Source organism: Dipodomys merriami, unplaced genomic scaffold (assembly GCF_024711535.1).
Source record: "Dipodomys merriami isolate MVZ:Mamm:240054 unplaced genomic scaffold, mDipMer1.0.p SCAF_21, whole genome shotgun sequence".
NCBI classification, from domain to species: domain Eukaryota; kingdom Metazoa; phylum Chordata; class Mammalia; order Rodentia; family Heteromyidae; genus Dipodomys; species Dipodomys merriami.
Genome location: NW_027203493.1, coordinates 210422 through 454176, shown reverse-complemented (window position 1 = coordinate 454176; position 243755 = coordinate 210422). Strand labels below are relative to the sequence as shown.

The window sequence follows — 243755 nt, the reverse complement described above, 5'->3', positions numbered from 1 at the left end:
TACCACTTGAGCCACAGCGCCACTTGCGGTTTGTTGTTGGTTTATTGGTGATAAGAGTTTCACAGTCGGCCGGGCGCTGGTGGCTCACGCCTGTAATCCTAGCTACTCAGGAGGCTGAGATCTGAGGATTGCGGTTCAAAGCCAGCCCGGGCAGGAAAGACCCTGAGACTCCTATCTCCAATAAACCACCAGAAAACCGGAAGTAGCGCTGTAGCTCAAGTGGTAGAGCGCTCACTTTGAGCTGAAGAGCTGAGGGGCAGCGCCCAGGCCCAGAGTTCAAGCCCCACGACCGACAAAAAAAAAAAAAAAAAAGAGTTTCACAGTCTTTCCTGCCCGGGCTGCCTTTGAACCACGATCCTCAAATCTCAGCCTCCTGAGTAGCTAGGATTACAGGGGTGAGCCACTGGCGCCCGGCTTAAACATTATTTTTATAATGATAAAATTACTAAAATGAAGCTCATGAGCTTTTCAAAAGACAGCGATACCCAGGCATATTGGTATACGTCTGCAATCCCAACTCCCAGGAGGTTAAGACAGGAGGATCACAAATTCCAGGACTCTCTGGGATACATACATAGCGAGATTCTGTCTCAAAAAAAGATAACAGTAATAATAATAAAATGATTATTAATGTATAATTATGTAGAATAATAAAACAATTACGTAAAAAGTAATGAAAGAGGAAGCCAGAGCCTGGCGCTGGTGGCTCACACCTGTAATCCTAGCTACTCAGGAGGCTGAGATCTGAGGATCGCGGTTCAAAGCCAGCCCGGGCAGGAGAGACCGTGAGACTCCTATCTCCAATAAAACCACCAGAAACCGGGAAGTGGCGCTGTAGCTCAAGTGGTAGGGCGCTCCCCTTGAGCTGAAGAGCTGAGGGACAGCGCCCAGGCCCAGAGTTCAAGCCCCACGACCTACAAAAAAAAAAAAAAAAGAAAGAGGAAGCCAGGCACTGGTGGGTGGCTCATGCTTGTAGATCTGAGAATCATGGTTTAAACCCAGCCCAGGCAAGAAAATCCAAGACTTATTTTTATCAGTTGTGGGGTTTGAACTCAGTGCCTGGACACTCCATTCCTGAGCTTTTTTGCTCAAGGCTAGTGATCTAACCATGTTGAGCCACAGCTTCACTTCCATATTTTTGCTAGTTAGAGATAAGTCTCAAGAACAGTGCCCATGCCCTGAGTTCAAGCTCTAGGACAGGAAAAACAAACAAAAACTGGGACATGGCTGTTTAGTAATCTTGCCATGGAGGACTAGAGGAATGGCTCAAGTGATAGAACCACAACAGTGAGCAAATAGCTGAGCAACAGCTAGAGACCCTGAGTTCAATGGGGGCAGGTCTAGAGATTACTATTGACGTTTCAGGACCGTCTTGACAAAAAGTTCTTGAAACTCCATCTCACCAAATAAAGAAATGTGTGGTGGCACACTTTTCATCCCAGCTCCTCTGGAAGCATAAATAGGAGCATCACCACTCAGGCTAGCCTCAGCAAAAAGTGAGACCCTAGTTGAAAAACAAAAGGCAAAAAGCCTGGCTTAATTAATAAAGCACTGGGTCCCAGCTGGGTGTTGGTAGCTCATGCCTGTAATCCTAGCTACTCAGGAGACTGAGATCTGAGGATCATGGTTCAAAGGCAGCCTGGGCAGGAAAGTCTGTGAGACTCTTACATCCCAGAAAACCAAAAGTGGCATTGTGGCTCAAGTGATAGAGCACTAGCCTTGAGCTGAAGAACACAGGGACAGCACCCATGCCGAGTTCAAGATCCACAGCTGACAGAAAAAAAAAAAAAAATTGGCCAGTTCTGGGGATTGAACTCAGGGCCTTGGCATTGTTCTGAGCTTCTTTTGCTCAAAGCTAGCACTCTACCACTTGAGCCACAACACCACTTTCGGGTTTTTCTGTTTATGTGGTACTGAGGAATCAAACCCAGGGCTTATGCATGCTAGGCAAGCACTCTGCCAGTAAGCCATATTCCTAGCCCAATTTGTCTATTAACGGTATCTAATAAGAGATGAAATACGAAAGCTGATTCTGTAGTGGTAGAACACTTGATTACCAACACCTAGGTTTGATCTCCAACACAAGAAAAAAGGACAATGGGAAACATTTGGTCTTTATTTTATTAAAAACATCAAACCAAAGAAGCAAGATTAAGTGAGGTAACGTAATTTGCCCAACCTGGCAAAACCACAGGGGTAGGGGCAGGACTGGTACCAGGATCCATACCTGCCTCCCCTCTAATAATCTCTACTTTTGTTAGAAATGGAAAGCTAGAGTTTCACTCATTAGGGAAGCCGGGCCATTGGAGAGGCTGGTTTCTTTTTTTGCTAGTTCTGGTGCTTGAACTCAGGGCATGGGCACTGTCCCTGAGCCTCTTTGTGCTCCAGGCTAGCACTCCACCACTTAAGCCAGAGTGCCACTTCCAGCTTTTTCTGAGTAGTTTATTAGAAGTTAGTTTCATGGACTTTCCTGCCCTGGGCTGGCTTTGAACAGTAATCCTCAGATCTCAGCCTCCAGAATAACTAGGATTACAAGTGTGAGCTACTGGTGCCCAGTAAGCGAGGCTGGTTTTTATTTGCCTTTGTTCAAGGAAATTCTGTGCGTCCTGCTTCTGGCCTATCTCCACCTATACTCTTTTCAAAGTCCATCTCTATCTCTACACTTAATCATACATGCCTCAGTCAAACTCTAGGGTTTTCTTACAAATGGATTTGATTGCTAGAGAGGATGCTCTCCAGTCTTTCTTCTGTGCCTTTTTCCCTCCTAACATCCCTCTAGGGAAGGTCAGTAGACCACTGTGGAAGAGGAATCCGAGAAAAATGAAGGAGGTTCATGCTTTCTCCAAAGTCCTTTGAAGCAACTACCAAATCCTTCTGGCTCCAGCTGAGAATATCCAGGTAGAGGAGTTTAGCTCTCCCCTTCAAGGTCCTCCATGTCTACATCCTGGGGGGCTTTTATCTTCTTTGGTCGTTTGCACTGTGCTTCACTAGTCCTGGTTGGCTTTGAAGGGGCTTCCACTGAACAAAGGGAAGAAGGAAACATTGAAGAACCCAAACAAACCCTGTTTTCCTTTCACTTCCATCTCTGTGTCCCAGTCTCACCTTCCATAGCTGCTTTTTCTTTCTGTGCAAGCCGGATCTGCTGTAGGAGTTTTCTGCGCTTCTTCCCAGACAGAGTAATGTTGGCCCGAGCACTGGACCTGAACAATAGATAGGAAACAAGGATACACAGGTCAACTTGAACCAACCCAGGTCACAAGAGTGATTCTTTGATTTCAAGAGTGAGCCTTTGATTTCAAATGACTTAAGTGTCTTAAAGGTTGGGTTTTCATGTTGTGAGTAAAGTCCAACATACTTAATTCCAACCAACATACTCTTCAGGATCAGGTTATTACATAAAGTCCTTTTTGTTTCTTTTGTGTGGGTACACAGCCTGTGGGGGACTTTTAACTTTTTGTCCCTCAAGGCTAGCACTCTACCATTTGAACCACACCTTCCAGCTTCCTGATGTAAATTGGAGCTAAGAGTCTCACTAACGTTCCAGTCCTGACTGGAGTCCATCTCCTGAGTAGCTGGGGTTACAGGCTTCAGCTACCAGCATCCTGCTTACCTAAAGTCCTTAAGTAAACATTAAAGTTTCACTAAACTTTAATTAACGAACGAAAACTCTTCCCCAGAATCAAGAGTCTTGACATTCATAAGTAAAATCCTGTGTGTACCTTTAGGAAAATTCAAAGAATTGTGTACACTTACAGATGCAATTTTCTGTATGAAAAATAAGCTTACTTAAAAAAAACTTAAGTGACTGTACATACCTAGTACAAAATGTGATAGTGACAATCCTGCAGAAGCTGTAAGGTACGGGTGTGGTGAGCGGCTAGCATAGGCTAGCATAGTTTAGGAACCAACACAGCTGAGACATTCTCTGTATTAACGTGAGCGTTCAAGAAAACGCCAGGGGAGGTTTTGGCTGCTCTGGAGCTTGGAAGGCAGGGAGGACAATAAGAAATCAATGGGGAGGACCAAGGGAAAAGATCTGGCACTCACGCTCTCTTCTTGAGGTGATGCCTCGTGATCAGCCCTTCGTCTATCACCGCCCCAACCACCTTGCGCTTCAGTCTTCGCTCCCGGTTCAAAACTCGCCGGCGCTTGAACAGCTTCTTCTTCAACTCCTACAAGCGCGGGGGGGGGGGGGGGGGGGGGAGGGGAGCATGGAATCAGCTGAGGATGCGTTCGGCCACCCGGGTTCCCTCCGACACTTGGCAGCCCCAGTTTCCCATCGATCTAGTGCAGGAGGAGAAGACTCTGAAAAAGCTTGGGGAAACATTCGCAAACAGCCCCCCTTTCCCCGACAGTCACCGTTCGGGGCCGGTTGATCTTTCCTCCCGGAGCACCCATAATTGCAGCGTGGTTCACTCGGGGCCGCACTTCCGCTCTTCGCGACGTCCGCGAGACCCCGCCCCCTATCCCATCGGACCAATCACGGCAAGGGGGCGTGCCGAGGGCCTATATAAGAGAACTCGCGCCGCGTTGTTGCCTTTCGAAGGGAGCTTTGGTAAGTGGGTGGCGTTCTGGCGGTTTCTCGGCCGGCAGCGGTCGTTCCGGGGGTGAAGGGAGGCGGCCTGCATCCATCAAGCCCTCCATTTCTTGGCGGGGAGCGGGCGTGCAGTCCCGATCTCCGTTATGTACGGAGGCAGAAGGAAAGGGCTCGAGCCCTCTCGGCGTCATGTCTTCGGTGCCGGCGGCTTCTCGTACGCCGGTTCTATCCTCAAGCGCCGGGACACGCGTCCCCGATCGGGGCGGAACATGTGAAGCGCAGCGGTTCCCCTTCCGCGAGGGGCTCACACACCTCTCTCTGGTTTCAGGTCTGCGGTCGCCGCCCCATAATGGAGAGCTGACGTGTTTCCTCCCTTCATGGTACTGTTGCCGCCAGTAAAGGCTGTCCACGCAGGTCGGTGTCCGCCTCCTTTACACCCGAGGCTCCGTCCCGGCAGGCTGTGTGCGGGCCATCCCCCCCCCAGCCACGTGAGCCAGCGCCGCGCCCTGGCCGGGACCTCCGGATGGCCGCGCTCCGCCCACCGCTCCCAGTGCCGACTCTGGTGGCCCGAGCGCGCCGGATGTTGGCCGGTAGGGACGGTGGGACAGCGGGACAGGGCGGGGGTGTGGGGGGGAAGCGGGTGTGACTCTTTCTTGTCGCTGAAATCATGACTTAGGACCCTAGGGTACATTTGAGCCGTTTTTTGCAGCGGCGAGGTTGAAACCCAGCACCGGGTACCCTCCGCCTGCATCCACAGGCTCTCTGGCCAGTAGCTGCCTGGCAGACCGCCGCCTCTGGGATCGGCTCCACACCCAGCCCCGTCTGGCCGGTGTCCCCACTTTCGACTGGTTCTTTGGATATGAGGAAATCCAGGAACTTCTCCTGCCTCTGCTGCAAGAGGCCCGAGCCACTGGCCCACTGCGGGTGCTGGATGTGGGCTGTGGGACCTCCAGCCTCAGCGCGGGCCTCTATACCAAATCCCCACACCCTGTGGATGTACTAGGTATAGACTTCTCTCCTGTGGCTGTGGCCCACATGAATGGCCTCCTAGTGGGTGGCCAGAACCAAGCACCCCTACGCCCTGGTCACCCTGCCTCTTGCCTCCGCTTCATGCATGCTGATGCCCAGAACATGGCATCTATAGCTCCCTCGGGTTCCTTCCAACTAGTGTTGGACAAGGGCACCTGGGACGCTGTTGCTCGGGGTGGTCTCCCTGGGGCATACCAGCTACTGTCAGAATGCCTGAGGGTCCTAAGCCCTGGAGGGACCCTGATTCAGTTCTCAGATGAAGACCCTGATGTACGACTGCCCTGCTTGGAGCAAAGATCCCATGGCCGAACTGTGACTGTGCAAGAGCTGGGTCCTTTCAAGGGCATTACCTACTTTGCTTATTTGGTAAAAGGTTCTCAATAAAAGACGTTTTGGTCCCCAATCTGGTGTTTTCTGTTTAGCAAGGAGAGATGAGAGGGTAGCTTTACCTTTGCAATATGGATGGTTGGACTTTTCTGTTGACTTAACTTTCAGACTAGAGATCCCATTACATGGAATATGCCCTGGTGGTCTGGGGTGAGTGCTCAGAAAAAGACTGGGTCACTTCCAACTAAAAGCAGAGGCAAGATGAGTTTCTGAGCCGAACTAGGTGACAATACTCACCCCCAAAGGTGGTATGAGGTGGGAGGTGAGAATATTCCACCAAGCAGCTTCTACAGACACAGGAACCTGTCTCCCCAAGAGGACAGGGGTTTGCAGGTTCGTGACAGTCTTTGTGAGGAATCCAGTAATCATCTTGCTCTTCTTCCTGCTCCCAGTTGATTCCAGGGTTAAATGTTCTTAAGGGAGAGCTGGGGTCCTGTGGACTCCAAGCCCAGCCTGGGGGAATGAGAATTAAGGAGCTCATCATTAAGATTGAAAATGAAAGATGAAGTGTTGAGTGCCTTCCTGCAAAATAAGTTCACACCCCAGTAACAGCCTTAGAAATATCTGCCTTCTACTGCTAAGACACCAGTAGCCCATTTACTACCTGAATACCTACTTTGATGTCAAACAACTGAAAGAGCACACTTGGTTTTCCATCTCAGCCCTGTCTAGACCATCTGAAAAGCCAGCCACCCTGCTCACCTGGCTCTTCATTTTGGTCCTGGAAGAAAGTCTCAGCCTCTTCTTCGTCATCAGTGAGCAGCAGCAGCTCTTTATGTGGCCATTGTAGCTCCCCATAGTCTTCACTCCCCTCTGATGCTTCTACCACAATAGAGGGTAAGTGGGAATTTTGAGAGGCAGCCTGAGTAAAGACAGCAGAGACATGAGTCAGACTGGAGGCTTGAGCCAGCAGCAGGACACAGGGTGAGAAAATACTAACCTGAACATCTTGATGTTCTTCAACCCTGCTAGTTTCTTCTCTGTCTTTCCAGACAGTATGAGTTCTGGGACTTTCTGGGTACCTGGAGGAGCCTGGGCTATTTCTAGGCCAAGTTCTAATCTCATTGCTCTCTGGCACAAGGGCCATGGTGGTTCCACAAGTGCAGCTCAGTTCAAACTCGAGTCCTCCTTCCCTTTGTACTTTACAGAATGCAGCTTTAATCTTCTTTGGAGCCAGTTCCTTAATCACTGCTGAGGAGAGGAGGATGACAAACTAGCAGATTATGGGCTTTCTAGGGAGGGGGGATGCTCAAAATGATCGGAGCTTTATTTCTATTTTCTCCCTGGATGGCAGAGAGGGTAAGAGGAGACAAGGGCATCTGGATTAAATGATTTGTGAGTGAAGAACAGCGATAATGGCTTTGGAACATTTTTACCTACTGAGCTTCTCAACTTGCCTTGTTTATTTGTATTTTTTTAGTGTGTTTACTATTTGGCCGGGAACTATTTTTTAGTTTACATTAGTTAGTTGGGAACTCGCTCTCACTCTGTTGCTTTCTACCTTCCTAAAGCAATCTGAACAAGTTTCCTTGTTTTGGTTTTGGGTTTTTTGTTTTTTTTTTTTTTTAACTCTGGGCTTGGGCACTGTCCCTAGGCCCTTCAGCCCAAGGCTAGCACTCTGCCGCTTGAGCCACAGTGCCACTTCCAGTTTTTAGTGGCTTATTGGAGATAAGAGTCTCAAGGACTTTCCTTGCCTGGGCTGGCTTTGAACTTCAATCCTCAGATCTCAGCCTCCTGAGTAGCTAGGATTACAGGCGTGAGCCACAGGCTCCCCGCTTCAAGTTTCCTAGTTTGGTTTTCATACTTATGAACAATATTTCAAGCATCTAGTATTCATCTTTTCAAAATACCCATCCCTATTATTTTTCCCTTTGTCCTCTCCTAAGTAGTCAGTTGCATTCATGTTCTGTGGAGACCCAAAGGTGAGTGTAAGAGCAAGAGGCCCTCACTTCAGGCCCCAGTACCAGCAACAATGGGATAAAAAAAAAAATTCAAAACCCAAATAACGTTCTCTTACTCAGCCTGGGCGCTGTCCCTCAGCTCTTCAGCTCAAGACTAGCACTCTACCACTTGAGCCACAGCGCCACTTCCGGCTTTTTTTCTTTTTGCTTATGTGGTGCTGAGGAATCGAACCCAGGGCCTCAGGCATGCAAGGCAAGTGGTCTACCACTGAGCCATCTTCCCAGCCCCTTTCTGGTGGTTTATTGGACATGAGTTTTTTCCTGCCTGGGCTGGCTTTGAACCTCAATCCTCTGATCTCAGTCTTTAGTAACTAGGATTACAGGCATGAGCCACCAGCACCTGGCTCTCTTCTCTTTTTCTTGAAGCTTTTCTAAAATACACAGTCATAAACTCATAAACATGTACATAGTGTATATACAGAGAACCTGATTCTAACTTTGAGCCTGGTTAAAGAAATGAGGGAGAGGGGAGAGAAAAGAAAAAGATGGAGAATGAATAGTTTTTAAACGCACATTGCAACAATGAAAATGGGATAAGGAAACAATAGGGGGTTGGGAGAGGGAAGAGCAATAGAGATTATTCCGATTAAAATATATGCACATCTAAAATACCAAGGCAGGGGCTGGGAAGGTGGCTCAGTGGTAGAGCGCTTGCTTTGCATGCTCGAGGTCCTGGGTTCGATTCCTCAGCACCACATAAGCAAAAGGAAAAAAGCCGAAAGTGGTGCTGTGGCCTGAACTCTGGGCCTGGGCGCTGTCCCTCAGCTCTTCAGCTCAAGGCTAGCGCTCTACCACTTGAGCCACAGTGCCACTCCCACCAAGGAGTTTTGCCTTGGTACAATTAATACAGAGGGGGAGGGAGGTGAGAGGACGAAGGGTCTGCAGGAGAGAGAAGGGCCATAGAAGTTCTTAATTTGTACATATGAACAGAAAAATGCAGCCTGTAGAAACTGGTTTAGAGTATGAGCAAGTAAGGGAGGGTGATACAGGGAATGAGGTTGATTTCCAGTACATTGTGCACGTGTATGGAAATGTCACCGTGAAACTCCCATTATTCATCTAATGTATGCTACTAAAAAAACAAAAATGGGAAAAAGTAAGGGAGGATAGTAAGAGAAATTGAGACAAAGAGGGAAAGGGAGCCGGGCATGAGAAAGAGATTGGGAAAGGACAATGTAAGATCTGGCTTTTGGGTCCCAGGCTATCAAGGTCCTCCCAATGTCGGCTTCCGCCCCCCATTGCATGAGAGTAAATCAGATTGTTTTGTTTATTCTGTTGTGAGGCTGGGGATCGAACTCAGGCCTAGGGTGGGTCTCCAGTGGGCCAGAAAAACTACAGCCGAGCTATACCCACCAATCGCGCCTTCTCCACTCCAAAGACCCAGGCGCTCAGCACTCCACTTTTCTATGGTTAAGGCCTCTCTAGCCCCGACCCAGCTCGATGGTCTCCGCCCCGTCCCCGCCGCGGTCGGCCTCAGCGTCGCTCTAGCCCGCGCAGGAGCACCGAGATGCGGCGGCCGCCCTTCTAGGCTGCGGGAGACGCCGGCGCGCACCTCTGTGGCCGCGCGGTCCGCCATGAGCACCGTGAGCAAAGCGCTGCAGGTGGCCGCCTTGCTGGGAGTGGGGGCCACCGTGGGCTCCGTGCTCTTTGCGCTGGTGACCCCAGGAGAGCTGCAGAAGAAGGGCATGCTAAAGGTAGACCTGGGAGCCCCCGAAGGGGTGGGTGGGTGGGTGTCCGGGAGACTGCGAACCTCCTTCCTCCGCGCAGGAGATGCCGGAGCAGAACCCGCGGCTCCAGGACGAGGCAAGCTGGAGGCAGCAGCTGGTGGTGGAGACGCTGCAGAAGGCCGCGGCCACGCAGGAGAACGTGGCCTGGAGGAAGCGCTGGTTGGCTAGCAACCCCGGGAGGTCGGAGTGAGCGGGCCGGGCCCTCCCTGCGAGCCAAGTGGGGAGTCCTGACCTGGACTGTGGCCCCGGGGGAGCAGGTTCCCTCCAACCCCTGTGCACGTCCCCGGCCGGAGTCCGCATGGAGGTCGGATGTGACGGACATGGAACAGTAAATCCTGCTTGTCTATCCCGAGAGCGAGCTCGGCAGACGGACCCCTCCAAGTGCTTAGATGCGGGGGCCGACGCTGCGGGCACCCCTGGATGCTACTGCTCCCCTGCCCCTAAAAGCCCTGCAGGCTTAGTGACCACATTTTCAAAACAATCGGGTCACGTGGCGTTATGTCTGCGTGTGCTTCTGGGAAGAGCCAGACTTAAACTCAGGACTTCCATGTTCTTGCTTAGCTTTTGCTCTCAGGCCCGATTCTGCCTTTCGAGCCACACCTTCGCTTCCAGCTATTTACTGGTTAATTGGATAAAAGAGTCTTGAGGATTAGGCTGCCCAGCCTAGCTGGAACCCTGATCCTCAGATCTCAGGCTCTTCTTCAGTAGCCAGAATTACAAGCATGAGTCACAGGTGCCCAGCTCAGGTAATATTCTTAAAATCAGAACTATTCCATATACCGGGCACCCGTGGCTCACGCCTATAATCCTAGCTACTCAGAAGGCTGAGATCTGAGGATCGCACTTCAAAGCCAGCCTAGGCAGGAAAGTCTGTGAGACTCCAATCTCCAATTAACCACCAGAAAACTGGAACTGGCATTGTGGCTCCAGTGGCAGAGCTATTCCTTGAATATCTTCTTAGCAATGAATACCTATAGGGCCTTTGGGAAGGGTTGGAGGGGCATCTAGCAATTCGATGTGCAGACTGCTTTCCTTGGCTTTTTCTTTTTTTTTCACATCAAATCCCCTCAAAGGATTTATTTATTTTTTAATTGTGAAAATACTGTACAGAGGGGTTACAATTACATGGGCAAGATAATGAATACATTTCTTATCAAGCATTGTAGCCTCCTCCTTTGTTTCCTCTTCCCATCCCTTCCCATCCTCCCCCTGCCCCCCCCAAAGGCTTCTTGCCCTCAAGATTAACTTAGAAATGTGAAGTGCACATTCCTGGAATAGAAACATCAAGTCATAAATGTACTGGACTTCCATTCACATGCTTTTCACTAATTTCCAGTCATTGAATTGGAATCCCAATCTTCCACTATAATTCTGATTTCTTCAAGATGCCACTGAATATAAAATAAAGCCATAGGTTTGGAACCCTACAGGAAGCAAAATCTAGTCACACTTCTTGGTCGTTTTAATTTTTGTGCTGACACTAGGGCTTGAACTCATGGCCTGGGTGTGTCCCTTATCTTTTTCACTCAACACTGGCACTCTACTAGTAGAGATTAGAGCCTCCTAGACCCTGTGCACCAGTGGTTCACAGCTGTAATCTTAGCTACTCAGGAGACAGATCTGAGGATGGAGCCCATCTTGTGATCTTTTTTTTTGCTTGGGGTTTTTTGGTCATGGGCCTTCAACTCTGGGCCTGGCACTGTCCCTCAGTTCTTTTTTTTTTTTTTTTTGTCGGTCCTGGGGCTTGAACTCTGGGCCTGGGCGCTGTCCCTCAGCTCTTCAGCTCAAGGCAAGCACTCTACCACTTGAGCTACAGCGCCACTTCCGGTTTTCTGGTGGTTTATTGGAGATAGGAGTCTCATGGTCTCTCCTGCCCGGGCTGGCTTTGAACCGCAATCCTCAGATCTCAGCCTTCTGAGTAGCTAGGATTACAGGCGTGAGCCACCAGCGCCCGGCTTGTCCCTCAGTTCTTTAGCTCAAGGGCAACTCTATCACTTGACCTATAGCACCACTTCCGGTTTTCTGGTGGTTTATTGGAAATAAGAGTCTCACTAACTTTTACTTCCCAGGGCTGGTTTTGAACCGCAATCCTCAGATCTCAGCCTCCTAAGTAGCTAGGATTACAGGCTTGAGCCACAAGTTCCTGGCTTTTTAAGAGAGATTGAACCCAGGGCCTCATGCTACTAATAGTATTTAGAACAGCAATTAAACACTGAGGTTCAGACCCAGAAATGAACACCGGTGGTAGTCATAACTTTAAAAACATTTGAAAAGTGGTATGAACATATATATATATATATATATATATATATATATATATATATATATATATATATATATATATATATATATATATATATATATATATGGGCTGGGAAGGTGGCTCAGTGGTAGAGCGCTTGCCTTGCATACATGAGGCCCTGGGTTCAATTCCTCACCACCACATAAGCAAAAAGAAAAAAGCCGGAAGTGGCGCTGTGGCTCAAGTGGTAGAGTGCTAGCCTTGAGCTGAAGAGCTGAGGGACAGCGCCCAGGCCCAGAGTTCAGGCCCCATGACCGGACCCCCCCCAAAAAAAAATATATATATATATACATATAAAATTGTGTAAAAAAAAAATTTGATTGGGGCTGCAAAGGTGGTTCAGTGGTAGAGTACTTGCCTTGCATGCATGAAGCCCTGGGTTCAATTCCTCAACACCACATAAGCAAAAAAAGCTGGAATTGGTGCTGTGACTCAAGCGCTAACCTTGAGCTGAAGAGCTGAGGGACAGCACCCAAGGCCCAGAATTCAGGCCTCACGACTGAGAAAATAATAATTTGTGTGTGGTTTTTAGGGTTAATGCTTCTTCCCTACACTCAGGAATAAGTGGGCAGCTATAGGCTGGGCGCTGGTAGCTCATTCCTGTTATCCTAGCTACTCAAGAGGCTGAGATCTGAGGATCGCAGTTGAATAATAGGTGGAGGTTAGCAGCAGCATCAAGGGGCCCCCATGGAAAAGCCTTGTGGGTCAGACCTGACCCAGCTGCAGGTTCTAGTACTTGCTTTTCCTACAGTCACTTGAGGCTTCAATATCATGAAGTCTGAAGTGGGATAATTTTGCCTATATTTAGGTAATGAACACTGCTTTCATACCTCAAGCATATATTAAAAAAAACTTTATATATGAAGTATTCAACATTCGAACACATGCATTTGTCTTGTCACTATAATGTTCCTTTCCTTTCCATGTTTATGGACAGACATTTAAAAAGTGCTCTATGGGTCAGGTGGGGAGAAAAAAAGAGGCACTGGTACCTCATACCTGTCATCCTGAAACCACTCAGGAAGCTGAGATCTGAGGATGGCAGTTCAAAGCCAGTCCAGGTAGGAAAGTATGGGACTCTTAGCTCAAATCAACCACCAAAAAAAGCTGGAAGTAGAGCTGTGGCTCAAGTGGTAGAGTGATACCCTTGAGCAAAAAATCTCAGGGATAATGACTAGGTTCTGAGTTCAAGTTCCAGGATGGGCACACATTTTTTTTAAAAATGTAGGCTGAGGATGCTCAGTAGTAGAATGCTTGCTTAACATTTACAAGGCCTGGGTTCAACCCCCAGCACTTGCATACACATTCAACCCCTTCCCCATTGGAAAAAACCCACAATTTAAAATCTACTAGGGACTTACTACCAAGAAACTGTGCTAAAAAACATGTCAACCTCATGACAACACCAAGAAACAGGTACTATTGTCCCTACTCTACTAAAGAAAAAAACTAGGCTTCGAGAAGCCAAGGCATACAACTAGTGAGGAATTTCAATTTATGTACCCCACCTACAGAATAAAAGGTGACGTGCAATGTATCCTCTGTAATCCCTCCCCACAATTTTTTTTTTTTTTTTTTTTGCCGGTCATGGACCTGAACTCTGGGCCTGGGCGCTGTCTCTCAGCTCTTCAGCTCAAGGCAAGTGCTCTACCGCTTGAGCCACAGCGCCACTTCTGGCTTTTTCTGTTTATGTGGTGCTGAGGAATCGAACTCAGGGCCTCATGCATGCAAGGCAAGCACTCTACCACTGAGCCACCTTCCCAGCCCTCCCCACCATTTTTTTAACGCCTGCCAAGGGCTTGAACTCAGGACCAGGGCCCTTTGACACTCTACTATTAAGCCACAGCTCCACTTGGGGCTTGATAGTTAATTGGAGATAAATGTCTTATGAGCTTTCGTGCCTGGTCTGCCTTCAAAGAACAATCCTCAAATCTGAACCTCCTGAGTAGCTAGGATTACAGATGTAAGCAACTAGCACCTGGCTCACTTCCAAATTTATTGCTATTATTATTATTATAAAGGTGATATACAGAGGACTTACATAAGTCAGATAAAGAGTACATTTCTTTTTGGACAATGTCAACCCTTCCCTCACATTTTCTCAGTTTTTTCTCCCATCCCAACTTTTTACTGGTTAATTGGGGTCAATCCTCAAGAGTTTCTTGCCTGGATTGGCTTCAAATTGTGATCCCCAGATCTCAGCCTCCTGAGTAGCTAGGATTATAGGCATGAGCCTCCAGCTCCTGCAACCTGTTCACTTTTTTTTTTTTTGGGTCCGGTCATGGGGCCTGAACTCTGGGCCTGGGCACTGTCCCTCAGCTCTTCAGCTCATGGCTAGCGCTCTACCACTTGAGCCACAGTGCCACTTCCGGCTTTTTCCTTTTTTCTTATGTGGTGAGGAATCGAATCCAGGGCCTCAGGCATGCAAGGCAAACGCTCTACCACTGAGCCACTTTCCCAGCCCCAACCTGTTCACTTCTGAAGCAGCAAACAGATGAAGAAACAAGTCTCTTTGTTGGAAACTTAAGAAGAGGAAGAGGCTCTATTCAAAACACCCTTTTAATTTCCCCTTGCCTGTCCTGGAATTTAAAACTCATAGCCTGAAAGCTGGGGTTGCTCAAGCTGGTGCACTACCAATAAGCCACACCTCCAACCCAGTTTTTTGCTGGTTAATTGAAAATGGAGTCTCACAGGGTTTTAGTTTTAGACTGGCTTTGAATGGTCTCCAGATCTTAGCCTCTTTAGTAGCTAGGATTCAAGGCATGAGCCAATACTGCCTAGTCCAAATGCCTTATTTTAGTGTCTTCCTCTATTCACTATTGTCCCTCCCATTAGTCAGGAAGAAGCCAGGCATATACAGAACTCCAAGGATCTATTTATTAGGAAGGAGATGTCAGTGCTGTATCAAAGATGAAGAGGTCAGAGAGGGATGGTGAGATAAAAGCCCCTCAACTGGGACATTTCTTGGCCACAATGAGGACAGCAGAAGGCACGAGTCCTGAAGATGGAAGAGAAGCAGGTATAAACAATAATATCTGCTTTTACTCCCCAAGTTCCTGGCCACATATTTTCTCACAAGATACCTTTTCTTTGCATCCCTCCTTTTCCCAAGCATGCCCAAATCCACCAATCCTGCTTCCCAGTCCCTTATGTCATACCCAGCTCCTGCAGAGGTCGCTCCATGTCAGCCTCTGAGAAGGCCCGTCTGGGGAAGCCACTGAGCAACTGCACAGGGTCCTGGCCACCTCCAGGTTCCTCCCCGCGGTGGAGCTCCACATAGAGCCTTACAGCTGCCAGCTGTTCCCGGGCTCTGAATGTCTGGGTCAGTGAGGTCCCATCTGGCAGCCTCACCTAGAAGGCAAAGGAGATCTCCAGTATTCCGAGCACCAAAACTTAAGTAAGATGCCCAAGAAAGGTGAAGAAGAGCTAAAGTAGGCCCCTCCTTTCTCTTAGAGGAACTGAACGAGTTGTACAACTCAAGTACAACTACTACTTAAAGCACTTAATGAGGACACACTTATCCTGTCGGCTTTACTAAGGGTTAAAGCAAGGGCCCCAGCTTCCTCAGTCTAGGACAGACAGAGCAAGATTATACAAAAAATGTCAGAATAAATGCCACATCACAAAAATAGTAGAGTAATGAAAGGAAAACATCATGAACAAGCAAAAGGGTAATTAGGAGGTGCAGACTTCAAAAATGATTAGAGCAGGTGAAATTGGATATCTTTCCTAAGAGTACAAGAGGTAGGATTTCAAAAGTCATTTACAAAGAAGGAAGAGATTTGGCAAACAGAACATAGCTGAAAAAAAGGGGGGGAAAGTTGGGGGCTGGGAATATGGCTTAGTGGTAGATTGCTTGCCTCGCATGCATGAAGCCCTGGGTTCAATTCCTCAGTACCACATACACAGAAAAAGCCGAAAGTGGCACAGTGGCTCAAGTGGTAGATGCTAGCTTTGAGCACAGAGATGTTCAGGGACAGTGCCCAGGCCCTGAGTTCAAGCCCCAGGATTGGCTAAAAAAAAATTTTAATTTTTAATAAAGTTGGGTGCCTTGTACACCAACAAAGAGGTTCCAGGAGCAAAAGAGGAGCAAAAAGGATAAAAGCCAGAAGTGGCGCTGTGGCTCAAATGGTAGAGCGCTAGCCTTGAGCTGAAGAGCTGAGGGACAGCGCCCAGGCCCAGAGTTCAGGCCCCATGACCAGACCAAAAGAAAAAAGAAAAGAAAAGAAAACCAAAGAAAAGAAAAAAGAGGTTGTATCAAGGTGGGCACCAGTGGCTCACACCTGTAATCCTAGACTCAGGAGGCTGACATCTGAGGATTGCTATTCTAAGCTAGCCTGGGCACAAAAGTCCATGAGACTCTTATCTCCAATAAACTGTCCAGAAAAAGCCCAAAGTGGTATTGTGGCTCAAGTGGTAGAGTGCTAACCTTGAGCACAAAGAGGCTGAGGGACAGCCCCCAGACCGAGTTCAAGCCCAGCAAAAAAAAAAAAAGAAGTAGTACCTGTATGCGACACTGGTCATACTCCCGCTTGGTGGGTGGCTCCTGGCTGGGAGAGGAGGGGACAGGACCTGGCTCTGTCACTGGTGGGGTTGGCCCAGAACCCACACTACTGCCATACTGTAGGACAAAGTAAAACCGTCAGTCAGATACTCATTGTACTGTCAGGAAACAGACCAGGAGAAAGCAATCTTGTAACCAGCTTTTTACCTGACGCTAGGAAAGAAAGTTAATGCCTGTGCCGGTGGCTCACACCTGTAATCCTAGCTACTCAGGAGGCTGAGATCTAAGGATCGAGGTTCAAAACCAGCTGGGGTAGGAAAGTCCATGAGACTCTAATCTCCAATAAACCAACAGAAAACTGAAAGTAGCACTGTGGCTCAAGTGATAGAGCACTAGCCTTGAGCTGAAGAGCTCAGGGACAGCGCTCAGGCCTGGAGTTCAAGCCCCATGACAAAAACAAACAAACAAAAAGACTTAGTCGTTTCTATGGTCTTGTCAATCACCCACCTTCTTGGCTCTTTCTGCTTTATCCCTTTCAATCTTTTCTCGAACCCTTTGCCTAGAATGCAGACAGAAAGAAAGCAGGTTGGACATGGTCAAGCAAAAACCTTGATTTCATTCTCAACTATTGCCCATCACCCAGACCTGGCTGCTAACTCTTCAGCCTTTTCCCTCCTCCGCTCCTCAGCAGCTCTGCGCATTTCATCTTCTTGTAGTTTCTGTCGGGCAGCCGACAGCTCTTGGCCTTGTCTCCGGCGCTGCTTTTCTCGTTCTAATGCCTCCCGCTCCTCTCTTTCTTCACGTTCCCGCTGCTTCTGGGCCACCAACTCCAACATTCTGTGTTGGAGAAAGGAAAGAGTTCAAGAAAAATAGCTGAGTGTATAAAAAGGAACTCTGAGAAACAGCAGGAAACATGTCCCAAAATAGATGAAAAAAAACTTAAAAGACAATTAAAAATAAGAGAGGTGCCAGGTGTGGGTGGCTTGAGGCTGGGCTCTGAGCATCACCAGCTGGGGGCAGAGAAGTCCCTGAAACTTTTTTTTTTTGCCAGGCCTGGGTCTTGAAATCAGGCGCCTTCTTTTCCTCAAGGCTAGCATTCTACCACTTGAGCACAGCTCCACTTCCAGCTTTTTCTTTTTATGTGATACTGAGGAATCGAACTCTAAGCTTCGTGCATTCTCGGCAAGCATTCAACCAAGCCACATTCCCAACCTTGAGACTCTTACCTCCAATTTATCACCAAAAAAACCTTAAGTGGGGGTGTGGTAGAGGGAAAAAGGCAGGGCACTGACCCCAGATTTCAAGGGCGCGCACACACACACACACACACATACACACACACGGAGAAGAGAGCTAGCTCATTAGTAGAGCACATGCTCAGCATACAGGAGATCCAGGACTTTAAAAAGAAAAGGAAAGAAAAGATGCCGGACACGGAAGGCTCATGCCTGTAATCCTAGTTACACACAGGAGGCTGAGATCTGAGGATTGCGGTTCAAAGCCAGCCTGGGCAGGTAAATCAAATCCAAGAGACTTTTATCTCCAATTAATCACCAGAAAACCGGAAGTGGCACCGTGGCTCAAAGTGGTAGAGCACTCGCCTGGAGCTGAAGAGCTCAGGGGACAGCGTCCAGAGTTCCAACACCATGACGGACCAAAAACAAACAAAAACCACACAGGAAATGTGTTAAGGTTAAGGTATCCGACAAAGGGTGTTTACATTTGAGAGGAGTGAAACACGATCCCCGGGGAAAGTAAGATTGGTATTTACTGGACCTCTTAGTCTGTTCTTGTCTTTCTTCTTCGGTCAAAGTTGGTTTGCTTTCGCCAGCAGCAGACCCAGGTCCTACAAACAAGCAACAAGCGTGACTACCCCGTGGGATTCTCTTCTGCCCTCGCCAGTAAATCGGCTGTCTCCCCGTCAGGACCTTCAGGGCCAACTTGCTCTGAGGAGGTGGGCTCCCGTCCCAGGATATGTCCGAGAGGCATCTCTAGAGGTTCGTCCACGTCGGGGTCGTCTTCGTGTTCCATCAGCCTGGCAGGGCAAGTCGGCAGGGGAAATTGGCCGTGAGGCCGCCCCTCCGCCGCCCCTCCGCCGGCGCCTCCCCGCCCCCCGCCGGCCCGGCCGCTCACCAGTCCATCGCGGCCTCGATGCCCTGGTTCCCCGTGAGGGCCAGAGCCTTCTCCCTGGGGGCAGAAACACCGTCAACACGCGCCCGCCGGCCATCGTGACGGGCCGACTGGGGCAAAGGCCAGGACGGATCCGCGGCCCTCCACCCCGGGGCCGGGGGACCGGGGAGATGGGGGGCTCGGGGCGCTCTTACGCGCGTCCGCTGGGAAAACCCATCTCGATGAGACTCTCCAGAGCCGTCAGCTCCGCCATGACGACGCCAGCCACCGCTTCCGCGGGGACCTGGCAGGGTGAGAAGGAAGGCGGCGAGGGTCAGCGTGCGGCAAAGCCGCCCTCGACGCCACCCCCGCGGACCGGCGCTCGCTCAACTCACCCGGCTCGGGACCCGCCGGGGACACCGACGAGAAGAAAGCCGAAGGGAAGCGGAAGTACCCGAGTCTGTTTGGGTCACGTGGGAGCGGGCGTGGACGGGGGCCGCGGAGAGCCAAAAGTCTTCCCCTCCTATCGGTCGCCGGGACCTTGCGCACGCCGGCGGGGGCGGGGCGGAGCGAAAGGGGGCGGGGATGCGGGTCGGGCTCAGCCAACCGCGAGCCGCGGATACCGTGCTTTTAAGCACGCGGCGGGGAAGGAAGCCCTCCTGAGAGGTCAATCTGGAAAGCGGGCGCAGGTGGCTCACACCTGTGATCTTAAGTCCTCAGGAGGCCGAGCTCTGAGGATCGCGGTTCAGAGCCAGCCTGGGCAGGGAAATCTGGAGGAGCATGGCCGCAGCTCGCTGGAGAATTGTTTAGCAGTGGTTATCAGGAGTCATAGCCGCTCTCAGGCCCTTTCGTCCTCGCCTGGGAACTGAGCTGTTCTTTGCCCCATTGCCAAAGGGATTTTTGCAACACTGTGTCTGACAGTCTTATCACCTTCCGGGCTTTGAAACCTTGGCATCTCAGCTATCTCGGATGTAACTAAAAATGCTGCTTTCCTCCGGCACCCCAGGCCTTCTGTTTTATTTTGTTTCGTTGAAAGACAGGGTCTTGCTTTGTAGCCCAGGTTGACCTAGATTCTCTGCCTCTGCCTCCCAAAAGACAGGTTCCGGGAGAATGCCACCAGCTACCACGCCGTTCGTTTACAAAGAAGCGCTAGCCTTGAGCTGAAGAGTGCAGGGACAGCGCCCAGGCCCAGAGTTCCAGCCCCACGACCGACCAAAAAAAAAAAAAAAAAAAAAGACAAGAAAAGAAAAGAAGAAAGGAAAAGGATTTGAAAGTATATGTACTATCACTGGGTTTGGTATGTGTGGCAGTGCATGCTTATAATCCCAGCACTCCAGAAACTGAAAGAGCAAAATCTAAAATTTGGGCTGGGAATGTGGCTTAGTGGTAGAGTGCCTGCCTGACATTCATGAAGACCTGGATTTAATTCCTTAGCACTACATATACAGAAAAAGCCAGACGTGTCTCTGTGGCTCAAGTGGTAGAGTGCTAGCCTTGAGCAAAAAAAGGTCAGGGCCCTGAGTTCCAGCCCCAGGATTGGCAAAAATAAATAAATAAAACTCCAATCCTGCTCATGCTACATATAAAGATCTTCATTCAAAAAAAAAAGTGTGTATATATATATATATGTATGTATGTGTATATATATATATATATATATATATATACACACACACACATATATATACATATATATGCCAGGTGCTGGTGACTCATGCCTATAATCCAAGCTACTCAGGATGCTAAGATCTAAGGATCCTGGTTTAAAGTCGGCCTGGGCAGGAAAGTATGAGACTCTTATCTCCAGTGAACTACTCAGAAAAAGCTAGAAGCAGAACCATGGCTCAAGTGGTAGATTGCTAGCCTTGAGCCCAAAAAGGCTCAGAGACAGCAGCCCAGGCCCTGAGTTCAAGCACCAGGACCAGAAAATCAAGAAAACAGGTGTGTAAACAAGCAATCGAAAGGGATCTGAGAAGGCCTCCTTTTAAATTTCCTTTAATGTTATCACAGTGGATATATAGTCAACAGAAATGGGGACAGGGATTCCTAGGTATTGCTGTTAGTTTTGTTTTAACTAAAAGGAACACTAAGACAAGTGCTAGTGCCTCACTTGTATCATCCTAGCTACTCAGGAGCTCAGGAGGTCGAGATCTGAGGATCATGGTTCAAAGCCAGCCAGGGCAGGAAAGTCTATTAGGCGCTGATCGCCAACTAACCAGCAAAAAATAGAAGTGGAGCTGTGGCTCAAGTGGTACAGCACTAGCCTTTGGCAAAAACGCTCAGAGACACCTCTCAGTTGGAGAGGTGAGAACCCTGAGTTGGAACCCTGAGTTCCATCTCTAGGACTCGTGCATACACACATACACAAACCCACTAACTTGTGTCAGCATGGTCCTTTCCTGTCTTCTCCATCCCATATCAATCTTGTCTCCTCCCTCACCAGACATAAGTGGATTGTGCCCTGGATGGGTTTGTCCACCATTACTAAACAAAAGGTCACAGAAAGATGTGGCTCCAACCCCAAACTCCCACTGTGATCAAGTTTATTTTCAAAATTCACTCCTGGAATCTTCACTACTTAGGAAGGCATGTAATCCTAAATTACTCAGGAGGCTGAGATTTGAGGATAATAGTTCAAAGTCAGCCTGGGCAGGGAAATCTGTGAGACTCTATCTCCACTAAATTACCAAAAAAATCTGGAAGTGGGACTGTGGCTCAAGTAGTAGAGCACAAGCCTTGAGCAAAAGCAGCTCAGGGATAGTGCTCAGGCCCTGAATTTAAACCCAGGATTAGCATGCACATCTAAGCACAAGTACATGTGTGTGAGCACACATACACACATACACACACACATACACTAACTCCCAATGAAGCCACCCACAGTAATAAAACTTTTAAGAGTACTTGATTTGGAAGCATGGGCTAACACCATTTTTTTTTGTTTGCTTTTTTTTTTCTTCTTGTGCTTGTAATGGGGCTTGAACTCTGGGTCTTAATGCTGTCCTTGAGCTTTTTTTTTTTTTTTTTTGTCGGTCGTGGGGCTTGAACTCTGGGCCTGGGCGCTGTCACTCAGCTCTTACAGCTCAAGGCCAGTGCTCTACCACTTGAGCTACAGCGCCACTTCCAGTTTTCTGGTGGTTTTATTGGAGATAGGAGTCTCACAGTCTCTCCTGCCCGAGCTGGCTTTGAACCGTGATCCTCAGATCTCAGCCTCCTGAGTAGCTAGGATTACAGGTGTGAGCCACCAGCGCCCGGCTGTCCTTGAGCTTTTTCACTCAAGACTAGCACTCTACCACTTGAGCTATAGCTCCACTTCTGACTTTTTAGTGGTTAATTGGAGATAAGAGTCTCCTAGACTTTCCTGCCTGGACTGGCTTCAAACTGCGATCCTCAGATCTCAGCCTCCTGATTTGCTAGAATGACAGATGTGAGCCACATCCTCCCTGCTCAGTTTTTACATTTTCATCAGTATATTTTAAATGTCTATATACATAACTACATAATGTTCTTGATGTTATCTTTCCAAACTCACAAAGCCTAAATCATTCATGATCTCACAGTTTGGAGGAAAATTGCTATTTCTTCCTAGTCCTCAGCCCTGGACCTTAAAAAGTTCTCAACCCTGAGATCTCAGTGGTGGCCCCATTATGTGGACCTGGCTCTGCTTGGTTGTCAGATTAGTGCCATGTGTCCCCAAGTCCCTGCACTCCTGCCAAATGGGGGTGACCCAGGGTCCAATCAGACAGTCCCCGCAGCTGGGCGGTGGCGGGGGCAGCCCCAACGCTCACGTAGACGGAAGTGCCAGAACAGGACAGCACAGCTCAAGAGGGCCAGAGCTGTGCCTACCCCCACAGCGGCATGGACCAGGGTAGCGGGTCTGGGTGGCACAATGATCTGGCCACAGGGCCCAAAGGAAGGGAAGGTCACCCTCTCCTGGCCATCTTCACCTGCCCCAGGGACCTCGCTCTCCCCAGCTTCGTTAACAGCCACCACACAAATGACATAAGTGCCCCCAGGCTTCAGTCCCTTCAGTTCTGCTCTTCGGACTGTAGCATTGAGAGGGGCCCCCTTCTGTGGCTCTCCAGTGCCTTCCCAAAGCAGCAGCCAGTAGTAGTGGACTGGGGAGTACGGTGCGCACCAGTGGACCTCAGCGCGGCCCTCCTCGGCCACAATGCGAACTTCTCCCAAGCGTGGTGGGTCAGGTCTCTGGGCGGGGCTGGAGAGGCCTGGGCACAAGCAGGCCACGGGCCCAGCCCTCTGCAGCTCATGGCAGGGCACCTGCAGGTGGCGGCATCGGTCATAGTCACAGCGGAGAGCCAGCAGAGGCGTGCTCACTGTCTCATCTTCGTCATCCTCCTCCAAGTCTTGAGGGGTCAAAGGCTGAGCTCTGGGAACCAAGGAGAAGGCCATGGCCAGGAACCACAGAAGGCAAGGAGAGTGGAGCATGGAGTCTGGAAAGGAAGGGGTGAAGAGGCAAAAGATGTCAGTCCTGCTTTCTAGGGCCCCTTGCCTTCCTAGGCAGACCCTCTAAGGACAGGGAAACAATTGAGGATCGAGATGGAAAAAGGACAGGGCTGGGAAGGTGGCTCAGTGGTAGAGCCCTTGCCTTGCATGCATGAGGCCCTGGGTTCGATTCCTCAGCACCACATAAGCAGAAAAAAAAAAGCTGGAAGTGGCGCTGTGGCTCAAGTGGTAGAGCGCTAGTCTTAAGCTGAAGAGCTGAGGGACAGTGCCCAAGCCCAGAGCAGAGTTCAGGCCCCAGAACCGGACCCAAAAAAAAAAAAAGATTGAAAGAGGAAAGAGGTGAGAATGAAACACTTTACATAAACAAAACTGGGGGATAACACCTTTAATCCTAGCACTCTGGAGGCTGAAATCTGAGGATTGAGTTGTTTTTTGTTTTTGTTGATCAGTGCCTGGGTGTTGTCCCTGAGCTTTTTCACTCAAGGCTAGTCCTCTACCACTTTTTTTTTTTTTTGGTCCAGTCGTGGGGACTGAACTCTGGGCCTGGGCGCTGTCCCTCAGCTCTTCAGCTTAAGGCTAGCGCTCTACCACTTGAGCCAGAGCGCCACTTCCGGCTTTTTTCTTTTTTGCTTATGTGGTGCTGAGGAATCGAACCCAGGGCCTCGAGCATGCAAGGCAAGCGCTCTACCACTGAGCCACCTTCCCAGCCCAGTCCTCTACCACTTTGAGCCACAGCACCACTTCCAGTTTTCTGGTGAGTAATAGGAGATTAAGAATCTTAAGGACTGAGCACTGGAGGCTCACACCTGTAATCCTAGCTACTCAGGAGGCTGAGATCTGAGGATCATGGTTCAAAGCCAGCCTGGGCAGAAAAGTCTATGTGTGACTCTTATCCCCAATTAACCACTCAAAAACCAGACATGGTACTATGGCTCAAGTGGTAGAATTCTATCCTTGAACAAAAGAGGCTCAAGGACAGCGCCCAGGCCCTGATTTCAAGCCCCACAACCACCATCACGAACAACAAAAAGTCTTACGGACTTTCCTACCTGGGCTGGCGTCAAATTGAAATCCTGAGATTTCAGCCTCCTGAGTAGCTAGGATTACAAGCATGAGCCACTGGAGCCCAGCCTGAGGATTGAGTTGTTGTTGGTTTTGGGGTATTTTTCTTCTTCTTCAAGCATGCTAGGCAAGTACTCTACTACTAAGTCACATTCCTAGTTCAAGCCCTAGTATTGGCACACACACACATACAAATGAAATCCAGCCTGACACCTGAGATGCATGGCCAGAAATGTGCAAAGGTGCTACAAAAAGCTAATGTTTTTTTTTTTTTTTTGTTTTTGTTTTTGCTAGTCCTGAGACTTGAACCCAGGGCCTGGGCATTGTCCCCGAGCTTCTTGTGGTTTTTTTTTTTTTTTTTTTGGTCAGTTGTAGGGCCTGAACTCTGAGCCTGGGCACTGTCCCTTAGCTCTTTAGCTGTAAACTAGCACTCTACCAACTTGAGCCTCATCCCCACTTCCGGCTTTTTTTCTGCTTATGTGGTGCTGAGGAATCGAACTGAAGGCCTCATGCATGCAAGGCAAGCGCTCTACCACTGAGCCACCTTCCCAGCCGAGCTTCTTTTTTTTTTTTTTTTTTTTGTCGGTCCGTGGGGCTTGAACTCTGGGCCTGGGCGTTGTCCCTTAGCTCTTCAGCTCAAGGCCAGAGCTCTACCACTTGAGCTACAGCGCCACTTCCGGTTTTCTGGTGGTTTTATTGGAGATAGGAGTCTCACGGTCTCTCCTGCCCGAGCTGGCTTTGAACCGCGATCCTCAGATCTCAGCCTCCTGAGTAGCTAGGATTACAGGCGTGAGCCACCAGCGCCCGGCCCCTGAGCTTCTTTTGCTCAAGGATAGCACTCTACCACTTGGGCCACAGCACCACTCTGGCTTTTTGTTTACATGGTACTGAGGAATCAAACCTAGGGCTTCATGCATACTAGGCAGTCACTCTTCCACTAAGCCACATTGCCAACACAGGGCTGGTAAAAAATGAGGAAGAAATGATTTACTCAGCTCAGGGTGGGGTGATCAGGGGAGAAAAAGGTAAGACTAATTTCCGGTTGCCATTCTGAGAAATCTTAGCAAACGAATCTTAGCAACACACGCAAAAACTCAGAAAGAGAACTTAAGAACAGAAAGGAGAAAGAAAAAAACCCAGAATCCTTATTCTCCACCTGTATCTCATGCAAATATTATCAAAGCAGTCCCCCTCCCTGCCCGTCCCCGCTTCCCCTCAGACCCACAGACCCCCTCACCACTGGAAGTCTGCAACCAAGTATCGATGGTGTCCGCCAAATCGTTCCCAGCAGCGCAGGCTACACTGTCAGGTTGTATCTTCAATTTCAGTTCAGTTTTGGCTGAAAGCTTTTATACCCTTCAACCCTGATGTCACCACCTAGCCCCTTCCCTGGTGAGTGCCAAGAGGGCTGGTCCCCTCACAGGGCCTGAGTCATGAGGCCTGGAATGGGGGAAGCCACATGCAGTTTCAGCTGGAAGCCAGGATGCCTGGGTTCTGACAGAGGAGTGAGGTGTGGAAAGCAGCCAGGAGCTGAGAACCCAAAGGCTGAAATCATGTGAAGACTTGGGGAATGGAGTTCCATGGAGAGGAGGGAGGGCCACCTGGCTGGCAGGAGACAGGAAAACAGCTGGGGACAGCACGGGGCCTGACTTATAAAATACTGTTTGGGTTAAAAAAAAAAAATCACACCACATTTATGGCAGTCATTTCCTGTCTTCTGCCTCCCAATGGACAGAGAAAGGGAGGGGTGTAAAGGCTAGGACGGTGGATTCGGCTCGCCAGACCCGCCCTGTCCTATCCCCCACCCCTGGGGGGAGACAAGTCACATGGATGGAGCGGGAAGCTTTCTAGGGGCCCAGATCCTTGGACTTCCTAGGTTTCTGGTTGGAAACAGATGTGTTTAAAACAGCGCAGGCCGTGCATGGTGGCAAACCACCTAATTCCAGCACTCAATGAGGCAGAGGCAGGCAGAACGGAGCACTGTGTGTTCAAGGCCGTCCTGGGCTACATAGCGAGGTTGAGGCCAGCCTGAGCTACATAGTAAGACCCTGTGTTGACCCAAAACAAACATAAAAACAATATCCTCCACTGCCAGCCAGGTTTGGAGGCTTCCCCCTGCCAAGACAACTTCCCCTAAGGGAGAATCAGAGAGGAATCGGATTTTTCAAATCATCCGAAATCCAGTCCTGAGTCGGTGAAGCAGCTGGCATAAAATAGTTTATTAAGGGGAAAACAGGAGAAAAAGGGTTTGCTGGCAAAGTGCTGGAATGTGAGGAATCTGCCCACTTTTCCTCAAGAACTGGAGCAGGTGGAGCGCTGCCGGAGGCCATCCACAGAGGCCTCGGAGGTGCCCAGTGTCTCCGGGGCAAGGGCCGGGGTGGAGGCGGAGGTGGAGGCGGAGGCAGGAGCAGTCAGGTTGGCGTCGGTCAGCAGTGCTGCATCTTCCCAGGAGCCTGAACCTGGGCCAGAATCCAGAGTCCCAAATAAGCTACTAGATTAACCGGAGGCCCTGCCCCCACCCCAGCTGCCCCGCCCCTCATGCCCTCACCATCACTGGCTTCAGGCTCCAGCTCCTCCTCTCCACTCAAGGGCTGCTGATCTGGCTTCTCCTCCTCAGACAGTGGACCCTCTGTGACCAAGAGGGCAACACACAGGTGAGAGCCCACGGGGGGGGGGGGGGGACCCAGAGGCTGATGGAGAGAGCTGAAGAGTCAAGAGGAGGGACTGAACAGTACCTGTCCCTGAGGGGTCATCAGGGCTCTCACCATCCTCTGTCACATCTGACTGCTGGGTGGATTCTTCCTGAGTGCCTTCAGTCCCCGAGCCTCCAAAGCAAGAGAAAGAGGCCTAGGGTTGGTGGCTGTGCCGGGCGGGCAGATCCAACATTACCTTCTTGAGCCTTTTCCCTAATTGTGGACTCAGTGTGATGGCTGTACGCCTCTTACTAGAGAGAGGTAGGTGGCCTCTCTTGCCAGCCCACCTCCCCACCACCACCCAGGCAACCCTTTTACCTGGCTGATTGGTAGAGATCCGGCGGAGGGCTTCCTTGCGTGAACTCTCCCTTTTTCTCATGCTAGTCTGTTGGGGGGGCGGGGGGGAACAGACAACTGAGCAGCAAGGCTGGGAATCCTTTCTCCAGTGACCAGGGGCCCCTGTTCCCTAAGCCCCAACATGTTCCTGGACCACTCACATGGAAAGATCCTGAGGGGAAGGAAAATGGGGTTCCTGCCCTTTCTAACCTGCGAAGGGAAGTGGTGCCGGGGCCAGATGCCCCCCCACACCCATTGCATGTAGCTGAAGAGCACGATGACGCTGAGGAAGGTGAAGTTGCTGGCAACACCGATGAAGGCGCAGGTCATGGGGAAGTTGTACAGCAGGTACCTGAAAAGCAAGAAATGGGAGAGGAAGGGAACAGCAGTTACCAGCAGAACCAGCCATTGTGTTTCCCAGATGTAATTCCTACTGAGTTTGACTTAAGAGTTGGATTTAGCCTCTATGTCCCCCATCCACCTTTCATATACCAAACTTGGTTACCCCAGGTTCTAATGAAGGTCAAGGACTTGGGGCAGCAGCAGCATTCCTGAATGTCTCTGGAGCCACCTGAACTCTTCCTGAGGCCATGGATCAAAACAATAGACTATATGAGTATTCTGCTGTATTTTTGTGGGGAGACTCTAATGTTGTTTCTTTCTTTCTTTCTAGTCTAAGACCAGGACTCAAACTCGGTTCTTGATGCTTTCACTCACTGACCAGTGCTCTACCCATTGAGCCATGCCTCCAACTCTGCAATCTAATGTTATGTTGCCCTGGCTGGCCTCAAACTTTTGGAGCAACTGGATCTCCTGATCACTTGGCCTCCCAAGTAGCTAAGACTTACAGGCTCTCCTAGCACCACACCTGGTTCAAGTGGTTTCTTTCCCGCCTTCCTTCCCTCCATCCCTTCTTTCCTTCTTCCTACCCAGGGCCCCATGCTCGCTGGGTAGGCACTCACTGCTGAGCCACCCCTCAAGCACATTCACCTTTTTTTTCTTTGAGACAAGGTATTTTTTCTACGGCCTCAAGCTCACTACCTGCCCAGGCTGGCCTGAAATCTGATTCTGCTGCCTTGGTCTCCGGCATGCTAAGATTATAGGTATGCACCACCTTACATGGTGTTTTTAAAAGTTCCTCAGCTGCCAGGCACTGGTGGCTCAGGACTATAAACCCTAGCTACTCAGGAGGCTGAGATCTGAGGATCAAGGTTTAGGGGCCAGCCTAAGCAGATAAATCCTTGAAACTTATCTCTATCAAAAAGCTGCAAGTTGGGGCTGGGAAGGTGGTTCAGTGGTAGAGTGCTTGCTTTGCATGCATGAGGTCCTGGGTTCGATTTCTCAGCATCATAGAAGTAGAAAAAGCCGGAAGTGGCACTGTGGCTCAAGTGGTAGAGCACTAACCTTGAGGTAAAGAGCTGAGGGACAGCACCCAGGCCCAGAGTTCAGGCCTCACAACCAACAAAACAAAAAATCCCAAAAAAATCTGCAAGTAGAGGCACGTTCAAGTGGAAGAGTGCCAGACTTGAGACCCTGAGTTCAAGCCCTAGTAATGGCACCCACCACCGGTCCCACCCCCTCAAAAAAAAAGGTTCCTTAGGAAGTCAATATGCTGATTGCAGCCATGTAGAGAACTGGCCATGCTTGTTACCTCTGCCCAAGATCCTCTTCATTTAAGGACAGCTCCCAGGAGAGCTGCTGAGTTCCATGTCATGGAACCTCATGGCTCGCTTCAGGGCTTACCTGAGCCCAGTGAAGTGGGCATGGATGCGGAGGTAGGCTCCATACATCTGGATGCGCTTGCTGTGGATCTCGATAATTGCTCCAGTGGTAGGCACATACTGTAGGATTGAGGAAGTAAAGGCAGTGCTGGGCCAATCTATCAGCCTCATCAGAGGCCCACTACCAGTCTCCATGGCCTTCCCCCCACCAACAGAGCCAACAGGGATGTTGTCTCCTTCTCCTCACCCTTCACCTTGCTTACCGAGTTCTCTCTATAGTCTGCATACAACTCCACTTCTAGTAGCTGCTTTTGCTCTGCAAAGCCAAACAGCAGGAGGCTGGAGAAGACCAGCGTGTCAAGCATCTTGAGCAGGTCAGAGCGATAATGCAGCATCACCTACCAGGGCCAGGAGGAAGAGGTTGGGGACAGATAGCCCAGGTTCCAATGCCCTACCCCTTAGCACCACCCAAGGGCCCCTTCCTCAGGCACTTGCTCCCTCAACTTCATTCCCTTCCCCTCAGTCTCTATGCTACATTTGTTTATTATGTTTTTGGTTGGTCAAGGGGCTTGAATTGAGGGCCTAGGACCACACGGTCCCTGAACCTTTTTGCTCAAGGCTAGTGCTCTACCACTTTAAGCCACAGCTTAAATACTTCCAGTATTTTGGGGTGGTTAATTGGAGACTCTCATGGATTTTCCTGCCCAGGCTAGCTTTGAACCATGATTCTCACATCTCAGCCTCCTGAGTAGCTAGGATGACAGGCACAAGCCACCAATGTCCAGTTTGTTCACTCTTTTATATGTGTGTATGTGTGTGTGGGGGTGTGTGCAGGTGCCAGTATTAGGGCTTGAACTCAGGATCTGGGTGCTGTTCCTCAGTTTTTTCACTCAAGGCTGACATACTACCACTTGAGCCATACCTCTACTTCCTACTTTCTGGGGGTTAATTGGAGATAAGGCTCATGGAGGTTGGGAATGTGGCTTAGTGGTAGAGTGCTTGCCTAGCATGCCCTGTGTTCAATTCCTCAATACCACATAAATAGAAAAAGCTGGAAGTGGGTTGGTGGTTCACGTGGTAGAGTGCTAGCCTTGAGCAAAAGAAGCTCAGGGACAGTGCCCAGGTCCTGAGTTCAAGTCCCAGGATTGGAAAATAAATAAATAAGAGACTCTCTTTGATTTTCCTACCAGGGCTGGCTTCACATTCTGAGTAGCAATAATCACAGGCGTGAAAACACCTGTTTATTCTCAAAGAGTAAAGGCTCCTTCTCTGACACTTTTCTGTGTTTAGCATAACACTGTCTCTGATCTACCATTCCCCTGTACTTCTGTCATCCTGGATGGAATAAGTGCCAGTGCACAGTGCACCACCTGAAGCTCCCGCCCCATGCACACTCTCATGATGTGGTTCTGGTAACAGCTTATTAACGATGAGGTCCAATACTGATTGAACACACACTATATCTAATAAGAACTTTACATTTTCTCAGTCTTACTATGAGGCAGTGACTATTAAAACCTGTTTGTGGGGCTGGGAAGGTGGCTCAGTGGTAGAGCGCTTGCCTTGCATGCATGAGGCCCTGGGTTCGATTCCCCAGTACCACATAAGCAAAAAGAAAAAAAGCCGGAGTGGCACTGTGGCTCAAGTGGTAGAACGCTAGCCTTGAGCTGAAGAGCTGAGGGACAGTGCCCAGGTCCAGAGTTCTGGCCCCACAACGGGACCCAAAAAATAAAATTAAATTAAAAAATAAAACCTGTTTGTGTCTGAGAGGTCTTGTGAATATCAATCAATCAATCAATATCAATATCAATCAATGAGTTTGAGGCTGGCCTCAAACTCATGAACCTCAAACTCATGATCCTTGTCCCAAGTGTTGGGATTTTAGGCCTTCACCATCATGCCCAGCTGAACCTGTTACTTCATCCTCTATTCTCAGATGGACATGCTCATCAGAGAGTGGGGAAAATGTGGTTTGGTAAATGGATTCCTCTTCCCTTATCTGGACTGGCCCCTGACATCAGAACCAGGGATTTCTTCTGGGATCTCTGACTTCTGCAGTCATTCTCCACAGTTTCCCACAGTGTCCACACATACTTACCGAGCGTGAAGACGTGGAGATGATGCGGCCACCTCGGGTGTAGCATGAAACAGTGACCAGGAACATGCCCAAATCTTGATTCACAGGGGACTCTGGCAGCTCAAGCTCTAAGGTGACGCGATAAGGCTGTCCATACATCAGCACCTGCCAAAGGTAGCCATCATCTTGTTTCAAAGCTTTTCAAAATTGTGCTGTGCCTGCTAATACTCCACAACCCCCCTGGGATAGCACTACAGGCCCTCTCATTGCTCATGCTGGAAGCAGGTGCTGCCCCCTCCTGGTAGCTCCCATCCAAGTAGACATCCCAAGCCTTCAGCATCATGCTGGCTATACTGAATGACTAGCTACTCTATTCTGAGAAATGCTCTATTGCTTTTTTTTTTTTTTTTTTTTCTTCCCAAAAGTGAACTATGTTGCCAACTGGGCCATGTGTGACTGGGGCCTGTGTGCCAGTGTGGCTGTCCCCATGGACCCAGCCTGCCCTCACTTACATGATTAATTACAATCAACTGCCCGCAGTGCTCTGCCTCCCTAGCCAGCTCTGGTACAATCACAGAGCTCCTAGATCATCTTGTTACTTTTTCTTTGGGCTTTCTTGAGTCCTGTTAGCTATCTTCCTGTCTTAGCTTCCAGAATAGCTGGGACTTAGGGACTTACAAGCGGCAGCACATCAGGCTCCAGTTCCTACTCTTGGTTCTGTTGGTAGGACTGAGATTCACAGTGCAAATATTTCCTCACAGAGTTCCATCTCAAGAGGTTAAAATTCTGTTTTTTTTTTTTTTTTTTTGTGCCAGTACAGAAGCTTGAACTCAGGACCTAGGTGCTAACCCTGGGCTTTTTTTGCTCAAGGTTAGTGCTCTACCCGTTTCAGTTATAGCCTCATATATGGCTTTTTGGTGGTTACTGGAGATAAAGAGTCTCACAGACTTTCCTGCCTAGCCCGGCTTTGGACTATGAATTTTCTATCTCAGCCTCCACAGTAGCTAGGATTACAGTGTGAGCTGCCAATGTCTGACTCAAGAGGTTAAAGTTTTACATCTACACATACCCTACTTTCTCCTGACTCTTTCTTCCTTCCTTTTTTTCTTTCTCTTTCTTTCTTTCTCTTTTTGTTTTTTGCCAGTCATGGGGCCTGAACTCCAGGCCTGGGCGCTGTCCCTCAGCTCTTCAGCTCAAGGCTAGCACTCTACCACTTGAGCCACAGTGCCACTTCTGGCTTTTTCTGCTTATATGGTGCTGAGGACTTGAACCCAGGGCCTCATGTATGCAAGGCAAGCAATCTACCACTGAGCTGCCTTGCCAGCCCTCTTTCTTTCTTTCTTTCTTTTTTTTTTTTTTGGTTGGTCATGGGGCTTGAACTCTGGGCCTGGGCCTGGGTGTTGTCCCTGAGCTTTTCAGCTTTAGGCTAGTACTCTACCACTTGAGCCACAGTGACTCTCCCTTTTTTTGTTTCGTTTTAGTCGGTCGTGGGGCTTGAACTCTGGCCCTGGGCACTGTCCCTCAGCTCTTCAGTTTAAGGTGAGCACTCTACCCCTAGAGCCACAGCGCCACTTCTGGTTTTTTGCGTGGTTTATTAGAGATAAGAGTCTCACTGACTTTCCTGTCCCGGTTGGCTTCAAACCATGATCCTCAGATCTCAGCCTCCTGAGTAGCTAGGATTACAGGCGTGAGCTACCAGCACCTGGCTATTTCTTTTTCTTGGTAGTGGTGGTTGTAGGACTTGAACTCAAGGCCTGGGCGGTGTCCCTGAGCTCTTTTTGCTCAAGGCTAGCACTCTTACCACTTTGAGCCACAGTGCCACTTCCAGTTTTCTGGTGATTAATTGGAGATGTCTCACCAACTTGCCTGACTAGCTGGCTTTGAACTGCGATCCTAAGGTTTTAGATTCCTGAGTAGCTAGAATTACAGATGTGAGCCATCCTGCTCTCCTGAACATTTGAACATTTCTATGTTCTTCTATGCCTTGTATTTATTTATTATTATTATTATTTTTTATTTTTTTTGGTTCCAGTCGTGAGGCCTGAACTCTAGGCCTGGGCGCTGTCCCTCAGCTCTTCAGCTCAAGGCTAGCACTCTACCACTTGAGCCACAGCACCACTTCCCGCTTTTTTGCTTTTTGCTTATGTGGTGCTGAGGAATCGAACCCAGGGCCTCAAGCATGCAAGGCAAGCGCTCTACCACTGAGCCACCTTCCCAGCCCCTATGCCTTGTATTTAATTAGTGCTGAGAATTTAAGCTAGGGCTGTGCACATGCGAAGCGCACACTCTACCACTGAGCTTCATCCTTAGTCCCTGTCCAAGCTTGTTTTGAATCAAAAGGGAATCAGTGTATTTTTATTATTTATTATTTATTTTTTGTGCCTGTGTTAGCGCTTGAATTTAGGGCCTGGGTGCTGCCCTTTCGTTTTTTCACTCAGGGCTGCCACTCTACTACTTGAGGCACAACTCTACTTTTGGATCTCATGGTTCACTGGAGATAAAGAGTCTCACAGACTTTCTAGCCAGGCTGGTTTTGAACCACAAGGCTCAGATCTCAATTCCTGAGTAGACAGAATTACAGGTGCCTGGCTTTTGTGTAGTGCCAGTGCTGAGGCTCAAATTCAGGGCCTAGAGGTTACCCCTGAGCTTTTGTGCTCAAAGCTGGTGCTCTACCTCTTGTGTCACAGTTCCACTTCCAGCCTTTAGTTGTTAACTAGAGAGAAGATTTTCATGGATTTTCCTTCCCTGGGCTGCCTTTGAACCACAGTCCTCAGATCTCAGCCTCCTGAGTAGGTAGGATTATAGGTGTGAGTTTCTGGTACCAGCTCAACTAACTATTGGTTAAAAAAAAAAAAAAAAAAAAAGGATTTCATGAGATTCCTAACCCTTTCTCCAATGGAGGCCAGGCGATTGTAACCCAGCTGCCTCACTAATTTTTGGAAAACCAAAATGGGTACTTTTCTACCTACAAGAGAAAAAGCCAGAAATGGTGCTGTGGCTCAAGTGGTAGAATACTAGCCTTGAGAAAAGCTCAGGGATAGTGCCCAGGTTTGAGTTCAAGCCCTAGGACTGCCCCCCCCCCCAAAAAAAAAAATTAAGCCAGGTGTTGGTGGCTCATGTCTATAATCCTAGCTGATACTCAGAGGTTGAGATCTGAGGATTGAGGTTCAAAGCCAGCCTGGGCAGGAAAGTCTGTGAGACTCTTATTTCCAATTAACCACCAGAAAACCAGAAGTAGCACTGTGGCTCAAAGTGGTAAAGCGCTAGCCCTTTTTTTTTTTTTTTTTTTGGTCGGTCGTGGGGCCTGAACTCTGGGCCTGGGCGCTGTCCCTCAGCTCTTCAGCTCAAGGCTAGCGCTCTACCACTTGAGCCACAGCACCCACTTCTGGCTTTTTCTGCTTATGTGGTGCTGAGGAATCGAACCCAGGGCCTCATGCATGCAAGGCGAGCACTCTACCACTGAGCCACCTTCCCAGCACATAGAGCGCTAGCCTTGAGCAAAAGGAGCTCAGGGACAGCACCCAGGCCCTCAGTTCAGGCCCCATGAATGACAAAAAAAAAAAAAAAAGGGAAAAAAATCTCATCTTCTCAAAGGACATCCACATAATCTATTGTAGCTTTTTTTTCCCCCCCCCAGGGCTGAGGACTGAACCCAGGGCCTTGTGCGTGCCAGGTGGGCGCCCTTCAGCTGGGCTTAACCCCCAGCCCCATTCACATAATCTAATACTAGAAGAATCTGGTACCTGGTGAACAAGTCCATCTTTTAGTCAGGTTTGTCTGCTTCATAGAAGATTATCCTCATTCTACATAATATTCACCCTCTCCTACAACAATATCATGGAGGTTTACCACCTCCATAGTCTCATACTGTCCCAGACTATGTTGTTCTAATGTTCCAAATTCTTTTTTTTTTTTTTTTTGTCGGTCGTGGGGCTTGAACTCTGGGCTTGGGTGCTGTCCTTGTGCTCTTCAGCTCAAGGCGAGCGCTCTACCGCTTGAGCCACAGCACCACTTCCGGTTTTCTAGCGGTTTATTGGAGATAGGAGTCTCATGAACTTTCCTGCCCAGGCTGGCTTTGAACCGTGATCCTCAGATCTCAGCCTCCTGAGTAGCTAGGATTACAGGAGTGAGCCACCGGCACCTGGCTTAATTCTTCCAAATTCTTTTGGAATGCCTACAGATACATTCAGTGTATATTTTCTATCAATCATGTGAGCTGGAGTGTTACCCAGTTCACACATATTATTTTATTAATTCACTAGAAAATGTTCAATAGCAAAAAATATTCAGTTTTCTCTAGTAATCAGGGACTTGGGCTCCATCTCCTCTCATCCTTCATCTTTTTTTTGGGGGGGGGTGTGGGTGGAGGTGGAGGGGTGGGAAGGGTAGTTCTGGGACTTGAAGTCAGGGCCTTCATGCTTTTAAGCTTTCTGACTCAGGGCTGGTCCTTTACCACTTGAACCACGGCTCTACTTTCAGCTTTTGCTGGTTAATTGGACATATAAGTCTCAAAGATTTGTCTGCCTAGGCTGGCTTTGAATCATAATTCTCAGATCGCAGCCGCCTAACTTGACTATGCCAACTGGGGCAAGCACGTGTGAGAGATTTTTTTTTTTTTTTGTCAGTCAGGGGGCTTGAACTCTGGGCCTGGGGGCTTTCCCTCAGCTCTTCAGCTCAAAGCTAGTGCTCTACCACTTGAGCCACAGTGCCACTTCTGATTTTTTTGCGTGGTTTATTGGAGATAAGAGTCTCAGGGACTTTCCTTCCTGGCAGGCTTTGAACGATGATCCTCAGATCTCAGCCTCCTAAGTAGCCAGGATTACAGGGGCTCTGTGAAAGATTCTTTATCTACAGCCTTGAACAGAAAAGCTAAGGGACAGCACCTAGGCTCTGAGTTCAAGCCCCAGGATTAGAACACACACACACACACACACACACACACACACACACACACACACACACACATATGCATGTGCACATGTAATATTTTTTGTTGTTAGACTTCTGGCTTGAACTCAGGGCCTGGGCTGAGCTTCTTTTTTGCTTAAGGCTAGCACTCTACCACTTGAGCTCCAGTGTCATTTCTGGCTTTTTCTGTTTATGTGATACTGAGGAATGGAACCCAGGGCTTCATGCATGCTAGACAAGCACTCTAACAGTAAGCCACATTCCCAGCCCTCACATGATACTTATTTAGTTCAGGGATCCCATGCTTTAACAGAGCCTCGATCAGCTTACCTAATATAGAATGTTAACTCTCCATATACCTTCACTAGGGTTTCCATGTTTGTTCAAGTCACACTGGCATCTGGCCAGTCCTCTGGCACAGTACCCTTTGTAAAAATAGGTCACACACACTTTCTAATCATTTCATAATTTTCTAGACAAGCTTTTTAAACTCTAGGGTGCAAGCCATACTATTGCAATCAAATAGCTGGTTTGTTCACCAAAGTCTACAGCCCACTACACTTTCTAGCAGAGGTGACCATTCTGAAACAGTCAGATTTCCCCTAATGTCTCTTGCAGAAAGATTCAAATGCTCAAGTCATTGAGATCTTAATTTCTCTTTAGCTTCCTTTTCACTCAGGGCCCTGGTCTTTGTCTCTTTTACTCAATGTTTGCTCTTCACACCCTTCTCAAGCCTACAATCTCATGAAACTTTTCTCTAGTTTGCATACTCACCCGATCACGTCCACTCTTAGCCAATGAGACATTGGCAACAGGGAAGGAGCAGAGCGAGGTGGTGGTGGAATCACAGTCGGTCCTAAATGAGAAGAGGGCAATGATCCTCTGCTAAGTTAAGAGTTTACCTTGCCTGTCTCTCCACACATTTTCTTGACCTCCTGTCCTACTTCACTTCTGTCTGTTAAAGAGAACAGGGGTGGCCAGGAGATTTGAGATGCTAGAACAATACTTTCTCTTCCGGCACTTCCGTATAGCGGACATTCTTAGATAGGAACCTATGGACCTAATGTTTCTAAACACTCATGGAGGATCCCACCTCCAGATTCGGATCCAAGAGTTCTGACTTGGGGCCTAGTTTGAAATTGCATGAGGTAGGTGGGTATGCAGCATGTCTGGGCATGCAGGTATTTTCATGAAAGGATAGGTTACAGGTTTCATAAGATCCATATCTCTTATAAGTTCAAGATCTACCTGAGAAACTGCAATTCATGACTATGGATTTAGGAGAGGAAAAAAATTTTTTGTTTTTTTGTGCTAGTCCTAGGGCTTGAATTCATGGCCTGAGTGCTGTCCCTGGTTTTTTGTTTTTTTTTTTTTTTTGCTCAAGGCCAGTGCTTGATTACTTGATTCATAGCTCTACTTTTGGCTTTTTGGTAATTTATTGGAGATGAGAGTCTTATGGACTTTTCTGCTCAGGCTGGCTTTGAATTGTGACCCTCAAATCTCAGCCTCCTACAATTACAAGTGTGAGCCATTAGTGCTCAGCCTCTTCACATATTTTATATTATTATTATTTGGTGATACAATTCCATATATCAGATTATTATGAGTGCAATGCTTCTTGGCCAATGTCACCCCTTGCTTTCTAATTTTTTACTCAGAATTCAGTGACAGTGGTGGAACTAGGACCTGAGCTCCCCACAGTCTAGATCTGCTGCATCCTCCAGTGGTGAAGGTTAGTCCTATTAGCAGAATGGACTCATCTTTCCTCCGCTGTAAATAAGAGGACCGAAGAAACTCCAAAAGGCTCCCAGCAACGCTCACCGAGCCCCTCTCACCTGTAGTAGAAATGCACGGGGCTGAGGTGGCTGACTGTTGGCATGTAGGAATAATAGAAGGAGCCATAGAGGAACACAGACACCCACAGCAGGAGGAGGATGGTGCAGAAGAGCACCCCAAACTGTAGCAGCAGCCTGCGGGCACGGCCTGCCAACACATGGCCCACTTCTTGTGCCCACAGCACGGCAGGCACCGGTGGGTCATTGACCATGGCGGGGAGAGGAGGTGGTCTGGGCCCAGGTTCAGGTCTTGAGTTCTTAGCTGCTGCTCTGCCACATGGACGCCACCCCTGGCCATGGGATGAGGCAGTTGGAGGTTCCTGGAAAAAAAAAAAAGAGAAGGGGAAAGCTGGGGATAGAAAAGACATACGTGGCTTCGAGGGACAAGAAACAGGAGGACAACGCAAAATCACTGTTCCCTAGGACGCTTCTCCAAGTGATGGCGCTTCTCTGCCAGCTACCCCTTCCCTTTCACAGCAGTGCCAGAGTTCCTCATCTAACTCGCCCCCAGCCATCTGGGTCAGGGACACGCCCTCAACAGAGAGAATGGGCTCCTTACAGTTCTCTCTGCGCGCTGCACAGAGACGCTGCACGACTTGCCTGAGGTAGCACAGCTGGACCTAAGAGCAGTCACAAATGCCTCCCAAGTCTCTCCCCTTCACCTCAGGATGATAAAAGCCCGCCGAGGCGCGCCTCACATGGGCAGGGCGTCCGGCAGTCAACGGCCACTCCCCGCCGGCGCCCTCCGGCTGGCCAGTGCGCTCAGCGCCGGAGACCCCACCCCCCACCCTCAGACCCCGCGCCGCGCCGGGCCGCGCCACCATGGAAACCAGCGGGTCAGACGCCGCAGCTCGGCCCTCACCAGCCTCTCGCGCGCGCTGCCGAGGCAACCGCGAGAAGCGATTTCCGGCTGCAGGAGAAGCCCCGCCTCTTTCAGCCCGCAGCCTCCACGGCCCAGGGGCGTGGCCTATCCCGGGGGCGGGAACCTGGGGCCGGGGGCGGGGCCCACTTGGTGAAGGGCTTCCCACAGCTTCTACCAGGGTCCAACACCTTTAGGTTAAGGTGACCACCGGGAAAAGGCGCCTCCCACCAGGCATATATGCTCTCGCCCTCCGCCTATATCATCTTCCTCCTTGTAACCCCAGGAGCCCAAACAGGGCAGGGGGCGGGGAGTGGGGGGATGGTAATGGTGAAGGGGGCTCTGATTTGTAGCTAGCACAGCTCCTAGGACCCGTGGGCGTCGGAGGAGAGGGTTCGCCCAGAGAATGACGCATTCTTCCGGAACCTGTGCAACTTGGTGTTGTGCAGGTGGCCTGCTGTCCGCTATTTACAAAGCATGCATTTCAGCCCAGCGTTTGGTCCCCAGCTTGACACTGCGTGACGGATCCTCCTTGGACCCTAAGAGGATTGATTCCGTTTTCCTCAGAACCCCTTTAGAACTAGACATTTAAGTGTAGCCCTCCATCGGTGGCATCTTCTATTTCACATACGTCTAGTTTAATCACCTCCAGATAAGGCACTGCAGAAGGCCAGGCCAGGGTGTGTACATCTTTTTGCATGATGCTGCAATTTCACGTCAATATCCCCACGCAGTTTGTCACCCCCCACACTCCATCCCAGGTAGCCCAGTTATTTTCAAAATATTTCCACTGATCCCTTTACAAGCCTTACCTCCTCCTTGTCCGATCCTTTGATCTGGTCTCCGCATCCCTCTTTTCCTCCAGCTTCTCTTTGGTCTGTCATTTCTTTAGACATCTTCCCGACGATTCCCTCCGCTGCCCTTGGATCTCCCACTCGAGTCACTTTTGGCTAAACGTGGGGATCTAGCAGCGGACCACCTGTACGCATCACATTTTCCTGGATATGGGGAATGGAGGGTCACTGCAAGAAATGAAGACTCAGACGCTAAATGCTGTGTCAGAGTAGAGGGAGAAAGGGAGGAGGGGGGCAAATGGCCAGCTGATGTCAGATTTTCAAATGAGCAGGGCCCCCCGCAACCAAGTGTACTCTACTGCAGAGACTGTCACAGGCCTAGACCACCTTCATTTAAGGGGGGAGTCTGTTTCCGCCTGAGTTCCTTTGGGGAGGGCTCTAGCCCAGACTGGGGACTTCGGCAATGGGGGAGGGGCAGGGAGAGAGACTGTAAGGGTGGGGGTGTGCGCAGGGGATGCAGGCAGCAGCCAGGCTCCCCCACTGGCCAAGCAGTTGGTATGCTCCAGGATCTGAACAGCTCCTTCCAGCATCCTTCATCCTTCAGGTACCAGCCATCTGGGCAGTGAGTGCTTGAATTGCAGAAACTGTGACCACCCCCCCCCACCCCCTCCCACGGAACTCTGGTCTGACCAGAGGCCTTCTCTGGAATAGCTGTTTGTGCTACAGACATCTTCGGCTGCAACTGCCTGCAGGGGTGGGGCACCCATCTGAGGCAGGGTTTGGTGCCCCGCACTCACCCGACATCCCAAGGAGGCTGCTACTGCCGCCGCCTGTGGCTTCAGGTGAGTAAGGGAGTCATTGTTTCTCTCCCACTGGCAATTTAGGGGACAAGTGGGGCTGAGGTGATGGCCTCATCAGGGTAGGGCCTTTTCTGGCTGAAGCGTTCACAGCAGGTGGCTTGAAGAGCTGAAAAGCTTTAAAATCATTTGTATAGTTTGATCACCTCGGGTCCAGACCGTGTGGGAATTTGGGGAAGATTTTCTTGGGACAGGCCTCTAAGAGGGGTGGGATAGGAGGAGAAGAAAATGTTGGGGCACCACCCAACCTTGTAAAGGTTGGTGAAGAGTGAGCGTGAAGCTGAGACAGCGCTGAGCTGTTTCTCTCTTCTCTTCCAGGATGAAAGGGGAGACTCCAGTGAACAGCACTATGAGTATTGGGCAAGCTCGCAAGATGGTGGAGCAGCTGAAAATCGAGGCCAGCCTGTGCCGGATAAAGGTGGGTGGGGCCCCCGGGCTCCCGTTAATTCATAGGCCCCGATGGGCAGTTTCCCCAGCAGATCAGACATGCTCCTTTCCTTGACTCTCTGGGGTCTGAGGCTCTGATGGGAGAGCCCGCCCTAGGCCTTTGTAGGGGTGAAAGCGATGACTGTTGCCAGAAGCCCTTTTGGGGAAGAGAGGCTGCATCGTCCAGGGGTTCTTGCTAACCCTCCCCTCCCTGGCTGTGCCCCAGGTGTCCAAGGCAGCAGCAGACCTGATGACTTACTGTGATGCCCACGCCTGTGATGACCCCCTCATCACTCCGGTGCCCACTTCGGAGAACCCCTTCCGGGAGAAGAAGTTCTTCTGTGCCCTCCTCTGAGCTGCCCCTTCCCTCCTCTCCGTCCTTCCCTCTCCCTCTCCAGAGCCCGTCCTTAGGTCGGTGACCCGGGAGGCTCCCCGCAGCCCTCTCCTCGCCCTGTGACATCACCTGAAGCACAGAACCTTCCGCACCCACGTCTATCCCATCTCCTCACCCCTGAGGCTGACCCCCCAGCACCCCGTGATTCGGGCACCCTCCGCCCCACCCACAGAGGGGTCCCCCGCGGGGCTGCCAGCCCGCGGCTCGCGGCCGGCCCCCTCCCGCCGGAGACAAGGGGGAGAGGGATGTGCGGGGGGCTGGCTCCCGGGCTCAGCGGGGGCCGTGGGGAGGGGAAACCCGTTTGAGGAATAAAGTCACCCGAGCCGGCGGGCAGCTCCGGGGTCAGCGTTCTTGGGGGCAGGGTCGTCGGTCACTAGGTTTGCCATGCCCGGGGAGCCACTGGACGACCGGCGCTCCCCGGGGCCAGGCACGCGGGCGCCCCCAGCGGGGGCCGCGGTGACAGCGGCCTGGGCGGAGCGGGGCGGCCTCGCACTCACCGCGCCAACGGCCGGGCGGCGGGAAAGCTGAACAGACGCGACCAGGTAGGGGCGGGAGGGGGGGGCAGGGTCCGCGGGGGCCGAGCCAGGGAAGGGCAGTTACCGGCGACGGAGGGGCGGGGGAGGCCCGACTCCGGATCCGGGAACCCGCAGGGGCGGGGCGCGGCTGGAAAGGGGCGGCAGGTGCCTAAGATGGCCGCGCCCACTGCCGCCCGTCCAAGATGGCGGCCCCCGTGCCTCGGAGCCCCGCCGTACAGGGCGACTCTTAAAATGGCGGCCCCCAGGCGCCCAACATTCCCAATATGGTCCGCTCCGTACTCATCAGGTCTCGAAATGGCTGCTCCCTCCCACGCCCCAGTGGGGGTCCACGTCCTCCCGTCGTGGCTCCGGCGAAGGGTCCCTGGGCCCGGGGTCCCTGCACGCACGGCGGGGCGGGCGCTGGGCCGCCGGGATCCGAGGGAATCAAGACTTCTCTACCTCACCCAGGAGAGGCTCCCTTTGGGCACACGTGTGGCGATGTGTGTGGGTGTTGGTGGCTGCTTCCTGGCCTCCCCACTGGCTTAATAAGCCCTTAAAAAAAAATGGGTTCGGATTTCCTGGGGATGGATCCTTGCCTTCATTGTCCTCTCAGGACCATCTACCCAAGAAGTGTCTATTGCTAGTGTGTCCGGGGGCCCAGCAGCCTTCCTTCACAGAGACCAGATCCAACATGTAACACCTCACAAGCACCTGCTGGATTTAGGAGCCCAGTTGCCTCCTGGAATCCTTTTCCTACCCAGGGTGAACTAAGTAAGTGTCAGTGGGCCAAGGCAGAGAAGGTCACCCCAGGTGGCTGCTCCAAAGAGATCAAGATGTGACCTCAGGAACATCCCTCCCTAGAAAAGCCTAGACTCATGACTGGATATGCTTGGGAGTACCTGGCTGACTGAGTATATTTAAGATACAGCCCTGTCACCTCAAGATCTCCCACACCTTCCTAAAGAGGGACAGCAGAGGGAGAAGATGAGATAAGAAATCAAAGGAATAACGGTATATTGCTGGGCTGGAAACGTAGCTTAGTGATAGAGTGGTGCCTAGCATGCATGAAGCCCTGGGTTCCATTCCTCAGTAGCAAATACACAGAAAAAGCCAGAAGTGGCGCTGTGGCTCAAGTGGTAGAGTGCTAGCCTTGAGCAGAAAGCTCAGGTCAGTGCCCAGGACCTGAGTTCAAGCCCCAGGACTGGCACATACACATACACACAAAGTATATTGCTAACAACTGAACTTAATTAGCCTAAGCATGTCTTTGTGAGCTACAGGGGTACCAAACTAACTTGGAATACATTCAGGAATACTCTCTGAAGCCCTAACAAGTTGGTGACTCTCTAAGCCCTAACAAGTCCTAGAGGTCATCTTACTAATTTCTTCATTCTAAACATGAACAAATAGGATAAGCAAGCACTTGGAGGGGACCAATGCCCCTTCTGTTCAGGAATATGCTTAGTTCCAGATTTGTGGAAACTCCAGGGGGAATCAGCTGTTAAAATCCAAGCATACTGACAATGCTTCACACACAGCAAGCACTCAAACACCTAATGAGTAGATTGTATGCAGAGAATAAGAACGCTTTCCTGGGGCTGGGAAGGTGGCTCAGTGGTAGAGCGCTTGCCTTGCATGCATGAGGCCCTGGGTTTGATTCCTCAGCACCACATAAGCAAAATAGAAAAAAGCCAGAAGTGGCAATGTGGCTCAAGTGGTAGAGTGCTAGCCTTGAGCTGAAGAGCTGAGGGACAGCGCCCAGGTCCAGAGTTCAGGCGCCACGACCGGACCAAAAAAAAAAAAAAAAAAGAACACTTTCCTAGAAGTGGTGTAGTGGCTCAAGTGGTAAGTGCTAGCCTTGAGCTGAAGAGCTAAGGGACAGCATTCAGGCCCAGAGTTTAATCCCCATGACAGCAAAAAAAAGAAAAAAAGAAAAAAAAGAACTCTTTCCTATCATTGTGATTTGCATCTATGCTGGCACATATTACAGAACAGTGAGTGAAAATTTCCACATCAGCTCACACTTGGTAAAAAGCCAGAAAATTCTTGATAAATGTAGCTGACATTACTTTTATTTATTTATTTTTTGCCAGTCCTGAGGCTTGAATTCAGGGCCTGGGCACTGTCCCTGAGCTTCTTTTGCTCAAGGCTAACACTCTACCACTTGAGCCCCAGTGCCACCTCTGCCTTTTTTGTTTATGTGGTACTGAGGAATGGAACCCAGGGCTTCATGCATGCTAGGCAAGTACTCTATCACTAAACCACATTCCCAACCCTGACATTATACTTTAAAAGTTCAGATTTTGGGCTGGGAAGGTGGCTCAGTGGTAGAGCACTTGCCTTGCATGCATGAGGCCCTGGGTTCGATTCCTCAGCACCACATAAGCCAAAAGAAAAAAGCCGGAAGTGGCACTGTGGCTCAAGTGGTAGAGTGCTAGCCTTGAGCTGAAGAGCTGAGGGACAGTGCCCAGGCCCAGAGTTCAGGCCCCACGACCGGAACTAAAAAAAAAAAAAAACCAACAACAACAAAAAAAAAAGTTCAGATTTTCTGCTCATAAAATTAGGGGTGGATAGTGGTCTACTATTCAGAGAAGGACTGGGGGTGTTACCTAGTAGTAGAGCTCTTGCCTAGCATTTATTTGTAAAGCCCTTGGGTCTAAACCCCAGCATGGCTAAGAGGCAGCCTAGGTTTTTCTTTCTTTTCCCCTGTGGTTGTTGGTGGTTATGGGTTTGAACTTAGGCCTGGCACAAACCATGACTACAGCCCTCATTTTATCACTGAGTTTGAATGTCCTAGTGAATGGCAAACTCCTATGATCCCAGTATTCAGGAGGCAGGAAGATCATGAGTTTTATGCTAGCCTGGGTCAGGAAGAGAGGGAGGAGAGGGGAGGAAAAGAGAACGGAAGGAAGGGAGAGAGGGAAAGAGAAAAAGGTGGGGAGGGACAGGGAGAAGGAAGGAGAGATCCTGTCTCAAAAATCAAAAGTCCTGCTGGCACTGGTGGCTCATGCCTGTAATCCTAGCTACTCAGGAGGCTTAGATCTGAGGATCTCGGTTCAAAGCCAGCCCGGGCAGGAGAGACCGTGAGACTCCTATCTCCAATAAACCACCAGAAAACCGGAAGTGGCTCTGTAGCTCAAGTGGTAGAGTGCTTGCCTTGAGCTGAAGAGCTGAGGGACAGCCAGGCCCAGAGTTCAAGCCCCATGACCGACAAAAAAAAAAAAAAAAAAAAGTCCTTGGGCCTGGGAAGGTGGCTCAGTGGTAGAGTGCTTGCCTTGCATGCATGAAGCCCTGGGTTCGATTCTCAGCACCACATAAGCAGAAAGAAAAAGCCGGAAGTGGCGCTGTGTCTCAAGTGGTAGAGTGCTAGCCTTGAGCTGAAGAGCTGAGGGACAGCGCCCAGGCCCAGAGTTCAGGCCCCATGACCAGACCCCCCCCCCCCCCCCCGCCCAAAAAAAAATCAAAAGTCCTGCCAATCGCCAGTGTCTCCGGCCTGTAATCCTAGCTACTCAGAGGGAGATCAGAGGAAATCAGAAGCCAGATCAGGCAGGAAAAAGCCTGATAACTCGGACTGGGACTGGTGGCTTAGTTGTAGAATGCTTGCCTAGCATGCATGAAGCCTTGGGTTCAATTCCTTATTAACAGAAAAACAGAAAAGGCTGGAAGTGGTGCTGTGGTTCAAGTGGTAGAGTGCTAGCCTTGAGTGAAAGAAGCTGAGACAGTGCCCAGACCTTGAGTTCAAGCCCCAGAACTGGGGATAGGGTGTGGGGTGGGGGGAGTCTGAGAGTCTTACCTTTAATTAACCACCCCCAAAAAAGCTTAAAGTATGCACTGGGAAAGTGGCTCAGCGGTAGAGTGTTTGCCTTGCATGTCCTGGGTTCAATTCCTCAGTACCATATAAGCAGAAAAATCTGGAAGTGGTGCTGTGGCTCAAGGGGTGGAGGGCTAGCCTTGAGCTGAAGAGATGAGGGACAGCACCCAGCCCAGAGTTCAGGCCCCATGACCAACCAAAAAAATAAACAAACAAAAACAAAAAGCTGAAAGTGGAGCTGTAGCTAAGCACTACAGCACTAGCCTTGAGCACAAAAGCTGAGACAGTGGTCCCCAGGACCAGCACACACATGTCCAGGTAGGCTCTGGTGGTTCATGCCTATAATCCTAAATCTCAGGATTGTGGTTTGAAGCCAGCCTAATATAAATCCAAGACTCCGATCTCCAGTTAGCTGGGGAGGGGGGATGGGAAGGCTGGACTGGAAGCATGGGAAGAATATGGAGTGCCACCCATGAGCCTGAAAGGAAGGCTAAGGGAGAGCATGATGTCCTAGCAGGTGTGCATGTGTACACATGTACACATACACACAAAATAGGCAACCACCAAGGAGGGCCTTAAAGTATGTTTTAAGGCTCTAGAATTTGAATGTGTAACAAAGTTAAGGTATGACTTACATATCAGTATCTCTCAACACTATGTATGTAAGGCTATGAGCTTTAATTCCAAATGTCCTGATCAATTATTTATTGGTGCTCGTCCTGGGGCTTGAACTCAGCTTGGGCTCTGTCTCTGAACTTTTATACTCAATCACTTGAACATTTCCAGTATTTTGTGATTAATTGGAAATTCAAGTCTCATAGACTTTCCTGCCTGGGCTGGCTTCAAACTGCCATCCTCAGATCTCAGCCTCCTGAGTTGCTAGGATAACAGGCCGAGTCACTGGGCCTGTAAACATCAAAATACCCAGCTGCTTTATTTTTTGGTGCCAATCTTAGGAGCTGTCCCTGACGCTTTTTTCCTCTCAAGGCTAGTGCTGTACCTCTTGAGCCACAACTCCACTTCTGGCTTTTTTCTTATGTGGTACTGAGGAATCGAACCCAGGGCCTCATGCATGCAAGACAAGCGCTCTACCACTGAGCCACCTTCCCAGCCCCCCGATGGACATTCTTTTTTTGGCCAGTCCTGGGGCTTGAACTCAGGGCTTGGGCACTGTCCCTGAGCTTTTTTTTTTTTTGCCACTTTACCACTTGAGCCACAGCACCACTTCTGGCTTTTTCTATTTATGTGGTACTGAGGAATCAAACCCAGGGCTTCATGCATGCTAGGCAAGCACTCTACCACTAAGCCACATCCCCAGCCCTCAGTGACATTCTTGCTGGCGCTGGGAACCATGATCCCTCTCATTTTAGCCTCCTGAGTGGAGGTTGTGAGTTTTAAAATTCATTTTCTAGTCTCCAATAGCTCAAGCTCTTAGCATAAGCACAAATTATGCAGTCCCCCTCACACTCCAAAGTGAATGAATGTATGCTTCCAAGTGAAGACATGATAGAAATCAAAAGAATAGTAGCAATGAGATGAAGGTTATCCTTGGTTGTACCAGGTATAACCTGAGAAATGAGCATTAAAAAACAAATGGAGCTGGGCGCCAGTGTCTCACGTCTGTAATCCTAGCTACTCAGGAGGCTGAGATCTGAGGATTAATATTCAAAGCCAGCCTGGGCAGGAAAGTCCGTGAGACTCTCATCTCCAATTAACTTCCAGAAAACCAGAAGTGGCTCTGGGGCTCAAGTGGTAGAATGCTCACCTTGAGCTGAAGAGCACAGGGACAGTGCCTAAGCCCCACAGTTCAAGCCCCACGACCAACCAAAAAAGAAAAAAAAAGGCACTAGGTGCCACTGGCTCACACCTATAATCTTAGCTACTTAAGGAGGTTGAGATCAGAAGATCACTGTTCAAAGCCAGCAGGGAAGAAAAGTCTCTGGGAATCTTCATCTCTAATTAACCAGCAAAGAATTGGAGCTGTGACTCAATTGATAGAATGCAAACCTTAAGTAAAAAAATCTAGTAGGGCCCAGATGTTGATTTCAAGTCCCAGTACCAGAAAAATAAATTAATAATAAAAGCCAAACATGTAGGTGTGGGGGTTGGGAAGGTGGCTCAGTGGTAGAGTGCTTGCTTTGCATGCATGAGGCCCTGGGTTCGATTCCTCAGCAAAAAGCCGAAAGTGGCACTGTGGCTCAAGAGATAGAGCACTAGCCTTGAGCTGAGGGACAGTGCCCAGGCCCCATGACCGACAAAAAAAAAAAAAAAAAAGTGTAGGTGCGGCTTAAGTAGTAGAGCACCAGCTTTGAACAAAAGTGCCTAGACTGAGTTTAGCCCTAGTACCAATACCAAAAAAAAAAAAAAAAAAAAATTAGTGCAAACATCCCAAGAACACACTCACTCCACCCCAGTCAGTGCAGCCACAGAAGGTAGAGGGAATTCAATCCAAATGGTTATTTATTCTAAAACTGGAAGCTACTGTGCCTACATTTTTTTTTTTTTTTTTTGCCAGAATGTTGTAAAGAGAACAGGGGAAGAAAAAGTTACAGATGTAAACAATGACACAGTTACATTTTTTTAAATGGTAAACCCTTTTTTACTGGCCACTTCCAAGAATGCTTTACAGGTTGTGCAAAAAATATTGACAGGCTCCATGTGGTATTTATTTTTCTCACAAGCTTTTCCATCTACAACTACAACAGACATCTGATAAAACACTAAACAAGTCTTCTAAGGAAAACAAGGCCAGAGTTCCCTCCCATTACCATAATCCACATACATTCCCTCCCCCCTTAACATTGCTTTTCCATAATAAAAACACAAGACAGAAACAAAATCCAGACATCCACTGTTGCTGCAAGTGATCTCTTGGGCTGAACCCCCAAGGATATGGCAGTTTCATTCTCTATACCTAGAAAAACAGCTTTTAGAAAAAGATGACTTTTCTGATGTCAAAACAAATAGCAAGTACTCTCCTAAACACCCCCCTCCCAAGTGGTGTAAGCTTTGTCCCCCTGCCTGAGGGCAAACACCCCCATCCATGTCATAGACAAGATGCACTTCATTGGATGAGTGAGCACATGTAGGGGGGTAGAGCAGCCTCTGAAAATTAACTTTGCTACTATAAACATAATCTTGCCCTAAGGGAATTTCTTTGGGCTCTAGTTTTTATGCTCTTGCCCTGACTTTAGGAGCAAAGCTTTCTCAAACTCCCATAATAATAATAATAATAATAATAAAGCTAGTGGGCTCCAGAAGGTTCAGGCCATCACTCCACTGCCATGCACAAATCCATTTTGGCACCCACACCAAGTAGGTACCAAGAAAAAACAAAACATCATTGCGAGGGATTTATCTACCAGCCCCATTCCAGCCTTGGGGTCAAAGGTGCATGAGCAGAAGGACATGTCCCAACTGGGATGGTTAGAGGGCTAGGATGAGGGTCTGTACACCTAGAAAAGCGCTGCACAGCAGGGAGAGTGGGAGAGGCAGAGAATGATCCAATCCCAGCACAAAATTTTAAACATGAACTGCCCAAGTGCAGAAGTTAAAGTGAGGCATTTTCTACTAGCACAGTCCAGGGTGTTCTCTCATTCGCAAGTGCTGAGTTCGTGGTGCTTTGCCCAGTACACTCTTATGTTGACACAATGCTGAGCAGAAAGATGAACTAAAACTGAAGTTGAATATTCAAAGAGCATTCCCATATCCTACTCATGTTCTTGAACTTATAGCAAGTTATAGCTGTTCTGTCAAGAACTAGCAGGGTACTGGTAAAGCTACAAATTAAGGGATTCTAACTGAAGTCTCTTGGGGAGATGCGTCCCTGGGGACACCCAGGGAAGCACCTCAGAAGGAATCTTGTTTCAAGAAGTCTGGTAGGGGTGCTCCTTGCACACGCACATGCATACAATTTCACGCATTCCTCCAAAGTTTCAGCAGCCCCACTGAGCTGCCTCCCCTCCCCCCACCCTCCCATACTATTCACTTTCTACCTGTGTATCAAAAAAAACAGCAGGGCAGAGGCCCTCCCATACTGTATAAAATAGTTGCTATTCTCAGCACCTGGGCCTGGGAGCCCATACCACAGGATTCCCCTATATACATGTCCTGCTGCGGCAAGCAGAGTCCTGCTGCATTTCTGTGAGCTGAAACCCTGAGAATCGTTTCTTCTCTCACACTGTAAGAGGCAGACACTCTTAACAGATGATTATTTAGAGGCCTCCCGCTTCTCTTAAGTAGGAAGACAAGAGACTATAGACTGGCAAATCACAATCTTCAGACTGAGGGCTGCAATTCCACTCTCCCCTTTATAGGAATTCACTAGTAGGTACACGGAGGGGGCTAAGCTATCCTGTCCTGCAGTCCAGAACAGTCCACAGGCCCCCTTGGCCTGGGAATCCTATATAATAGAACCGCCCAACCAGAGTCTCTGTGCCTCAGCCACACAGCATCAAGGCACAGCAAAGTGGACACTGGGACACTCTGGCCTCCCAGCCCACCAGACCAGATATCCCAAGAGGGAGAGGTCGGTAAAGAAAATACAAACGGTTAGTTGGTGCATGTGATTGATAAGAGCCAATCGTTTATTTTCACTGTCCCATCACAGCGCTCCCCTATCCCCACTCCTGCCTGCTCCTATCTGCTGTGGAGAGAGTACCCTCACGCTGCTCCCGTCCCCCACATCACTCTCCCTTACTTGGCTGCCAGTCCAGCTGCCTTAGAATATCAGAAGAGGTGACATTTTCAGTTCTTTTCCTGTCTTAACTACAGGGTACAGAACAGGCAGCCCTAAGTGCTGCTTTCTGCGCAAATGTTTTTTGATTACAAATATCTAACTAGGTTTGAAATGTTTTATAGAATAAGACAATATTCTTTTCAACAAACTTTAAAAAAAATGTACAGTTTTGTTGTTTGTTTCCACCTCCCCCCACCCCCCTGCTTGCGCACCCTCCCCCACCCCCTCCCTGGCAGCTCAGCCCCACCCCGACAGCCCCTGTTTTCCTTGGTTGTGTTTTGAGGGGTGCTTGGCACCCCGATATTCAGCTTCATGGCTGACAGGTGACAACAGCAGGGGCTTCACCGATACCCTTGGTAACCGTAGTAGTTCCTGTAGTATCGGTCTCTGTCCTGGGGGTGGTGGTAGTAGTAATTCTGCCACTAGAAGAAAGGGGAAACCTCATCACTTGGAGCCAGAGCTGGTTGGGGATGAAGAGATAACACTCATCCTGCTCCTACCCCTCCCCCCATCCCAAGAAGATACTCACATCCCGATTGTATTGTCTGTAATAGTCTCTGTATCTGTTGTACTCGTAATCTCGTGCATAGAATCGATCATAGTCTCCCCTGTAGCGATCATAGAAATTACGGTAGCCCTGAGAAAGGAGAGAAAGTAGTAGTAAGCATTTACGGGTTTTCAGCAGCATGACCCACAGTTGGTTGCCCCCTTCTTCAAGACACATCTTAGCTTCATATTATAAATCAGGGTAAATCTTTTTCCCAGGATATATTCTTCCAGATGAAACATTAAGTGGGCAAAACCCTAAGCCCTGAAAAAACAGCCCAGACCCCTCTGCTCCCCCAAGCCAATAGGAATGGCTATCACGGCCCAGAGGGAGGAGCAGAAGGAGAGCTGCACTCACCCCTCTGTTTCCAGACTGCCCCCAGTACTGCTGCCCGTAGGCCCGGTTGTCGTAGCCTCGGCGCTGCCCGCCCACTGGAAGAGAAATGGAGAGCACGCTCAGACAGCTGGCGTGGGGTCCTGGCTCCACAACTGAGTGGAAATCAAAAAGTTGGAGCCAAAGGCAAATCTAAGGGAATAGGAGGCCTGCTTCAACCAGGCATATACAATGTTAATTAAAGCATTGCCAGGATTTTAAAGAGTCTGAGGGGGGAGGGCAGAGGAAAAGAGACACATGAAAACCGAGCCACCTTGCTTTTGAAGTTCCCCAATCCTGTAAAACATTTAAGATGGCAAAAGGAATACATGGCAGAATTAGAAACGTGAGTAAAAACTGCCATTCGTCGGATCACAGACTTTCAACCTTGGAAACTGTCTTTCTAATTCTCCATGAGGACAGAACCTTGGGATTCTAAGTACCCAGCACCTAGCTGGCAGCACTCAAAGCCCTGACTTATGGTTTCATACACACATACACAAACACATTCTTAAAGGCAGTGGATACACATGGGGGGAGGGAGGCAGGGGTAGCAGACAAACTAGACATTCAGGGGGAAATAATTCCACCACACTAGTCTAACTCGCTTTCTAACCTCCACCCCAGCCCACAAATTACTGAATGATGCATCTCCTTTCTAGTCTCTACAGCTGAGTTTATCCAAAAGACAAAGCACCAAGAAAAGAATCAGATTTCACTGCACAATCTTTTCAATAAAGTGGTACAGTGAAGCGGGGAGCCCCTAAGTTCACATGAAAGCTACACAGAGAAGGTGCAGCACTGCTTGCCAAGGAAACACATATTTTTGCTGAAAAGTAACTCTCTTTTTTGTTGGAGGATTATGGAAGAAGCAGAATTTGTAAAGGACACAGGAAGAAAGAAGCTCCATAAAGAAGGTGCTTCCTAACTGTGAGTGACTTGACTTGGTTTTTCTGGGTCTCCCTGGGTAATACAGCACAAAGAACAAACTGAGACTGGGGGCTGGCAGATCCCCAGGACTCACCATAGCCTTGGCCTCGGCTTCGGTTCTGCCGGTTACGCTTGTTTCGGTTGTTTCTGCGGTTTGTGCGCTTCTCTGAGGGGGGCAGCAGCTTCCGGGCCTCCTCCTTGTACTTAGTGACAATGGGCTGAGCTTCTTCCTTTTCCAGCTCCCCGTATGTCACCTCATCCATATAGTCGCATTTTTCAGGCAGAGAGAAATTGGCTGCAAGGGTAAGAAAGCAGTTTGTAGGTCTGGAAAATACACAGATGGGTAAGAACTCATAAATTCTAGTATTGAAAGACATTGTGTGTGTGGCAGGGAATGAAACCCATGGCCAGGCAAATCCACTTAGCTTGATCTCCAGCCTGTTTTTTAAATAAGACCACCTATGTCCTAGTCTCAAGACTGCTGATCCTTCTGCCTTTAAACTTCACTGTACTGGGATTATAGGTATGTACCACCTTGCTGGGTGGTTCTTTGCTAACACTCCACCAAAGCATCACTTCCAGCTTTTTGATAGGATTATAGGCGCGAGCCTCTGATACCTGGCTGCCTAAGACTTTCTAAGTAAGCCTCACCTAGTAATACACAAAAATATGCTGGGTTCACACTCACTCATACTTCAATGATCGGGTTCATCTTTTTCTTAATCCTCATTTTTCCCTAAATTGTAATCTCTGCAAACTGTAAATTTACAAGGTCTCAAGTGATCTATAATAAATTAGCAGTGATGTGAGTTAAGGTTTCTTATCAGGAAAGAAGCACTGAAAGAGGCTAAAGTAACTGAGGAATTTTTGGTGTTGCTAGTTAAGTAATAAAGCTAAGAGACTTGAGCCTACAGGCCTTTTATTCATTGATACAAGAAAAGGAAACGAGTGCAAGCTTCTCTTTGCCATCTATACACAATTGCCTAGCATATTGGCCAGTCTCTGGATGTCAAGTTCATAGGCTAAATCCCAGGAGAATTTACTCCAATGGACTCTTGTGGTTCTTGGATGAATCCAAGAAGCCCTATTTTATGAAACTATACTAAATTCCTCCTGGAGCTGGAGTATCAATTATGAATTGGCAAAATTCACTGTGTAAAAATTTAGAGGATTTAGCTCATGGCTGTGTAAATGTTTCCAAGGATAGTGATTATCAGTTTTGCTTTTTTTCTTGGTCAGTTGTGAGGCTTGAACTCTGGGCCTGGGCGCTGTCCCTCAGCTCTTTAGCTCAAGGCCAGCACTCTACGACTTGAGCCACAGCGCCACTTCTGGCTTTCTGGTGGCTAACTAGAGATAGAGTCTCACAAACTTTCCTGCCCGGGCTGAACCACGATCTTCAGATCTCAGCCTCATAATCAGGTAGGATTATAGGCGTGAGGCCAACAGTACCTGGCTGACTCTCAGAATTTGAAGAGCCAGGGGCTCACAGAGCAGGTGGCGGCTGTAAGCTGAAGACAGCAAGGGGAAATCAGGAAGTGAAACCAAGCAAACAATACTACCTTGTGCAGACCTTGCTACATTAGCAATTCATCAAATACCAAAAATCAAAAGAAAAGACCAAGACACATTGTACTTATTGTTGAATCCTTTGCACAAGTAAATACAATGACAATAATAACAAAGAAAATCTTTTTTTTTAACAAAGAAAATCTTAAGGTAAATCAAAACACAAAAGCCTATGTGACACCAGGAATCAAACTACAATATTGAGATCATTCACTGTATAATCATATTTTAATTTGAATCCTAACAATTTCCTATTACCTGTTTTCATGGAGTATAAGTAATCTACAAAGGGGGAACCTCATTTCATATGTTATTTCTCCATGTCTAGGGCAGTACTGGCCATACAGACACACCATAAACATTTCTTTACTCAATAACCCAAGGAAGCTTCTTTCTCAAGTTTTAGTTATCTTGTGAGCTATCATTATTTTTTTGTTTTTGGAGACAGAATACCACTATGGAGCCGAGACTGACTTTTTTTGGGGGGGGTCCAGTTGTGGGGCTTGAACTCTGGGCCTGGGTGCTGTCCCTCAGCTCTTCAGCTCAAGGCTAGCGCTCTACCACTTGAGTCACAGCGCCACTTCCGGCTTTTTTCTTTTTTTTTTTTTCTGCTTATGTGGTGCTGAGAATCGAACCCAGGGCCTCATGCATGCAAGGCAAGCACTCTACCACTGAGCCACCTTCTCAGCCCCTGAGACTGACTTTTAACTCAAGATTCTTCTGCCTCAGCCTCCAGAATGCTGGGATTACAGGAACGTACCATCACTCTACACTACTTTCCTTTTTTCTTTTTTTTTTTTTTTATCGGTCGTGGGCTTGAACTCTGGGCCTGAGCGCTGTCCCTCAGCTCTTCAGCTCAAGGCGAGCGCTCTACCACTTGAGCTACAGCGCCACTTCCGGTTTTCTGGTGGTTTATTGGAGATAGGAGTTTCACGGTCTCTCCTGCCCGGGCTGGTTTTGAACCGCGATCCTCAGATCTCAGCCTCCTGAGTAGCTAGGATAACAGGCGTGAGCCACCAGCGCCCGGCGACTACTTTCCTTTTCTATATCATAACCAGAATAAGTCAAGGGATTACTGCTTTTTCATTCAATCTGCTCACTCATTTATTTACAAGAGCTTGCATGTATTCTTCTAATTCATACTTTTAGACACAGAGAATCACTCCTGGTGCTAAGAGGACCCAGTAGGCTAACAGGAACTCTTGTATAATTTATCCCACCTTTCATCTCCAGCATTATAGACTCAGGAACGTCATCTCCCTCTACTTCTTTCCTCAACTCCAGCCTTTTTTTCCAATCTTCCTCATTAGGGACAACCACCACCACTTTCCGGGAGAAAGTCTTGAACAGCAACAACTTCCGCCTTTGGCCAGAATTGTACACATTACACTAAGAACAGGAGGAATAATAGATGGTTAAGAATAAAAATTACAGTTCATTTCCAACCAAATTGAAGGCATCACATTGGGAGTCATATATACACAATCTTCTTTATTATTTTTCCTTGCAATGCTGGGGATCAAACCCAGGACCTTGCACATGCTAGCCAAGTGCTCTACCTCTGAGCCATACCTTTACCTGTATGTGACAGATACTATCTCATTTTGCATATCCCTAGAGATTAAAGAACAAGGATTTCTCCAAGACTCCAAACTAAAATTAAGTGGCAGATTGGGGAATCCAAACAAACTTTTTTTTGGGGGGGTTCGGTCGTGGGGTCTGAACTCTGGGCCTGGGCGCTATCCCTCAGCTCTTCAGCTCAAGGCTAGTGCTCTACCACTTGAGCCACAGCACCACTTGTGGCTTTTTTCTTTTTGCTTATGTGGTGCTGAGTAATCGAACCCAGGGCTTCATGCATGCAAGGCAAGCGCTCTACCACTAAGCCACCTTCCCAGCCTCCCAAACAAACTTCTACCACCTCTATTACCTGTATTTATATACTCAGGTAAAAAACTAGCAAAGAGTACTTTGTGATGTTAGTAGAAACAAACTAACAATTACAACCATCACTCACAGATGGTCATAATTAGATAACCTGATTAGATCTTTTTATTCAGTCCTCTCTACATATGCATCCAGCTTTTGATTATGAGCCACTCTGTCAGAAAGAATGTCAGAAGACATTTCATTTCCATCACCTCTGGATTCTCAGTAAAACCAAGTTCCTCTGAACGTTTGAACAATACCTGATCAAGAATGAAGTTCCTCTTTGTCCGGGAAGCAATCTGGACCAGCTTACTAAGGCACTGGGAGGCTTGCTGCACTAAAAGATCTCGGCTTTTGGGGTCCATCTCTGGTTCCTCAAGTCCCTTCATCTGACAAATGTAAGGAAGAGTGTATAAATACAAGGAGTCATGCAGCAAGTTAAAAGTTCACGGGTCATTGTTGCTACTGCTGCTTCTTCTTTGAATGCCGTATCCACTATCCATCACATCACGTCATCCTTTTCCTCAGTGCTGTGAACTTTATCTAGTTCATAGTAGTCATTTAGTAGCCATAGTAGTCATTTTCACTCTCAACCTCAATATTGTCTAGATTTTAGACTTTCAGAAATTTGATGTAGCAAAGGAAAGGAATAAAAAAATCCAGGGGCTGGGAAGGTGGTTGGTGGTAGAGTGCTTGCCTCGCATGCATGAGGCCCTGGGTTTGATTCCTCAGCACCACACAAACAGAAAAAGCTGGAAGTGGCACTGTGGCTCAAATGGTAGAGCGCTTGCTTTGAGCTGAAGAGCTGAGAGACAGCACCCAGGCCCAGAGTTCAAGCCCCATGACCGACAAAAAATAAAATAAAATAAAAATCCATTTTAAACACTCCTCTATGGGACCTTTGTTCTCAGCCATTTAAAAAACTAACTCTCCACTAAAGGACAAGTCAAAGGAGCTTCCTGGAGGCCTAAGAGCAAACACTATAGCTTGTTAACTTGTTAATCCTCCCAACAACTGACCCTCATTTGGTTGAGCACAGTCTCAGCTCCCAGGACATTGTATCTTTTCTCAGGATTTTCTTTTGCATAATTCAATGCCCACTGGGTCTTTCCAGATCCAGGTAGTCCTACCATCAGAATCACCTGCAAGTAAGCAGAACCCATGATGTAATAGAAAATGAGACATTCTTTAAAAAGCCAATTTAAGAACATACGTTCCATCCCAGTATGGTAATGTTTTCAGAATAGACCTGGGAGAACATAACCACCCACCATTCAGGAGCATGAAACTGCACTTCTGAATTCTGTTTGGCATACCTCACACTCCTCTGTGGTCTTAGGAGGGACTGCAGTGCGCACACGCTCCTCAACAGGCACAGCATGGATGAATACAAACTCTTCTGGTGGTTGAAAGAAAGGTTCCTCCTTCTGACCAAAGTTTAATTCTACAACACAATTTTTGCAGAGGACATGGGGTAGAAGTGCCCGGTCTGCCAGAGATTCCTTGTTGATACGGAATGCCACACCTAGATCTTCCCCATTTTTGGAGAAGGAAAGTTCTACTTCTTCAGTCTCAAAATTCTGTAAGGACAAAGAATAGAAGCATTTCTAGGATGAAAACAGTTTAATGATGATTAAATGCTATTGTGTTTTTAAAACTCAGAATATGGCACAACACAAGCAATGTAAATGCTTAAAGTCAGCAGTGGATGGAAAACAGTTGAATTCCCAGGGCCCATATCCACTTTTTGCTATGAATCCACACCTCTCAGGAACACTTACAGCAAAACAGCCAATGACATCATTCTCCCCAAAAGTCTGACCAAATTCCTCAAACTGTCCATTCTCTGCCTTGAGTCCTCGTCCATCAAAACCATAAGAGAATTCATCTTCACCTAGAATAGTTGGTAAATCAGTTACCTGTCAAATTCTCAACATTATCAACATGGTAACAGACACACCTACTGAAGAAACAAATTAACTTTACCAAGTTGTGGATGGGAAAAGTCAATGGACCACCCAACTCGAAGAAGAGAAACCTCCGTGCAGCCTTCTTTCATTGGGAGGTTCTGGGCTACCTAGCCAAGTCAGAAAAAGAACTGTTAAGATTCTGATAGATTCAGGAGCAAACTCTTGTTAAAAAGCAAATTATGTTTTTTGCTTTTTTATTTTTACAGAATGAAAATAACCACAACACAACTCAATATCAAGGTATAACTCACTGAACCTAAACCAAGACCACAAGGGTAGATTTCTTCTACTCTTACAGTTAATGCCTTTTCCTAAACTTATATATATTAATCAATATTAATTATATACTAATAGGATTAATAATAATTAATCAGGAGTTCAATGTATAATTTAATGGATAAACCGAATAGTTTAAATGAGCCTCTTACCTTGGCCTCAAAGCAGACTTTTCCCTTTGTTATTCCATAAGTACTCCTTGCCCCAGACCAAAGGGTGGGGAACTTCTCTGAGAAAAGTGGCTGCCCTCCATAGCGGTCTTTGCTCACTTGAAAATGGAGATCTGAGGTATCTGTTTAGAAAGAAAGATTCAATTGGTCAATCATGTGATTCCCACAATTGAAACCTGCCAACAGAGGACAAGTATACATAGTTGTCCAGAATTGATACAAAGTTTCTTAGAATTTTCAGGCCAAGAAGTTTTAATCTCCAAAATCACTGTAGTGGTGGTTTTTTTTTTTTTTTTTTTTTTTTTTTTTTTGTGGTGGTGGTGGTCCTGGGACTTGAACTCAGCCTGGGTTTTTGCTCAAGGCTAGTACTATCACTTGAGCCACATCTCCACTTCTGGCTCTTTTGGTAGTTTATTGGTGATAAGTCTCACAGACTTTCTTGCCTGGACTGGCTCTGACCACTATCCTCAGATCTCAGCCTCCTGAGCATCCAGGATTATAGGTGTGAGCCTCCAGTGCCTAGCTTCCAAAAACACTTTTAGGCATTACTCCAGAGGCTGAGGAAGGAGGTCAACCTGGGCTACCCAATGAATTCTAGGCCAGCCTGGGCTACATAGTAAGACCCTGTTTCAACACCAAACAAAAACCCCTCCAAACAAGCTATCTGCCTTATACATACACGTGTCCAGGTTCACAAGAGTTTGATCCTCCTCCTCATCTTTTGCCTCTTCTTCTGGAGGTGGTGGTGACTTTGAGCTATATGCAGTGGGAAAGAAAAGCAAATAGAATGTAACAAAGGCCCTTCTCTTTGGGGGCGGTATCTGCATGGCATCATGTCCATTTTAAACTACCAGTGAATATCAAATCCCAGCAGACAGCTTCTTTCAACAAATAAAGCAATAGGAGCTTCCATGGTATATTCACTCTAAAACTTATGCCTATAAAAACCTATTCCATTTTTCAATCCACCCCTCCTTCCAGACTATCCAGTCAATACCAGGTTTACCAAAATCAGAGCAGACACTCCCTTCAAGGAAAAGGGACTGTTTCCCTCACCGGCTGTGGTAAGCCTCCTCTCGGAATTCATAGTAAGCTCGGCCATGTTCATCCTTCTCATCCCGCTGTCTCTTTACCCCCCGCCGCTCACCATCTGAGCCTGCTGGTTTTGACTTTTCACTATCTTGGTCATCTCCTACAAAAAGGAGGGAAAGAAAATCAGCAGTTTTTATACTGGAGTGTAGAATAAGCTCAGAATCAATAAAAACTAAAGGGGATCTAAGTTATCTGTCTAATCAAAACGGTCAAGTTATTTTCATTTATCCACTGAAAATTTTATTTCCAAAGGTCATTTTCTTATCAATGGCTGGAATTTTATGGGGAGGGGGGTGTTATTAGCTAATTAGTCAAGCAGCAGATTAAAAACTGGGCAATTTTATATTCTAAATTTATCTACGTAAATCAGGTCAAACTTGTAGATTATCCCATTAAAATAACAAAAAATATCCCCTAGGTCTTCTGAAAAACTCTTATGAGATTTGGATATAAGACAGGTACTGTACTTACATTTTCTAACAATTTGCCACAACTTCGTAACACAGATGTCTCAGATTTTTAAGAGTCTGCCTTTCCTTCATTAAAATGTACAGCCATCCAATGGCTTTTACTTATACATTATGGCAAGTGAACAAAAGCGCAAGATAGCTATATTTTTACCAGGGAATTTTTAAACTGAAAGTTGCAAGAAAACCATTGTCACGTGAGACCTGTAAATAATCCTGCAACTCTACTGCACATAATTTGGGGCAGAAAAGTGTTGTCATATATTTAGTAACTTCTCTAGAAGAAGAAAATGCCCAGGAGTTTTCCCCTAAGCTTTTCTATTTTGTGACACTAATAATTTCTTTAAAGCAGTCCCACAGGGCTTTATCCTTCCGAGTTTCTTATCTATTTAGGATACAGACAAGTCAAAGGTTATGTAATAGGATTTTTGTTCCAGGACGTAAGACAAGACACATTATAAGACTATAGTAAAACAGGTTCCAACTACACCACGCTGATACTCAATAACAATGGAAAAAGCATTATAAAGACAACTAACACAACTTACTTTCTTTAAAGACTTGGAGGTAACTCCCTTTTCCCAACCTACTCTGATTCTGTTATGGACCAGCTATACAATCAGTTTAAAAGGAGAAGATCACCAATTCCCTGGGGGCATCGTTACACACCTGCCACAAGGTTACTTACTGAACCCTCCAGAACCTCAACTCAGGAAGTCAGAATATCTGCAAAGGGAAAGGTAGCACCCATCTACTGACTCGGTGGGAAGATGAAAATTTAATACTAGACAAGAAACTATTCTAAATGCACTAAACTAATAGTTTCTCTTCTCTAGTTAACCATTAAACCCAACAAGCTCACACTAGACGCTGTTCCCTGCCGATCAAGCAAGATTAAAGTAGGACGTCCAGATTTTCTGTGTGGCTCAAGGTTTGGCAATGTGCTTTTGGCAGAGCGGACTTTGCCGGACCCTGTTTATTGCTTCATACTTATTACAGTGAGAAAGTCAACAGTCAGGTAGCCCTAAGGCCTAATCCTCCAACTGTCAGTCTAGCGGTCCCTGTAATCACCAATTTCTCAGCACATTTTTGGATAAGATAACCAGGGCAAGCACCGGAAGAGAATACTCCACAGGTAGCTCGCATGCCAAACCATTCACTTCCACACACCGGCAGCACGGAACCAAGTTAAGCAGAGACCTCTCTCCTGCAAAGAGCCAAGCCACAGAGGCCGCCAGACCCCTTGGAAAAATGGGCACAGAAAGAAAGCGATGTTCCCTCGGGGAGTCCCATCAGCAAGCGACGGGAATCATGCACTTTGGGGCAAGAGGGAACAAGGGCTAGAACCCTGCGGTGCAGGGCGGGGTGCCGGCTCACGGGCGCACGAGGCAGGACGGAACCAGGCTCCGCTGCCAGCTCCTCACCCTGCTCCTCTGCGGCCTTGTCACCCGGTGCCTCGGATCCTGGCGTCTCGTCCCCGCTCCGTTCCTCCGGCTCGTCTTCCTCCCCCTTGCCGGTGCCTTGCTCTTCGCCACCATTTACCCCACCTGACTCGGCCGTGGCCTCGGTCGGCAGGTCGGAAGTATCGGGCTCGGGCTCGGCCTCCATGGCTGCCACCTCCGGGGGCTCCGGCGGCGGCTGCGCGGCCTGGTCCGAGGCCTGAGCAGGGGGCGGCTCCTCGTCCTCGTCCTCAAGCAGCGCCTCCTCGTCCTCCTCCTCCTCTTCGTCCTCCTCTTCGTCCCCGCCCGGGCCGCCGCCCGACGGGGCCACAGGCCGAGGCTCCGCCTTGCAGGCCCCGCCGGGCCCGGCCCCGCCGCCACCGGCCTCGTCCTCAAGCATCTCGGCATCCAGAGCTTCCTGCAGCCGCTGAGCCAGATCCATCTTGAGGCCGCGCGAATCCAGGCCGCGCCGCTGCAGCTCTGACCGCAGCTCGGTCACTTTCAGCCGCTTCACCTCCATCGCCGCCGCCGCCTCCTCCGCCTCCCGCCGCCTCCTCCCCTGCGAACCGTCGACCGAGTCCGACCGCGCAGGCGCCGCCGCCGCCGCCGCCGCCCGCCTCCGCCTCACGCGCCAGTACTGAGCCCGCGCGAGCGAGTGCACGCACGGACGCAGCGGCGAAGGCCGAGCTGTGCCCGCAGCGTAGTGTTTGGGTCGCTTTCCTCTTCCCTCCCCCTTTCGGCTCCGGGATCCCAAAACAACGCAACGCAGCACCGCTTTCCTTCCAGGCCCCGGGTTCCCTACCGAGGACGGGCGCGCGCAGAGGACGACGGAGTTCCCTCCCTCGCCCCACCCCTTTCGCCTCCTCGGACCAATCAGCGTCTGCAGTATTACCGCGCAGCCTCGCAGAGGTCTGACGCGGGGAAGGCTGGCGGTGGCTCAAGTGCCTCGTAGCCCGGAAACGAGTGCGCGCCCGACTCTCCGTACTTCAGCCAGGCGTTCTGCGCAGCCGCATGGAGGAGCGCCTCCCACCCTCTCACAACCAGTACTTCCGGCTCACTTTCAATTACCGCGAAATCCTAGGGCTCGCGCCATGCCCTCACTTTCCTGCGTGAATGTAGAATATTCTGGAGAATAAAAACAAAAGAAAAGCCGGATGGCAAGTGTTGCATTATGAGAGCCTTCCAGTAAAGCATTTTCGTACCTACTGGAAAAGGGATCTGCAAAACCAAGAAATACAGTAACACCTGGTGGCCCCCTTTTAACATCTAAAGTTCTACCCAGCAACAGACTCCCTGATCCGCCTTTTCATTGGCCAGCTTGAATCGTCGCCTGGCGCTCTGATTGGTCAAGCGTGTTCGCCAGGGTTTTGGGGTTTTTTTCCAATTGGCGAAGCGGCTGGGACTTATTTATTTATTTCTGTGGGGTGGGGTGAGGAGAGTTGTTCCGCTGGGCAGGTGGGGTCGTTTCTGGGGGATTACTTTTCTAGAGCTGCTTCTGGTTGGACGGCGTGGGCGCAATGCGCGCGACCCTTAAGATGCCAAACTGTGGAACGTGTGACCCTTTCCTGTCCATGCTCCGGCCCTTAAACTGAAGCCCGAGAGACTTCCGGGCTCGGGCCTGCGCTGAGGGCCCAAAACCAGAGTGCCTCTGCGGCAGACTCCGCCTCGCCTGTGGATTGAGGACACGGATCCCATTCTCCTCGGTTCCCCAGCTCACAGAAGTCGACATCAATAAATGTAATATCGAATAAGGACAAATAAAGAGCTAGGAAGCAGTAAAACCCTCCTTTGGTAGCGGTTGTACCACCGGCTTTCACTTCCGGGTCGGGGTGGGGGGGTGTGTCGCTGAGAAAAGAGGAAGCCGATTTTGCAGACCTTAGCACGGCGGCCTCTAATCATCAGTTCGGGCCTTGTTTTTTCCCCTCAAAGTCTCCTTATCCCGTGATCCCCAGCTTAGTCCTTGGCTTGACTATTCCTCATCCCCTTTAACTAGTTTCCTGCACTTTTTAAGTCTGAAAATACCGTAAAGAGGAGAAACAGGGGCTGTAGAAAAGCCCTCAAAGCTCACCTGCCTGCCCCACCCCCCCCCCTTTTTTTTTTTTCAGAACGGTGATTTTCCACCTTCCTTAGTTGCCCGAGAAACTATTTCAATCCCAATCCCGAGCTTCATTTGCTCTTTTCCCTTTCCGATTCTTTAAGAGCCCTGGGCCACCAAGCGTTATGGAGAAGCGCCTGCAGGAGGCTCAGCTGTACAAGGAGGAAGGGAACCAGCGCTACCGGGAAGGGAAGTACCGGGATGCGGTGAGCCGGTACCACCGAGCTCTGCTTCAGCTGCGAGGGCTAGACCCGAGTCTGCCTTCCCCGATTCCTAGTCTAGGCCCACAGGGCCCGGCTCTTACACCCGAACAAGAAAACGAACTGCACACCACCCAGACAGACTGCTACAACAATCTGGCTGGTAAGAACAGGGCTGAAGGGTGGGTAGAGAACATTAAGGGAGGAACATTAAATGTGAGCTTTGGAGAAAACAACAAACAAGATGTTCATGTCTGCTACAATCCAGTTTATTCTCACGTGAATTGAAATCTGTTTCTAAGCTGGGCACTTGGCTCACACCTGTAATCCTAACTACTCAAGAGACTGAGATCTGAAGATCGCAGTTCAAAGTTAGCCCAGGCAGGACAGACTGTGAGACTCATCTCCAGTGAACCACAAAAGAGCTGGAAGTGGGCTGGGAAGGTGGCTCAGTGGTAGAGTGCTTGCCTTGCATGCATGAGCCCCTGGGTTCGATTCCTCAGCACCACATAAGCAGAAAAAGCCGGAAGTGGTGCTGTGGCTCAAGTGGTAGAGCGCTAGCCTTGAGCTGAAGATCCGAGGGACAGCCCCCCAGGCCAAAATAAATAAATAAATAAATAAATAAAAAAAATTAAAACCAAGCCAGGCGCTGGTGGCTCACGCCTGTTATCCTAGCTACTCAGGAGGCTGAGATCTGAGGATCGCGGTTCAAAGCCAGCCCGGGCAGGAGAGACCGTGAGACTCCTATCTCCAATAAACCACCAGAAAACCAGAAGTGGCGCTGTAGCTCAAGTGGTAGAGCGCTCGCCTTGAGCTGAAGAGCTGAGGGACAGTGCCAGGCCCAGAGTTCAAGCCCCACGACCAATAAAAAAAAAAATTTTAAACCAGTCAATCTTAACTTCAGTGCTTGAATTCTTTATTTTTTCCCCCTCCTCTAGCCGGTAATTTGATCTCAGGGCTTCACAGATGTTCTACTTACTTGCTCATCCTCAATCCTGAGCTAAGCCCATAGCCCTGCTTTTTTTTTTTTTTTCCCCTCGGTCGTGGGGCTTGAACTCTGGGCCTGGGTGCTGTCCCTCAATCCTCAGCTCAAGGCTAGTACTTTACCACTTGAGCCACAGTACCACTTCTGACTTTCTGAGTGGTTTATTGGAGATAAGAGTCTCACAGACTTTCCCTGCCCACACTGGTTTTGAACCATGATCCTCAGATCTCAGTATCCTGAATAGCTAGGATTACAGGCATGAGCCATCAGCACCCGGCCATAGCCCTGCTTTTTATCTGGTTGTTTTGGAGACAGTCTTGCAGACTTTTCTACCTGAGCTAGCTAAATAGTTAGGATTACAAGCTTGAGCCACCAGCACGTGGCCTCAGAGCTTGAATTTTTTAGTGCAAGACACTGTAATTTATTTATTTATTTATTTATTTATTTTTTGGTCATGGGGCTTGAACTCTGGGCCTGGGCACTGTCCCTCAGCAATTCAGCTCATGGCTACCACTTGAGTCATAGTGCCATTTCCTGTTTTCTGGTGGTTTATGGGAGATAAGAGTCTCATGGACTTTCCAGCCTGGGCTGGCTTTGAACCGAAATTCTTAGATCTCAGCCTCCTGAGTATCTAGGATTACAGGCCTGAGTCACCAGCATCCAGCAATACTGTACATTATTAAAGAATAGAATATGTACTAAGGAACTGACCAAAAAGCAAGGAAAGAAGAAGCTTTACTTGGGAATATGTGTAAGTATCTTGACTCTCCAGGTGGACTTGAAGGCAAGGACTATCGTAACATAGCCCTCTCTAGAATCTCTGGGAGTATTTGATAGATGTTCATAAAGACTTACTAAATTAGCAATTTTCATTTACTGAGTGCTTATTTTCATTTACTGAGTGCTTATAACACAGTGAGCAGTTTATTTACAGTGTTTATTGTCATGAATGTTTTACAAAATGTGTAATGATTATTCTGATTTTTACAGATTTGTCAATCAGAAAATATCACAGCCTAAAACATGTTGATGGCATCTCATCATATTTAGGGGAAAAAAAAATCTAAACTTTAACCCTCTTCTGCAGTACCTAATTAGATCTGGCTTCTCTATACACTAAATGCTGACAAAGCATATTTCCATCTCAGGTTGTGTGAGCTAACAATTACTCTTGAGCTAGAATGCTCTGTTCCTTGAATGACCCTTGTTATTGAGAGCTTGATTAAAAGTCACTTGAGAGTATGTATGCATGTGTATGGTTAGACGCACTATGGCTGACAAACCCAGGTCTCACACATGCTAAGCACTCTACTGTTTGGGTGTGTGTGTGTGTGTGTGTGTGTGTGTGTGTGTGTGTGTGTGTGTGTGTGTGTGTGTGTGTGTGTGTGTGTGTGTGTGTGTGTGTGTGTGTGTGTGTGTGTGTGTGTGTGTGTGTGTGTGTGTGTGTGTGTGTGTGTGTGTGTTCTACTGTTTGGGGGGTGTGTGTGTGTGTGTGGTGTGTGTGTGTGTGTGTGTTTTATAATCAGTTGTGGGTCTGAATTCTGGGCCTGGGCGCTGTCCCTCAGTGGTCTACCACTTGAGCCACAGTTGCTGCTTCTGTTTTTTCTGGTGGTTAATTGGAGATAAGAGTCTCATGGACTGTCCTGCTTGGGCCTCCAAAAGTAACTTTCTTAGAGAAGCCTTCAGTACCAAACAATAGTCTGACTTCATTTACTCTCTCTCCCAACCCAGTTTTATTGTCTTCAGGTAAAACTTTCAAAATTTCATGTTTGTTGTATATTCTCCACTTGGAGACTAGGAAGCAAATCATCAACATGTCTTGCCTTAGCCAGGCACCAGTGGGTCATGCCTAGAATCCTAGCTACTCAGAAGGCCAAGATCCAGAGAATTATGGTTTGAACCCAGCCCAGATAGAAAAGTTACCAAGACTCCTGTCTCCAAAATAACTAGCAAATAGCTGGGCTGGAAGTATGACTCAAGTGGTAGAGCACCAAGTGGAACAAGCAAGCTGAGCAAGTGCAAGACCCTGAGTTCAAGCCCACCTGGAGTGGGGTGGGCATGAAGATCCCTCTTGTTCCTCTCATTCTTTGCTCCTAGTTCAGTGTCTGCACATGCTCAGATCAATGCTTCATTCCTGTGAAATGAATTAATGAAAGGTAGTAAGAGAGGTGGATTAGGGCTGGGAAGGTGGCTCAGTGGTAGAGCGCTTGCCTTGCATGCCTGAGGTCCTGGGTTCGATTCCTCAGCACCACATAAGCAAAAAGAAAAAAGCCGGAAGTGGCGCTGTGGCTCAAGTGGTAGAGCCCTAGCCTTGAGCTGAAGAGCTGAGGGACAGCGCCCAGGCCCAGAGTTCAGGCCCCACGACCGGACCCAAAAAAAAAAAAAAAAAAAGAGAGGTGGGTTAATTGACTGCTGGGGAAATAGCTCAGTATAAACTCTATGAACACTTGGTAGGGGTGTTGGAGAAAGGAGCACATATAAGCCAGGCTTTTGTTCGCATCATCCCTGAACTTGGTTCATCTCAGAACCATAATAGAATATTTGTATGTTTAATTCTAACAGTTGTGAAATAAGGAGCATATTTCCCTGCTCTAAGATAGGAAATAATGAATTGGGATATTGCCTCTGAGCCAGGGTTTTATTTTGAGCCCTTATTAAATCATCCAAGAGGATAGTGATATATTGTCATTGAAAATGACAAGAAAGCCAGGTGATGGTGGCTCACACCTGTAATCATAGCTACTCAGGAGGCTGAGATCTGAGGATCACGGTTCAAAGCCAGCCCAGGCAGGAAAGTCCATGAGACTATTATCTCCAATAAAACCACTAGAAAATTGGAAGTGGGGCTGTACCTCAAGCGGTAGAATGCTGGCCTTTTGCTGAAGAGCTGAGGGATAGCATTCAGGCCCAGAGTTCAAGCCCCACAACCCACCAAAAAAAGAAAAGAAAATGACAAGAAGCTGACATCGGTGGCTCATGCCTGAAAATCTTAGCTACTCAGGAGGCAGAGATCTCAGGAATAAGGTTCCAAGCCAGCCAGCCAGAGCTGGAAAGTCTGTGAGATTCTTATTCCAATAAACCACCAGAAATTCAGATGTAGCGCTGTGGCTCAAGTGGTAGAGCACTAGCCTTGAGCTGAAAAGCTCAAGGACAGCACCCGGGCCCATGACTGACACAACTGGTAAGATGGGAGAGTTTGAAAATAGAGCCTTGGTGTAATGAAGATGACATATATTTTCATTCTGAAGTTAGGATAATACATAGCACTATGTATACAAAAGGCAATTGGTAAATACTGAAGTGGATTTCAAGTATGTATGGCTTTTATTTACTGCTGTGTTTCCAGTACCTAATAGAGGGTATGGCACCCAGGAGACACGTGAGTATTTGTTGAGTAAGTGAACACTGGGGATGCCCTTGAAGTGGTCTGTGGAATCTGTTAGAATAAGCCTCTCCACCTTCTTCATTCAACCTTTAATTTTGTCCACTAGCCTGTCTCCTTCAGATGGAGCCAGTGAACTATGAACGAGTGAGGGAATACAGTCAGAAAGTCCTGGAACGACAGCCTGATAATGCCAAGGCCTTGTATCGAGCTGGAGTAGCCTTTTTCCATCTGCAGGACTATGACCAGGCTCGGCATTACCTCCTGGCTGCTGTGAATAGGCAGCCTAAAGGTGAGAGGGGAATTGAAGTGGTGAGGACAAATATCTGTCCTGCTGTCAACATTATGAAATGATCAAGCTGGGCACTGGTGGCTTATCCCTATAATCCTAACTACTCAGGAGGCTGAGATCTGAGAATTTCAGTTCCAAACTAGCCCCAGCAGGAAAGTGCATGAGACTTTTTTTTTTTTTTTTTTTTTTTTTTGTCCATTGTGGGGCTTGAACTCTGGGCCTGGCCACTGTCCCTCAGCTCTTCAGCTCAACTCGAGCACGCTACCACTTGAACCATAGCACTCCTTCCAGTTTCCTGGTGTTTTATTGGAGATAAGAGTCTTAACAGACTTTCCTGCTAGGGCTGGCTTTAAACTGCAATCCTCAGATCTCAGCCTCCTGAGTAGCTAGGATGACAGGCGTGAGCCACCAGCTCCAGGCTTTCTTGTACCCTTTTTGAAAGGCACATCCCATAATTATTTTTCCATGCCCACCCAACTGGGTGTGACAGGAATTTTAGAAGCATTAGTTTTCAAAGTTCATTTCCTACCCTTTAAAGGTGTGTCTGGAATAGGATGTTACCTGGTTAAACTGGGTAATTGTCATTTGCCTGCTTTCAGGCTGGGGACTGGCATTTACTTTCGCTGTCATTTTGTCTTTTATCTCTTGCTAGCCCCAGGTGCGACCTAGAAAAAGAAGCAGCCTACTGAGAGAATTTGAGATTTGCACTTTGCCTTTAAAGTGTGAAGTGGACAGTAGGCGTATTACTGTGTTAGTTGGTTCAGTATTAAGGATTGTCTCCCCGTTTCCCCCCTGCTGGCTTAGAGCAGTTACTGAAGACTAGAAGCAGAGGGTCCCCAAGCATAGAAGTGCTGTAAAACCTTACTAAGTTAAATGAATGCTAAAGCCACTTTAGCCTAGTAAAATATAAAATATGACTGCTTATCTAAATGAATTTCGGGAAAGGGACACATTGGTTTTTGTTGTTGTTGGTGGTAGTGGTATTTGTTTTTGCTTTCTTGTGTTGTTTTTTTTTGTTGTTTTTTTCTTTTGAGGGAGGAAAGTAGGGACACATAAATAAAGGGAAGAAGGATGAATAAGTGCAATCAGTAAACACTATGTGGAAAATGGACTAGGCAACTTATAGCCAGGGACGGAAGAGGGAAACGGGGGGAGGGGGGTGGAAGGTGTGCGAAGCACAGGAAGAGGTGATAGTGTTCAAAAAGAAATATACTCATAGTCGGGTGCTGGTAGCTCATGCCTATAATCCTAGCTACTCAGGAGGCTGAGATCTGAGGATTGCGGTTCAAAGCCAGCCTGGGCAGGAAAGTCTGTGATACTCTTATCTCCAATTAACCACCAGAAAACTGGAAGTGGCACTGTGGCTCAAGTGGTAGAGTGTTCCCCCTGAGCTGAAGAGCTGAGGGACAGCGGCCAGGCCCAGAGTTCAAGCCCCATGATTGACCAAAAAAAAAGAAAAAAGAAAGAAATATACTCATTACTTGACTTATGAAAACAGTAACCTCTCTGTAAAACACATTAATCCTAGCTATTCAGGAGGCTGAGATATGAGAGGATTTCAGTTTGAAGCTAGCCCAGGCAAGAAGGTCCCTGAGACTCATCTCCATTTAACCACCAGAAAACCAGAAGTGATGCTGTGGCTCACAGTGGTAGAATTCTAGCCTTGAACAAAAGAGCTCAAGGACAATGCCTAGATCCCAGTTCAAGCCCACAACCAACCAAAAAAAAAAAAAAAAGATGCCACCAATATGGATAAAATCTTTTTTTTTTTTTTTTTTTTTTTGCCCATCCTGGGGCATGGACTCAGGGCCTGGGCACTGTCCCTAAGCTTCTTTCGCACAAGGCTAACACTCTACCACTTGAGCCATAATGCCACTTCCAGCTTTTTCTGTTTATGTGATCCTGAGGAATCAAACCCAATACTTCATGCATGCTAGGCAAGCACTCTACCACTGAGCCACATCCCCTGCCCAGAGATAGCATCTTTAGGTACTGTAATCACCGTTTCCTAAAAATCCCTTTCATTATAAAGTTAGCAATCAGCCATGCTGTGTACAGTGACTTTAAAAAATTCAGAGTGATATTAAGTAATGGAATTTATTGTTGTGATATATTCAGATTCTGGAAAGATAAATGAGAGTGTGTTAATGACCCTCCCCTGCCTAACATATGATTATGGTTTGTCTAATTGCCTTCTCCATCATCTCCTAAGATACCAATGTCCGGCGGTACCTCCAGCTGACACAGACAGAACTCAACAGCTACCATACAAAAGAGAAACAACTGTACCTTGGCATGTTCGGTTAATAAAGAAAAGGGATGCTCCAGCACATCAACTGCGGTGGACCATTAAAGACCCATTAAGGAGAAACATGAGCCTCAGCAAGAGAAATGAATCCTGTATCTCTGTTCCAGCTGAATTTCTATTTTGTTTCCTGTTCTGCACAGTTCTTTGCTACTTAGACCATTTGTGTGTGTGTGTGTGTGTGTCCATCTATATATTTGCTATTTGCTACCTTCCAATAAAATTTTACTGTTGGGGATGTTTGCTTTGAAATATAGACCAGAAAACATTCATCAGCCATGGGTGAAAATATTTCTGGCCATGAAATTTAATGAGATGTTTTAGGTGTATTTCTATACAGGGCAGAAGAGTAGCAGAGGATAAAGTAAAGGGAGGCAAAGCCTCCAGTGATTTTTGTTTTTCCTCAAATGCCCAAACTCAAACTGGAAAACTGATCTTTTTGTCAAGCTAAATAATTGTAAGTAGAGCTCGAGTATATGTAAATGAAAGGCTTACAGTGAATCATTTTTGTTTCCTTATTCTTCTTACTAATTCATACACATTGAAATTTCTTTCTTCCGGGCTGGGAAGGTGGCTCAGTGGTAGAGCGCTTGCCTTGCATGCATGAGGCCCTGGGTTCGATTCTTCAGCACCACATAAGCAAAAAGGAAAAAGCCGAAGTGACACTGTGGCTCAAGTGGTAGAGCGCGCTGGCCTTGAGCTGAAGAGCTGACAGCGCCCAGGCCCAGAGTTCAGGCCCCACGACTGGACCCAAAAAAGAAAAAAAAAAAAAAAGTCACCTTCCCAGCCTCTTGTTACTATTTTCTGATTTATTTGTAATTTCTAGTCTTTGCTATTGCTTGTACTCAGGTCATTAACACGTATTTTTTCATTAAAATAATAACTTTCTAGAGTCAAGCATTCAAGCATTTATCCAATAACCCTTCAAGCCTCATGCCAAAAAAAAAAAAAAAAAGAAGAAATCCCTGGTTTTCATAAAGTTGTAAATCTGTTGTATAAGCATTTCTCTAAAAAATATAAGACATGGGCTGGGAAGGTGGCTCAGTGATAGAGCGCTTGCCTTGCATGCATGAGGCCCTGGGTTCGATTCCTCAGCACCACATAAGCAAAAAGAAAAAAACCAGAAGTGGCGCTGTGGCTCAAGTGGTAGAGCACTAGCCTTGAGCTGAAGAGCTGAGGGACAGCACCCAGGCCCAGAGTTCAGGCCCCACAACCAGACCCCCCCCCCAAAAAAAGACATTATCTACCATGTCTTCTAGAAATTATACTATAAAATAGTAGGGCAAAAAACACAAATCTCTCTTGACCTGTCACCCTATATTTTGTAAGAGTTTTTAAGTCCTGACAAGAGTAGAGAATAAAGAAAGCCCATTATTTTATTGCTGAGTGCCTTTGGAGCAGCTGATGGCCTGTGGGGAAGCTGTGTTGTGCATGCATGCAGGATGCAGGTCTGGCTTAGTAGAAGGCTCTGTCCACCAGAAGCTCCTTTGTCGTTCTGTTTACTTGTGGATTACATGTATGCCATGTATACTAAATAGTAGCTGAAAACATGTAGCATGGCCAGTACCTTCATAAATGTTATTAGCATCATATAACTGTAAAGTAAATAGGTTTTTTGAATGAAAAAGCACTCTGGTTTATTGATAAGACCTCATGGACTAGACTCCTCTGTGCCTGTCAACACATTAAGTAATATAACCATCAGCTTTCATCAGAAAACTTTTCTGGCAAGGCACTAGTGGTTCATGCCTGTAACCCCAGCTACTCAGGAGGCTGAGTTCTGAGGATTGTGATTTGAAGCCAGCCCAGAGTCCTTAAGACTCATCTCCAATTACTACCAAAGAGCTGTAAGTGGAGCTATGGCTCAAGTGCTAGACCTAGGCCCAGAGTTCAAGCCCCAGGACTGGCAGCACACACAAATTTTTACTCCTAAGCTTCATGGTTTATAAAACTTAGGCTTGAGGCTGGGAAGGTGGCTCAGTTGTAGAGTGCTTGCCTTGCATGCATGAGGTCCTGGGTTCCATTCCTCAGTACCACATAAGCAGAAAAAGCCAGAAGTGGCCCTATGGCTCAAGTGGTAGAGCGTTAGCCTTGAGGTGAAGAGCTGAGGGACAGCGCCCAGGCCCAGAGTTCAGGCCCCACAACCGACAAAATAAAGCTGGGCGCCGGTGGCTCACGTCTGTAATCCTAGCTACTCAGGAGGCTGAGATCTGAGGATCGAGGTTCAAAGCCAGCCCGGGCAGGAAAGTCCGTGAGACTAATCTCCAATAAACCACCAGAAAACCAGAAGTGGCTCTGTAGCTCAAGTGGTAGAGTGCTCGCCTTGAGCTGGAATGCTGAGGTACAGCACTCAGCCCCGGAATTCAGGCCCCACGACTGACCAAAAAATAAATAAAACAGGCTGGGCTGGGAAGGTGGCTCAGTGGTAGAGCGCTTGCCTTGCATGCCTGAGGCCCTGGGTTCGATTCCTCAGCACCACATAAGCAAAAAGGAAAAAGCCGGAAGTGGCGCTGTGGCTCAAGTGGTAGAGTGCTAGCCTTGAGCTAAAGAGCTGAGGGATAGCACTCAGGCCCAGAATTCAAGCCCCACGACTGACCAAAAAATAAAAATAAAAAATAAAACAGGCTTACTGACAAAATTTTGCCATGGTGCATCCTGTCAAGTCAAAAAACTCTATTTCCTTAGTAATTTTCCATCCATTTCCCTCCCCCCGCCCCACACCCTTGATAAGAGTCTCCCCTTGGCCTTGTTGGAGTCAGTTAGGTCCAACTCTGTCCCCACTGTGAAACCCAGTTGCTATGACTCTCCATTGAGTAGCCTGCCTTACCATGGCAGTAATCCTAGCTATTTGGGAGGCTGAGATCTGAGGATCGAAGTTTGAAGCTGGCCTGGGCAGAAAAGTTCCTGTGAGATTCTTTTTTTTTTTTTTTTTTTTTTTTTTTTGGGGGGGGGGTCTGAACTCTGGGCCTGGGCGCTGTCCCTCAGCTCTTCAGCTCAAGGCTAGTGCTCTACCACTTGAGCCACAGCGCCACTTCTGGCTTTTTCTTTTTGCTTATGTGGTGCTGAGGAATCAAACCCAGGGCCTCATGCATGCAAGGCAAGCGCTCTACCACTGAGCCACCTTCCCAGCCCCTCCTGTGAGATTCTTATCTCCAATTAGTCACTCAAAACCTGGGAGTGGCTCTGTGGCTCAAGTGGTAGAGCTCTCACCTTGAGCTGAAGAGCTGAGGGACATGCCCATGCCCAAAGTTCAAGTCCCATTACCGACCCCTTTCACCCCCAAAAAATGCAGTTTAGAAATTTTACTTAACTTTTTTTTTTTTTTTAGCATTACTAAGAAATCACACAGTGGTCAGGCTTACATTTGAGAATCCCAGCTTCTGATGGAGATGTCAATCAATTGTCTCATGCTGGTGTCAACAGTCTAACAACCCTCTGTCCTGAAGGGGCCAGCCAGAAGCTCTCCATCCTTGGGTTTGGAAGTTACCATCTTTAATCATTTCCACACAGGGTTTGGTGATTTTGAATAAAGCCAGGGACTGGTGGCTCACACCTGCAATCAGCTACAAAAGAAGCTGAGGTCTGAGGATCATAGTTTGAAGCCAGCCCAGGCAGGAAACTCTGGGAGAGTCTTACCTCCAATTACCCATTAAAATAACCTAAACTGGAGTTGTAGCTTAAGTGGTAGAATGTTAGCCTTGAACAAAAAGGCTAAGGGAGCCGGTGCCAGTAGCTCACACATGTAATCCTAGCTAATCAGGAGGCTGAGATTTGAGGATCATAATTCAAAGCCAGCCTGGACACGAAAGTGTGAAACTCCTTTTTTTTTTTTTTTGGGTCCGGTCGTGGGGCCTGAATTCTGGGCCTAGGTGCTGTCCCTCAGCTCTTCAGCTCAAGGCTAGTGCTCTACTACTTGAGCCACAGCGCCACTTCTGGCTTTTTTTACTTTTTGCTTATGTGGTGCTGAGGAATCGAACCCAGGGCCTCATGCATGCAAGGCAAGCGCTCTACCACTGAGCCCCCTTCCCAGCCCTGTGGTAGTGGGTTTGAACTTGGCCTCTTGCTTCCTAGGAAGATATTCTACCACTTGAGCCATGGCCCCAAGCTTGCAAGCTTTTCCTATAATACCTTAATGAAGGAACTTTTCTTTTGTCAAATCTTCACCTCTAAGCTCTGTCTCCTTCCTGTATCAAAAACTAGCTTTGTAAGAAGCGTTTACAGTGCCGAATGTGATGTCCATACCCGAAAAGGGAGGAAAGGAATTTGGGAAGTTTATTTGTATTTTCACTGCATTCAAGTCCTGAGTGCAAATAAAGATGTGCTTTGGAGCAAGCCTGCTGTTCCATTCTACAGCTAGAGCAGGTTCTTTCATATTCCTTTTTTTTGCCAGTCCTGGGGCTTGAACTCACTGTCCCTGAGTTTTGCAGCTAACACTCTACCACTTGCACCACAGCACCACTTCTGGCTTTTTCTGTGTATGTGGTACTGAGGAATCAAACCCAGGGCTTCATGCATGCTAGGCAAGCACTCTACCACTAAGTCACATTCTCAGTGCCTTCTTTCTCATTCTTTTTTTTTTTTTTTTTTTGGGGGGGGGTCCGGTTGCAGGGCCTGAACTCTGGGCCTGGGCGCTGTCCCTCAGCTCTTCAGCTCAAGGCTAGGGCTCTACCACTTGAGCCACAGCGCCACTTCTGGCTTTTTTCTTTATGCTTATGTGGTGCTGAGGAATGGAACCCAGGGCCTCAGGCATGCAAGGCCAGCGCTCTACCACTGAGCCACCTTCCCAGCCCTTCTTTCACATTCTTTTCTTTTTCTTTCACATTCTTAGGGCTAGTTTTCCCCATCCCACATCAACACCCCAAATTCTCATTTCTTTGCCATTCCATTGCAAACAGCCATGTGTATGACCTTACATAATTTAACTTCTCTAGGTTACCATCATCACACTGTTTTATTTCTCTGGTACTGGGCATCAAACCCAGGGCATAATTCATGCTATAGGCACTTGGCCACTGAATTATGTTACCAGTCCCGCACTTCTGATGCAAAGTGTGGGACAAGATCCTCTCATAGGCTTTTCTGCTGTAGCTTTCCCAAGCAACCATTATTCCAATGCCTCCACAGACTCTCAACCTCCCCCACACAAGACTAGTACCACAAGACTGTTTCCGGTCTGTCCCTATCTCGTCTTCAGAGACCACAATCCATATTTTCAACACACAGGCAAAAATTTCAAATCATCAGTACACTATGTGTCACTGAAACAATCAAGGAAACGTCCTAGGTAAAAGGGAACAAAACCACACTCAAATGACAAGAAAAGAACTTTCAATTGTTAACTGCCATGAATGTTTTAGACCATTCTATAGCACACATGGCATCTATAGTCATAAGCTAGGTTCAAATACTGGCTAGCCCCTTAGCCAGTTTTGAGCAAGTTAACGTTTTAAGTTTCAAGTTTCCTTGCCCATGCAAAAACAGGTATGGTGGGATAATATCCCAAAAGGTTGTTGAGGATTAAATTAGTAAGCCAGGCTATGGCGGCTCACACATGATTCTAGCTACTCAGAAGGCTGAGATCTGAGAATGGTGATTCAAAACCAGCCAAGGCAGGAAATTCCTTGAGACTCTTATCTCCACCAGAATACTAACTGGAAGTGATACTGTGGCTCAAAGTGGTAAAGTGTTACCCTTGCGCCAAAGAGCTCAGAGACAGTGCCAGGGCCCGAGTTCAAGTCCCAGGAAGACCAAAACAAAAACAAACAAAAAGCAGAGGTTATACAAAGTGCCCAAAACATTAGAACCCAGAATGCGAACGTTCAGCTGTAAAAATCAGCCAAGATTGTTTTAAGATTCCTTAATTTGCATACCTTTCCTAAGTAAAGTTTACACTGCCATCTCCCCTTTTTCCTTATCAGACTCACTTACCTAACCCAAATACAGGAGTCAGATAAAAGAACCTGAGTAAAGGGATGAAGACTTTCTTTCAGTTTTGTGGAACAAACCAGACAACACCAGTTCAAAGAGATAATTTCCCATTGCTAGCTTTATGTTCTAGAATTTGAAGTGAGAAGTAATTACACCTCAGGAAAAAAAAAAAAAATCCCAGTACCCTTAGAGAGGGCCAGCTGATCTACTCTGCCCCATAAAGTCCTATGTATCTGGCTGGGCCAAGAAAAGTGTAGGAACCTTTAGCTTGAGCCGACCCTCAGTTCTGTCACCCAGCGGAAGGAAGTGATGAGATGCCTCTGGCCTTCTGTGTTACCATCTAAGGGAGGTAAGATTCAGGCCTGGCATTAGTTCGTGTCCCCCAGTTATTAATTTTTGGGGCCAAGTACAAAATCTTTGGGTGGTCCACCACCACCAGTACCCTGTCTGTCTGCTGTGGGTGAGCCAGAGAGGGGCTGCATCCCTAGCACAGAGCCAGCCTCTGGATCAGGTTTGCTGCGTTTGGCTAGATCCTCATTGTGAGCCTTGCGGATGTGGCGGTAGAGGTCCCCTGATTGTGTGTAGCTGCGCAGGCAGTAGCGGCACTCGTAGGGTCGTTCACGTGTGTGAACAGTAGCATGTCGCCGTAGCGTATAAGAGCATGAGAAGGTCTTTCCACATGTCTTGCAGGTGGGAACATCATCAGTAAAAACCCCAAAGGTTCCTGGGGCTGCTTCATACTCAGAAGGTGGGTAAAGTGGCTCATGCAAGGCTGGAGGTGCAGGAAGGGGTGAGGTCACCAGTCCTCGATGATACTGCCCTGGACCTGGCAGCAGGTGGTAGGACAGATGAGGGTCTGGAGGCAGGAAGTGGTCAGTTGGCCCCACCTCATCTAGTCCTGCTGCCCCTGCCTCCTCAAAAGTCTCTGGTTGGGAGGGCTGTCCCCCATACATTCCGCCTCCCGGTGGGAACAGTCCCTCAGGACCCTGAGACTGCTCCTCTGACACATCAGTCTCCTCATCGGAGATCACAATAGCTTCTACCTTCACCTGGACGAGTTCAGCTTCAGCTGGGGCTGGAGCCTGGGATGGAACTGGGGCTGAGACTGAGGCTGGAGCTGAAACTGGGGCTGATGCTGGGGGGTAGAAGCCTTGTAATGGTCCTCCAGTATCCCTTGCTTCCACCACCCTCAAACTCTCAGAACCAACATCCAATGGAGTTAGAGGCTCCACTGAAACTGCAGGGAGGCCAGAAGAGAAGTAGTTTGCAGAAATGGTCTCTGTAGAGCTGCTAGGGCTGGCCAGAGAAACAGAGACATCAGTCACCGGCGGAGGAGGTGCTCGAAGATGTGGTGAGTCAACCTCCATGCTAGGCTGTGTAGTGTCAGCCCCACCAGGCATTGGTGGCTCATCTGTAGGACGGACAACAGGCAAGGGAGCAGGACTTTTCCATTCCTCTTTGCCCCAATGGCCTGAGGGCTCAGCAGATGCCAGTGAATGCTGGGAGCCACGGGAAGTGCTAGACAAAAACTCCAAACTTAGGGGCTGTGAGTTGGTTTCCTCCTCCTTCTTAGTACTATCTGCCTCTGCCAAGGCCCGAGCTTGCAGGCGCTGCTTACACACTTTGACGATGTCATTCATGTGTAAGTAGCTGGCAGCTGCCAGCACATCCTCCAGAGGGGTGTCCCCCCTCAGGGCCAGCTGGCCAGCATACATAAAGTCTAGAAGTAGCCCAAAGGCTGGAGCTGTAACAATCTCGTTGTGAATACACACTAGATCCCTCTTGTCTAGTTCCCGCTCCTTGTAGAAAAGCTGGAAGAATGGGCTACAGGAGGCCAGCACAGCCCGATGGGCCAAGAACTGGGTGCTACCCACCATCACGGTGCAGTCACAAAGAAAACCCTGAGACCGCTGCTCCCGGAGGCTCTGCAACAGCTGCTGACTGTGTTCTGGAAACTCCATAGCACCCCAAGAAGGGAAGGGCGCCCAAGAGATGTCCCCACCAGTGGCTCCCTGGGAAGAGAGGACAGGAAGTTAAGGGCAGGTAACTCCTCCAGCAACCCTAACATTAGCCTTGAACTATGGCTAGCCACCCCAGGCCCCACCCCGCCCCCCAAGACGCCTGCTTTAGTTACTACCCCTTTTTTGCTTAGGTCACACCCAAAAGGTATCCTATTAGCCCCGCCCCTCGACTTAACCTTACCAGAAGGCCCCGCCCCGTCCCATCAATGCCCCGCCCCCGGAAGTCCCGCCCCTGACCAGTCTCTGCTTCCTTGATGCCCACCCTGTATCTTCTAGAGGTTTACCAACTAGGACTCTCGCTCCCAAGCTTTCCCGGACGATGCCACCACGCCCCACTCCGAGAACTCCCTGAGCCTCCCCCTCTCGCATTCCAGGGACTAAAGACTCCCAGTACGGGAAGTAGCAGAGAAAGCTGATCCCTCACCCACCACCGAGCGGCCACAGGCGAGCTCCGCCCCTTCCCACCTTCTCAGTCTTAATTGGCTCAAATTTTCCTTCTCTAGTCATAGATTGGTTTGTGGTCCAGTGTCCCGCCCCACTATTACTGGCATTTCCAAATGGTTATGAGCAGCCGTCGCTCAGTCAGCGCGGCATTGGATTGGCTGTCACTCCCGTCCTAAACATTTCCCCTTCTTCCCGCCTTCTTTGCGTCAGAGCCCTCAGGATTGGCTGAATTTCGCTTCTACCTGAGGCTGTAGGCAAGAGAGGCTGGGAATTTGCGACTGCGCACTGCTGTACAGGAGTGACCCTCGGGTCTCCTGTCCTCAATCCCCACCCCTCTAACCCCCAACCACCCCGCTGCAGGTGACTGGAAGGAGAAGCAATAGTGTGGGCCCCTCGAATCCAGAGTCCTACACCAGGCTCTCCCAAAACTATGGGCAGTGCTGGGCGCCAGTAGCAATCCTAGCTACGCAGGAGCCTGAGATCTGAGGGTCTCCATTCGAAGCCAGCCCGAGCAGAAAAGTGCCCCGGTGAGACTTCCTATTAACCGTTCAAGAACTGAAATGCAGCTGTGGCTCAGTGATAGAGCACTAGCCTTAAAAGGAGCTCAAGGACAGTGTTCAGACCCTGAATTCAAGCCCCACGACGGACCAAAAAAAATAAACAAAAACCCAAACAACAACAAACCACGACCACATTTTTAGAGAGGAAAAACGAGTCTATTACCAGCCACCTGAAAGAAGTTCAGATCCCTGGGGAGGAGAGATTGGGGAAGAGGGAGGGGGTTCTACCAGCTAGTTACACCCCAAATAGGCATTATTTAGATATCTACTTTTGACCAGGTGGTCAATTCCTTTCTAGTTGTGCACAAATCATGTTACTACTCCTGCATTGTTATTATAAGGAATGCCAAATGGACTTCCAGCTATCAATCCAGATGGCCCCTCAAAGTCTGTCCCCAACCCACATTACAGCAACAGTCCCACCAGGCCACATTTTCACAACTGGGTGGGGGCCACATTCTCACAACTAGATGCTGGAAAGTGTCTTCACCTGGAGAATAACTTTTCTACTTCATTCTCCCTTCTATACATAACTCAATTCACTGAGATATAAACACCACTATTGCTGTTGACAAGTGGCTCACATATAAAAGCATGGGCTACACATGAGGAGGAGGAATAGAATCAAATAATTTCACTGAATGGGTTCCAATTAAAAAGACTTTCATACCAATTTGATGCCTGACTTATTGTTATAAAACCAACTTGCTTCCCCAAGTGCTGTGCACAGTCCTTCTTGTACCTAGCACAAGGCCATGCCAGATTTGAAGGGAAACTCCAGCCAGGGGAGTTGAGCAGAGTGTAGAGGTCTGTGCTGGTCATCTCCAATCCCCACAGGCTCAGGTCAATGGTGCCGTCACAATGGCAGCAGTCCCCATAATAGAAGGGCAGCAGTTCCAAGCTTGGGTGATCCCTATGCCCACAAGGCCAGTATAATCAAATTCTTTTGGGGCACCATGAGGTGGAGACCTTCTTCCCCTCCATATACTAGGATCTGTGGCAGTATAACTACTAAATCTCAGAGAGGCCTTTTAGGAAAGACACATCAATACATGATTTTAGGCCATTAGTACATGCAAAACAGATTTTCTCAAGAGCAATATTTCCTGGGTGTCCTCCAGGGTAAGAACTGGCCCTGTGGAATTTCCAGATTTCCCATACCCTAAGGAGAATGGCATCAGGAGCCTAGCCCCATGTAATAAGGGGGTCTGGACTGAAGACAAAGTCAGTAGTTATGTGCTACATCTGGCATAGATTGAATGACCACCCCAAAAGTGACCTGTAGTAAACCGGCTGGTTTTATATTAGGGCCCTGGGAGCTCAGGGAATGGTTGGAAGGGGTGGTAAGCAAAACCGATCTTGAAAGTCAGCCAAGGGCTCCAAAGAAGATAGAAACCGAGTATGTTGATTAAAATGACTTGTAGCCAGGAACTGGTGGCTCACCTCTGTAATCCTAGCTACTCAGGAGTCTGAGATCTGAGGATTCAGGTTTGAAGCCAGCCAAGGCCAAAAAGTCCCTGTGAGACTTTTATTGTCAATTGAGCACTAAAATAAATAAATTAGTAATGGGGCTGAGAATGTGACTCTGAAGTGGAGTGTTTGCCTAGCATTCATGAAGCCCTGGGTTCAATTCTTCAGTACTGAATAGACAGAAAAAGCCCAGTGGTAGAGTGCTAGCCTTGAGCAAAAGAAGCTCAAAGAGCTGGGCACCGGTGGCTTATACCTGTAATCCTAGCTATTCAGGAAGCTGAGATCTCAAGATCACAGTTCAAAGCCAGCCTGGGAAGGAACAACCCCTAATACTCCTTTCAGGGCTGGCTCAGTGGTAGAGTGTTTGTTTGCCTTGCATGCATGAGGCCCTGGGTTTGATTCCTCAGCACCACAGAAGCAGAAAATGCTGGAAGTGGTGCTGGGGCTCAAGTGGTAGAGTGCTCCCCTTAAGCTGAAGAGCTCAGGGTTCAAGCCCCACAAAAGAAGGAGGAGGAGGGGGAGGAGGAAGAGGAGGAGGAGGAGGAGGAGGAAGATGAGGAAGATGAGGAAGCAACAGCTCACAAACCTCAGGACTGGTGAAAACAAAACAAAACAAAATACCAAAAAAAAAAAAAAAAAAAACCAGTAGGTGGCTCAAAAAGGTAGAGAGCTCGTCTTGAACAAAAGAGCTCAAGGATAGGGCCCAGGCTCTGAGTTTAAGCTAAAAAGTAACAGGTATCTTTTTTTTTTTTTTTTTTGTGAGCAGTATTTATGAAAAGCACCCTTCCAAGTGTGACCTTCTCTAGTAACTTGAGACTAGGGAGTACTCAGAAAGGGACAGACTGCCATTATAGTAAGTTTACAGTTAATCTATAAAAGATAGACTTCAGTGGACAACTAATCTTTAAGTGATAGGAGCAGAAAGGAACAAGGAGAACTTTCTGAGAACTGGGTCTTGATGGGTAAGGGGGGTGGAGTGAGGGGGACTTATGTGCGGGGAAACAAGAGACAACCTACAAGTGGGTGTAAAATCTCTAATGAGCCAGGCGCTGGTGCCTGTAATCCTGGCTACTCAGGAGGCTGAGATCTGAGGATCATGGTTCAAGCCAGCCCAGGCAAGAAGATCCTTGAGACCCTTATCTCCAATTAACCACCAGAAAATTGGAAGTGGCCCTGTGGCTCAAGTGGTAGAGCACTAGCCTTGAGCTGAAGAGCTGAGGGACAGCGCCTAGGCCCAGAGTTCAAGACCCTTGACCAACACAAAACAAAACAAAACAAAAAACTCTAATGAGAAATCTAAATCCATGGGCTGGGAAGGTGGCTCAGTGGTAGAGTGCTTGCCTTGCATGCATGAGGCCCTGGGCTCGATTCCTCAGAACCACATAAACAGGAAAAGCCAGAAGTAGTGCTGTGGCTCAAGTAGCAGAGCGCTAGCCTTGAGCTGAAGAGCTAAGGGACAGTGCCGAGGCCCAGAGTTCAGGCCCATGACCTACAAAAAGTGTATAAAGTCTGCACAGGGACACCTCCCTCCCTTTTGGCTCTTACCTAGGTAACTGGCAGACCTGGAAGCAGTCACCTTCCCCTCCTACTAAGTCACATCCTGAGCCACCTCTGGTCACATGCCTTCCAGGGTCCCAGACCCTGAGGTCACACCCAGATCCAGTGTGGTCACACCTTTCCCCAACCAGGCCACACCTCTTCCTGTCCCTGGCCCAGAGGTGGGTCACCCCTCTTCCCCCCCCCCTTTCCTTTTCAGCCATGCTTCTTCACCATTCATGAGGGGGAAGGGGAGCAGCAGTTTGGTAAATTAATTTCTTTTCCTGCCTGAATAGCGCGTGGTGTTCTCTTCATCGGCTACCTAATGAAACCTACTTATTTAATATACCTTACAAAAAGAAAAAAAAAATCTAAATCCATGCTACTAAATAGAGCTTCGGTAGCAGACCTTTGTACAGAACCTGTTTGGGCTATGGTCTTTGTGCTTGTTTCCAAAAGTTATGTTCTGTGGACCTAAATGCCTCAATGTCATCTCCAGGAATACCATCTTCCCTGACCATGAATGCATTCACCAATCCAGAAGCTTCTGAACCTATCATTTATTGGTGTTTATGGAGGTCCCATTGCACAGAGAGGTTTGATGACTGGCGATGAAATTAATATACATATATAGCCAGTCTTGGGGCTTGAACTCGGCCTGAGGGCTGTCACTAAGCTTCTTTTTGCTCAAGGCCAGCATTCAACCACTTGAACCACAATGCCACTTCAAGCTTTTTCTGCTTATGTGGTGCTGAGGAATTGAACCTAGGGCTTCATGCATGGTAGGCAAGCATTCTATCACTAAGCCAAGTTGCCAATCCCTGAGGATCATAGTTTGAAGCCAGCCTGAACAGAAAAGTCCATGGGGGGTGGGTGGGACTGGGAATGTAGCTTAGTGGTAGAGTTCTTGCCTAGCATACATGATGCCCTGGGTTCTATTCCTCAGTATCACCTAAACAGGAAATAAAGCCAGAAGTGGCGCTGTGTCTCAAGTGGTAGAGCCTTGAGTAAAAACAGCTCAGGGACAGTGCCCAGGCACTGAGTTCAGCCCCAGGAGTGGAAAAGAAAGAAAAGTCCATGGGATTCCATCTCTAAAATAACCAGCAAAAAGTCAGTCTGTTTGGCTCATGTCTGAAATTCTAGCTACTCAGGAGGCTGAGATCTGGGGATTGCAGTTCAAAGCAAGTCTGGGCAGAAAGGTCACGTTGAGACTCTTTATCTCCAATAAAGAGTCCAATAAGGGTGCTAGCCTTGAGCATGAACGGCTCAGAGTCAGCGCCCAGGCAGAGTTCAAGCCCCACAATCAACAACAAAAAAAAGCCCATCAGGACCTGACTTATGGAACTGTAACCCCTCGGTACATCATCTTTATCATAACAACTTAAAAAAATTAAAAAGCGCGAGTCTTTAAGCGCGGCTCCAGTGGCAGACCACATGAGGACCTGAGCTACAGGCTCCGCACTAGTAAAAAGGAAAGTGAGTCATCCATCTACGCAGATGGGTAGCTGGACTTCCGGTAGGTGGGGTTGGAGGGCGGAACTTCATAAGTGCCCGCCTCCCCAAGCCGGTCTAGGATGGCGAAGTCCAATCAGATTTGCGGAGGGGCCCCGGAAGTGGGGTTGGCACGGCTGCGTGTGCTTCCGGCCGAGGCCGAGAGGCTGCTGCATCCACTGCGCGCTCCGTAGTCCAGCCTCCGCCGGGAGGATGTTTTACCACGTGAGCCGGGCGCGGTGTGGGAGGGCGGGGGCTGCGAAGCGGTTCGTCCAAGCGAGTGACACTTTTCTGCCGATCATGGGGCTTGAACTTAGGACCTGGCAACCGTCCCTGAGGGTTTCTTGGCTCAAGGCTGGCACTCTACCGCTTGAGCCACAGCTGCACTTCCGGCCCTTTGGTGGTTGATTGGAGATAGGAGTCTCAGGGACTTGCCTACCCAGCCTGGCTTTGAACCTCAGTCCTCATATTTCAGCCTCCTGAGTAGCTGTGATCACAGGAGTGGGTTACGGGCGCCAAGGCGAGGGCCGCTTCTTTACCGGATCCTTGGCCGGGCCTCACCTGGCCTCCATCCCTGTTCTCTGCAGATCTCCCTGGAGCACGAGATCCTGCTGCATCCGCGGTACTTCGGCCCTAACTTGCTCAACACGGTGAAGCAAAAGCTGTTCACCGAGGTGGAGGGGACGTGCACCGGGAAGTGAGTGTTCCTCCCCTCCTGTCACGGAGATGCACACATCGTTCCCTCTCTCCCTCCTCCGGCGTCCCAGCCAGCTAGTTTCTTCCCACTTTGGGATGCTATGCCTTGGTGCCCTCTGCAAAGTTGATAACAAGACGTTCTTCCCTCTGCTGATAATGGCACTTCATTTATTCCACAATCATTGTGTTGTTGTGAGACAGGGTCTTGCTATGTAGCCCAGGCTGTTTATCAAACGTTCAGATCCTGTCTGGTGCTGGTGGCTTATGCCTGTAATCAATCACTATTGGAAGCCAACCCTGGGAAGAAAGTCTAAAAGTCTTCTAAAAGTCTGAACTAGCAAAGAGCCAGAAGTGGAGCTGTGGCTCAAGTGGTAAAGTGATAGCCTTGCGTGAAAAAGCTCAGGGACAGGGGCTGGGAAGGTGGCTCAGTGGTAGAGTGCTTGCCTAGTATTATTGAGGTCCTGGGTTCGATTCCTCAGCACCACATAAGAAGAAAAAGCCAGAAGTGGTGCTGTGGCTCAAGCGGTAGAGTGCTTGCTTTGAGCTGAAGAGCTGAGGGACAGCGCCCAGGCCCAGAGTTCGGGCCCCATGGCTGACAAAAAAAAGCTCAGGGACAGCACCAGGCCTTGAATTTAATCCTTATTACTGACGTACGCACGCATGCACGCACGCACGTCAGCCCTCTAGCACTTGGAGACTCCTTAGTTGCTCAATGTTGCTTGCTTTAGTTTTGCTGGGCCTGAACCCCAGGGTCTTGTACATGCTGGGAAGAACTCTCTGAGCTACGATCCCCATCCCTTTGTCTAATCATTGTTCCTATGTCTGTGCTCTGTGATTTTGTTTTGTTTATCTTCTATAGTCAAGGGTCTTTACAGAACACATATGAGCTTTGAATGACCTAAGTATTTCAGCCTCTAGCCTCAGAATAACACCAGACCAGGTGTTTCTTTTTTCTCTTTTTTGCCAGTCCTGGGGCTTGAACTCAGCCTGGGCTCTGTCCCTGAGCTTTTTTTTTTTTTTTTTTGCTCAAGGCTAGTGCTCCTCAACCTCCAGTGCCTTTTCCTCTTCCTCACAGATACGGCTTTGTAATTGCTGTCACCACCATCGACAATATTGGTGCTGGTGTGATCCAACCTGGGCGAGGTTTTGTCCTTTATCCAGTTAAGTACAAAGCCATTGTTTTCCGGCCCTTTAAAGGTGAAGTTGTGGATGCTGTGGTCACTCAGGTGAACAAGGTAAGCTTACTCATAGGGGGACTATGGATTGGTCCCTCAGAAGAGCTATTTACTGACTCCATACCTTCAATCAAGTCACAGTGGCTGATCCTTTTTTTTTTTTTTTTTTTTTCTTTTTTTCAGTTGTGGGGCTTGAACTCTGGGTCTGGGTGGTGTCCCTGAGCTCTTCAGCTGAAGGCTTGTGCTCTACCACTTTGAGCCACTTTGCCACTTCGGTTTTCTGGTGGTTAATTGGAGATAAGAGTCTCAGGGAGGGAGGATGGCTCAGTGATAGAGTGATTGCATGAGGTCCTGGGTTTGATTCCTCAGCACCACATAAGCAGAAAAAACCAGAAGTGGCGCTGTGGCTCAAGTGGTAGAGTGCTCACCTTGAGCTGAAGAGTTTAAGGACAGCGCCCAGGCCCAGAGTTCAGGCCCCACGACCAACAACAACAACAACAAAAAAGAGTCTCAGGGACTGTTTTTTCCTAGCTGGCTTTGAACCTTGATCCTCAGAATCTTAGACTCCTGTGTAGCTAGGATTACAGCGCATATCTTGATCCTTTTTTTTTTAAGTAGAAGCTCAAGCTTAGGAAGTATTTTTTTGTTGGTCCTGGGACTTGAACACTGGCACCCAACTAGGTGTTTTTTGTTGTTTTTTTTTAATAGTTGGTCATGGTGCTTAAACTAGAGCCTAAGCTATGTGCTGGTAGCTCACACCTGTAATGCTAGTTACTCAGGAGGCTGAGATCTGAGGCTGAGATCAACGCCAGCCCGGGCAAGAAAGTCCGTGAGACTCTTATCTGCAATAAACTACTAGAAAACCGGAAGTGGTGCTGTGGTTCAAGCGGTAGAGCTCTAGCCTTGAGTTGAGGAGCTGAGGGATAGTGCCCAGGCCCAGAGTTCAAGACCCTTGACCGACAAAAAACAACAACAAAAAACTCAGGGCCTTAATGCTGTCCCTAAGCTTTTCTGCTGAAGGCTAGCACTCTAGCCCTTTGAGCCACAGCACCATTTCCAGTTTTCTGGTAGTTAACTAGAGATGAGTCTCAAGGACATTCCCAATGGGACCATGATGCTCAGATCTTAGCCTCCTGAGTAGCCATAATTAGGTGATAAGCCTAAGCTTTTTACAACTACACTATGTTTGTTTAACTTAAAATGAAAGGTTTTTAAAAAAGAGAAAGGCTCACATTTGTAATCCTAGATACTTGGCAGGAGCAGTTTATGATTTGAAGCCAGGCCAGGCAGGAAATTCCTTGAGACACTTATCTTCAGCTAACCACCAAAAAGCTGGAAGTGGAGCTGTTGCCTCAAGTGATGGAGCAAGAGCTTGAGGCCCTCAGTTGAAGCCCTGATATACACACACACACACACACACACACACACACACACGCACACACACACACACACACACGCACACACATGCACGCACGCACGCCAAAAGGCAGGGGGTGGTGGAGAGAGAAGCAAAAGGATGAATACTCATTTTTCCTCCTAGGTTGGACTTTTCACTGAAATTGGGCCCATGTCTTGCTTTATCTCCCGTCATGTAAGTTTGGGTGCACTGAGTGGGGCCGAGGACTGGAGACATTCGCTTCTGACCATTTCATGTAGCAAAATGTAGTAAAATGCTGATTCCACCTCATGTTTCCTTTCAGTCCATCCCATCAGAGATGGAGTTTGATCCGAACTCCAACCCACCTTGTTACAAGACAACGGATGAGGTGAGTAGGCAGAAAGCATTCTGGAAGAGGAAGGAAGAAAAGCACTGGCCTGCAGATGTCTGAGAACACTGTTCTCTTCTCCTTAGGACATTGTGATTCAGCAAGATGATGAGATTCGCTTGAAAATTGTAGGAACCCGTGTGGACAAGAATGACATTGTGAGTTTCTTGCCTGCCTCCCTGCCTGAACCAGGCAGAGCTGAGAACTGTTGATTTCTCACCACTCACAGTTCCTGGGGGTTCTTTTAAGAGGGAAAAGGGCTGGGAGGGCCCGGGGCTGGTGGAGTGGTGGTGCTTCTGTGCTTTCTTTGGCCTTACTTCATTTTTACTTTCCCTCCTCCAGTTTGCTATTGGCTCCCTGATGGATGATTATTTGGGTAAGTACCTCCCTCATCATGGGTGCCAAGGCTGGGCCTGGAAAGAGCGAGGATGGAGGACTTAATGTCCCAGTCAGTTCTCACTCTGTCTGCTTAGAAGTTCAGGGCATGTGGCTTTGGGGAGGAAAGTATCCATGGGCCACACCTGAGTGCTGGGTTTAGCTGATGTGCTTTCCCTGTTTTTCCAGGGCTTGTGAGCTGAGCATGGACTGCTATGACTTTTTTGGTCCTGACTGGGGAAGTGTGACCTGCATACTTGCTCCTTGGTCCAGAGGCTGATTCTGGCTGTTTGCAGGAAAACAAAGAAAGTTCCTTGACTCCAGGAGACATCTGGCACTTGCCGCTCACTATGTGTTCTAATTATTAAAGGTCCTTGTTTCTGAAGGAAATGTTACATTTTCTCTCTCTTTTTGGGGGGCATCTAGAAATAACAACTCTAAAAAATGTCCATAGGAGCTGGTACAAGCCTGTAGCTACTCAGGCTAAGATCCAGAGGATCATAGTTTAAACAAATCAGTCAGATTCTCGCTTCAGAATGAAGAATGAACATCAGCACAGTGGCTTATACCTGTAATCTAGCTACACAGGAGGTAGAGATTGAGGATCAAGATTCCAAGCCACCTAGGGTAGGAAATCCTATAAGACTCTTATTCTAGTTAACTACCAAAAAGTCAGATGTGGAGCTGTGGCTCTTGTGTTGGAGCACTAGCCTTGAATAACCTCCCCCCCCAAACAAACCAACCCTTCAGGGACAGTACCTAGGCCCTGAGTTCAAGAACCAAGACCAGGATTATCTCCCCCCCTCCTCCCACCTCTCCCCCCACAAAAAAAAGCCAGATGTGGAGGAATAGCTGAGTTAGTAGAGTATCAACCATGAATGTAAAAAAAAAGCAAGAGGGGCTGGGAAGGTGGCTCAGTGGTAGAGTGCTTGCCTTGCATGCATGAGGCCCTGGGTTCGATTCCTCAGCACCACATAAACAAAAAGAAAAAAAGCCAGAAGTGGCGCTGTGGCTCAAGTGGTAGAGCGCTAGCCTTGAGCTGGAGAGCTGAGGGACAGTGCCCAGGCCCAGAGTTCAGGCCTCACGACCGTACCTCCCCCCCCAAAAAATAAAAATGAACCCAAAAAGCAAGAGCATGAGGGCCTGAGTTCAAGCCCCAGGAACAGCGTAATGTATTTACGCTGGATTTACGCTGGCTTACATATATGTATTTATGCTGGTCCTGGGACTTAAACTCAGGGCCTGGGTGTTGTCTTTGAGCTCTTTTGCTGAAGGCTGGTTAGTGCTCTACCACTTTGAGCCACAACACCACTTCCAGTTTTCTGGTGATTAATCAGAGATAAGAGTCTCTTGAGAGGGGCTGGGAAGGTGGCTCAGTGGTAGAGCGCTTGCCTTGCATGCATGAGGTTTGATTCCCCAGCACCACATAAGCAAAAAGGAAAAAAGCCGGAAGTAGTGTTGTGGCTCAAGTGGTAGAGCGCTAGCCTTGAGCTGAAGAGCTGAGGGACAGCACCCAGGCCCAGAGTTCAGGCCCACGACCGGACCCCCCCCCCCCCAAAAAAAAAAAAAGTCTCTTGAGGACTTTTCTGCCGGGGCTGGCTTTGAACTTGGATCCTCAGATCTCAGCCTCCTGAGTAGCTAGGGTTGTAGTGTGAGCTACTAGTACTTCCACTGTTGCAATGAAATTTTACTGGAAACATTTGTTTAGGTTGTAGGTACTATCTCATTGTAGAATGAGTTGTTTACACAGGCTGTAGGGTTCTCCTAGGCTCCCTAAATACCATGTCTCATTGGGAGTAAAATTCTTCCCCAGATGAACCAATTACTCATATATAAACTATAGTGGGAGGGGGGACACCTGGAAGGAACACCAAGTCTGGAGAGAAGACTGGGCAGAGTGCTAGTTGAGGGAACTGAGCATCTGAGTGCTGTTGAGGACGCAGATGTTGGGATATAGGGTGTGGCGCTAAGGCTAGCACCATGCTGTGTAGTAAACTTTTAGGCTGACATCCTCACAAGCCACCACACACACACTTCTCCCTTTTTCTTCCTCCTCTTCCTCTCCCTTCACTTCCTTCTAAAAAGAAAAATCTGGCTCTAAAGTCATTCTAAAGGTATGCCATCTTGTGTCATGTGAGTCTCATTTTTTTTTTCTGTGGGGCTTGAACTCCGGGCCTGGGCGCTGTCCCTCAGCAATTCAGCTCAAGGCTAGTGTTCTATCACTTGAGCCACAGTGACATGACACTTCCAGCTTTTTCTGCTTATGTGGTGCTGAGGAATCGAACCCAGGGCCTCATGCATGCAAGGCAAACACTCTACCACTGAGCCACCTTCCCAGCCCAAGTCTCATTTCTGCCTCCACAAAAACTGTAGGCAAAAGCTGGGCACCAGTGGCTCACATCTGTAATCATAGCTGCTTAGAAAGCTGAGATCTGAGTATCATGGTTCAAAGCTAGCCCAGGCAGGAAAGTCTGTGAGACTGTTAACTCCAATAAACTAGTCAGAAAAAGTCAGAAGTAGTGCTGTGGTTCAAGTGGTAGAGCACTAGCCTTGAGCACAAAGAGGCTCAGTGACAGTGCCCTGAGTTCAAGTCCCAAGGCGAGCCCCCCAAAAAAACATTTGTAGGCAAATAAGTGCCATACTTATTTATTTATTTATGTATTTTTTTTTTTTGTCGGTCATGGGGCTTGAACTCTGGGCCTGGCTGTCCCTCAGCTCTTCAGCTCAAGGCAAGCACTCTACCACTTGAGCTACAGAGCCAATTCCGGTTTTCTGGTGGTTTATTGGAGATAGGAGTCTCACGGTCTCTCCTGCCCGGGCTGGCTTTGAACCGAGATCCTCAGATCTCAGCCTCCTGAGTAGCTAGGATTACAGGCGTGAGCCTATTTAAAGACTGGATACAGCTTCCATGTATTCCAATGGCCCTTGGGTTTTCATTCATCCTCTCCTGCGTCAAAGCTTGCAAATGACTCTCCAAACCAGTAAACATCAGCAAGGTGATTGGTCCACACCCCAGGTATTGCTGAATTGTGAACAGACTCAGAGAAAGGCATCCTCTCTCCTTCCTTTCAAGCACACGTGGATGGACACTATAGTGTCCCAAAGCATCAAACCACTTCAAATGTCAATATGGTGGAAAAAGACTCAGCAGGGTCTTTGCCTCAGGTGAGTTGTCATGGCAACCCTAGATACCTCCATCTGCTGTCATAGCTCAGTCCCAGATGATTCTCTTTAAACAAGCTGCAGCATCTGGCCCTGAGAGGAAGTGGGGAAGATATATACAGGCATTCTCCCCTACAGAAAACTCCCTTCTTGAATTGAAATGAAAAGGGTGAGGAGTGTAGCTCCATGGTAGAATGTTTGCCTAGCATGTCCAAGGCCCTGGGTTGTTTGGTCCCCAGCACTGTGATTAAGTAAATAATAATAAATAATAACTCTGGCCAGGCACTGATGGTTCATGCCTGCAGTCCTTTCTCAGGAGTCTGATATCTAAGGATCTTGGTTTGAAACCAGTCTAGATAGGAAAGGGTCCCCCCCCTCAACCCCCCAATCCTGGGCCCTGAACTCAGGGTCTGGGTGCTGTCCCTGAGCTCCTTTCTGCTCAATGCTAGTGCTCTACCATTTGAGCCACAGCGCCACTTCCAGCTTTTTCCGAGTAGTTTATTGGAGATAAGTGTCTCAGGGGACTGGGAATGTGGCTTAATGGTACAATGCTTGTCTGGCACGCATAAAGCCCTAGATTCGATTCTTCAGTACCACATAAACAGAAAAGGCTAGAAGTGTCGCTTTGGCTCAAGTGGTAGAGTGCTAACCTTGAGCAAAAGAAGCTCAGGAACAGTGTCCGGGCTCTAAAAAAAAAAAAAAAAAAATCTCAAGGACTTTCCTTGCCCAGGTTGGCATTGTACTACGATCCTCAGAGCTCATACTCCTGAGGAGCTAGGATTATAGGCATGGGCGACCAGTGCCCAGCTTGGAAAGTTTTTAAGACTGTGTTTTTTTTTTTGGGGGGGGTCCAGTCGTGGGGCCTGAACTCTGGGCCTGGGTGCTGTCCCTCAGCTCTTCAGCTCAAGGCTAGCACTCTACCACTTTTTTTTTTTTTGCTTATGTGGTGCTGAGGAATCGAGCCCAGGGCCTCATGCATGCAAGGCAAGCGCTCTACCACTGAGCCACCTTCCCAGCCCTAAGACTGTTATCACTAAATAATTACCTAAAAAAGCCAGAAGTAGACCTGTGGTTCAGGTGATACAGACTAAACGAATGAAAAAAAGCTCATAGTAGTCCCCAGGCCCTGAGTTCAAGCCCCAAGACCAGCACAAAGCAAAACAAAAAATAATCATCATAGCTCTGAGAAAACTGCCCATCCTTGGTGAATATGAAGAAATTTATTGCTTCCTGATATTAGTGAAAATTTAATCTCCCATTCTGCCAAGTACATTACACTTCCTTGCTTCTCTCTCTCTTTCCCCTCCCTCCCTCCCTCCCTCCCTCCCTTCCTCCCTTTCTTTCTTCCTTCCTTCCTTCCTTCCTTCTTACATCGGTCGTGGGGCTTGAACACAGGGCCTAGGCGCTGACTCTGAGCTCTTTCAAGGCTGGAGCTCTACCATTTGAGCTGCACCCCACTTCCTGTTTTCTGGTGATTAATTGCATATAAGAGTCTTTGAACCGCGATCGTCAGGCGAGAGACACCCTCAGTCGGCCAGATGTTGGCTCAGTCAGAAGTTCCTGTCTCAGCCCAGAACAGCTAGGGAACTGGACCTGTCCTCTCTAGAAGTGGTAGGTGATGATGGAAAGGTTAGCAGGGAAGTCAGAGAGCAAAGTCTTAGAGCTTTCCTGCAATCGCGGAAATGTGAGTGTTCGGAAACTGAGGAGCAGGCAAGATCAAACGAACGAAGCCAATTTCCCTGAAGAATATGCTTCCTAAATGTATGCCAAATCACGCAACACCTGCTCGCAAAACTAGCAAAAGCTGTCGCTTTAAGAAGTGCCAATCATCCCCTCACGTGATCACCTGCGCCCTGGGGTCTTTCACAGCACGTTCACAACGACCAATCACGTGGCGTGAAGCCTCCTGTTGGGCGGGAAGTTTGTAAGGCGACCGCCTATTGGCTGTGCTCCAGGAGGGCGGGGCCTAGACCCTGAGAGAGGGAATTAGTGTGAGCGGGGTGAGTGAATCCGCCGCCACCGCCGCCGCCTCCGCCGCCTCCGCCTGAGTAGCTTCCCTCGCCGCGCCGGAGCCCTCAGGTGAGCAGACCGTACCCGGCTCCAAGGACTCCCAGTCCCGCAGTAGACTGCTCACTTACCGGCCTCGAAGCCTGCTCCGCCGGGGCCCGCCCCCTTCGCCGACCACGTGACCCAAGTTCTGTGACCCCTGACCTCTGGTACCCTACCCCACGCCCTCAGGATCGGGGACGGGCCACGCCGGGTCAGGGGAGGCGGTGCCTGTCCCCGTGGCCCGCGGAGGTGGGTTCCCACGCCTCCTTCCCAGAGCGACTTGAGGCTGAGGGTGCTCGGGGAGAAGGCAGAGGAACGCGGGACCTAACACAGCGCAGACTTTCTGAGGTCCTCGGCGGGGCGCATCCCAGGGACTCCCGCTCCGCGCCCCCGCGCCACGGCCAGACTTAGTGCTCCCACTTTACAGATGGGAAACTGAAGCTCCTGATGAGCCACTAGAGAGCCTAGGGTCACCTGGGGGTGAGTTTGCAACTCCCGATCTTTGGGCTGGGAATCCAGGCCTTGTTCTGCACACCAGCCTCTGATATGTGTGTGTGTGTGTGTGTGTGTGTGTGTGTGTGTGTGTGTGTGTGTGTGTGTGTGTGTGTGCGTATACATATGTATATATGTACATATATAGAGAAACGTGTGTATTCACGTACGTATATGGGCACACATTTGTATATATACACCTGTGAGCTTTGATATCCTTGGCTATGAAGTAGAGAAAAATAAATATCTTCTTGGTAATCAGGATACAGTGAGGGCATAGAAAGCAGTTCAATGCCTCAGGCTTTTTTGGGTCAGTTGTGGGGCTTGAACTCTGGACTTGGGCGCTGTCCTTGCACTCTTCCGCTCAAGGCCAGTGCTCTATTGCTTGAGCCCCAGCGCCACTTCCAGTTTTCTAGTGGTTTATTGGAGATAAGAGTCTTACAGACTTTTCTGCCTGGGCTGGCTTTGAACCATGATCCTCAGATCTCAGCCTCCTGAGTAGCTAACTCTGGGCCTGGGCTCTGTCCCTCAGCTCTTCAGCGCCACTTCTGGCTTTTTCTGTTTATATAGTGCTGAGGAATCAAACCCAGGGCCTCATGCATGCGAGACAAGCACTCTACCACTGAGCCACCTTCCCAGCCTGAGGATCATATTTCAAAGCCAGCTTGAGCAGAAAAGTCTATGAGACTCTTTTTTTTTTTTTTTTTTGGTCCTGTCGTGGGGCCTGAACTCTGGGCCTGGGCACTGTCCCTCAGCTCTTCAGCTCAAGGCTAAGCACTCTACCACTTGAGCCACAGCGCCACTTCCGGCTTTTTTTTTTTCTTTTTGCTTATGTGGTGCTGAGGAGTTGAACCCAGGGCCTCAGTCATGCAAGGCAAGCGCTCTACCACTGAGCCACCTTCCTAGCCCCAGTCTATGAGACTCTTTATCTTCAACTAACTACCAAAAAGCCAGTGGAGTTATGATTCAAGTGGTAGAGCACCAGCCTTGAGCAGAAAGGCCAAAGCAAAAGTGTGAGGCTCTGATATCAGGTCCTAGTACTGGCACACGCACGCGTGCACACACACACACAGAGTTAACAGAAATGTATAATTACAAACGTTTATAACAGAATACAGGACAGAGAGGGGAAAGTTCCAAGCAGAAGAAGCAACAAAGGTCCTGAAATAATGATGAGAATCAATGTAGAATACATGGGAGAAAGCACTAAGAGGTTTTGCAGACAAAGGTGGCATCTGCACAGCTTTTGGGATTCAGTTTTGTTCTTTATTTCAGAGACAACAGGGAGCCAATGCTGTGGACATCAGGTAGGATGTCCATTGGGTAAAGAGCAGTGAACTCTGCTAGCCTGGGTGGGTCACCTTGGAACTGGACCTGACTGCCTGCAATGTGTAGCCTCAAGCTTAAGTGGACCTACCTTCCATTTAGGTGCTGTGTGCATTGCTGGAGTCAGATATTAGCTGCTGTTTTTGTTGGGTTCATATTTTATCATATCTTGTGAACAGAAGAATAGCTTCCTGCATGTAGGCCTTGTAGCCAAATTGGAGAAGACCGGACACATGGGCAAAAAGCCCAATCTCTAAAAGCCTGACAGGTCTAGATGGCATAGGGGGCAGAAGATCTTAGAGACTGGATTTAGAAGGGGAAGGAATGTAGAACAGGACAGGAAACCAGGCTGAACAAAGACTTGATGGACATTAAGATGATGAGACAGGTAGGGAGATCTAGGAAGGTCTTCCTGGGAAGAGGGTCATGTTGAACAGCTATGACAATTTGATAAACTGAGGAGTTTGAATATCGATTTTACAAGGTGTGGATCGGTATTGATTTTTTTTTTTTTTTTTTGGTGCTGGCATTGGGGCTTGAACTCAGGGCCTAACTGCTGTCCCTTAGCCTTTTTTTGTTCCAGTTTGCTGCTTTACACTCTGTCATAGCTCCATTTCTTGCTTTTTTTTGTGGGTAATTGGAGTTAAGAGTCTTTCCTTCCCCGGCTGGCTTTGAAATGTGATCTTCAGTAGCTAGGATCATAGGCGTGAGCCACAAGCGTGCCCGGCTCAGTGCTGATTTTTGAACAAAGCAGTATCTGGATAAAAGTAGTCTTTTGTTAGAATTTAGTTGATGGCTTAGCATTGTTGGCTGAAGCCTGTAATTGTAGTTGCTCAAGAGGCTGAGGTCTGAAGATCATGGTTCAAAGCCAAGCTGGGTAGGAAAGTCTGTGAGACTCATATCCAATAAATTAGCCCTCCCTCCCCAAAGAAAAAGCCAGAAGTGGTGCTGTGGCTCAAATGATAGAGCACTAGCCTTGAGCAAATGAAACTCAGGGAAAGAATCCAGGCCCTGAGTTCAAGCCCTTGGACCAGCAAAAACAACCCCCCCCAAAAAAACAAAAAACAAAAAACAAAAATCAGTTTGTGGTGGGTGTAGTAAGACTAGGAAGAGGACATGAATTTATTTGCCATTTAAGATTGGTAATTAGCGGGGCGAGATGGCTTGTGCCTGTAATCCTAGCTACTCAGGAGGCTGAGATCTGAGGATTGCGGTTCAAAGCCAGCCTGGGCAAGAAAGTCCATGAGACTCTTATCTCCAATAAACCACTAGAAAACTGGAAGTGGCGCTGTGGCTCAAGTGGTAGAGTGCTTGCCTTGAGCTGAAGAGCTGAGGGACAGCGCCCAGGCCCAGAGTTCAAGCCCCATGACCGACAAGAAAAAAAAAAAAAAAGATTGATAATCATTAATGAATTCCTGGACTTTTTCTTCATGAACTGAGGATGGGTGGCCTAATGCATGCTAGGCAGATACTCCCCTGCTGGCCTATGCCAGCAGTGCTGGAATAGCGTTCCAGTCTCTGATGTCCTGTTGTGTTATCCTTATAGCCACCCTGGAAGGTAGAGGGTAGATAGGGTAAATCATTGTCCCCGTTTTGCCTTTTGGAGCACCAGATTTCAGGTTGAGCCTGGTCAAGTTTACATGCAGTGATGGGGCATAGCTAGCCGCAAGTCGTGTGAGCCCTAAGCTTCTCTCTTCCCATTGGTTAGTCTGCTTTTCTTCTCTGAGCCCCAGTTTCCTTGTCTGGGTCCTCTGAGCACCCTATTTGATGATAGTGGAGTGAGAGCAGCAAGTCTAGTTGAGAGGATCTTCATCTGCGCTGCCCTCTCTACCCCTAGCTCCACTGGGGCCATGGCGGAGCGAGAAGAGCGGCGGTTTGTGGAGATCCCACGGGAGTCGGTGCGGCTCATGGCCGAGAGCACAGGCCTGGAGCTGAGCGATGAAGTGGCAGCTTTGCTTGCGGAGGATGTGTGCTACCGTCTCCGAGAGGCTACCCAGGTGAGCCCCCCTCTTTTTTTTTTTTTGTCAGTTGTGAGGCTTGAACTCTGGGCCTAGGCGCTGTCCCTGCGCTCTTTAGCTCAAGGCCAGCGCTCAACCACTTGAGCCACTTCTACTTTTCTGGTGGTTTATTGGAGATAAGAGTCTCACGGACTTTTTCTGCCTGGACTGACTTTGAACTGTGATCCTCAGCTCTTTGCCTCCTGAGTAGTTAGGATTTACAGGCATGAACCACCGGCACTCCACACATCCCCCCTCCCCCTCCACCCCTTTACTCACTTCCTTCCACATTTCCTTGGTAAGTCTATGTTGGTCCCCGCCTGTGCTTCAAGGGTATGGAAGTAGTCCATGCCCTTTTCCAAGATCCCTTCAACCCTGCCAGGCTTGCCGTAAGTCCAAGTCTTGCCAGGCACTTTCTCACATGCTTTTCTCAATAGTGCTGGCTTCCCTGGCCAGGTGGGTGGGATAGTCACATGCTCCACTTAGGAAACTGAGGCACAGTGGGGACATGACCCAGGAGAGGTTGTGTTAAGAAATGAGTGGGAGGGCTGAGAAGGTGGCTCAGTGGTAGAGCGCTTGCCTTGCATGCCTGAGGCCCTGGGTTCCATTCCTCAGCACCACATAGCAGAAAAAAAAAAAAAGCTGGAAATGGCGCTGCGGCTCAAGTGGTAGAGTGCTAGTCTTGAGCTGAAGAGCTGAGGGACAGCGCCCAGGCCCAGAGTTCAGGCCCCACGACCGGACCCCCCCCCAAAAAAAAAGAAAAAAAAGAAGTGAGTGGGAATCCAAGCTTTCTGATTCTCTGTCGGACCCACTTTATTTTGGGGGTCACCACACCTGCTGTTCCTTGACCCCTGACTGTGGCTTCTGTCCTCTCAGAATAGCTCTCAGTTCATGAAGCACACCAAACGGCGCAAGCTGACGGTGGAGGACTTCAACAGGGCCCTCAGGTGGAGCAGTGTGGAGGTGAGTGGTCAGCTTGGGGCTGGCATTGTGGTGAAGAGCAAACATCCAGCAATGGCAGGCAAGGTGTTGGGTTGGGCCCAGGCTACGGGAACATGAGTTCCCAGAGTGGAGGCTTGTGGAACTCCTGAGGTTCAGGGGGCTTAAAGGTAGACTATAAACAGGTTCCTAAAGAGTACTGAAATATTTGAGCTTGTCTTTAAAATAATCCAGGAGGACAAGAGGGCATGCTGAGTAAAAGGAGGAGCCTGAGTTAAATCAATGGGTATTAGCATAGCCTAGTATAATTGTTCTAGAGCAGTAAGTTGAGGAAGGAAGGTTATGAACAGGAGAGAATGGTAAGTTCCCAGAGTTTGGTGAGTGTGAGTGGGGAGAACTAAAACCTCAGGGGAAAATTAATTGAAGATGAGTCTCAAACTTTCTTGCCTGGGCTGGCTTTGAACCATGATCCTCAGATCTCAGCTTCTTGAGTAGCGAGGATTACAGGTGTGAGCTGCTAGTGCCCGGCTTCACACTGCTTTGTAATTCTCCCTTTCCCCAGGCTGTGTGTGGATATGGGTCCCAGGAGGTGCTTCCCATGCGCCCTGCCAGGGAGGGTGAGCTCTATTTTCCTGAAGACCGAGAGGTGAACCTGGTGGAGCTGGCACTGGCCACCAACATTCCCAAAGGCTGTGCTGAGACGGCTGTCAGAGGTGGCTGTGAGGGTCCTTCCTGGGGTGGTGACAGGGGCTGGATGGTTAGAGTGCATGGGGACAGGTGCAGATGGGGTAGAATTTGGAGGGGTATGTGGTGCTGTGAGGTGATATCAACCCAGGCTGACATCTGTCCACCCTGGTTTTAGTTCATGTCTCCTACCTGGATGGCAAAGGAAACCTGGCACCTCAAGGATCAGGTAAGCCTGAGGGGGCATCGCACTCTGGGAGGATTTTGCTCCGTTAGGTGTGAGCATAGGTCCTCTGTGCCTCTTCGTCTGCATTTTCCAAGGCCTGACTTATATAGGGGCTCTCAGCAGGAACTAGTCCCTGCTCAGGGAGCTTCAGATAGAGCCCCTGCCTATAATCACCATCATGATGCAATGTGTTGGAGGCCAAAAGTCTAGGCTTTGTGCTAGGAGGTGTCTCACTTCCAGGGTATTTTGTTTGTTTTTTGGGTCCGGTCGTGGGGCCTGAACTCTGGGCCTGGGCGCTGTCCCTCAGCTCTTCAGCTCAAGGCTAGCGCTCTACCACTTGAGCCACAGCGCCACTTCCGGCTTTTTTCTTTTGGCTTATGTGATGCTGAGGAATCGAACTCAGGGCCTCATGCATGCAAGGCAAGAGCTCTACCACTGAGCCACCTTCCCAGCTTTCCAGGGTATTTTGTTGGTGGTGGTGGTGGACATGGGGCGTGAACACAGGGCCTGGGTGTCTCTGAGCTCTTCGACTCAAGGCTAGCACTCTACCATTTTGAGCCACAGCTCCACTTCTGGTTTTCTGGTAGTTAATTGGAGATAAGAGTCTCATGGACTTTCTTTCCTGCCTAGGCTGGCTTTGATCCTCAGAGCTCAGCCTCCTGAGTAAGCTCCCAGCTACTTTCAGAGTATTCTGAACAGAGCTTCCCAGAGTCTGAGGCTTGGGTATAATTTTTTTTTTTCTTGGTGCCTATCCTGGGGCTTGAACTCAGGGTGTGGGCATTGCACCTGAACTTTTTTGCTCAAGGCTAGCTATCATTTGAACCACAGCTCCACTTCCATCCTTTTGGTGGTTAATTGGAGATACAAGACTCATGGGCTTCCTCCCTCAGCTGGCTTTGAATTGTGAGCTTCCTGAGTAGTTAGGATTTTAGGTGTGAGCCACGGGTGACTGGTGAGGTTTGGAAACTTGGGGTTTGAGGACTGAGCAGGAATCTGCTGGCAGACAGAAGAGAGTAATGAGGCATGTACTGCTTGCCTGGTCAGGGCATAGCAGCCTCCTGATTGCAACTGGAGCCTCTGTGCTCTGGTTTCCCTGTCTAAATAAACTTCTTGTGGGGTTGTGCAGAGTTGGGTATTGGGGAGTGGGCTGGGGAGACCTTTTCCACCTCTGACCACTTCGTGCCCAACCTCCCACAGTACCCAATGCAGTGTCTTCACTGACAGATGACCTGCTCAAGTACTATCAGCAAGTAACACGGGCTGTGCTCGGGGATGACCCACAGCTGATGAAGGTGAGTGAGTGGGCCTGAGCTGAGGCACATTTGACTTTTGTTGGGCAGAGTTTTGCTTTGTATCCTAGGCTAGCTTTGATCACACAATCATCCTGCATCATATATCGTGTTGGGGAAAAGGCAAACTTTTATTGTTTTGTTTTGTGTGTGTGTGCGTGCGCGTGCGTGCGTGTGTGTGCACTGAGGCTTGAATTTGGGGCCTTGTGCTTTCCATTGGCTTTTTCAGTCACAGCTGGTGCTCTACCACTTGACCCCATGCTTCCACTTCTGTTCCTTTGCTCCTTAATTGGAGATAGAGGACTTATCTGCCTGGATTGACTTCTCACATGTCAGTCAGCTTCCTGTGTAGCTAGGATTATAAGTGGGAATCACTGACACCCAGGCTTTTGTTATTAAAAAATGATCATAAATCAATTGTATATATGGGGTTTCATTGTGATGCTTACAACATGCATATAATGTACTTTGAACAAATTCACCCCAAAGTCAAACTTTTAAACCACATGAAATTCTGTTTTTGGCTGGTTGTAGGCCTTGAACTCTGGGCCTGAGTGCTATCCTTGAACTGTTCAGCTCAAGGCTAGTACTCTACCACTTGAGACACAGTGCCACTTTCACCACTTTTCTGGTGGTTAATTGGAGATAAGAGTCTCATGGACTTTAATGCCTGTGCTAGCTTTGAACTGTGATTCTCAGCTCTCAGCTTCCTGAGTAGCTAGGATTACAGGCATGAGCCACCAGTGCCTGGTCACATGAAATTCTTTCAGTGGCTTACTTCCTCTTCCTGCCAAACTGTTTAATAAAGGTGGGACTTATTTTCTGTTTTTTTTTTTTTTTTTTTTTTTTTTGCCAGTCGTGGGGTCTGAACTCTGGGCCTGGGCACTGTCCTTCAGCTCTTCAGCTGTAGACTAGCGCTCTGCCACTTGAGCCTCAGCCCCACCTCTAGCTTTTTCTGCTTATGTGGTGCTGAGGAATCGAACCCAGAGCCTCATGCATGCAAGGCAAGCACTCTACCACTGAGCCACCTTCCCAGCCCCAAGGGACTTATTTTCTGAAGGTATCCTTTCATTCTGCTGCCTACTCTTCAGGGTATTGGTTGATTCTGGGACCAAATGGGACATCCACATTGTAGCTCTTATTTGTCTGGATGTAGGCAGGGAAGAGGATATAGAGGGGATTAAGTTTGAGTCTTAACTCTTACATACTGCAGGCCCACTATGCTTTGGCTTCTGGGCTCCACAGGGTCTGCTGGACACCACCCTTTGTCTCTATTCTTTTGTTAACAGGTGATTGCTTGTAGTTTGCTTAGTAATGTGGGCTCTCCATGAGTGTTCGTTTTATATTATCTTTTGTCTTTACATGTTTACTGCTGTTTGTCTTGCAAAATTAGGAGTCATGCTACCATTTAGTCTTATCTTCAAAAGTTTACTTTATTCCTCAGAAACACACCTGTATTCTCAGGTACTCAAGAGGTTGAAGCAGGAGAATCTCAAGTTTTGTGTCTGCCTTGACAAAGCAAGACCCTATCTTTTTGATGTTGATTGTGCAGCTTGAGCTCAGGGCATGAGTGCTGACCCTGAGCTTTTTGCGCTCAAAGGTAGCACTGTACCACTTTGAGCCACACTACCACCTCCCGTTTTCTCGTAGTTAATTGGAGAGAAGAGTCTCACGGACTTTCCTGCCTTGAATGGCTTGGTACTGTGATCCTCAGATCTCAGCCTCCTCAGTAGCTAGGATTACAGGCGTGAGCTCCTAGCACCTGGCTTAAGAATTATTTTTTAACTTTGACTGGTATTGTAGCTTGGTAGCAGGGTTTTGTGCTCTTGCTTTTTTTTTTTTAAATTGTTTTTTGGGTCCAGTCGTGGGGCCTGAACTCGGGGCCTGGGCTCTTCAGCTCAAGGCTAGCCCTCTACCACTTGAGCCACAGAGCCACTTCCGGCTTTTTTCTTTTTGCTTATATGATGCTGAAGAATCGAACCCAGGGCCTCATGCATGCAAGGCAAGCGCTCTACCACTGAGCCACCTTCCCAGCCCTCTTGCTTAGTTTTCTTGCTCATATTATGCACTTCCATTGAGCCAAGTCTCCTGTCCGGTATTTTGCTCGTTAATTCCTAGACTTTTCTGCTCCAGCTGGCTTCGAACTGAGATCCTGCAAGTCTCTCATTCTCTTTAGTAGCTAGGTAGGATTACAGGCATGAGCCACTGGTCCTGAGCTACATTTACTTTACTAACAGACATGCTGTGTGTATATGGGTTTGTATAGGTTAAACTGATAGAACTGTGGAGACACTGTGAACACTCAAGATATTTCATGCTTGTAGTGCTAAACTGTGCTCCAGAACAGTGTCAGTTTCCTCTTGGGGAAGTGGTTCCAAGGCCTTCTGACCTTTCTTTTCAGGTGGCTCTGCAGGACCTTCAGACAAACTCCAAGATCGCCGCGCTCCTGCCTTACTTTGTTTATGTGGTCAGTGGGGTGAGTGATCATTCTGAGATGGGGAGTTTTGTGGGGAGATGACCCAGCAATAGTGGGTCACGCTCATGGCAGGTGCTAGCAGAATGGCAGCTCCTTCCTGTTCCCCATGTTTCCCTTAACCATCTCGTTCCACCCACAGGTGAAGTCTGTAAGCCATGACCTAGAGCAGCTGCACAGGCTGCTGCAGGTGGCACGTAGCCTGGTTCGGAACCCACACCTCTGCCTGGGGCCCTACGTCCGCTCCCTAGTGGGCAGTGTCCTCTACTGTGTCCTCGAGCCATTAGCTGCCTCCATCAATCCCCTGAATGACCACTGGACTCTGAGGGATGGAGCTGCCCTCCTACTCAGCCATATCTTCTGGTAGCTACTTAAGAGTCTTGGGTGGATTGGGGTGGGATGTGGGTATTGAGAACAGGGAAATGCTTTCCTTTTTTTTTTTTTTTTTTGGTGGGGGGAGGTCAGTTGTGGGGTTTGAACTCAGGGCCCTGGGCACTGTCTCTGAGCTCTTTTGCTCAAGGCTAGCATTCTACCACTTTGAGCCACACCACTTCTGGTTTTTGAGTGGTTAATTGGAGATAAGTCTCACAGGGACTTTTCTGCCTGTGCTGGCTTTGAACCACAATCCTTAGCTCTCAGCCTCCTGAGTAGCTAGGAGTACAGGTATGAGCCACTGGCGCCTGGCTTGGACTTCAAACATACCAAGATTGCTGTGCATGTTGGAACACACCAGTAATTCCAGTACTTGGGCATGTGAGGCAGGAGTGTCACAAGTTCACATTCAATGTGGGCAAAAAACACAGCAAGGTGAGCTCCATAAGGATCTTGTCTCACAACAAAAACAAGTCCAGAATACTAAGGCCTGGATCCTTCAGTTCTGTCTCCTGGGTCAACCAGTCTGGTAGCTTTGTCCACCTAGCCCATAGTGCCATACAAGTGCTAGTCTCTGTGTGGGCAGCATTATGCCTCATCTTTTTCCCTGACTCTTACTTGCACAGGACTCATGGGGACTTGGTGAGTGGCCTCTATCAGCAGATCCTGCTTTCCCTGCAGAAGGTCCTGGCAGACCCTGTGCGGCCTCTCTGCTCTCACTATGGTGCTGTGGTTGGGTTGCATGCTCTTGGCTGGAAGGTAAGCACCTTAACTTTATTTCTATGTTGGTACTGAGGCTTGAACTCGTCATGCTCTTGCTTACCTTTTGTGCTCAAGGCTGGATCCTTAGAGCCATAACTGCACTTCTAGCTTTTTGCTAGTTAATTGGAGCTAAGTCTCTTGAGGGCTGGGCGTTGGTGGCTCACACCTATAATCATAGCTCCTTAGGAGGCTGAGATCTGAGGATCATAGTTCAAAGCCAGTTTGGGCAGGAAAAGCCATGAGACTCAGAAAACCAAAAGTGGTGCTGTGGCTCAAATGTAGAGTGCTAGCCTTGAGCCGAAGAGCTGAGGGATAGTGCCCAGGCCCAGAGTTCAAGGAAGTTTCTTGAATTTATCTGCCATGGCAGGCTTCAAACCTTGAGCCTTAGATGTATGTCCTGAGTAGCTAGGATTACAGTGTAAGCCACTGGTGCTAAGCTCCAGTCTGAATTTTTTTGAGAATCATGAGTTGACATGTGTTGAAAATACAGTATTGTCTTTTACTGTACAAGTGGCATATGCCTGTGCTGCAGTGCCATGTACTGAGTTGCTGTTTTAGGCTAGGCTTAGTAATGTCTTCTATTTGTAAAGTGTTAATTCAAAGGTTCTGCTTGGCAGATGTTGATCTGCCAAATGGGTTTCCATTTTATAAATTCTTGGGCTGGGAAGGTGGCTTAGTGGTAGAGTGCTTGCCTTGTATACATGAGGCCCTGGGTTCGATTCCTCAGCACCACATAAGCAAAAAGAAAAAAAGCCAGAAGTGGCACTATGGCTCAAGTGGTAGAGCGCTAGCCTTGAGCTGAAGAGCTGAGGGACAGCGCCCAGGCCCAGAGTTCAGGCCCCACAACCGGATCCAAAAATAAATAAAAAATAAATGAATAAATAAATTCTTGCTCATTTCATGTTAGGAAATAACTTTATCCCTCTTACATGCATTATTTAATGCTGGTTTTGTGGTTTGAACTCAGGGTCTTGCTCTCGATCTTCATATTTTTGGCTTGGGCTGGCCTCTGATCTCCATCCTCCAGATTTTTTTTTGTCAGTCATGGGTCTTGAACTCTGGGCCTGGGCACTGTCCCTTAGCAATTCAGCTCAAGGGGAGTGCTCTTCCACTGAAGCCACAGTGCCACTTCCGATTTTCTGGTGTTTATTGAAGGTAAGTCTCATGGGGCTGGGCACCGGTGGCTCACACCTGTAATCCTAGCTATTCAGGAGGCTGAGATCTGAGGATCATGTTTCAAAGCCAGCCAGGCAGGAAAGTTCATGAGACTCTTATCTCCAATAAACCACTAGAAAACAGGAAGTGGCGCTGTGGCTCCAGTGGTAGAGTGCTCGTCTGGCGCTGAAGAGCTAGAGCTAGTGCCCAAGCCCAGAGTTCAAGCCCCAGGACCAACAAAAACAAACAAACAAAATGAGTCTCATGGGGTTTCCTTGCCCGGGCTGGCTTTGAAACAGAGATTCTCAGATCTCTCTCCTGAGTTGCTAGGATTACAGGTGCACCAATGCCTGGCATCCTCCAGAACTTTTTGTCCTGAATTATTCCCAGGTACCCATGCACTACTATACCTGGCTTTCTATTAGATTTTCTAATAATAAACTGCCTTTGTTAATTCCAATAAGCAGTATTTTTGTTTACTAGTATTTTGTTTACTAAACTTTAAATCATTTGTCTAGATTCATAAATGAAATCATGTTTCCTTTTCATGTATTGTTCTTGTCCAAACTATTAGGATTATACTGGCCTCACTGAATGAGGAATTCTTATTTATTTATTTATTTCTGGTGTGGGGCCTGAACGCTAGTCCTGGGCACTGTCCCTCAGCTCTTCAGCTCAAGGCTAGCGCTCTATCACTTGAGCCACAGCACCACTTCTGGCTTTTTCTGCTTATGTTGTGCTGAGGAATCGAACCCAGGGCTTCATGCATGCCAGGCAAGCACTCTAAGCCACATTCCCAGCCCCGTAATATAACAATTCAAGAATGCTTTTATATTTCCTTTTTTTTTTTCTTTGTCAGCTATGGGACCTGACCTCTTGGCCTGGGCATTATCCCTCAGCTCTTCAGCTCAAGGCTAGCTCTACCACTTAAAATACAGAACCACTTCTGGCTTTTTCTGCTTATGTGGTGCTGAGGAATCAAACCCAGGGCCTTGTGCATGCAAGGCAAGCACTCTACCACTGAGCCACCTTCCCAGCCCACTTTTATATCTCTTTGAGAGCCAATCACATACTTTTCTAGGAGTTGAACAATTTTGTCAACATTTTCTAATACTCATTCTAGTCTATTGCTGTATTATTTGTCAGAACCTATCCCAGCTAGGCACCAGTGGCTCACGCCTGTAATCCTAGCTGCTCAGGAGGCTGAGATCTGAGGATTGTGGTTCAAAGCCAGTCCAGGCAGGAAGGGTTGGTGAGATTCTTACCTCCATTTAACCACCAGAAAACTGGAAGTTGCACTGTGGCTCAAGTGGTAGAGTGCTTGCCTTGAGCTGAACGGCGCAGAATTTAAGCCCCATGACCAACTAAAAAAATAAAACAAAACCTATCACAAAATGTCATCTCCTGTGAAATCTTTAAGTTTTTTTTTTTTTTAACATGAATTACAGGATTTTAATTAGTCAAGAGTGCTAGGCTCTGATTGTGTATTTAGTTTGAAATGAGTTCCTGGTCACATCTAAGTGAAAACAGTTTTTGTATTCAGTAGCAGTTTGCATACTGTAAATGTCTATGTTGTTAGCCATGACTATTACTTATGCCCTATACCCCGTGGGAAATATGGCAGGGATTTAGTAGGTCTGATCTTTGTACTTATCCCCAGTGCTTAGCACAAGCTTGGGCATTTGGTGGTTCCCAAGGATACGGTGGTTGAATATCCTAATGAAGGAATTTACGATTGAGCTCTATTATCAGAAGTGAAAGCTTTTCACGGGAAAGGGTACTTGACCTGGCAGTAAGCAATACAGGTGCTTATTGAACCTTCTCTCTCTCCTTCCAGGCAGTAGAACGAGTACTGTACCCACATCTGTCCACTTACTGGACAAACTTGCAGGCAGTGCTGGATGATTATTCGGTGTCTAATGCCCAGGTCAAGGCAGATGGCCACAAAGTGTATGGGGCCATTCTGGTGAGTGCTTGTTGCTTCCAGCTTCTCTGGCCTGCGTGAATTTAGGCTTATGTAGGGCGCTTGCTGGGCCAGGTTCCTCCCGGTTTTTGTCCAAACGAGTCCCTTGCTCTTCCAGGTGGCCGTAGAGCGACTGCTTAAGATGAAGGCCCAGGCAGCTGAGCCCAGCCGCGGCGGCCCTGGGGTCAGGGGCTGCCGGCGACCGGACGAGCTGCCGTGGGACAGCCTTCTCCTGCAGGAGTCGCCGTCGGGGGGCGGCGCAGAACCAGGCTTTGGGCCCGGCCTTCCGCTGCCGCCGGGAGGCGCGGGCCCGGAAGACCCGACTCCCTCCGTGACCCTGGCGGACACCTACCGGGAGCTCTACGCCTTCTTCGGCGACAGCTTGGCCACTCGCTTCGGCACCGGCCAACCCGCGCCCGCGGCCCCGCGGCCGCCCGGGGACAAGAAGGAGCCGGCTGCCGCCCCAGACTCGGTGCGGAAAATGCCGCAGCTGACGGCCAGCGCCATGGTCAGCCCGCAGGGTGACGAGAGCCCCCGGGGCGGCGGCGGCGGCCCGTCGGCCTCGGCGCTGGCGTCCGAGGGCAGGCCGCTGCCTCGCGTGCACCGGGCTCGGGGCGCGCCGCGCCAGCAGGGCCCCGGCGCCGGCACCCGCGACGTCTTTCAGAAGAGCCGTTTCGCCCCGCGCGGCGCCCCCCACTTCCGCTTCATCATCGCGGGGCGGCAGGCCGGGCGGCGCTGCCGCGGGCGCCTCTTCCAGACTGCGTTCCCCGCCCCGTACGGGCCCAGCCCGGCGTCCCGCTACGTGCAGAAGCTGCCCATGATCGGCCGCACGGGCCGCCCGGCCCGCCGCTGGGCGCTCTCGGACTACTCGCTGTACCTGCCGCTGTGAGGCGGGGGCCGCGCTGCGGCCTCTAAACCGACTTCGCGCCCGGAAGTGGCGTCTCGCCTCGGGCCCGCCTACATCTCTGTAAATAGGCCCCACCCTCGGAAGTGACGTCAGGCGCGCCAATCGCCGGACGCGCCGGCGCCGCTCGCTGCAGCTACGCTGGTTTCTGGTGCCCCGGGCACCATGGCGGGCCTCTGTTTGCATTGTGTCGAGTTCGTGCTCTTCGCTGCCTGCTCCGTCTGCGGGGCCGTGGCGGCCGTGTCGATGGCCTGGACCCAGGTGTGGCTACGGGGCGTGGGTCAGCCTTCGGGTCACGGGAGGCGAGGGTTTCTGGCTGAGCTCTGGTGCCGGTAAGCACTGTTCCGAAATACGGCTAACCGGGCTGTGGACCCCGGCCAGGCCGTGTCAGATCTTGGTTCACTCGCCCAACGGACTAGACCTGTGGTAGCGTTACATCGAGCCAGTTGCCCACCGCACAACTTAGGCCCGATCTGAACCGTCAGCTTAGGCCCTGCGACCGTAAGGCAGAAGCCATTTGTGGTGACATACCAAGAAATAAAGCTGTGTGGTATATATATATATGATCAGGATACCATTTATTTTTTTAGTGACAAAAACTAATAAACTTGTGTTTATTACTGCCATGGCTGCATCTAATCATTGAAGTTAGCACTAGTGATGTTGGCTCACGTCCTAGCTGTTGGGAAACCTTAAAGGAGATCATAAGTTCAAGGACAGTTTGAGCTACATAGATGAGACTTTCAAAAGATGAATACACTTTAAAAGTAAGTACTGGGCTGGGAACGTGGCTTAGTGGTAGAGTGCTCGCCTAGCATGCATGAAACCCTGTGTTCTATTCCTCAGTACCATATAAACAGAAAAAGCTGGAAGTGGTGCTGTGGCTCAAGTGGTAGAGCACTAGCTTTGAGCTCGGGGGACTGGGAAGGTGGCTTAGTGGTAGAGTGCTTGCCTAGCATGCATGAGGTCGTGGGTTCAATTCCTCAGTCTCCCCTCCCCCCCACCACCACCAAAAAAAAAAAAAGTGTGCCTGTAATTAGTGCCTAGTTGCTGTGCATGGCAGGTTTCACTTTCCAATAGGCCATCCAAATTCATCCTTCTGTCCCAGCAACAGAAACTGAAACTGATAGTACACACTTAGGAGTGTCTCTGGCTCAAGTTATCCCTGACACATTTCAGAAGTCTACATTCTGAGGTAATGGTTTAAGGTGTTGGATTCAACTTCTTTCCACAGGACTTCTTCAGTGGTAGCTGTCCCTTGTATGGGGGGGTGGCTTTTGTGAATGGCACCTCCCTGGCTTTATCCTGCCCCTCAGCTCCATCCCTCTGCTACTTTGTGAGTGGGACTTCCGGCTTCCTGGCTCTCTATTGCCTCCTGCTTCTGATCTGGATTTCCTGCAGCTGCATCAAGAATTTCAACAGGTGATTGCCCCACTCTTTGAGGACCAGGGGCTGAGGTAGGATGAATCACATCTCAACCAAGGCTTGTCTCCTCTTCCTCAGCTGTCCAATAGGGGTCTACATTGGATTGCCCATCTCGGCTATTGCAGCCTTCCTGATTTTAGTGACTGCCTGTGTCCTTCGATATGGTACCAGCTCTCTCTGTGATTCCATCATCTCCCAGAAGCATACAATTAGGTAAAGGGAGAGGCAGGAGTTGACTGCATTCCTTCTGCAGGGGGAAAATGATGTAACTTCCCATTTACCAATCTAAGCACAAGAGTGCTTAGGGTTTTCTCCCTTTTGCTCACAACTGTCTTTTTTGACCTCACAGCTGTTCTGAAGCCCAGAAAATTCCGTGGACACCCCCTGGAATGGCTCTGCAGTTTTATTCCAACCTACAAAATGCTGAAGTGAGACTCAGATTTGTTTAAGTACCTGTAGCTGCGTGAGTACTGCTGAGAGGAGTTGAAGTGTCATTTTGACACAACAGACAAAAGCTGGTGTGTGGGAGTAGAAAGACTAGATCTGAGCTCCACACCTCACACTTCGCTTCTCTCTTACAGACCTCTTCTTGGGTAAATCTGGTATTGTGGTGTGTGGTCCTAGTGCTCCAGATCATACAGTGCAATCTCAAATCCAGCCAATGTGAGCCTTTAGAGAATAATGGCCCTCAAGAAACTGCGGGAGAGATTTTCCTTTAGCCACACACACCCACCTGGATGACTGAAGACTGGCCTGAATGGACCTTGAATTTCTGATCACCTATGTGCCTTTTGCAGCCAGACTACCACCCAAGTGCCAACAATCCTTGTCTATGCTGGAGCCCATTTTTCCCTCATCAGAGAAATGTGACAGACACCCCCTACTTCCAATAGCTGTTTTGTACCAAAATATGACATTACCTTTTTGTTATTGTTGCTGTCAGTCTGACAACAGACTGGAGCCTGAACTTGAGACCTGGGCACTGACTTTCAGCTCTTCAGCTCAAGATGAGTGCTCTACTACTTGAGCCACAGCACCACTTCTGGCTTTTTTGCTTATGTGGTGCTGAGGAATCAAACCCAGGGCCTCAGGCATGCAGGGCAAGCACTCTACCACTGAGCCATGTTCCCAGCCACACATTGCCTTCTTCATCCTGACATTCATTGGGATTAAATAAGTTGGAAGAAGGAATAAAGGCTAAACCAAGCATGGATGCATCAGGCAGTTACCCTTTGGAAGACTCCTTTATTTGTTGTTAATGAATCCTGGGCCCTCTTTTGTGACCCTTGTAAAATCCTTAAGTTTTCATCCCCCTCAAGGTGGTTTTTTCACAAGTTCCGATACACACCCACAGTGCCGTCAAAGAGCTGAGCATTGGGAAAGTGTCCAGCTTTGTCCAAGAGGAAGTAGAAGCGCCGGCCTTTGACTTTCAGAGGTAACATAGCAGGGACTTCCCCTCGGTGAGCCATGCAAGACACCTGGTTCAGCGGAACAGTGAGGTGAGTCCTCAAGCCAAAAAGACCATGAGTGGTCAAAGTCACCTGTTGCCCTCCAGCTCGAAGCATCACTGAACGCACAGATCGGAGAGAGAAGAGAAAGCCACCACCAAGTATCAAGGTTCCTGTAACAACAACAAAAAAAGAGTTGAGTTTTCACTGTAGGGTTGAGTTACTTCCAGTGTCTTATTGTGATGACAGTAGTTTTGAGCTCTTACAACCCCAGTCTTGTGTAGTCCATCATCAACTATTTACGTGTCCGTCCCCATTTTATACAAATAACCTTACAATCACAAAAGGAACAGTCCTACCGTAGGTATTCCGCATTCCTACCGAGGCAGGTCCCTATTACCTTGCTCATCAGGGAGGGCACAAGTCCCTCTCTCCCTTTACTTGAATGAAGTTTTTATACCCACCGTCCCACGAGCGGTGGGGAAGCCAGTTCATGCCTTACCAATGGTACCGCAGCCCACAGCCAGTGCGTACCGCCAGAGCGCGGAGCGCAGGTCGAAGCGGCCCTGTTTGGGGGCCCCAGCGTCTTGAGGTGGTGCAGAGACTGGAGGTGGGGATAAGGCTGCCACGGTCAGGGAGGCCCAAAAGACACCCTGGCCCGCGCAGAACAGCCCAAGGAAGGTGAAAAATCGGCCCCGCTCGTGCTCAAAGAGCAGCAGGTCTCGTGATGGGGCCTTGTCGTGCAGAGGTCGGCGCGCGGGCAGCAGCCGCAGAGTGACTCTCAGCCTGGGGAGCCGCCGTATCCAGGACGCAGCCATGGCCTGTGCAGGGCCGCTTCCGGGGCGGAACTTCCTCTCGCGAGGGCCCACCTCCCCCCCCAGCCCCGTGTGAGGGCCCGCCCGCCGCCCCGCCTCCCGCCTCCCGCCCCGCCAGTCCCAGGAACTGAGACAGACAGTGTCAGGAGACAAAATACAATATCACTCTTTATCTTAAAAAGGAAGGGGAATCCTGGGGCTAAGTACACAAAGCACCTAAGTCCTTCGGGTAGTTTAGTGTCAGTTCTACAAAGTAAGCTTTGGCTTCCTGGCACCATGAGGCTCAATCTTCCGGAAGTCTCCACGCAGTCTTCCAGAAGGCAGGTGAGGAGAGGTGCTCTGCGGAGCTCCACCCTCGGTCACAGTCACAGGTGGCCTCGGGCCAGACAGGAGACAACAGATGGCAACCATATGATCATATCCACGGGCTATTTACACAGGGGCTTCTTGTGGGACTGATGTGGATCACTTCATGAATGCCACTTCTGGGATCTTACCCTTGGCCTGGAGGAAAAGGAAAGGTCACTGGAGTCAGGTGTGCCCTTTCCTGAAAGCTCATGATAGCTCTCTGCACCAGACCCTCCAGAAGGGCCAGACTCCTGTCTGGTATTCGCAGCCCTACCTTGAGATGAGTGAAGGCCTGGGCAGATCTAGTATAGTCCCAGTTGTTGTCCTGAAGGCACCTGGAAGGGGGATGGGGGGGAAAGAGGAGAATATAGCACAGCAGAGAACCCTTACTCTCCACTAAATATGTCCCTTCAGAATCTAGCCTGCATTCTACTACACGTGCACACACACACGTGCACACACACACAGTAGTGTTGTTATTTACAGGAAGAAAACAACAGTAAAATAGCTGGGTGCCAGTGGCACACACCTATAATCTTAGTTACAAGGCTGAGATGTGAGGATTGAGGTTCAAAGCCAGCCCAGGCAGGAAAGTCCATGAGACTTCAGTAAATTAACAAAAAAGCTGGAGGTGGAGCTGTGGCTCAAGTGGTAGAGGACCAGCTCTGAGCAAAAGCAGCAGCTCAGGGACAGAGCCCAGGCCCTGAGTTCAACCCCAGGACTGTCCCCTCCTCCCGCCCAAAAAAATAGTAAAAATCAAAATATCTACCTATTGGTAGGCATCAAATACTAAGAAATATTGAGGGGCTGGGAAGGTGGCTCAGTGGTAGAGCGCTTGCCTTGCATGCCTGAAGCCCTGGGTTCAATTCCTCAGCACCACATAAGCAAAAAGAAAAAAAGCCAGAAGTGGCGCTGTGGCTCAAGTGGTAGAGCACTAGCCTTGAGCTGAAGAGCTGAGGGACAGCGCCCAGGCCCAGAGTTCAGGCCCCACGACCGGACCCAAAAAAAAAAAAAAAAGAAATATTGATTTTCAAGCGGTTTTCATTGATAAAGAGTTAACATGGTTTAGAAACTAGGTCTCAGCAGTACAAAGAAAAAGACTAGAGGCAGGCATAGTGGCATGCACTTGTGGTCCCCACCTCTGGTCACTTGACCCCAAGAGTTCAAGACTACCCTGAGTACATAGCAGGAATCTATCTGGAAAAACTTTCCAAAAGGGACTTCATTTTGGTTTTAGAAAAATTTGTTATATTGAGGTCCTCTTTGAGCCTTATCCGCAAAAAAAAAAGCAGAACTTATTCCAAACCATTATTTCTCTCTCTCTCTCTCTGCCAGTCCTGGGGCTTTTACTGGAAGTGGTACTGAGGAATCGAACCCATGCTAGGCAAACACTCTACCACCAAGCCACATTCCCAGCCCTCAAACCATTATTTCTTTTCAAAACAATGACTTAATTTCCTTCCATTTAATCTCTCCTTAGGAATGTACCTATGTATTTCAAGGGGATAATAAAAACACATTAAAAAAAAAAGTTCTCCTCCCCCGCTTAGCCCTTATCTGTTTACTATTCCCCCCTTTTTTTTCTGCCAGTCCTGGGGCTTGAACTCAGGACCAAGGCACTGTCCCTGAGCTGCTTTTTTTTTTTTTTTGGTCAGTTGTGGGGTTTGAACTCTGGGCTTGGGTGCTGTCCCTCAGCTCTTCAGCTCAAGACAAGCGATCTACCACTTGAGCCACAGTGCCACTTCTGGTTTTCTAGTGGTTTATTAGAGATAAAGAGTCTCAGATTTTCCTACGGGAGCTGGCTTTGAACTGTGATCCTCAGATCTCAGCCTCCTGAGTAGCTAGGATTACAGATGTGAGCCACCAGCGCTGTCCCTGAGCTTCTTTTGCTCAAGGCTAGTACTCTACCACTTGAGCCACAGTGCCACTTTCACTACCACATACTGTATGTGGTAGTCAAGAATCGAACCCAGAGCTTCATGCATGCTAGGCAAGCCTCTATCACTAAGCCACATTCCCAGCCCTCTCAGTTTGCCCTTAGCACTCACTTCTGGGACCACTCCAGGTTCATGCCAGACTGTGTAGAGAATGCTTGCAGCATTTCCTGCTGTTCCGGGGACAGGGTGGGCACTGGGCTGGAGGAAGGTGTGGGTGCAGGCATGGCGAAGGCTCTTTGGATCTCTTCAGGGCTGGCATTCCGCACAAACAGCTCGTCGTTTACAATACATAGCCTTGAGGACAAAGAGCGCCTTAAACAGTTGGACAAACAACCTCTCATCCCTTCCCTGCATGTGTGTGCAGGCGTTTGTGTGTGTGTGTGTGTGTACCTCAATATCTCTGCTCAAGGCTAGTACTCTACCACTAAAGCCACAGTGCCACTTCCAGCTTTTCTCTTTGGTAGTTAACTGGAGACAAGAGTCTTAGCAACTTTCCTGCCTGGGTTGGTTTTGAACCACGATCCTCAGAACTCATCCTCCTGAGTAGATATGATTACAGGCATGAGGCACTAGCACCCATCCATTCTTCCAAGTTTTTAAGACACTTGACATACACACTTTTCTTAATATAACCACATGCCCCTTCTCAACTTTTAGCTGTTCCTTTTTATGGGTAACTCTCCTCCCTGTACTCTATTTAGAAGGACTAATTCAAACATCAAGACTTAGATAATCTTCCTCAACCCATTGACAATTATTACAGAGAGAGAGAGAGAGAGAGAGAGAGAGAGAGAGAGAGAGAGAGAGAGAGAGAGTGTGTGTGTGTGTGTGTGTGTGTGTGTGTGAAATGGCTAGCCTGGTACTTACTATAACTTACTGTATTGCCCAGGTTGGCCTCAAATTCAGTCTTCCTGCCTCAGTTCCCAAGTACTGAAATTTTATGATGTATACCACCATGCTATTTTAGTTATTATCTTTTTCATTTTCTAATTTTCACAAGAAACTTAGGATGTAGATATTGTTACACACATCTTCAGATGAGAAACTAAGAATGAATGGTGGCATACATACTGGCACCTGATGGTAAGGGAGGACTCCTGGCTGTTAAGGTGAAAGGTCAGTCTAGCTCAGGAAAAAAACACCAAGCAGAAAAAAAATACAGATAATGAAACTGGCCTAAAGCTAAAAGTGCTGGAAGAATACACAAGTGCAAACAGGATGCCCAAAAATCCAATACAGCGTCAAGCTTTTAACCGCTACTGTAAGCCTTTGCTGTGATTTGTTGCCTTTCTGCAATTCTGGAAACTCCCCAAGAATGGACTCTATCTTCCAATCACTACACTGCTGGCCGTGGCCAATGCACAACACTTACCCTGAATTGCTGGCAGGAACAGCGATGAAGGTCCTGGTAAAAGCTCGCAGAGAATCCCTAGATTTCCCATCCACTGCAATGAGAAGAGCAGCAAGGACCTCTTATAGTTACTAAGGCTTTACATTTTACAAACAGGTTGTTTTTTGTTTTTGTTTTTGTTTTTGCCGGTTGTGGGGCCTGAACTCTGGGCCTGGGTGCTGTCCCTTAGCTCTTCAGCTCAAGGCTAGCGCTCTACCACTTGAGCCACAGCGCCACTTCCGGCTTTTTCTGCTTATGTGGTGCTGAAGAATGGAACCCAGGGCCTCATGCATGCAAGGCAAGCACACTAACACTGAGCTACCTTCCCAGCCCACCCCCAGCTGCCTCCCAATAGAACTCTTATCTCCAATTAATCACCAGAAAGCCAGTTTGGAGCTGTAGCTCAAGTGGTGGAGCGCTAGCCTTGAGCAGAAAAGCTCCCTCTATAGCACTGAGGCCCTGAGTTCAAGCCCCAGGACTGGCACAAACAAAACAAAACAAAAAACTACCAATATGAGTGATACAACTTGCTCACAGACCCACAGAAATAAAGCACAAAAAGAAATCGCTCCACTCCAAAGTCTGTCTGTGTGTCATTTCCAGGCCTTTGTTTCTTAGCAGATAGGACAGGTGGATCACGGGTCAATTTAAGATGAGTTGGGGCAAAGCACAAAAGGGATGAGGAAATGGCTGGGATGCTAAGAATCCCCAAAAAGATCTTTATTGGGGGAGGGACTACACAGTAAACTCAAGATTCAAAAGATTCTCACCTTCTTTGAAGACCCCATTGACAGAAAAACACAGCAATGTACTCTGAAAGAGAAGTACCAGGTACATTATAGGCTTCCCAGCCAGAGTCTAAGCAACCCCCTCAATAAATGCTGTCTCCCACCCCCACCCTTGATTCCAAGCATCTGTTGGCTCAGAAATAGGTGCTTACTGTCTGGGCACTTATGTCTACCACAAAGGAATTGATGTCATGCTGAGTTTTGGGCAACTCATTAAGGAAGGCAACAACGTTGAGACGTGTGTGCTTCAGTAGACGGAACCGCAGGGCTGTGGGCGAGAGAGAAGAAAGTGAGGCTGGGGAGCCTGGCACCCCTGTGCTCTGAGGCCTCCCCATCCTTTGCCATATTATTTTGCTCCCATCCCACTTACTGGGGTCTTTTAGCTTCTTCACATTTCTGCTGTCCTTGAAGTACTCTGCCAAGTTGCTTCTGGAAGGATAAGAGGAAAAGCAGGTGGTAGTCAGAACAGGGTACTAGGTAGCCTGTATGTGCTAGGCAGCCTGGGGTCCTGGGCAGGCTCTGGGATGTGACACTCACCGGGCAGGATTCTGGGGGATGAAAGGAATGCTCAGTGAGCAGCAGGCCCCATCATGGTAGGCATCCAAGAGCCCCTGCCGGTCTCCAGAGTCATAAATTGCATAGTACCTGTGGGATGCAAAAAAACAAATGCCTGAGCCCTGTGGTCTGAATCCGTGAAGGCACACAGCAAGCTCCCCAGAGTGAGCTCTGCTCAGGGGCCCTGGGATACTTACTGCTGCAGGAAGTGCAGGACCAGACTCTTCAGGTTTTCTGTTCCAAAATAGCTTCCCTGGGGGTGAGATTACCCAAGAAGAATTGTACTCATTACCTTACTTATGGAATTGTAACCCCTCTGTACAACTCCTTAATACTAACAACAAAAAAAATCCGCTCCCAGTGTCTGCGGCTCATGCCAACAATCCCAGCAACTCAGGAGGCTGATTTGAGGATTGCAGTTTGAAGATAGCCTGGGCAGGAAGGTTTGTACGACTCTTAACTCTAATCAACTACTTAAAAAAAAAGCCAATAGTGGAGCTGTGGTAACCTGGAGCAGAAGCTCAGGGACCGAACCCAGGCCTTGAGTTCAAGCCCCAGGATAGTCGCAGGAATAATAATTCTGTAAACACACACACACAAAGCTTCCCTCGAGCCAAATAGTCATCCATCAGGAACACAGGAACAGTACTCCTCCCACAAAAAGCTGCAAGTCCTCCCCCACTTCTCACCTTGCAGGGCGGTAACATCGTGGGGGCTTCAACATCAAAGGCAATTGGTGGGGGTAACTCATGGCCATCCTGCCAAGTGAAAATTATGTTGTAGGGAAGAGCAAAGGGTCAGAAGTCAACTGTTAAAGAGGTTACGCAAAGTGTCCAGCAGTCTGATAATGCCAATTTTTGCCTACAGGCATTTTTCCTGGAAGATGATTATTATCTTTATTGGATTCTCAAAGAGATACAGGTTTCCAAGTCAAAGGTCATCATTTAAAAACATGTAATACTGGGAAGTAGAAGATGCTATAGATACTTAATACAACAGAATGAAACAAGTTCTTAAAAAGAAAAGGGGCTAGGAAGTTGGCTCAGTGGTAGAGTGCTTGCCTCACATGCATGAGGCCCTGGGTTCGATACCTCAGACCATGTAAACAGAAAAAAGCTGAAAGTGGTGCTGTGGCTCAAGTGGTAGGGCACTAGCCTTGAGTTGAAGAGCTGAGGTACGGCGCCCAGGCCCAGAGTTCAGGCCCCACAACCGACAAAAAAGAGGGAAAAAATATCTGGACTTACTTACCAGGCGTAATAGCTTGGGAAATCGTTCGCGAATGGCGCTGTCAAGAACGGGACAGGAGTGAGTGATGCTTCAGAGCCACCATGCCTCCTGGGCTGCTCTAGGAGCAAATATACCAACACCCGAGGGACAGCCCATTCCATCCTGCTCATCACCCCGCTCCTCCCCAAAGTGTCCCCATTCCCCACCTCACTCGGGGCACCCTGTCTGGACTGCCTTGAAGGCGGTTTGTCTCTTCTCTCTCTGCCTGACCCCAAATGCCACAAAAGAGCAGCACTCCCGGCCTAGGCTTTAAGCCCAGGATCTCCTTCCCCTCTTGGCCCCCCTTACCTTCCACCTACTCACCTGAGCAGCCCCGGGAGGAGGGAATGGGGTGGGAGCCCAGGGGCTCCGCTGCCTCACCAGGTATCCATCAGTTCTGCGAGGTCTGGCCTTGGCCAAGACCAGAACACACCACAAGGATGGCACAGGATGATGGGGCAGGGAGATGAGCAAGACGGGGCTCAGGAGGAAAAAAGGCAAAGGACGAGAGGAAAGGGCAGAGAAGAGAAAGGCAGAGAGGCCAGGGACAGAGTGGAGAGCAAAGTTGAAAAGGAAGAAAGGACAAAGCAAAGCAAAAAGTGAAGAGCCATAGGCAAAGAAGAATTTAGAAAAAAAGGAGGGGGAAACGACAAGAAATATGCCCTGGACACAGCCTTTTCCTTCGGCTTCCACTTGCCCCGTGGCCCAAGGTAGATAATGACAGAAAGAACCCCTGCTGCAGTTCCGAGTTGCTGTTGGCCAGGTCTCTGTCTGCTACCTGGGTCCCACTCTGAGCTGGGCGTGGGAAGCAAACAGCCATGGGGGCAGGAGATCTCCCTCCGAAGGGGTGAGGGTTCAGGCCCCTGCAAAGTTGGGGGGGTGAGGGTCTGTGCCCCACCTCTGTTGGCCCCCGAGCTCTCTCCTGATGGCCCCTATGCGACTGTGCCTGTCTTAGGTTGTTCCTTCCCTGAGGAATCTTACCCGTCTCTGGCTAACCAGCCATCCTCCGGGGCCAAGCAGGGTGACGTGAAGTGTGCGAGTGAGGAAGGGGCAGAGCCCCCAAGAGGCTCAGTTCTCGTCTCCTTGGCAGCGTATGCCCCCGTGGCCTCCACGCCCAGCACCTGCCTGGGGAGCCTCTTGCCTGCTGGCAGGGCCCCGGCTTTGGTCACATGTCATGGGGAACCCAGGTTTCTTTTCCAGGGAGGGCCCAGTTCACAGCACTGGGTCAGAGACAGATGGCATTGTACCAGCCTTTAATGAGACCGCAACCTCAGCATGGGGAGGAAGGCCCAGGCCATGGCCTTGGGCAAGTACATTTTGAGAAGAGGGTCCCTCTTGCTACAAAGGCAAGAGGGGCCAGTACAGGGCAAAGAGGGAAGGTCCATCTCAGCAGGAAGCCCCAGTCACAGAGGGGCTTTCTTAGCCCAAGGACACAAGGTACTGAGCTAACCGCAACCCCACACACGGGGCATAATGACACTCCCCCGGTTAGATTAGAAAAAGGGGAAGTGTCCTTCCTGGAACAATAGGGTAGGGAGATTCTAGAAAAGGCTGTGTTCAGGAAGGAAGGCGAAAGACCATAGACCAAAGACAATACTCTGGTGAGAAGAAAGAAAAGAGAGTTTGGGACAAAGCTAGGAGACACAGACAGAGGAAAGGAAAGAACACGTGGTCCTCCCAAAGTTTAGGTGGTTCCAGCTCAGGGTTGCATGGTCTCCTGCAGACGGGCACTGGTCAGGGTGCATTAGCTCAGCCTCCCAGGGGGTGAAGGTCCCCAGGAGGGGAGTCAGAGCCTACAACTGACCTGATGTAAGTGGATTGGTCTCGGAATGTGTCACACAGGGCATTTCCATCAAGCCACAACTCTTCTAGCTTCAGCCCTTTTATCTTGTCCAACTCCCGCTCAGACTTCAACTGCACAGGACAGGGGGAAGGGGAAGAAAGAAGACCTTGTGGGCTGGGAAGGTGGCTCAGTGGTTAGAGTGCTTGCCTTGTATGCCTGAGGCCCTGGGTTCGATTCCTTAGCACCATATAAGCAAAAAGAGTGGTGCTGTGGCTCAAGTGGTAGAGCGCTAGCCTTGAGCTGAAGAGCTGAGGGACAGCATCCAGGCCCAGAGTTCAGGTCCAATGACCGGACCCCAAAAAAAACAAGAAATGTAAAAAAAAAGAAAGAAGACCTTGTAAGTAGATGGATCCACATGCCAAACCACCCTCCTCTCTCAGTTCACCTCCCACGTGGCCAGCCAAGCTCCTCCCCATCCACTGTCTACCCCATCAAAAACACTGCCAGGATATCAATTCTCACTTCATTTCCAGAGAGATTTAGGATCTTCAGGTTGGGTGCCTTCTGCACAATGCTGGACATGTCATCCAGTCTATATAGCCTGTTGTTGCTCAAGTTCAAAGACAATAGCTGTGGGTAGAGAAGAGTTCAGAGGAAATCTCATCAGCGAAGTGGGTCAGGGACAGATCTGACCCCTCATCCCGTCCTGTCTGTCCCACTGCACCTCCTTAAGCCCCATGCTGGGCCACAGCCTCACCTCGGGGATGTTCTCTTCAATGATCCGTAGGGTAGCTGCCATGCAGCTTCTCCGATTCAGGACAACGTCAATATTTTGGGCCACCAAATCTTCAGGAAGTATAAAGAAAGGAAAATCTGAGAAGGCTTGTCTAGGCAGTGTGAAAACCAAACCATCCTCAAACTTGCTCTGCCCAAGAGTCCCTTTCTCCATCTAGTGGAAAATCACTGCTGCCAGCCATACCTGGGTCTGAACGGAGACCCTTGAGGTCAAGAGCTTGCTGGGAACCATCATATCGTTTGCTCATAATCAGCTGCAGAGGAAGACAAAGGGTTCAGTGGTCACTGGACGTGTGTACGTGTGTGTGTGTGTGTGTGTGTGTGTGTGTGTGTGTGTGTGTGTGTGTGTGTGTGTGTGTGTGTGTGTGTGTGTGTGTGTGTGTGTGTAAGAGGTTGGTGAGGGGGAGAAGTAAAAAACTGGGTTTGGAACACATGTTACTTTAACCTGCTTTACCTTGAGTTGCTCTACTTGCTCAGGCTTCAATTCATTCTGAACAGTAAGGGGTGGAGCAGAGGAATTGATGATGATAGATATCTGGAGAGAAGACATAAAGGGCAGAGTAGAGCCCAGTGAAGCCAAAGCTCTAGAACCAAGATAGAGTTCCCCTGTCCTGTCTCTACCTCCAGCCACACCAGGCCCTTTATACATACCCTTCGGTTCTCTCGATCCTGGATCTTATAGTTGACAGCCTTTAAAGCAGAAGCAGTACTGGCGTCCTTCACAAAGAACTGGGCCCGTGTGTTCTCATAATGAAACTGTAAGTGGAGGAAACAAGAGCCTTAGACTTGGAGAAGCCCACAGTCTGTCCCAGCGGCTTCCCACTGCCCTGCCCTTCCTGGTATAAAGCCAGCCAACCCACTCAGATCTTGCCTTACCTCAATGGGGGTAAAAGGGACGCTGCATTTGCTCTGAATCATGCTCAGGAGCCATGCCTTGTCATACTTTCTGCCGTAAGGAATCTAGACACAGAGAGAAGAAGGGAACACTATGTAAATAACCTTGCACAGCCCACACAATCTTGCACCCTCTTTAAAAATTAGATTTTCTAGTTGAGTGCTGGTGGCTCATGCCTGTAATGTTAGCTACTCAACAGGCTGAGATCTAAGCATCACAGTTTGAAACCAGCCTGGGTGGGAAAGGTCCCTGAGACTCTTACCTACAATAAGAAGCAGAGATGTGGCTAAAGTGGTAAAGCATTAGCCTTGAGAGAAAAAACAAAAACAAAAACCACCTCAGGAAGAGTGCCCAGGCCCTGAGTTCAAGCCCCAGGACAAGCAACAAAAAATAAAATAAAATGAAATGCCTAATTCTTTAAATTCTAACGTATTATCTATACCTTGCCTGTCCCTTAGAGAACTCTAGAGAACTCCTAGATCTACACTCAGCTTAATTAAATCGAGTCATCCAGAGAAGTTACCTCCTGACCACATTATCCTACTTCTCTTCCTGTCTGCTCCATTCCCTTCCTTGAACTGGTTCTTTGGTGTTCCTTATCTTCTTCTTCTTTTTTTTTTTTTGGGGGGGGTCCGGTCGTGGGGCCTGAACTCTGGGCCTGGGCGCTGTCCCTCAGTTCTTCAGCTCAAGGCTAGCACCCTACCACTTGAACCACAGCGCCACTTCCGGCTTTTTTCTTTTTGCTTATGTGGTGTTGAGGAATAGAACCCAGGGCCTCATGCATGCAAGGCAAGCGCTCTACCACTGAGCCACCTTCCCAGCCCTTTTTCTTCTTCTTCTTCTTTTTTTTTTTGTGTGTGTACACAGGTACTGGTGCTTGAACACAGGGCCTTGCACTATGCTTGGCTTTTTTGCTCAAAGTTGTTCCTCTACCATTTGAGCCACATTTCCACTTCAGGCTTTTCTGTGGGGTTAACTAGAGATTAAAAAACAACAACCCAGTTACAGCTGGGCGGTCCTGACTCACGCTTATAATTGTAGCTACTCAGGAGGTTGAGATCTGAAGATGGCTGTTCAAAGCTAACCTAGGCAGAAAAGTTCCCCTGAGACTCTTAACTCCAATAAACTATTCAGAAAAGCTGGAAGGTGTGCTAGCCTGGAGTATAAAGAGGATCAGGGACAGTGCCCAGGCCCTGAGTTCAACCCCTAGGACTAACAAAAGAAAAAGAAAACAAAAGGCAAACACCTTCACTTAAGGCCAGCCCAGGTTCCCCAATCCTTTTGCTCTTGCTTTCCAAGATACTCACTGTAATCTTGAACCAGTTTTTTGAAGTCCCATCTTGGCTGGTGCCCGCCCCTCCTCTCTCTGGAGGAGCTCTGTCCCTTCGTACAGTAACATGAATTCGATCCCGATCATGCCAAGTATCACCCCGACGGTTAGGTCGGGTGGCATAGGGGTTGCTGAGGGAAAGCAGAGAAGTAAATGTCTGTCAACTCTAGGAAAGACTGTCCTGAACAGTTAGTGAAACTACAACTGAGACTGCACAATTATTAAGCTGGTTATCATGTCTTAGTCTTGTATGTAGGGAAAGAAATTGATAAATTCAAAGCAGACCAATTAATCACTTACTATCGAACTCGAGGACCATCCTGGGCATCACTCATTGCCACGTCTCCATCATCCTCCTCAAGTCGGGAAGTTCGAATACCAGAACCGCCTCTCCCAGATCGACGGTTCCCTCCTTCACCATACTTCCAACGGAAAGGACCCCGGCCCTTCTTTCTTCTCTGAGGGAAACTAACACGGTCATCATGCTCTGGAGTAGAAAACAGACATCATAAATTAGTCAATAAATCATTGTCCATGCTGCTTTGGTGTGGCAATTACAAGCTTCTAGCACCCTGAATTTCTTGGAGGCCATCCATACTAAATCTTTACAAGCTACCTCCATGTAAGCTCCTTTGCCTGTCCAGAGGAATGAGCCTGCTCTGTGATGGCAGCACTGAGGAACTGTGTTGAGCTTTTTTTTTCTTCTTGCCAGTTGTGGGGCCTGAACTCTGGGCCTAGTTGCTGTCCCTCAACTCTTCAGCTCAAGGCTAGCGCTCTACCACTTGAGCCACAGCACTACTTCTGGCTTTTTCAGCTTATATGGTGCTGAGGAATCAAATCCATGGCCTCATGTATGTAAGGCAAGCAGTCTGCCACTGAGTCACATTCCCAGCCCCAAGCTTCCCACCCCCTTACCCCCGCCACCAAATCCTGGGATTTGTACAGAGGGCCTGGGTACTGTCCCTGAGCTTCATTTGCTCAAGGCTAGCATTCTACCATTTGAACCAGCCACAGCACCCCTTCTGCCTTTTTCTGCTTATGTGATACTGAGGAATCGAACCCAGGGCTTCATGCATGAAAATTATGCGGAAACAATAACTACAAAGAGAAGCATAAAGTAGAAGTGAGAACAACCCCAAAATGTAACTGGCCACAAATCAGAACCCTAAAAGCCATCTGGAATCTTCAATTTCTGCCTCAGTTGTACAAATGTCAGTGCCAAGTATGAATCTAAGGGCCTCCTAAAAATAAATAAGTAAATAAATAAATAAATAATCTTAGCTCGGGGCCAATGGCTCCTCCCTGTAATCCTAGCTACTCAGGAGGCTGAGATCTGAGGATTGCGGTTCAAAGCCAGCCTGGGCAGGAAAGTCCGTGAGATCTTATCTCCAAAAAACCACTAGAAAACCGGAAGTGGTGCAGTGGCACAAGTGGTAGAGGACTAGCTTTGAGCTGAAGAGCTCAGGGACAATGCCCAGGCCCAGAGTTTAAGCTCCATGACTGACAAAAGTAAGTAAATAAATATCTTGCTGTTCTTAAACTAAGCCACTTAGAAGTTTGTGAAATGTTCTGTTTCTTTGACCAGAAATTCTCTTTAATGCTGGAGACACTAGACTCAGGCTCAATATTAGTGTGCTTAGAATGTTCCCCAAGAGCCGGGTGCCAGTGGTTCACGCCTATAAACTTAGGTATTCAGTAGGCTGAGATCCGAGGACCACAGTTCAAAGCCAACTCGCAGAAGAAAAGTCCATGAGACTCATCTCCAATTAACCACAAGAAACCTGGAAGTGAAGCCGGGTGCTGGTGGCTCACGCCTGTAATCCTAGCTACTCAGGAGGCTGAGATCTGAGGATCATGGTTCAAAGCCATCCCGGACAGGAAAGTCCATGAGACTCTTATCTCCAATAAACCACTAGAAAACCGGAAGTGGCACTGTGGCTCAAGCGGTAGAGTGCTCACCTTGAGCTGAAGAGCACAGGGGCAGTGCCCAAGCCCAGAGTTCAAGCGCCATGACCAACAAAAAACAAAACAAAACAAAACAAAAACAACTGGAAGTACTATGGCTCAAGTGGTAGAGTGCTTGCCTTGAGCTGAAGAAGAGTTCAGGGAAAGCGCCCAGGCTGAGTTTAAGCCCCATGGCTAAGAAAAAAGGCTAAGGGACAGGATCAAGGCCTTGAGTTCAGTACGGGAACACACACAAACACAAGGAAAGTATGAGATAAGCCTGGGCTACATTGCCAGGAAAACCCTGTCTCAACATCAAATATGTATGCGTATATAGCACATATTTACACATACATGTATGTTGGAATAGAAGGGGGCTGGGGAGGGAAGAGCATCTGCTAAGTTACATGGCTTCCTGAAAGCTGGACTCAAAGATTTGATTCAAGAAGAGGATAATGTCAGGCTCCTATGGCTCACACATGTAATTCTAGCTACTCAGGGTACTAAGATCTGAAAATATGGGTTTGAAGCCAGCCCTCACAGGAAATTCTGTAAGATCCTTATCACAAAAGCCGGAAGTAGAGCTGTGGCTCAAGTGGTGGAGTACAAACCTTGAACACAAAGGCTCAGGGACAGCAACCAGACCCTGAGTTCAAGCCTCAGAACCAACATACCCAAAAAAGCAAGGTGGGAGGTGTGACTCAAGTAGCAGAGGGCCAGCTTGAGTTTAAAACTTATAGGTCTGGGAATGTGGCAATGTGCTTGCCTAGTATGCATGAAGTCCTGGGTTCGATTCCTCAGTACCACATAAACAGAAAAAGCCAGAAGTGGTGTTGTGGCTCAAGTGCTAGCCTTGAACAAAAAGCGCTCAGGGGCAGTGCCCAGGCCCTGAGTTCAAGCTCCAGGACTGGCAGACCCCCCCCCCAAAAAAAAAGACTTTAGTTATGGGGTTGAGGTCTGTAGCTTAGTGATAGAACACCTGCCTAGCATTTGCTAGGGTCTGGGTAGATCCCAGTACTACAGACACACACGACCAGACGTCCAAAATAATCTAATTTCTAGTACACTGTAAATACTGGCCCTAAGGAAAAAAATACATGAGTAGAAGGGGTAGCTAATGGTCACAGAGAGTTCTAGCTACTATGCTGGAGGCATCTGATTGGAATCATCTCATCTTATCACAGTCAGAAACAAATTTAGGAGTCAGATATTGTTACAACCCACACGAAGAGGGTAGAACGTGGAGCCTCAAAGTTTTAACTCCCTCAAGTTTGGCGTAACCAACTCAGGATTCAAATCTCAACTAGTACACAACTCTCCCATTCCCTACGATGAACGACGAGCCAGCGTAGTATAAAAGTTGGTGTGTAGGGTTCAAATCTTAAGCCAAACCTTCGCGGTGGGGGTGGGGGGGCCGCAAGACCTACTGAACGCGGTTTAAGAGAAAACTAAAAAATAGGGCACCAGGGCAGCCCACGAACGAGGGGCTGACTCACATTAAAGGAAGAGTCAGGCCGCCAAACTGAACTGACAAGCATCCACCACCCTCAAAGTTCAAAGGAATCTTGTCACCCCACCCCCAAGCCACCCGCTCCGAGCCACAGGTCCTCCAACGCCAGGGTTCTCCGAGTCAACAACTCGGGCGCCCACCTCGCGTCCTGCGGGTGCCCGAGGCTCCCTCGCCTCCAGCCCGGCCTGGCCCGCGCCGTCACCGCTGCCCACGGAAGCCGGGCCTCTCGTGGCCTCCCGTCCCGGTGCTGCGGCCTAGGCCGGTGCCGCCCACCCGGACCCAGATCGCCGGCGCTCTCCCGACCCAAGAACCAGCACTGACCGTTGTACGACTTCCCCTCGTCCGCCATGGCACAGCGAAGAACAGGGGCGGGCTCAGGCGCGGGCCCCGACGCCACCAGACGCCCGAACGCCCAGGCGCTCAGGACCGAAGCTCTCCACGGCCCCGGCGCCACCGCATTTATCCGGCGAAGCACGTCGCGCGCAGTAGACGTCCTGGGGCAGCGGGCGGGGCAGCTGGGCTGGGGCACGCCCTCCACGCCTGCGCACTGGCACGGCGGCGGCGGGACCCGCCCCCAAGCCCCGCCCCCAGGCTGAGCTCGCGGCGCGGTGGCGCGAAGGCGCTCCGCCGGCTCGCCCCGCCTCTCGTTTATCCGCTGTGCCGGGCCGACGCGGTCCCCGCCCGCCCGCCGGAGTTCCGGCTGGAGCCGAGCAAGCAGCTGTGGCTCCCAACTCAGGAGCAGGAGAGAGTACTGCCCGCCGGCTCCGAGGAGATCGCTCACGGTCCCCTGCGGGGCCCAGCCGGAGCTCAACTATCTGCTCCGCCCCTCGGCGGTCGCGGATCTGTACGTTGTTTTCCTCGGCTAGAAGACAGATTATGACGAAATAGAAAACGAGCGTACGGCTCTTGGGAGCAGGAACCTTGGCCGGTTCGGAACTTTTTCTCCTCTAGTGCCCGGCACACAGTAGAAAGGCAACACACACTTGCAAAATAAACCGATTTCTTCTGCAGCCTGCGCCTCCCCCCAGGTGCCAATTCAAACTAGACCACGCTGTCGGGCGTGGCGAGCATGCTCCGTCTCTGGCTTGCTCACTTCGACCTCAGCATGTCAGCTAGGCGGACTGGGCAGTAATGATACTTCTTGGTGGGGAGGGGAGCTCTGGGCGTGAGCTCAGGGCCTGGGTGCTGTCCCCGGGCGTTTTTGGTTAAGGCTAGGGCTCTGCCGCTGGCACCATGGCTTCACTTTTGGTTCGTTGGTGTTAAGTCTTGGGACTTTGTTGCCCCAGCTGGCTTCACACCGAAATCCTCAGATCTCAGCCTCTTAAGTGGCTGGATTACACACGTGAGCCACCGGTGCCTGGCTGAAAATAGTTTAAATTGGTAGCACCATAGACTCTCCCACACCTCCCAATACAGAAGGAATTGCCCCTCAGGGTGATTGCGAGGCTGTGTAGTTCCCACAGGGCAACCCTAGTGATCTCTGAATGGTGTGGTTGTGGGTCCCGATCGGGAGGGAACACATTAACCTCCCTGGATGGAGGTAGCCTTCCTGGAAAGGTCTTCAGGCAGGTCTCCTCCATTCTCTTGTGAATGGTTTGGATTTGGTGAGGGGGTTGAGAGAAGGAACCAAAGCTCTCAGCTGGAATGGGGGACAAATTCACTTTTCTGCCCATGGCAGGAGGCCAGCTCTGCCTCTCAGGCAGGGAAGAACTAGGGCCAACGGGTTAGAGGATGTACATGAATTCTGGTTCAAACATGGCTTGAAATGTTCTGGAGGTTAACATTCATCAAGGACCCAATGTGGGATTGGATTATTATTTTTTTTTGGTGCCATACCTGGGGTTTGAATGCAGAGCCTGGGCACTGTCCCTGAGCTGCTTTTGCTCAAGACTAGCACTCTACCACTTGAGCCACAGCACTGCTTTTTTTACGTAGCTTATTAGAGGTAAGTCTCACAAGAGTTTCCTGCTCAGGCTGGCTTCAAACTCCAGTCCTCAGATCTCAGCCTCCTGAGTAGCTAGGAATACAGGGTGTGAGCTACCAGTGCCTGGCTCAGGCTTTTATTTTTTTTTTGGGGGGGGGGGTTGGTCATGGGGCTTGAACTCTGGGGCCTGGGTGCTGTTCCTCAGCTCTTCAGCTCAAGGCTAGCACTCTACCACTTGAACCACAGTGCCACTTCCAGTTTTCTGGTGGTTTATTGGAGTTTCCTGCCTGGGCTGGCTTTGAACCGTGATCCTCAGATCTCAGCCTCCTGAGTAGCTAGGCCACCTGTGCCTGGCTTCAGGCTCTTTCAGAAAGGAAATTTCATGCTAATGTAGTGCCGTTGCATTTTTCCCCCAGCTTGGAAGCCTCTGTGGCCAGTTCATCAGCGGGGCCCTCAGAGCACTAACCCGGCTCTTTCACTTCTCATCCTGGGCAATGGTGCCTTTGACCCTCCCACCCACAAATGACAACATGGCTAGTGAGGCTGACAGTCTCTCTGTAATTGGAAGGATATAGGCTGCACACATTTGGCAGATTGAAAGTCACCAGCAGCCAAAGTTAGGGGTCACGGAGGCAGCTAAAGGGCTCAGAGACCCCTGCCTCACATGGTGAAGAGAGAAAGATGGTCAAGTTATAACCCAGATGGGGAAGTTGGTCCCTTGGGGCACTTTCGCTTCCTCTCCTCACTCACAAAGGCAGGGAGGGGCGTCATCATCCCTGGCTGAGGGTTTCTTTGGGGAGAGGTTGACCGGGGCTTATTAAAAAATCTCCTGGTAGCAACAACCTCCCCCACTGGCCCCTAGCTGGCTTTTGCTCCCTTCTAGCCACTTCATGGTAGAGTCCAAATCCAGAACCGTGTGGTTTTCATGGGCCTGAGGGTGTGAGGGGAGGACAAGATGGCCAGAGGCAAGAGTAGGGCTTCAGGGGCATTGGCCATTCTTAGCAGTTCCAGGAAAATGGCCTTTCTCCCAAGCACCCTGCACAGGCGCAGTGGCAACTGTGGCCGCCTTCCCTCCCAGGAGGGTCCCAAACCCTCATGGAGTGCCTCAGAATGCAGTGGGCTCACGCGAGGAAGACCACAAAGATGATGAAGAAGACAATGAGGATGAGGAAGATTTTGACCATGAGCCACCGGTTGGAGGTGACTGACTGGAAGTACTTTAGGATCTCTGAGTGGGCGGCCTCCACATCCAGCTGGGCTCCAAGCACGTTCTCGTCGATCCTGGGACAGGGCCAGGAACAGAAACAGAGGGCATGGGTTAACAAGAATGCTATAGAAATCTATTTGATATAGAGAGACAATCATAATAGGCAGTTTGTAAAAATATCAATCTATAATTTGATACCATATGTGTGCTATCATTTTTATGTTCATATATTTGTATATAAAAAGACTCCTGGGCCAGGTGCCGGTGGCGCACACCTGTAATCCTAGCTACTCAGAAGACTGAGATCTGAGATCACGGTTCAAAGCCAGCCTGGGCAGGAGAGACCGTGAGACTCCTATCTCCAATAAACCACTAGAAAACCGGAAGTGGCGCTGTAGCTCAAGTGGTAGAGCGCTCACCTTGAGCTGAAGAGCTGAGGGACAGCACCCAGGCCCAGAGTTCAAGTCCCACAACCGCCAAAATAAATAAATAAATAAATAAATGAAAGTAAAAAGACTCCTGAAAGTTGGGTGCTGGTGGTTTACACCTGTAATCCTAGCTACTCAGGAGGCTGAGAACTGAGGATTGTGGTTTGAAGCCAGCCCCAGCAAGAAAGTCTGTAAGATGAGCTGGGAATGTGGCTTAGTGGTAGAGTGCTTGGCTAGCATGCATGAAGTCCTAGGTTCAATTCTTCAATATCACATAAGGAGAAAAAGCCAGCAGTGGTGCTGTGGTTCAGGTGGTAGAGCCTTGAGCACAGAGGCTCAGGGACAGAGCCTAGGCCCTGAGTTCAAGGCCCAGGATTGCCACCCCCCCCCAAAAAAAAAAAAAAGTCCGTAAGATTCCTATTTCCAATTAACCACTAGAAAACTGGAAGTAGAGATATGGCTCAAAGAGGTAGAATGGGGCTAGGAATGTGGTTAGTGGTAGAGTGCTTGCCTAGCAAGCATGAAGCCCTCGGTTCAATTCAGAACTACATAAACAGAAAGATCCAGGAGTGGCTGTAGGAAAAGAAGCTCAGGGACAGTGCCTAGGCCCTGAGATCAACCCCTAGGCCTGCCCCCTCAAAAAAGAGCATGCTAGCCTTGACCAAAAAACCCAGGGACAACATCTGGACTGACCAAAAAAAAAAAAAGATTCCTGGCTGGGTGCTGGTGGCTCATGTGTTATCCTAGCTCACACACACACACACACACACAGAGAAGTTACAGCTGGGCACTGATGGCTCATACCTGTAATTCTCAGGAGGCAAAAATCTGAGGATTGCAGTTCAAAGCCAGCCTGGGCAGAAAAGTCACCGAGACTATCTCTAATTTGCCACTCCCAAAATGGAAGTGGCACTATAGCTCAAAGTGATAAAGCCCTAGCCTTAAGCAAAAGAGCTCAAGGACAGCATCCAAAAATCCCACGTCTGACCAAAAACAAAAACAAAAAAACAAAAGTTGATTGATTAAAAATATGCTCTAATAATAAACAACTTTCAGCTTTGTATAACCAATGTAAGCTAATAAAAAAAAATGTCATACGCACCAAGTATAAATAGTGCTGGAGAACTGTGGTTTCTTAGATATAATAATGCTGTAATTGTTGTTTAGAATGCTTTACTCTTAGCAGAGGCAGCTAAACACTGAGGGATAAAATGTCATGTTTGTACCTACTTTTTGGGAGGCTGGGAAAATGTGATAAAATGTTAACAACTGATGACTAAGTGAAGGGATTATGGCTGCAAAAACTACCCTCCCAACTTCAGGGTAGTTTTTTTTGTTGATCATGAGGCTTGAACTCAGAACCTGGGCCCTGTCCCTGAGCTCTTCAGCTCAAGGCTACCACTCTAACACTTTGAGCCACAGCACCACTCCCAGTTTTCTGAATGGTTTATTGGAGCTAGGAGTCTCACTGGCTGGCTTTGAACCACAATCCTCAGATCTCAGCTTCCTGAATAGTTAGGATTACAGGCGTGAGCCACTGGCGCCCCGCTTCCACTTCTGGTTTTCTTGTGGTTAATTGGAGATAAGAGTCTCACGAACTTTCTTGCCTGGGTTGGCTTCAAACTATGTCCATTAGATCTTAGACTCCTGAATAGCTAGGATTACAGCATCCAGCTTCCCTGCACTTCTTTTATGCAAGACTAGCACTTTACCACTTGAGCCACAGCACCACTGCCAGCTTTTTCTGGTTATGTGGTACTGAGGAATTGAACCCAGGGCTTCATGAATGCTAGGCAAGCACCCTTCCACTGAGCCATATTCCCAGCCCTAAACTTTTTTTTTTTTTTTGATCGGTTGTGGGCCTTGAAATCTGGGCCTGGGCACTGTCCCTGAGCTCCTCAGCTAAAGGCTAGCACTACCACTTGAGCCGCAGTGCCACTTCCAGTTTTCTGGGTGTTAATTGAAGATAAGAATCTCATGGAGTTTCCTGCCTGGGCTGGCTTTGAACCCTCATCCTCAGATCTCAGCCTTCTGAGTAGCTAGAGCCACTGGTGCCCAGCTCCAAGTAACCACTGGTGGCTAAACCTAGCATGGTGGTTCAAAGTCAGCCTGGGCAGTAAAATCCATGAGATTTTTTTTTTTGGTCATGGGGCTTGAACTCTGGGCCTGAGCATTGCCCCTCACTCAGCTCTTCTGCTCAAGGCTAGCACTCTACCACTTGAGTTGAGTTACAGCGCCACTTCTGGTTTTCTGGTAGTTTATTGGAGATAGGAATTTCATGGACTTTCCTACCTGGGCTGGCTTTGAACTGCAATCCTCAGATCTCAGCCTGCTGGATAACTAGGATTGCAGGCATGAACCACCAGCACCTGGCTCATGAGAATCTTATCTCTGATAAACTCCTCAGAAAATACTGAAAGTAACACTGTGGCTCATGTGGTAGAATGCTAGCCTTGAGCATAAAAAGGCTGAGGGACAGTGCCCAGGCCCTGAGTTCAAACCCTAAGACCAGCAAAAAAAGGGAATCTAGACTTTGTTTTTGTGGGCACTGTCCCTGAGCTTTTGCCCTCAAGGCTAGTACCTTACTACTTGAGCCACAGCTCCACTTTTGGCTTTTTGTTGGTTAATTGGAGATAACTGTCTCATGGACTTCACTGTCCAGGCTGGATTTGAGTTGTGATCCTCAGATCTTAGCCTCCTAAGTTGCTAGGATTACAAGTGTGAGCCATCAGTGCCCAGCTGAAGAATGTAGATATACAGACACACACACACACACACACACACACACACACACACACACACACACACACACACACACACACACACACACACCTATACACATACAGTACACACCATATACTTATACCAATATTATAATGTATACTTGTATAAATATATTTTATGTAAATTATTTTATATAAACATTGTATGTGAATATGTATCTATTTACATAGAACTTGATTATAAGTATGGGACTATTTGGAGAGAGAAGCCAGAGGGAGTAAAGAAAGAGAATAATGGATGATGAATTGTATCAAACTTACACTTTATGTATAAAGTTAAAAACTTTTGTTTAAGGCAAGCCTAGGCTGAAAAGTTTGTGAGACTCATCTCCAGTTAACCACCAAAAAAGCCAAAAGTGGAGGTAGGCTCAAGTGTCAGAATACTGGCCTTGGGAACACAAAGTTCAACAGGACTGGCACACACACACACAAATTTGAGCCAGGCTCTGGTGGCTCATGTGTATAATCCTAGCTACTCAGGAGGCTGAGATCTGAGGATTGCAGTTCAAAGCCACTCTGGGCAGGAAAGTCCGTGAAACTCTTATTTCCAATTAACTACCAGAAAACCAGAAGTGGCACTGTGGCCAAGTGGTAGAGCACTAGCCTTGAGCTGAAGAGCTGAGGGCCTGGGCACAGTCCCTCAGCTCTTCAGCTCAAGGCTAGCGCTCTACCACTTGAACCACAGCGCCACTTCTGGGTTTTTTCTTTTTGCCTATGTGGTGTTGAGAAATCGAAGCGAGGGCCTCATGCATGCAAGGCAAGTGCTCTACCACGGAGCCACCTTCCCAGCCCAAATAAATAAAATTTTGAGGGCTGAAGGCAAAGATCAAGTGGTTGGTCACCAGCTACATAGGTATGAAGCTGAGTTCAAACCTCAGTAAGAACAAAAAATCACAATCCTCCAAACTCAGCAGGATTACAATGACAAGCTACTGAGCCTGTCTTAGTTTTTTTTTTGTGCCTTCATTGGGGCTTAAACTCAGAGGCTGGGCACTGTCCCTTAGTTTGTTCGCTCAAGGCTGGTGCTTTATCATTTTAGCCAGAGCTCCACTTCTAGCTTTTTGTTGGTTAATTGCTCAGGCTGACTTGAAACCACCATCCTCAGATTTCAACCTCCTTAGTAGCTAGGATTACAGGAGGAAGTTGGTACCTGGCTTCTTTATTCTGAAGCAAAACTCCTGGAAGTAGTTATCCATTCTTTTCCTTACTGCTCTCACACATATCTGTATTTCTTTTCCCTACTTCACTGTGTCCTTCCCCCCTCCTCCTCCCTTGCCTCTACCTCCGTGTGTCTGTGGTTCTGGGGATAGAGCCCAGGGCCTCATGCATGTTAGTACACTATGACTGAGGTAGGTCTCCAAGCTCTCCCTTCTCTTCCCTTAAACTGTATTTACAAAACTATTTTTCCTCCTATCCCTTCACTAAGCCTGAATCTAGGTCACCTACAACCATCAATATTGCTGATCGAATGAGGACTTCTCAGTCCTGGATGTCTGTTTCCAGTAATGAATGGCTGGGTAGCTCCCATTCAACTAGCCATATCATAAGTAAATAAATAAAACATCGTAAATCAGAATAACACAATTATCAAGTTCAACCTTGGTGAGACAAATGTCAATTTTCTTTGGAGACACATAATCTAGACTCTCTATAATGCCATCAGTCATAACACATAAAGAATAGACCCAAATTAGTAGAAACACTAGCTGGCTGGCTTCGAACCCTAATCCTCAGATCTCAACTCGAGTAGCTAGGATTACAAGCAGGAGCCATTAGTGTCAGGCACAAATTGTTGTTGCTGTTTTTTTTTTTGAATACTGGACCTTTTTTTTTTTTTTTGGATCTAGTCATGGGGCCTGAACTCTGGGCCTGGGCGCTATCCCTAAGCTCTTCAGCTCAAGGCTAGTGCTCTACCACTTGAGCCACAGCACCACTTCCAGCTTTTTGCTTATGTGGTGCTGAGGAATCGAACCCAGGGCCTCATGTATGCAAGACAAGCACTCTACCACTGAGCCACCTTCCCAGCCCTTACTTTTTTTTTTTTTTTGGTTGGTCGTGGGGCTTGAACTCTGGGCTTGGGCGCTATCCTTCAGCTCTTCAGCTCAAGGTGAGCGCTCTACCGCTTGAGCCTCAGTGCCACTTCCGGTTTTCTAGTGGTTTATTGGAGATAAGAGTCTCACGGACTTTCCTTGCCTGGGCTGGCTTTGAATTGTGATACTCAGATCTCAGCCTCCTGAGTAGCTAGGATTACAGTGTGAGCTACCAGTGCCCAGCCATTTACTTTTTTGTTGTACTTTTTTTTTTTTTTTTGGTCAGTCTTGGGGCTTGAACTCAGGGCCTGGGCACTGTCTTTGCACTCTTCAGCTCAAGGTGGGCGCTCTACCGCTTGAGCCACAGCACCACTTCTGGTTTTCTAGTGGTTTATTGGAGATAATAGTCTCATGGACTTTCCTGCCTGGGCTGTCTTTGAACTGCGATCCTCAGATCTCAGCCTCCTGAGTAGCGAGGATTACAGGAGTGAGCCACCATCACCCAGCTTTTGTTGTACTTTTGAGACAATGTTACTGTGTAGGCTAGGCTGACCTGGAGCCCTCCATCCTCCTACCTCGGTTTCCTAGGTGTATGTGACACTACAGCATGCTTTGAATATTTACATAGTTTTCTCCCTCATCATCTTTCTCCCAATTTTGTGCCCTTTTTTCCACTGATGCATATATCTCCATAACTGACTAGATAAACACTAAGTGCTACAGAAAAGGAGCCGATGAAATGCCTCTGTCAGTAGCAAGTGGCTCCAGAGAACAGAGGTTACGTTGGTGGGCCTCTATCTTCCTGTAGTACTCACTATCTCTTTTAGCCACACTGGGCTTGATCCTTGAATGGAGGAAGACAGATTCATCTTAAGGTCTTTGCTCCAGCTGTCCCACTGTCTAAAGCATTCTCTCTCTTCTTTAGGTGACTTGATAGACTCCTGTTATTCAGCTGTTTAAGTATTTTTTTCTTCAGAGTAGTCTTCTTTGCTTTTCTCTCAATCTGATTAGTTACTCACATTTTTTCCTCACTTTATTTATTTTTCTGCCAGTACTCAGGGCCTGTGTGCTGTCCCTGAGCTTTCCGCCTCAAGGCTAGTACTCTAGCATTAGAGCCACAGTTCTACTTCTGGCTTTTTTGTGGTTAACTGGAGATAAAGAGTCTTTCCTGACTGGGATGGCTTTGAATCACTACCCTTAGATCTCAGCCTCCTGAGTAGCTAGGAATACAGAGTGAGCCACTCACGTCTGACCCATTTTATTTCATTTACATTTTATTCTTTGTGTTTTATTTGTATTTTTTAACAGTCCTGGGCATAGAAACTATGGCCTTGAAAATGCTAGACAAGGGCTGGGAAGGTGGCTCAGTGGTAGAGCGCTTGCCTTGCATGCCTGAGGCCCTGGGTTCGATTCCTCAGCACCACATAAGCAAAAAGAAAAAAGCCGGAAGTGGCGCTGTGGCTCAAGTGGTAGGGTGCTAGCCTTGAGCTGAAGAGCTGAGGGACAGCGTCCAGGCCCAGAGTTCAGGCCCCACGACCGGACAAAAAAAAAAAAAAAAAAAAAAAAAAAAAGAAAATGCTAGACAAGTATTCCACTGAGAGATATACCCAGCTCTTTACTTATTTTCTGAGACAAAATCTTACTATGTTATTAAAGTTAGCCTCAAATTCCTAAGCTCAAGTAGTTCTCCTGCCTCAGCCTCCTGGGTAGCTGGAAATACAGGCACACACCACCATGCCAGGCTCTTAGTCACTTTTTTCTTTTCTTTTTTTTTTTGGTCGGTCATGGGGCCTGGACTCTGGGCCTGGGCGCTGTCCCTCAGCTCTTCAGCTCAAGGCTAGTGCTCTACCACTTGAGCCACAGCTCTACTTCCAGCTTTTTCTGCTTATATGGTGCTGAGGAATCGAACCCAGGGCCTCATGCATGCAAGGCAAGCACTCCACCACTGAGCCAACTTCCCAGCCCAATCACTTTTTTCTTAGCTCTCCTTCCCAGTGAGATACTAGGGATTGAGTTTAGGTTGAGACCCTAGATATGCTGGCAATGTTCTACTGTACTAATCACTCTCAACTACTCAGTCATTTTCTTAACACACTGTCTTACTTAATTCTCTATATAGTTGTTTTATTAGGGCTTGGAATTTACTTAGTGTTCTTGGAATGGGTGCTAAATGGGTGGAAGCAAGGTTCATTCTACTCTTCTGAAGACATCAAGCTGCCTGTCCTTGGCTTCTCTCAGTGGAGAGAGAGAAGGAATCTCACCTCTGAATGGTTTCCTCCTGTTCTTTAACCATGTGTGCCAACTGTTGAAAGATAGAGCCCAACTCAACAATTGTAGATTCAATGTTCTGCATGGTATCTGCCCGACTTTGGATGTAGGAATCCTTCAGGAGAGGGAGAAAACACAAGTTCATCATGAGCTTCTTCAGGATAGGTAAGAGCCTGAGCTTTAAGACTCTCTCAGCTTGCAAGTCCACCATCGTACACCCCAAATACTCTAGGCAGAAGGGTGCGGAGACAACAGAGGAGCTCATCCTTCTCAGTTCAGAGCCTCCCTACCTGCTCGTCAATGAGCTGTAATTGCTGGCTGGTCCGAGAGTCCACCATGTCAATGGCCACATCCCTGGAGGCACAGGACTCAGCCCCCAAAACCGCAGGACCACCTCCTGAGGAAGAGAGAGGACATGCCACATCTTAAGGGTTAAAAGAATGGTCAAGCCAGTGCTGCTGGCTCATTCCTGTAATCCCAGCTACTCAGAAGGCTGAGATTTGAGGACTGCAGTTTGAAGCCAGCCTGGGGCAAGGAAGTTCATGAGATTCTATCTCCAACACACACACACACACACACACGCACGCACGCACGCACGCACGCACGCACGCACGCGCGCGCGAAATAGAGCACAGTGCAAGCCTTGAGCAAAAAACCTCAGGGAGGGCTGGGAAGGTGGCTCAGTGGTAGAGCGCTTGCCTTGCATGCATGAGGCCCTGGGTTCGATTCCTCAGCACCACATAAGCAAAAAGAAAAAAGCCGGAAGTGGTGCTGTGGCTCAAGTGGTAGAACGCTAGCCTTGAGCTGAAGAGCTGAGGGACAGCGCCCAGGCCCAGAGTTCAGGCCCCACAACCGGACCCCAAAAACAAAAAACAAAAAACAAAAAAAAACCTCAGGGACAGAGCCTGGACCATGATTTCAATACCTAAGACTGGCGCATGTGTGTGCGACACCCCGCCCTTTGGCAAAAGAATCCTCATAACCAGGTTTGACCTCTGACAGGTACTGTCTATCAATTTCACGGGCCCTCCATTCCCTTACACCAAATCTGCCGTCAGAGGATGCCATCAGCTCCAGAAGTAAGCCTTATCCACCACCTGCCCCTGTCTCCTGGGCCTCCCATACTGTCTGTGACTCACCTAAGTGGTTGGGGGCAAGGGGCAGGGCTGACACAGGTGCCCGTGAAAATTGCTCCCTCCGGCTCTTCTGCTGTTTCAGATTCTGGGGTTGGGGAAGAAATGCAAAGGTCCTGAGGCCTCTGGAAAGCAGATAGGTTAAGGAGATCCCTCTTATTGGCCCCATAAACCTATGAAACTTCCTCCTTTCCTCTTTCCTACTGCATACCCTCCCACACACCCCAATTCAATTCCCACCACCATCCACAGACTCCTCTTACCTCTGTCCTCACTTCTAAAACTGATTTGAAGTCATTGGACATGGACGCCAGTTTTGACTAGAAGGAAAGGAGAAAAGGTCAAATATGACACATAAGTCAGGAAACCCATGGCTCATGCCTATAATCTCAGCTACTCAGGAGGCTGAGACCTGGAGCAAAAAGATCCAAGAGACTCTATCTTTGATTAAACAGTAAAGTGTTAGACTGGAAGCATAGCTCAAGTGGTAGAGGGCCAGCCATGAGCAAGAAATCAGAGCAAAACTAACAATGAGGTTCATCAGGCACAAGTGGCTCATCATCCTAGCTACTCAGGAGGCCGAGATCTGAGGATGGAGGTTTGAAGCTAGCCTGAGGAGGCAAGTCCATGAAACTCTTTTCTTTTTTCTTTTTGTCGGTCATGGGGCTTGAACTCTGGGCCTGGGCACTGTCCTTTAGCTATTCAGCTCAAGGTGAGGGCTCTACTACTTGAGCCACAATGCCACTTCTGGTTTTCTGGTGGTTTATCGGAGATAAGAGTCTCACGGAGTTTCTTGCCCAGGCTGGCTTTGAATGGTGATCCTCAGACCTCAGCCTCCTGAGTAGCTAGGATTACAGGTGTTCTTATCTTCAATTAAGAATCAAAATAGCCTGGAGTGGAGCTGTGGCTCAAGTGGTACAGCACTAGACTTGAGCACAAAAGCTCAGACTTTGAGTTCAAGCCTCAGTACTGGCGTGCCCACCTGCACTCATGTGCGTGTGCACACACACGTATGCACACATACACACGTGTACACACACACACACATACACACACACACACACACACACCTGTGAAGTTCAAGCCTTTGTGCCAGCAAAAAATAAAGGAAGCCGGGTGCTGGTGGCTCACGCCTATAATCCTAGCTACTCAGGAGACTGAGATCTGAGGACCATGGTTCAAAGCCAACTTGAGCAGGAAAGTCCATGAAACTCTTATCTTCAATAAAAACCACCAGAAAACCAGAAGTGGTGCTATAGCTCAAGTGTTAGAGCACTTGCTTTGAGATGAAGAGCTGAGGGACAGTGCCTAGGCCCAGAGTTCAAGCCCCACTACCGACAAAAAAAGAAATAAAATAAAGGGGGGGTTGGGGGAGGAGAGGAAAGACATTTTGGCTGTGCATGGTGGCATACACGTATAGTATTAATATCCAGAAAGCGTGGAGGTAGGAGAACCAAAACTAGCCTGAGCTTCATAGGGAGACTCTGTCCAGCACTCAGGAGGCTGGGGATGGAGGATTGCAAGTTCCAACCAATACGGCCTGGGCTACATTATGAGACTTTGTCTTAAAAAAAAAAAGTAAAAACAAGATAGGCACTAGGGCTCACACCTGTAATACTAGCTACTCAGGGGCTGGGAAGTTGGCTCAGTGGTAGAGGCTTGCCTTGCACGCATGAGGCCCTGGGTTCCATTCCTCAGCACCACATAAGCAGAACAAAGCCAGATGTGGCACTGTGGCTCAAGGGGTAGGACACTGGCCTTGAGCTGAAGAGCTGAGGAACTGCACCCAGGCCCAGAGTTCAGCTCCCATGACTGGAAAAAAAAAACACAATACTAGCTACTCAGGAGGCTGAGATCCAAGTCAGCCCAGGCAGAAAAATCTGCGAGTCTTACCTTCTCCAATTAACCAACAAAAAGCTGGAAATGGAACTTGGCTCAAGTGGTAAGCACCAACCTTGAGTGAAAAAGCTAAGGCATAGCACTTAGGGTCTCTGTTCAAGACCCAGGATGAGAACAAAAAAAAAAAAAAAAAAAGAGAGAGAAAGAGGAAGGAAGGAAGGAAGGAAGGAAAGAAGGAAATGAAGTACCCAGACCATGAGTTCAAGCCCCAGGGCTGGCACAAAAAAAAAAAAAGAAAAAAAGCTGAGGGTATATGGCACATGGCCTAGAGTTCAAACTCTAATATCATTAAAGGAAAAAAAAATAAAAATAATTTGCTGGTAATGTGGATGCATCTGTAATCCTAGCCACTCAGGAGGTGGAGACTAGATAGGTCTAGAGAGGTCACAGTTCCTAGACAGCCTTGACAGTTAGCGAGACCATATAGTAAATGAGCTGCGTGTGTAGTGCACACATTGGTCATCCAAGCTTCAAGGAGGAAATAAACAGGAGCATCATGCTCTAGGACAGGCCATGCAAAAACATGGCATAGTATCTGAGAAATACATAAAGTAAAATGAGATGAGAGGTGTGACTTAAGTTGCAGATTATCTGTCAAACAACTGAGCAGTTTTCAATCAGTTCAAACCCAAGGATCACTATAAAAATGAGTAAAACAATAATAGTACTTATTATCATTTAACATTTAAAAAATAAAAAACATACTTTGCTCCCTTCCTTTCCTCCATCCCCCAAATCCTACCTGCAAAGAGACCACAATGGTGTTGGAATGGGTCTGTAGATGCCGGCCACTCTGGCTGCCCTTGGCTCTTACGAAATCTTGAAGCTGAGCAATTTGTTTGTTGAGGCTATTGATGTCCTGGAAAAAAGAGCCCACAGAAATAGTATTAACCAAGGAGTCTTCAGCCAGTAGTCATCCTCCGGCAGGGGAGAGCAAGATGAAAACTATTACCTACTACAGTGGGTAGTACTCACTGTAATCCTAGCTTATTTAGGAGATTGAGATCTGAGGATTCAAGTTCAAAGCCAACCCAGGGAGGAAAGTCAGTGAGACACTTAAGCACCAAAAAGCCAGAAGCAGAACTGAGTTCAAGCTCCAGGACCAGTTTAAAAACAAAAAAAGTTAGTATCCTAGACAGTCAGATGAGAAGGGCCTGCTAGGATTTTCCAAACTCTAGTGTTTGCTCTTACTCACTTCCACCAGAGAAGAGCCAGAAAAGTAAAAGTAAATGAATGACTTGTTACCCCTCTACCTTTTTGCTCTATTGAACTCTGTTGAGGCCACAGAACCCTTTTAACAGTCAAAGACTTGGAGCAGACTAATCAAACCACTGTGCCTGGACAATCTCAGGAAAGAAGAGAGGAAGTAATCAATTTCCTAAAGACATCATCAACAAGATTTTTTTGGGGGGGGCGGGGAGAGAGGGATGAGGAAGTGGTGCCAGTCCTGGGGTTTGATACATAGCCTGGGAGCTGTCCTTGAGTTTTTCATTCTTTTTCTCAAGGCTAGAGCTCTAACACTTGAGCCACAGTTCTACTTCCAGCTTTTTGGTCATTAAGTGGATATTAAAGTCTCACAGAAAAAAAAAGTCTGGGCACTGGTGGCTCACCCCTGTAATCCTAGCTACTAAAGAAACTGAGATCTGAGGATTGCGGTTCAAAGCTAGCCTGGGCAGGAAAAGTCTGTGAGACTCTTAGCTCTAATAAACCACTAGAAAACCAAAAGTGGCTCATGTGGCAGAGTGCTAGCCTTGAGCTGAAGAGCTGAGGGACAGCGCCCAGGCCCAGAGTTCAAGCCCCACGATCGCCAAAAAATATATAAATAAAATAAACAATTCTTTGTATAAAAATCATTTTGTGCTGGGCGCCAGTGGCTCACGCCTGTAATTCTAGCTACTCAGGAGGCTGAGATCTGAGGATTGAGGTTCAAAGCCATCCCGGGCAGGAAAGTCCGTGAAACTCTTATCTCCAATAAACCACCAGAAAACTGGAAGTGGCACTGTAGCTCAAGTGGTAGTGCGCTAGCATTGAGCTGAAGAGTTGAAGGACAGTGCTCAGGAGGAGTTCAAGGCCCACGACCAACAAACAATAAAAAATAAAAAATAAATCATTTTGTTACCAGGTGCCAGAGGCTCATGCTTGTAGTCTTAGCTACTTAGGAGACTGAATTCTAAGGATCTTGGTTCAAAGTTAGCCCAGGCAAGAAGGTCTGCGAATTTTTTTTTTTTTTTTTTTTTTTTTTTTGTCGGTCATAGGGCTTGAACTCTGGGCCTGGGCACTGTCCCTCAGCTCTTCAGCTCAAGGCTACTTCTCTACCCCACAGTGCCACTTCCAGTTTTCTAGTGGTTTATTGGAAATAAGAGTCTCATGGACTTTCCTGCCTGGGCTGGCTTTGAACTTCGATTCTCAGATCTCAGCTTTCTGAGTAGCTAGGATTACAGGTGTGACCCACTAGCACCAGGCTACAAAGAATTCTATTATGACTAAAGAGTAATTTCTTACTCAAGGTTACACATAGTACTTTACCAGCACAGTCAAACTTTCTACACCAGACCAGTATGTCATCTGGTCCCTAATTCAGTCTGCCAAGGGACAAATAAGACAAGGAAGAGGAAGGAGGTGGCTAAGGAGGTGGCATAAAAAGCCTATCCCAGAACCAGGAAGGGACCAGAAGAGGAGGCATCAAGAATTAGGAGTAGGGGCTGGGAAGGTGGCTCAGTGGTAGAGCGCTTGACTTGCATGCATGAGGCCCTGGGTTAGATTCCTCAGCACCACATAAGCAGAAAAAGCCAGAAGTGGCGCTGTGGCTCAAGTGGTAGAGAGGGCTAGCCTTGAGCTGAAGAGCTGAGGGACAGTGCCCAGGCCCAGAGTTCAAGCCTCAGGACTTGCAAAAAAAAAAAAAAAAAAAAGAATTTGGAATGTGGAAGAGGGCAAATAATGAGAAATAAAGGAAGTGAATTTTAGTACATAATTTTGCATGTATGGAAATATTAGAAAACCCCTTTGTATAAGCAATATACACTAATAAACAATTTGAAAAAAAAAAAAAAAAGCCAGGTGCCAGTGGTTCATACCTGTAATCCTAGCTACTCAGAAGGCTGAAATCGGAGGATCCTGATTTGAAATCAGCCTAGGAAGGAAAATCTTTGTTTTGTTTTTTGGATCAGTTCGTGGGGCCTGAACTCTGGGCTTGGGCGCTGTCCCTCAGCTCTTCAGCTCAAGGCTAGGCTCTACCACTTGAGCCACACCGCCACTTCCAGATTTTTTTCTTTTTGCTTATGTGGTACTGAGGAATCGAACCCAGGGCCTCATGCATGCAAGGCAAGCGCTCTACCACTGAGCCACCTTCCCAGCCCCAGGCAGGAAAATCTTTTTTTTTTTGGTCGGTCGTGGGGCTTGAACTCTGGGCCTGGGTGCTGTCCCTCAGCTCTTCAGCTCAAGGCGAGCGCTCTACCACTTGAGCTACAGCGCCACTTCCGGTTTTCTGGTGGTTTATTGGAGATAGGAGTCTCATGGTCTCTCCTGCCTGGGCTGGCTTTGAACTGCGATCCTCAGATCTCAGCCTCCTGAGTAGCTAGGATTACAGGCGTGAGCCACCAGCGCCCGGCTGCAGGCAGGAAAATCTTTAAGACTCTTATTTCCAATTAATCACCAGAAAGGCAGAAGTGGAACTGTGGCACCAGCCTAGAGCAAAAAAGCTAAAAAATAGCACCCTGAGTTCATGCCTCAGTACTGGCACAAAAATAAATAAATAACATTCAGATCTGTCTGAATCTGTGGGCCAGCTATTTAACAAAGCCAAGCAACAAAACCACAATAGATAATAGAACTCTATTTTTCCAGCACAGCATCTCTTGAATGGGTCTGCCCCTTTGGCCTCTGTCATCATCTTTGTACTAAACAGTAGCTGCTTCCTCCCAAAACTGGGTAGACTGAATGTGTTGCCCAAAATACTTAGGATACTACTGAACTCATTAGCCAGGTCCACGATGCGCTTCATGCCCAGAGAGTAACTTACATTGCTAGCTTCCTGCCAATCATTCATTCATTCATTTATTCATTAATTTAATTCACCAATAGCCAAGTGCCAGACAATGTTATACTTAGGATACATTTATTTATTTATTTATTGTTGGTTGTGGGGAGCTTGAACTCAGGGCCTAGGCACTGTCCCTGAGTTCTTTTGCTCAAGGCTAGTGTTCTACCACTGGTACTACTGCACCACTTTCCGTTTTTGAGTGGTTAATTGGAGAGAATTCTCTCCTGTGCACTTTTCTGCCTGGGCTGGCTTTGAACCACGACCCTGAGATTTCAGTAGCTAGGATTACAGGTGAGAATCACCTGTGCTTGGTTTAGGATACATTTATGAAGATATAGAAGAAAACAAACAAATAAACATATTGAAGCCAGGCACCGGTGGCTCACACCTGTAATCCTAACTACTCAGGAGGCTGAGATCTGAGGATCAAGATTCAATGCCAGGGGCTGGGAAGGTGGCTCAGTGGTAGAGCGCTTGCCTTACATGCCTGAGGCCCTGGGTTTGATTCCTCAGCACCACATAAGCAAAAAGAAAAAAGCCGGAAGTGGCACTGTGGCTCAAGTGGTAGAGTGCTAACCTTGAGCTGAAGAGCTGAGGGACAGCATCCAGGCCCAGAGTTCAGGCCCCACGACATACCTCCCCCCCCCCAAAAAAAAAAAAAAAGATTCAATGCCAGCCCAGACAGGAAAGTCCGTGAGACTCTTATCTCCAATTAACCACCAGAAAATTGGAAGTAGTGGCTTACGTGGTAGAGCACTAGCCTTGAGTTGAGCTGAGGGACAGCGCCAGGCCCAGAGTTCAAGCCCCATGACTGACAAAAAAAACCAAACAAACATCTTGGCCAGGTACAGTGGTAGACATGTGTAATCTAGCACCAAGAGGACTGAGACAGGAGAACTGTGACTTCTAGAGCATTGTGAGCTGCCAAAGGCTTTTGTGGTAGTGTTCATCTCTTTTGATTTGAGGGGAGGGATGAGAAGGAACACATAGAAATAATAAACATAAATAAACTAATTATAGAGAATGTTATAAAGTTCAAATGCTACACAAAAAGAAAATAGAACAGAATAAGAAGATCAGTTTGGGTGATAAGAGTATTAAACATCATGAACAGGGTAAGCTGCCCTGAGCAACTGATATCTGAGCAAAGAGGCTTAGATTTTATTCCCTTCAGCGCGAGCGCGCGCGCGCGCGTGTGTGTGTCCGTCCCCTGGGACTTAAACTCAGGGTCTAGGTGCTGTCCCTGAGCTTTTGTGTTCAAGGCTAGTGCTGTACTACTTGAATGACATTTCCACTTCCAGCCTTTTGGTGGCTAATTGTAGATAAGTGTCTCAGGAGGGCTGGGAAGGTGGCTCTGGTTGAGTGCTTGCCTGGTATGCATGAGGCCCTGGGTTCGATTCCTTAGTGCCAGAAGTGGCGCTGTGGCTCAAGTGGTAGAGCGCTAGCCTTGAGCAAAAGCAGCTTAGGGACAGTGCCCAGGCCCTGAGTTCAAGCTCCAGGACCGGCAAAAAAAAAAGTCTCAGGGACTTTTCTACCTGGACTGGTTTTGAACCATGATCCTCAGAATCCAGCCTCCTGAGTAGCTAGGATTATAGGCGTGAGCCACCAGGGCTCGGCCTATTCATCTTTTCTATACCACTCACTTCCTAGTAACTGCTAAGTATGGGCTTGTGGCATCAGATGTCTCTTCCAGAAAAGAAGCCCTTGAAAGGCAAGAAAGAATCTTGCCTCATGTTTGTATCAACAGTACCCCAGGCAGGGCTTTGTATATGGTGGATAATCAGAGTTGGACATTTGGGGATACATCTAGACACTTGCTCTAGAACTCCACACAAAATGATGGACGTAGCAGGGATCTAGGGGCTGATGGTTATAATACTAACTACTTGAGAAGCTGAGATGAGATCTGACAATTAAGGTTCGAGGCTAACTTGGGAAGACAAATCCACGAACCTTGATCCTCAAGTCTCTGCCTCCTGAGTAGCTACAATTACAGACAGACATGAGGCACCAGCACTGGGCCAAATCTGAGAGACACTTATTTCTTTTTTTTTTTTTTTGTTGGTCATGGGGCTTGAACTCCGGGCCTGGGCGCTGTCCCTCAGCTCTTCAGCTCAAGGCGAGCGCTCTACCACTTGAGCTACAGCGCTACTTCTGGTTTTCTGGTGGTTTATTGGAGATAGGAGTCTCACGGTCTCTCCTACCCGGGCTGGCTTTGAACCGCGATCCTCAGATCTCAGCCTCCTGAGTAGCTAGGATTACAGGCGTGAGCCACCAGCGCCCGGCTGAGACACTTATTTCTAATTAACCAACAAAAAGAATGGAAACATGGCTTACGTGGCAGAGTCTAAGCCTTGAATGCAGACGCTAAATAAAATCTTGGTATTTCCTGGCAGGTAACAGCTCACCTGTTTGATGATATATGTTAGCTCCTCAATTTCTACTGCTTTATCATCAAAGAGGGACTTGCGCTTTGCCACTGTGAAGACAAATAAGAAGTTATAACAGGCTGGGCACTGGTGGCTCACTCCTGTAATCCTGGCTACTCAGGAAGCTGAGATCTGAGGATCAGGATTCAAAGACAGCCTATGCAGAAAAAGTCCATGAGACTCTCATCTACAATAAACCACTCAGAAAACCAGAAGTGGCGCTGTGGCTCAAGTGGTAGAGCCCTAGCCTGGAGCTGAAGAGCTCAGTGATAGTGCCCAGGCCCAGAGTTCAAGCCCCACAACCCCCCCCCCCATTAAAAAAAAAAAAAAAAGTTATAACAGGTTAAAGGCATTCCTCAAGGAGCTGTGGGTGTAGCTCAGGGGTAGAGCACTTGCCTAGTATGCCCAAGGCTCTGGGTTCCATCCCTGGCATCTCTTACATCCCCCAAAAGTTGAAGCTCAAGGAATACATGTTCCTCAGTCCTCTGTTTCACTGCTATATGAGAGAGAAATCCCAAGAACACTCACAGATTGTCAGCTTCTCCAGCTTGGCAAACGTATTGCTGAGGTCCTTCCCAATGCGCCTGCAAACAATTAGAGAACACTGGAAAAGGGAAGAAGAAGGACTGTTCCCACATTAGCTCTAGTACCACCAATCTCAGCCTTCATAACCAAGTCACTAGGGCTGGGAATGTAGCCTAATGGTAGTAGAGTGCTTGCCTAGCATGTATGAAGCCCTTGGTTTGATTCCTCAGTACCACATACACTGAAAAAGCTGGAAGTGGCACTATGGCTCAAGTGGTAGAATATTAGCCTTGAGCTAAAGAGCTTAGGAACAGCACCCAGACCCAGAGTTCAAGCCCCATGACCAACAAAAATAAAATAAAATAATAAAAAAAAAAAATCAAGCCACCAGAGGCAAGCCTACTTCTCTTTGGACACTCATTGTATATCACATCACAAAGCTCTCAACTCACTTGGCCATGAGAGTAAATTCACTGCGCTGTCGGGCAGCACGAAGAGCAGGCTTATTAGTCTGGATTCCATTCTGAAAAGTAATACCAAGAAGTCATGATTTGAGCTCCCCCTACAATCATTTCCATCTTTGTTGCTTCTCATCTGTCCATAAAACTTTCTTTCTCTGTACCGGTGACAAACTGACAGGCATCAGGCAACTTAAATTTATCAGTAATTTGTAGCCAAGTAGAAAATCAGAGCTAGGTTCAAACCTTGACTCTAACACTTTAGAAACTGGAGGAACTGAGGGAGTTTGCTGCCCCTGAGCATTTGTACTCAAAGCTAGTGCTTCACCACTTTGAGCTACAGTACCACTTTTGGTTTTCTGGTGGTTAATAGGAGGTAAGAGACTCACAGATTTTCCTGCCTGGGATAACTCTGGGATTATAGGTGGGAGCCACTGGGACCTGACTTTTTTTTTTTTTGGTTGTGGAGCTTGAACTCAGGACCTGGTCACTGTCTCTGAGCTTTTGTGCTCAAGGCTTGCACTCTACCACTTTGAGCAACAGTGCCTCTTCCAGTTTTCTGGTGGTTAACTGGGGATAAGTGTCACAAACTCTCCTGCCCTGGCTGTCTTTGAACTGTGATCTTCAGAGCTCAGCCTCCTGAGTATCTAGAATTACAGGAGTGAGCCACCGGCACCTGGCCACCATTTTAAGTTTCATAAGCTCTTTTATAAACTAAAGACAATCCTCCCACCAAAACTTGCTATCACTATGGCTTTATAGTAGAGAAAAGAGTGAGCCTGATCAAGATGCACTATGTATATATGGACATATCAAAATGAAATCCCCTAGTACAACAAATTGATCCTAATAAAAAATATTTTTAGCTGGGCACCAGTGGCTCAGTCCTATAATCCTAGCTACTCAGAAGGCAGAGATCTGAGGATTGTGGTTCAACACCAGCCCAGGCAGGAAAGCCTGTGAGACTCTAATCTCTAATTAACCACCAGTAAAACAAAGTGGTGCTGTGGCTCAACTGGTAGAGCAATAGCCTTGAGCTAAAGAGCTGAGGACAGTGACCAGACCCAGAGTTCAAGCCCCATGACTGGCAAAAGAAAAAAAAAAAAGGATAAGTTTTAGAACAGTACTGGGAGCCAGTGGCTCATGTGTATAATGCTAGATACTCTGGAGGCTGAGATTTAAGGATTGCAATTCAAAGCCAGCCTAGGCAGGAAAATCTGTTGAGACTCTTATGTCTAATTAACCACTAAAAACCTGAAAGTGGAGCAGTAGCTCAAGTGGTATGTTAGCCTTGAGCAAAAAAGCTCAGGGAGAGTTTAAACCCCAGCCCCAGGACTACATTTTTTAAAAAAGGAGTAGTAGTCAAAGTTTTTTTTTTTTTTATTAGAAAGTTACTAATCCACCTATTCTTCATCTGTCCCATACTCTATTGTAAGTATAGAAAAACTGAGGTTCAACTAGCTTCATTGTTGTCACAGAGAAACCTTGTAGTGGGACTAGAATTTAAGGTGTCTATCTTTCAGCTGAAGGCTACGACAGAAGTTGTTTCTTATACAGTCTAAATACCTTATAAACAGCATTGCTGGCCTTAAAACATTCCTACAAGAATAGCAATCCAAGGGCTGAGCACTGGTTGCTCACTCCTGAAATCCTAGTTACTTGGGAGGCTGAGATCTGAGGATGGCTGTCGAAGCCAGGAGGGGTAAGAAAGTCCATAAAACTCTTACCTCCAATTAATCACCAGAAAACCGAAAGTGGAGCTGTGCTTCAAAGCGATAGAGAGCTAGCCTTGAGCAAAAAAGCTCAGGGACAGTGCCCAGACCCTGAGGTTCAAGCCCATGAATAGAAATCTGATGGGTGGTGGTAGCTCACATAGCTACTTAGGAGGATGAGATCAGAGGATCACAGTTTGAAGCCAGCTCAAGCAAAAAAGTGTGAGATTCTTATCTCCAATTAACCACTAAAGAGCTTGAAAGGGGAGCTGTGCTTCTAGTGGTAGAGCATCAGTCTTGAGTGAAAAAGCTAAGGGAGAGCGCCCAGGCCCCAAATTCAAGTCATAGCATCCATGTACACAACATACCTGAGTGTAGGGCATACATACACAAAATAGCAATCCTACTCTCTGGGGAATCGAGCGCACGGGCTAGGACCTTGCCTCCTAGCAAGCTCATCCATTCTCTGTGACTTAGTAGGTCCTACTAAGCTCTTCATCAAGTTCATCTAAACTACCAGCTGTCCATCAAGTTTCCCCAGAGATTACTTCATTTAGCAGTACTCGGACACAGCTCTGCCCAGACTCAAGCTTTTCCCACTCCAAGTGGTCCTTACCTGACGGCTTTGTAGGGACTTGCAGGCAGACAGGAACTCCTGGGTCCGATCCCGGCAGGACATGGTGTCGGGAGGGGGAGGGATCAGGACCACTGGAGGGGGCAGAGGGGTGATGTCGCTGCTGCTACTGCCAGCAGTTGCAGGCAGGACCTGTGTCTTTGAGAGACCCAGGTAGACACCCTGATCCGTGTTCTTAGACCCGTAGCGTTTCCGCGGGATCATTGAGTCGCATAACCTCGCACTGTGGTGGAGGGGAGAGTGTCATTCCCCAGGTGGCCTCCTTCCCGACAAATTCCCTCCTCAACCATCAAGTCCTTGGGCCCTTCTTGCACTCGACAGACTTTGGCGCCCAAGGGAACTAGCAGATCCTGAGTGCCATTCGCCGCAGGAAGGGGCCGATTTCTTCCGGGCCCAACGAGAAGTCTCCTCAGACTTTTCTTCCAAGTTGGCTCTGGCGGCCAAATCGCGGGCCGGTGGGCCCTGAAGTCAAGCAGAACCAGAACGAGGTTCCGGGGCCCGGAAGCTCCAGCTCGCCCTAAATAACTGTCCCAGACCCTAACCGTGCCCTCTTCCTACCGGTAATTTCCTTCAAGCCCTCACAGAGAAACCGTGACGAACATCCCGGGTGGGGAAGATACTTCGGTGGGCGGAGGGGGAAAAACCTCTAAGGTGTTTATTTGAAACAGGAAGTCCCGCCCAGCCAAAGTTCTGACTTCTGGAAGACGGGCACCACTGATTAGCTAGCGGCGATGTCTGTCTCAACAGGGGCTTTCCTGATTGGATGGCGCGGTATTCGCTCACCCGGAGCCGGAGGGGCAGGACTTGCCTCCTCACCCCGGTTCCCTTCCCCTCCCCCGCCCGTCGCCGCCCGTGAACATCCTGACACGACGGCCGGGCGCCACTCTTACAGCGGATCCTACCTCCTCTCTGTCGCTTATCACTGCGCCACCGCCACAATCTCCAAAGCTGTCACCGCCTCCTCCCTAGAGGCTTAAAGTCGCCGAAACCCGAGTGCGACTCTGAGCCGCCACGTCACCTACACGTAACCCCACCCCCGTGACGCGTTGGCTGCGCCACGCCTTTTCTAGCTCAGGGACCCAAGACACGCCCCCTCCCCCAACGTCAGCGCGGTTCCACCTTTCTATTGGCTAAGATACCGCTGTGGCCCCGCCCCGAGGAGCCGACCCGGGCCTGGGACTGAGCAAGCCTCAGAGGAGGAGCCTTAAAGAGCCCGTGGCGCCTGGGCCGGCGTCATTGAGTGCTAAGAACAAACCCACGTTAGAAATTTTATTGTCTGGCCTTTGAGGCGGACTGAGATCAGGTCACCCCTTCTCCGGCTCCTCCTAAGCCTCATTTTAGCCCTCACGGATGGCTTCCTCCTGCTTCTGTATCTGATCCGATTGCCTCTTGGCTGACCGCGACGAGCCCCGACGGCTGAACATGGATATCCGGCGCCACAGCACAGTGATCAGAAGACTTTCGTTGGACCTGCGGCCGGAGGGGCCTTTAGCGCCCACGCCCATTCCTCCAGCGCCTGTGAGGGTTAGGAGGCTGCTGAACTCAGCCTTACCCTCCCAGGTCCAACCTCCAGGGCAGTCCCTTCAGGGGACCCTCCTCTCCCGATCCAGAGGCCCACCTTCCTCTGACAAGCCCTTGGCCCGCCCATCTTTAGTCTCAAAGTCCTTGTCTTGGCAGCAGCCCATGGCCCCGCGGCCAGGACTCTGCCCCCGCCAGCCAGCCTGCTGACCTTGCGTCGGCTTTTGTGACGTCAGATATCCCACCTCCTTAGCTCAGAGAGCCCCTACCAGCTACCCCTTTTCTTTCCACGCATCACAGAAGGTTCGGAGTCCTGGTAGGTGTTAGCTGTTTATTTACATAGTGGGCACAGGGTCTTCAAGAGCTGGTGGACCCAGGTCGTTTCTTTTTCCTCCTGGTTTGATGAGCCCCCTGAGTCGGGTCCAAACCAGGAAGCTTCCGCTTGGCTGCTGCCTCCAAGGAGGCCCAAAGTTCATCGGTCTCTGTGTCTTCTATGGGCGTCTTATCGGGCTCTTGTTCTTGTGGCTCATCCTGATGAGTGGGAAGGGTCAGAAATAGGAAGGAGATACTTGGAAAATAATCCCTCTGGGAACCACCACCACCTTCATCTAGTAACCACTGCCACAATGCCTGGCACTGCAGGCGACAATTCTGCTTTTTTAGCACCACTCAGACACTTTAAGTGACACCACAGATGAATGGACAGCCCTGGTTCTGTTCCAGCTGCCTCTTTTCTCCACAGGAAAATCACCTGCCCTTAGCTCCCACATTCCCAGACCTGACAGCTCACCTCCCAGTTATCTCTGCCTGACAGGAGGAGGCAGTTCAGTCGAGACTTCAGATAAATCTGAAAAAGAGAAGGGGCATTAAGAAGCCTTAGAAAGCTGAGATTAAAAACAAAACAAGGGCTGGGAAGGTGGCTCAGTGGTTGAGTGCTTGCCTTGCATGCATAAGGCCCTGGGTTCGATTCCTCAGCACCACATAAGCAGAAAAAGCTGGAAGTGAAGCTGTGGCTCATGTGGTAGGTTGCTAGCCTTGAGCTGAAGAGCCAAGGGGCAGTGCCCAGGCCCAGAGTTCAGGCCCCACCTCTGACAAAAAACAAAAACAAAACAAAAAACAGGGGCACAAAAAATCGGGGCTTCAGAAAACCATTAAGTAGGTAGAGGGGATGACGGCATGAGAGCTGGACTCATACCTTATGCTCCAAGCCACGAGGATTCCGGATCCTATGTATCCTCAAGACTCTGTCCAAGCCACAGGAGGCTAGTAAGGGCTTTGAAGGGTGGCACTGCAGCCCTCGGACACTGCCTGCCAGCCCCTTCAGACAGCCCAGTAGGCGCCCTGGAGAAGAAGAGGGAGGCACCAGTGCCCGCTGGTCAGCCAACTTCTTTTTGAATGTTGAATGCTTGCTGTTCAGACCACTTTACATTCCAAAACTTTATCCTTCAAAGAACCCCAAGACAGGGGTTGCCAATTTCCATTTTACAGATGAAGAAACTAAAGCACAGGGGGTTAGCTAGCTTTTGGAAAACCATGAATTCAAAGCATCCTGTCCTTGCCTGAGGCCTGAACAGCTCCCTATTCCAATGCAGAGGGAAATGACTTCCTCATCCAAAGCACTCCCTAAGCCACTCACCTTGCCGAAAATCAATTTCCGCCAGCTGCCCATGAGTGTTTCCAACAATGACAGAACTGAGAAGGAGACCAAAAGTGGGTTGGGATAAGCAGGAACCTCCTACAGTCCCTCCTGAGCCCCATCCTTCCCCTTTAAATACTCACTTGCCCTCAGGAGTGAGGGTCATGGCAGTCAGCGGATACTCCCCATAGGTGCTCTCTAGGACAGGCCTGCGCTGGGGGGAGGCTGGATCATATACACGGACCTAGAGGAACACAGAGGCGTCACCAGCGCCTCCCCATCCCACTGCTTCCTTGTCATTCTTCTGATCACTGCTTCCTATGACCTGCCCCCTTCCCCAGAGCAACTTTTTAAGATATGTACCTCATCTCTGAAAACTGGGAATGGAAGGGTAGGAGTGGGCAGACTTGTTCTGGAACATGAATGAACAGCAAAAGGAAAAAGTCTCCTATGAGCCGGGCGCTGGTGGCTCATGCCTGTAATCCTAGCTACTCAGGAGGCTGAGATCTGAGGATCGTGGTTCAAAGCCAGCCCGGGCAGGAGAGACCGTGAGACTCCTATCTCCAATAAACCACCAGAAAACCGGAAGTGGCGCTGTAGCTCAAGTGGCAGAGAGCTCGCCTTGAGCTGAAGAGCTGAGGGACAGCGCCCAGGCTCAGAGTTCAAGCACCACGACCGACAAAAAAAAAAAAAAAGTCTCCTATGTTGGGTGGTTTGGGGCAGAAGGTGAACATAATGTCCTCCCATTTGGGGTAACAGAGGGATAAAAAGCAAGGTGGTACAATAGGACTGGCAAAAACCAAAAAAAAAAATGGGGGGCTGGGAAATGTGGCTTAGTGGTAGGAGTGCTTGCCTAGCATGCATGAAGCTCTGGGTTCAATCCCCCAGTACCATATAAACAGAAAGACATAAAAGTTGAGCTGTGGCTTGTGGAAATGTGCTAGCCTCAAGCAAAAAAAAAAAAACAGCTCAGAGACAGAGTCCAGGCCCTGAGTTCAAGCCCCAGGACTGGCAAAATAAAGTTACCTTCTTTGTAAAAAAAAAAAAGTCCTATGTTTTTTGTTATGGCGTAAGCACCAGTACTCACTGCCTGGGCATTGTCCCTTAGCTGTTCTGCTCAAGGCTACCTAACTCCATTTTCAGCGTTTTGCTGGTTAAATGGAGTTACATTCCTGCCCAGGCTGGCTTGGAACGGAAATCCTCAGGTCTCACCCACTGGTGCCTGGCTCTCACATCATCACGATCAGACCACCAAGATCAGCACACTGAAATGTTCTGAAGCCAAAGAGAGGAGTGTCTTACCTGTATAGCAAGGCAAATCAGTGGCTATATATCAGAACCATGACACCTAGTCTGAGGTCCACAAGACCACTGTGAAGAAAGCACTTCTCTTTCTTCCTAACCATAGAGATATGAGTTATAATTAGCCAGGCACCAGAGGCTCATGCCTATAATCCTAGCTACTTAGCTGAGATAGGAGGGCTGGTACAAAGCCAGCTCAGGAAGGAAAGCCCATAAGACTTCCCCACCCCCTTGGACCCCCAGGCTTGAACTCAAGGCCTAGGTGTTGTCCCTGAGCTTCTTTACTCAAGTTTAGTGTGCTACAGCTCCACTTCCAGCATTTTGGTGGCTAACTGGAGATGATTCTTGCAGACTTTCCTGCATTGACTGGTTTGGAACCAGTACCCTCAGATCTCAGCCTCCCCAGTAGCTAGAATTCTAGGTATGAGCCACTGGTATCCATGAGTATCATCTCCAGGTAAACACCAAAAGTAAGCCGGGCACCAGTGGCTCACGCCTGTAACCCTAGCTACTCAGGAGGCTGAGATCTGAGGTCAGATCTGAGATCTGATCAGTTCAAAGCCATCCCAGGCAGGAAAGTCCATGAGATTTTTTTTTTTTTTGGATCTGGTCATGGGGCCTGAACTCTGGGCCTGGGCGCTGTCCCTCAGCTCTTCAGCTCAAGGCTAGCACTCTACCACTTGAGCCACAGCACCACTTCCAGCTTTTTTCTTATGTGGTGCTGAGGAATTGAACCCAGGGCCTCGAGCATGCAAGGCAAGTGCTCTACCACTGAGCCACCTTCCCAGCCCCCGAGTCCATGAGACTTTTATCTCCAATAAACCACCAGAAAACTGTAAGTGGCACTGTGGCTCAAGTGGTAGAGCACTCGCCTTGAGCTGAAGAGCCCAGGGACAGCGCTTAAGCCCAGAGTTCAAGCCTCGTGACCGACAAAAAACAAAAAACACCAAAAGTGGAGTTGTGGCTCAAGTGGTAGAGCACTAACCTTGATTAAAAAAGTGCAAGGGCAGGGGCTGGGAAGGTGGCTCAGTGGTAGAGCGCTTGCCTTGCATGCCTGAGGCCCTGGGTTGGATTCCTCAGCACCACGTAAGCAAAAAGAAAAAAGCAGGAAGTGGCGCTGTGGCTCAAGTGGTAGAACGCTAGCCTTGAGGTGAAGGGCTGAGGGACAGCGCCCAGGCCCAGAGTTCAGGCCCCACGACCGGACCCAAAAAAGAAAAAAAGTGCAAGGGCAGTGCCCAGGCCCTGAGTTTAAGCCCCAGGACGACAAGCACAAACATAAAACCACCACCAAGGCCCCGACAACAATAATTTAAGAAATTCTATCCTAGACTATAGTAAGGGAATGCCACAGGTTCAGTACCAAGGCTAGTCTAGATGAGGAAGCTCAGAAGAAGACGGTGCAAAGGTGGCTGTGTCATACTACAAAGTCTATTCTGTTCAGGAAGCTGCTTCAACCCAGCAGCAGGCAGCAATGAGATGCTGCCTCACCTGCTGGTATCCTGTGCATGTGACAAGCTTCTGTGAACCAGGGAGGAACTGTATATCTTGTTCCCAAATGGGAACCCGCAGATTGAGCCAGTCATTCCGCACCTGGGGGGAGGAAGTAAGGTAGGAAGATGAGGTATAGACAGGCTTAGTGTGCCACTTAAGTCCCTCATTACACCTGTAAGCCCATCTAGACTCAGGTTAGTCAGTGACCTCAGCCTCCCCTGACCTCAGCCACAGTCTCTCCTTGCCCCATCACTCACATTCTTGGCTTTGAACACAGGTTCCTTGGATCCCTGCAGGTCCCATATTTTCAAAGCATTCTCCTTCCCCCCAGTAGCAACCACGTGGGGGTGTGCTGGGTCTTGGCGCATCCTACATATCTCAGGACCTACCCTCAGTTCCAAGAGCTGTAAAGAATGAGATGGGTCAGCGCAGAATCCTTAATCCTCCCCCTCCCAAAGCCTCCATGAGCCCTAGCTGACTTCCACCCTCCTCAGCTATTAACTCTAGAATCTCACGGGGTCAGATGATGTCTCTTTCTCATTGTCATGCCAGACTCTGAGGATCCCGGAATCCACACATGTGATGAGGTTGCTGCAAGCAGGGAAGGAAATAAGGATTTTAAAACATGAAGCCTGGTACAGGTGATGTGAACCTGTAGTCCCGCCACTAAAAAGGCTGAGATGAGAGGACCACATGAACCTGTAAGTTCAGGACTGGCCAACATAGTGAGACCCTATCTCAAAAAACCGTAAGGCTGGGCACTGATGGCTCATGCCTGTGATCCTAGCTACTTAAAGAGGTTGAGATCTGAGGATGGAGGTTGGAAACCAGCCCAGGCAGAAAAGTCCCCAAGAGATTCTTTATCTCCAATGAACCACTCAAAACCAACCAACCAGAAGTGGTGCTGTGGCTTACTTAAGTGGTAAAACACTAGCCTTGAACACAAAGAGGCTCAGAGACAATGCCCAGACCGTGAGTTTAAGCCCCACAACCCACCAAAAAAAAAAAAAAAAGTGAGGCTGGGTGCTGGTGGCTCATGTCTATAATCTCAGCTAAGGAGGCTGAGAGCAGGGGGATTGTAGTTTGAAGCCAACCAGGGCAGAAAAGTCCATGAGACTCTAATGACCAATTAATCCACCAAAAGCCAGAACTGGAGCTGTGGCTCAAGTAGTATAGCCTTAGCTTTTGACAAAAACAAAACAAAATCTCAAGGACAGTACCCAGGTCCTGAGTTCAAGTCCCAGGACCCCCATCCCCAGTATGTTTTATTACATGAATATTACAGGACTATTACAAGTTTTCCAGTGCTACCTCAAACATTATAATGGAACCAGGAGAAAATTCTAGAGAATGCAAACTTTATCAAGGAATACAGTTTGTCTGCTCATTGCAGGTGAAAATTACACTCAGTATTCAATAAATGTGTAAAATAGAAATGAACCACGGAAGGCAGGAACCCTGGTCCCTGTCACCCATCCAAGGGCAGTGTGACCTAAGGATGTAACACCTTTATTCAGTTATCCTTAAGAGGGGGGACTTCAAAGCTCTCCCTACGAGGTGAACCTTCAGCCAGGCGACCAGTCTTACCCATCGGCCTGGGCGAGACCTCGGAAGGTACCCTCCCCGCCGGGGCAGTGTCTCTGGCCTTGGAAAATGCCCTCCTCCGTATCGAAGCGCTTCACCGTCCCATCCGCGCAGCCCACCAGAATCTGCAAGGGGAGGCAAGAGGGTAGGATGGCCAGGGCGAGGCTGCCGCGGGCGCCCCGGCCCAGGGCGCCCCGGGCCCCCCAGCTCCGGCCCGGCCTGCGGCCACTCACCCGGGCCTCGCCTACCGCGTCCCGGCCCAGGGCGCCCCGGGCCCCCCAGCTCCGGCCCGGCCCGCGCCCCGGCCCAGGGCGCCCGGGCCCCCCAGCTCCGGCCCGCGGCCACTCACCCGGGCCTCGCCGCCCGCGCCCCGGCCCAGGGCGCCCCGGGCCCCCCAGCTCCGGCCCGGCCTGCGGCCACTCACCCGGGCCTCGCCGCCCGCGCCCCGGCCCAGGGCGCCCGGGCCCCCCAGCTCCGGCCCGGCCCGCGCCCCGGCCCAGGGCGCCCCGGGACCCCCAGCTCCGGCCCGCGGCCACTCACCCGGGCCTCGCCGCCCGCGCCCCAGCACAGGGCGCCCCGAGCCCCCCAGCACCCGGCCCGCGGCCACTCACCCTGGCCTCGCCGCCCGCGCCCCAGCACAGGGCGCTCACCGCCTCCTCCCGCCGCGGCTGTCCCGCCGCCGTGAAGTTCGCTGCCTGTTTCCGCTGAAGGTTCACCCCTGCAGGATGAGGGCGTCAGTCGCGCAAGCGTCCGGCACCGACCCCTGCACGTCCACGCGCCCGCCCCAGCCCCCACCTTTGAGGATGCCGGTCTCGGTGCCGACCCACACATGGTTCCAACGCGCCGCGGCAGCCGCCATGACGGAGCCCGAAGCCCGGGCCCGCACTTCCGGCGCGCCTCGAGCGTCACCGGCGAGCGACGGCCCGCGCCCCCCCCCGCCCCCCCCGCCCCCCGCGCGCCGCCGGCGGCGAGCTGGAAAAAGCCCGGGGGGTAAGGAAGGCGCTTCTGCCCGATCCATCCGGTTTTGCTTTAGGAAAAGGAAATCCGGAGACGCTTGCTTCCGTAGAGCTGAAGAGTCGCTTGCCCGTTCTGTGGTTGCGGTGAAAGGCACCTGTGCGGAGCGGGCTGACAGCGCGATCTTTCCCCACCCTGCTTCTGTAACGCCAGATTCACTGAGTAATAATTCTCGATTTCATTTAGTTTAGTTCACCACGTACTAATTTCACTGGCCAGGCGGAGTCGTTGGCAACCACAGGTTCTTTTAATCCTGATCTTAGTCACTGTGATCATCCGAGAGGTGAGATGCCCGGGAGGTCAGAGACCTTCGGAGAATAACAGCAAGAGCGGAGAGCTGACTAGTCCAGAGTCGCTGCAGGTACGACAGTGTCAAAACTCAAAGCTAGTTCAAGGCAGCAGCGCTGGTTGAAAGCGTTCTCGGGTCCTGTTTTGATTTTTCTTTTTTCCTTTGGTCGGTCGTGGGGCTTGAACTCTGGGCCTGGGCGCTGTCCCTCAGCTCAAGGCGAGCGCTCTACCACTTGAGTCACAGCGCCACTTCCGGTTTTCTGGTGGTTAATTGGAGATCAGAGTCTCACGGACTTTCCTGCCTGAGCTGGCTTTGAACCACAATCCTCAGACCTCAGTCTCCTGAGTAGGTAGGATTACAGGCATGAGCCACCTGCGCCCAGCTCCTATTTTGATTTTTATCTTCTTTTTTTTCCTGGTCCTGGGACTTGAAGTTAGGGCTTGAGCACTGTCCCTGGGTTTCTTTTGTTCAAAGCGAGCGCTCTACCCCGTGAACCACAGCGCCACTTCCGGTTTTCAGTCGTGTGTTGGAGATGAGAGCCTCCCGGCGTTTCCTGCCTGGGCTGGCTTTGAACCGCAATCCTCGTATCTCAGCCTGAGTAGCTAGGGTTACAGGCGTGAGCCACCGCTTTTTGACAGTTGGTCTGGTGTGTTAAGGGCAATTAGCTCATTTGCCTAGCTTTTTCTACTATAGCTTATTATGTAGTTTTTATGCTTGCTAGGCAGGTGTTAAACCTGTTATACCTCCCTCAGCTTCAGACCTGTGCGGCCATGACTTAATTTGATAAATGCAATTTTAGAATTGCCTCATGGCTTTGTGATGGACTGAGTGATGGCTTGCACAAGTAAAACGTAGCCATTTTGTGGTAGTGTCTTCACTCAAAGCGGAATCCAGTCACTCAGGACAAGGCATCTTTATCTCCACAGCACCCTTACTTGACCACGAAACTCGTCAAATTTGTGATGAAAGGGCTCTCAAGGCTCATGCTTAGTAAGTCTCTTCTGATGGCTAAGGAAGTTTACTGGGAGACAGCGAGGGAAAGGGAGAAACTGCCCCAAAAGAAATAAACTCTATACCTGAGCAATGCAACTGGCCCAAACTGTGCATCATTTTTATAACAACGACTGAAAAAGATTGAAAGTGGTAAGTTATGGAACAGGACCGGTACTGTGCACCTCAGCAGTCAAGAGACCCAAGAACCAGCTCCATAGAGGAAAGGGGGAATCACAAATCTGAATACTCAATAAAGGAAAACATCTTCATCTACGTATTCCATGGATATAAGTCTAAAAGCAGCACCGACTCACTTAAAAAAAGAAACTCCTAGATGGCTGCAGCCGGAGGCTCACGTATTCATCCGAGGATACGCTCAAGCTCCACGACCCACCAACCATAACTTTTGTCTAACATCAATGGACTCTGTTAAAATCGCTTAACAACACGCTTTGCTGTAAAGGGGACAGTAAACAAGCACACCCCTTCAAGCTAGGTGCAACTAGCTACAGTAGTCTTACTTTTAGAACAAATCATATTTCCCCGGATGGGGAGTGCACCGTTCCTGGAAGTACTGCAATACCAGGTCGATGCGTGGAGTGGACGGAGCAAGCTCCTATTCCATCTCCTAGTGCCAAAAATCCATTTAATATATTGTCCTCGGATAGAGGACGTATCAGATATTAAACTGATAAGAACAGATACTACACTTGATCTTAGCCAAAAGGCCGAGAAGCGATGCCTACCGACAGCTGTTCCCGAAGGCCTTATCATTGCTACCCATTTTACAATTGTGGTGACTTACATGCGCCAGAAGTCAAATTATTCTCCAATCCTATGTGTTCCTTACGGTCATGTAAGAATTATCTTTTCTTTGCAATAAAGCTTTCTTTATAGAAAAATCATGAAATATAGCCCTTTTCTATTTGGTGTGCTTGATCGGGGCTTATGTATTTTGCATAACCCCGCCCCCTTCCCTGCTATTTGGAATCCTGAGGTTGGTTGCGCTTACTTACCGTGATCTGTGTCCACAAGCCTCATTTTCTCGCTGCTTGTGGCGTTAGTATCCCATCCTGGAGGGTTTAGGGTTGGGGGAAGAGGGAGATGTAGTACTGTGCTGCCCTGTGGGTTGGTCTCAGACGGTGGCCTTTAAGATTCTTTCCCCTCTGCATGGGGGGTGGGGGGTGGGGGGTGCTCAGAGGACCCCACAGCCTGTCCGCCACCACCCCACCCCCATACACACACAGACCACACTTGCTGTCTGTGCCACCCCGCACCACAGGAGGGAGATAACCTGAGAAAAGTATTTCCGGGTTTCTGGGTCCCTCGAGTAGGGACCAGTGCTGCCAGGAGCGGAAGGAAGCTTCACCTAATGTTCCATTAACCAGGGACAGGTTTCCCTGGATAGCTCGACACCCCAATACCCTTCCGAGCCACAGCTTCACTCTTTTTGATAAAAGAATCTGACGAGGCTGGGAATGTGGTTTAGTGGTAGAGTGCTTGCCTCACCTGCATGAAGCCCTGGGTTCGATTCCTTAGTACCACATAAACAAGCTGGAAGTAACACTGTGGCTCAAGTGGTTGTGCTAGCCTTGGGCAAGAGGTCAGGGACACTGCCCAGGCAGCATTCAAGCCCAAGTACTGGCAAACTTGAAAACAAACCTCAAAATAGCTGGGGGCAACGCTCCCGACGGGCCGGCCACCTCCCTGGATCTTTAGATAATGAATGAATGCTGGCTGCGGCCTCTCAGACGTGTGTGGATGCACAGCCTAGTCCACTCTCCCCCTGTAAAGGGCCAGCCTGGGCTCGGTGGACACAGGCGAGACACCATGACCAGCTGAACAGCCTCTTCACAAACCTTCCTGAGTCTTTCCCCACTGAGTTTACAAGGGACATCTTGGTTGTTCCAAGCACAGGTGACCCAAGCGCTGGGATCCTGCGATCCAGCATCAGCAGCATAGAGGCTCACCAGCTTCAGAACGTCATACTTCTGTTTCGTGTCCTAATTTCCCCACTGGTCTCAGGAGGTGGAGAGCTGAGGCTGTGGATGCCAGACAGACGCAAGTGACCACCTGGCCATGGCTACCGCTTGTGAAGGGCCCTGCTTTCCATAAAACCCTTTCCGTGAACTTGGGGGAGGCACTGTGGTCTGGAGAGCGTGTGGAAAGAGTGGAACACTTGTGTGATATTTCTGTAGTGTGCCTCTGACACATCACTGCAGACTGGGTGGTTTAGAGATCTGTGTTCACAGCTCTGAAGTCCAACAACATGGAATCAGTGTCTTCTGGGCCACATTCCCTCAGGAGGTACAAGGCACAGTGAATTCTAGGTCTTCTCTCAGCTTCTAAACCTGTGAGAGCAGAGTGAAGTCTCTACAGAGGATCATCCCTTGGTGCATTTCCGGGACCCAATTTCCCCCTTTTAGGGGCACAATAACAACAGGAATTGGCGTTGATCTCCTGCCAAGAGCCCATTTCCATGTAAGGTCACATTTACAGGTACTGGGTGATGACAGCGTCCACATATGAAATTTGGGAACACAACCCATTACAATGTTCCTGCCTCTGGGCTGGGAAGGTGGCTCAGTGGTAGAGCGCTTGCCTTGCATGCATGAGGCCCTGGGTTCAATTCCTCAGCACCACATAAGCAAAAAGAAAAAAGCTAGAAGTGGTGCTGTGGGCTCAAGTGGTAGAGTGCTTGCTTTGAGCTGAAGAGCTGAGGGACAGCGTCCAGGCCGAGTTCAGGCCCCATGACCAGACCAAAAAACGATGTTCCTGCCTCTGCCCACAGCCTCTACCTCCCTATTGGTCTTGTGGCTCCTCTGGGGCCCCATCTCCTTCCTGGCACCCAGCAGATCACTGCTGGCCCTGATTGCTGGGCCTGAGCTAACACTGAGAATTCAGTGAGAGCTGGTGTAGGGGTGAAGGGTCTCCTAGACTGTTATGGTCCCAGACTGTGTGAGGAAAACTAAGCCGAGAAAGTGATCCTTTACTAAAAACAAAGAGAGGCCAGAGAGACTTTAAAACATTTCACACGGACTTCAGCCCTATCTCATACCCTGCCCAATTAGAATGGTGCCTGCTGTGCGATGTTGTGCATCCCACCCTGTGATCGATTGCCTCCTGCTTCAAGGGAGTCGATGCCTCACTGTGCACATTGTGTATCCTCCTAGCTATCTTTGTAATAAAGCTTCTATAGCTGTCTATTATTTTTTGGGGGGGTCTGGTCGTGGGGCCTGAACTCTGGGCCTGGGAGCTGTCCCTCAGCTCTTCAGCTCAAGGCTAGTGCTCTACCACTTGAGCCACAGCGCCACTTCCGGCTTTTTTCTTTTTTGCTTATGTGGTGCTGAGGAATCGAACCCAGGGCCTTGAACATGCAAGGCAAGCACTCTACCACTGAGCCACCTTCCCAGCCCCCTGTAGCTATCTTTGTAACAACCCCTAGCTTCAAGGATGCAGGGGCATATGATATTATGTTTCTGGAATATACAAACCCCAAGAGTAAGAATATCCAGCTGTGTAGAGCACATGGACAGCAAAGATGGCGCTGAGGGCTGGGAAGGTGGCTCAGTGGTAGAGCGCTTGCCTTGCATGCTCGAGGCCCTGGGTTCGATTCCTCAGCACCATAAGCAAAAAGAAAAAAGCCGGAAGTGGCGCTGTGGCTCATAGTGGTAGAGCGCTAGCCTTGAGCTGAAGAGCTGAGGGACAGCGCCCAGGCCCAGAGTTCAGGCCCCACGACCGGACCCAAAAAAAAAAAAAAAAAAAAAAAAAAAAAAAAAAAAAAAAAAAAAAAGATGGCGCTGAGTGGGCAGAGCCCAATTTGCTTTACGTTCAGTGTGTAACCAGCCCGTGGAAGCTTAGGTGCATGATAGGGTGTGACCTTGACAGTGATTAGTTCCTCTTCCTCCCCTGCCATGCCACCCAATCTTTTTTGCTTTAAAAAGGGCTGCTCTGTGTTAATAAACAAGTTTCTTCCTGCTTGAAAAAAAAAGCTGGGGGCCAAAGGCTTGCACCTGTAAACCTACATTTAGGTGAGATCAGAAGAGGCAGGCTTGAAACCAACCTGGGCAGGGAAACCCAGAATATACCCCCAAAACAAAAGCTGGAGCTGTGACTCAAGCAGTAGTGTGAAGGCCAACAGCACCAAGCCCCCAGATCTCAATTTGGCTGGCTTTTATTTTTGGGGGTCCGGTTGTGGGGCCTGGGCGCTGTCCCTCAGCTCTTCAGCTCAAGGCTAGCACTCTACCACTTGAGCCACCTTCCCAGCCCTTTGGCTGGCTTTTAAAGTAGCAGTTTTTCACCTGGGATGCACCTTTACCAGCCTTTGCACACGTCAACCATGAAGATGGAGGTTGTCATTCCCCCTCAATTGTTTCCATTACTGCAGAAAACCTATTTCCTTCAATCGTTGCTAATCTATCTGCCAGTCAGATCTTGAACTCTCAGCCTGGACTCAGCATTTCAGCTCAAGAGAAGAACTCTACCACTTGAGCAGGTGCCACTTCATCTTCTGGTTTATTTATTGAAGATCAGTCTGACTTTGCTACCCAGGCTGGCTTTAAATCAGTCTTCAGGTCGCAGTCTCCTGAGTAGAAGCTAGCCTTATTTGTGTGCCTAAACTTGCTCTAAAGGTCAAGTTCCTAACAGACTCTGGACCATGTGAAACAGAACCACAAGAAAGCAAATCACAATAGAAATGCAGCTTTATTAAGGAAATGAGAATGAAGCAAGTTGAAACTGGGTTGGAAAACAGTCTGAAATTTTCCTTTAATATTCTCCAAAGCTTGAGGCTCCTACAGAGAAAAGCTGAGTGTTAGAAAAGCACTGTGTTCTAAACATTGAGAAAACCAAAACCCAAACAGTAAAAATTTACCTATTTGCATGGTCTTATCCTTCAGATCTGGGGGAAAAAAAACCATGTCTTAGTACCATTTCGTTTTATTACCCCTGTTGTACTAGTCTTGGTGTCCCTCAGACAGTTCCTTCTGGAACAATTTTCCTCTTTTCCCCCAGCCAGCCCCAGTGGGTTCACCTTTACAGGCTCTGAGGCAAGGACAGGAAGTAAGACATGTGCATATTTCTTCATTGGGAAATCTTAATTGTCATACCTCATAGAAGTAAATTTACTTACCAATGATAGCACCTACAGTTGAGCAGGCAAAATGTTTAACTCTCCTGCAAAGGCAGATATTGGAAGCTTATTTTTGTGGTTGAGGGAGAAAAGGGCAATTTGCTAGGCTGCTTCAACATATTTTTCTAGGTCATGGGGCTTGAACTCTGGGACTGGGTGCTGTCCCTCAGGTCTTCAGCTCAAGGCAAGCACTCTAGTACTTGAGCCAGAGCCTTTGAACCAAGATCCTCAGCTTGAGTAGCTAGCAGCTTGAGTAGCTAGGACTATAGGTGTGAAATATCAATACCAGCTTCAACAATCTAGCCTGTTTTTTTACTCCATTCGCAAAGGTAAGCTCACAACTCAGAATATACCTTTCAGTCACAGTGATCAGACTGGGGCGGTATTCAACTCATCACTGTGAGCAGGAACCTATCAGCATTTGCTCAGTATGTGGCTCTTCACAATCACAGGCATGGTAACTATAAATACTCCAAAGACATTTACCTCATCGATCCCAGCCTCTGCGTAAATCCAGTTCTGAAACAAAAAGACTTAAATCAATAAATACAGAACATACTTGATTGCATACTTACAACCCTCCCCAGAATATCAGATTTCCATGTCTCAACAGCAAGGCATCAGCCGAACGAGATTCCATTAAGGAAGTCATCATGCACAGGCCTGAAAAGGCCCTATTCTGCCCAATGAGGCAAACGTACACATACTGACAGTCACTCACCTTGAAATCAGCAGTCATCTCTGGTAAACAACCTGGAAAAAGACAAACTCATGTATAAAAGTCCTTTTGTACATGGCTCCCCTGAGTCATCTTTTGTTTCTCAGGTGTTCATGTGTTTTCATTAACAGTCATAGTGAGCTAGTTTGATTCATCATAGAAACTGGATAATTTACTTGATGGGGAAAAAGAACCAAACTTACCTCTATGACTGGAGGCATCTGGATTATTCTATCATATACAGGAACAACATGAAGCTCCTAAATGAAAGAAAAAAAATCAGCAAGCGCTACCTCAAACAAAACCTTTCTTAGCTACCACTGGAAATAGATTGGGAAAGTATGCAGGGTCTTTGCTGTGTTTCAGTTTTAACAGCTGACAGGGATTTGCTAACATTAGTTACTCCCTGCATAAAGGGCTCATATAAATTTTCACAGCACAAACATACCTTAAGATGGAGAAAATTATTGCAAAGACCTGGAAAAAGAGAAACAGTTTGCTTCCATGTTTGAGACTGAATAAAATTTCTTCATCAGTAACCACTGCCATCAGAACTCTAACATGCTATTAACTGTTGTGCCTCACCGAGGATCAGCCTGTTGATTCAAATCATCTGACAGTTATGTGGACCAAGCAGACATTCTCTAAGAACTGAACCATAGTTAGGGTTTCAATTTCCCCCAGCCTTCATTCAGGAGAATAAGAAGCAAAAAGGAAACTTTGCTTCTACTGTTCTCTCCCCTCATGAAGTCTGTAAAGATAACCCAGGGCCATTTCTTGAGAATTACCTGTATTCATCCTGGAAGACACAGGAACACTTCAGGATAGGTAACCAGATGCTGCAGACAGATAAGGGAGCCACGGTTGGTAATTGGTAGCCTTTTAAATAACACCTCTGAACCACTGAGCCCTTTTTCTCAGTAGTAAGATGACATCACTTAAAACTCAGCCATATGCTTGTCATTTTACATTCATCACAGAATGGCCATCTAGAAAATGCCCTCCTCCCCACCCTATCTACTACTCACCTGAAGCATTACTGCACTGATGGGACTGTATGGTGGCCCTTGTCTCATCCTAGCCAGCTCCTTTAAGCAGGCCCACACCTGAAAAATACAAACCGCAGTTTGTTACCCTGTTGGGTCAATTAAATCAGCCTTCACAGATGACGTTTTCGGTCAATAGTGCTACTCAGGATCTTTGTCCTTTCTCCACTAAGCCATCAGAAAGAGAGAGTTCAACTAAAAAAAATCATCAATGTAGCACATGCCCTAGGAAACTCTACAGAAATTCTGCCTTCAACGAAAAAGCGTTCAGCATATCGACAGGTACTTACTATGAGAACACGGTCCGATTCCTTATGCGTTCAGATGCCTCAACCCTGCAAAAGACACTTTATCTTAGCACCATTTTCAAGTCTCAACAAGGCAGTGAGGGGCACGTGTTGGGTAGGGCCGTCTCCTCAGAGTTCAGTTTCCTCACGGAGCTCAGTACAGGTCTGTGAAGTGTTTTCATCAGAGAGAGGCCCCATGTGCGGCCCGCCGCCGCCGTGGTGTTCTCTTCTCCCACCCCCGCTGAGGCTGCCGGTTTAATGCCCCGGCCTCGCCCCGGCTACCTCGCAGGTACTAAAGACCGGCGCGGGCGACTCGCGCCTGTAACCCTAGCTGCTCAGGAAGGCGAGGTCTGAGGATCGTTGCTCGATGTCAGCCTAGGCATGAGTCCTCAGACACTAACCTCCAACTGACCATCCAAAAGCCAGTAGCGGGGCTGTGCTTCAGGTAGGACTGTGCCAGCCCAGAGTGGAAAACCGAGGGTGCTGGGCCCAGGTCCTGAGGACAAGCCCCAGGACCAGCGCACAGACACAAGAAAGAGCACCAGGGAGCGCCAGCTGACGTGGTCTTCTAACAACAAGAAAATCTCACGCAGAAAACAAAGGCCAACGAGAAAAACCCAGTTACCGGGGACAAGCAACGAACCACACTCACCGAGGTCAGCGAAAAACGAGGCAGATGGCCGCGAAGGGAGAACCTTAAATAGTGTCCCGCAGAGGCTCACGGGACTTGAGGGCGGGACTGTGGCGGGCGCACGCGCATCTGGAATTGACTGAGGCAGCCGCGGGAATTGTGGGTCAGCAATTCCAGCCAGGACCGGTGTGGGGAGTTCCGCCCCTTCACTTGCGGCGCCAAAGTGACGTGCTTGCGTCTTAGGGAGTGCGCAGGCGCGCTGCCCACCACGGCGATGCGGCCGGACCTCGTCCAACCGGTGCAGTTAACACGGCCGCCTTGCGCCTCGGGGTTCGCGCTCGCCCAGAGCCCACCGCCACGTTCGCCAATCCTTAATCCCGTCCCGGTCTCCTCTTGCCCTTAACTAATACACACTCCGCCTGTGCGTTATGGATCCCCAGCCGCCTGAAGCCTCGGCCGGCGTCGCCTCGGTTCCACACCTGCCGCCTGGCGCACATTCGGGGCCTGATGCCCAGGCTCTCAACGCAGGGGGCGACTCAGGTACGGGGGGGCCCCGGGCCGAGCTCGGGGGGAGGTCCCCTCTGCATGGAGTCCCGCGGGGAACGAAAAATACTCCCCGTAATCCGCAAAGCCGTCCGGTATTTTTCCGTCTGGCCACCCGCGTCTTGCTGTCGGGTCCCATTTTTCTAGGCCTGTAGTAAGGCCCAAGTCACTTGACATTTATAAAGCCTGTATGTTAACAGTGCTCTACGACTGAGATCGGCCCCCTAACCAGGAGCACCATTTTAAACCACAGTTCATTTGCTTTAATCCTCAGAAATCTTGCCCAAGAAGTAGGGACAGTGACAACTCTATAGATGAGAGTTTAGGAATAAAGAACTCCCTGGGGACTGGGAAGGTGGCTCAGTGGTAGAATGCAAGCCTGGCATACATGAAGCCCTGGGCTCGATTCCTCAGTACCACATAAACAGAAGGAAAAAAAAGCCGAAAGTGGGTGCTGTGGCTCAACTGATAGAGTGCTAGGCTTGAGCAAAAGAACCTCAGGGAGACAGTACCCAGGCTCTGAGTTCAAGCCCCAGAACTGGCAAAAAAAGAACTCCCTGAGTGGTTCAGTGGTAGAGTGCCTGCCTACCATGCATGAAGCCCTAGGTTCCATTCCTCAGTACCACATAAACAGCAAAAGCCGAAGTGGTGCTGTGGCTCAAGTAGTAGAGCACGAGCCTTGAGCACTGAAAGGTTTAGGGACAGAGCCCAGGCCCTGAGTTCAAGCCCCAGGACCAGCAAAAACAACCCCCCCCCAAAAAAAAAAATTCCCTTAGAGCTTTTTACTGTTCTTTAGGTGATTGGCTGAGGTTACAGCTACTGAAGAACCTTTTAATCAGCCAGGCGCCTATGGCTCGCACTTGTAATTCTAGATATTCAGGAGGCTGCAATCTGAGGATCTCTTTTCAAAACCAGCCAGAGCAGGAAAGTCTGGGAGACTCTTATCTCCAATTAACCACCAGAAAACCAGAAGTAGCGCTGTGGCTCAAGTGGTAGAGCACTAGCCTTGAGCTGAAGAGCTGAGGGACAGCACCCAGGCCCAGAGTTCAAGCCCCATGATGGACAAAATAGAACAATAACAAAAACATCTCCACCTGCAGGGTCTAATGGTACTGCTTACCCTAGGAGGAAGGTTTTAAGGTGGTTATGTGTTCAGAGAGGAATCTGGGGACGTTAAGTAATTTGCTGTTACCTATATATAGCTGATTCCAGGTTTGGAGCCCAACCAGGCAAATTGGGAGCATATACAAATTTGGGAGTTTGTACTGACAGCCACTATACTGCTTCTCTTCAGGTTGCTGGGGAGCAAGCAAGTATACGGGAAACAAATGAAACAGTCTTAATCCTTGCATGCCGTTTCTCAAATTTTTTTCATTGGCACTCTGTCTTGTGCACCAAGCTAAAAAGGACATTTCCTTATAGTGCCTCTACAATAGTGTGTGTGAGTGTGTGTGTGTGTGTGTGTGTGTGTTGAGGCTTCAATTCAGGGTTTGGGCATTGTCCCTTAGCTTTTTTTTTTTGTCAGTCGTGGGACTTGAACTCTGGGCTTGGGCGCTGTCCCTCAGCTCTACCACTTTAGCCACAGTGCCACTTCCGGTTTTATTTTTTTTTTTAATTTTTTTAATTTTTTTATTGTAAAGATACTATACAGAGGGTTACAGTTACATGAGTGAGGTAATGCCACTTCCGGTTTTATAGTGGTTTATTGGAGATAAGAGTCTCATGGATATTTCTGCCCGGGCTGTCTTTGAACCTCGATCCTCAAATCTCAGCCTCCTGAGTAGCTAGGATTACAGGCGTGAGCCACCGGCGCTCGGCTTGTCCCTTAGCTTTTTAACTCAAAGTTGGCACTCTACCAATTGATCCACAGCTCCACTTCTGGCTTTTTGGTGGTAATTGGAGATAAGAAGCTCATAGATTTTCCTGCCTGGGCTGGCTTGGAGCCCTGATCCAGTTCTTAGTTTCCAAAGTGGCTAGGCATGAACTAGCAGTGTTTGGCTACCATGAAATTTTATAAAAGCCTTTTGTACAAAGGTGTGTGTGTGTGTGTGTGTGTGTGTGTGTGTGTGTGTGTGTGTGTGTGTGTGTGTGTGTGTGTGTGTGTGTGTGTGTGTGTGTGTGTGTGTGTGTGTGCAGATCTGAGGTCTTGTCAAGTGTGTGTGTGTGTATGTGTGTGGGCAGATCTGAGGTCTTGTCAAATGTTCTTCCCCTGAACTAAATCCCATGTTTTCATTGTAACATTTATATATATATACATACACACACAATGTACCCTATCAACCTCACTCCCTCTATCACTCTCCCTTTCTCCTTAAAACAATTTCAACAGATTTAATTTTTCTTTTTTTTTCAGATTTAATTTTTCTATTTTCATACAAACACACAAAGTACTTGAACCATGTTCATCATCACCCATGAAATTTTAATGCTAATATGCCATATATCTATGTATGCAATTGGCCAGAAACCTTTTTGGTATTCCTTAGCTAGTTTTCACTCCTTTGGAGCCAGTAATGTTCCCAAACATGCCCCAGGATAGCTTAATAAGTAACGCTGTACACAAATACTGAGAAATTTTCAGTTTAAATTAAGTTATGGAGTAGAATAAATCCATTTATTCAATATCTATGAAGTGTTTATTCTGTGCATGATATAACCTGGGGGAGGGGAGAGATGAGTCACTCTGTTCTCAAGGGTATTTTGGTCTGGTAAGAGAACTAAAATGTGCAAATATGTATCCAAATAGCCTAAGTAAGCATGTGATTGAAAAGTTGTAGTCACTGGGGCACTGGTGTCTCATGCCTGCAGTCCTACCCAACCAGGAGGCTGAGATCTGATGATCATGGTTTGAAGGCCAGCAGAAAAGGCTGTAAGAGTCTTATGTTGAATTAATCACTAAAAGCCAGAAATGGAGATGTGGTTCAAGTAGTAGAGTGGTAGCTAAACTTGACACAAAAGCTCAGGGACAGTACCTAGGCTCTGGGTTCAAGCCCTAGGACTGGCACCCACAAAAAAAACTTCTAGGGGAAGGCCAGATTGGTTGGCATGGTAGGTGGGGCTCAAATATACAACCTAATTTGAATTGTAGAGGTGAGAAAGAAGTCAGTAGCCAGCCCAGGCAGGAAAGTCCATGAGACTTATCTCCACCAGAAAACTGGAAGTGGCACTGTGGCTTAAAGTGGCAGAGTGCTAACCTTGAGCAAAAGAAGCTCAAGAACAGCTCCCAGACCCTGAGTTCAAGCCCCATGATTATCTGGGGGAAAAAAAAGTGAAAAATTTTGTTTTTGTTTTGGGGCTTGAAGTCAGGGCCTAGGTGATATTCCTAAGCTTTAAGTAGTTCATTGGAGAGGAGTCTCATGGACTTTCCTGCCTGGGCTGGCTTTGAACCACTATCCTCAGGTCTCAGCTTCCTGAATAGCTAGGATTATAGGTATGAGCCACCAGCACCTGGCAACAATTTTAAATGTTTTTACTTTCTTCATTGTAAGTTGAATAAAGTCACTGACATGTGTTTGTTTTGTATTTGTATTAGTCATGTCTCATCTTTTAAAATTACATTTTAACAACCTCATTTGGACACTACTATTCATTGAGTCATTTATTCATTCAGACAATGTTAGGATTTAAACTCAAGAAGTCTTGACTCCAGGGGCTGGGAAGGTGGCTCAGTGGTAGAGCGCTTGCCTTGCATGCATGAGGCCCTGGGTTCAATTCCTCAGTACCACATAAGCAAAAAAAAAAAAAAAGCCGGAAGTGGCGCTGTGGCTTAAGTGGTAGAGGGCTAGCCTTGAGTTGAAGAGCTGAGGGACAGCGCCCAGGCCCAGAGTTCAGGCCCCACGACCGGACCCCCCCCCCCAAAAAAAAAAAAAACGAATCTCAGGGACTTTCCTGCTTGGGCTGGCTTTGAACCTCAATCCTCACTCTCAGCCTACTGAGTAGTTAGGATCACAAGCATGAGCCACCAGTATCAAGCACCAAAGTTTTTATTAAATCCTAGTTCACTTTTGGCCCAGTTCACATTTTTGGGGGTGTGGGGCTTTTTTTTTTTTTTGGTCCGGTGGTGGGGCCTGAACTCTGGGCCTGGGCGCTGTCCCTCAGCTCTTCAGCTCAAGGCTAGCGCTCTACCACTTGAGCCATAGCGCCACTTCCAGCTTTTTTCTTTTTGCTTATGTGGTGCTGAGGAATCGAACCCAGGACCTCATGCATGCAAGGCAAGCACTCTACTACTGAGCCACCTTCCCAGCCCAGGGGGTGTGGGGCTTTTAATGGAAGGTTATGCTCCTTGTGGCAGGTGCTGTACATGCCATTGGTCCTATTGGCTTTTGTGATTTCTCAAATAGTGTTTCCTCACCACCACTTCCCGGACTAATCTGAACCACTATCCTCCTATTTTCACTTCCTGTGTCGCTGGATGTTAAATGTACCACTTCTTTTTATTAGTTGAGATGGGGTTTGGCAAACTTGTTACCACAGTTGGCCGCAGTCCTGATTGCAGCCTCCCAAGTAGTTAGAACAGGTGTGATTCACTGTGTCTCCTGCCTCCTGCCTCCCGCACCCCCCCCCCCCGCACGCCCCCCCCCCCCCCCCCCCCGTCTGTCTGTCTCTCTCTCTTCTAGCTTTCCGTTGAGGTAACTGGGTTTGAATTCATGGCTTCACATTGTTAGGCAGGTGCTTTACCATAGGCACACCTCCATTTTCTTTTTATTTTCTTTTTTGTTGGTCGTGGAGCATGAACTCTGGGCCTGAGTGCTTGTTCCTCAGCTCTTCATCTTAAGGTTAGCACTCTACCACTTAAAGCCACAGTGCCACTTCTGGCTTTTTCTGCTTATGTGGTGCTGAGGAATGGAACCCAGGGCCTCATAAATGCAAGGCAAGCGCTCTACCACTGAGCCACCTTCCCAGCCCTTTTTTTTTTCTTTTTTGCACTGGTTATTTTATTTATTTTGTGTGTGTTGATACTGGAACTTGAACTCAGGGCTCTACTTAGCTCTTTTGCTGACCTTCCACCATTGGAGCCATACTTCCACTTCTAGCTTTTTGCTCAGTAATTGTTATTAGAGTCTCACTAACCTTCCTGCCTGGACTGGTTTTGAACCTTGATCCTTAGATCTCAGCCTTCTAAATAGCCGTGATTACAGGCATGAGCCACTGGAGGCCAGCTTGAAGTGGTTATTTTTCAGATGAGATGTCTTGATTCCTGCCTGGGTATGTGCCTGGACTGCAGATGACCTATTTTAGGAATCCTGTCATAGTGAATGACAGACCTGTGACACCACACTAAGCTGCTTTTTCATTGAGATTGGCACCTTGTGGACTTTTCTGCCTGAGCTGCAGTCCTCTCAATTTCAACCTATACTGCATTTGTGATGACAGGCAGGTTCTACCAGCTCTTAGTTGAAGAGAGGTCTTGTGTGTATGTTTGTGCTGGTCTGGAACCATGATCTTCCAGATCTGGATCTCCCAAGTAGCTGTTAATACAGGCCGAAGCCATTGTCACCTGGCACCTGGGTTTGTTTTTGTTTTTTAAGATGGAGCCCTTGGGGGCTGAGAAGGTGGCTCAGTGGTAGAGCGTTTGCCTTGCATGCCTGAGGCCCTGAGTTCGATTCCTCAGCACCACATAAGCAAAAAGAAAAAAAAGCCGGAAGTGGCGCTGTGGCTCAAGTGGTAGAGCTCTAGCCTTGAGCTGAAGAGCTGAGGGACAATGCCCAGGCCCAGAGTTCAGGCCCCACGACGGGACCCAAAAAATAAAAATAAAAAAAAGACGGAGCCCTTACTATGTAGTCAGCCTCTGAGCACTGAGATCACTATATTTTTCTCTCTTCTGATTAATTGACTTTCTATGCTAGCCCCTCCTTGCTGGTCAATTGACTTTTCTATCTGTGCTGTCTATGAACCTTGATCCTCTGTATCTTAGCCTTGTAAATAGCTAGAATTACAGGTGTGTGGGCCATTGACAGCAGGTTTCTATATTTTTGAATGGCCTTTTTTTCCAGCTTCATTTGACAGATCGTCCTAGGTTAACTAATGAGCTTTCTCAAGGGCTAGAATGTTTGTTTAAAGAGCAACTCTGCCCCCACATGGCAACAAGAGGAACTACCTCTAGGTGAAGGAGGATGGTGTCTGCAAATGTCCAGTGCTTGATGGAGAGGGAACTGTGAGACTGTAGAAAAGGCCCAATATATTTATTTTCTCTTTCTATTACATATGTGTAATTCGGTGCTGAGATTACAACACATACTCTACATACTTCATCCCCTATATATTTTTCATTCTTTATTTTTGTGCCAATCCTGGAGCTTGCATTCAAAGCCTGGGCACAATTTCTGATCTTTTTTTTTTGTCGGTCATGGGGCTTGAACTCTAGGCCTGGGCGCTGTCCCTGCACTCTTCAGCTCAAGGTGAGCACTCTACCTCTTGAGCCATAGCGCCACTTCCAGTTTTCTAGTGGTTTATTTGGAGATCAGAGTCTCACAGACTTTTCTGACTGGGCTGGCTTTGAACCATGATCCTCAGATCTCAGCCTCCTGAGTAGCTAGGATTACAGGCGTGAGCCACCAGCCCCCAGCTCAATTTCTGATATTTTTTTTTGGGGGGGGGGGTCGGTCGTGGGGCCTGAACTCTGGGCCTGAGCGCTGTCCCTCAGCTCTTCAGCTCAAAGCTAGCGCGCTACCACTTGAGCCACAGCGCCACTTATGTGGTGCTGAGGAATCGAACCCAGGGCCTCAGGCATGCAAGGCAAGCACTCTACCACTGAGCCAACTTCCCAGCCCTCTGATCTTTTTTTGCTCAAGGTTAGTAGTGCTCTACCACTTGAGACACAGTTCTACTTTTTTTTTTTTTTTTTTGGTCGGTCGTGGGGCTTGAACTCTGGGCCTGGGCGCTGTCCCTCAGCTCTTCAGCTCAAGGCGAGTGCTCTACCACTTGAGCTACAGCGCCACTTCCGGTTTTCTGGTGGTTTGTTGGAGATAGGAGTCTCACGGTCTTTCCTGCTCGGGCTGGCTTTGAACCGCGATCCTCAGATCTCAGCCTCCTGAGTATCTAGGATTACAGGCATGAGCCACCAGCGCCCGGCCCTTTTTTTTTTTGGTGGTGGTGGTTAATTGGAGGTAGGCTGGTTTCATGAAGATCATATCCTCAGATCTCAGCTTCCTGAGTAGCTAGGATTACAGGCATGAGCTACCAGACACCTGGCTATTATTGTTGTTATTATGATTGCCAGTCATGGGGCTTGAACTCTGGGCCTGGTTGCTGTCCCTGAGCTCTTCAGCTCAAGGCGAGCACTCTACTACTTGAGCTGCAATGCCACTTCCGGTTTTCTGGTGGTTAATTGGAGGTAAGAGTCTCACAGACTTTCCTGCCGGGCTGGCTTTGAACTTCAGTCTTCAGATCTTCAGATCTAAGCCTTCTGAGTAGCTAGGCCAGCACGGGGCCCTGGCTATTGTTTTAAATTTCTATTTACTTTTTTTGCGACACTGAGGTTTTTTTTTTTTTGTCAGTCATGGGGCTTGAACTCAAGGTCTATATGTTGTCACTGAGCTTTTCTGCTCAAGGCTAGTGTCCTACCACTTTGAGCCACAGTGCCACTTCAGTTTTTGTTTTTTGTTTGTTGTTATTGATCATAAGGCTAAACTCTGGGCCTTCGCGCTGTCCTCCCTCAGCTCTTCAGCTCAAGGCTAGCGCTCTGCCACTGGAGCCACAGCACAATTTCCGGTTTTCTGGTAGCTTATTGGAGATAAGAGTCTCACAGACTTTCCTGCCTGGGCTGGCTTTGAACCTCAATCTTCAGATCTCAGCCTCCTGAGTAGCTAGGAGTACAGGCATGAGCCACTGGTGCCAGGTTAACAGTTTTTTTTGTTGTTGGTGGGGGAGGGGGCTTGAACTCAGGACCTGGGTGCTGTCCCTGATCTCTTCCACTTTGAGCTACAGCTCTACTTCTGGTTGGTGGTTAATTGGAGATAAGAGTCTCCTAGCTGCCAGGCGCCGGTGGCTCACGCCTGTAACCCTAGCTACTGAGGAAGCTAAGATCTGAGGATCATGGTTCAAAGCCAGCCTGGGCAAGGAAAGTCCGTGAGACTCTTCTCTCCAATAAACCACTGGAAAAACTGGAAGTGGCGCTATGGCTCAAGCAGTAGAGCGCTTGCTTTGAGCTGAAGAGCTGAGGGACAGGGCCCAAGCCCAGAGTTCAAGCCCCACAACCGACCAAAAGAAAGAGTCTCATAGCCTTTCCTGTTCAGGCTGGCTTTGAACCACAATTTTCAGATCTTAGCCTCCTGAGTAGCTAGGATTACAGGTGTGAACCACCAGCACCAACACTAACCTTACCTCAAAAGCTTGACAACTTATATACTTTGCATTCTTGTGTGTGTGTGTGTGTGTGTGTGTGTGTGTGCCAATACTGAGGCTTGAATTCAGCATTGTCTGAACTTTTTTGGCTCAAGGCTAGTTCTCTACCACTTTATACACAGCTCCACTTCTGGCTGGCTAATTGAAGAGTCTCATGGACTTTGCTACCTGGACTGGCTTTGAATCATGATCCTAGATCTCAGCCTCCTACATAGCCAGGAGCTACCAATGCCCATTTTATATTTTGCATTTTTTAAAATATTTTAAACTTTTTTTTTTGTCTTTTCCTTTTGGGGACTAGGGTTTGAACCTAAGGCATTGTATTTGATAGGCAAACATTTTGCCACTGAGCTGCATCCCAGCCTTCTTTTTGTTTTTTGTTTTTGTGCTAGTCCTGGAGCTTGAACTAAGGGCCTAGATGCTGTCCCTGAATTTTTATGCTCAAAGCTAGTGCAGTCACCACTTTCAACCACAGGGCCATTTCTAATTTTTTGGTAGTTATTGGAGATGAGAGTCTCATGGATTTTTCTGTCTGCCTGGCTTTGAACCATGGTCCTCAGATCTCAGCTTCCTGAATAGCTAGGATTACAGATATGAGCTACTAGTGTCCAGCTCAGGACACATTTAAGGCACTTAAAGTGGGTTGTCTTTACAGTGAGAACAGCAGAATTAGCCCTTGTGGGCTGAATACTTGAGAGTGACAGTGAGACATTCCTATTCCTAGGTCCAGCCTAAAACCAAGGTTTGAGATTCCAGGCCCAAAGTCCTGGAGTCTCCTGCCAGGTCCTGCCACTGGTCCTCAGTGGCTGAATAAACATGGCATAGACTGCCAAAGGAGTCTTACCACATAGCAGCCATGGAAAGACAGCTCCTCAGGACATCTTCAGCTGTCTTGGATGGGGATACAGACATTGGTCTCAGTTAAATAGGGAGAATTGGGGGAAGGATCTGAGAAAAATTGACATAGCTAAAGCAGTCTCAAATCACCCCTGTGGCTTGGGCAGCCCTTATATCTGTGGAGTTCCTGAGACTGTCATTCCTTTACACTAGGAATAAGTAGCCCCAGGTTGAGTGGTCTCTTGAGTTTCTTGTCTGTTTTCTTTCTTTGTTCTAGTTTTGCCTTTTGCCACAGGTGATTATTATCCATTTTCCTGGATCCAAGGATCTATAGCAGAGAATAGTTTAGGTCAAAGTGCACAGAAGTGGGGATCCTGCCTGCCCAGCTCATATCCTGCTACCAGCTTTTAGATTGATTGCTCCATACAAACTACAGAGCTGAGGTGGCCTGTAAGTCAGAAAGTTTGGTTGTAATATTTCATTCCTGAGACCTTGTTATGTCATCCCACTTTTTTAGGTTTGCTTTTCTTTTCCCCATCGCTCCTGGCCAGCTGCTTACTAATAAGTGGAGAGGGGCAGGTGTTTGAAGGCTGATGTGGCTTAAAGGCAGTGCCTGTGCAGGGTGTGGTGTGTGATAAGATGGGGAAGGTAATTTAGCTTCTCTAAGGTTGCAGAAGGAATTGGCTTCAGCCATCTGGAGCCCTGGGGACTGAGAGATACTGTTTCTAGGTGTTTATGTGGAACCATCTCCAGGACAGCTCACCTCACTGTCCTCTTTTCCTCTCTCTCTCTCTCTCTCTCTCTCTCTCTCTCTGTGTATATGTATACGCACATAGGTACATACGTGCACACACTCACATGCACCAGTACTAGGGTTTGAACTCAGGACCTGAGTTCCCCTGGATGCAGGAGGCTGATACTCTACACTCCAGACACAGCTCCATGTCTGGCTTTTTGCTGGTTAATTGGAGAGAAGAGTCTCATGGACTTCCCTGCCCAGGCTGGCTTTGAACTACAATCCTCAGTTCTCAGCCTCCCTGAGTAGCTAGGATTATGGATGTGAGCCACCAGTGCTTCTTGGCTCCATAGTTGTCATGCTGTGAGATTAGTGTCAACTGCTGAATGACACATCTGGTATGCATAAGACATTGTGGATCTCTTATGTTTTAACACTGAGGTGAAGCATAACCTGTCTGCCTCCTCCTAGGAACTAGTGTCAGCTTTACTAGAACAGTGTGGGAAAGGATTATTTATCGTGCTAGTGCTGGAATTCTCTTCCTACGTGCTGTCCCTTAGTTTTCCCACTTAAGGCCAGTGCTCTGCCACTTAAGCCACAACTCCACTTGGGCCCTTTTTGGAGGTTAATTGCAGATAACAATCTTTTGGACTGTTGGGGCAGGGCAGGGCTGGTCTGAAACCTAGCTCACCCAGAGAAGGTCCTTTAGAATGCAGAATGGAATGGTAGTGAGGGTGAGCCTTTTCACACCCTTTTCTCCCTGCCATTCAGATCTTAGTTTCTGCATTCTCCAAATGCACAACAATCCTGGCATCCAGCCTAGGTGGGAGAGGGAGAAAGGACTGATTTCCTTAAGCTTCACTCTGAAAATAACCCAGCTGGCTCTGCTCAGGAACAAGGAGTTCCTGAGAGTGTTGGCACCTGGTAGTGTTGATGTCCAGTTGTCCCATTGGAACTGTGTCTCCCTCCCACTTCCCTTTCTCTACCCAAGTACCTGTGAAGGGAATTCCACTGGGGGGGACTCTGGCCCCCTGAGGGGTTGGGAGGTCCTGGAGTGGAAAAGTCTAGCTGTAATCTTTCTGATCCATTCTAGAAAAAGGTTGTCTTGGAGGCTTAGCATTGGAATGTTTAGTACAAGTCTAGGCCTAGTATCTTCTGGATGCCTGATTCCTAGCTCCCCGACATCCTGGCGCCAGCAACAGGGGATGGGGGCGGGGGCGTCCACCTCAACTCTCCTGTCCAAACAGATCCATCCTAAATCACAGGGAAGAATGAGTTAGAGTAAGTCAGCAAAATTAATGAAGCGAAGGACTGAAGGATTGTAGCCGGTGCTGCGTGAGGAATTAACAGAAAGAAACTCAAGATGAGTCTTGAAAGACCAGTGGTTAAGCCCCGAGAGGGAGTGAAGGATGGCGCCAAGGAGGCTGGGGGCCGGGGGAGGGGGCAGAAGCTGGACCTCTGACACAGGACGCCCGGACTGCAAGTGGCGGTGTCCTGAGCTGTGCCAGGGGCCAGCGAGTGGCCGTGTGGGGGTAGCCGCCGGCTGGGGGTGGGCTGATGGGGCCAGCACCTGCTCGCTCAGCCCTCCCGGCGTCCAGCTCTAAGGGGCCTCAGGGGCAGACCCCTTTCCAGCTTGGAAAGGACCCCGTAGTGCTAGACTTGGTTGCTCTGAAGGGGTAGCTCCGGGGTTCCGCCCCGAGGGGCGGGCCGGGGCGGAGCTCCGCGCCACTTCCCCGCGGCCGCGCCCGTCTGGCGGCAGTCAGCGGCGGAAGCGCGCGGAGCCGCCCAGTCCCGGGACGCCGGCGAGTGGCGAGGTCCAGCTGCCACCGATCGATCGTTTGCCGCCTGCTTCGTTCTCCCGTCCCGCAGGCACCATGAGCCAGGACGCCGAGGTGGACCTGAAGGAGGTGGAGCTGAACGAGCTGGAGCCCGAGAAGCAGCCCATGAACGCGGCGGCGGGCACGGCCGTGGCCGTGCCGGGCGGCGGGGAGAAGAACGGCCTGGTGAAGATCAAGGTGGCCGAGGACGACGCGGAGGCGGCGGCCAAGTTCACGGGCCTGTCCAAGGAGGAGCTGCTGAAGGTGGCCAGCAGCCCCGGCTGGGTGCGCACGCGCTGGGCGCTGCTGGTGCTCTTCTGGGTCGGCTGGCTGGGCATGCTGGCGGGCGCCGTGGTCATCATCGTGCGGGCGCCGCGCTGCCGCGAGCTGCCGGCGCAGCGCTGGTGGCACAAGGGCCCCCTCTACCGGGTGGGCAGCCTGCAGGCCTTCGAGGCCGGCCAGACGGGCAGCCTGGAGGGTGAGTGCCCCGCGCCCACCCCTGTCCCGTCCCTCTCCCCGTCCTCCCTGTACCTCGCCCTTCCTGCATGCTCGATCTCCTAGCACTCAGTTCCTCCGGGTGCTCACTCCTTTCTTTGAAGGAGATCGACCCCACCCCTATTCTTCCACCCGGACGGCTGACTCAGCATTCTTCCGTCTCTCCCCCCCCCCCCCCCCCCAGCCAGTCACAACTGGTTTTTGAAGTAACCAGCCTGGCTCCTTGCATCAGCTACTCGGTCTTGTGATCCACCCCTCCCCCCTTACACCCTCAGTTGGGGGAAGGTGGAGGAAAGAATGGCGGTGGTGGGAACCCCTCCGAGTAGCCTCCCTAGAGTATCCCCTCCCCCCCATTTCAGGTCTGAAAAAGCATCTCGACTACCTGAGCACTCTGAAGGTGAAGGGCCTCGTGTTGGGCCCGATTCACAAGAACCAGAAGGATGATCTGGCTGGGACCAACTTGAAACAGATCAACCCCGCCCTGGGCTCCCAGGAAGACTTTAACAGCCTGCTACAGTCCGCCAAGAAAAAGAGTGGGTGTCCTCGCCCCGACCCAGGGAACAATGGGAAAAAGGGGTTGGCCTTCTGACCAGAAGAAAAGCAGGATAGATTTCCCTCCACCCCTCAGCTCTCAACTGGCTTAGAATTTCCCCAGGGCAGGAATTTAGATTTTCATGCTAGAACAGATTTGTTAAGTAGGCTAAAGAGCTTTTAACTTGCCTGGACAATCTTGAGCAGATCATTTAATTTCTTGGTTTTACTGCTTCTATTTGCAAAATGTCGATATTTATTTATTTATTTTCGCTTAATCTGTAGATTTCCCACCATCCCTTCTTAGCCTATTACTCAGTGGGGTTGAAACTCGTAAAACCACTGTGTATCCTTTGGGGGCTTGGGGGGGGGACACCAATACTGTGTTATAACTCCAGAATCATGTTTGAAAGTGTTGGCTTTGGGGGCTAGAAGCCCAGGGCCCATAGCTTACCTTCTCTGCTGTGCTATAACCACTTTGGCAAGGTTCTTTCAGATCCAACACTCAGCAGAATTATGTGTTCAAATCTCGCTTTTCCATCATTCTAGGCATTCACATCATTCTGGACCTCACTCCCAACTATGGGGGCCAGAACTCATGGTTCCTCCCCAGTCAGGTTGACACCGTGGCCAGCAAGGTGAAGGTGAGTATGTTGGAGGTAATGTCTGATGGTGACCACATGCCAGAGTTGTGTTTGCCCTTTCACATCAAGCTCTGTACACCCAACCTCGTTCTGAAAAGCAAAACCAACTGCTAGTGTAGCCAGGTTAGGATAGGAACTGTGTATCTTGTGGCTTTCTTTTCTTGATTGTAAGACAGTTCCAGGAAGGGAATTTCTCAGATGTCAGTCTGAAGTTTGATTCTTTTATTCTTTCTGGGATAGGAAGTCCTTTTATTCTTTCTGGGATAGGAAGTCCTTTCTTTCTCTATGGGTTGTTTGATGTGGTTGGATTGGAGCCCAGTCTGAGATGGTAAGCACTGGGGTCTTACTCTGTGTCTGGAACTATGCCAAGTGTTTTATAGATGTTTTCTAATTCTCTGCATAACCATAGCAAGCATCTTTTATTCCTAATCTGAGGGTTGGGAACTTCTTGTGCCTAAGATTTGAAGTTCCAAGTAGTCCTACCTCTCTAACTTGCCTTTCTCAAAGTAGTGGGTTAAACTGGGTGTTGGTGGCTCATGCCTGTAATCCTAGCTACTCAGGAGACTGAGATCTGAGGATTGTGGGGTTTTTTTTGGTCTGGTTGTGGGGCCTGAACTCTGGGCCTGGGCGCTGTCCCTCAGCTCTTCAGCTCAAGGCTAGTGCTCTACCACTTGAGCCACAGCGCCACTTCCGACTTTTTTTTTCCTTTTTGCTTATGTGGTGCTAAGGAATCGAACCCAGGGCCTCAGGCATGCAAGGCAAGCGCTCTACCACTGAGCCACCTTCCCAGCCCCATCGTAGATTACTTTTTATTAGCTGTTGTCCTGTTTTGTGGAACTTAATGATTGGCTCTTTCTCTGTCTGTCTGTCTGTCTCTTACTTACTTTCTTTTTTATTTGGTCAGTTGTGGGGCTTAAACTCTGGGGCTGGGTGCTATCCCTCAGCTCTTCATCTCAAGGCAAGCAGTCTACCGTGTGAGTCACAGCGCCACTTCCAGTTTTCTGAGTGGTTTATTGGAGATGAGTCTCATGGACTTTCCTGCCCAGGCTGGCTTTGAACTGTGATCCTCAGATCTCAGCCTCCTTGAGTAGCATGTCTCTTTCTTGCTTCATGACTAAAATTTTCTGTGAGTGAAGTGAGGCACTGGCCTATTACCAGTCATGACTGGCTTCGTCATTCCACCTGGACCTTGGTATTTCTTTGTCCTGTTACCTTAACTGGGGCCTTGTCCACAGACTTGTCAAAATGAAAATCCCCTTATACAACTAATTGATACTAATAAAAAAAAAATGGGGAAAGAATGAGGGGCCTCTGTAATGCCTCCTCTCTTCAGCTTATGCTCACTAATCAGTGGATAATTAATGTGTCAGTATGAAAAGAAAATGTAGATGTTGGCCACAGGAGGTCAAAGTTCAAAGTCCAGATTGTGAAGAAGAGGCAGAAGTCTGCTCTGGAGAAAAAGCTCCTACCCAGCACTCCCACATAATCTCCTTTGCACCCCTGAGCTCTTAGAAGATAGAATAGTCCAGCTGGGTGCCAGTGGTTCACACCTATAATCCCAGCTTCTCAGGAGGCTGAGATCTGAGGATCTCGGTTCAAAGCCAGCCCAGGCAGAAAAAGTCCATGAGACTTATCTCCAATGAACCACTGGAAAACCGGTAGCAGCGCTGTGGTTCAAGTGGTAGAGTGTTTGCCTTGAGCTGAAGAGTTCAGGGACAATGCTCAGGCTCAGACAGTTCAGGCCCCATGACCGACCAAAGGAAAAAAAATGTTGTACGGGGGCTAGGAAGATAGCTCAGTGGTAGAGCGTTTGCCTTGCATGCCTGAGGCCCTGGGTTCGATTCCTCAGAACCACATAAGTAAAATGAAAAAAGCTGGAAGTGGCGCTGTGGCTCAAGTGGTAGAGCACTAGCCTTGAGCTGAAGAGCTGAGGGACAGTGCCCAGGCCCAGAGTTCAGGCCCCACGACCGGACCCCCCCCCCCCCAAAAAAAAAAAAATGATGTACGGAGGGACTTCAGTTTCATAAGTCAGGTAATGACTACATTCCTTCTTGGACAATGTTACCCCTTCCTTTGCACTTTTAGTTTTTCCCTCCTGTCTCACCCCCTTTTGTGTATTTGTTGTGTCCTGAGGCTGGAACTCAGGACTTGCATGCTGTTCCTGAGTTTTGTTGCTCAAGGCTAGCACTCTGCCAGTTGTGCCACAGCTACATTCCCAGCTGTTTTGGTGCTTAATTGGAGATAAGAATCTTGGGCTTTCTTGGCTTGAGTTGACTTTGAACCTTGACCCTTAGGTCTCAGCCTCCTGAATAGTTAGGATTACAGGCATGAGCCACTGGTGCCTGTTAGGAGTAGAGCTTTTAATGTCCCCCACCTCAGCTCTTGTAGCCAGAGTTCTAGGGTACTGACAGATTCATAAAGGGCAGAACAAAAGTGGGAGGCAGATCCTGACCTTTGCTTGGTAGCTGTCTCTATCTGAGGCAAATCTTGAACCCGTGGCATTTAGATAGGATAGGACCCCTTAGTCCTTTGGCCCTTGCTAATTGCTAGGAAACCTTTTTTGTTGTTGTTGTTGGTTGCTGGGCCTTGAAATCTGGGCCTGGGCGCTGTCCCTCAGCTCTTGAGCTCAAGGTGAGTCCTCTACATTTTGAGCCACAGCGCTACTTCTGGTTTTCTGGACTTTCCTGCCCAGGCTGGCTTTGAACTGCGATCCCTGGATCTCAGCCTCCTGAGTAGCTAAGATTACAGGCATGAGCCACCGGTGCCCAGCTTAGGAAACCTTTTAAAAGTTACTAGTGGGGAGAGGAAGGACTGGGGGAAAAAATAGGACTATTCTGATCAAAGTATAATACATGTACATCTCAAATTCCATGAAGAAACCCCTTGGTACAACTGATACATGGTGGGAAAAAATCCAACCAAAAATAGAATGTAAACCAAGCTCTGTTGGGGGTGTGGCTACCAGGAGTGAGGGTGAAATGAGGGTAAATGCAGTCTAAGGAGGTTATTTGCATGTATGAAAATGCAACAGTGAAACCTGTTGAAATTGGTTCAGGAAGGAAGAGAAGGTGATAAAGGAGAGTGAGGGAAGGAAAGAGTTGATCAGGATACATTGTTTGCATGTATGAACATGTTAGGAAACTGAGTAAGGAGGGTATTAGAATAAAGAAAGCAGAAAATAATCTCAACAGACCATCTCAGCTTTACTGGAGAATTGAAGAGGGACTCCAGGGTGACCTGAGGAGAGTTGGGAAACATGAGTCTTGGGGTAATGGCACCAGGGGTGGAGGGGCTTAAGTAGGGTAATGGTTCCGGCCAGGGTCACAGGCAGCTGAGGATTTAAAGAGTTTGTGGGGGAGATCTGGCAGGTCTGGCTATCTATTGTTTGAGCAAGTCTCCTACCCTGTTTTCTGAGATCAGGTGCCTGTCACCTGGGGCTAGGGTAGGGGAATGGGAGAAGTGTGGGGAAAATCCCCTAGGGGGAGGGGAATCAGTGGGCCAAGCAGTGAGAGCAATACTGAGTTATGAAAACAAAGCAGATTCCCACCCCACATCGGGATGAGCCTCAGATGGAAAGGGAAGCCAAAGGAGAGGGTCAGATAGAACCGAGAAAGGGAAGAAAAGGTAGGGGGAGTTTTATAGTATATGTTGAAGAACCCAGAGCTTCAGTCTGGGGACTTTTCTACGGAGCCAGACTCTTTTCAAATCTGAGGCTGTGCTTTGAATTTCAATCTTCCCTTCTTGGCCTTGTTCCCACAAGCTTTTGTACTCCCGCTCTTGCCAGGCCTCAAGAAGCTAGCAGGAGAGCAAGTATATTTGTCTTGAGGTCTTCATTGGCTGTCATTCAGGTCCTGTCTCTGCTGCTCACTTATTATGATCTTAGATGTGTCTCCTTGCTTCTCTGAGGAGCATTCCTCTTTTCCAAAATAGAGGTTACTGATATTCTGCATGCTAAGTGTTAAATGGCATTATATCCATGGACACGTACTTTTAAGCCTTTACTGTGCTATTAGAGATGAAACTGTGATTGGCCAGGGGCAGAAATAGAAAAGTAAAATGCTACAACATACTAGGAAGGTTGACTGGAGGTTAGAGCTAGAGGGACTGGAGGGATTACTGAGCCTTTGTGACTCTGGGAGAGAGAGACCTAGACAAGGCTAGCTGTTCCTAGATGGGGGGACTGAGTGGATGGTGGGTGATGATGATTGCCTGAGTATTGATCTTTCTTTGTTCTCATACCTCTTCCAGGAAGCTCTGAAATTTTGGCTGAAGGAAGGTGTGGATGGGTTCCAGGTTCTTGATGTAGGGAATCTGACGGTGAGTACACCTTCTACTTGACAGGCAAAGCTTGAGTGATAACAGAGGGGGTTTTGGCCAGATGGTATAATGTTATAATGTTCCTGTCTAATGCTTTCTTCCGCCCCCCCCCTCTCCCTCTCCTCCTCTCCCTCCCTCCCTTCCTCCCTCCTAGGATGCATCCTCATACTTGACTGAATGGCATAATATCACCAAGAGCTTCAGTGAGGACAAGTAAGTGCCAGGCCCCCTCTCCCAGACACAGCTTCCATTGTGGGACGCCTCCATAGAGTGCTAGTATCTGAGAAAGGGAGTTTTATTTCATTCAGAGAACTTGACACCTCTGCCCCTGTGCTCTGCAGGCTGTTGATTGCAGGAACTGAGTCCTCAGACCTGCAACAGATCATGAGCCTGCTGGACGCCACCAAGGACCATCTGCTACTGACTAGCTCATATCTGTCACAGCCCAATGGTATAGTGTTGAACACCAAATTCCTAGTCACCCAGTTCCTGAATGCCACCGACAATCACTGGTGTAGTTGGAGCGTAAGTACTGTGCTGGCCAGGGGCGGGAGTTCTCTGCACAGAAAGGGTTGGTGGACCGTGGAGGCAGAGGTGGCTTCTGGGGTCACACAAGTTTGTTGTCTTTGCAGTTGTCCCAGGCAGGACTCATGACTACCTTCATACCGGCTCAGCTCCTCCGACTCTACCAGCTGCTGTTCTTCACCCTGCCTGGGACCCCTGTTTTCAGTTATGGAGATGAGATTGGCCTGCAAGCAGCTCCTGGACAGGTACCGCTTACCCTTTGTCCAGTGCAGGCGGGAGATGGTGTCCATCTGTGGATGGCAGCAGATAGCAGGCTTTCCGTAGAAATGCCATTAGTTCTTCTTTTTTTTTTTTGTCTGTTGTGGGCTTGAACTCTGGGCCTGGGCACTGTCCCTGCACTCTTCAGCTCAGGGTGAGTGCTCTACCACTGGAGCTACAGCGCCACTTCCAGTTTTCTAGTGGTTTATTGGAGATAAGAGTCTCATGGACTTTCCTGCCCTGGCTAGCTTTGAACCCTGACTCAGATTTCAACCTCCTGAGTAGCTAGGATTACAGGTGTGAGCCACCAGCGCCTGGCTCATTAATTCTTAGTCAATCTCCTTATCATTATCTGAATGCCCTTGACCTAGATTAATTATGCATATACATATGTGCTGGTCCAGGGCTGGGCACTCTCCCTGAGCTTTGTGCTAAAGCTAGTGCTCTACCACTTGAGTCACAGCGCCACTTGAGTAGTTTATTGGAGTCTTACACTTCTTGTCCTGGCTGGCTTTGAACTGCCATCCTTAGTTCTTAGCCCCCCTGAGTAGCTAAGATTACAGGCATGAGCTGCCAGCACCCGACTATTCCTGAGGTTTTGTGCTGGGGTCTAGCACTCTAACCATTTGAGCCATAGCTCTATTTTCTGCTTTTTGTTGGATCATTGGAGATAAGAGTCTCACGGACTTTCCTGCACAAATTGGCTTTGAACCATGATACTTAGATCTCAGCTTCCTGACTAGCTAACATTGTAGACCTGAGCCACTAGTGCCTGGCTTTGAACCTGATTTTTTTTTTTTTTTGCCAGTCTTGGGGCCTGAACCTAGGGCCTGGACACTGTCCCTGAGCTACTTTTGCTTAAGGCTATCACTACCACTTGAGCTATAGTGCTACTTCTGACATTTTCTGTTTATGTGGTACTGAGGAATTGAACCCAGGGCTTAATGCATGCTAGGCGAGCACTCTACCACTAAGCCACATTCCCAGCCCTGAACCTAGTTTTTAACAATTCCTATTCTTTCTGTTCTTCAGCCTTTGGAGGCCCCAATCATGCTGTGGAATGAGTCCAGTCTCCCTAACAACATAGGATTTGTGACTGCTAACATGACTGTGAAGGTAAGGGTAGTTTAGATGACCTGGAGGGGGTGCACAGGAGAGGAGGCTTGTAGAAGTCTGCGCCCAGGACAGCCCCTCAACTGTTCCTCCTGTGTTTCTATCATTCTCAGGGCCAGAGTGAAGACCCTGGCTCCCTCCTTTCCCTGTTCCGGAGGCTGAGTGACCTGCGGGGTAAGGAACGCTCCCTGCTGCATGGGGACTTCCACGTAATCTCCTCAGGGGCTGGCCTTTTCTCCTACGTCCGCCACTGGGATCAGAACGAGCGTTTCCTGGTGGTACTCAACTTTGGCAGTGTGGGCCAGCCAGCCAAGCTAAGAGCCTACAACCTGCCAGCTAGCACCAGCCTGCCAGCTACAGCCAACCTGTTGCTTAGTACCCAGCCAAGCCGTGAGGAAGGCATCACCCTGGAGCTGGCAAACTTGAACCTGGATCCTCACGAGGGGCTACTGTTGCGCTTCCCTTATGTAGCCTAATCCCACTTAGCCAGGACCTGTCACCCTCCCTGTCCCTTCCCAGGCCTTTTTGAGTTCTGGTTTTCCTCCTCTTTTTACAAACTTCGCAGATTACAGATGAACTCCCCAGTAGGTTGTTTTCTGCCATGAAATAAATGTATCCCTGCCTGGTGAAGTCTCATTTCCCCTGTCACAGCAGGAATTTCTCTTCTCTCCTGGGCCTTTCCCATACTGATCTCAGCCAGAGAGTGTCATACATATGCTCCAAGTCCTACATTGGTCACTTAGGGAACATCATGGCCCAGAGAAGAACAGCCCTGCCAAGGTCAATATCAAGGTATCAAGGCTAGGACCAGCATGAGTGGTTCCACACTCAGGCTGGAGTTCTGGAGGTCTTAGGTTTTACCTCACTGGCTCTTAAACATCTCAGAGAAGATGACCAGCCAGGTGTGTTCAGATTCTCTTGTTTTTTTGGACTTGGCATTTCATAGAGAAAGAATGGAGAGAGGGGATGTCTTGGTTTCCTAAAGGTTCACCTAAAGTGCACTAGTGATCAGATCCTTCATGAACAACAGTACAGGGAACCAAGAACAGATGTCCCTGCCCTGAGGTCAAGCCCCGGGACTGGGGTGGGGGGAATAAAAACATATAGCCTGTCTCCTTGGGCTCATATTCTTGAGGAAGTTTATTGGAGCCTTTGGAGTTTATCATACCACCTGTAGAGCTGACCTCTGGTCCCTCCCAGAGGTGGAAAAGAGGTAATAGAAATAAGATTTATAAGCTAGGCACTGGTGGCTCATGCCTATAATCCTAGCTTCTCAGGAGGCTGAGATACGAAGATTGTGGTTGGAAGTCTGGCCCAAGCAGAAAGTCACAAAAACCTAGAGCTGGGTACCAATGGCTCATGCCTGTAATCCTAGCTGCTCAGGAGGCTGAAATTTAGGGATTGCTGTTCATAGTCAGCCTAGGCAGAAAACTCCTCTTGAGACTCTTATCTCCAATTAACCACTCAAAAACTGGAAGTGGCATTGTGGCTCAAGTGGTAGAGTGCTAGTCTTAAGCAGAGAGAGGCTCAGAGAGTTAAAGCCCTACAACTGACAACAAAAAAAAATGTAGAAGTAGGAAGTGGCGCTGTGGCTCAAGCGGTAGAGCACTAGCCTTGAGCTGAAGAGCTGAGGGATAGCACCCAAGCCCAGAGTTCAAGCCCCACGACTGACCAAAAAAAAAAAAAGTAATCTTATGGGCTGGGAAGGTGGCTCAGTGGTAGAGCGCTTATCTTGCATGCTCGAGGTCCTGGGTTTGATTCCTCAGCACCACATAAGCAAAAATAAAAAAGCCGGAAGTGGTGCTGTGGCTCAAGTGGTAGAGCGCTAGCCTTGAGCTGAAGAGCTGAGGGACAGCGCCCAGGCCCAGAGTTCAGGCCCCATGACCGGACCAAAAAAAAAAAAAAATGTAGAAGTAGAGCTGTGGCTTGTGTGTTAGAGCACCAGCCTTGAATAAAAAGCAAGAATGGGAGGCCCAGGAGAGCCAAGATCTGGTGGCTCACAACTGTAATCCTAGCTACTCGAGGCTGAGATTTAGGGATTGCAGTTCAAAGCCAGCCCTGGCAGAAAACTCCCCTTGAGACTCTTATCTCCAATTAACCACCAGAAAACTGGAAGTAGAGCTGTGGCTCAAAGTGGTAGAGTGCGAGCCTTTAATGTAAAATCAAAGGGACAAGACGCATGACTGGCTGACAAACAATGGAAGGCTGTAAATTCAACTCAGTACTGGCCCAGAAGAGACATTTCGAGTATGAGGAGGATGGTGAGCAATGTTTTAGAAGGAAAAGTAAAAGTAGCAACATGTATGGGGGCAGAGTGATGTCGAAGCTTAGAGAAGGTTTTGTGTGGAGTGGACCTGAATAAAAGACCTAAGGTGAGTGAGTAGCTCTGCATAGGTGCCCTGCAGTGGGAAGGTGCTGGGTTTTTCTTGAGGGAGGGTGAGTAGTCTGAACAGTAGACTGGCAGGTCCTGGAGGGCATGGGAAGTTAGGCACAGAACACAGATTTGGATGAACTACAGGGCTGCCAGGCACCAGTGGCTCACACCAGCAATTTTAGCTACCCAGGAAGCTGAGGATGGAGGTTGGAAGCCAGCCTGGGTAGAAAAGTCCATGAGACTCTTCAACTACTACCAACTACTACCAACCTGGAAATGGAGGTATGGCTCAAGTGGTAAAGCACCAGCCTTGAGCAAAAAAAGCTAAGGGACAGTGCCTGAGGCCTTGAGTTTCAGCTCCCGTACTGGACAAATCAATGAACTGCAGAATTAGGAGGCACAATTCCCAAGAGATTGCCCTTCAGACGTGCACTATAAGCTCATGCTCCCTAGGAGCACCCTCAGGTGAGCAATGGAGAATGACTGCTACATGGCCAGCAAAGGGCAGAATAGTAGGGTCCAAGTGTGAGTCCCATTGTCTTCTGCTAAGGGGCATCCAGAACACAGCACCTTCTCTGGGCTGTAATAACTGTAACAAGGATAAGAAGCTTACCGGAGCTTATCTGTGTAGTTGACCTCTAGTCCCTCTCAGGAGCAAATACTGGAGGAATCCATTTCTTTTTTTTTTTTTTTTTTTTGGTCGGTCGTGGGGCTTGAACTCTGGGCCTGGGCGCTGTCCCTCAGCTCTTCAGCTCAAGGCGAGCGCTCTACCACTTGAGCTACAGCGCCACTTGTGGTTTTCTGGTGGTTTATTGGAGATAGGAGTCTCACGGTCTTTCCTGCTCGGGCTGGCTTTGAACTGCGATCCTCAGATCTCAGCCTCCTGAGTAGCTAGGATTACAAGCGTGAGCCACCAGCGCCCGGCCTAGGAATCCATTTCTTAAGATGGCTTCTTGCCTAGACGCTCTCATGGACCATAATGATTGGCTGTTGTGAGTGGAGGATGACCCAAGTCCAGACCAAGGCAGCTATTAGCACATTCCTGGGGCCTAGAGATTACCTGGCAGCTGAGGACAAAGGCCAGACTCACTGGGTGAAAGTCAATTTTGAATGCAGATAGGTTCATAAGGAATAAAGTGGAACTTGCAAAGTGCTCTCTCTTTCTCTCTCTCTCTCCCTTCCTCCCTCTTTCCCCCTTTAGCTCAAGGCTAGTGCTATATCACTTGGTTTACTTGAACCACAGCTCTACTTCAGAACGACCACAGGCTGGGAGCCACCAGCACCTGGCTTTTATTTATTTATTTATTTATTTATTTATTTATTTATTTTTAAATGCTGGTAACTGGGGCTTGGATTCAGGGCCTCTGTGCTGTCCTTCATTCACTTCAGCTCAAGGTTGGCATCACTGAACCACTGTTCAGGGCCTGGGCACTGTCCTTGAGCTGCTTTTGCTCAAAGCTAGCACTCTACCACTTGAGCCACATTACCACTTCCAGCTTTTTCTGTTTATGTGGTACTAAGGAATTGAACCCAGGGCTTCATGCATGGTAGGCAAGCACTCTATACTGAGCCACATTCCCAGCTCATTTGGTGATTAATTGGAGCTAAGAGTCACATCACATACTTTGGTAGTGTGATCTTCAGGTCTTAGCCTCCTGAGTAGCTAGGATCAAAGGCATGAGTCACTGATTCCAGGCTCATCATTATTATTATTATTGTACAAATTGCAGTGGGCTCACTGCAGTATTTATGTGCATGACTGTATTATACTTCTAAGATGTTAAGGGGAGCCGTGTGGTGACACCTGAGTGTGTAGCGTAGGTAGCTGCAAGCTGAGTGGGGGAGGCAGGAAGAGGAGCTGGCAGGAAGGTGACCTGCTTCTTAGCATGTGCTGGACTTAGGTGTCTTGGGCTTGCAGGTAGAGGTTCCCAGCAGGGGAGAGTCAAGCTCAGCAGAGGGCAAGATCTAGGAGCCCTTGGGGTAAAGACAGGACATGTGCTGAAATTAATTATGTTCTGAGGATCGAGGGAGGTGAGAAAGCTAGAAGAGTGAGGCTGGACTCCTGGGGAACCTGCCGGATCTCTAGGATAGACAGGAGAAGGGGACCCACAAAGAAGAGCAGAAACAAGCGGAGCCCCGAGGACAGGGATGGGAAGGCAAGAAGAGCCAGCACACTGTCAGAGTAGAACAGTCCCAGGTGACTCAAGTTTGTTAACTGAATATCATTGGTAGTTCTCCCCGCCCCCCTCACATTGCTCCCCCAGTTGTGGGGCTTGAACTCTGGGCTTGGGCGCTGTGCTCTTCAGCTCAAGGCAAGTGCTGTACCGCTTGAGCCACAGAGCCACTTCCAGTTTTCTAGTGGTTTATTGGAGATAAGAGTCTCATGGACTTTCCTGCCCTGGCTGGCTTTGAACCATGATCCTCAGATCTTAGCCTCCTGAGTAGCTAGGATTACAGGCGTGAGCCACTGGCGCCCAGTTTATTGGTAGTCTTTTACAAGTCTCTTCTAGAACACTAGGGGAGGATGGAAAATGGTCCTAATTTTAAGTGTGAGTGCTGCTGAGTACCAGAGGCTCATTTCTATAATCCTAGCTACTCAGGAGGCTGAGCTCTGAAGTCACGGTTGGAAGCCAACCCCGGCAGGAAAGTCTGTGAGACTCTTACCTCTAATTAAATACAGAAAATGCTGGAACTGATGCTGTGGCTCAAGTGGTAGAGGGCTAGCCCTGAGCAAAAGAGCTGAGGGACAGCGCCCAGGCCCCAAATTCAAGAGCCAGGATGGACACACACAGACACACACACACACACACACACACACACACACACACACACACACACACACACACACACACACACACACACACACACACACGGTGAGAGGGATCTGTGCATATTACTAGATGGTATCAGTTGGATAACCTGGCTTTCTTAAGCAATGAAGGAATTTACTGAAAGGCCATCAGGAACTGCCAGGAAGAAGCAGGACCACATTTGGAATGGGCAGGAAGCAGGCGGCAAGTAGTAGGAAGTACAATTGTGTTCTAGATGGAACAGCCTGGGATGCTGCCACAGGGGCCAGGCTGCCAAGATGTATGTGGCTGGGCACAAAGGCATCGGCTGCCCTGGGTGGGGTGTGGGTGGTGCTGGGATTCAGAACATGCTCTGCTTGTAACCATGCTGGTGCATCCTGAGTCTCAGGACTCAGGGCATTCCTTTTCTTCTGCCAAGTCATGCGCCCATGCAGAGGGGCACCCTGTTCCCACTCACACAATGGTAGGGGTGAGGTTAGCTTACCCTAGAAATGGAAGAATCAGAAGTGATTTTTAAGGACTTCTGGTTGGACCAAAAAAAAAAATCCAATAGAATAAAAGTCCAAAAGAAGATTGGACTTGCCATTTAAGGTGATGGCATAACTTCAGGAGTGGCATTAAAGAGAAACCAAGGCCTGGAAATGTGGCTTAGTGGTAGAGTGCTTGCCTAGCATGCATGAAGCCCTGGGTTCCATTCCTCAGTACCACATACACAGAAATAGCTGGAAGTGGTGATGTGGCTCAAGTGGTAAGAGTGCTAGCTTTGAGCAAAAGAAGCTCAAGGACAGTGCCCTGAGTTCAAGCCCCAGGACTGGCAAAAAAAAAAAAAAAAAAGAACAGTTCAGTTTAGGCTTAGATGCCTTGGAGAACTTAGGTGGGAATGGCAAGATGTTTGTTGGCTGTGCTAGTATGGTGTGGGTAGGGAGATGTGAGTTGGAGATGTGGATCTGGAGTCTGGTGTGCAGCTGGTATTGATGGCCAGAGAAGTGAATAGAAGAGGACCAAGTGGCAAGCTCTGCCTGGAGACTGAGAAGGGGGAGCTATGACATACATAAGAAGGTGTGGGTGGGGACCAGAGGGTCAGGAAGTGGTTAACCTGATGAGGGGTTAGGTGAGGGCATAGCCATTGGTCCTTTACTTGTCAAGGCCTTAGGTGAACTTGACAAAAGCAGATTGTGTGTGTGTGGGGGGTGTGTGTGGGTGTGTGTATACGCACACTAATAGTCAGTGTCTGGGTGCTGTCCCAGAGTTTTGTTTTTTGGCTCAAGACTGATGGCTTACTACTTTAGCCATAGCTCCAGTTCTGTCTTTTTGGTGGTTAATTGGAGATGAGTCTTACAGACTTTCCTGCTTAGGCTGGTTTTGAACTTGCTCTCATAGGTTCTGAATCCTCAGGTCTCAGCCTCCTGAGTAACTAGGATTGAGGGTGTGAGCTACCAGCACCTGGCTAAATTTAATGTGTGCGTGTGAGGGCGGGGGGGGGGGTGTCCTGGGGCTTGAACTCAAGGCCTAGGTGCTGTCCCTTAGCTGTTTTTGTTCAAGGCTAATGCTCTACGACTTTAGCTACAGCACCACTTCTTGCTCTTAATGTAGTTTATTAGAGATAAGGATCTAAGTAAGAGACTTTCCCACCCTTGCTGGCTTCAAACTATCTTCGGATCTCAGCCTCCTGAGTAGCTAGGATCACAGGCATGAGTCATGGACACTATGTTTGACTGGGTACAAATATTCTCTCTCTCTCTCATCTATCTTTCATATGTGTTTCAGGGTGTTTTTATTTTCCCCATGAAATAGGAGACAAGGTTTTGTCAGCTGAGAGTAAGGATTCATGCCTTCCAAGTGTTGGAGGTTTATGGAGAAAGGATGGATTATGAATAAACACCCAAGGTTTTCTTAGTCCAGTATTTGTGTAAAACCTTGGTAACAACTTACTTATTGGGAATGCAGAATCTCAGGTCTGCCCTAGGTCTGTTGAATCAGAATCTGCACTTTACCCATATCCCAGTGGATGTGCACTGAGTTTGATGAGCCCTTATGTGAGAGAGTGGAGAGCCACTGTTTGAGAGATGTGTAAACTGATTGCCAGACAATTCCTTCCTTCCTTCCTTCCTTCCTTCCTCCCTCCCTCCCTCCCTCCCTCCCTCCCTTCCTTCCTTCCTTCCTCCTTCCCTCCCTTTCCTCCCTTTCCTCCCTTCCTCTTTCCTCTCCTTCCTCTTTTCTCCTCTCCTTCCCTTCCTCCCCAATCTTCTCACTTGTTCCTTGTCAGTGCTGGGATTGAAGAGACTGCACCCTGGGCCTTCTCTGGTGCTATCTTGAGAACTACGGGTTCTTCAACCTAGTGCTGACAGAGGGGGAAAAAAATCTTGGTATGATCCAAAATGTTTCTTTACTTTCTACAGTAGCAGAATCAAAGCAGATTCTTTCTGTATCATAAAAAACATCCTTGCAAATGTTATTTCCGCAAAGAGACTTGTCAGAATATCAGATTTAAAAGGCTGTTGCTTTGTCCTGGGAACATAACCTTTAACTTAAAAAGCTTGTGAGTTCTGATTGCTTGTCTTTCTTAACAATGTGTTGCCCTGGCAATCTCTCTTATCTAAAGAGTATAAATGCCTGTGAATTTTCCCCATTAAGTCACAGAGGAAATAATGGTACGTCTCTCCTCACCCACATGCATGAGGTTAAAAACATGAAACCCTTACAGGCTGCAAGGTTTCTTAACCAAACAAAGACCTCAGATATTTCACCCTACCTTTCTTTCTCCCTGTCTCTTCTGGATAAGATGGTTCCAAACCCTATGGCTGGGTTCAAGTGGTTTTCCTGCCTCAGTTTCTTGAGCAGAGATGGCCACGGTGTGCCTATCACCACACTTGGGCTCCTGAGGAGACAGAAGTCAAGAACAAACACTGATGGCACACGACTGTCATCCTAGCTACACAAGAGGCTGCGATCTGAGGATTGTGGTTCAAAGCCATCCTAGGCGCCCCCACCCCCCAAGCACTAAAGTGGAGCTGTGGCTCAAGTGGTAGAGAGCTAGCCTTGAGCAAAACAGATCAGGGACTTCACTCAAGCCCTGAGTTCCAGCCCTAGTACTAGCATTGAATAAATAAAGTAAAAAACAGACAAACCCGGGGCTGGGAAGGTGGCTCAGTGGTAGAGCGCTTGCCTTGCATGCATGAGACCCTGGGTTTGATTCCTCAGCACCACATAAGCAAAAAGAAAAAAGCCAGAAGTGGCGCTGTGGCTCAAGTGGTAGAGCACTAGCCTTGAGCTGAAGAGCTGAGGGACAGCGCCCAGGCCCAGAGTTCAGGCTTCACGACCGGACCCCCCCCCCCAAAACAAAACAAAACAAAAAAAATACAGACAAACCCCACATTTGGTAGGTAACAAGACAGAACTGACTGAGACACATACAATGGTGGTGAGGTAGGCCATGAGGCCATGAGTGAGGTCAGAAACCTTGTGTTGCTTGACACTACTTCCTCGACAGCTGGACAGCCTATGTGGAAGATGGATAATGGGACTGGCTTAGTGTGGTGTCAGCAAGAGTATTGTGGTAGTCCAGGAAGCTGAGTGAAGGAAGGCAAAGGCTAAAGGAGCAGAGTGATTAGCCTGGAGGAGGATATGAGCAATACCATGCAGTAGTGACTCTGACAGAGGTCAGTTGGCTTGAGGGGGAGGGGTTAGATCTCTCTCTCTCTCCCATTTTCCTTCCTTCCCTCCCTTCCTCCCTCCCTTCTTTCTTTCTTTCTTTCTTTTTTTTTTTTTTTTTTTTGGTCGGTCATGGGGCTTGAACTCTGGGCCTGAGCGCTGTCCCTCAGCTCTTCAGCTCAAGGCGAGCGCTCTACCACTTGAGCTACAGTGCCACTTCCGGTTTTCTGGTGGTTTATTGGAGATAAGAGTCTCACAGTCTCTCCTGCCCGGGCTGGCTTTGAACCACGATCCTCAGATCTCAGCCTCCTGAGTAGCTAGGATTACAGGCGTGAGCCACCAGCGCCCGGCTCTTTCTTTCTTTCTTTCTTTCTTTCTTTCTTTCTTTCTTTCTTTCTTTCTTTCTTTCTTTCTTTCTTTCTTTCTTTCTTTCTTCCTTCCTTCCTTCCTTTCTTCCTTCCTTCCTTCCTTCCTTCCTTCCTTCCTTCCTTCCTTCCTTTCTTTCTTCAAGGGCTTTGAACTCAGGGCCTAGGCTGTCCCTGCGCTTTTTTGCTCAAAACTACTGCTCTACCACCTTGAGCCACAGCTCCCCTTCTGATTTTCAGGTAGTTAATTGAAGATAAGAGTCATGCATTTTCCTGCCTGGGCTTGGCTTTGAACTGTGGTCCTCAGATCTCAGCCTCCTGAGTAGCTAGGATTACAGGTATGAGCTACCAGCACTTGACTTTTCTCTTTCTCTCTCTTCCTTTCCTTTCCCTTCTTCCCTCCCTTCCTTCCTTCTTCCCTCCCTCCCTTTCTCTCTCTTTCTTTCCTTCCTTCCTTCCTCTTTCCTTCCTTCCTTTCTTTCTTTCTTTCTTTCTTTCTTTCTTTCTTTCTTTCTTTCTTTCTTTCTTTCTTTCTTTCTTTCCTTTCCTTTTCTTTCGTTTCCTCCTTGTTCTGGGGCTTGAATTTAGGATCTGGGTGCTATCTCTTGATGCTCTACCACTTAAGCTACAGCTCTACTTCTCTGGTAGTTAGTTGGAGATAGGAGTCTCACAGACTTTCCTGCCTAGGCTGTCTTCAAATATGACCCTCAGAACTCAGCCTCCTGTGTAGCCAGGATTACAGGTGTGTGACACCTGTGCTCAGCATGTTCTTTAGCTTGTTTGCTTAAGGCTGGTGTTCTACCACTTGAGCCATACCTCATTTCCAGCTTTTTGCTGCTTAGTTGGAAGTAAGAGTCTTTAGATTTTTTTCTGCCTGAGTTAGGTCTGAGATCCTCAGATCTCAGCCTGAGTAGCTGGGATTATAGGCATGAACCACTAGTGCCTGGCTCTTGCCACTGACTTTTTTTTTGTTGGTCGTGGGGCTTGAACTCTGGGCTTGTGCACTGTCCTTGTGCTCTTCAGCTCAAGGCGAGTGCTCTACCTCTTGAGCCACAGCGCCACTTCCGGTTTTCTAGTGGTTTATTGGAGATAAGAGTCTCATGGACTTTCCTGCCCAGGCTGGCTTTGAACCGTGATCCTCATATCTCAACCTCCTGAGTTGCTAGGATTACAGGCATTAGCCACCGGCGCCTGGCTCTTCCACTGACTTTTATTTCTAACACTAGGAGCAGAGAGGAAGAAGAGGGGGAGCCAGCATCAGGGAGGTTTGACATAAATGCATATATTGCAAGAGAGCCTCATGGTCTGATACGCTCTTTGAGAGACATCATGACACAAGTACTTGTGCCTAGTGAGAATTCTGCAATGGGTGATCAGAAGAGGAAACTAGAGGTCCTGGTGCTTTAAGATGTCCCTGCTGGAGACACCCAGACTAGAAGCCCTGGAGTGCCCTCCATCCTGTCTCCCAGGTGGCTTCCTGCAGAGACAGTCCTAAAGAACTTCCTGGAAGCCTGGCCTGATACTGGGCACTGAGCTATACTCTTTTTTTTGGTGTGGGGGGGGAAGGGGTCCGGTCGTGGGGCCTGAACTCTGGGCCTGGGCGCTGTCCCTGAGCTCTTCAGCTCAAGACTAGTGCTCTACCACTTGAGCCACAGTGCCACTTCCGGCTTTTTTCTTTTTGCTTATGTGGTGCTGAGGAATCCAACCCAGGGCCTCATACATGCAAGGCAAGCGCTCTACCACTGAGCCACCTTCCCAGCCCCTGAGCTATACTCTTATGAATTATGTCCTCATCCCACCCCAAATTAAAAAAAAACACAACATAGGAGAGCCCTAACCCACAGGGCCACAGAGGGCAGACATAACTGGGGCAGGGGTGGGGGTGGGTGGGGTGGGGTGTCATACTGGAGGAGGGCGGTCTTGAATCCAGGATGACTGGTGTCCTTGTGAGAAAGGGATTAGGCAGAGGCAGGTGTAGAAGGGGAGAAGGCCCGGGAAGGCCAGCCGTCAGCAGAGCTACAGCTTCAGGACAACGAATGCCTGAGGCCACCAGAAGCTGGAAAAAAAACAAGGGAGGATTCTTCTCCGTAGGCCTTGAGGGAGGTGGACCCTGCCAACCCTTTAAGTTTAGACTTCTGGACTCCAGATCTGTGAGACAATCAACTCCTGTTGTTCTAAGACACCCTATGTGTGTAGTACTTTGTGACAGCAGTCCTAGGGGAAGTGAGCTGTGACCCTGTTTCTTTGCCAAGTGTTTTTTTTTTTTTTTTAATTTCCTTTTCTTTTTTTTTTTTTTTTTTGGTCAGTCATGGGTCTTGAACTCTGGCCCTGGGTACTGTCCCTGAGCTCAAGGTGAGCACTCATTGAGCCACAGCGCCACTTTCCAGTTTTCTGGTGGTTAATTGGAGATAATAATCTTACAGATGTTCCTGCCCGGGCTGGCTTTGAACCATGATCCTCAGATCTCAGCCTCCTGAGTAGCTAGGAGTACAAGTGTGAGCCACTGGAGCCTGGCTTGGGATTTCTTTCTTTCTTTCTTTTTCTTTCTCTTTCTTTCTTTCTCTTTCTTTCTTTCTTTCTCTTTCTTTCTTTCTTTCTTTCTTTCTTTCTTTCTTTCTTTCTTTCTTTCTTTCTTTCTTTCTTTTTCTTTCTCTTTCTCTCTCTCTTTCTCTCTTTCTCTCTCTCTCTCTTTCTTTCTTTCTTTTTCTTTTCTGTTTATGTGGTACTGAGGAATCGAACCTAGGGCTTCATGCATGCTAGGCCAAACACTCTACCACCAAGCCCCTGCCAGGGATTTTCAGAACTCCTTGTGTTGTACGCCACCATTCAGAGTACTTTACAGCTGAAGGCTGGGGTCTCATGCTCATAATCCTAACTATTCAGGATGCTGAGATCTGAGGATCACTGTTCCAAGCCAGACCAGGCAGGACAGTCTGTGAGACACTTATCTCTAATTAACCAGCAAAAAGCCAGAAGTAGCTTTTTCTCCACTTTGGCTCAAGTGGACTAGGTGCCATTGTTGAGCAAAAAACAAACAAACAAAAAAACATAAAACCAAAACCAATCAAGCAAAAGTGCAAGGCCCTGAATTCAAGCTCTAAAAAAAAAGAATGAAAGAAAGGAAAGAAGGAAGAAGGAAAGAAACTGTCTTAGATGTTGGAAGGAAATGAAAGTTCAGAGATGTTTATTAAGTTACACAAAAATCACCCAGCTCCTAAGGAAGGGGTCAGTGCTGAGATAAAATTTCAGTTTGAAGCCGGATGCCAGTGGCTCATGCCTGTAATCCTAGCTACTCAGGAGGCTGAGATCTGAGGATCACGGTTCAAAGCCAGCCTGGGCAGGAAAGTCTGTGAGATCTCTAATAAACCACCAAAAAACAGGGAGTGGCATTGTGGCTCAAGTGGTAGAGCGCTAGCTCTGAGTTGAGGAGCTGAGGGACAGCATCCAGGCTGAGAGTTAAAGCCGCATGACCAACAAAACAAAACAAAAAACACTTCAGTTTGGAGGGGCAGGGAATGTGGCTTGGTAGGCAAATACTTGCCTAGCAGGCATGAGGTTCTGAGTTCAATTCCTTAGTGTCACATAAACATAAAACATAAATATAAAAATCAATCCAATAAAAAGGAAAAATAACTGTTAAAGATTATTAAAACAGGGGCTGGGAAGGTGGCTCAGTGCTAGAGTGCTTGCCTTGCATGCATGAGGCCCTGGGTTCAATTCCTCAGCACCACATACACAGAAAAAGCTGGAAGTGGGTGCTATGGCTCAAGTGGTAGAGTGCTAGCCTTGAGCTGAAGAGCTCAGAACAGTGCCCAGGCCCAGAGTTTAAGCTCCACAACCAGAAAAAAAAAAAAAAGATTATTAAAACAAACAAACTTCAGTTTGGCTCTAACTTCCAGGCATAGTCCTGCCATGACAGCCTGGTACCAAGATGGCACTGTTGCTGTCCAGCGGTGGAGATTCCCCACTACCCAGGGGTGGATGCCTGTGGGGACTCCTTTAGCAGGTTTCCCTCTAGGTAACCAGACTCCTTCAGTGTCCAGAGACAGCCTGAATAAATGTGGCAGAATGGCCCTGGGAGGGAGGGGGAAGTAGAGGCAGAGAGCCATGAGAAGACAAGTTCCACAGTTTCCATGACCTAGGAGCTGGCCCGACATACCAAAGTCCTTCAGGACAGCCCTTCAAGGAAGACCAGTGGAGGAGGAGGGGTTCTGTGAACCCATCTCCCTACGCACCTCACACATCACCTCCCTTCCTCTTGAACCTCTCCACAGTCTCCTCTCTGTTCAGTGGTTCTTCAGGGCCCCCCCCCCCAGCCTCCCATCATAGTGCCTCTTTGACCATTTCCTCTATCTCTGGCTTCAGCTATCTATGGAGGTGTCCTGTAGCCCTAATGTATGTGTTGGTGCTCTTTTTCTCTCTCTCTGTGTATTTTTTTTTTTTTTTTTTGGTCAGTTGTGGGGCTTGAACTCGGCTTGGATGCTGTCCCTGCGCTCTTCAGCTCAAGGCAAGCGCTCTACCGCTTGAGCCACAGTGCCATTTCTGGTTTTCTAGTGGTTTATTGGAGATAAGAGTCTCATGGACTTTCCTGCCCAGGCTGGCTTTGAATCACAATCCTCAGATCTCAACCTCCTGAGTAGCTAGGATTACAGGCGTGAGCCACCGGTGCCTGGCTGTTTTTTTAAAAAATTTTTAATGGAGTTTTTGATGCCAATATTTAGGGCTTGAACTCATGGTCTTGTACTATCACTTGTTTTACACAAGGCTGATGTTCTACCAATTGAACCACACTGTTACTTCTAGCTTGTGTGTGTGTGTGTGTGTGTGTGTGTAGTTAATTGGAAGTAAGAGTCTCATGGACTCTTCTGCCTAGGCTGGCTATAAACCAAGATTCTCAGATTTCAGCATCCTGAGTAACTAGGATTCCAGGCCTGAGTCACTGATGCTTGGCTTTCCCTGGATCTTGTATTTTCTTTTCTTTTCTTTTCTTTTTTTTTGGTACTGGGGATCGAACCCAGGACATTGCACTTGCTAGGCAAGTGCTTTGCCACTGAGCTACATCCCAGCCCTTTCCCTGGATCTTGAAGGAATCAAATGAATCCATGCAAAGTGAGACTAGAATATTCCAGAGGAGGGCTGGAAAGGTGGCTCTGTGGTAGAGCGCTTGCCTTGCATGCCTGAGGCCCTGGGTTCGATTCCTCAGCACCACATAAGCAAAAAGAAAAAAGCTGGAAGTGGCGCTGTGGTTCAAGTGATAGAGCGCTATCCTTGAGCTGAAGAGCTGAGGGACAGCGCCCAGGCCCAGAGTTCAGGCCCTACGACCGATAGGAAAAAAAATAAAAAAGAATATTCCAGAGGAACTGGAAAAGTATGGAGTGAGCTGGGCATGCATGAGGACCAAGAGAATTTTAAAGTCCCTGGAGGGAAATATTACTGAAGAGGTTGAGTGTGAAGGTTTTTGGCTTAAGACTGTCCATCAAACCCAGAGTTTCATCCATGCTAGAACTGCCATCTTGGATCCACCCCCTGCAAATACCCTACCACTGAACTACACCCCTCAACAAGATCGGCTTGAAAACATTTTAAGTATTACTATTATCATTATTATCTCAATCAATGAGCTAATTTTAAATAAGAAACTGAAAGCATCAGATCTATGTGTTGCCAAATCACTTTGGCTGGAGCTTGGAGAAGGAATGAGAATGAGGATGATTAATGCAGAAGTTGGCTAGTTATGGCTGCTGGGCCTGTTTCTGCATCAGTTGTGAGGTAAAATGGGTTTTACATATTTTTTTTTTTTTGAGATATGAATGTCACTAGGTAGCCAGGCTGGCTTCCAATTTATCATCTGTCTCAGCATCCCAAGTGGCTAAGATTACAGGCCTATGCCACTACACACTGATTGTGACTGTGTGTGTGTGTGTGTGTGTGTGTTTGTGCCAGTACTGAGGCTTGAATTCAGGGCCTAGACACTGTCTCTTAACTTTTTTGCTCAAGACTGACACTCTACCACTTGAGCTACAGCTCTACTTTTAGCCTTTTGGTGGTTAATTGGAGACAAGAGTCTCATGGACTTTTCTGCTCAGGTTGGCTTTGAACCAAAATCCTCAGATCTTAGGTTCTTGAGTAGCTAGTATTATAGGCAGGGCTTTGTATTTATTTATTTATTTTATGTATGTATTTATTTATTTTTGAGTTCTGAGCTCAGGGCATTATTGCCATAATGACCCCAAAACAAAAGAAATCAGAGGAAGAGGGATTGAAAAATAAACCAAAAGGATAATGTTGGGTTACTCATGAAAATCATGTGAAATTCATATAAAATCATTGATTGGAACATAGCTATGCTCATTAGCTTATATATAGTCTATGATCTCCCCCCTCCCTTTAAGTTTATAGGGACTGGGTGACAGTGCCTCACGCCTCTAATCATAGCTACTCATAAGACTGATCTGAAAATTGTGGCTTGGAGCCAATCTAGACAAGAAACTCCATGAGACTTGTCTCCAGTTAACCATCAAAAATTCCAGAACTAGAGCTGTGGCTCAAGTGGTAGAGTGCTAGTCTTGAGTGAACAAAGCCCTGATTTCAAGCCCCAATGCTGGTGTGCATGCATATAGGCATGTGGGCGCGTGCGTGCGCACACACACACACAGACAGTTTGAGCAAAAATGGAGAGAAACATTTCCTGCTTCCCACTCAGGCTATGGGAGAGGAGACTCAAAATGGCAGCTTCTGTGTGTAGCCTTTATACTCTCTGAGCGGGGTGAATACACATAGTCCTATTAGGTCAGGGACTCCTAATCTTTAGACAATGATTTGATTGGTAAGATGGGTGAGGCCATCTAATTCTCAGGTAACCTTTAGGACTTCCTTCTGCCAGATAGGCCTTTCCTGACCTCTGCTTTGACTGCAATGGCAGACCATACACTGTGTATATTGTATGGGTTCTTACGTAATGGCCTTTATTTCTGTCTTGGCTTGCACAATCTAAACTAGTCGCCCTTAAAGAAGGGATTGTTTTAGCACTTGCAGCATGGGGTCTGCTGTGGGATAGCAGCCGTGTGGGCTGGAGCAAACTGTATGAATTTGGGAATTGTTCGGAGGTAGACTGAGGATAGGGAGGACAAGAGTCCAGGCAGATTCCCAGCTCGTTGGCGAGCAACTGTGTGAATACTGGTGCCAGGCAGGCCAGGAACAAGAGGGAGAGTGGAATCCGGGAGCTGGGGGAAGGCAAGGACTGGGGTGGGGGGTGGGGGGGAAAGAAAGCAGTATTTTCAAAATGGAGCTCTCTTGAGGTGCTGGGGCCCCTTAAACATTGCTTAGTTGGTGAGATTGGTCTACTATCTCTTCATATTTAAAACAAGAGCCAACTAAACAAGGCACTTCTGGGGCTTTAAGTTCCTGATGAAGTTGGGGGGGTGGGGGCAGGAGCTGGAGTGGCCAAGAGCCTCATCAGTTTTCTTCTCTTGTCCAGTTGCCTTGGGAAGCAGGCCCACAGAAGACCCAGCCAGCATTAGGTTTCTTGGCAAGATTATGCCATTAGTTGTCAGCAGGTGGCGCTAAAGTGACATGGGAGTAGAGGCAGGGGCTGAGTTAGGGATGAAGGAGGTGAGAAGCACCTTAGGGGTCCCCATCTCCCAGGCCTGTTCCAACCAGGTGGTAGTAACAGGAAGGGGGTTGGCACTCACATCTTTCTCTCTATTTCCTGTTCAGGGACTAAAAGGCCTTTGTTTCTGGGGCAAAGAAAGACTCCCTTGAGGCAGGGGTGACAGTTGTGTTTGGGGTGGAAGGATGCCCGTGCAGCCCAACTCCCTTTCAGCTCTTGTCATTTCCTCCATTCTCTGGCCTCTGGGTCTGTAGAAATCCTACTTCAGAGGCCTTCAGGGCATAGACCCCAATTCTTGGAAGCCTCTTTGTGTACCCTCTCCTGTCCAGGGAAGTGTTCCCTGATATTCCTTTAGGTAAGTCATGTCAGGATTCAAGTTTCTTTCCAAAGCCAGGATGGAGGAAAGAGCTGGGCCTGGTCCATACTTGTGGTGACACCAGAGAGCCACCAAATATCTCCCCACTGCAGTCCATGTCATCCTCCTGGCTCTTCAGCAAGGGACCATTCCTCTTTCAGAGGCTAGGAGATGGGCCTAAGGTTGCTGGGTGTGGAATAGGGTGGGCACCTCGTTATGAGAAGTCCTCAAGACAAGTGTGAGCTGCTAGCTCCTTTCCTGATGCCAGTACCAGCTTGGATCCCTCCACTGCTAGTCTTCAGGAGAGATCAGGCCAGTTGATGCTCTAGCTTCCATTCTCCTGATGCTGCTCAGCTCTCTCAGGCTCTCTGCTTCCCAGGACCTCAGTTCTGCTGCCTTTGATTCTGGGCAGAGCATTCATCCCTAAAGGGGGCTCAGGACCATGAAGGCGCAGGAGGAAGGGAGGGGCCCTCTGGAAGTGTTGTGCTGGTGATCTAGGGAGTTGTGCTAGGGGAGGGGGAAGGGACAGGAACAGGGTTTGTCTTTGAGCCACTTCCTGCTGCCTCTGGCTAGTCTCTCCTGTCAACCTCTTCAATTGACTTCCCTTGCCTGTAGTGTTGGAAGTTTGCAAAGGCTTCTGGGAATCTTGACAGCTGTGTGTGGGGTCAATCATTGCCACTCTTCCTGAAAGGGTTAAGCCCCACCCAGGATCTCATCCCTCTAAGGTAGGTTTTTCTCAAACTTTATCTGACATTAGAATCACCTGGAGTATGACTATTAAAAGATAAGGTTGAGGCCAAGTGTGGCAGCTTATCCCTGTATTCCCAGCTATTAGTAAGACTTTGTCTCAATCAATAAGCAGGGTGGATTCCTAGCTATGCTGGTGACCCTAGATAGGTAGAATCCAACTCTGGGCAAAAACACAAGACACAAGCTGGGTGCTGATGGCTCATGCCTGTAATCCTAGCTACTCAGGAGGCTGAAATCTGAGGATCAGGGTTCAAAGCCAGCCCAGGCAGGAAAGTCTGTGAGGAGACTCTTATCTCCAATTAACCACCAAGAAATGGGAGGTGGAGCCATGACTTAAGTGGTAGAATGCTAATCTTGAGCACAAACGCTCAGGGACAGTACCCAGGCTCTGAATTGAAGTCCCAGGACTGGCATACAAAAAAAACCCCCCAAAACAAAAAACAAACAACAAGAACAACAACAACAACAACAGCAATAAAACCCAAAAGGCAAGTCTCTACTTGAAAATTAACTAAAGGGCTGGCAATGTGGCTTTGTGGTAGAGTGTTTGCCCAGCATGCATGAAGCCCCGTGTTCCATTCCTCATTACCACATAAACAGAAAAAGTCACAAGTGGTGCTGTGGCTCAAGTGGTAGAGTGCCAGCCTTGAGCAAAAGAAGCTCAGGGACAATGTCTAGGCTCTGAGTTCAAGCTCCAGGACTGCAAAAAAAAAAAAAAGCAAAAAGGGCTTGGGGGTGTGGCTCTAGTGGTAGATCACCTGCTTGATGATCACCTGGATTTGCATTCAAAACCACCACCAACAAAAGACAAAAATAAAAATGGATGACTGGTTTCCACATTAGTCAATCAAGGATGACACCAAGATTTTACCTGATTAACAGGCTTTTAGGTGACAGCAGTCCTGCTGATCTGGCCCACTGTTCACTCAGTAGGTCTGAGTTGTTCAAGCCCTGAATATTTCAACTTTTTTTTTTTTTTTTTTTGGTCCGATTGTGGGGCCTGAACTCTGGGCCTGGGCACTGGCCCTCAGCTCTTCAGCTCAAGGTTAGCGTTCTACCACTTGAGCCACAGCGCCACTTCGGCTTTTTTCTTTTTGCTTATGTGGTGCTGAGGAATCGAACCCAGGGCCTCTGGTTTGCAAGGCAAGCGCTCTACCACTGAGCCACCTTCCCAGCCCAATGCCCTGAATATTTCAAAGAAGAGTTGAGCCTTATCTGACCAGCAGACTGATAATGCCAGGATTGCCTGCCTGGAAAGACGGCCTTCGCTTACCTGTGCATCTTGGAGCACATCAGGTCATCTATGCTAAAAAATGTGATTCCTAGGGGAAGGCTTGGCTTGTACTATGTTCCTTTAAGCTTTGGAGGTTGCTGGACACCAGAGGTAATCTGGAGAATCTCTAGTATTCTAGGTCTGGGTGCTGTCCCTCAGCTCTTCATCTCAAGGCTTGAGCCAGAGCATCACTTCCAGTTTTCTGAGTGGTTTACTGGAGATAAGAGTCTCCTGGCCTTTCCTGCCCAGACTGGTTTTGAACCACCATCCTCAGATCTCAACCTGATTATAGGCGTGAGCCACCACACCTGGCTTTCCTCTACTGTTCTTAACCTTGGGCACAGAGGCTGGGTGAGCTTTCCTGGCTGCAGGCACATCCTGTGTTTATCACATCCTGTGTTTATCACACCTCATTGCCGAGAGAAGGGAGCCCTGCCTAGGTGGCTCCACGTGGACAGGGCAGCAGCGGAAGCTTCCCCTTGCTCTCTCCTAGACTCTGCCCTGTGCGCTTTTCTCCCGTTGCTCTTTTGCTTTGAGTTCCTTCACTCTAATCAACTGTAACTGTAACTTTTTGCTGAGTTCTGTGTTTTCCTTTAGCAGCTTAAGGGTAGTCTTGGGGATACCCTCCCCGCCCCCCATCCATTGACTTACTACTTTAACAAGCCCCTGCTCTAGGCTGTGTGATTAACTTCTCTAGATTCTTTTATATCAGGGCTTGGGGGCCTCTCACCAATGAAGCTCCTGTAACATGACCCAAGGGGACCCACTGAGGGAGCACTTTGGCCTAGGGTACCCTAGGCCTGTTGTCTCCATAGACTAGGAGTCAGGAAGCTGTGAACTGGCTGGAAGCCCGAGGTGTTGTTTGGTGGGTTAGGTCTGAACAATTCTTCTTGGTCTGTGGGCCTCACTTTCCTCATCTTCTTCCCTTCCTGGCCCCTCCCCTTGTCCCACTGCTGGGTCTGGGGCTTGAACTCAGAAACTTGCTACCTTGCATGTTTTTTTCACTCAAGGCTGATGCCCTACCACCTGAACCACAGCTCTACTTCCGGCTCTTTGCTGGTTAACTGGAGATAAGAGCATCAGCTGACTTTTCTGCCCAGGTTGGCCCCGAACCACAATCCTCAGATCTCAGTCTCTTGAGTAAGTAGGATTATAGGTGTGCACTACGAGCACCCAGCTGTTTCCTCTATGACAAGGCCCCAGAGAAACCACTTCTGACAGCACCATCAGAGAGTATGCAGGGACCCGAGCCTGAGCAGTTCATTTCACCTGGCTGCTCGCTTTCCAGAGGCCAGGTGTCCCTGGTGCAGCCTCCTCACCTGAGCCAGGGACCTTGGGATTCTGGATCGCACAGGCTTTGGTAGATCCCTCTCTAGGAACCACCTCAGGGCAGCAGCCCACATTCCACAATACTTGGGCCCTCCCTGCCGGATCCTGTCCTGGCCTTGAAGTCAAGGCCTTGAGCCAACACAGGGAGGAAGGTTGCTTAGTGCCTGCTGGTTAAGTGGTTTATTCACAGACTCAGCACACGCTGAGGATGGAAGGAAAGAACATTTGGGGCGAGGCTGGGCCTGGAGTGCAGGGTGGCTAGGAGGCCATGCAGAGGATGGACGAGGGGGAGCTCACAGGAGGAGAAGCTGCTGGCTGGGCCAGGCCTGTGTGGGGGCAGGGCTGGAGGCAGGCAGCATGCGGGAGGCCCTGACTAGATCTGCACAGAGCAGATCCATCCAGGTGAGGGCTGTGAGCCAGGAGGGAGGGCTGAGGTTATTCTGGAGGAGAGGGAGCAGGGTGGATGGGTGTGGAACTAGATAGCAGGCACCCCTTTCCCCCCCCCCCCCCCCCCGGGAAATGACAGTTAGGACACCTGGTGTCTGGTCCTGCTGCTGCCTTGCTCTGGGACTGGATGTGCAACCAGCTAAGTTGACCGGGTTTGGTACCTTTCTCTGGTTGATTACAGTCAATTGCTTTGGAAGTGTTCTGGGGGACATTTGTAAGGGGGGAGCTGGACACTTCTGGAGCAGGTGTCTAGGTCCTCGCTAGACATGTGGAGCCTTTGGGGGCGGGGCGGGGGAGTCTCCAGCGAGGGATCCCCTAGCTCTTTGCTTTCTTGGGGATGGGTGTCAGTACCCCACCGGAGCCCTCGATGAGGGGGCAGCCTCTCTCCTTGTACTCCGGGCTCCCTGCTGGGCCAAGGAAGATTGTGGCTTTAAACTCCTGGCCCGTCTTGCTGGCTCCTGACTTCCTGCCTAAACTCAAACAGCAAACAAGAGTGCAAAGCCCGGATCCTCCTCCCAGGCCTTCTTCCTGGTGAAGAGTCTATTCCCACACCACAGGGAACAGGAAAAAAAAAAAGCCAGTTCCCCGGGTCACACTCCCTGCCTGGGAATAGAGCAAAGTTCTGACAAGTTGGCAGGTCTGTCCCAGGAAGGTGCCCCAGGGGAAGCAGGGGAGCTGGGTGGGACCTGAGCAGGGGCCCTGGGTCTGAGGACACCGCCACCTGCCCACTTGCCACTGGCCTCTCCCTGGGGCTGGGGTGGAAGGATGCCAGGAGAGTGGTGGTGGGTGGATCTCCCTCTCTCCCCCCTCCCCATCAGCATTGGCGGGAGGGGGTGCGGTGCACAGAGCCGGGGCGTTTGGGGATCTTGCGCCAGCGTCGCTTGTCCCAGCGGCAGAGCAGCAGCAGGCGGAAGGTGTCCCGGAAGGCTTTGTTACAGAGTGCGTAGCACATGGGGTTGATGGTGCTGTTGACGTAGCACAGCCAGTAGCCCAGCTCCCACAGGGTCTCGGGGACGCAGTCCTTGCAGAACGTGGACACCAGCACCATGATGTTGTAGGGTGTCCAGGTGAGGATGAAGGCCAGCAGGATGGCACTCAGGGTCCGAGCCGCCTTCTTCTCCTTGACCAGGGAGAAAGTCTTCCGCTTGCTCAGCTGCTCCTTCCCACGGGGCTTCTGGCTTTTGCCGGATCGATCCCTCCCTTTCCGGGTGGGCCTCTTGACTGTATTCGGGGAGGTCTTGGGGGGCTGTTTGGTGGGAGCCTGGGCTTCGGGGTCCACCATGGGCATCTTGATCACTACTTCGGAGCCAGGCTCCTCTCCCTCGGAGGAGGTGAGGGACTCCATGGAGCCTTCGTCCTCTTCCTCTTCCTCTTTCCAACTGTAGGCCTGCAGCAGCCTGGGGGTCCGGCAGCATGGACAGCAGCGGCCGGGAGGGGTGTCTGGGGAGCCCTCAGCCCCTGGCTGAGATCTCTCGGAGCTGCTGCTGCTGCCACCCCCTTTGCCTGGGGTCTCGGAGCCCTGCAGGGCCGCCAGCTCCCGGGCCCGGTTCTCCGTCTCCCGGTAAATGCGCCAGTAGAGCGTGCACATGACTGTGACGGGGAGGTAGAAGGCGGCCATGGCTGTGCCGAAGGTGATGATGGGTTGGGAGAGAAACTGGATGTAGCACTCCCCGGCCAGTACTGTCCGCTTCCCTACCAGGTACTGCCAGAAGAGGATAGCCGGGGCCCAGAGGACAAAGGAAACCAGCCAGGCCAGGCTGATCATCAGAGCTGCCCGGCGAGGGGTGCGCTTGGCACGGTAGCTCAAAGGCCGGGTCACCGAGAAATAGCGATCAAAGCTGATGAGCAGCAGATTCATGACGGAGGCATTGCTGGCCACATAGTCCAAGGCCAGCCAGAGGTCACAGGCCAGTGTGCCCAGGGCCCAGTGGCCCATGAGCAGGTATGTGGTGTAGAGGTTCATGGAGAAGGTGCCAATGATGAGGTCTGCGCAGGCCAGGCTGAGCAGGAAGTAATTATTGACCGTCTTGAGCTCGGTGTTGACCTTGAAGGAGATGAGAACCAGCAGGTTGCCTGTCACTGTGGCCAAAGACAGGAGGCCCGTGGTGATCCCAATAAAGGCTACTTGCCAGGGACCCTTTCCCGGTGCCAGGACGGTGATGTTGGGGCTGACGGCAGGGGGCGCTGAGGTGTTCATGATGGCTGGGTGGGATGAGAGCCAGAGCCCCTTCCTCCAGTCACAGTAAGCGTTTCCTCAGAGAAGGGGCTTCACCTGTAGACAGAGCACATGAACTTCCATTGAGCCACTGGGCACCTCTGGTAGACCCGAGTGGAAGTACAGCCCTTCAGCCCTGTCAGAGCCCCATGGCAGACACCATCACCCTCCCTTATCTCTGGTGCCGACACACACAGGTCATTTCCAGTGCACTTTGCCAGCCACCAGGAGCTCTGCTAGCAGCATGGAGTAGGTTGGAGATCCTTATATCTGAGTCCTCATTCCAGCATCACCATTCATACGCTCTGCCTCACTTTTCTCCTAGGTCCCGTCTTGCTTAATTCATGTGGGCAGGAAGTGGGAGACTCAATTTTATTTGTGTGCCAGTCCTGGGGCTTGAACTCAGGGCCTGAGTGCTGACCTTGAGCTTCTTTTTGCCCCAGGCTACTACTCTACCACTTGAGCCACAGCTCCACTTCCAATTAGAGACTCACTGTATTTACACAGTCCTGCCAAATTGCCAAAGAATTTAACTTAACCTTATTAAAACCTTTGCTGACTGAGTAGATGCCAGACACACTGCTAAAGCACCTAATTGAATCACCTAATTTAATGGGGGTGCATTACTGGGAGGAGGGTCTTTCTTATGTTCATTTCATGGGAGGAGGTAGTAGCTCTAAGCCTTGGATACCATGACAAGGTGGTAAGTAGGATCAGAACTTAGTTTTTGCTTATACTGTGCTTGGAGAGCTCTAAAAGAGAGAGCGAGAGAGAGAAAGGGAGAGAGACAGAGACAGAGAGAAAGAGAGAGAGAGAGAGAGAGAGAGAGAGAGAGAGAGAGAGAGAGAGAGAGAGAGCAGCTCAGGGACAGCCCAAGGCCCTGAGAGATTCTTCCATCAAATATAGAGAGATGGGCTGGGGATGTGGCTTCGTGGTAGTGCTTACCTAGCATACATGAAGCCCTGGGTTTGATTCCTCTAGTACCCATAAACAGAGAAAGCCAGAAGTGGAGCTGTGGTTCACGTGGTAGAGCGCTAGCCTTGAGCGCAGAGAGGCTCAGGGACAGTGCCCAGGCCCTGAGTTCAAGCCCCATTACCAGCAAAAAATAAAATAAAATAAAAACCATACAGAGAGAGCTGGGAGGAAAAGCCAGAACTGCAGAGTAAGGGGAAGAGAAGGAAGAGGGGAACGAATGTGTGTATATTTACACCTGCACCTTCTTTCTGTGTGTGTCTACTGGAACTTTTCTCTGGCAGCAGCGGGCTGGGGGGGGGGGGAGTTGGGGGGGGGAGGGGGGAGGTCGTGCTGAGCCCTCATCCGCTTGGCGGTGCAAGCTGAAGAAGAAGCAGGCAACAGGGATGAAATGAAGGCCTCAGCTCCTAAGCTAAGTGTGTGGGAGGGGTTGGCCCCAGATGGGACGTGGGTGGCCCTCTTTCTCTCTCCCAGCTTTGTCCCAGCTGAGGAGGGGGTAGAAGGGGAACGGGAAGGTCCCCCAGACTTTTCTGGGATCTGGCATCTGGCCCAGAAACTAAGGCTGCAGGAAAGGAACAACTAGGGCAGCAACCTCCTGAGCGGGCGGAGGGTCCCATGGCCAGGCCAAGGCAGAGCCATAGTGATGAGTGACATTCCATCCGAGCCATGGCCTGGCTGCTTTGTGATCTAGGGGCTTGCTTCCTGTTCTGGGCTTCAGATACCCATCCACTGTAGAGGTTGGGGTCCTCCTAACCCACATGTATGGCCTTCAGGGTTTTCTTTTTCTTTTCTTTTTTTGTCAGTCCTGGGGCTTGAACTCCTGGGCACTGTCCCCAAGCTTCTTTGGCTCAAGGCTAGTACTCTATCACTTGAGCCATGGCACCACTTCTGGCTTTTTCTATTTATGTGATACTGAGGAATCGAACCCAGGGCTTCATGTACGCTAGACAAGCACTCTACCATGAAGCTACATCCCAAGCTCCTCAAGGCTGATTTTTGTTTTGTTTTGAACTTGGAGCCCAGGAGCTGTCTCTGAGCTCCCCCTCCCCAAGGCTAGTGCGCTTACCATCTGAGCCACAGCTCCACTTCCAGCTTTTTGGTGTTTAATTAGAGATAAGAGTCTCATGGACTTTCATGCCCAGGCTGGCTTTGAACCATGATCCTCAGGTTGAGCTCTAGCCTTGAGCTGAAGAGCTGAGGGACAGTACCCAGGCCGAGTTCAGGGCCCATGACCGACCAAAAATAAATAAGTAAATAAACATGATCCTCAGATCTCAGCCTCCTAAGTAGCTAGGGTGATGGGTGTGAGCAACCTGCACCTGGCAGGGTTGTATTTTTAGAACAATTTCAAGGAAGAGATTTTGAGTAAGGGCCTACCAAGCCCTGGTGTTCCTTGAGGAACTGGACCATCCTGTGGTCCTGGTCACAGAGGGTGTGGGTGGTGTGATCTGCAGTGTGGTGAGCCGTCAGCAGTTCACCAAGAGAGATGAGCTCTCAGTGGGAAGGAATAAGCACCTGACAGCATGAGCAAGGACCGTGGTTGTCAGTGTGTGCTGCTATGTCTGGACAGTTTCCTTGGGAGGAGACACATGTAACATCCCAGTGGAAGGACCCAACTTGGGGGCCTGGCTCAAGCAGCAGAGCGCCTGCCTAGTAAGCCTAAGGGCTTGAGTCTAAACTCCAGTACTGGAAAAAAAAAAAAAAGTGTTCAGCTTTGGTGGAACCAGTGGCTCACACCTAAGGCTGAGACCTGGAGGATTGTGGTTTGAAGCCAGCCAGGGTAGAAAAGTCTGAGAGACCCCACTGCCAATTAACTAGCAAAAAGTTGGCCTAGGGGTATTGTTCCAGGAGTAGAGTACCAGTTGTGAGTAAGCAAACCTAGTGAGTGCAAGACCCCTTGAATTCAAGCCTTGATTCTGTCAAAACCAAACCAACCAAAAACCTCCAACAAAACAAAACATTCCAAACAACTACAACCCCCCCCCAAAACAAAACAAAACAAAACAAAACCAAAAAAACCAAAAAGGCAACTCATATTCTGAAGCCAGACTGGATTTGAATTCAGGCTTCACTACTTACCGGATATGTGATTATTGCTAGTGATATAACTTTTTTTTTAATGCCAGTCCTGGGGCTTGAACTCAGGGCCTAGGCACTGTTCCTGAGCTTCTTTTGCTCAAGGCTAGTATTTTACCACTTGAGCCACAGCACCACTTCCCACTTTTTCTGTGTATGTGGTACTGGAATCCAACCCAGGGCTTCATGCATGCTAGGCAAGCACTCTACCAGTAAGCCACATTCCCAGCTCCCGATGTAACATCTTTATGTCTCAGTCTTCTTAATTGTACAGTGATAATGCCCATTAGCTTGTAGCTAATATCTTAAGAAATCATTGGGAGGATTAAATGAGTGAATAAATGTCAAATGCTTACAATAGTCTCTGACACCCATTAATTCTTAGTACATGTAGGGATAAACAAGGTTCTCTACTGCAATGTTTACTTTTATTTAAAGAAAAATCTATGGTTGGTGCTGGTGGCTCATGCCTATAATCTTAGCTACTTAAGAGACTGGACTGTGATCTGAAGATTAAGGCTCAAAGCCAGCCTGGGAAAGTCCACTTAACCACCAAAAAGCTGGAAGTAGGGTTGTGGTTCAAGTGGTAGAGAGCCCAGCCTTGAACAAAAAAGTTCAAGGATAGTGCCCAGCTGCTAAATTCAAGCCCAAGGCCCAGCATAACACATGAGTGCGAGCATGCGCGAGACAGACAGACAGACAGACACACAGACACACACACACATTTGTGGCCAGGTGCTGGTGGCTCAGGTCTAAATGTTAGCTACTCAGGAGGCTGATATGGAGGGATCAATGTGTGAAGCCACCATAGGCAGGAAAGTCTGTGAGACTTTTTATCTTTAGTTAACCAGAACAACAGCAACAAAACCCCAGGAAGTGGAGGTATGGCTTAAATGTTAGAGCACCAGCTTCAAAAACAAAAAGCAGAAAAGAGCATGAGGCCTTGAGTTCAAGGCCCAGTACTGGCACAAACCAAAGGAAAGGGCTGTGGCTATGGATACAGCACTTCCCTAGCATCAGACAGTCCTGTACCCAGAGCGGGACAGGTTGAGTCTGTGTAGGGGGCTGTAGCTCAACAGTGGAGCACTTTCCTAACATCTGTAAGACACTGGATTTGATCTCTAGCACTCCCTTTCCCAAACCTGAAAGTACAGTAGTAATGACTCTAGCTGACATTTAATGTTAATAGGGACTATGCCCCAGACTTTACTGTTATCTCTGTTTTATAGACAAGGAAGCCGAGGGTAAGTGAAAGCAAGAGAATGTGCCCAGGATCCAACACGGAAGGGAGGGGCTAGGCTGAGAGCCCAAGTAGCAGTCCCAGTAAAACTTCATTTATCAGAACTGATGAGGGGCTGGGAAGGTGGCTTAGTGGTAGAGTGCTTGCCTTGCATACATGAGGCCCTGAGTTTGATTCCTTAGCACCACATAAGCAGAAAAAGCCAGGAGTAGCGCTGTGGTTCAAATGGTAGAGTGCTAGCCTTGAGCTGAAGAGATGAGGGACAGTGCCCAGGCCCAGAGTTCAGGCCCCAGGAACGACAACAACAACAACAAAAAACTCCAAGAACTGATGACTGACTGGTGGCCAGGCTGGCGTTTGCCAATTTGCATTTTTTACCAATGTTAATTTATCTTGAAAGCTGAATGTTGTTGCATTGTCCCTTAACTAAAAGTCAGACCCTGGGCTAGGGGCTGTGACTAGGCCGAGGCTGTCCCCTGGGAGGCTGTTGGGAGAACTCCCCTTGAACATTTGTTCTGACCACCTGTTGTCCCTTTAATTTTCTGAGCTGAAGGCTGTTTAATTCCCATTGTACAAAAGGAGTAACTGAGGCCCAGGGAAAAGGAGGTAAGAAGGTCTCATCTTTTTTTTTTTTTTTCTTCTTCTTTTTTTTTTTTTTTTGCCAGTCCTGGGGCTTGAACTCAGGGCCTGGGCACACTGTCCCTAAGATTCTTTTGCTCAAGGCTAGCACTCTACCACTTGAGCTGCAATGCCACTTCCAGCTTTTTCTGTGTATGTGCTTCTGAGGACTTGAACCGAGGGCTTCATGCATGCGAGGGAAGTACTCTACCACTAAGCCACATTCCCAGCCAGAAGGTCTTATCTAGTTCAAAGTTTCCTGGCTCCTAGACTGCTGTCTCCTTCCCTGGTGCCATGGAGCAGCTACTCCATGGTCCCTGGGCAAAAGCAAAGCCAGATCAGGGGAGCTCTGTGGATGGAGAGGCTGCATCTCTGAGCTGCAGGGGCCTCTGTCTGCCTGGACACATTCAGGCTTCAAAGCTTGGACCCTTCATCCATCCCAGGTTAGGACTTAGGGTGTGAGTGAATCAGTCAGGCATTCATCTTGGGTACAGAATTTCAGGGGTGCCTCACCACTCAATAATCAAGAAACTAATATTAAAAAATAGGAATGAATGCAAAAAATTAATGATTACCAAAATGTCCAAGACAGGACCCAGCACTGTCTCACTTGTTTTACCTTTGTACATTTAGTTCTTGTTACCATGGAACTGTATTTATAAAAAGAGTCAGCCAGCCTGCGGGTCATAGTTTGTTATTTGATGATAAGTATATTATTATTTTTTCCTTCTTCTTGTGTGTTGGTACATGGGCTTGAACTCAGAGCTTCTGCCTCTTACTTGGCTTTTTCACTCAAGGCTGGTGCTCTACCACTTGAGCCATAGCTCTACTTCTGGCTTTTCCCAGTTAATTGGAGATAAAGAGTCTATATGGGCTGGTTTTGAACCTTGATAATTAGATTTCAGCCTCCCGAGTAGCTAGAACTACAAGCATAGCTACCAGCACCTGGCTTAATAATAATAATAAATATTACTACTACTAATAATACTTTTTTTCTGAGAAAAGGTCTCACTATGTAGCCCAGGCTGGTCTTGAATTCATCATCTTCCTGCTTTAGCCTCCCAAGTGCTGGGATTGCAGGCATGTGTCACCTGTGTAGCTTGTTATTTAATTTAAAAATGATATAATGTTATTTCTTTAGGTAAGTTCTTCCTTCCTTCCTTCCTTCCTTCTTTCTTTCTTTCTTTCTTTCTTCCTTTCTTTCTTCCTTCCTTCCTCCCTTCATTCCTTCTTTCCTTCTTTCTTTCTTTCTGGTGCTGAAGATGAAACCCAGGCCTGGGATTATATTCTACCACTGAGCTACACCTCTAGTCTCTGTGACCCACTCTTACATTTTGCTCCCTGGTATATATGCCCCTCACTAACTTTCCAAGTCTTGGTGCTGAAGCTTAGTGCTGTTCCTTCCTAACCACGTGCTCAGGAGTATCACCTAACCTTTCATTTCCGGGTTGTGTGCCACTCTGCCCTCCAATCTGGTCCCAGCTAATGCGCATGAGGTTCTGAAGTAGACATGCGCAGTTAAAGGCCTCTGCTGTTTTCCTGATCCACTTCCCATGGTCCCTCTAGCCTCCAGCCCCAGCCCTAGCCCCTCCCTGGTTCTCCATCTGCTTCTTCATATAATGAAGGAGTTAGAGCAGCTCTAACTCCTCCATTATATGAAGTCAACCCAGGACCACAGTGGCCTCTGCTGACCACAAGCTCTTGCTGGGCATTAGCTATGGCTGTGATGTATTAAACAAATGCTTTCAGGGCAGGAGGGCTTATGAGAAGAAGTAACCAGAGATCCTTAGAAGTGAAGCAGCTGGCCATCCTTTGCCTTGCTGGCTAAGAAGACCTTCCAACTCTCTTAATTAATATCAGTCTTGGGGTTTAAACTCAGGGCCCTTGTTCTTGCCAGGCAGGTGTTCTAATACTTAAGCCATGCTCTCAGTCCTTTTTGCTTTAGTTATTTTTAACATAAGGTCTTGCTTGCCTGAGCTGTGATTTCCCCCTATTTAAGCTTCCCATGTAGTTGGGACAACAGACATACATCATCTCGCTCAGCTTTTATTTCCTTTTGTTTTTTTTGCCAGGCATGGGGCCTGAACTCTGGGCCTGGGCGCTGTCCCTCAACTCTTCAGTGCAAGGCGAGTGCTCTACCACTTAATTCACAGCACCACTTCTGGCTTTTTCTGCTTATGTGGTGCTGTGGAATCAAACCCAGGGCCTCATGCATGCAAGGCAAACGCTCTACCACTGAGCCACCTTCCCAGCCCCCTCAGCTTTTCTTTCTTTCTTTTTTTTTTTTTGGGTCCGGTCGTGGGGCCTGAACTCTGGGCCTGGGCACTGTCCCTCAGCTCTTCAGCTCAAGGTTAGCGCTCTACCACTTGAGCCACAGCGCCACTTCCAGCTTTTTTCTTTTTCTTGCTTATGTGGTGCTGAGGAATTGAACTCAGGGCCTCATGCATGCAAGGCAAGCGCTCTACCACTGAGCCACCTTCCCAGCCCCCTCAGCTTTTATTTCTTGAGCTGAGGGGTCTTATGAACTTTTTTGCCTGGACTGGCCTCAAACTTTTCTAAGATCTCAAATCTTTCTAAGATCCAGCTTCTGAGTAGCTAGGATTACAGGCATAGCCACCAGCCTTGGGCTAACTTTATTTTTGAGTGGGGATAGTAGAACCTATTGCACAGAGTGCCAGTTTTGAATGAAAAAGCCAAGCAATAGCGCCCTAATACTGAGTTCAAGTCCCAGTACTGACACACACACACACAAGAAAACCCCAACAAACCCTGCATGGGTGTGGGGGGTACTGGTTCAAGAGGTGGGCAGTGGGTTGGGGGAAGACTCCCCAAAGTATGTATGTATATATGATCTTGTGGGCTGATCTTGGACAAATCACTCTGACCTGGGAACCCCTTGGAATGGATGCTGCAGACTCCTAGCACTTAGTGTTTGTGTGTGAGGGTGTGTCTGTTGCTGAGCAAGACTAGGGAACGGTGGGGGCGATTCCATTGCTTTGTCAGGATAGGATGAACCTCAGTTCTTGGAGGGTGTCATGTCTGGGGTCACAGGAAGTTGTGAAGGAAGCAGGAAGAAGCTTTTCTGCCCAGGACTGTGGCCTCCTGATGAAGACTACTGGGAGCTTTTTAATAACATTACTACTATTATCATAGCAACTGCTATTTACTGACTGCCTGAATATACCAGACATGGCTCTATGCATTATGTACATGATTTAATTTACCTGTGACATCTCCTTGTGCAATACGTTCTATTACTCCCAATTTGGAAAAGAGGCGACTGAAGCTCTAGACCTTGAGACCTTATAGTACAGCAGCAATGACAGCAGGATTTGGACCTCATGGGTCTGTGCCTGAGACCCTTCCCCGCTAAAGCTGTTCGTGAGAGCATGGAGGAAGGGCTCTTTATCTATCTTGACGACTTGGTTAAATCTTAGTTTGAATCAGTCAACAATGAGGAATCAGTCTTCCCTTTAGAATCAGGCCTATGTGTATTGTGTGTGTGTGTGTGTGTGTGTCTGTCATCTATCCCTGTGATATAAGATGACAGCACTGGGCATGGGGGAGGACTAGCCACGGCTCTGAGAGAGAGAGAGAGAGAGAGAGAGAGAGAGAGAGAGAGAGACAGACAGACAGACAGACAGACAGACAGACAGACAGACAGACAGACAGACAGACAGACTGAGGCAGAGAGACAGAGAGAGAGAGGCAGGGTAGGGGCTCGGTTTGCCTCATTTGCTCCTTTCTTGCAGGGCTCAGATAATAGTTGCTCAATAAGTATTTGTGGACTAACTATATAAATGTGTACATGGAATCTTCCTTATTGACTTCAGGCTCCAGAGCATGACAATGAGCCTGTGGGGTGTCAGGATCAGCTCCATAGCAGGGTCTAGGGGCTCCCCCTAGGTTCCGATAGTCCCTCATCTGCCATGGCTCTATGTTTTCTCTGTGCATTGATGAGGCCCAGCCTGGCCTCATTACAGGAGAAAAACAACCAAGGGAATCCTTATCTGTAAAAATGGACCAAGGTTACCTGACATGCAGGGGAGCCAGGAGAGGTCTAGGATGTGTATGGATGTAGGATGGAGCCTGTCCTGTCATGGGTGTGTGTGTGTGTGTGTGTGTGTGTGTGTGTGTGTGTGTGTGTGTGTGTGTGTGTGTGTGTGCGTGCGTGCGCGCACGCGCTTGGGCTCAAAGAGTTAAGGGATGAAGTCAGAGTCCATACCACCAGGCTGTTGACCACAGCGCCCTGGACCAGTCCCTCGGGGCGGGGATCTGGCTGGTGAGAGGAAGGGGGAGGGAAGAGGAGGACTAGGGGAGGCAGGAGAGATCCGCCTTCCTGTGCCTTAGTACTGGTGGAGGAGTAGAGGGCAGATTGGGAGGATGGCGGTATGCTAGGGAAGAGATTGAGGAGAGCGGCATGGAGCCATCTTGTCACTCTAAGCCTGGGTGCTGGCAGAAAATCCTGACTGGGGCACAGGGAAGGTCTTGCGTGGGCACTCCTGGCCACGCCTCACTGGTCTTTTTTTTTTTTGTTGTTGTTGTTGTTTTGGTACCATTACTGGAGCTTGAACTCAGGGCCCAGATGAGCTTTTCTTTTCTTTTCTTTTCTTTTTTTTTTCTCAAGGCTTTCCTTCTGTCACTTGAACCACAGTTCCACTTCTGGCTTTTTGGTGGTCAATTGGTCATATGAGTCTCATGAACTTCCCTGCCTGGGTTGGCTCCAAACCTGGATTCTCAGAGCTCAGTCTCCTGAGTCGCTAGAATGATAGGAGTGAGCCACCAGCACCCAGCTTCTCACTGGGCTTTGTTGCTGGTGCCTTGGCTCAGAAACCAGCTTCCCTCTCTCCCTCCCTGGGTTAAGTTTTCTCTGATCCATGAAAGGTGCACACAACTTCCAGCCCTGATACCTGGCCTTGGGAAGGAAGGAGGAGACAAACAGAATGAATCCTGTTTTGAGGGCCAACTCACCAGTAGGGGTGCCAGGCTGCCCTGTGGGGGGCAGCAGGTGTCATCTGTTAAATGCTTCGGAAATACACTGCTGGACTAGAAGAGGTTCTTTGTCCTAGAACCATTGCCAAATCTTTTGCACCCAGGATGGACCTTCACCAATGGGCTATCTTTAGCCAGATCATGGCAAAGCCTGGTCCTGGGCAGGCTGGATCCTGGATTTCTCTAGGCCTGTGTGACACCCTCATCCTCTTCTTTATGTACCCCAGATCCTCACTCCTTGTTCTCCCCTCCCTTTTCCCTTTCTTCTCTCTCCCTCCTCCCCCATTCTCCTAGGCATCACCATGGCATCACAGCAGAAACCCAGGGAGATTCACCCACCTCTTCCCCACCCGCCCGCCCGCCTGCCTGCCTGCCTGCCTGCCTGGAGCCCAGGCTTCTGCCTTCCAAAGCTTGCTGCACCCCCTTCTCCACCATTCCATCATCTTGCTCATGGAGGTGGTAGCGCAGTGTTGTGCTGAGAATGAAGAGAATAGGGACCAAGCCCCAGGTGGATCCCTAGATCTCCCGTCCGTGACCATGAACATGTCTGTTCCCCTTTCTCAGCCTCACTTTCTTCATCCACACAATGGGCAGGCTCCACCTAGCCCCCTTCCTTGATGCTCTGAATGTCTCATTGCATCCAGGATCCAGTTCTCAGATTTCCAGCCACCACCCAGCCCAGTGAGGGAGCCAAGAATCACACCTGCTGTTACCCCCATTGTACCATCTCCTCCCCTTTCCTAGCTCAGCTCGGATCATTCTTTGCCTAAGTCGCTGAGGTCAAGAGGCAGAGCACTCCGAGAGACGGTCTCACTGCCAGAGACTCCCAACTCCCTCCAGCCAGTTGAGGAGGGGGCTCCGGGTCCGTCTGGGGAGGGTGGCAGGTGTGTTTTGTGGGAAGCGAAGCACTCTTAGACTTAGTGGGTGCTGACAGCCCCCTCCCACCTGGGCAGCTATCTGCCCAGGAGCTGGCAATAGAATCAGAGCGCCCGGCCCCACCGCATCCCCACATAGTACCATCTATTGCCTGGTCCTGGGCCCTGTGTGTCTGTGACATACTAAAAACATAGGGAGGGGCCTCTGCGCCAGGCACATGTCAGGGCCACACACATTCCCTGGCTGGCATGGCTGTCCATGTGCTTATTGTCCCCAAGGAGCCTAGGGGCTCTCTGCCTGGTCTCTTCCTGGCTTCTGGCCCAACACCCACCTTGGCATCCAGCTCATCCATCTGGTCAGCAGCTTGGTTCAGTCCATCCTGGGGGGGGCTGAAGGTGGATTGGGGTGGTGGGATTTGGAGCACCCTGAGGAGAGAAGGAGGTACTGGGACTGGTGCCCCCCCTCATAAAAGGGGGGAGGTCAACCTTCCACAGGATGCTAGAGCTGAGGGCTGCCTCCTGCCTTTTCTACTCTGCTCTTGGGGTACTGGGTGCTCTGTGCCCACTCCATCGTAGCCTAATCCCCTTTGGGCTCCAGGTCCAGTTTCCTAACGGGAGGGGGGGTGCTCTCCTCTGCCAGCTGAAGCCCAGAAAAACATCAGATGCATCCACTCAAAACCAAGAGATGGAGGGTTTGGAATGGCAAATGTCCAGTCCTACCGAGCCCTCATGGCCTCCAGACTTCGCCCACTGCCTCCCTTCTCCAGGGTGCACCCCACTTCTATCTTAACCTGGTCTCTGCTCTTGGGGACCCTGCTTCTCCTGCACCCCCCACCCCATTCCCTCCGGGCTCAGCAAAGCCCCTCCCAAGCCCTGGAAAATGTACTCACCATGGGGTTGGAGAAGGGTCTGTAGGGTCTTTAGCTCATCTGTGTCTCGGGGGCCGGTGGTGTCTTCTGGGACCCAAACACCTGGCTCCCCGGGGGGAGCTGCGCCCTGTGCCGGCAGCGGGAGAGGCACAGCCAGTGATTGGCATGTCCCACCCCCTGGCACGCCAGCCTTGAGGGGGGGGAGGAGGAAGGGAAAGAGAGGGAGGGAGGGAGGAAAAGAGAGGAAAGGAAGGGAGGGGGAGCTGTAGGGAAGCCTCAGGCAGCATCTGGGGTTGGAATAGGTCCTGGAGTGTGTCCCTCTCATCCGCCAGGGCACCTACTTTGAACCCCATGAGGGAGGAGGCAAGACATGAGGAGGGGTGAGCCCAGAAGGCTAAAAGTCCAGGATGGGAGAGAAGGCGGATACAGGGAGACAAACACCCACACCCACTGCGCGCACGCACGCAAACACACACACACACACACACACACACACACACACACCCAGCACAAAGGCACACTCTGTTTCTCTGGGCTCTTTCCCCTACTCAACCTTAGAGCCCCTCCCTTCCCCCCCCAAACTGTGTGCACCAGGTCCCAACACCCATGCCCTGGTATTCACATGCCCGCTTCATTCGCACGCACACATGGTTTCTCCCACGCGCCCACGCGCCCACGCACCCACCCACCCACCCAGCCACACACCCTGCTCTTCCTCCCTGCTGCAAGGAAGCTAGATTCCTTCTGTTTGGAAATGACACATTGGGTCTCACGTGAGAGGCTCTAACTTGGAACAGCCCCAGAGGGCTGACGCACCTGCCCTAGGGCTGGACGTGCTCTAGCGGCTGTCTAGGTCTGCAAAGCCCTGGGACCAGGGTATCTGGGTGTCTGGTTGGAGGGTGGGGGATGAGCCTGGGTGTGCGCTCCTTGTGCTGTGGCGATCTGGGCATGTGTGTGTCCCTGTGTACTCAGGTCACGCTGCGGCCGGCTTGCATAAATGCAGGTGGGACCCTGTGGATCTGAAGGCAGGGTGCGTGCATGCGCACCTTGCATGTCTATTTAATGTATGTCTGAGTGTTGCCCAACGGTGGAATTTGTTCTTTCTGATAAGTGAAACAGCCTCTGCCTCCCTGCCTGCTCCACCCCCAGCTTCCCCTTGGAAGACAGACAGACAAACAGACAGACAAGCTCTCCTCCCAGCTTGTCAAACTCTTGTCTCCCTGGACTCCCACTCAAAGCTCACAGGTGTGCATACCTGGGAAGGAAAGGGCCACTCCTCCTTTCCTCTCCCCTCCCCTCTTTCCCTCCTTCCTCCCCCCCCCCCCAGGCAGGTTTGGATTTCTGTGTTGAGTTTCCGGGGAGATGGAGCCCCTGGGGAGCCATTTGCCATAGTGACCTGGATCCCCCATGATCTTAACAGGTCCTAGAGACCTCCTGGGGAGCAGATCCTGAGGCAGAATTTGGAGGGGGGCTATTAGGCTACCTACTGGTTGTGAGGTGTTGTTCTTTGCCCCTTGGACTAGGGCTGAAGCTTTGAGAGGGACTTAAGAAAGCTGAAGGGCAGAAGCGTGAAGTAAACTGGTGCTGGGCGACTGTTTGGACTCAGGTCTGCAGTGCTAAACCCAGAGTTCTGGAGTTTGGGGTCCAGGCCCTGTCTCCCTGTCATTTCTCTTCTCCCATCTAATACCCCTCTGTAACGCTGATGCCTGAGTCCCAGGTGCTGGGTCCCCCAGGGATGGGCGCAGGTGCCAGGGAACTTTTGAGAAGTTGGGGCTCAAGCACGCACCCAGGACACCCCCTTTCTGAAGTTGGACAGACAACTGTAGCTTGGGGAGGGATCCGAGCGGCTCCGGCTTCCATCCCAGGGCCAGGCCAGGGGTCAGGGTGGGATCAGCCCTCGGGCTGTCCCCCCCCCCCCCCCCCCGGGGCCGGGCTGCGCCGGGTTTTCCGCCGGTGGTGAGTGCTCCCGCGCGCCCCCGTCGGACCGCGCGTCCCCGCGGCCGAGCGTGGGGGTTTCAGGCCTCCCCGCTCCGCACCCATTTCCGAGTCTGAATCAGGCTCCCTCGTGGCCCCTTCCCCCCACCCCCCTCCATCGCCTCGGTCTCCCTCTTCTTTTCTCCCACCGCCTCTGCACACGTCCCTTTAGAAATAAAAACACTTATTTGGTGGGCGGGAGGGGAGGGTGTCCAGCTTTCCCGGGCCGCCCCCCCCCGTCCGCGGGGGCTGGGGGGCCACGCGCCCCTCCCCCAGTCTCGTTATTGTTTTATTCTTTATCCTCCCCTTTTCCTCCTTTCCTAGACTTGGCTAGGTCCCCCTTACCAGATGGGGAAACTGAGGCCGGAGGAAGGCAGGGAGGGGGCGCGGGGAGGAGCGCTGCCGCCCGGCGCGCTCGCCACCCCCGCACCCGCGCCCGATTTAGCCGCGGGGAGGCTGGGAACATTGTCTTTATTTTAAGCCGCCGAGTGCGGCACGAACGCGGCTGCTGGCGACAAAGGGCTTCGCTGCGCCCAGGCAGGCGGCGCACGTGGGGGTCCGGCCCCGCCCCCGGGCCGAGCCCGGCCGCCCTGACCTCCACCCCCCCCCGACCTCCACCCCCCCCCGACCTCCACCCCCCCCCCGACCTCCACCCCCCTCCCCGACACCCCCCCCGACCTCCACCCCCCCCGACCTCCACCCCCCCGACCTCCACCCCCCTCCCCGACACACCCCCTGACCTCCACCCCCCCCCCGACCTCCACCCCCTCGACCTCCACCCTCCTCCCCGACACACCCCCCTCCCCGACCTCCACCCCCCTCCCCGACCTCCCCCCCCCAGCTCTGAGTCTCCCTCTGGGGCTGGGCTCTCTCCGGCTGCTATGTTTAATTCTGTCCTCCAGGCCACTAAGGGGACTTGGGGTTTGCCACGTTGGGGCGGCTTGATTTAAGCTTGTCCCTCTCGGGGTGCAGGAGAGAGGTCGTTGCTGCTGCTCTGGGTACGAATTGAGATTTACTTTTGCTCAGTTGAACCCGCTCTAGGCCAGGGAGTGCTCAGCCTCTCAGTGGCCGCGGTGGGGGTGGTGTAGAGCAGCACCCTTTGGAAAAGAGCCAGGTAGAAACAGCGGCCAGAAACAGCGGCCACTGGGTGGCTCCCGCCTGTCATCCTAGCTGCTCAGGAGGCTGAGATCTGAGGATCACCGTTGGAAGCCAGCCCAGGCAGAAAAGTCTGTGAGACTCTCATCTTCAGTTAACCACCAAAAAGCTGGAAGTGGTGCTGTGGCTCAAGTGGTAGAGCACTAGTTGTGTGCTGGGGGATAGGGGGAGGGGAGAAACTGAGGGACAGAACCCAGGCCCTGAGTTCAAGTGCCACTATGGACACACGCACACGCACGCGCGCACGCGCGCGCACACACACACACACACACACACACACACACACACACAAGCCATGCATGGCTGAAGGCCTGGCTCAGCAGTACAGTGCCTGCCTAGCAAGTTGAAGGCCCTGAGTTCAAACTTTACTTAGGGGGCTGGGAAGGTGGTTCAGTGGTAGAGTGCTTGCCTTGCATGCCTGAGGCCCTGGGTTCAATTCCTCAGCACCACATAAGCAAAAAGAAAAAAAGCTGGAAGTGGCACTGTGGTAGAGTGCTAGCCTTGAACTGAAGAGCTGAGGGACAGCGCCCAGGCCCAGAGTTCAGGCCCCACACCCAGACCCCCCCCAAAAAAACACACAAAAAACAAACTTTAGTTAGGTGGGGGGTGAGATGGGGGGCACAATGGCCCCTTCCCTTGTTCTCCCTCCCTGCACAAGAAGTACGTGCCCAGCACATGTGTAACCCAGGTACTGGAGTACCTGGGGGCAGTGGGCAGTCCCCTAGGCCCTGAGGTCTTTGCTGAAGCCACACCTCCTTCCCCTACCCTTAACTTTGGCCACACCTATTTCCCCTCCCTTCTTCCTATATAGACAATCTCCATCATTAGTTCCACCCTTCCCCTTGGCCTCTGCATCCCTTACACCCCCTACTCCTTCCATCTCCCGCTGGCAGGCAGTATGCTCTCCCCTCCCCATAAACTCTTTCCTACCTGAACCACGTGGTGATCTTTCAGTGAACAAGTGGCACTATTGTTGTTATGGACATCGTGGAGATTCATGTGCCTGAACCATCCTGTTCCTGCAGTCCCAAGAAAAGGGAGGGAATCTATCCGATAGTAATTTTCAAAGGCAGGTAGGGGCTGAGGGCATCAGAGCTGGGAGGAGGAAATAAGCCCACTCATGTGGGCTCTCTCAGCCCTTGTAACCCGTGCCTTGGCTTGAACCCAAGTTAGGAACTCAAACCAGCGAACATGGGCATTTCACAGTTCTGCTTCCGCTGTCCTAGGACATGGAGCCAGAGGGGGAGATCAGTCCTGCTTGCCCTACCAAGACTTGAGGAGCCCACTCTGGGGTGCTGTTTGCTCACACCTATAATCCCAGCTATGCAGGAGGCTTTTTTATTGTTGTTGGTCGTGGGGCTTAAACTCTGGGTTTGGGCGCTGTCCCTCAGCTCTTCAGCTCAAGGCAAGTGCTCTACCACTTGAGCCACAGCACCACTTCCGGTTTTCTAGTGGTTTATTAGAGATAAAGAGTCTCATGGACTTTACTGCCCAGGCTGGCTTTGAACCTCGATCCTCAGATCTCAGCCTTCTGAGTAGCTAGGATCACAGGCATGAGCCACCGGCACCTGGCTAAAGCCCTCCTCTTGAGACAGGAAATTGAGGCTTTCCAGTCTGGTTGCTGGGGGCTAGGTAAACACAATGCATTTTCACTTGTGCTCTTTACCTCTTCATGGGGGCCTGGAGGTCTTGCACAGGGGGGTTTGGGACTGGGGGATGACCACAAGGCAGCAGAGATCCCTGAGCATCCTGGTCATTTAAGTCCCTGGTGAGTTGATGAAGTACTTGGGATCCAGGATCCAGTTGTGTGTATGTGTGTGTTGTGTGTGTGTTGGGGGGAAGCAGTCCTGTCCTCTGAGGACAGGACTTTAGAGTTCAGGTCATTTTGCTTGCCCAGTAGACATTGGGTTTCCACATAGGGTGGTCATGGCTCTGGCTCGGGTCCAGTCACGTGGGATTGCTGGATAAGTGGCCTTGGCACTTCAGGAGTAGGAATTTTCATTTGAGCCTCAGTCTGTGCCCCAGAGCTTCCTCTTTGACCCAGTGCACAACGAGTCCTGGCATCCAGGACACCCTGTGTGGCTTATGGGGTTAGTTCCTGGACCATCTGCCCTGCCTCCCACCACGTTTGCTTCCTTTCCTCACACTCCCCTCCTGTTGATTCTGTGGATGTTTTGTTCTTGGATCCCACCAAAGTGGAGGTTGGCGTGTGGAGGTCCACCAGGCAAGACAGAGCAGGAGTTAGGGGACGGAGCATGCTCCTCAAACCTGTGCTGCTTTTGTTGTTTGGGAATTCAGTCAGGAGAAACAGGGAAGTCACATTTTGAGAGGTGGAATTGAGAGTCTTTATTAGAAAGCTGGTGTCTGCAGGTGGACTCCTGCCTCCAAGACCTGCAGCCCCTTGAATACACAACACAGCTAGAAAACTGAGAGTAGGAGAGGAAAGAAAGAGCAGAAAACTAATACTGAGAAACCAGATCACCTCCAATGGCGAGATGAGTGGGATACAACGGTGACAGGAAGAGAGCCAGCAGACATGAGACATGGCATCCTGGTACCTGATCTGGTTGCTAAATAAGGTCCTGGTAGGAGGCAGAGTCACTGGGAGCTTAAGAGATCATGACCTAAGATTGGCAGGTCCAGTAACTTATTGTCCAAGCCCTCACCCCTGCCTGTAGGAATTCAGGCACGCCCATTATCTGAGGGAGGTGGGACTTCACCTTCCTCTACCATGAAGACAAGATGGTTCCAGTAAACCCAATTCCCTATCATCTACTGTAAAGGCCTTAGATCGATAAAGACCTTCATAATGGATACTTTTGGTAAAGACCTTCAAAATGGAGTCTAAGTCCACTACCATGTGGCCAAGATGGTGCTGGTTAGACTCAGTATCCTTAATTCACTTTCCCCTACCTAGATGTCTGCCAGACCCTCACTCTGGTACTAGTGAAGCAAGTACTCTGCTGGGTGGGAATCAGGGCTGTTTGCACTCACCTTGCCTTTGTTTACTTATTTGTGTATTTATTTATTTGTGCTGGTCCTGGGGTTTGAACTCAGGGCTTGGGCATTGTCCCTGAGCTTTTTGGGCTCAAGACTAGTGCTCTAGAGATTGAGCCACACTTCTGGTTAATTGGAGATAAGAATTTCACAGATCCGGGCACTGGTGCTCATGCCTATAATTCCAAACTGTTCAGGAGGCTGAGATCTGAGTATCGTGGTTCAAAACCAGCATGGGCAGGAAAGTCCATGGGACTCTTTATGTCCAATTAACCACCAGAAAACCAGAAGTGGTGCTGTGGCTCAAGTGGTAGAGTACTAGCCTTGAGCTAAAGAGCTCAGGGGCAGTGCACAGGTCCAGAATTCAAGCCCCAGGACCGACCAAAAAAAAAAAAAAGAAAAGAAAAGAAAAAAAGAGTCTCACAGACTTAACAGCTGGCTTCAAACTGTGATCTTCAGATCACAGCTTCCTGAGTAACAAGGATTATCGGTGTGAGCCACCAGCACTGGCTCCTTCATCCTGCCTGTGATCATTGTCTTCCTGTGATTCTTGGCCTCTTGTCTAAGGCCTGCAGCTGCTCTGGAGGTTGGGGAGACCCTCTGGGCCTCTCACATTGCCTGCTAATGGCCTCCTCAGCTTCCTGCCCATAGGGGTTGGGGTTTGCCAGTGCCAAGTGCCCACTCCCTTCAGGGAGAGAGGTGTGACACATACTCCTTCAAGGCCTTACAATGCAGGCTTTTCCTTGGTGGATGTGATCAGGGTGGTTCTCAGAAGGTACTAGTAGTTAGCTACCCTTTATTGGGCTTAGGACTGGCTACTGCATTCCTAAAGCTCTCAGCTGTACTCTCTCGATGTTTTCAACAGCTCCATGATGTAGGGATAATTATAATCCCTGTTTCCCAGATAAAAAACAGAGGCCTAGGGAGGTTAACTCCATCTCTCTGTCCCACCCCAATGTAGTCCATCCTTTCAAGGGCTGGGGGGTGGTGCCCTGGCTTACATTCTCTCTCTCTCTCTCTCTCTCTCTCTCTCTCTCTCTCTCTCTCTCTCTCTCTCTCTGTCTCTCCCGCTGTCAGTTACAGGGCTTGAACTTGGGACTTGTGCACTGTCCTTGAGCTTTTTTGCTCATGGCTACCACTTTGAACCACAGCACCACTTCCAATTTTCTGATGGTTAATTGGAGATAAGAGTCTCATGGACTTTCTTGCCCAGGCTGGCTTTGAACTGTGATCCTCAGATCACAGCACCCGGCTTCCACCTACACTCTTGTTTTGAGTTGTACTTCCAGCCTGGAAACTAACTAGCTGAAAGCTCTCTGGGCCACCTGTGATAGAGAAGGATATTCTGAGAAATGGCCCTTCACTCTGTCATCCCTGGGCACCCACAATGCACTGCCTAGGTGTTTTACATGTCTTAACTCATTTAATTTCTTTCTTTGGCTAATAACCCCATGGAATAGGTAGAATTTCTATTTTTGTGTTGTAAATGAGGAAATTGAGGCCCTGAGAGGTTCAGGCACTTATACAAAGATCATACCACAAGTCTAGATGACTCACAACCGTTGCCTTTGTCAATATATTCACATCACTTGACCCTCTTCCTCTTCCTCGATTACCCTAACTGGGGTAATAAAGCCATTTTGCTAAAGCTTAAGAAACCCTTGCCCCAGGGACTCCCCCCCCCCCCCCCCCCCCCGCAAATCCCTTCCTCCCTTGGCGCCACTTGATGGTCCCAGTGCTGACAGAGGGCTGACCAGGCCAGGGATTGATGAGGCCAAGAGGACCTCAGCTCTCCTGTTTACTCTGGCTGCCCATACATACCATGATTAACCCTGCACAATTAAGTTAGGGCTGCTGCTCCCAGGCTGGAATCAGGGGAGGAGAGGGGCCTGGCAGCTGGAGCGGAGGCTTCCTGCAGCTGCTTTGGTTTTCAAGAGGCTGGGGCTCCTAAGAAGGGCTGTGCTCAGCCAGCAAGGCAGGGGAGCATGTAGACCTCAGAGGTGGGGAACTCACCTTCTTGCTCTCTATCCTTTCAACACAGGTCTGGGGCTGGGTTTGTCTGTGTTCTGGGCCCACCTCCAAGAAAGGAAAGAGACCCTTTCCTGCGGATGGCCTCTCAATAGGAAATGGCAGCAGGGGCGGGGAGAGAGGTAAGGAGCTGCTGGATCTATCTGGATTTAGAAGGTGAGAGATAGGCCTGGTTGCACCCCAAACTTACTTTCTGGGGTGAGTTTGTCTCTGTGTCTTTCCCCTAGGCTTGTGAACAACTTCTCTCTTGAGCGTGATCTTGGTATGATTTTGCTTTCTTGCCACAACAGCTAGTGGGGTGATTCTACAACTGCCCATCTCCAGTCCTCTTTCTGGGGATACAGGCTTACAGAATGTCACTAGTTTTAAATCCTAAAGAGTGTTTAAGCCGGCCACCAGTGGCTCATGACTGTAATCCCAGCTACTCAGGAGGCTGAGATTTGAGTTCAAAGCCAGCCCGGACAGGAAAGTCCATGAGACTATCTCCAATAAACCACTAGAAAACCAGAAGTGGCACTGTGGCTCAAGGTAGAGCGCTAGCCTTGAGTTGCAGAGCTGAGAGACAGCGCCTAAGCCCAGAGTTCAAGCCCCATGACTGATTAAAAAAAAAAAAAAAAAGAAAAAAGTTTAACTTCATCTGATCATCCTTAATCTGAGGGAACAGTCTGGAGCTGTTATATGGGAATTTGTTTGTAAGATAGAGAGAACTCACATCTTGAGAAGTTGAAGTCTTTATTAGAAAGCTGGCGACTACAGGAGGACTCCTGTCCCAAAGATCTGCAACCTTGAATGCAGCCAGCACAAAGCTGATAAAGGCAAAAACCACAAGATTGGGGCTGGGAAACAAAGTATTGTACATAAGTAAGGTAGGGAATGGGGATGTGGCTTAGTGGTAGAATGCTTGCCTACCATGCATGAAGCCCTGGGTTAGAATCCTCAGTACCACATAACAGAAAAAGTTGGAAATGGTACTGTGGCTCAAGTGGTAGAGTGCTAGCTTAGAGCAAGAGGGGCTCAGGGACAGTGCCCAGGCCCTGAGTTTGAGCCCCAGAACTATCAGAAAACAACAACAACAAAAAGCAAGGCAATCTGTCTAGGGGAGCAATTAAAGAGCAGGACTTTCCTGGGTTAAACAACAGCTGCAATTCAAAGAATGACCTATTTCACACCTGTAGGCTTTTTGGAAGTGGGTGAAAAGTCCCCACCACCTATCAAGGTGCCAGGATGGTGGTGAGGACAAGATAATGTTACTTAGACCCAGTATCTATATATCATTCCCCACTGTTTTTTGTTTGTTTGTTGGTTGGTCATAGGGCTTGAACTTTGGGCCTGAACGCTGTCCCTCAGCTCTTCAGCTCAAGCCTATCACTCTACCACTTGAGCCACTGTATCACTTCCAGTTTTCTCAGTGGTTTATTGGAGATAAGAGTCTTATGGACTTTCCTGCCTGGGTTGGCTTTGAACTGCGATCCTCAGATCTCAGCCTCCTGAGTAGCTTGGATTACAGGCATGAGCCACTGGCACCTGGCCTTGATTAACTTCTTTTTTTTTTTTGGGGGGGGGGCCCGGTCGTGGGGCCTGAACTCTGGGCCTGGGTGCTGTCCCTCAGCTCTTCAGCTCAAGGCTAGCACTCTACCACTTGAGCCACAGCGCCACTTCCAGCTTTTTTCTTTTTGCTTATGTGGTGCTAAGGAATCGAACCCAGGGCCTCAGGCATGCAAGGCAAGCGCTCTACCATTGAGCCACCTTCCCAGCCCGTTGATTAACTTCTTAACCCAAACAGAATCTCCAGATTGGAAAGGATGGGCTGGATCTGAGCAGTAGCAGCATTTCCAGAACCTATTTATACACCTCCTGCTGAGTTGCCTGTAAGTTCTACAGAGACTTAAGTATAGAAGCATTATTAACTTAACCTAAGGCTGGGGCCTGACTTCAGTGAAATCTATCTCCAATGCTCTCCTGGTTGCTTCTTCTGAATATACTGGTATGGATGGCAGGCAGGGCCAAGAACAGTCAATAAAGTATTTTAGGGCCCCACTGGTTTTTAAGGCAGATAGTGGCAGTGGCTGTAGGATTTTCTTTTACTATCACTACAGAATTCTTTTTTTTTTTTTTTTTGGTCAGTAGTAGGGATTGAACTCTGGGCCTTCAGCTCAAGGTGAGTGCTCTACCACTTGAGCCACAGCACCACCACTTCTGGTTTTCTGGTAGGTAATTGGAGATAAGAGTCTCATGGACTTTACTGCCCAGGCTGGCTTTGAACTAGAATCCCCGGATCTCAGCCTCCTGAGTACTAGGGTTAGAGGTGTGAGCCCCTGGTATCTGGCCAGAATTCCCCTTTGATGCCCAAAACAATGTACCAGGGCAACAACTTTTGGTAGCCAGATTTCCTCCAATAAGGCTAGGATTTCCTGGGCAGACATAGAAGGCTTGGGCCTATAACCATTTCTCATGAGTGCAGTCTCCACACTCAAGGGGTTCTGTTCTTATTACCACTGTTTTCCCATTCCTCTTTTTATCTACCTTTTCTGATTCCCCTCCAACCCCAAAGCCCAATGACTTCAGTCCCTTGATCTTAAGAGGAGCTGATGGGTGAAGATCCATCTTATGTAACTGCTACAAGCTGAGTAGGGACTCTGGCCCTACCTAGCCAGAGATTTGAAGGCTTAGTCTATCTTACCAAGGGGTTTCCAGGATCAGATGTCATTAAGAGCAATTTTTTTTTTTTTTACTCCAAACTGGAAAGGAAGGCATATGAGAAATTAGGGAGGGTAACAAACCACAGAAACAATATAAAAACAACAAATCAATATCTCCCACATATTTGTATCAAAAAGAAAAACCATTAGGCAAGGAACACATTAAAGCTGCGAGTAGAATTATATACAACATTTAACTTTTTACAACTGCACAGATTTCTCAATTCCCTTTTCTAAGGGAATTTTCTCTCTTTCTTTGTATTTTCTTATCTCCTTACTGAGTTTTTAAAAATGCAGTTTGAATTAGCTCTTAGAAAACTTTTGAATTCAAATGACATAGTTTTTCTTTTTTTTGGGGGGGGGGGTCTGGTCGTGGGGCTTAAACTCTGGGCCTGGGTGCTGTCCCTCAGCACTTCAGCTCAAGGCTAGCACTCTACCACTTGAGCCACAACGCCACTTCCAGCTTTTTTTTTTCTGCTTATGTGGTGCTGAGGAATCAAACCCAGGGCCTCAAGCATGCAAGGCAATGCTGTACCAGTGAGCCACCTTCCCAGCCCCATAATTTTTCTTAATGTAAGATAATACCCCTTAGACACATTTGTTGTAAGCTGGTATTCCCCATTTGGTTTTAAAGCAGGGAGAATAGGAGAACATCCAGACTAGCACTGAACTAAGAGTCCATACTTAACAAACTTAAGGAATCTCAGATCATCTTTTTTTGCTATTTATAAAATGTGTCTAATTGAAATTTAAAGTCCCATTTTTATGCCATGGTACTGTATGTGCTAACTTATATTGAGAGCAAACTACATTACACAGGAAGATTAACTTTTCCCTTGTAAAACCTCTTCTTTAAAGCTTTTCCATTTTTTTTTTAAAAGAACAACAATCTCATTACCTACATTACCATCAGGTTTTCAGTATTTGTAAGGAAAAGAAAGAGAGAAACAGAAGCACTTTTGGAATAGGCATAGCCACCCATTGGACTAAATGGACCACACCTTCAATGCTGGCACCTAAGACTGGATGAACTGCAACTTTTCTGCTAGCTCATCCTCATCCCTTGAAGATAGGCAATCCTGGCCAGCCTATGGAAAACTATAGCAGTTTTAGATAGATAGATAAAACCGACAATGTCTTTGACAGTAATTTAAAAAACCTTTATATTTAAATTTATGATACTTAGTCCCAAAATTTAATACTGGAGAGAACTGAAATAAAATAAAAAACCCTAAGTCCTCAAGAGATTTATATTTTTGTTAAGCCAGATAACTCTTGATTATGGTGCTAACAGTTTTATGCATTAAAATGCCAGATTATCTTGAACATGTTTACACACACACACACACACATACACACAGAGTTGTGTACAAAGATCTTAAAGTGTACAAAAATGTATATCAGCCATAAGTTTTCTGGAATTTCAGTAGCAAGAGATACTTTTGCCCATAGCACTATGGAATCATGTGGTCAGTGTTAGAAAAACTTAAATACTTTGGCCAACTAACAAACAGAATCTTTTACTCTTACAGATAACCCAAGATCTAAATGTTTAGACAAACTTTGTTAGCAGGATACATTAGCTGGGCCTTGGTCTCCAGGGTCTACAAAGAGAGGCAACTTGGCTAACAATGCACCTTAGCATATGAATTGACCTTTGCACACTTTTTTGATGGAAGGGTGGGGGTCACCTGAAGCGATACCCTTAACCCACTATGTGACCTGACTCTGTCTTTGGTAATATTTAAATGAGAGCATTTTAAATACCAATTCCAAACTGCCAAGGTTAACTAGGGGTCAAAGAAGCCATATTACAAACTGGAGCAATCCTTAAGAAAACAGAATGAGACAGATAAAGACAAACACAGAAACCAAAGTGTACTGGGTAGGCTTGATTCAGGATCTCCTTCCTCAGCAGAACCCAAAAACTCTCTGTTGTATTCTCTAACCTTGAGGGCCTGGTTGGGGGTGGTGGTCTTGAGCCCATCTGCTCCCTTACCCCAACAGTTCCAAATGGATCCATCCCCAGAAAACAGAAAAACAGACAATCAGAAAACAGGACAGAAAAACCCCAGAGACTCATCTTTGCAATATTCTTGAGTGACTCCAGAAAGACTGACTCTAAAAAGATTTAGTGGCATATCAGGCATCCATGATCCTGGTTATGAGTGGTGGAAGAGCCAATGGGCCCTGAGAAAAGCCTCAGATGGTGTCTGCCCTGTGGAGTCTCCCATCCTCTGGCAACTCAGATTGTGGTGGCCATTAACTAGTGTGGCTTCAAGAAACCCAAGTGCCCTCCTTGGCTCTAGGATCTCACTGGGATCTCCAATGTTATACCAAAATTCGGGGACCCCCAGAAGACCACCAGAGACCACGATCAATGTAAGCAACAAAGAGCCGGTTTATTGCAAGCTCGAGCTTGGTCCTCCGCGCACATGGTAACTGGTGACGCTAAGAGGCCCTGAGCATAGAATCAGGGCCGTTTTTATAGTATTGAACCAACAACTTTAAGGAACTTTTACATAAGAAATTACATGATTGGTTAAATTTACATTTAAAGCAAGCTAAACTGGGCAAATAATGATTGGTTGACCTTTACAGAAAAAATGTCCTTGGTCCATAGCTTGACCGAAAAAGGTTATGTCACACCCAGACCAACAGAATGCATGGCATGTCTCGCCCCTGGCTCTGAAGAATGGGTTGGTTAACAACTCTTAGTCCTAGGTGGGTGGGGGGCAACACCACTTGGGGGCTAACACCTGCCTTAAGCAAACGCCATCTATGGCTCCAAGAATTGTGCATGGCTTTTTGTCATAAATTCCTAGCATTGGGGCTAAAATGGATCACGAGTCAAGTCGCAGAACTGAGATAGAGTGTTAAACAAAAATGGAGTTGCTTAGGTTTCTTAAAACATTATATTTCTTCCCTAGGGCCTTACTGCCTCGGCCTCCAGGAGGGGCGTTGCAGCTGTGGGGATAATTCTGAGGACTTTGCCCCCTTGGTCAGGGCTGTAAACCCTTTGAAGTCTTTTACTAAGCAACTCTAGGCTCCCAGGCTGACATTCCACTACTAAGTAACTAAAACCAGTCACAGTTAAAATCATACAAAAACCATACAATCATCCAATACAAAGCAATTCATACAGAAGCAAAAATGGCTGTTAGATGCTGTCATTATGTATATATATATATATATATATATATATATATATATATATATATATATAATTTTTTGCATTCTTCACCAAATGTCATATGGGATTTGTGTGTGTGTGTGTGTGTGTGTGTGTGTGTGAGAGAGAGAGAGAGAGAGAGAGAGAGAGAGAGAGAGAGAGAGAGAGAGAGATACAGAAAAGCCACATTTTTAGAGGCCGAATAGGTAGAGAGTCTTTATTAGAAAGTTGTGACTATAGGTGGACTCCTGTCCCAAAGGCCTGCAGCCCTGAATGCAACCAGCACAAAACTTATAAGGGCAAAAACCACATGATTGGGGTGTTATACATAAGCAAGGCAAACTATCTAGGGGAACAATCAAGGAGCAGAACTTTCCTGGGCTAAACAACATGACACATCTGTATATTCTCTTAAGCAGGACTTTCCTGGGGCTAAACAACATGGCACATCTGCAATTCAAAGAATGATCTATTTCACATCTCTAGGCTTTTGGAAGTGGGTGAACCGTTCCCACCACCCATTAAGGTACCAGGATGGTGGTGAGGGCAAGGCGATATTACTTAGGTCCAGTATCCATATTTCAGATCCTATGTCCAATACTGGATTCAATATTGGGAGGGGAGTAGGAGAAGCCACAGTCTAGAAGCAATGGGACTTTTAAGCTAGACAGGGAGAGAGGATGATCTTAGGAAAGGAATCAGGCACACCAGAGCTCATAGATTTCCTAAGAATAGAGAAATAAAAAGGCAAAGACACATAGAGGCAAGTTCAGAGCAATTTGGGCCAGTGGAAGGGGGTAGGCCTGGCTCTGGAGGACAGTCTGGTTTGGAATCTATTTAGCATGTCAGTGAAGTGGACTCTGAGCTGGGGCCCAAGCTGGTATGATTCCATTTTGAGCTTTGCCTTTGTTTTAGGGATTTTAGACTCCATTTTTGAAGGGTGGTTACTAAAAACCTTTAAACAATGTTCAAACTAGAAAGACAACCTTAATCACAGGGCCACATCTTAGCTCCAACGGGCTCAGTTCCCAGAATGAAAAAAATGCATCTGGTCCCCTTCCCCTTAACAACCTAACCCACCCTTGATTGTTCAGTTAAATCTTGCTCAATTGGCAACACCACCTGCTTGCAGTAAACCCCGTCTTTTGCCCCACTAAATTTGCATGCCATTTTAAATCAAAGTGATAGGCTGGTTTAAACAGCCATTACAAACAAACTGTAACCTCATTGGCCACCTGCGTGTGGTCTGGTATGACTGTACAATCCTTTGTGTGTGTTACAATCCCATTGGTCACCTACACATGACCAGGCTCGACCTCATGGATTTTTGCCTTTAAAAACCAAAGTATTGGGCCGCTCGGGGTTGCAGTGTCAGCTCCTGAGCCTGTGCTGCAACCTTGGCGGGTCAGTGTAGGAACTCTCTAAAGTTGCTTTTTTGTTAAACAACTTCGTTGCGGTGGGCTCTGTCACTCCGGATGACTAGGTGGGCTTGCCTGCCTGAGTAGGGGTTCTTCCTACTGCAGTCAGGGCATTAGTTTAAGTTAAACTAGAGCCTAGTGGGAGAGTAGGAGCCTGTCTACCTATCTATAGATTGGGTGGAGATGGACTAGATGGTTCCAGGACTCTCCTGGCTTTGATGTTCTTTGGACAGGATACTTGGTTGGATTGCATTCTGGCAGATCTGTCTTGGCAGATCCCTGCCCTTCTCTGAGACTCAAGATGTCAGCAGTAGAGTGGGAATTCAGCATTTATGCGAAATCTCCTTTGTGAATCTGAGTAGGTATTCATTATGGGAGGAAAAGCTTCTGTGATAAAACAGGAAACGAATTAGTATTGTTTTATGCAGGAATCTACCAGAACCTTTCAATGGCAAATGTGCATTGAGAGTCCTGAGAGGCAGAGAGAGCATTCAGTGTTTCCCAAACTTACTTTACTTCAGCCCCCTTTTACCCAGGGCCTCTCAGAGGCCTGATAGCTGAGGATCACGTTGAGGTCACTCTCGATTAGCTTATAGAGAAAACTTTCTGCTTTGATAATGGTACAGTTTTAGGCACCTCCTTTCACCTCTACCAGGCCTGAATTCCTGCCCCATTTATGCTCTTTTCCCTAGCCTTAATCTTTCCTGGACATAGTTTACTTCTGGTCTTCTTACTCTATTCTCTGTAGGGTGCTTTTCCTTGTTCCTGGCTTCCTGTTGCCTCTTGGATCAGACCACTGGAGAACTCAGATTACAGCCCAAATTCTCTTTCTCTGTTCCTTACTGGTTTCTAGAGGATGGGAGGGCCCTGCCTAGGATCTTGGGGCGGGGGTTGGTGTGCTGGACCATTAACTCCAAGACATTTTTTGGTATCCTATCCCAGGTCCTACCCCCACTAGGGAATAGTCAACAGACTTTGCCTCTCAGCTGCATATGTAAGAGTCTCTTGGCTCTCAGCTGTGTGTGTGTGTGTGTGTGTGTGTGTGTGTGTGTTCATGCAGGTATGTGTGTGTGCTGGTAATAGGATTTGAACTCAGAGTCTTGTGTTCTTACTTGTCTTTTTGCCCAAAGTTGGTACTCTACTGCTCAAGCTACTCTTCCACTCTCAACTTTTTTTGCTGGTTAATTGGAGACAAAGTGTTTCATGGACTTTGAACTATTATCCTCAGACCTCAACCTCCTTAGTAGCTAGGTCTTGTGTCTTAACAACCTGCAGCCCTGGCCCTACTTTCCCTCCCATAGCTTCCATGCTTCCTCTCCAAAGCAGTTTTTGAAATTCTAGGTTCTCAAGGGTTAAGAGGCAGCCCCTTTCTTCTCTCCAGCTGCAGCTGCAACCTACTTGAGTTTTGGGCCTGAGCCAGGGGTTTGGACCAGAGGAGAGCAATGGAGCTGTTGGCAGGATGAAAGGTGAACCCCAGGAGATGAGGACAAGTATTTACAGTACTATTGCCCCACTCCCCATGCTGGTTCCAGGTGAGGGATCCCCTTAGAGATAAAAGTACAGATTATAAGCAGGAATGTTCTAGGGAGGTAAGTGGTGGTATAGTAGTAGGAGGCCTTTTAGTCTATTTTCTGGTGTCAGTAATATGATACCACAGACTGGATGAATTATAAAGGAAAGCGGTTTATTTTGGCTCATGTTTCTAGAGATTCAAGGTCTAGGGGCCACATCTGGTATTGACCTTTCTTCCTTTGCCCCTTCCTTTCTCCTCTCCTCTCTTCTTTTCTCTTCTTCCCCTCCTCTCCTCTCCTCTCCTCTCCTCTTCTCTCCCCCTCCCTCCTTCCCTCCCTCCCTCTCTCCCTCCCTCCCTCCCTTCCTCCCTCCCTTTCTTCCTTCCTTCCTTCCTTCCTTCCTTCCTTCCTTCCTTCCTTCCTTCCTTCCTTCCTTCCTTCCTTCCTACCTGCCTGCCTTCCTTCTTTCCTTCATTTGGGCTAGATTTCATTCCTGGTATAAATTGAAACTGTTTTTGTTTGTTTGCTTTGCCAGTTGTGGGGCTTGAACTCTGGGCCTAGGTGCTGTCCCTCAGCTCTTTAGCTCAAAGCTCTACCACTGGAGCCACAGTACCACTTCCGGTTTTCTGATGGTTCATTGGAGATAAAAGTCTCCCAGAGTTTCCTTCCTGGGCTGGCTTTGAACCGTGATCCTCAGCCTCCTGAATAGCTAGGATTACAGGGGTGAGCCACCAGCGTCTGCCTAAACTGTTTCTTTTTTTTTTTTGTCAGTCGTGGGGCTTGAACTCTGGGCCTGGGCGCTGTCCCTCAGCTCTTCAGCTCAAGGCTAGCGCGCTACCACTTGAGCTACAGCGCCACTTCCATAAACTGTTTCTTAATAATCAAAAATAGCTTTAATTTAGGAATGAAGCCAAGTTCCTTGTGAGTCCTTTCCTTCTTTTTGTAGTACAGAGCATAAATTACATGATGGAGTAGGGAAGACAGACTAGACAAGGAGTTTTGGGGTCAAGGAAGGATGCTGTGGAAATCAAGATGCCCTGAGTGACTAGACTCCACTTTGAGTATAAACATTACAACTAAATGACTCCATCTTATTTGTGCAAATAAACCCATCTGTCCATCACAAGGCTATGAGGCACATACTCTTTATGCAAATAAAAAATAATATCATGCATTTATCAAATTAAGTCATGGCCCCATAGGAGGGCTGAAGCTGAAGGAGATACAACTCCTGCCTAGCAAACAAGAAAACAGCTTAATAATAATAATAGGGCTGGGAAGTGGCTCAGTGGTAGAGCGCTTGCCTTGCATGCATGAGGCCCTGGGTTCGATCCCTCAGCACCACATAAGCAGAAAAAATAAAAAAGCCGGAAGTGGCGCTGTAGCTCAAGTGGTAGAGCACTAGCCTGGAGCTGAAGAGCTGAGGGACAGCGCCCAGGCCCAGAGTTCAGGCCCCATGACTGGACCCCCTCCCAAAAATAATAAAACTAATCATCATAATAAATAAGCTATATAAGAAAAAAACTAGGGGCTGGGAAGGTGGCTCAGTGGTAGAGCGCTTGCCTTGCAAGCCTGAGGCCCTGGGTTCGATTCCTCAGCACCACATAAACAAAAAGAAAAAAAAAAAAAAAAGAAAAAAACTAGGCAAATGAGCTTACCCATAATATAACAGACCAACTACCAAAAAGCTGGAAGTAGAGCTGTGGCTCAAGTGGTAGAGCACTAGCCTTGAGCACAAAAACTCAAGTGGGAGCAAGTAGCACCCAGCTCATCAACAGCTTCTGTACAGCATCGAGTGTCTCCTCATTGTCTCCAGGCATTCCTCACTGTCACCCCACTGGAGTACAAGCTCCTTGAGGACAGCCCTGTGCCTTAACTTGTTCCAACAGCACTTCAGGAGCCCAGAGTTCAAGGTCCTATCAGAGACTCAAGGCAAGCATTTTTCAGTTCTTGAGACTGTAAGTCAAACCATGGAGGGAGGCAGATAAGGGAGAGGGATGGGAGAGGACTGGAAGGCATTGTATACATGTGTGGAATGTCATCATGAAATATCACCCACTGTAGCTAATTATGTTAATACAAATAATCAAAGTTATTGGAAGTGGCGCTGTAGCTCAAGTGGTAGAGCGCTCGCCTTGAGTTGAAGAGCTGAGGGACAACGCCCAGGCCCAGAGTTCAAGCCCCACGACCAACAACAACAACAAAAAAAACTATAGAGAACACTCAAAGTTATCTACCTCCAGTAGTTAATGGTAGAACAGGCCCAAGGCATATATTCCCATCCCAAAAGAGAAGAATAAAAAGATAAGTAGAAGAGAGTAATTAATCATCCCAGAGTCAGACTGACATCTAGCTGGGCAGATGTTCCAAGTGTGGTTTCTTGTCTACTCTGTGGTAAAGAGTAGATCCCTAAATTGCTGGACTGCCCCAGCCCTGTAGCTTTGTTGGTTGTTGCCCACATGGCTGCTTATCATCTGGGGCTGCATGCTGATGTCAGGTGTGCCATGTTGTAAGCCCTACTTTTCTGGGATTCCCCATTGGGGCTCCATTCTTACTGTATCAGTAGTCACCCCCCATTGACAGCTCTCTACACCAACATTGTGGCAAACTTTTTGTTTTTTGTCAGTTATGGTGCTTGAACTCAGGACCTGGGCACTATTGCTGACTTCTTTTTGCTTAAGACTAGTGCGCTACCACTTTGAGCCACAGCTCCACTTCCCGGTGGCAAACTTTGGTTGGCCTTCCTGTGAGATCTAGGTGGAAGCTGCCACAACCCCATGGCTCTTGTACTCTGTGAGCCGGCAAGATCATCTCCACCTAGAAACCAAGGTCTGTGGCCTGCACGCACTCACCTGGGACTGCTTGAATCATGGCTGCAGAAGCAACAGGGCACTGTGCTGGAAAACTGTGATCAGGAGGCAGGCCTTGCTAGTGAGGCCACCGGAAACACCAGCGCTCAGCCAATCCTCCATAGGAAAGTGTATTTCTATGTCTCTGGGGTCTGTGATGGGCGGGGCAGAAAGCTTTGAAAATTTCTGAGACAACTTTGAGGTCTTTACTTAATTGTCTTTTCATTTAGCATGTGGGCATTCTCCCATTCAGAATATGCTTTCTAAAATTTTTTATTTGTGTATGTGTATGTGTGTGCGCATGCATGCTGGTACTGGAACTTGAATTCAAGGCCTGGCCACTGTGCTTTAGTTTTTGTTTTTGTTTTTCCTCAAGGCTATTCTTCTACCACTTGAGCCACAGCTCTACTTCTGGCTTTTTGGTTTTAATTAAAGATAGACATTTCAGGGACTTTCCTGCCCAGGCTGGCTTTGAATCATGATTCTTAGATCTCAGCCTTTTGAAGATGCTTCCTTGCACTCCCCCCACCCCCTGCCCCCCACAGCTTCTTTTCCTTTGGCCAAGGTGTGAGTTTTCTAAAGATTTTTTCCCTGCTTTTCATCTCATTGTTAACTCCAACTACAAGCAGCCAGCAATACCCCTGCTATAGCCTGACTGTTGGTTGGAAATTCTTGCTAAATAAATTAATGTATTGTTAAGTACGGCCTTCCATGAATTCTTAGGGCATAGATGCGATGCATCCAAGGAATCTGCTATGTGTAACAAGAATATTCCCTCTAGTGCAACTTCCAGTGGAATCCTCATTTGCATAGAGACTAGGTCTCCAGTGTTCAGTCTTCTGAGCTCTCATTGAAATCACCCATAATGCTCTACTCACAGCATTCTAGGTTTTTTAATTTTTTTTTTTTTATTTCTAGGCTTCTGCTCCAAACCTTCTCTTCCAACCTCTGCTTGTAACACAGTTCAAAGATACTTCTAATGTTCAAGCATTTATTATTAGCAACAGCCTTATTTCTGGTACTGATTTTCTATATTTGGTCTGGTTTTTCTTATTATCATGGAATACCAGAGGCAGGCTAATATAAAGAAAAAGAGTCTTTTTCAGGCATTGGTGGCTCACGCTTGTAAGCCTAGCTACTCAGGAAGCTGAGCTCTAAGGACTGTGGTTCAAGCTAGCCCTGGCAGAAAACTCTGAGACTCTTCTCTCCAATTAACCATCAGAAACCTGGAAGTGGTGCTGTGATTCAAAGTGGTAGAACATTGGCCTTGAACAAAGGAGCTCAGGACAGTGCCCAGACCTTGAGTTCAAGCCCCACAACTATCCAACCACAAAAAAGAGATTTTTTTTGGAGGGGGTACTGTGATTTGAACTTAGGGCCTTATATTTACTAATCACACTCTCCCCGCCCCCATCCCAGAAAGAGGCTTTAGTTCTTAAAACTAAACAGTTTTAGATGCTGAAGGTCCAAGCAAGGTAACAGAGGCTCTGGCATAGCTCCTCTCCCCCACCCAGCATCTTTTCTTAGTGAGTGGCAACAACAGGAGGGTTGGGGGGAGAGAGGTTACATTGTCAGATGAGAAGCCAGGGAGAGACTGGTTGAGACTGAGCTGAAGCTTAGTCAGCAGCCATCTTACCCGGGTCCATCTCTTTTGTGGGCAGTTTCTTCAGTACCCTAAGAACTTCCCACTAAACTCCATCTCTCAAAGGTTGCAACATCTCCATGTTCCCAGTGTGGGGACTCGACCTCCAATACACAAGTCTTTTTTTTTTTTTTGTGCTGGTCCTGGGGCTTGAATTCATGTCCTAGCCACTGTTCTTGAACTTTTTTTTTTTTTGCTTATGTGGTGCTAGGGAATCGAACCCAGGGCCTCACGCATGCAAGGCAAGCGCTCTACCACTGAGCCACCTTCTCAGCCCATCTTGAACTTTTTTTTGCTCAAGACTAGTGCTGTATCACTTGAGCCACATACAACTGCTTCCATCTGTGTGTGTGTGTGTGTGTGTGTGTGTGTGTGTGTGTGTGTGTGTGTGTGTGTGTGTGTGTGTGTGTGTGTGTGAATTGGAGATGAGTCTCATGGACTTTTCTGCTGAGGCTGCCTTTGAACGGCCATCCTCAGGTCTCAGCCTCCTGAGTAGCTAGGATTACAGGTGAGAGCCACTGGCATTGGGGTTAATGCTTTCTTTTTCCTTTTTCTCTTTGTTCCTTTTCTTCCTTTCCCTCCCTCCCTCCCTTCTTCCCTCCCTTCCTCCCTCCCTCCCTTCCTTCCTTCCTTCCTTCCTTCCTTCCTTCCTTCCTTCCTTCCTTCCTTCCTTCCTTC

At 48.8% G+C, this 243755-nt stretch overlaps 21 protein-coding genes, 1 long non-coding RNA gene and 9 other non-coding genes across 56 annotated transcripts; 9 read left to right on the top strand and 22 right to left on the bottom strand.

Annotated features, from left to right (window-relative positions):
- Positions 1-2095: 2095 nt before the first annotated feature.
- On the bottom strand, positions 2096-4461 carry LOC138833803 (uncharacterized protein C11orf98). The gene is made up of 4 exons (XM_070032127.1): positions 4360-4461; positions 4048-4172; positions 3103-3200; positions 2096-3018 (listed from the first exon to the last, which is right to left on the bottom strand). Exons 1-4 carry the CDS (start codon positions 4396-4398, stop codon positions 2909-2911), a joined length of 372 nt encoding a protein of 123 aa, XP_069888228.1. The 5' UTR covers positions 4399-4461; the 3' UTR covers positions 2096-2908.
- Positions 4462-4536: 75 nt separating this feature from the next.
- LOC138833800 (citrate synthase-lysine N-methyltransferase CSKMT, mitochondrial-like) lies at positions 4537-5969 on the top strand. Of its 6 annotated transcripts, none has more exons than XM_070032124.1 (3): positions 4537-4555; positions 4866-4951; positions 5247-5969. In XM_070032124.1, exons 2-3 carry the CDS (start codon positions 4915-4917, stop codon positions 5948-5950), a joined length of 741 nt encoding a protein of 246 aa, XP_069888225.1. In that variant the 5' UTR covers positions 4537-4555; positions 4866-4914; the 3' UTR covers positions 5951-5969. The 6 variants fall into 6 exon arrangements, with proteins under 6 accessions (XP_069888225.1, XP_069888223.1, XP_069888226.1 ...); XM_070032122.1 differs by having other exon boundaries at positions 4866-5127; XM_070032125.1 differs by lacking the exon at positions 4537-4555 and adding an exon at positions 4586-4751 and having other exon boundaries at positions 4866-5127; positions 5295-5969.
- Positions 4638-4786, top strand: LOC138834262 (small nucleolar RNA SNORA57). The gene has a single exon (XR_011374032.1). It is a non-coding gene; the product is annotated as a small nucleolar RNA SNORA57 (small nucleolar RNA).
- A 142-nt stretch (positions 5970-6111) lies between the features above and the next one.
- Positions 6112-9290, bottom strand: LOC138834105 (LBH domain-containing protein 1-like). The gene is made up of 5 exons (XM_070032872.1): positions 9268-9290; positions 6894-7144; positions 6656-6815; positions 6191-6406; positions 6112-6137 (listed from the first exon to the last, which is right to left on the bottom strand). Exons 2-5 carry the CDS (start codon positions 7038-7040, stop codon positions 6112-6114), a joined length of 549 nt encoding a protein of 182 aa, XP_069888973.1. The 5' UTR covers positions 7041-7144; positions 9268-9290.
- Positions 9291-9374: 84 nt separating this feature from the next.
- Positions 9375-11084, top strand: LOC138833804 (ubiquinol-cytochrome-c reductase complex assembly factor 3-like). Its single transcript, XM_070032128.1, has 2 exons — positions 9375-9608; positions 9682-11084. Exons 1-2 carry the CDS (start codon positions 9489-9491, stop codon positions 9829-9831), a joined length of 270 nt encoding a protein of 89 aa, XP_069888229.1. The 5' UTR covers positions 9375-9488; the 3' UTR covers positions 9832-11084.
- Positions 11085-14798: 3714 nt separating this feature from the next.
- Positions 14799-19028, bottom strand: LOC138833799 (UBX domain-containing protein 1). Its single transcript, XM_070032120.1, has 10 exons — positions 18952-19028; positions 18772-18860; positions 18581-18634; positions 18376-18482; positions 18224-18293; positions 17093-17284; positions 16955-17006; positions 16448-16564; positions 15102-15294; positions 14799-14941 (listed from the first exon to the last, which is right to left on the bottom strand). The coding sequence occupies exons 2-10, from the start codon at positions 18828-18830 to the stop codon at positions 14892-14894; spliced, it is 894 nt and encodes a 297-aa protein (XP_069888221.1). The 5' UTR covers positions 18831-18860; positions 18952-19028; the 3' UTR covers positions 14799-14891.
- Positions 19029-20555: 1527 nt separating this feature from the next.
- Positions 20556-26171, bottom strand: LOC138833796 (LRRN4 C-terminal-like protein). Its single transcript, XM_070032116.1, has 2 exons — positions 25320-26171; positions 20556-23007 (listed from the first exon to the last, which is right to left on the bottom strand). Exon 2 carries the CDS (start codon positions 23000-23002, stop codon positions 22295-22297), a length of 708 nt encoding a protein of 235 aa, XP_069888217.1. The 5' UTR covers positions 23003-23007; positions 25320-26171; the 3' UTR covers positions 20556-22294.
- Positions 26172-26272: 101 nt separating this feature from the next.
- LOC138833794 (seipin) lies at positions 26273-41672 on the bottom strand. 9 transcript variants are annotated; one of them, XM_070032107.1, is made up of 13 exons: positions 41583-41672; positions 40103-40279; positions 39324-39509; positions 37653-37972; positions 36592-36673; positions 30931-31074; positions 29096-29230; positions 28855-28952; positions 27322-27463; positions 27094-27160; positions 26818-26907; positions 26631-26711; positions 26273-26541 (listed from the first exon to the last, which is right to left on the bottom strand). In XM_070032107.1, exons 3-13 carry the CDS (start codon positions 39405-39407, stop codon positions 26375-26377), a joined length of 1410 nt encoding a protein of 469 aa, XP_069888208.1. In that variant the 5' UTR covers positions 39408-39509; positions 40103-40279; positions 41583-41672; the 3' UTR covers positions 26273-26374. The 9 variants fall into 9 exon arrangements, with proteins under 9 accessions (XP_069888208.1, XP_069888209.1, XP_069888211.1 ...); XM_070032108.1 differs by lacking the exon at positions 41583-41672 and adding an exon at positions 41480-41550; XM_070032110.1 differs by lacking the exon at positions 41583-41672 and adding an exon at positions 41301-41367.
- LOC138833798 (guanine nucleotide-binding protein G(I)/G(S)/G(O) subunit gamma-3) lies at positions 39898-40948 on the top strand. The gene is made up of 3 exons (XM_070032119.1): positions 39898-40147; positions 40481-40580; positions 40815-40948. The coding sequence occupies exons 2-3, from the start codon at positions 40482-40484 to the stop codon at positions 40941-40943; spliced, it is 228 nt and encodes a 75-aa protein (XP_069888220.1). The 5' UTR covers positions 39898-40147; position 40481; the 3' UTR covers positions 40944-40948.
- Positions 41426-70296, top strand: LOC138833797 (tetratricopeptide repeat protein 9C). Of its 2 annotated transcripts, XM_070032117.1 has the most exons (5): positions 41426-41524; positions 51824-51895; positions 63001-63259; positions 67573-67755; positions 69968-70296. In XM_070032117.1, exons 3-5 carry the CDS (start codon positions 63022-63024, stop codon positions 70060-70062), a joined length of 516 nt encoding a protein of 171 aa, XP_069888218.1. In that variant the 5' UTR covers positions 41426-41524; positions 51824-51895; positions 63001-63021; the 3' UTR covers positions 70063-70296. The 2 variants fall into 2 exon arrangements, with proteins under 2 accessions (XP_069888218.1, XP_069888219.1); XM_070032118.1 differs by lacking the exons at positions 41426-41524; positions 51824-51895 and adding an exon at positions 62264-62538.
- LOC138833793 (heterogeneous nuclear ribonucleoprotein U-like protein 2) lies at positions 47751-61622 on the bottom strand. The gene is made up of 14 exons (XM_070032106.1): positions 60787-61622; positions 58860-58995; positions 58483-58559; positions 57786-57925; positions 57374-57464; positions 57169-57281; positions 56704-56967; positions 56407-56529; positions 55648-55776; positions 54682-54850; positions 51990-52190; positions 50951-51024; positions 50576-50683; positions 47751-50468 (listed from the first exon to the last, which is right to left on the bottom strand). Exons 1-14 carry the CDS (start codon positions 61319-61321, stop codon positions 50388-50390), a joined length of 2241 nt encoding a protein of 746 aa, XP_069888207.1. The 5' UTR covers positions 61322-61622; the 3' UTR covers positions 47751-50387.
- A 5786-nt stretch (positions 70297-76082) lies between the features above and the next one.
- Positions 76083-78467, bottom strand: LOC138833792 (zinc finger and BTB domain-containing protein 3). 3 transcript variants are annotated; one of them, XM_070032103.1, is made up of 2 exons: positions 78434-78467; positions 76083-78000 (listed from the first exon to the last, which is right to left on the bottom strand). In XM_070032103.1, exon 2 carries the CDS (start codon positions 77947-77949, stop codon positions 76378-76380), a length of 1572 nt encoding a protein of 523 aa, XP_069888204.1. In that variant the 5' UTR covers positions 77950-78000; positions 78434-78467; the 3' UTR covers positions 76083-76377. The 3 variants fall into 3 exon arrangements, with proteins under 3 accessions (XP_069888204.1, XP_069888205.1, XP_069888203.1); XM_070032104.1 differs by having other exon boundaries at positions 78438-78462; XM_070032102.1 differs by lacking the exon at positions 78434-78467 and adding an exon at positions 78294-78390.
- A 5181-nt stretch (positions 78468-83648) lies between these two features.
- LOC138833791 (DNA-directed RNA polymerase II subunit RPB7) lies at positions 83649-87906 on the top strand. The gene is made up of 8 exons (XM_070032101.1): positions 83649-83735; positions 84098-84207; positions 85282-85441; positions 86922-86972; positions 87082-87147; positions 87234-87305; positions 87490-87523; positions 87712-87906. Exons 1-8 carry the CDS (start codon positions 83724-83726, stop codon positions 87723-87725), a joined length of 519 nt encoding a protein of 172 aa, XP_069888202.1. The 5' UTR covers positions 83649-83723; the 3' UTR covers positions 87726-87906.
- A 4751-nt stretch (positions 87907-92657) lies between these two features.
- On the top strand, positions 92658-107300 carry LOC138833787 (TAF6-like RNA polymerase II p300/CBP-associated factor-associated factor 65 kDa subunit 6L). 2 transcript variants are annotated; one of them, XM_070032094.1, is made up of 11 exons: positions 92658-92763; positions 96389-96548; positions 97425-97511; positions 98050-98200; positions 98350-98400; positions 99595-99689; positions 102088-102162; positions 102302-102522; positions 103158-103290; positions 106286-106414; positions 106530-107300. In XM_070032094.1, the coding sequence occupies exons 2-11, from the start codon at positions 96402-96404 to the stop codon at positions 107298-107300; spliced, it is 1860 nt and encodes a 619-aa protein (XP_069888195.1). In that variant the 5' UTR covers positions 92658-92763; positions 96389-96401. The 2 variants fall into 2 exon arrangements, with proteins under 2 accessions (XP_069888195.1, XP_069888196.1); XM_070032095.1 differs by lacking the exon at positions 92658-92763 and adding an exon at positions 92941-93213.
- A 180-nt stretch (positions 107301-107480) lies between these two features.
- Positions 107481-109964, top strand: LOC138833788 (transmembrane protein 179B-like). 4 transcript variants are annotated; one of them, XM_070032097.1, is made up of 6 exons: positions 107505-107576; positions 107964-108082; positions 108550-108737; positions 108819-108953; positions 109090-109168; positions 109322-109964. In XM_070032097.1, exons 2-6 carry the CDS (start codon positions 108050-108052, stop codon positions 109457-109459), a joined length of 573 nt encoding a protein of 190 aa, XP_069888198.1. In that variant the 5' UTR covers positions 107505-107576; positions 107964-108049; the 3' UTR covers positions 109460-109964. The 4 variants fall into 4 exon arrangements, with proteins under 4 accessions (XP_069888197.1, XP_069888200.1, XP_069888199.1 ...); XM_070032096.1 differs by lacking the exon at positions 107964-108082 and having other exon boundaries at positions 107481-107576; XM_070032099.1 differs by lacking the exon at positions 107964-108082 and having other exon boundaries at positions 107481-107576; positions 109090-109203; positions 109322-109410.
- Position 109965: 1 nt separating this feature from the next.
- LOC138833789 (transmembrane protein 223-like) lies at positions 109966-111040 on the bottom strand. Its single transcript, XM_070032100.1, has 2 exons — positions 110691-111040; positions 109966-110361 (listed from the first exon to the last, which is right to left on the bottom strand). The coding sequence occupies exons 1-2, from the start codon at positions 111004-111006 to the stop codon at positions 110069-110071; spliced, it is 609 nt and encodes a 202-aa protein (XP_069888201.1). The 5' UTR covers positions 111007-111040; the 3' UTR covers positions 109966-110068.
- Positions 111041-111145: 105 nt separating this feature from the next.
- LOC138833786 (nuclear RNA export factor 1) lies at positions 111146-126025 on the bottom strand. Its single transcript, XM_070032093.1, has 21 exons — positions 125866-126025; positions 122391-122577; positions 122068-122221; positions 120742-120825; positions 120517-120621; positions 120320-120400; positions 120050-120119; positions 119828-119916; positions 119593-119700; positions 119092-119201; positions 117270-117306; positions 116711-116779; positions 116219-116274; positions 116004-116111; positions 115837-115895; positions 115619-115734; positions 115449-115491; positions 114661-114733; positions 113400-113582; positions 111626-111686; positions 111146-111507 (listed from the first exon to the last, which is right to left on the bottom strand). The coding sequence occupies exons 1-21, from the start codon at positions 125891-125893 to the stop codon at positions 111469-111471; spliced, it is 1860 nt and encodes a 619-aa protein (XP_069888194.1). The 5' UTR covers positions 125894-126025; the 3' UTR covers positions 111146-111468.
- A 1981-nt stretch (positions 126026-128006) lies between these two features.
- Positions 128007-150072, bottom strand: LOC138833785 (syntaxin-5). Of its 3 annotated transcripts, none has more exons than XM_070032091.1 (11): positions 149916-150072; positions 148996-149475; positions 146662-146732; positions 146213-146268; positions 145664-145734; positions 139959-140075; positions 137581-137637; positions 137324-137405; positions 136475-136581; positions 136178-136299; positions 128007-128749 (listed from the first exon to the last, which is right to left on the bottom strand). In XM_070032091.1, exons 2-11 carry the CDS (start codon positions 149215-149217, stop codon positions 128590-128592), a joined length of 1065 nt encoding a protein of 354 aa, XP_069888192.1. In that variant the 5' UTR covers positions 149218-149475; positions 149916-150072; the 3' UTR covers positions 128007-128589. The 3 variants fall into 3 exon arrangements, with proteins under 3 accessions (XP_069888192.1, XP_069888191.1, XP_069888190.1); XM_070032090.1 differs by having other exon boundaries at positions 148996-149236; XM_070032089.1 differs by lacking the exon at positions 149916-150072 and having other exon boundaries at positions 148996-149751.
- Positions 150073-150268: 196 nt separating this feature from the next.
- On the bottom strand, positions 150269-150739 carry LOC138833513 (testis-expressed protein 54-like). Its single transcript, XM_070031778.1, has 2 exons — positions 150632-150739; positions 150269-150529 (listed from the first exon to the last, which is right to left on the bottom strand). The coding sequence occupies exons 1-2, from the start codon at positions 150696-150698 to the stop codon at positions 150351-150353; spliced, it is 246 nt and encodes an 81-aa protein (XP_069887879.1). The 5' UTR covers positions 150699-150739; the 3' UTR covers positions 150269-150350.
- A 108-nt stretch (positions 150740-150847) lies between these two features.
- On the bottom strand, positions 150848-158321 carry LOC138833784 (WD repeat-containing protein 74). Of its 3 annotated transcripts, none has more exons than XM_070032086.1 (11): positions 157762-158314; positions 157156-157262; positions 156548-156669; positions 155476-155551; positions 155218-155364; positions 154958-155059; positions 152311-152411; positions 152168-152223; positions 151727-151872; positions 151322-151378; positions 150848-151062 (listed from the first exon to the last, which is right to left on the bottom strand). In XM_070032086.1, exons 1-11 carry the CDS (start codon positions 157832-157834, stop codon positions 150889-150891), a joined length of 1161 nt encoding a protein of 386 aa, XP_069888187.1. In that variant the 5' UTR covers positions 157835-158314; the 3' UTR covers positions 150848-150888. The 3 variants fall into 3 exon arrangements, with proteins under 3 accessions (XP_069888187.1, XP_069888188.1, XP_069888189.1); XM_070032087.1 differs by lacking the exon at positions 157762-158314 and adding an exon at positions 157340-157443; XM_070032088.1 differs by lacking the exon at positions 150848-151062 and adding an exon at positions 151472-151619 and having other exon boundaries at positions 151324-151378; positions 157762-158321.
- Positions 158322-159389: 1068 nt separating this feature from the next.
- On the bottom strand, positions 159390-159580 carry LOC138834227 (U2 spliceosomal RNA). Its single transcript, XR_011374004.1, has one exon. It is a non-coding gene; the product is annotated as a U2 spliceosomal RNA (small nuclear RNA).
- Positions 159581-163525: 3945 nt separating this feature from the next.
- LOC138833512 (uncharacterized) lies at positions 163526-166485 on the bottom strand. 2 transcript variants are annotated; one of them, XR_011373940.1, is made up of 10 exons: positions 166026-166485; positions 165718-165795; positions 165478-165528; positions 165138-165166; positions 164893-164949; positions 164693-164724; positions 164458-164490; positions 163972-164015; positions 163714-163740; positions 163526-163633 (listed from the first exon to the last, which is right to left on the bottom strand). It is a non-coding gene; the product is annotated as an uncharacterized lncRNA (long non-coding RNA). The 2 variants fall into 2 exon arrangements; XR_011373939.1 differs by having other exon boundaries at positions 164693-164949.
- On the bottom strand, positions 163807-163931 carry LOC138834259 (small nucleolar RNA SNORD22). Its single transcript, XR_011374030.1, has one exon. It is a non-coding gene; the product is annotated as a small nucleolar RNA SNORD22 (small nucleolar RNA).
- On the bottom strand, positions 164308-164375 carry LOC138834258 (small nucleolar RNA SNORD31). The gene has a single exon (XR_011374029.1). It is a non-coding gene; the product is annotated as a small nucleolar RNA SNORD31 (small nucleolar RNA).
- On the bottom strand, positions 164558-164630 carry LOC138834257 (small nucleolar RNA SNORD30). The gene has a single exon (XR_011374028.1). It is a non-coding gene; the product is annotated as a small nucleolar RNA SNORD30 (small nucleolar RNA).
- LOC138834253 (small nucleolar RNA SNORD29) lies at positions 164788-164852 on the bottom strand. The gene has a single exon (XR_011374024.1). It is a non-coding gene; the product is annotated as a small nucleolar RNA SNORD29 (small nucleolar RNA).
- Positions 165233-165307, bottom strand: LOC138834254 (small nucleolar RNA SNORD28). The gene has a single exon (XR_011374025.1). It is a non-coding gene; the product is annotated as a small nucleolar RNA SNORD28 (small nucleolar RNA).
- LOC138834255 (small nucleolar RNA SNORD27) lies at positions 165603-165672 on the bottom strand. The gene has a single exon (XR_011374026.1). It is a non-coding gene; the product is annotated as a small nucleolar RNA SNORD27 (small nucleolar RNA).
- On the bottom strand, positions 165876-165952 carry LOC138834256 (small nucleolar RNA SNORD26). Its single transcript, XR_011374027.1, has one exon. It is a non-coding gene; the product is annotated as a small nucleolar RNA SNORD26 (small nucleolar RNA).
- Positions 166486-166920: 435 nt separating the features above from the next.
- Positions 166921-187442, top strand: LOC138833783 (amino acid transporter heavy chain SLC3A2-like). Its single transcript, XM_070032085.1, has 10 exons — positions 166921-167193; positions 178982-179407; positions 179784-179957; positions 180505-180599; positions 184848-184916; positions 185071-185129; positions 185258-185441; positions 185549-185686; positions 186732-186815; positions 186926-187442. The coding sequence occupies exons 1-10, from the start codon at positions 167082-167084 to the stop codon at positions 187286-187288; spliced, it is 1704 nt and encodes a 567-aa protein (XP_069888186.1). The 5' UTR covers positions 166921-167081; the 3' UTR covers positions 187289-187442.
- Positions 187443-207499: 20057 nt separating this feature from the next.
- On the bottom strand, positions 207500-222352 carry LOC138833782 (muscarinic acetylcholine receptor M1). The gene is made up of 4 exons (XM_070032084.1): positions 222338-222352; positions 221654-221969; positions 221096-221189; positions 207500-210047 (listed from the first exon to the last, which is right to left on the bottom strand). The coding sequence occupies exon 4, from the start codon at positions 209970-209972 to the stop codon at positions 208590-208592; it is 1383 nt and encodes a 460-aa protein (XP_069888185.1). The 5' UTR covers positions 209973-210047; positions 221096-221189; positions 221654-221969; positions 222338-222352; the 3' UTR covers positions 207500-208589.
- Between the last annotated feature and the right edge of the window lie 21403 nt (positions 222353-243755).

Excerpts from the sequence above, each read along its gene's own strand:
- LOC138833785 (XM_070032091.1), bottom strand. The coding sequence starts at position 149,217 with ATGATCCCGCGGAAACGCTACGGGTCTAAGAACACGGATCAGGGTGTC. Across the intron at positions 145,735-146,212 it reads GCTGGAGAAGCTGACAATCT|TGGCAAAGCGCAAGTCCCTC; the intron begins GTGAGTGTTCTT and ends TTGTCTTCACAG. Across the intron at positions 136,300-136,474 it reads TACAGCTCATTGACGAGCAG|GATTCCTACATCCAAAGTCG; the intron begins GTAGGGAGGCTC and ends CCTCTCCTGAAG.
- LOC138833798 (XM_070032119.1), top strand. The coding sequence starts at position 40,482 with ATGAAAGGGGAGACTCCAGTGAACAGCACTATGAGTATTGGGCAAGCT. Across the intron at positions 40,581-40,814 it reads CCAGCCTGTGCCGGATAAAG|GTGTCCAAGGCAGCAGCAGA; the intron begins GTGGGTGGGGCC and ends GCTGTGCCCCAG.
- LOC138833794 (XM_070032107.1), bottom strand. The coding sequence starts at position 39,407 with ATGTCTAAAGAAATGACAGACCAAAGAGAAGCTGGAGGAAAAGAGGGA. Across the intron at positions 27,464-28,854 it reads GCCCACTTCACTGGGCTCAG|GTACCTGCTGTACAACTTCC; the intron begins GTAAGCCCTGAA and ends CTTGCTTTTCAG. Across the intron at positions 26,542-26,630 it reads GGAGCCTGAAGCCAGTGATG|GTTCAGGCTCCTGGGAAGAT; the intron begins GTGAGGGCATGA and ends ATTCTGGCCCAG.
- LOC138834105 (XM_070032872.1), bottom strand. The coding sequence starts at position 7,040 with ATGGCCCTTGTGCCAGAGAGCAATGAGATTAGAACTTGGCCTAGAAAT. Across the intron at positions 6,816-6,893 it reads AAGAACATCAAGATGTTCAG|GCTGCCTCTCAAAATTCCCA; the intron begins GTTAGTATTTTC and ends GTCTTTACTCAG. Across the intron at positions 6,407-6,655 it reads GGACCAAAATGAAGAGCCAG|GCTGGGCTTGGAGTCCACAG; the intron begins GTGAGCAGGGTG and ends TCATTCCCCCAG.
- LOC138833793 (XM_070032106.1), bottom strand. The coding sequence starts at position 61,321 with ATGGAGGTGAAGCGGCTGAAAGTGACCGAGCTGCGGTCAGAGCTGCAG. Across the intron at positions 57,465-57,785 it reads AAGTCTGCTTTGAGGCCAAG|GTAGCCCAGAACCTCCCAAT; the intron begins GTAAGAGGCTCA and ends TGACTTGGCTAG. Across the intron at positions 55,777-56,406 it reads CTGTGCTCAACCAAATGAGG|ATGAAGGGACTTGAGGAACC; the intron begins GTCAGTTGTTGG and ends TACATTTGTCAG.
- LOC138833804 (XM_070032128.1), top strand. The coding sequence starts at position 9,489 with ATGAGCACCGTGAGCAAAGCGCTGCAGGTGGCCGCCTTGCTGGGAGTG. Across the intron at positions 9,609-9,681 it reads AGAAGAAGGGCATGCTAAAG|GAGATGCCGGAGCAGAACCC; the intron begins GTAGACCTGGGA and ends TCCTCCGCGCAG.
- LOC138833513 (XM_070031778.1), bottom strand. The coding sequence starts at position 150,698 with ATGGGCTGCTGCCAAGACAAGGACTTTGAGACTAAAGATGGGCGGGCC. Across the intron at positions 150,530-150,631 it reads CAAGGGCTTGTCAGAGGAAG|GCGCTGGAGGAATGGGCGTG; the intron begins GTGGGCCTCTGG and ends TAACCCTCACAG.
- LOC138833803 (XM_070032127.1), bottom strand. The coding sequence starts at position 4,398 with ATGGGTGCTCCGGGAGGAAAGATCAACCGGCCCCGAACG. Across the intron at positions 4,173-4,359 it reads AGATCAACCGGCCCCGAACG|GAGTTGAAGAAGAAGCTGTT; the intron begins GTGACTGTCGGG and ends CCGCGCTTGTAG. Across the intron at positions 3,019-3,102 it reads AGAAAAAGCAGCTATGGAAG|TGGAAGCCCCTTCAAAGCCA; the intron begins GTGAGACTGGGA and ends CCCTTTGTTCAG.
- LOC138833787 (XM_070032094.1), top strand. The coding sequence starts at position 96,402 with ATGGCGGAGCGAGAAGAGCGGCGGTTTGTGGAGATCCCACGGGAGTCG. Across the intron at positions 97,512-98,049 it reads TCAGGTGGAGCAGTGTGGAG|GCTGTGTGTGGATATGGGTC; the intron begins GTGAGTGGTCAG and ends CCCTTTCCCCAG. Across the intron at positions 102,163-102,301 it reads TTGTTTATGTGGTCAGTGGG|GTGAAGTCTGTAAGCCATGA; the intron begins GTGAGTGATCAT and ends TTCCACCCACAG.
- LOC138833783 (XM_070032085.1), top strand. The coding sequence starts at position 167,082 with ATGGATCCCCAGCCGCCTGAAGCCTCGGCCGGCGTCGCCTCGGTTCCA. Across the intron at positions 185,687-186,731 it reads TGCAAGCAGCTCCTGGACAG|CCTTTGGAGGCCCCAATCAT; the intron begins GTACCGCTTACC and ends TCTGTTCTTCAG. Across the intron at positions 186,816-186,925 it reads CTGCTAACATGACTGTGAAG|GGCCAGAGTGAAGACCCTGG; the intron begins GTAAGGGTAGTT and ends TATCATTCTCAG.
- LOC138833788 (XM_070032096.1), top strand. The coding sequence starts at position 107,481 with ATGGCGGGCCTCTGTTTGCATTGTGTCGAGTTCGTGCTCTTCGCTGCC. Across the intron at positions 107,577-108,549 it reads TGTCGATGGCCTGGACCCAG|GACTTCTTCAGTGGTAGCTG; the intron begins GTGTGGCTACGG and ends TTCTTTCCACAG. Across the intron at positions 108,738-108,818 it reads TGCATCAAGAATTTCAACAG|CTGTCCAATAGGGGTCTACA; the intron begins GTGATTGCCCCA and ends CCTCTTCCTCAG.
- LOC138833797 (XM_070032117.1), top strand. The coding sequence starts at position 63,022 with ATGGAGAAGCGCCTGCAGGAGGCTCAGCTGTACAAGGAGGAAGGGAAC. Across the intron at positions 63,260-67,572 it reads CTGCTACAACAATCTGGCTG|CCTGTCTCCTTCAGATGGAG; the intron begins GTAAGAACAGGG and ends TTTGTCCACTAG. Across the intron at positions 67,756-69,967 it reads TGTGAATAGGCAGCCTAAAG|ATACCAATGTCCGGCGGTAC; the intron begins GTGAGAGGGGAA and ends TCATCTCCTAAG.
- LOC138833792 (XM_070032103.1), bottom strand. The coding sequence starts at position 77,949 with ATGGAGTTTCCAGAACACAGTCAGCAGCTGTTGCAGAGCCTCCGGGAG.
- LOC138833796 (XM_070032116.1), bottom strand. The coding sequence starts at position 23,002 with ATGCTCCACTCTCCTTGCCTTCTGTGGTTCCTGGCCATGGCCTTCTCC.
- LOC138833782 (XM_070032084.1), bottom strand. The coding sequence starts at position 209,972 with ATGAACACCTCAGCGCCCCCTGCCGTCAGCCCCAACATCACCGTCCTG.
- LOC138833786 (XM_070032093.1), bottom strand. The coding sequence starts at position 125,893 with ATGGCGGACGAGGGGAAGTCGTACAACG. Across the intron at positions 120,622-120,741 it reads TCCCTTTTACCCCCATTGAG|TTTCATTATGAGAACACACG; the intron begins GTAAGGCAAGAT and ends CTCCACTTACAG. Across the intron at positions 119,701-119,827 it reads TTGAAGAGAACATCCCCGAG|CTATTGTCTTTGAACTTGAG; the intron begins GTGAGGCTGTGG and ends CTCTACCCACAG.
- LOC138833800 (XM_070032122.1), top strand. The coding sequence starts at position 5,061 with ATGGCCGCGCTCCGCCCACCGCTCCCAGTGCCGACTCTGGTGGCCCGA. Across the intron at positions 5,128-5,246 it reads AGCGCGCCGGATGTTGGCCG|CGGCGAGGTTGAAACCCAGC; the intron begins GTAGGGACGGTG and ends CGTTTTTTGCAG.
- LOC138833789 (XM_070032100.1), bottom strand. The coding sequence starts at position 111,006 with ATGGCTGCGTCCTGGATACGGCGGCTCCCCAGGCTGAGAGTCACTCTG. Across the intron at positions 110,362-110,690 it reads TGTGGGCTGCGGTACCATTG|GAACCTTGATACTTGGTGGT; the intron begins GTAAGGCATGAA and ends TTGTTGTTACAG.
- LOC138833799 (XM_070032120.1), bottom strand. The coding sequence starts at position 18,830 with ATGGCGGAGCTGACGGCTCTGGAGAGTCTCATCGAGATGGGTTTTCCC. Across the intron at positions 16,565-16,954 it reads AAGCAGAAAGAGCCAAGAAG|TATGGCAGTAGTGTGGGTTC; the intron begins GTGGGTGATTGA and ends TTTGTCCTACAG. Across the intron at positions 14,942-15,101 it reads GCGACCTCTGCAGGAGCTGG|GACTCGTGCCTTCTGCTGTC; the intron begins GTATGACATAAG and ends TTCCATCTTCAG.
- LOC138833791 (XM_070032101.1), top strand. Across the intron at positions 87,148-87,233 it reads GTTACAAGACAACGGATGAG|GACATTGTGATTCAGCAAGA; the intron begins GTGAGTAGGCAG and ends TCTTCTCCTTAG. Across the intron at positions 87,306-87,489 it reads GTGTGGACAAGAATGACATT|TTTGCTATTGGCTCCCTGAT; the intron begins GTGAGTTTCTTG and ends TCCCTCCTCCAG.
- LOC138833784 (XM_070032086.1), bottom strand. The coding sequence starts at position 157,834 with ATGATCACAGTGACTAAGATCAGGATTAAAAGAACCTGTGGTTGCCAA. Across the intron at positions 155,365-155,475 it reads AAGAGACATCATCTGACCCC|CTCTTGGAACTGAGGGTAGG; the intron begins GTGAGATTCTAG and ends CATTCTTTACAG. Across the intron at positions 151,063-151,321 it reads CAGGCAGAGATAACTGGGAG|GATGAGCCACAAGAACAAGA; the intron begins GTGAGCTGTCAG and ends CCCACTCATCAG.